This window comes from Arctopsyche grandis, chromosome 6 (genome assembly GCF_051622035.1).
Source record: "Arctopsyche grandis isolate Sample6627 chromosome 6, ASM5162203v2, whole genome shotgun sequence".
Lineage (NCBI taxonomy): Eukaryota > Metazoa > Arthropoda > Insecta > Trichoptera > Hydropsychidae > Arctopsyche > Arctopsyche grandis.
The window spans coordinates 31,171,468-31,459,825 of record NC_135360.1 but is presented as its reverse complement, the minus strand read 5'-3'; the positions used below and the strand labels follow the sequence as shown (position 1 = coordinate 31,459,825).

At 33.5% G+C, this 288,358-nt stretch overlaps 2 protein-coding genes across 2 annotated transcripts; one reads left to right on the top strand and one right to left on the bottom strand.

Annotated features, from left to right (window-relative positions):
- Positions 1-9,906: 9,906 nt before the first annotated feature.
- On the bottom strand, positions 9,907-14,542 carry LOC143913748 (uncharacterized). Its single transcript, XM_077433731.1, has 3 exons — positions 13,748-14,542; positions 9,955-13,617; positions 9,907-9,911 (listed from the first exon to the last, which is right to left on the bottom strand). The coding sequence occupies exons 2-3, from the start codon at positions 13,040-13,042 to the stop codon at positions 9,907-9,909; spliced, it is 3,093 nt and encodes a 1,030-aa protein (XP_077289857.1). The 5' UTR covers positions 13,043-13,617; positions 13,748-14,542.
- A 70,455-nt stretch (positions 14,543-84,997) lies between these two features.
- On the top strand, positions 84,998-286,232 carry LOC143912679 (zinc finger MYM-type protein 1-like). The gene is made up of 3 exons (XM_077431975.1): positions 84,998-85,209; positions 85,280-87,044; positions 286,083-286,232. The coding sequence occupies exons 2-3, from the start codon at positions 85,323-85,325 to the stop codon at positions 286,230-286,232; spliced, it is 1,872 nt and encodes a 623-aa protein (XP_077288101.1). The 5' UTR covers positions 84,998-85,209; positions 85,280-85,322.
- Positions 286,233-288,358: the final 2,126 nt, after the last annotated feature.

Genomic DNA, 288,358 nt, shown 5'->3' with positions numbered 1-288,358 from the left:
ACTTGTGATACAATGAGCAAAATTATGTGTTCAAATAGTATAAAGAAGTTTTTTTTTATCCAATTACTAATCCGAAAAAATGCTACGAAACTTGAAAATGTGATTTTTTTCTAAGTGTATTGCAACTTTCTGTCTGTATATACTTTTTGAGTCAACGATATACTGAATAAAATAAATCTTGAATACAAAATCAATTAGTCTATTATAAAAGTGTGTATTTTTCCAATAGATAGTTTTGACTTAAATGTGTTTCATATGATTTTATCTACATATATCTATGTAATTATACTATTTAATTACAGTGTATGAAATGTTTCGCTTGTTTAAATTGTATTAAAAAAAAATGATCCCACTTAATGTAAAATCGTCTTTTTGTGTTTGAATTTATTACCCATTGATTTAAAGAAGGAAATGAATATAATTTATAATAATTGACTATTCAATAATAAAATATAATAATGTTTTATTTTTTTTTTCGTTTTGTATAGGAAACGAGAAGGTGGGAAACAGACCACCCACTTCATAGTCCAATCGTATACGTTCTATTTAGCTTTTATGGCTTCTATTGAGCTTTTTGATGTGACTTTGACGTCTCGTATACCGATACTGTCTTCACGCTATAATCACTTCACATGATCATGTTCATTTTGCGAACAATTACTTCATGGAACCAATGGATACATTGCAAGTGAAGACAGGCCAGGCCTCCCGTAGTTTTAGTTGCTTTTTTTTTTGCGAGACATAATATTTACAGACAACAGTAGAGCGGTTAGAACGGACGTTGTTAATAAATCAAGTGTTTGTTTGTTTGTCTTGGGCAACTGCGAATTTGGCACGCGTTCTTTTTGAGAATCTCTTTTGTTTATTTCAAGTCGATACATTGTGGATTCTTACGCAACCTGTGGAGCCGTTCTCAATTAACCGGATTTAATCCAATTTGCGGGACGTAAACCGCTTATCCCGAACGCTAACATAAACCGGAAGTTGGGAGCTTTGTGCAGGAACTTTATTTATTTGCAAACAAGTGTCTCAAATTGGAACGAATCGCCGAGATATGATCGCAGAGATTAATCTTGGACAAATTATATAATAAGTTGAAAGTTTTTCTGTATACGTATGTATAGTAATTGAAAGAGGGGTGAGTTACATCAAATTGGGTAAAAATGAAAGTATACTTGAACAATCGCAATCGATTAAATTTCAACTATTGTTGCGTAGGGGTGAGTTCAGGATCCAAATGAAAGGCCAAAGTCGCTTCACAGCATTTATTGAATGATTCAGGAAGTCCACACGTAGCCAGCGCTCGCTTCAGAATAATCTGATATGGCTTATGTACCTCCTTATAAAGGATAAGTTGCTCACCACAGCTTTCCCGATCCATTTATGTATCTTTTGTCTAGACACGTAAAGTCTCACTCCCTCGTCCCGGTTCTGAAAATTCTAGCGGGTACTAGTCCCGTTAGGCCAATTCGGGGGTCTCCATTGTTCACCCCCCAAATGCAATTAGACAGCGGATACTTTCTCTCGTGTTCCCACGTTAGAGTACTAAAAAAAACCGATAGGCATGTGGAATTTATTTTACAAATCGGAACGTCAAATTTGAGACCAGACGTCATAAAAATTAGTTGCTCAGAACAAGCGCAAACATCACACTAACTAAAATCATAACATATTCTTGTTCCATCAATAATTTTCTTGTATTATGAGTACATATGCATTTGTATGTAAAAATAATAAAATAAACAAAAGTAATAATTTGAATCAATTATTAATAGCTATCGACCTTCCTTTTCAAATTTGTACATAGTTACAGCAAATGTGTACATACATACATACATACATAAGCATGTGGGCATAATTTAAGTATAAAATCCGTGTTTACACTATGTACATATACATATGTATACAAATATGCAAAAGAAAAAATACATTTTTTTTTTAAATGTATGTATGTTTATAAAACATAGATGCAAATTTGTTAGAATTGGATTCTAATAAGATTTTTTTTCATCCGGCCCTCCATACATTTCAAAACTCTGAATCGGCTCATTTCCCAAACTGGTTTAGGACCCCTGAAATAGAGACATCTGTGGACAATCAACAAAACTTTTTGAAACGGCAAATTTGCGAGATATACATTATGTATGTAGGTAGAATTTTTATAAGATTCAACAAATTCTAGAAGATAATGACTCAAATTTGTGAGAAACTAAGAGGTAGGATATTGATACAAATTTGATATAGACACCTTCCCCGATCTTTTAGTGTGTCTATTGTCTAGGCACGTATCCTTTGTTCGGGCACTCACTGAGTCCCATTAGCTTAATCCGGGGTCTCTTTTGTTCACCCCCGAATGCACTAAGACAGCGGATACTCTCTCTCTCTCGTGTTCCCACGTCACGCCATTAATACAATCAGATCGGTATCCAGCCCATAAATGCGACGTCAATTGATAACAAGCAGACTATTGATTTATCAGGAAAAATGTCGGAAATATTAGTCGGCCAGTCCGAGTGTAAATAACCTTGCGGTTTTCGGTTAGACAAATGTGCATGGGGGAGGACACCCCATACCCACTCGCAAACACCATATTGGGTTCCGAGCCGATACAGTAACTCGAGCTCCCCTCCATAACTGTTACAGGAATACGGGGAGTCCTTTCACAACCCCCTCCCTCCACGTCCGTCCACCCTAAACCCTCTCCCGGTGAGTGAGTGGGCGGGTGGGCGGTTGGTCGTGCCGAAGTTGGAAATAGGGAATAGGGCTGGGAGACACGGACCCTCGAAAACCGTGGCCGGCAAAATGAATCCTATTACGCAAATACGGGATTCGAGAAAACGGGGAGACTCTTTCCAATGGCGAAAATGATCAGCTTTTATGTTACCCCATCATAGGTAGGCGGGAAATTATTATGGAAAAGATTACGCCGCTCCGACGCCGATGTCGACACATCGATTCTTCCCCTTTCCCTTTTGGGTTTTTTCCAATTTTAATGGTCACCCTTTAAAAATTCATCTGTTCGATATTAATGAAGGTGAATGCGTTTTATTCGAAAGACTGTGTATTAAATGTAGAGCGATTTATTGGCCAATAAGTTGCTCGCTACGAACAATTTCATAGCGAGCGATGCTACGACGTACCCTACAAGACACAAGTCTCTCGGATTTGAAGTACTTTTTCAACAATTTGTAATCAATTGTCTAGGAAGGCGCATTGGGATTTACCTGTTAGGCTTTCCTGGTATATATTTATGGAAAATAAAATAAAATAAATGTATATAAAGTGTTAATACGTGAGCGATTCAAAATGGACGATAGTCATCTGGGTGAGAAACAAATGGGTGACAGTCATCTTTGCAACTTTTGGAGTAGTCATTTATTTATTTATGTTGTTTTTTTGTTTTTTTTTTGTTCTTTCAATATTGTATTTTATAGACGTATTGAATATGTGTATCGGAATGCATCAATTTATCCAATACTATTCTTGTCATAATAGCGTTGATAGATTTAGCTATCTATAAATACAGCAGAAACGTGTGCTTTTGCCACAAGTTGCATAATTGAATGCACACGCATCCTCTCCCCCATACCACATATTCCCATCAAGTTATGTGACAGCTGCCGATAACACAATTTCGCATTTCATAACGTTGTTTCAATTAGTTTTTATGCAAAAAAGAATTGCGATTATAAAGCTCGATTGAAAATTTTTATTATTCTTTGTAGTTTTTCAAGTTCTCATCCCACCACTTTATAGTGCTTTGTTTATGAAAGTCAAGTGTTGACTTTAATAGCGAATACATAGTTGTGTTGTAATATAATATAGTATTATATAAGTAGATCATAGACAGAGTTTATACGTTCTATGCAAAACTTTACGAGAAACGTAAAGGAATCGTAATCGCTCCGGAATCGACCCACGGCCTAAGGGTTCCTGCAGTATTGCCTAGCGAAGTAGAGACCGCGCTAAAAACTGCAAAGAACGGTAAAACCCCAGGGGAAGATAATATTCCCATTGACTTACTAAAATGTGGCGCCCCCCCCCCTTATTAATATATTAGCTAGGCTTTTCAGCAAATGCATCCAGAACCAAGCTATACCAGAAGGATGAAATAACGCAACTATCATTTTAATACCCAAAAAAGGCGACAAAAGTGATATCAAGAACTACCGACCCATTAGTTTACTTTCAGCGGTCTACAAGCTCTTCACGAAGGTTATTACAGAAAGGCTGAAGAATATCCTCGACGAGAACCAACCTATAGAGCAGGCAGGGTTTAGGGCAAATTTCAGCACAATGGACCACCTCCAAGTAGTTGGCTAACTAATCGAGTGCGCCAACGAATATCAACGGCTATTGTGCCTAGGTTTCGTCGATTATGAGAAAGCCTTCGATACAGTTAGTCATAATGCAGTACTTAACGCTCTACAAACACAGGGAGTGCCGGAACCCTATGTGGGACTGTTAGCTGCAATATATAAGAATGCCACAGCTTCGGTTAAAATTTTTTCAGGTACAGATAGATTTAGCATAGGAAAAGGAGTAAGACAAGGAGATACAATCTCGCCCAAGTTATTCAATGCGGTGTTTGAGGGAGTTTTCAGGAACTTGGATTGGGATACAGCCGGAGTAAGCATCAATGGTCGCTTCTTGAGTCACCTTCGGTTCGCAGACGATATAGTTTTAGTAGCTCGTGATTCAGCTGACCTACTTATCAGACTAACACAGCTGGACAGGGAAAGTAGAAAAGTAGGATTAAAAATTAACGTAGATAAGACTAAACTAATGTTCAATAGTTATTGCATGCCTGATAGCATCCCCTTAGATGATAAACCAGTAGAAGTAGTAAATAATTATTTATATTTAGGTCAAATAATTGACATGTCTGGTAGTAAAGATGAAGAGATAAAGAGACATATGAAATTAGGATGGAGTGCATTTGGACGGATGAATGCTGTTTTTAAATAAAAAATGCCACTCTGCCTGAAAAAAAGGATCTTTGATCAATGCATTTTGCCAGTGATGACGTATGGATGTGAAACTTGGACACTGAACGCCAAGATGCTAAATAAAATCCAATGCACTCAAAGAAGTATGGAACGCTGTATGCTTGGCATAACGAGGAAAGACAAGTATGACAAGGGTAGTGGACATAGTGAAAGCGGAACACGTGAGTGAGAAGTATGACAAGGGTAGTGGACATAGTGGATAGAGGGAAGAGATTGAAATGGCAATGGGCGGGTCACGTAGCTAAGAGGATGGACGAAAGGTGGACAAAAAAAGTGCTTGAATGGTACCCGAGAGAAGGCAAAAGAGTAAAAGGAAGACCGCAAGGAAGATGGGTGAACGAAATTAGGAAAATGTGCGGAATGAGATGGATGAGTGTTGCGCAAAACAGAGACGAGTGGAAGCGTGTTGGAGAGGCCTTCATCCAGCAGTGGATGGCGAATGGCTGTAAATGATGATGATGATGAAGTAGATGTGACGTCGTATAATGAATCACTCTCGGACACAGTTAATTGGATGCAAACTCAATAATTAGGTGACATAATAACAGATCAAATATTTTTAACGATTTATTTAATAAAATTATATTTTGTTCACATTATAAATTTAAGCACGTATTTATTTTGAAGTGCTTAAAAAGGTTTTTAAGTCTGATACATACATACATATATACACATGTAGATGACTATCGCCCAAATATTATAGTTTACGGTCATTTGTCTTTCGTTCTTGCGTCTACTTTGACTAACCCAGTTGTCACTTTGACTAACCCGAACACTCGTCCTTCAACTTATTCCAAAATGTCTCTAATCGAATACAACCATTCCATATTTATATATGTCATCATCATATTTCATCATCCACTGCTGTAGGAAGGCTTCTTCAACACCCTTTTCCATCTCAACTTCATGCCGAGCATACAGCGTTATATACTCTTTTAGCCCATATTTTACATCCATGCGTAGTCACTGGCATGTACATATATAATTTCTAATTAATTTTACTTCCACTGTCTTATTAGTATATGTATATGTATGATACAGTGGAAGTGTATTTTTAGTTGTAATATAGTACAACTGGCGTTTTAGGTAATTCATATTTGAATACAATTCAAGCGCAAATAAATAAACGTTCAGTTGGAATATAATATTTTTGACTGTTTTGATGTTTTTATGAATGCTTTCGAATTCAATAATGCGTTAATATTTCCTAGGAATTACGAATAAAGGTAATCGGTAGAATTACGAGTAAAAGCCGGATAACCAAGGTGCCGTCTTGAAAAAAACGGACCCAGAGGTTGCTGTGTATTGTTCATTGCATTGTTAAAGGTTCGCCGAACGTTTTTTTCACCGAAAGTAATGAGTAGTCACCAGACCCAGAAGGTGCCGCGTATTGTTCAAAGGTTGTAAATGCATTGTTAAAGGTTTGCCGAACCTTTTTTACAAATGATTTACAACAATGGAACATTGAATAGCACTGTGACTATCCGGTGTCTAGTAATGAGTATTGGAAAAGACTTCGATAATGGTTTGATGTAGTTTATTGAAATGTAAAATTTGCACGTGGTGGTTCAGCGGAGCGTACGGAACACAAGTTGTCCGTACGCCGTCTGCTCGAACTCTGTCGACCGTCGCGTATTTCCGCTTGGGCCGACACTAATGCCAACTCGTCAATAATGCCAATCGACAATCAGTTAATAAGACTGTTTGCCACACGTCATTACAAAAGTCGGAACATAGTCCCACATAGGAAAACTGTTGAACAATACAGTTATTCTACAGAGTTACAGCATTACTGACGAGTCGTTTACAATAAATCATAGCTCTTAAAATAATTAACTAGAGGGTGAATAATGAAACCTTTGCCTCATCCAGTGTGAGGATAAAATCAATTTATTGGTTCAGTAATATTTCAACTTATAGGTATACCTCTGGTGAATGTTGTTTCTATTTACATTAAAATTTTTGAAATCTCCTTTGAAGCTGTGAATAAGCATTACAAGATAAGTTTACTTTAAAGAAGAGAGAGTGGACTGTATATGGTTTAAAACTTAAGCATTCCTCATCTTGATGTTAACTTAGACAATACAATGTTGACACTGTTACAGTTGTCAAGACAGATCAGTTATTACCGATCAACTAAACTTAATTAGTGAGTGTAATGCTCCTAAGTTAACTTGATTTCATCAACAAGTAGCACAAACATTGCTAAATTAAAAGTAAATTGGAAAGTCATTCATTCATTCCTACAAGCAGGAAATGAAGGCGAACTATGATTATAGATGTCTCTACGTTAAACATCGAAATGTTCAGTATTATAATATTTACTTATTCTATGATTCACATAAATACTATAAACAGTAAGAGTTAACTTATGTTTTCATAACAAGAAACATAAGACCTGCGGATGACTCCCGGCAGGTTATAATTAAGTAGACATGAAATAATTTAAGATGCTCCATTAAGTGTGGCTTGGAGACTAACATTAACAAATCATGAATCTAATTTTAACTGTCAAATTTAAACAGTTTATTTTAAACTCGGATATAATCCTTCCGAGTGATGACATGAGACAAGTCTTATATTATAAAGACAAAATGATTAGATTAAATTCGGAGATATATACTGCCGAATGTTAAAATGAAAATAGCTTAAATTATACACACAACACAATTAAAGTGAATTACGGAGTACTACTATTAACATTGAATGATTTAAACTCATGATTACATCTAATAAGTAATATGAGTTGGGGGTAGTGTCTTCGGGTTAAACTAAGCTACCGAAGTTGACGGAATTGAAGCTGCTGTTTCTCCTCCCTCTTGCTGATCTTCCTTCCTGTCAAGTGGTCCTTGTGGTAGAATCGGCAATGGCGCCACTAGATGACTGGACCGACGAAACTCTCCGCTGGCAGTAAAGACGTCGACGACTCGAACTCTGCCATCTGGTCCGGGATACAATTTAGTGACTCGACCCAAGACCCATCGGGTTGGCAGCATGTGTTCCTCCTTTAACAGGACCATTTGACCCACACTCAGATTGTTGCTCGAGTCCTTCTTCCATTTGTGTCGTAACTGCAAAGAATGTAAATATTCCGCCGACCAACGTTTCCAAAATGCTGCTGTGGTCAATTGTATCTGAAGCAGATTGGCATGGACATTAGTGTTATATTTAACCTCCATTGGAAGAGCGAGTAAGGATCTGCCAATTAAGAAATGTCCAGGTGTGAGGGGTAAAAGGTCTAGTGGATCCGAAGACAAGGGACTAAGAGGACGGGAATTCATGCAAGCTTCTATTTGAGTCAATACCGTACAAAATGATTCGAAATTTAAGGTGGTGGCCTTTAACACCTTGTTTAAATGAATCTTCATGGATTTAACCGCTGCTTCCCACAGCCCTCCCATGTGAGGCGCCCTTGGCGGGTTAAACTTCCAACGAATCCCTTCGGAGGCTACATACCGTAGTAGCTTCTCCTCATGAGGACGTTCGTAAATTAATTTTACTAAATTAACGAGTTCACGACTTGCACCGACAAAATTAGTAGCATTGTCGGAATATATCGTATTGGGCCTGCCACGTCTGGCTACGAATCTTCTTAAACAATTTAAGAAATTTGAACTCGTTAAGTCTCCGACAAGTTCCAAGTGAACTGCCTTACTGGAAAAACACACAAAGACACAAACGTAACCCTTAATTATCTTAGAATTCTTATTGCAACCACTCTTCACAGGAAAAGGTCCTGCGAAGTCTATCCCCACATGACTGAAAGGAAAATTCGCAGTGGTACGTTCAAGCGGGAGTAATCCCATTAATCTATTGTGTGACAGTGGTTTATTTCTGAAACAAATGACACATGAACGCACCACTCCTTTGACAGTATTATGTCCGGCCAATGGCCAATAGGTCTGCCGCAATAACGACAGTAAGGCTTGAGTACCCAAGTGAATATATTTCAAGTGCGCATCTCGGACAATCATGTGTGTAAGTTTATGCTTATTTGACAAGATAATGGGTGACGTTGATAGAGTTGTTCCCAGAGGAAGTCTACTTCCAACACAAATTAAATTCTCGTGGAATAGAGGGGACAATTTAGCTAATTTACTGCTACTGGGAATTGGATGTCCCTTGCTCAGCAAACGATATTCCAATGGAAATGATTCCATTTGCGATAACCTTATCAAATTATTTAAAGCATCTTTTAATTCTAAAGCGGACGGTTCGTTATTTTCTTTAACGTTTAATTGTTTATTTCTTAGTGGCCGACGAACATATGATAAAACTCGAAGGAGTCTTGGAAGATGAGAATATTTATCTATCCAATTATTTTCCCTCACAAGGGTAGCGTTAGTGACTACCCTTCTCTCTGGAAGATCTATTGTGATCTCAGGAGGTCTTCGAGGCCATCGTGATTCGTCTAATTTCAACCAACTAGGGCCGTCCCACCATAACGAATTATGATTTAATTCTGATGGTTGAGTCCCTCGAGAAATTAAATCTGCTGGATTGTCTGTAGAGGAGACATGGTACCACTCAATGGGTTGAGATATTGATTGGATTTCGGCCACTCGATTGGCAACGAAGGTGGTCCATTTACATGACTCTCCTCTAATCCAATGCAATGCGACGGTTGAATCCGTCCAATAATATTTTTCATTAATATGAATTGTTAATTGGTCTATTGTTGACTTCATTAACTTTGATAATAACATAGCGGAGTACAGCTCTAAACGCGGAATAGTTACCAAACTGAGCGGAGCGACTCTCGAACGAGAACACACAAGATGACATTTGGAATTTCCCAATTGATCAGTACATTTTACATAAATACAAGCACCATAAGCTTTCTCGGATGCGTCACAAAATCCGTGTGCCTGTATATTAATGACATTATTTAGTATTATCAATCTAGGAATTTTATAAAGTTTCATGACTGTATTGGATAATTGACAATCTTTCCATTTTTTGAAGATTGTCTGAGGAATGAATTCATCCCAACCAATGGTTTGTTGCCAGACAGATTGCATTAATATCTTATAATTAATTAACAATGGAGATAATAGTCCTAATGGGTCGAAGATCTGACTAATTACTGATAAAAAGTTTCTTTTTGTTATATTTTCAGTCTCGACTTCGGTTTGAACCTTAAATACAAAAACGTCTTCCCGCGGTTTCCAAAATAAACCTAAAGTTTTGTGTGATTCGTTAGAGAAGTTAAAATCTGAACAATCGTCAGCTTTAACATCCGTGATTATATCGGAGTTGTTCGATGTCCATTTGCTTAAGGGCATACCGGCTGATAATAATATGGTTTCCAGTTGAACCTTTAATAATTTACCAGCTTCAATAGTATTAGTTCCCGTGAGCAAATCATCAACATAAAAATCACGTTCGATCACTTTACTAGCGATGGGATATTTGTTTCTATTCTCCTCTGCTAACTGATTTAGACATCTAGTAGCTAAAAATGGGGCTGAAGCAGTTCCGAATGTTACTGTATTAAGCTTGTAATGCTTGAATTTACTCTGGGGATCTGTTCGCCAAATGATTCGTTGTACATTTTTATTTTTCTCTGCTATTTGAATCTGTCGGTACATCTGCTTAATATCCGCAGTAATCACGTATTTATGGAGTCGAAAGTTGAGTAGTAAACTTAACAAATCTGATTGGACATTAGGTCCCACCATCAAAATATTATTTAGTGAGATATTAGACGTTGTCTTTGCGGACGCATCAAAAACTACACGATATTTAGTGGTAAGGCTAGACTCCTTAACCACGACGTGATGAGGTAAATAACAATGAACCTCATGTGCCTCCGGAGGTTCACACTCTGACATATGTCCTAAATTTATGTACTCTTCTAAAACTTTATTGTATTCCATTTTTAAATTATTATTGGCTAAAAAACGTCTTTCCAAAGTTTTGTGTCTTTTCTCCGCAATGTGTAATGAACTTCCTAATACTACCGGGGAATTTTTATATGGTAAAGCTACACAAAATCTACCGTTTTTATCTCGTGATGTGTGTGCTTGGAAATGTTCCTCACATCTTTTCTCCTCAAGAGATTGATGTTTTACCATAGGAACCTGGTCGATCATCCAAAAGTTTTGAATGTGACTGTCTAATTGACTTAAGCCTATGTGGCTCTTCCCTGGAGCATTATTTACTTCGGGATATGGACCAACTATTGTCCATCCGAATTCGGTATCCTTTAAGATAGGCATACCTTTTCCTAACTGGATGGTTCCTGCTTTCATAGCATGAACGCAAATCTCGGCGCCGAGCAAGAAATCGATTGGCGTCGGTTTATTCCAAAGGGGATCTGATAACTTGATTCCCGCTGGTATTGAAATTAACTGTTGATCCAGTTTCACAGTTGGAATTTCGCCAGTAATTTCTGGTAATACCAAACACAACACTTTGGTTGAGTAATTAGTGGTTGAAGACCTTATGGTCACCTTGGTGATGTGACGAATGCTACTTTCTTGATTAGCGATACCTACAATTTTTTGAGAGATTTTCTCTAATTTGAAGTTATTCTTCTTAGCGAAAGATGTGGTAACATAGTTGACTTGTGAGCCGGAATCTAATAATGTGCGACCCTTAACGACCGTTCCATTGGACGTTATAATGTCTACTTGTACCGTCGGTAAAATTATCTCCCTTTGAGAGAAATGAGTAGAATGAGCATTAATTGACTTCCTTCCCGTATTATTGGAACTAAATGTATCGTCCTGATGCAACAAAGTGTGATGGTTTTGTTTGCACCTTAAGCAATTATAGTTAGACTTGCAATTTGTTATCTTATGCGATGAATTTAAACATTTAAAACACATGTTATTAGATTTAACGAATTCATTTCTTTCCATACTGGATTTTGCTTTGAATTTATCACATTTGCCTATGAAATGATTATTTCGACAGAATGCGCATGCGTTTACCTTACTTGATGGGTTTTTGTTCGCGACATGAGTTCTCATGATTCTTTGACGACTATGAGGGAATTCCTTCACCGTAGTTACAGATGCAGTAGATTGTAATACATTACATCTATTCTGCAAGAATGTCTCTAAACTTTCATATGGTGGCATTTCTCTGCTAACCAGCGATATTTCCCAGTCTCTTACTATATTAAAAGGTAATTTCCTTAGAACTAAACATGTTACCCATGGATCTAAAATTTCTCTCGCGTAACCCAACGATTCAATGTTTTTAATACACACTGTTACCTGATTCAATAGATTTCTCAATTCGATATGTGATTCTCTTGTGATTAATTTTAAGTCACAAAGTGAATTAATCCTAGTTTTGAGATTAAGTCTTGGTAAATTATATTGCTTGTCTAAAATACTCCAAGCTATTTCGTAATTGTCTGAGCTAATATCTAAACCTGATACAGCTGCCAAAGCGGGACCGATTAAGGATTGATGCAAATATTGCAATTTCGTGACATTCGAATATTCCGTTTTGTTTCCTATTATATTCTTAAAAGCTTGTTGAAACGATTGCCATTCAGATGGATCTCCCTGAAATGTGGGAATGGTTAACGTCGGTAACTTATCTCTAGCAAATTTAATTGTTGCTTGCTCTACCTTTAGTTTACTATCTTGAAAGGATTGGCAATCTAATGCTGCTTTAAGATTTTTAACTGTTATTGTAATTGCATCGTACTCTTCGTCTATTTTGGCCGCTTTCGGTATGTCTGTAAGGTTATCTAAATATTCGTAATGGAGTTTTCGGACATAATCGTATGCTTCTTTAATGGTTTGATACTGTCCTTCATCTAATTCGGAGGATTTATCTATTTTTCCTTTTAGTCTTTGTACCGCGCCTGAATACCTTAATTCTATTGACGTCATTATAACTTCTACTTTATTTTCCTTCGCTAATATTTCTATCGATTGAGTCTGACTTCGAGTCTGATGTATTCTAGAGCTTGACCTGTCTCTAATAGGTTCTACGTCCCTAGTTGGATTTCGACCTTTATGCGACTTGGAAGTCGAAGCTTCTATTTCCTCGTTTTCAGCACTTGACATTTGTTTCAGAAAGTTGCACTATTTCGTCTCATAAATACAGTTGTTCTCTACTATAGCTGTCAATTGAACTATTCGTAGAGATAAGGTAATAATATTCAATGATTAACCGTGAATCTTAATATTCTACTTTAACTATTATCACCAGAATCTATCCAACATATTTTGGAAGAAATTACAACCCTAAATTGGTGGGTGCTTGATTTAAACCACTTTGGGGCTACAAGTCTTGTGATTTATTTTAAATCACCACTGTTTCATCACACATTATGAAACAAAGAGATCTACCGATGTATGAATATGCCGGTATGTACTTGATTTAATCCACTTTGGGGCTACAAGTGTAATTCCACATTTATCGTGGAAGGGGGGGGGGGGGAGGGTGTTTCTACACACATTAAGAAACAAAGATCTACCGATATGAATATACCGGTATGTACTTGGTTTAAGCCACTTTGGGGCTACAAGTATAATTCCACATTTATCGTGGAAGGGGGGGGGGGGAGGGTGTTTCTACACACATTAAGAAACAAAGATCTACCGCTATGAATATACCGGTATGTACTTGGTTTAAGCCACTTTGGGGCTACAAGTATAATTCCACATTTATCGTGGAAGGGGGGGGGGGGGAGGAGGGTGTTTCTACACACATTAAGAAACAAAGATCTACCGATATGAATATACCGGTATGTACTTGGTTTAAGCCACTTTGGGGCTACAAGTATAATTCCACATTTATCGTGGAAGGGGGGGGGGGGGAGGGTGTTTCTACACACATTAAGAAACAAAGATCTACCGATATGAATATACCGGTATGTACTTGGTTTAAGCCACTTTGGGGCTACAAGTATAATTCCCCACGTGCTTTGCTAATTTTACACTACATCTGATTTTACACTTTTAATACGAAATTCGATGCGACCGATGAAACCTTCCTTCGTAGCGCGATATTATTTTATACAATCGCGTTAATTAATTGTTATACTTTAAAACATATTTTAAAAACTGACCTACCCACATGATTGCCTTTTGAACAGATTGCCTGAGATTGAATACATTCACTTACTTGAATATCCTTTACGATGTTTATGTGATCGTTCCGATAATTTTGGATTACCTCTGTGTCCCATGCGTCTTTGTAGGTTATGTTTTTATTTATATATTTTCTGCGTCAATCACGCGGTCATGTACCTCTGTACATCAATCAATATATTGCTGAAATAGAAGCAAACATGTTATTAGTATTGGAAAGGTATGGATAGTAACAAAGGAACGATACCGATTTCTTAATTGACATCCATTTTTTCTCGACCACGTTTTTTCCTATTGGTTTGTCCGTTTGGTGTTGTGGCCTAGGTTACTGGTGTCCGGTTCGAAGTGACCATCATGGAAAAGACTTCGATAATGGTTTGATGTAGTTTATTGAAATGTAAAATTTGCACGTGGTGGGCCAGCGGAGCGTACGGAACACAAGCTGTCCGTACGCCGTCTACTCGGTGACTCACCACGTGCAAATTTTACTGTTGTACAAATTTTACGTATTACGATAACTCTAAGAATGTGTTCAAAACAAAAATGTGACTTTCCAACTGAATTTACTAATCGAGTGACACTTTCACGAAAACCTAACTCTCCATCAAACCTGATGACAATTTATAGTTGAAGTTGTATTGTATTTTGAGCAGTTGGAATATAATTCGCCATATGAATCAACTTATATTATATTCCAACTAGTAAAACTATAATACAACTGATAATACACTTCAACTATAACGGTGGTTGGTACCATGTTAACCCATTGAATACTTACCAACGCCGATCGGCGTTTTGCTAACAATCCCACATAACTCTAAGAATGTGTTCAAAACAAAAATGTGACTTTCCAACTGAATTTACTAATCGAGTGACACTTTCACGAAAACCTAACTCTCCATCAAACCTGATGACAATTTATAGTTGAAGTTGTATTGTATTTTGAGCAGTTGGAATATAATTCGCCATATGAATCAACTTATATTATATTCCAACTAGTAAAACTATAATACAACTGATAATACACTTCAACTATAACGGTGGTTGGTACCATGTTAATCCAATGAATACTTACCAACGCCGATCGGCGTTTTGCTAACAATCCCACGGAACTGAAAAACGTCGATGGGTGTTTTTTGAGTATGTAAAAAATAAACAAGAATACTCCCCGCTGAGCCTTTCCAGGTAACATTGATAATTAAACACATAATAAAGGCTTGTAAAAAGTGCATTGAACATAGGTCGTTTAATCCATGTCAATGTTTATAAAGACTGGTTTTACAACGGAATTTCTGAATTTATAACCATAGCAGAATTTCTCGATGGAAATCCCTAACTGATGAGTATTGTTGCGTAGGGGTGGGTGGAGGATCCAAGTAAAAGGCCAACAGTCGTTTCACAGCATTTATTGATGATTCAGGAGATACACGCAGTGTCACTGCTAAGTCCAGAATGACATGATATCGCCTACGTACCGCCTTATAAAGGGTAGATCTCTCAGGACGCCTAATCTGTTTACCTGTTGTATAGTCACGTATTCGGATATGTATTTCCCCGATATTGGGTCTCCCCGTACCGATTCTGAGAAATAACTAATATCGGTCATTGTTTAGCCTAAATGCACTTAGAGTCCAGATATAATCTTTGGAAGTAAGTGCATGCATTTAGTTAATCCGATAACAGATATCCGTTGGTCTAAGTACAATTCGCTCAATCCACGGCGTACGTAACAGTATTTTAGATTGTGACTTGGCATTTAGGATGTGAGCATTACATTTTAACAACAATAAAGAAGATGGAACTAGTTTTGGAAAAATACATTCATTAATAGACTTATTTTGTTTATTTTATATTGTTGCAAGATATATTAGAGAGTTTAAACACATCTTTACAAAACTCGAAATCCTTGGCGGTAGTTATCTAGGGTAGTGAGTGATCTAAGGTTTGTTTGGATTAGATACAACTTTTATACATGGTTTATATTGCATTTATGTTAAATAACTCTAGTTGGGATAAAATAATTCTAGTTGGAATAAAATAATTCTAGTTGGAAATGTTTTTCAACAGAAAAGTCTTCGACAGTTCCAATTGACCATTTTAAACGAAAAAAAAAAATTATGTGGCCAGAACACATTTTCCCAATAAACATATTTTAATAGAAAATACTCGATATAAAATAGTATTAACAGTGGGAAAAAATCCCAAGTGAAAATACGTACTTTTGACTTTTGATTTGAACTGGACGACTACTTAGAGAGATTTGAAAGCTGAAAGTACTACAAATAAAAGATAAAATACCCGACTATAAATTCCTATATTCATTTTGAACAGGAAATTGACAGATTTTGAGACATCGACCGAACAACACGAAGATATAGAAAAACCGCGCGATTTAAAAAACACATACATATATCTCCGAATCTCGGCCCAATCAATATTTTTTATTACCAGATTTGTGTTAACTGGGCATAGATCTATAAGAAAAGTCATATCTCGTCTCTGAACCATTTTTCGTGTCGAACATTGTAATAACGGATAACGTAAAAATATCAAATATAAAATATAACATAAGGATTGTCTTGCACCTACAGCCAGTTCCAATAAATACGAACCAACTGCAAATACAAAACATCCCTGTGAGGCCCAAATTATATTAATATATATTCCAATATATTCCAACTAGTCAAAATATAAAAATTAACTGTAACATATACCTATGTATGTATGTATATGAAAATTCTCATGGGATTTTCCCCGAATTACGCCAATTAAACGAGGCGCTTCATTAAGGTGTGAAAGATAAAAAGATGGGTTTAAATCTGCCGTGTAATTGATGCGCTTACGTAAAAATCTTACCCGAGTCCTTTGTGCTCCAGGGCTAAGGTCCCCCTTCTAATAGGGCTCTGCGAAGGGAATAGGGGACGGATTAGAAGCCAGCGATAGGAAGACCAAAGGCGGGAGGGGTGTATTTATGGTGACACAAACTGGGGAATCAATAAAGCGATCCTGTGACATCGGGGATAACTTGCCATTCAGGAGATTCACGACGGTGCTCCTTTCGACATTGCCGTTTTGAGTTTTAACCCGAGATCCCTATTAAAACAACCTGAAATATGAATATTATAGGAAGCGTTTCAACTTTGAATATATGTATGTAAATCACGTATCATTTATTTTCCAAAACTACATACCTACCTGTTGAAATTCAATAGGCAAAACATACATACATACACAGTATTAGCTTGCTGTAGAGGTCTAATTACACCTACTTATGCAAACCTACATACTGTTATGAACCTCGCTTATCAATGTAGTCAACTAACCAGTAGAGATAAGACACACCATTGATTTGTGGCACACCTAATTTAATAAGTAGCACCATTGATTTGTGGCACACCTAATTTAATAAGTAGCACCATTGATATGTGGTACACCCAGTGGTGTAGTCGGGCCAGGTCGCCGCCCTGGTACTTATTTTTGAGCCAGGTCACTGCCCTGGCACTTTGATTGATATAAAAATTGTTTTTCGAGTACAATTAAAAAATATTTTTACTAAAATTTCACATAGAATTTCAATTAAAAGTGAGCAGACTCTCGTTCGAACACTCGATGACCACAATCGAATAGTAATCTGAGCACATTAAACACTCAAAAGATGTTTAGTGAAACTTATTGGCTTTTTTATCTAAAACCATCCAAAACTTTGAAAGAAAACATTCTTTGAACTATTGACCACACGCACTTGAGGATAGAATAAGAGGTATGTAATGAGGGAACTCAGCTTAAATGAATAGTCATATCTAAATTCACATGTTAAAATTCGGTCTCCGTGACGCGCCCGAATGTGAAACGCCCGAAAACGCAAATATCGGAAGGCAAAGATCGAAAATCGAAAGATCTTAAGTCGAAAGATCAAAAAAAAAACGGTGCATGGTAAACGGTACATGCACCAACAAACGGCGCAGGGTCGCGCCGCGCTATAGTCATCACTAGAGGTAGGACCGGAAGCGCGCCGTCTATTGTTCCATTATTGTAAATGCTTTGTAAAAAAGGTTCGGCAAACCGTTAACAATGCATTTACAACATGTGAACAATGAACAGCGCGCTCTGGGTCCGCTCTTTAGTCATCACTAGTCACCGGAGCCTGAGGGGGCCGTGTATTGTTCAAAGGTTGTAAATGCATTGTTAAAGGTTTGCCGAACAATGGATAGCACTGTGACTATCCTACCTCTAGTCATCACCATCGAGACTCCGAGAGCAGCAGTCAACACATCAGCAGCAGAACAAATAGTGAAGCAAAGTTAAAGTGAAAGAGTTCAACGTATCTCATTTAAATTCTCCATTCCATAATTAAATTCTACCAATAACATAAATGTAACGTAATAATAATAATAAAGAAATCTTGGTTAGTTAACCAAGTAGTTTTAAAAAAGTAAAAATTATTTATTCTTTCATTGGAACGTGTCAATACACACAATATAGGAAGCAGACTAAGTTTGAGGAGAAGGGGTGTTATTGGCACCTTTTTAGCATCCCACTATAACTCAAGGGTGCAAAGGAGTGTGGATGCAAGGTTTCGTAACACGTTTAACCATTAATTCATTCGCTCATTCGCTCTATTGTCACAGATATTCCATTTAGGTATCGCGTTTGATCCTCAACTCACCTTTCACAGCCATATTAATAAAGTAGATGATGTGTGAGTGGAATTTTGATCTTCTCTCTTCGGTATTTGGAGTGGTATTTGGCCTGAAAACCTGGTCAAAAATATTTTTTTACATTTATTACCAGAAAATAGCTTTCTGCACTATTATATACGAGCTATTGACGATTTTAAAGTCTTAAAATTTTTGATATTTTTTCGAAATTCTGTTTTGCAGGAGGGCACTTTATAACAATTAGTAGTTTTTTTCTACTAAATCTTTGAATTTATTTATTTATTTTTACATATACCAGGAAGGCCTTAAGGGTAACCCAAATGCGCCTTCCTGGCATTTTTTTATTATACAAGTCGCTGAATTACGAGATACTGAAAAACTTGCAAATTAACGAGACATCTATGAATTGTACATCAATTTTATTATACATTAATCAATCACAAATAGTGGGGACATAGTAGGTAGGAAGGATATTTAGCCAATTTTACTGGGAACTCAGAGAAAATTGGCAAACTCTGATAGGAAACGATCGACCTGGAGTCACAAATACCCAGGTCTGACCAGCAGCACTGCAGATAAACAGATAAATTCTTTTCAATTGAGGCTAGCTCATGGGATCGAACCCGGCGCCTCTCGACGCTAAGCAGAAGCTTAACGACCGAGCTATTTATAAAAAGCCTTTGCTTCCTCTTATTATATCATGTAGATGCTTTCGGGTCATAGACAAAGTTTGCTTACAATTTAAATAAATTTATCTATAAAAAAAAAAATTAAATTTAAAATATGCGATTTGCAATCGTTTGAAGTATTCTAAAATAAATTATTATTATAAAATTTTCGCCACAGTCAGGTACGCGTGGACTATCCTTGATTTACTCACACAAAAGCAATTTTACACTTTATCATCGGCTTATTCCCTTGTTGTAACGTCTGATTTGTTGTCGTCCGACCAGTTGGAGATAATTTATCAGAGAGAGGGGAGAATTGGAGTGGAAGAAGGGGAAGGCGAAGGAGAATGAGAAGGGGGAGAAAATTTGAACGTTCCCCGCGTATAAATGACGATGCGGTCGCAGCAGTGTCGCGAGTCGAAGAGGGCGCAAAAAACCACCGAAGCCAGCCCATTTTTCTTGTTTACCTGCCAAACGTGCGCTCGCTATCTGCATACAAATGCGGAGAAAGTCGCAGACGGATCGGCGAGATAGCGTCCCGGATCTGATTCCGACCTCGTGTCGGACGGCAGTGTGTTAAAATTTTTTTGTATTATTATTATTATATAGCATATATTCCGTCGTGGAGCGTGTCTCTACGTTTCTCGAATATATGTACCTACTGATAAACGCATGGGGGCGATTCACACGAACGCCGTCGTGAAAACCGATTTATAATGTTATATTTTGGTCTGCTTATCTAATATATAATTTCGAAAGAGACTTTGCATATATGTATGTAACCTTGGTTGGTTGGTTCGTAGACAACACATTCGATTTTTTTTTTTCGATTCATAGGCGCCGATTCGATTTTTTGCGATTCAAAGGATTTGAAATCCCCGGGGGCGCAGGCTGGTATACATATAATTTCGAAAGAAACTGAGTATATTATACTTATTTCCTTCAAAATTCGTCATGGGTATGGTCGGCTACACTTCTCTTGACCACAGGAGGAGTGTTGCCCTCATCAAGTTCTTGTTTTCTATATTTAGAGGCTGTATCTCCTGTCCGTCTATCCTGGCTGAGTTGGGCCTTCATGCTCCAGAGAGTGTGATATGGACCCGCCATCGTCCCCTTTTTCACACTCCTTTGGCTAGAACTCTGGCATTTAGTTATTCTCCCATTCCTCGCGGCCTCCGTTTCTTAAATTCACTGGATGGTGCCATTGACATTTGTCACGTCTCTCTTCATTCTCTGCACCACTTCCTAAGTAATGGAGATCGCGACCATTTAGAAAGGTTGAGTTAGTGTTTTTAATTATGATTTTATTATGGTTTCATGTTTTATTTAGTTATCCTTTCCTTATTTAATTTGTATATTTGTATATATAATTTGTTTATTTAACTTGTATTTTTTCCTTTTGTACTTCTTAATCTTTTTAGCACACTCGTTGCTTTGGAGCAATCTGTTAGACGAGTGTGCTTGATTAATTGATTTTGTAAAATAAATAAATAAAATACGTTTTATGTGACAGTCAATTTAATAAAAAAAAAAACAAGTGAGTATTCAAATAAATTTATATAAAATAAAACTATTCAAATAAATTTAATAAAATGTTTACTATTAGATTAGTCATGTTTAAGTGGTTTATATTACAAATACCGAGCGAAGCCGGGTAAAACTACTAGCATAAAATAAACAAAAGAAGTCTATTAATTAATGTATTTTTCCAAAACCAGTTCCATCTTCATCATTGTTGTCAAAATGTAATGCTCACAATCTAAAAGCAAAGCCACAATCTAAAATACTCAGCAGCTAGGGATTTCCATCGAGAAATTCTGCTATGGTTATAAATTCAGAAATTCCGGCGTAAACCAGTTTTTATAAACGCTGACAAATGAATGACATGGATTACACGACCCATGTTCAATTCATTTTTTTCAATGCTACCAGGAAATGCTTAGTATTCTTGTTTACTTTGTACAAAATGCAACGCCTATCAGCGTTTGTCAGGCCTATGGACTTGTTGGCAAAACGCCGATCGGCGTTGGTCAGCATTCAATGGGTTAAACAGTGGTAAAAGTTACTTTTTTCACTGTTAGCTTAACACCGTATGTCGGTGAGATATCAAAGCGACCTGAAGTGTGGATCAAAATCAGATCTCAATATTTTGACGGGCAGGAATGTCACTGAACAAACCGAGTGAGGCTTATAAAATGCTTGCAAAAATTTGCAAACATTGGAAGTAAACATTATCCTCTTTCAGTAGCCTCAAGTGATTTGCCAACCAATTGTGGGTCATCTTATTTATTTACCCGTTTTGACCGTTCGTTGTCGTTTCAAGTTTTAATGGTGCGCAAAGTGTCCTCTCTCTCAATACACATCTACTATATAATAATAACATGCAGAGTACGTAGACTGGTACACACACACACACACACATACATACACATTGGTAGTCATTATTGTACGACTTCGCAAATAACACACCTAAAATTATCTCCGTCGGACAACTTTGCTAATGATCATGGAAGATATTAAGCAGACCGAAGTGCCAAACTCGCCGGAAAGGGAAGTTTCATCCGTATTGCACGTTTCCTTATTGTCGGGGTTTCGCATTTTGAGGCGAACGCTTGTTATGTTTGCCGTCAAAAATGACGGAAAGTAAGCACACACATTGTGTGTGTGTGCTTATATTGAAGTGCGTTTATTTGCAAATGTGCTCTAATACAGTATTGGAGGGCATTCAAAAACCTACCAGTCTCTTACCTAGTGTATGTATATGTTACAGTTGAAGTGTATCTTCCAGTTGTAATATATTTTGACTAGTTGGAATATATTCCGTCTAACCCACGTAAGTTGATTCGTATGGCGAAATACATTCTAATTGGTCAAAATATATTACAACTGAAAATACAGTTCAACTATAATTTGGTACCAGGTCAGATATTCATTTTAACTACAGCATTCGTAAAAACATCAGAGCTGTCAAAACTCAACTGTTATATTACAACTGGCGCACATTGTTGAAAGTGTATTTGCGCTTGTAGATATACTTTTCTTTAAGACAATGAAGTATTGAAGACACGTGTCGTACATTTTCGGTTAGTCAGTAAATTGGGTGTGTCACACATCAATGGGTTACTTGTTAATTTACGTGTGTCACACATCAATGGGGTTACTTGTTAAATTAGTGTGTCACAAATCAATGATAAGTCTTGTTGAATTAGGTGTGCCACAAATCAATGATTCTACTTATTAATTTACGTGTGTCACACATCAATGGGTTACTTGTTAAATTAGGTGTGCCACAAATCAATGGTGTGTCTTATTCCTACTGGTTAGTCAACTAAAAAGATAAGCGAGGTATGTAATACTGGGTTGGACAAAGTCCGGCACTCCTGCCATTGATAAGGAAGGTACATAACAATATGTATGTATTTTTATATATTTTTTATTTTTTACATAGATATATACCAGGAAGGCTTGACAGGAAAACCCCAATGCGCCTTCCTGGACAATTAATTACAAACAATGCAGCATGTTTTTTTTACATAAATCGAAATAACACAAAATTAAAAATGAATTGATTAATCCATTGATACATCTATGGATTTTTAGACTTATATGCATTTGAAAGCAGGAAGGATAGTTTTTTTGCCAAATTTAAGGAACCGATTCAACAATGATCAGATAAAATTGGCAAACTCTGATAAGAAACGATCGACTTGGATTCACAAACATCAAAGTCTAACCAGCAGTATATCAAAGATTATTCCGGTATCGAACCCAATAATCTCTTGTTGCTAAACATAAACGTAGCCACTGAGCTATACTGCTGGCTAATGTATGTACATATGTATGTATGTATGTACGATCCAAGTTAGGGTAGCGTAAGAAAATGTAAATTGATCGATCGATGCTCACCGTCCAATCAGCGATCGGGGCTCAACAACCAATGAGGTCTCGCGATTAATCTACCAATAGTTCACACTGCGTCGAGTAGGTATAAAAGAACGGCGGATTATTACGTCTAGTCATTCGATCTAGGTGTCTGAGATGTTGACAATTACAATTTCTTTGCGGCTTTCACTTCGATATGGAAACCTCTGTTTACATCGACTTATCAATAGTATACCAAATTTGGTCAAATTGGATAGAAGATACTTTTTATCTTGTGTGAATTTAAGTATACATTCGTTCGGTAATTTGATTTGCTATACCAGTGGCAGTTTATAATTTAGCTTTTGAATCACACCCTTTGTGCAATATGGCATTATAAACTGTTGAATTTGCAAATGGAATGCTTTTGTACGCGATTGATTGAATTTAACACGCGGCGATCGTTCCCACGAACGAGTAGATGGAAGAGGGGAACAATGCGTTTTCTTATGAGCCCTTCGTATTTATTGTTCAATTGAACAAATGTGTTTGAATAAAAAACGTACAAGGTGTACGCAAATCCGGGAACAATAGCGACTATACGTTTGATCTCGAAAAAGTATTTTTTTTATATACATACATACTTTATCGGATTTTTATAAGTAAAATTTAATATCATACAGCTTTTTTCCGACGATTATATCTCGTGCATTTGAAATGATGACAAACAGAAAGATACATATGTATTTGACCGGTAGGTCATCTATTTCAATTTCGATCAGCATATGTATGTATATAGGTACATACATACATACATATTATATTATATAAGAAAATTGGATTGCTTTTGTATTTTTTTTCGTGATACAATTTGAAAAGTAGAGGATTACTGGATACGAATTTGCCTATCTACATATTGTACACAGTAACGTTTGGAGATATAAACTGGTTTTAAAACTTGTATAGTGATTCGTTTGTATGAATATGTTCATAAAATACTCAATTTAAATACCCATTCTATTTCCTCAAAATATTTTTTCACCAAAATCACTTCAACTTATGCACATACATGGTAACCGCAGAATTAAATCAATAGCTTAGAAATTTTGAAATAAAAACCATGTTTTTATCCAATGTTACGCAAAATATTTTTTTTCAAACACTACAAATGTACATATATTAACTTTATGCCAAAATTTTGCATTTTTCCCCTCTCTGGCCTTAAATTTATAATGAAATAATTCATTTAGAGGGTTACATTAGCCATTACATAGACCATTTGCGAGTGAGATACAATTTTTGTATCTAACTGAGTGTGTTCGAGAGGGATGAAAGCTGTGTACCGTACTAGGGTGTGTGCGAGAAAGATGCAGGATGAAAGCTACACCCACGTAAACACAAGAACCAGCTTTCAGGACCAGAAATTCGGTCAAAATCTATGGCCAATAGGCCAAAAATTATGTATGTTGCAAATAAATTATGCTTTGTCATATAATTTCTTCATCGAGAAAAGCTTAATGTATGTATAGGTATATTCGGAAGCGTGATTCAAGCTCTTCCTATTATGCAATGTATTATATAATGCATGTATACGAATTCGAGAGGAAATGTACGAGTTTGGATTATTATGGCAATTACGGTTTGCGGCGTTCATCAACAGCGATTAAATGAAAAATGTATGAAGATGGACGCATTCACCTTTGGGGGGTGGTTTTGGACGATATGCCAAGGGTTGGGGTTGGGCTAGGGACCCGTCTGGGACCTCCCTTCACCTCTGAATTAAATATTTAGCACAGGGGTACCTAGGGGGTGAAGGAACCAGCCGTGACACCGCACATTCGAGGGGTCAATTTCGACAACCGCATTGTACTTGACCAACAAAAATAAAGTAAAAACACCGACATGACGGAACAAGTATGTATACAATTGTTGTGTCATAAAAACACTTGTATGAGTTGTAATAATATACATTTTCGGAGACAAAATGATGTACAATTGCGTCGTTAAACGGCCAGAGATATTTATATATGATGTTTACTTAGTATTACATACATAGTTGCTCTCATACTTCAATATTGGTCCATGGGAATTAAAGATTGACCACAGTTGATACAGTAAATAAGTAATATTTTTTTAAATAGCCTAAAAAAAGTTCACTACTGCTGATTTAGATCAATCCTATTTTTATTTCTGACGGAAAATTCGGGTTTTTCTTTTCAAGCCGTGGTGGAATATTTTCCGAGTGGAATTTTCATTATGTTTTTATGCGTCTTCTTCTGATACGGAATCGTCTTCCATTTGACGCCAATATAGCCTTTTTTTGCTCGCAATAATACTATAATAGTGTTATTTGTGACGTTCTTATTATCCAAATGACTTTTAGCACGAATGAAAACAGTGGAATGTGTGTGTGTATAATATTAATATTGAATTGGTGAGATAAAATCGTATTGAAGCAGATGCATGCGTTTCTTTTTATAGACGAAGATTAGATTATACAATTTTCCCATGTCAAAATAAACAAACAAAAGCTAAACACCGAATAGACAGTACTTACATAAGATTGATTCTAAGTTAACCCTTTGAAAAATTACCTACTATTTGAATAAAACGTTCAATTTTCCATTTAACCGTGTGGTGCATCGCTAATTTGAGCTCTAAACGCGACTAAACGACCCAGTAACTATCGATCTGTCTGTTTAAGGGACGTTTTAACCCTCCTTAACGTACAAACGTGTATAATGTATGTAATTTTTTCTTGAATTATGAATGTCATGTAGGGGTGATAGTCAGTTAGTAACGTTTGCGTTTTTCCGATGGTTAATTTGTGATAAAACTACTGTATGTACTTGAAATATTTTTAGCTTATAATAAGTACTTACTGGAAATATATATGTATATAATTATTTTTGTATAAAAATATGGAAATTCACGGTCCAAAGTAGATCCTTTGATAGGTGGGGTTTGTATGGGGGAAAAAAATGCAAACACACTTCCGCAAATTTGCCGTAATCGAGTTAAATATTAGAGAGTATTAAAAAGTTTTACCTCGCGATGCGGATAACGTCGTACTAAATTTTAATTAAAATCTAAAATTACGGGTAAATTTATCATGTTGATTTTATTTTAAATTTCAGTACTGAATCTACGTTCATTGACTATTCCCAAACTGATTTTATGAGTTAAGAAAGACTATTATATAATATAGTACAAAACCTACAACGAGTACATTATTTTATTATATATGTCCCTCAAATAACAATTTGAAATCTCAGAGTGTTTTTATTTTATTTATTTATTATTTAAGTATTTTAATTAAATATATATAAATAAATAGCATGTAGATACAAAGTTTTATGCGGTGGCGAATATATTTAAGTAGCTTTATTTAAATCGTCCTGGGGTCATTTATATTATATTATATTATATCTCAATTGATATACAAAGCACGCGCAGATATACACTGTGTGCACAGAGATACATACATACAAGGCGCGCACGGAAACACAAGGTAACAGAGACACATGTCCGCAGATATTATATACAATTAGTCACAGCGTAGTGCACTGGTAGAATTATTGCATACCAGTAAAGCGGTCATAGGCTCAAGTCCCGGCCAAATACGCTGCTGACGGATCTAATAAATCGGCGTCCTCCCTTTCAGTTTCTCGAAATTCGATCTATTAGCATCTCGAATTTGATGAATCTTATTAATATGCTACCTATAAAATGTATATCTCGCAAATTTGCTGTGTATCAAAATTTGTTAATTGTCCATATTGTATTTATTGTATTTTATGTACTGAAATCTTTGAAAAATTGTTATTACTTATATACAAAAATAATCTAACCACTATGTCACCTTTTGTCATGGCACATATGATTTTAGCACAATTTATAATTTATTTAATTTTAAGTTTGGACCATTGTGGCATTACAGGAGTACCTAAAGCGCCACATTGGTTGAAAAAATACAGAGAGATAAGAAAAATAGAAATATATATGTACATACATATATACACAGATACAAAAATTCATAAAAATCAATTGAATTATAATAATAACAGACAAAGTAAAAATATCAAATAATAAAATACAAAGTAGGGAATGTCTTGCATCTATAGCTAGTAACAATAAATAAGAACCAACCGCATATACAAAACATCTCTGCGAGGCCCAAATGGAAGAGAGCAGATCAAAATTCCACTCAAACATCATATTCAATATGAAAATAATTATGAGCATAGGCTACCAGACAAATAGTTTAAAATAATTTCCAATAAGCTACGCTCACTGAGGTGAAAAATATCACATTCAGGATCAGCAGCAACGATTTCATTGAGAAGTCGGATAGCTCTTGGAATAGGACCCATTCGATAAAGAACTGTGTGAGCAGGAATTACAACCATCAAATGATGATGTCTATCACGCACATAATTATTAGGGAGATGAATTCCCAACTGTTCCAGCAACAACGGGCATGACGTATTACTACATAGAAGCTGGAGAACAAAACGAATTAATGAGAAGTTTTTCCGAAGTTCAATAGAATAATACCCAAGCCTGCCCAAAAGAAAAGGAGTAGGGTAGAGATATGGGTAATACACACACTCTTTCCTATATAGGAAACGAATAAATGCTTTTTGCACTTTCTCAATCATTAGAGAGTAATTTGCTTCAGGCGGATTCCACACAATAGCATTATACTCTAGCTTGCTTCTCACAAGCGAATTGAAAAGCAACCGAGAAGACAAAGGTTTGGAGAATAACCTAGCATATGTATTTCAAGACAAATCCGAGTCGACCACAAGGAAACGTCAGCGACTGTCTTGAAATGGTTGTGAAACGTGAGTTGGGGATCAAAAGTGATGCCCAAATCGACCATACATAGATTCCACACATTTAAATAAGACGGATACCTTTCCAAGGTCCAAATAATACAAAATAAATCCTTAAAAATAATTTAAAACACACCCATACACTATTCTAACTTGAAAAAACTGCATGCCATAAATAATATTCCGTTTGTTACAGACATTACTAACAAACCAACCAGTAGATTATATGACAGAATCACTAATAACCATACTAAGACACTTGTGAAGAGTCTCGGTGATTACAACAAAATGTCTATACCCTTCAGGTATAAACACAGATTACCTAGACACAATCTGCTTTAGGTCGTCGACCTTAGGAGTCTTTAATTAATATTTTGTATTAGATGTATTATGAGCATTTACATATAAGAATTGTAAATAGGTTTTTGGGGTATTTTTTCCTATTATGCTGTACATTAACATTAGAATAATATAATTCTATGATTACTAACAAAATTAAATTAAAATGGTAAAATAGATAATGATCAGTAGATCAGTAGCTTTTAAAATAGATATAAGATGTATTGTGAACATAATTTAGTAATAATAAAAAGCATTTAAAAACAAAATCAAAAAGACGGATTGAAGAGGGGTTGAAAAATGTATATATTTGTATTTGGTAGTCTCGATTTGAGGCAACCTGAAATATTTAAAATAAAATAAAAATGTATTGCAATTGCTGCCATGAGTTAAATGGTTAAAAATCACTTAACTTTCCAGCAACAACAAGTTTTCTTCATATATATTTTGAGCAAATTGGCATCGAAAAGATGTCACCTCTTTCGGATGCTTCGGATCGGAGGGGGGGTGAGGGCTTAATTTGAATTCGTCTTTGGCTTTTCGGCGAGCAGCAGAGAGAGAAAGCCCACTCACAGATAATGGCGCGATAGACAAAATGTAAAAAGGTCTGTAGCGGTGGATGTAGCCCTATTTACATGAAATCTTCCCTAAACATGAAAGGCAGCTTGAGACGACGTCGTTTCCCAGCGTAGGGAGTGTCACCTTTACCGCTCTCAGCCATTTGATCCCTTTCCATCTGGCGCCCGAATCACCCCCCAACCCTCCCAGCCACCCACTCCAGATCAAGGAGACGGGAATAAGACGGTGGGACGGTTGGCAAGGACAGGTGGCCCTTTTCCAGCCCCGTTTCCGTATCGGATGGAAACCTTTGACGCATTAATCAAACGCGCGCCGATCAAACAGAACGCGCACAATCGAATGCGCTTTGATTATCTACTTTGTAAATATAGCCAACGGTTACACAAGTTCAATGCAACTTTTTTTTATTTATTTATTTTTGACACACTCAATTTATCTCATTTCAGTTCGCTGGATGGAGAGTGTTTCGGAATTTGTTTGGAGTGCGTTGGTAAATACATACATACATATATTCGATGCTATCAATTCTGACTGTTTATGTACATATGTAGGTACTTTTTCTATGGGATGTTTCGACGATTGCGTGTGTGAAATATATAAATTGCAATGTAATAGTCCCATAAATGTAACGTTAATTGTAATTAAACAGGAACTGTATGAGTAATATCATGTCGGGTTGCCACAAATCGACACTATGGCCATATAAAAATCTAATATATAATTTCGAAAGAGACTTTGTATGTAAGTATGTAGAGTTTGGGTTGTATAATTCGTGACGTTAAATTTAATAAAAATAAATGAATATTCAAATAAATTAAAATAATCCAACTATTAAATTAGCCATGTTTAAGCCGTTTATATTACAAATACCGAGCGAAGCCGGGTAAAATCAATAGTATAGAATAAAATTGTAATCGTACATTGTTGACAATGATGTATAGTAACATATAAGCCAATTTCTGAGGAACTGTTTCAACAATTGATGCAGATAAATGGGTAAACGAACGCATTGGATGAAGATAGAAATTCTTCAAACCATAATATGTATGTATGTATTAAATAATTAAAGTATGTATTTAAAAATAATTATGTTAAAAAAATAGTCTTTTTTTAAGAATTTATTTATATGACCAAATATAAAAGCTTGTGGTGTATATGTTTTTTATTACCTTTAAATCATGTCTGTACACCGTTCTAAGACTACTTTACGTTTAAAATTTTTTTGTACTATTATTTTTATAATTATTTTTTTGTAGATAGGTTTTTGAGCTATTTTACCTATTATGCTGTACATCAACATTAAAATAATGTAATACTGGGTCAACCTCACGGCACTGAAAGTGAAAAGGTCGAAAAAGCAAATATCGGAAAGCAAAGATCGAAAATCGAAAGATCTTAAGTCGAAAGATCAAAAAAAGGGTGCATGGTAAACGGTACCATGTATATGTAATATATATCAGTGGTATGCGGTGAAATTATCTCTCTTTTTGTCATACAGCCTTGTTTAATGTGCGCGCGCAGGATATGGAAGGAAAAGCCTGTTTCTCTTGTTCCTGTTGTATCTTGCTCGTGCAAATTATGTGAGGATGTACGACGGGGGGAGAGAGACTTTTATCGCACGCCACTGATATATATACTAACCGTTTTTCATAGGTATGCATGGTAAACGAACAATTTCGACTTTTTCACTTTTTTACGGTCACCCATATATAAGATGTATTGTGAACATAATTTAGTAATAATAAGAAGCACTTAAAAAAAATAAACAAAAATTGTATTTTTGTTTTTATGTTTAGGTGGGTGTATGATTTTTATGTGAGTGTGGAGATTTAAAAATTATTATATCGATTTTGACTATTATTTCGATTTCAATTTCGGTTCCGATTCCAATTCCGGTTCTGGTTCCGATTTAAATTCTGATTCTAGTTGCAATTCCGACCCCGGTTCCGGTTATGGTTATAGGTTCAATTCCAGTTCCGATTTCGATATCGATTTCAATTCCGATTTTGATCCCAGCTCCGGTTCTAGGTCCGGTACCGGTTACGGTTCTTTTTATTTGTTATTTTTATATTGATACTTATTGCAACGTATCAATTCCTTTCCGAAACTACCCGTTGAAATTTTAACGGGCACACTAGTACATCTCAAGAACTTTTCCAACATGGTTTCAAAACACTTTGTGCACGGTGGAAGTATGTATGCGATTATTTATTAATACTTGAAATACGGCGTAACCGATGGACCCAATTATTTTTTCCCATAATGTCGTTATTCAGGTTTACACCTGAGCGATATCTATGCTATTTAGATTTGAAATCATATTCAAATAGTGGTGACACACTATTTGAAACTCAGAATAAAATATTTTCAATCGAGGTCAATCCATGGGATCAAAACATCAAGCTATGCTGCTGGGCAAATAATGTAAAGCTTTCACCCCTCCCGCCCTTTTTACAACCTTTTCATTATTGAGAATGACCTCACACGCTTAACCTGTTTCTTACCAAGTGTATACATTGGCTTTAGCTTAATAATGAAGAAATAATTTTAACGAGGTTATTATTTTGGCTCACCTTGCAAATTTGATAAAGGCACGTACATACATATGTACATATGTATTTTTAGATATTTTTTGTGCCATAAATGTAAAACCTTCGTATGACTTATTTCTATCGAAACGTATTCAATATCGGCATTGCTCTCGTGTCGAAAGGCATTTTTAATTTTAATTAAGAACAATTTATATTAGTATTAAGTAGAACTACCGGGAGTGAGTAAGTAATTTATGATTAAAATCGCAATTAATTTTTCGCGCACCTATTATGCTTTTAATACATTTCATTTCACGTATGCAAATTATTAGTATTACGTTAACGTTACAGCGTAATAACGTGAAATTAATCTACCGAAAATATAATAATTAAACCGAAAATGTAAATTGATATATAATATCACATACAGAAAGCGTTTGATTTATGATTAATTGTAGAATATTCAAATTAATGTTTTATATATCCAGCAGTATAGCTCAGTTGGTGCGTTAATGCTAACCACCATAAGGTTACCAAGTTCAAGCACTGGTTTGACCTCGATTGAAAATAATTTATTCCGAGTATTATCTGTAGTGCTTCTGGTCAATTGTAGATATTTTTGTCTCCAAGTTTTATTTTTTATTTTTTATTTAATTTACACCAAGAAGGCCTAACAGGTAAACCCAATGCGCCTTCCTGGCCAAAGACAATTATATAAACATATACATATGTACACCATCCATATATACACAAATCGTTGATCGTTATATATATAAATCAAAGTTGATCGTTTCCTATCAAAGATTGCCAATTTATATGATTTAATTATTGTAACGGTTTCTCATTGAATTGGCAAAAACTGTTCTGTCACTTTCCAATGAAAGATTCAATTTTTCCTTTTTTTAAAACTACTTGGTTAACCAACCAAGATTTCTTTATTATTATTAAAACATTACATTTATCTTATGGTTATAATTTAATTATGGAACGGAGAATTTAAATGAGATACGTAGAACTGTTTCACTTTAGCTTTGCTTCACTATTTAACTTTGTTCTGCTGCTGATGTGTTGACTTCTACTCTCGGAGTCTTGATTGTGATGACTACCACTCTCGAAGTCTTGATGGTGATGATTGAATGTCACTTGCGGAGTGATGACTTAAATTCTAACAGTAATGAGTTTATATACTCTTCTTTAAAACAATAAATTGTTGAAGACACATGTTTTACAATTTTGGTTATTCAGTGTTTAAGGTGTGCTATAAATCAATGGTGTTACTTATTAAATTAGGTGTGCCACAAATCAATGGTGTGTCTTATCCCTGCTGGTTAGTCGACTACATTAATAAGTGAGGTACATAACAGTACATACATATGTTCAAGCTAAGTACCATAGGTGTCACTTTGGCGTAGCCCGTAATGGCGCCATTTTAAAATATAAATTTAAATAGTATCCAGAAAAACTGAAGGTATAGAAAATGTAATATATTTGACAACGTTTGTGTATTGCTGCTATGGAAATCATAGGGGGTTTAATTTGATTATTAAACAACACAAATAAATTTTTCAAAGTTGAACCATTCATTTCAATAGCTCTTTGAAGCGTAAAATTTTATGGACGAAATTCAGCACAACATCGTTGCGAAAACGGCAACGAAGAATGTATGATATTTCTTTTTAATATGTTGGAATACTTTTAGGTCTGTTTTTTTTTGTACTCTTTGTAAGATATTCAAATCATACAAGCAAACTTATCAACAAATGTCATCACAGTTTCATCACTAGTCACCGGAGCCTGAGGGGGCCGTGTATTGTTCAAAGGTTGTAAATGCATTGTTAAAGGTTTGCCGAACAATGGATAGCACTGTGACTATCCTACCTCTAGTCATCACTCACAGCAAAACCTGGTATTTCCAGGCTTTGCCTGGCGCTACTCTGGTGTATGAGTGTTGGAAGAAAATAATGTCAAAGGCTCTGAGCCCTTCTAAAATTTAAATTACGGTACCGTAAGGTACACAGTAACCTAAATTAGACTGTTCTTAATAAAAAACACACACTTGCCAGGCGTTGCCTGGGTCTTTTTGTGTGAGACCACTTTGATTCCCACTCCAAGTCCTTTCAAAATTCGTCTATGGTGAAATAGTAGGGTTTCTGGACTCGATTCGACCCAGACCCGAACGGCCGGGTAAAGACTTAAAACCCGGATCCGGATCCGGGATCGATGGTTTTTGCCAATTTGATGTAGGAACCGCTTCAACAACGAAGTAAGATAAATTGGCAAACTCTGATAGGAAACGATCGACTTTGAGTCACAAATATCCAAGTTTTACCAGCAGCATTAAGAGAGCTGGACACCAGCGCTTTGTCCATACAAACGTATTTACACTTCTCCCTTCCTCAATTATGGCACTAGAGAAATTATTTTTTAATATGCTATGGATATCAACCATATGCATGTTTCTATATTTTTATTTTTTTGATTAGTTATTTTTTGTAGGAGCTGGGAGCCACCAAACATCTATAAAATCGCCCCATTTTTATACCCACGAAAAGAGTCCAGCGTGCTAATTTAACGGTTGATTTTTAAAAAAATACGAAAATAAAAACATAGAAAATATCTTTCTCATACCGATGATGATTTTTTTTTTAAATTGGTCCAGTTTCGGAGGAGAAAACTGGAGAATACAAAACCTCGATTTTGTCTATTTAAAATAGGTATTATCTGGTCGAGGCGCAACTGTCGCATTCACTCAATATATATACATATATATTGATATATATTGTCGCATTCACTCAATATATATATCGAAGAAAGAAACGGCAACAAAAGGTTTCGGGTATCCAGCCCTCTTAATGATTATACTCAGAATAAATTCGTTTCAATCGGTCAGCTCACGGGATCGAACCCGGCAGCTCTCGGTGCTTATGCAGTATCAATGCAACACCGAGCCACGCTGCTGACTATGGTGGGATAGTATACCAAATTTGGTGGCAAGTTAATTTGAAATGGGGCTAATTATGAAAAATATAATGAATCGTCTATCGTTACCAATTTTGACATCCCAACATATTTCAGCTGAAATACGATCTGCATAATTATAATTTTAACATTCGCGAGTGATTAACACCGCTAGTGCGAGTGCTGCAACAGTAATGTCATAATATAATGATAACATAAATAAACATAAATGATATATGTATGTGGCCGGTTTCATTTCGCAAATACACTGTGTAATGTACAGGTACTTATACACGAGGGGTATGAATCAATTTTGTGTGTTACTTTAATAAAGCGCTAGCAAAACACAGTCACGCAAACGAAGCCTCGATTCGATCGAATTTTCCGGAAAAGGGAAATAATAATAATGGTAATAATAACGGTTAATAATGGTAGCGACTGATTTTCAGATTGTTTCAGTGTGCGAAATTAATTAAATTTAATGGCACTTTTAAATTTTTAATGCTACTATATTTGACCTCAGTTTATTATGTAACTTAATTCTAAATCAACGGTGCTATAATTATGGTTAGAGGCTTTGCCGCGTGAATTATATGTAATTGTATTTTTTATAGGATATAATATAAATATTATGATTCATTAATTGGCATGTATTTTTTATTTTACATAGATACATATATACTAGGAAGGATTGAGAGGAAGACCACAATTCGCCTTCCTGGACAATTAATTACAAACAGTGCAGCATTTTATTATTACATATGTAAATCACTGTATTTCCAGAAGCTGAAGAACACGAAATAAAAATTAATTAAATAATTACTCAATTAATCTATGGATTAATATATGGATTTAGATTTTGTACATAATTTTTACAAATTGTACACACAATAAATACAGAAGATTTGTGACAACAGGAAAGATGATTTTTTACTTACCTCCTTTACGTTTCACATGGCTTTCGTGTTAGTGGTCATTTTTTATATCTCTTATCTCTTACCCGATCGTTTTCATACTTTGCCATATTGCTCATTTTGGTCATCAATATACGTTAATGTATCGTCTGCCATTACGTTGGAGATAAAATATCGTATACAACGGGTTTAAAATTTCGAGCTCATCGAGTTGCCTGACGTCTACAACGCCGACGTCAACCGTGTTATACTGTCTTCTAACCTTTTCGCCTTGATATGCCCATTACAGATTTAAATTATTTAAACGCCTATAATTCACTCTATATTTTATAAAATTTGCTCTATAGGTTCTCGTTATCTCTAATATTTAAATATTGATAGTTTTAACTCTCATATGTATATATAAATTTCAAATTTGGCGTCTAGCTTCATGTAATGTAATACACGATATATATTGATTTTTGGCCAAATATGTCAGATCTGACATTTCACGGCTAAAAGTATATCTCTTCACGGAGTTTTATCTGCGAGATAAGTATTCAATAAGAAGTTATGTTGTATCTATTTGTGAATATGATTTACAATAAGCTTACATAAATTTAGTTTTTTACAATAAGCTTACATACATACATCACATACAATTATTTTTAGTTATCAGCTGATTTAATTTATCTGATGATTGAAAAGTTCATTTCTGTAAATACATAAACTCATTTATGGACAATCATACATTGATAAACTATTCTTAAAGCAAATCATTAAAGCAATCTTAGTATTAATAAACTATTCTAAACTGTAAGGTTCCCGGCATAAATGAGTATATATATGTATTTCCAGCTGCAACTCATAACCTCAAATTTCATTGTTTATTCCTCCAAAACAAACTTTCTAACCAATACAAGCTTGATATACATATGTACACAGATCAAACAGTGATAGTTTTATTTGTAGTTATCAGCTGATTTAATTTATTAACACCTACACCGAATCCATCTTCCACGATGCTCTCCAAGAGGCGGAGGGCATCAAGGTGGGCGGTGAGATGATCACCAATATAAGATATGCTGATGACACGGCACTAGTCGCTGAAAAAAGACCTGCAAAGATCTCTAAACCGTGTACATCAAGAAAGCAATCTAAAGAAGACAAAATTTATGATAGTAGATAGAATGCAAACAGACACCGGTGATCTAACGTTGGATGGAGAGGTAATAGAAAGAGTAAAAAGATTCAAATACCTGGGTACCTGGCTGAATGAAGAGATGGACCCACATGAAGATCTAAGAATCCGTATCGAGATTGCTAGAACAGCATTTATAAAAATGAAGGCGGCGCTTACAAACAAGCATTTCAATCTTCATACGCGATTGAGATTCGCGAAGACCTGCGTCTGGTCCACGTCTCACATTACTACACGGATGTGAGACGTGGACTCTGAAGACCAAGATGATCGAAGCCGCATCGAAGCTTTTAAGATGTGGTTTTTTTGATTTTTAAATGCTTTTTATTATTATGAAATTATGTTCACAATACATCTTATATCTATTTTAATAGCTACTGATCTACTGATCATTTTCTATTTTACAATTTAATTGAATTTGGTTAGTAATCATAGTATTATATTATTCTAATGTTAATCTACAGCATAATAGGAAACAGAGCTCAAAAACCTATTTACAATTCTCATAAATGCTCATAATACATCTAATACATAATATTAATTAAAGACTCACTAAATTCGACGATCTAAAGCATATTGTGTTTAGGTAATCTGTGTTTATACCTGAAGGGTATAGACATTTTGTTATAATCACCGAGACTCTTTACAAATGTGTTAGTATGGCTATTAGTGATTCTGTCATAGAATCTACTAGTTAGTTTGTTAGTATTGTCTGTAACAAACGGAATATTATATATGGCAAGCAGTTTTTTCAAGTGAGTATATATGGGTGTATTATAAATTATTTTTAGGGATTTATTTCGTATTACTTGGAGCTTGGAAAGGTTAGTATTCGAGTCTTTATTCCATACAGGTGAAGCATAGGTTAATAATGGTAATATGAGCGCGCGATATAATTTTATTTTATTTTGAGTTGATAAAGAACTATGGCGATTAAATATTGGATATATTGAGGATATACCCCGCATCGCCTTGCATTTCGCTCCCTCAATGTGAGGTGCCCATCTCATTCTTTTATCGAACGATACTCCTTAATATTTTATTACTGACTGCCATTTCAGACTTTCTACAGAGGGGATTTTCAGATCTGAACTAGGCTTATGCTTTCTAACACTAAAGAATATGGCGTCTGTTTTGGTTTGATTAATTTGCACTTAGTGCCGCAATTTTCCAACGCATGCCGGGTTCAGCTAGTATACATATATAATATCGCTATTCCGTCTGTGTTTCTGTCTGTCGCTCTGTCTGTCTGTCTGAGATAACGCTCGCCTTACTATAGTAGTCGTTTCGATTCGACATACATACATATGTACGTCACAGCTAAACCACTGCCAAAACGTATATAAGAATACAATATCAAAAGAAAAAAACTTCTATATATACTGATAGCTACTAATTTTTCCGCTTGGCAGAGAATTGACCGCCATTTATTGAAAATGTTTTTATTTAATTAATTAATTTTACTATCAGTGTTTTATATTGATTATATGTACATAAGTAGGTAGGTAGTTTTTACTATTTTAAACAATTAAATATATTTAAAAGGTATTTGAAAAAAATTCGGCCGCATGTAGATTGAACACATGACCGACGACACATTTCTATTAATTTTTTACTCTATTTTTATTTAATAACTTAATATGCCAATACCCATGCGATGATATGTCATCGGGTACAATACTAGTATTTACATATATATTATTATAGGCAGTTTATCACATTGACCGTAATATGCATACCAGAGGGTTCAATAAACCGAATAATTGATTCTTTAATAATGGAAACTAAACCCTATCAACCCTTGAATATATTAAAAGCAAAAAGCGTACCTTTAAGTTTCGGTAATGAAATTTAACAGCTTTCAAAAAATCAGTTTTAAAACTGTCGTAAAATTCCGTAATAAAATGAGCGCTTTCCACATCGTAATACGATTGTAAAATCGACAAAAAAAAAAATTAAAAAGAAAACACGTACATAATCGGCACATTACTTAATATTATCATCTGCATAATATTACCGAACGTCGAGGACATAAACACGTAACTGGTATACCCTTGGTACACCCCTAAAGTATAAACTGTGAAATGTGCTTTTTGTCTGCGAAAGCCTTAAAGCGCTGTATGGCGCTGAAGCGAAATAAAACAAAAAAATGCTTAATTAACAATTCATCCGCTTCGAATAAATACATCAAAGTTTACTTTTATGTAATGAAAAATAAAAAAAGGAGAAAACAAACACCCTGACGGGTGAAATAAATAAGCTCAGTGACGTTTGTTATGCGGCACTTATTTTTCAGCCCATTCTGTGTATTGTTTGTGATGAAAAAATGTGACTCTGACTCCGATTTACTTATCTGTTGCTAATTTTTTTCCATCAGGTTTCCTTCTGAATTTGACCTAAGAAGGAGAAAAAGACAAATATATAATCGCTGTATTTCAGATCTGCAAACAATGGGCCACTCTTAGTTAATAATTCAGTATTATTAGTATACATTATTTATTTATTTTTTAATTATGAAACGTTTATATGGATAGTATTATGACGACACAATGTTTCGTTTTCATAGAAATTTAAATAACGTGAAAATTTCAAAACACTTCAATTTAAAATCTGTCGTTTAAAAAGGGCGATTTTATTCACAGCTCGTATGTATATCTATTTGAAATTTTCAATCGGGATTTTCTATCAGTGGCGTCGATTTTCGCTCCGGTCGGTTTTAGAGCGATTCTTGGTCGGTTTTCGGGCCTGTGTGACCCGGTTATTAAAATGGCGGAAACGTCAAATTTAACGGCACGAACCGACCGCCATTGTTGTGTCGAAATGTTCGACGAAAAATTCCGCGTCCTTCGCGTGTCGTCGTTTGTGTACGAAAACATTGCACAAGTGTCAACTTTGCATTTGGACAAACAAACACAACGCATTGTGATGCATTATTTAGCGACTGATTAATGCATTTCGCAAACGAACCGTCGATGTCGGACATGTTTGTTTACGTGTATGTTGTGCAGGGCTGTGTAGTCGCTATGAATTTAACGACAATTACGTATAACTAAACTTAATTTGAAGTGAAACAACTGATGTCACGGATGTGTTAGTTTACCAGAACTATGATATTTCGATCGGTTATATTGTGTTGTGAATAAAGGTGCAAACACACAGAATGGTACGCGGCACGTGTCTTTATTTCTTACTAGCTGAACATGCAATGCCAGGATAAGGGCGCGATCACACAGCGAGGGAGCGGTATGCTATACGCGGGATATTTTTTTTAGATAGTTTTAAACACACACAAATTGTAGGGTCATACCCGGTACGATACGCCGGATCTTACGGGATCGTGCGGGATCGGAGCGGTCTCGTTGAAATTCTATAGAATTGTTTATACTAACTTGACGGTGATATATACCAATTCGTCGACGCTCGGAAGACGCTTGACAGTGATCGATAACGGTGTATCCCATATTTTTTTTGACATCTCCTCCCAAGCTTTATTGCGAATGTTTTGGTCCTTATATTTTACGGATCTGACGTCATAGACACATTCGTACTGTCGCACAACTTCTATTAATTTTTCTGACATTATGAACTGCGATGTACCGATATTATGAACTGCGATGACCGAGCTCAAAAGACGAACTGTTTGCAGTCACCACTTTCTTGAGTATAAAAAGTATAAATAAAAAATACTTTGTTCTTGATATAAAATAAAGTAAAAATGGGCTCTCTTTAAACGAACATGTTATTGTATCGACATGTACATACATTCATACGGAAATGCATTCAGTATCAATTAGTTACAGTCCATATTGAGTGCACTATAGCCCTTTACGTAAAAAACATCTTTGTTCGTTTATCTGTTGATGGTATTAGGGATTTAAGTACGTATTTAGTTTTTGTACCAAAAAACTTGAGTCCATTGTCTAGTCATTTCTGTTTATTTAGTAACAATTGGTTCCGGTAAACAATTAGTGTACTACATAAAACCCTTTATGCTGAATACATCTTTGTCCGTGATCGCAGAGTTTGTTTATGAAAGTATCGAATGAGTATTTAATTATTAAACCTACCCGGAAACATTAGTCAATTGTTGTTATAAACCGGACACTTGTTTGTCTATTTTTGTTAATTGTTTACTAATTAAGTTTAAAACTGAATTATTAAACAATAAAAGCTTGAAATCCTTAATGTAATTTGTATTTTCTATAATCTTATTATTCCGACAAGTTCTGCTATATTTTTTTGCAAATATGGGATACACCGTTATCGATCACTGTCAAGCGTCGTCCGAGGGTCGACGAATTACTATATATCACCGTCAAGTTAGTATAAACAATTCTATAGAATTTCAACGAGACCGCTCCGATCCCGCACGATCCCGTAAGATCCGGCGTATCGTACCGGGTATGACCCTACAATTTGTGTGTGTTTAAAACTATCTAAAAAAAATATCCCGCGTATAGCATACCGCTCCCTCGCTGTGTGATCGCGCCCTAAAGCATGCAATTCCCGTTCCCGTTTCAAGTGATGGTTGAAGCTCAACTAACGTCTCTTCAAAGTCGTGTCGTCAGAAACTAACTGGTAACGTGGTTACCAACAAACACATTTCCTTGACTGCACAATGGCGCTTCAATCTTTAAAATCGTAATTAATTAATATTATTATTAAGACGTTTTTTTGACAGTAAGCTTCCCGGACATGCATACAACAAATCCTGAAAGTTCCATCGTAATCGGTTGAGTAGCTTAGGAGCCAATACGAGACAGACCGACAAACAAACAGACATTCAATCTACATAATATATCTACATAGCCAGCAGTTTGGCTTAGTGATAGCGTATATATTTAGCATCACTGAGGTCATAGGTTCGTGTCCTCGCCACTGCTGGTTAGATTTGGGGGTTTTGTGACTCCAAATCGATCGTTTCTCTATCAGAGTTTGCCAATTTTATCTGATCATTGCTGAAACGGTTCCTGAAAATTGGTATTAAAAAATCTAATCCTGTTGTCACAAAAATCTGCCTGTGTATAATTTGTATTAATTATACACAGTAATCTGAAATCCATAGATGTCACTATGATTATTATTTCTGATTAATTGTTATATTCTATATATTCTGATTGTATATGTATGTATTACTGTATTTCTGATTTCTGATTGTTTATGTATTTCATTAACGTACACCCGTCGCATTGGAGCAAATCTGTAATGGCGAGTGTGTATTGATTTGTGACAATAAAAGAAATAAATAAATAAAATAATATATAATTTGGAAAGAGATATGTATGTATGTATGTATCCTTCATTCGTAGAAATTCGTGACGTCATCAAACAAATAATTCGCTTTTTTCCGATTCAAAGGATTCGAAGTTCTCGGAGGCGTAGGCGCCGAGGGCGCAGCCCTAGGGTTGAAGCCCTAGAGGCGAAGCCCTAGGAGATGCAGACGTTGGGGGCGGAGACTTAGGGCTCCACCCCCTAGGGGGCGCAGACGCCAAGAGCAGAGCCCTAGGGGGCGCAGACGCCAGGGGCGTACATTTTTTATAAGAGACTTACTATGTATGTTTGTTTGTTCGTGACAGTCAATTTAATAAAAAAAACAAATGAGTATTCAAATAAATTTATATAAAATAAAACTATTCAAATAAATTTAATAAAATGTTTACTATTAGATTAGTCATGTTAACACTGATTATATTACCAAGGAAGCCGGGTAATACAGCTATTTATATATATATATATATATATATATATATATATATATATATATATATATATATATATAAAAATAGCTGTATTACCCGGCTTTCTTGGTAATATAATCAGTGTTAACATGACTAATCTAATAGTAAACATATATATATATATATATATATATATATATATATATATATATATATATATATATATATATATATATATATATTATATATATATATATATATATATATATATATATATATATATATATATATATATATATATATATATATATATATATATATATATATATATATATATATATATATATATATATATATATATATATATATATATATATATATATAAACAAAACTATCAATTTTAATTTCTGCCCGTCAAAAATTTGTCTGATTTTGGACCACTTCCACTCTTCAGGTTGCTTTGATAACTTTGATAAGCTTTGATAACGAAATACGGGGGCTAGTTAGCATTGAAGTAAGCTAATGTTTCCAACATGAAGCTAGAAGAGTTTAATCACTGATGAACTCTCGACAGCTAGCTATCCAAATCCGGCTTTCTACCGCATCTTTGTAACTCACAAGTTAAAAGCTTGATCAGTGGTAAAAATTACTTTTTTTACTCTCACCTCATATTGCCAGCAGTACGGCTCGGTGGTTGGGCTTTTGCCTAGCACCGAGAGGCGCCGGGTTCGATCCCGTGAGTTGACCTCAATTGAAAAGAATTTATTCTGAGGATATTATCTGTAATGCTGCTGGTCAGACTTGGATATTTGTGACTCCAAGTCGATCGTTTCCTATCAGAGTTTGCCAATTTTTCTAATTCCATTGTTGAAACGGTTCCTTGATTAAAATTGGCTAAAAACCTTCCTACCTACTATGTCATTACTATTTGAGTATGATAAATGTACAATAAAATTTATGTACAAGTTAAAATTCATAGATATCTCGTCAATGTCGAGTTTTTAGTGTCTCGTATTTCAGCGACTTGTGTAATAAAAATTCTGCATTGTTTGTAATTGGCAAGGAAGGTGAATTGTGTTTTATGTGTTAGGCCTTCCTTGTATATATGTATATGATAAAATATCTTATTCGTATTATAGCGACAAAAGAAAGGACTTAAAACTTCATCCCGCTCAAAATTTTAGTCGTTTTGGACATTTAATATTGTAATTAAACAAATTCTAGAATACTTAATCGATATTACGCCATTTGCATCGATTTTAAATGCATTAATATGTGTACTAAATTGGCGGTAAAATTATTACCGGTAAATTTTCCAATTCACTCCCTATTGTATTGCAATCCCTAACTCACACCTGCATATTGTGAAGCGTTACATTATGTTATAACAATGGGTAATGATTTTATTTTAGTTTAGAGCTTCAAAGTGTTTAAATCAGTGCAAAAGTTTAACATTGAAATTTTATATTACCGTAAAAACGTTGAAAAGTAATTATCGAGCGTAGTCGTAATAGATTCGAAATTTTTCTGATCTTTATTTATTATATTAACCACAAAGGAAAAGCCTAAAAATACCGTCAAATGTTCCATTACTTACTTTTAATTGCAGTAGCCTAATATGAAAATAAATGTTTATTGTATTTTATACTTGGTAGGAAAGGCTACTCGTTTTACCAAAATAGCCCCAGAAGGCCATGAAAATGTACGTTTATATACACACAAGTGTATTTTTTGCTGTCGTAACAAACGTACAAGCTTAAAAACAATTATTAGGTAATTTTCTTTAGATTTCATAACTGACCCAACCGAATTGCAATAAAAATAACTTCTCAAGCCTCAATTGCGTCAAGGTTCACCCTTAAACTCTTTCATTTTATAATACGGTTTTATTTATATACCTCTGCTTGTGGGGTTAAAATCTTGTTAACAATTTTAGATTCGTTCTAGCGGCCCAATTTTCACAAAACTGATGAAATTTAAAAAAAATCTTATTGTTGAATATCTTCATAAAATGCAAACCTTTCAAAATATAAAAAAAAATACATAAACTCATTTTGTATAAGGAAATAATTTTTTTTAAAAAAAGTGTTTTCTTTAATAGCACTGAGCAACAAAAAAAAAATACTGGGGCGGAAAATCTATACAAAGTTTGGCCCACTAAATTTGAATATGACATTAATTTTTGATGGATTATTCTCATTTATGAAATATAAGCGTTAACAATGCGCAATTTTTACAGAATTTTGTCTTTTGTAATCTAGTGTTGTTGTGTCAAAAGCAAGTATTGGAATCCATAGTCACATGTTTTTTCTATTGATTGTGATTTTTAAATGCTTTAAAATACTTATAATTAATTATCTGGCGAATTTCAAAAATGAAAAATATATTTTTTACTCATATTTTTCCTGTAATATTATTAAATGATTTTAAATTTACCTAAAGAATAGAATAACCAATTGAATTAGTGCATTTAAATAGTAAACAAATATCGAAATAAAAAATCAATCCCTATAAACGTGGTCAGGTGACAAATTAGCGAACTAAACTCATAATATTATGTTACGGAAAAAAATGTATAAAAAAATATATATTCTTGACTTTATATGACTTATAAAAATATTATATTATCAAATGATTTTAAATATACCTAAAAAATAGAGTTATCACTCGAAGTAGTACATTTAGTTTGTAAAAAAAAATATTGAAATAAAAAACCATTTTTATTAAAGTGGTTATTTATGTGATAAATTAAAGAAATAAGCCATAATCTTACGGTAAAAAATGTGTAAAAAATATATACTTTTAACTTTTAAAATTCGCTAGATGATTAATTATAAGTATTTCAGAGAAGAAAAAAATCACAATCATTTGGAAAAACATCTGACTATTGATTTCAATACTCACTTTTGGCAGAGCAATACAAATTTCTATTTCAAAACTGCAAAAGTCAAAAATCTGTAAAAATTACGCATAAGAAAATAAGCTAACAAAATCATTGCCATATACGAATTTAATGGGTCACAATTAAGTAAAGATTGATTAGTTTCCGCTTTGGTAAGTAAAAAAGTGATTTTTGTTGTTCAGTTTAGTAAGTGTAGTTTCCCCGGCTAGAATTAAAAAATTACGTTTTTCATACGGACTCACAGAAAGCGTATGAATGAAGGAACAAAAGTGAAACTTGAAAATAAAAATAAATTATTCCTTATTTAAGATCTTTGTTTTAAGGTTTAATTATTTCGTTTGTGTTAAGCATTTTTTGGAAGAATAAGAGTTGGAGAGCTAGGGGCGGGTGAAAAATAAAATAAAATTCTCATATACATACAGTGTGCGGTGAAAATCAATATTGCGCAAAGGAATCGGTGAATATTTTAGGGAGCCTAGAGAGAAGGTATCTCGGGTAGGGGCTTTAGCCCTAAAACTTCTCAGGTCGACGAAGGAAAGGTCGTCAATAATCGATCAAACATTATGATGTGTCGGTCGTCAAAGGTCGCCAACTTTAATCGTTCCGCAGTGGCGAAATTGATCCATAAATTTCGAAACGATGATGCAGTGATGCAATTTTCAATTTTATTAAAAAATATATACACACATACATACATATATGCAATAAACGTCTGGAAAATGTCAAATAACAGCGTTTCCCAAGCTTGCTTGGTCATAGTGTACCATTTAAGTCTTCGTGTACTACATATTATATGTACGTATTTGAAGACACATATAATAATAATAATAATAATAATAATAATAGTTTTTATTCCAGACGATGAGGAGAATAGTGCAATCCCCAACGCCCATATAAATAATATATAGATAATAAAAAAATAAAAAAAGTATTGAAAAATAGTTAACAAAAAATAAATAAATAAATACATAAGTAAATATATAAATATTACTGATAATAAATAATAATAATAATAATTATAATAAATAAATAATAATAAATAATCTAATAATAATAAATAATAATAATTTTATGTCTATTCAAGGCGGTCGGTGTAGCAGTTCCATCCATCGAACATACAATGAAGAATGCAAATGAGAAGATGCAGCAGCAAGAAGACAATTAGGCGATAAAAATATACGAAGACGTAGAGAGGCCGCTCTCATCCTGAGAATGGCTTCAAAATGAGGCACATGCCCTTCTACAAACATTTGCGACGCGCTACAGCTCCTAGGTAACCCGAAAAGAGCACGGTAACAGTTGTTGTATTGTACCTTTATCTTCCTCATCGTCTCCCGCTTGTATCTGGTCCATAATTCACCAGTATAGAGGCTAGTACAAAAGGACATAAATAATTGTCTCTTAACCTCTACACTGGAGTGGAAAAATCGTCTAGCCAGCATATTTGCCCTTACACAAATGGCTCTTCTTTGTCTTTCGATGTCACGGTCATCAGATAGATCCTCCGTCAGCAAGTGTCCCAGATACTTGACTTCCCTAACAGTTTCAAGATTACGCCCATCTAAAATAATGTTGGGGACGAAATGAGGACCTCGACCGTATCGGAAAATCAATACCATGGATTTACTCGTATTATACCGCATATTATGTTCTGCAGCATAACTCGAGCAAACTTCCAGGAGGCGATTCAGAGCTAACGGAGAAGGCGCCAAGATCACCATGTCATCCGCATAGCTGATGTGGTTACTGCATATTCCTCCTATGTGGCAACCAACTCCAGTCTGTCGAAGGCGATGTGAAAGTTCATCCATGTAAAGGTTGAATAAGCCAGGAGACATTGACCCACCCTGTCTAACCCCGCACTTCAAAGAAGCGGGATCAGAGTATGAATTCCCCCAGCGTACATGGCTGAACTGATTCCGGTGCCAGGATGCTAAAAACCTCACGATTTGACTTGGAGCTCCCCTTTTTAACAGTTTGGACCAAAGTAGATCATGATCCACTCGATCGAAGGCCTTGGATAAGTCTAGAAAACAGGCGTATACGGAAGTTTTTCGCGATGTATAAAAATCCACTACCTGTTTTAAAGTGTAGATGGCCATGTCCGTCGACGAGTGCTTCTTGAATCCAAACTGCTCATCAGCTGACAAAAGGTAGCCGCTTAATCTGCAACTCAATATCTTCTCTAGAATTTTAGATAAAATGGTGGCTAGAGCAATAGGACGATAGCTGTCAATGACTGAAGCATCAAGCTTTGATGACTTGAGGACAGGAACAATAGTCGTCCTTGAAAACTCTTCAGGTACATGTTCATGCAAAATCATCACATTGAAAAGCCTTGCTAATATGATGAAGAAATTCTTACCACTATGCAGAACATGATCCGTACTAATGCTGTCCCAACCAGTTGCTTTCCCTCCAGACATTGACCTTAACGCAGTTTCAACTTCTTCGCCAGTTATGACGAAAAACGAATCTTCTGAGATAGACATAACCATATCAGCCCTGCCCATCAAATCCGAAACAGACTCTTTGAAATGCTTGCTAAACATATTGGCAATACTCCGATGGTTGTAGATTCCATTAATATGTACCGGGATAGTACTGTTTACTGCTAAAATAGCATTTGTAGCAATCCAAAATTGCTTGAATTCTTTATTTCTATGATATAGGGCTATCTTGTCCATAATACTTTGATTAGCGTTGCGTTGACATACCTTCAGTGCAATTTTAAAAACATGCCTAGCATGACGACGTCGGTCGGCAATTTCTCCTGTAGAAGGGCGGCCTGCTGCGACCCATTCTATAAATGAGTTCCTCGAATCTAGGTAGCGTGCCGCTACCTGATTGTTCCAACCAGGAACCACCTTAAACCTCTTATCATTATACTGATGCGTTGGTGAAGAAAATGATGTCGAAGCGGCATTTCTCAACACATCTACAATCGAATGATAGAGGTAATTAATGGAAGTCCTATGCTCAGTATCAGTGCATTTTCTCAAATTGCAATTTTGAAGATTATTATCACATACAATACGATCCAAAGAGTTAATTATTTCTAGTGAATATGCAATTATGTCGGAACGGTTGCGTGGCATCCAAGTTGCAATGTCGCGATGACGATAATTGTGATATGGTCTCGAACGATTCAGACCATTCGAAGCAATTATAACAAAAAGCGGACGATGATCTGACCATACTACGTCAGTGTGGACTTTAAAATCTTGAATGGATCCTAAAATTCCTTCAGATGTGATACAGTGATCCAACCACCGTAAGGAGCCGTGTGCGTCACTAACATATGTAAATGTATCAGATGGAAGACACGCATAATCTTGAATCCTCAAATGATTTTCTTCACAGAAGGATAGTAGTTCGTTCCAAAATAAAGAGCCAGGATGAGCATTAAAATCACCCATGACAATAAAATTCGAGCGACTATGATCTTCGATAGCGGCATTAACAATGCCCAAGCAAGTAGTAAAATCTTCAAAGTTTTCTGGTTTTGCCGTCGGCATATATACATTAATAATTAACAATTCAATATCACCTTGCTGAAGTTTAATGCAAAGTAATCTCGGATTATGAAGGTCAATTTGGGTGACTGTAAAAGTTTTTTTGTATAATATACCAACACCACCATAGGGACGTCCAACTAAAGGTCCATTACCGCTGTCCACTGCAGATGTACCAGTGCCTTCAAATGATGGATGGAATCTTCTCAAGTATACAGTTTCAAATTCTAAAAACCATGTTTCTTGTAACAAAATAACGTCGGCCTCATTACATAGTTTGGAAATGTAGGATTCAGTACGTCGAAAAGAGCGACAATTATAGCTGACGATTGTTATTGTTTTGTCCCCCATTAATATAGTTTTTTCGGAAACGTCGGAAAACAATTCCGGTCGGCCATAAATCTTGCACGAGCAGTTTTGTTGCATTCGTGGCTTCAGTTGCAACAATGAAAGACTTGAAACCACATTTTGTTCGAGATGGTAGTTCTTTTAAGGTGAATTTGAAATTTACTTTTTTCTTTAAATATGTACTAATTATTTCGACATTCGTCTCTAACGAGAATCTAGAGATGTAAATTTCAGATTCTGGAATTACAGCTTGCAATTCAGAATCCTTGCAAGTGCCTCTTAAGTTGGCACTTCGTCTAATGTTTTTTTTCGTTTTAACTAATTTGAAATTATCGTTGTTATCATTTTCAGCTAGTGGAGCGCCAGCACTGGTTGACACTCCCTGATTGTTTGCATCGTTCGATGTAACATTTTTCGAAGCGCCGCCACTGGTTGACGCTCTCTGCTTGTTTACATTATTCGATGTAACATTATTCGATGCGTTCGGCACAGGAGGTAGTTTCGATTGGCTATTATTTTTGTTGGTTTTATTAGTCTGCTTACGTACGGCATCCGCAAAGGTTCCGGTTTTTTTTTAATATCTCTTCCACCAAGTTAGACGCATTCAAATCGCGATTTGAAACATCGGAAGTGATCTTGTTCATATCTTCGCGCAACTCAGCTATTGCATCCTTAATGAGAGAAATATCATTCGCCCCACCCTGAGACTTCAGAACTCTCACCTCTTCCTTCAAATCTTGAATGGCACTCAGTAGTGATGTAACATCAATCGAATCGAAAGAAACAGGAGGCAAACGTCGCAGGTTGACAGCGCCAAAATTTGGTAGAACAGACACATCTGTTTCTTTAAACATTTTAATAATGTCTTGAATACATCTTAACTTTTTTAGATCACCTTGTCGTCGTGTATCTCGCACATCAGGCAGAAGTGAAATGAGCACGTTTCTCGCCACCATCATTTCATCCTCAGTAAAGAAGTCGCATATTTGGACAAGTGATACTTCATCTAGGGTGTCTATCTTATTACGTATGAACGCCAGAACTTCATTTATCACCACTCTACAGGCACAAATCGTGGCCATATCGGTAGAAAGGTAGGTAAACACGTCCGACTGTGTATACCACACAACGCGAACTCTCATATAAGTTTATATAAGTTTCTCATATCGATTGTACTTAACCCATGTGTTTATATGTTTGTTTGGAAGAATATCGGTCTCATTTCATATGTATGATGTTGGGAAGTTAAATGAAATCTAAACATACATATATAACACATACATATATAAACTTTTTAGTTGGAATTATTATGATAATATCATTACTCGACGATTGGCCTAATTGGATGTGTGCTAGAAAGCATAAGCCAAGTTCAGATCTGAAAATCCCATCTGGAGAAATTCTGAAATGGCAGTCGGTAATAATATATTTAGGAGTAACTTTCGATAAAAGAATGAGATGGGCACCTTGCATCGAGGCAGCAAAATGCAAAATTTAATCGCCATAGTTCTTTATCAATTCAAAATTAAATAAAATTATATCACGCGATCATTACCATTATTAACCTATGCTTCACCTGTATAGAATAACGCCTCGAATACTAACCTTTCCGAGCTCCAAATAATACAAAATAAATTCCTAAAAATAATTTATAATACACCCATACATAATAACTTGAAAAAACTGCATACCATAAATAATATTCCGTTAGTTATAGACATTACTAGCAAACTAACCATTAGATTATATGACAGAATCACTAATAACCATACTAACACACGTGTGGAGAGTCTCGGTGATTACAACAAATTGTCTACTCTTCAGGTATAAACACAGATTACCAAATACAATCTGGTCTAGATCATCGAATTTAGAGTCATTAATTAATATTATGTATTAGATGTATTATGAGCATTTATAAGAATTGTAAATACGTTTTTGAGCTCTGTTTCATATTATGCTGTACATTAACATTATAATTATATAATACTATGATTACTAACAAAATAAAATTAAAATTGTAAAATAGAAAATGATCAGTAGATCAGAAGATATTAAAATAGATATAAGATGTATTGTGAACATAATTAAGTAATAATAAAAAGCATTTAAAAATCAAAATTAATTGGATGTGTAGTATTTGTCGTTATTATTTTTATAATATAACGCCAAATAATATTTATAATTAGTAATGCGTTATTATTTTTATAATATATAATAGAAATCAGGATTGCTCTAATATTTTATGATAAGACTCATCTACATTTTTTTGGTAAGAAAATCTATCAAGTCATCAAAAAAGTTATAGCTTTAAATCAAAAAAATATTCATACTACATATATTTGCTGTCAGAATTTGGTAATTAAACCAGGCTTTAAATATAATACAATTGGAGAATTCAAAAAAAGTATATGAGAAAGTACATATAAAAACTTGTAACATTTATTTTGTATGAGATGAGTGTATGTAAATGATAGTGAAATAAAAAGTAACTTTTACCACTGTTTAATTGAGCTGCGAAAGGGTGGTAGAAAACCGCGTTTGGATATTTATAGCTTTGATCCTTCGATCTAAAACACGATTTTGTTAACCCTCCCTCACCAAAGTGGGGTATGCAAGTGCCCCAATTTTTACGTTTTTCATAATAACTATATGGTTTTCAAAGCTATACACCCTATATTTCTTGTATTCCTAGAATGAAGTACAAGAAATTTATTTTAATAGATTTTGTATGATTTAGAAAAGGGGTATATCGTAAAAATTATTTGATTTAAATGCGGTAGCGATAAATCAGGTTTTTGACTGTTCGCTTGCATATTCTTGTTGATCGATGAATCAATGCGAGAGAAAGAGACAGCTATATTTTCGTAAGATATTGTTTTCGTCGCTTTTGGCGCGTGGCTATTGAGTCATGCAGTCGCCTGTTGGCCTTACCTATGTGCGTTTGCATGTTGATGCTTGTCGTTATTTTTTAATACAAAAATAGTCAAAAACATATGCTATAAAACTTTTTTATGTTGATCTATAAAATGATTAATAAGATATATATTGAACCCATTTGTATTGAGCTGTTTTTTGATTAAAAAATACTGGGATCCTACTCGACCCCGGTTCGGGACACTCGTTTGATCTCGACGCTTCATCTTTCAAAGGTTAACGATTAAGGGCGAAAACACATTGAGTGGTACGTGGTACGTGTGTTTTTAGATACTTTTAAACATGTGCATTCTGCACGTGCAACTACACCCGAATTCGGATTGGGGAATACCCACTGTTTACGGTTCAAGGAATCGTGACGTCCCATACCACTTACACGACAGCAAAAAATCCACTTGTGTGTATATAAACGTACACTTTCATGTTCTTTTGTGGCTATTTTGGTGAAGCGAGTAGCCTTTCCTTCCGAGTATAAAATACAATAAACATTTATTTTAAAATTAAGCTACTGCAATTAAAAGTTAGTAATGAAACATTTGACGATATTTTTAGGCTTTTACTTTGTGATTAATTTAATAAATAAGGATCAGAAACATTTCAAATCTATTACAGCTACGCTCGATAATTACTTTTCGACGATTTTACGGAAATATGAAATGTTAATGTTAAACTTTTGTACTGATTTAAGGCTTTAAACTTTTGAACCGATTAAAAAAGTTTGAAGCTTTTAAAAAAAAATAAAAACATTACTCATTGTCATAACGTATTATAGCACTTTATAATATGCCGGTGTGAGTTAGGGATTGCAATACAATAGGGAGTGAATTGGAAAATTTACCGGTAATTATTTTTTCGCCAATTTAGTACACATACACATAATGCATTTAAAATCGAATTATTCTAAAATTTGTTTATTTACAATGTTAAATGTCCAAAACGAATTTAAATCCTTTCTTTTGTCGCTCTAATACGAATAAGATATTTTATTATATACATATATACAAGGAAGGCCTAACACGTAAACCACAATTCGCCTTGCTAGCCAATTACAAACAATGCAGAATTTTTATTACACAAGTTGCTGAATTACGAGACACTGAAAACTTGAAATTAACGAGATATCTATGAATTTTAACTTGTACAAAAATTTTATTGTACATTTATTGTACTCAAATAATGATGACATAGTAGGTAGGAAGGTTTTTAGCCAATTTTAATCGAGGAGCCGTTTAAACAATGGAATCAGAAAAATTAGCAAACTCTGATAGGAAACGATCGACTTGGAGTCACAAATATCCATGTCTGGATATTTGTGAGTGACAAATATCCAATACTGCTGGTCAGACTTGGATATTTCTGACTCCAAGTCGATCGTTTCCTATCAGAGATTGTGAATTTATCTGATTTCATTCTTGAAACGGTTCCGCCATCAAATTGGCAAAAAATATCCTACCCGCTGTCACAAATATCTAAATTTGATTTATGTACAGTATATAAAAAATTATGTACCGAAATCCATAGATGTCTCTATGGATTAATTAATTGTTAATTTCGTGTTCTTCAGCCTCGCGAAATACAGCGATTTATGTAATAATTTTTTTTCTCATTTTTTGTTTAATAAAATACATCCAATTGTTTAATTTGTTTAATGACGAATTTGATTTGTAAAATGACTGATGTGATTTGTAAAATGACAAATATGATTTGTAAAATGACGAATTTGATTTGTAAAACGACGAATTTGATTTGTAAAATGAGGAATTTGAAGTGTAAAAATTGTATATTGATTGTATATAAAAATTGTAAAATAAATAAATAAAATATTTTAATTTTTTTATGTATATTATGATATATTATGTTACATATATAGATTATATTACATATTGTATTATGATATCTACATTTTTGATTTGTTATAATAGGATACGATATTAATTTTACGATATTAATTTGCAAAATGGATGCGCAAAATTACGAGATTTAACAGCTCAGAATCATTGACAATGTTTGAGTGCGGTATTTTTTTTAGGCACGCGTATTCTGAGTGGAAAAAGGAGGACAAAATTCGGTCGTGAAAACGGCACTACGACTCTGAGAAAAATGAAAGTGATTATCCGGTGGAAAGGAAACAAAGGGAGAAAGCGAAAGAAAATGACTTCTTTAAAAAATAAAGTATTTCACGGTTCGCGTTCACCGTTTTGATGTTTCACCGTTGCCATAATACATTTATGTAATATTAAACGAATTCTCATTCGTATTATATTATATAATTATTATTGAGATTTTCATCCGCAATCTGTTCGTTCCCTGCTCTGTCTTTATGTATTTCATTTTATAACAACAAAGTATTATGTCGCTTATGGGGCTTGAATTTTTGTTGTATGCCAATTACAAAATTGAATTGTCCATACTTTGGTGTGTGTTTGTTTGCTTGTTATTCATTCGTATACGTTTGTATTGTATAATATTATACCAGAGGCGATATTCTATGAATGCATACACCACAAAACCTGATCACAATATATGTATAATATATTTTAATCTCTGAATTCGAACGTTGTTTTTCCGCGAAAAATGTGGTAAAACACTATGAAAGATTAAAATAAATATTCATAGCAGATTTTATTTTGTAGTTTCAATGTGTAGAATGTACATATAACATATTTCCAATAAATAATGTGTCAATCGCTAAGGCTAAATAATAAATAACTATAATCTAAATAAAAAACCTCACTGTGGAATATTGAAATTATCATGACGAGTTGAAAATATCTGTATGCACTTCATGCATTACTTTCATGGCGAATTCATTGAACATTTATGGTTAATTGACAAATTATTATTCGTATATATGAAAACACGTATCAGTGTAATTTGTAGAGAGATCAATGTGTTTTGATCAGAAAATTCGTTATAGTTAGAAAAAAATAAACCGTATATGTATATAAGAGCCCAACTTCGTGTGTTTCTTCAATTGTGTGTTTGTGGTAACCCTATTAGATGCATAATAAATGACATCGTCATTCATAGCCATTCGCCATTCATTGCTGGATGAAGGCCTCTCCAACACGCTTCCGTTCGTCTCTGGTTTGAGAAACTTTCATCCATCTCATCCCATACATTTTTCTGATTTCATCTACTCTCCTTGCCTTCCTTGCATCATTTTACATTCTCTCGGGTACCATTCGAGCACTTATTTCATCCATCTATTGTCCGATCATCTAGCTATGTGACACGGTCATTGGTATTTAAGTACTTTTAATTTACCTATTTACGATATATGTACATATATGTATGTATTAGGCTAGTGACGTGCGTGAAAACTGAACTGAAAGAAAGTAAATCAAATCAAATGGAAGAAAGTAAATCAAAATTTCATTCATATATCACAATCAATCATGAAAGCTATGAAGAGCGCAGACTACCAGACAAATAGGTTAGAATAATATCCGACAATTTACGCTCACTAAGGTGGAAAATCTCACATTCAGACTCAGCAGCAACGATTTCATTAAGAAGTCGAATAGGAGAATTATAGAATTCGTTTGCTTTAGGTCATCGACTTTAGTGAGTCTTTAATTCATATTATTTATTAGATGTATTATGAGCATTTATAAGGATTTTAAATAGGTTTTTGAGCTCTTTTTCCTATTATGCTGTAGATTAACATTAGAATAATATAATACTACGATTACTAACCAAATTAAATTAAATTGTAAAATAGAAAATGATCAGTAGATCAGTAGCTATTAAAATAGATATAAGAAGTATTGTGAACCGGTCTCCGTGACGAGCCAGAATGTTAAATTACAGAAAACGCAAATATCGGAAGGCAAAGATCGAAAATCGAAAGATCTTAAGTTGAAAGATAAAAAAAAATGGTGCATGGTAAACGGTACATACTCACTTAATTTGCGCGAGCAGGATACAACAGGAACAAGAGGAACAGGCTTTTCCTCCCGTATTAATGTGCGCGCGCAGAATACGGCAGGAAAAGTCTGTTCCTCTTGTTCCTGTTGTACCCTGCTCGCGCAAATTAAGTGAGTATGTACCGTTTACCATGCATCCCTTTTTTTGATCTTTCAATTTTCGATCTTTGCCTTCCGATATTTGTGTTTTCTGTAATTTAACATTCTGGCTCGTCACGTAAACCCATTGTGAACATAATTTCGTAATAATAAAAAGCATTTAAAAATAAAAATAAATATAATTCGTTTCATGAGAGTTGACGTATGTACATAACCTCAAATCTTGCGTTTGTCTTAGGGTTGACAGAGAGAATTTATTTTATTTTATTGTTACAAATCAATATACACTCGCCATTACAGATTTGCTCCAATGCGACGGGTGTACGTTAACGAAATACAGAATACATAAACAATCAGAAATACAGTAATACATACATATACAATCAGAATATATAGTATATAACAATTAATCAGAAATAATAATCATAGAGACATATATGGATTATTTTTAGTTTTTTTTTTGTTATATACAATTTTTATACATATAATAAATACGAAATTATAGAGATGTCTATAGATATATCTATAGATTTCAGATTACTGTGTATAATTATTACAAATTATACACAGGCAGATTTTGTGACAACAGGATTAGATCTAATACCAATTTTCAGGAACCGTTTCAGCAATGATCAGATAAAATTGGCAAACTCTGATAGAGAAACGATCGATTTGGAGTCACAAAACCCCCAAATCTAACCAGCAGTGGCGAGGACTCGAACCTTTGACCTCGGTGGTGCTAAATATATACACTACCACTAAGCCAAAGTGCTGGCTGACAGAAAGAAACAATTGACAGAGAAAGAAGATTTTTGAACCAAATATAATTTCATATTATCAAAATTGTTATATTATTATCTACATAACATTTCAGATGTTTATTTATGTATTTGAATATGTATTTCAAAATTGTATTCTTATAAATCACCAGATGATATTTCATCGGGCATATCACTTTTAATTAGAGAACATTCTCGTCATTTATTTACTTTTTATGTGTGTACGTATGTATGGTTTATTTGGAATGTTTCGTAAAAGTGGTAATAGATATCAAACTGTAAATATTTTCCCGATGAAAATCCGCTTCGGTTTGCGTATTGTTTTTCACGCACGTCACTGGCCAAATATAACTCGCCGATTCGACCTACCACACGGGGCAGGGAGAGGGTGGGGGTGGGTGTCGTCTCACTACTTTCGGTCACCGCTGTATAATTTTAATTCATACAATTTTGTTTACGAAATGAAACGTTTTTGAATAGAAGAAGAAGCGTGGTTGGGAGTCGTCATTCGCCGCTTGTCAAACTGTGTTGCGTTGCGGAAGCCGACCAAGTGGGTCAGTGGGTCGACGACGTCATTGGCCGCGCGAGCCGACCCGCCTCGGGCGACCGCCTGTCGCTCCACGAGCTGAAGGTCGACATTAACACTAAGCTTCCACAACGGTGAGACCATTCCTCCGAACAGGTATACATCATTGACCAATAGTATATGTACATACATAAGTGGTGTTGAATTAAAGTTTGTAGATGAATATTGTGATTTGGGGGTCTTGTTCTCGAATAATTTTCAATTTAAACGACACATAGACAATATTTATATATATAGTTATTAGCGTGCAACAAAAATGCTGGGATTCTTACTAAGAGTTAGCAAACCTTTCCAGAGTACGTTGGTGCTTAAAATTCTTTATGAATCTTTAGTACGTAGTATTCTAGAATTTTCTTCTATTATATGGAATCCTACCCATATTTATTTATTTATTTAAAGTTTGGACCGTTGTAGCATTACAGGAATTCCTAATGCGCCACAATGGTCAAAAATATAACAGAAAAGACAAGAAACAAAATAATAAATTAGACATAACAAAAACAAAACATATACATATATACACAAACAACTAAAAATAATAATTATTATTATTATATATCGTTTATCGTCTTGAATTCATTCTATGTTTACAAGGTTTTTGTATTTCGTAATATTCTTTCTCGATTATGATTTTCAAGTTATGAATTCCATAAGTCCTCACCAGATAGAGTTTCAAAATATGTCATCCGGACTGACCGAAACCAATCACGACAAGCAAATAATACACCACCATCTACTTTATCGCGACGATGCAGCCTCCAGGAAGAATCAAAAAGTTCAGCATCAAAAAATGATGAAGTCAACCATGTTTCCGTTAGTGCTACCATATCATCACAAATATGTAGTAGAAACGGCTGAATTAAACGCAGCCAGCTTTGTCCTGAGACCTCGTGCATTTTGGTAATAAATTACCAATTTTCGGTCTCCCAGTTTGGCGCGTGACTTTCTTTGAGACAAGAAATGGCAGTTTTGATTGAGCCAACGGAGGTTGAGCCAATGGAGACGAAACGGAAGAGGAAGCAGAAGAAGAAGCCAACACAGTCACAACAGAATCACGACTATCAGGACCATTTGAGCAGGCAGATGTAGGAGAAGAGGCAAACATCGACGTCACTGCGACCGTTTCCATAGAAGATTCACTAATACTTGCAGACGTAGTTTTAATATCAGGCTTCAAACATCTAGCAGCTCCCGTACAAACATCAGCAAATGAAACACTTGGGCGCAGCTCTAATGATGAAACAACGTCAGTGGCAGACATAGAAGTAGTATTAGTATTCGATTTTATATTCTTAATGCTCATTCCCCAATCTTTAAATCTACCAAAATGAACACCAGCAGGCCAAGAACCAGCAGAAAATATATAACTCATTCATTGAAGATTGAGAGAATCCAAAAACGGTTTCTCAGATATCTTTATTTGAAACAGTATGGTTATTATCCTTGTCTATATCCTAGTGCATTCCTATTAGGGGCTCAACTCATTGGAGTCTCGTCGGAATATGTTACTGGGAAGACACTTTTTTAAGCTGTTGAATGGGATAATACACAATCGTCAGGTTCTTAAGGAATTTAGGTTTAATGCACCTTGTAAATTCAGGGACTTGAGAAATCGTGATTTGTTTGTTCCTCCTGTGGCTCGCACAAATATGTTGTCAACGGCTCCTATATCTAGAGCGATATATCTGCTTAACAGGATTTCTGGTGAAATTGACCTCTTCAATATAAAATATACTAATCTGGTTGAGTGGTTGTTGAGGAATGCCAGTGGTTGATTTTGCCTATTATAAATATTAATGATTGTTATTACTTTATCTATGTTTTTTCTTTTTCTTTATGATTTTATGATTTTAATGATGTTGTGTTAATATTGTTATTATTATAAGTTATTATTACTGTTATCATGTTATTATTACTGAATGACCGGCCACAGCGACGCGTTGGAGATCTCTGTAATGTCACTGTGGCTAATATGTTAAATAAATAAATAAATACATATGTTTGCAACTTCACTGTACTTTGGATGATTGCGACTGTCTGTCTGGCTACGACATGGAGTGTGGCAATGGTTCTCTTAAAAGTGTATTTATATAGAGCAGTACAACAAATTTGCTTGAAATTATAACAAGACTAGTGTTGTACCCGATGAAATATCATCGCATGGGTGTTGCCATATTAAGTTATTAAATAAAAAAATATATTTAAAAGAAATGTGTCGGTCATGTTTTTGATCTGAGCGTAGTCGAATTTTTTCCAAACACCTTTTAAATATATTTAAGTTAATATTTATATTTAGCCAGCTGAACCCGGGATGCGTTGCAATGCCAGAATAAGGCATGCAATTCCCGTTCCCGTTTCAAGTGATTGTTGGAGCTCAAATAACGTCTTTTCAACGCCGTGTCGTCATAAGCCAACTGGTGACGTGGTTACCAACGAACACATTTTCTTGACTACACAATGGCGCAATATTATTATTAAGAGGTTTTTTTCACAGTAAGGACATGCATAAAACAAATCCTGAAAGTTCCATCGTAATCGGTTGAGTGGCTTAGGAGCCTATACGAGACAGACAGACAAACAGACATTCAATTTTAAACACACAATACATAGATTGTTTAATATGAATAATATTATATACAAAACTTAAAGGATAGTATTTAAAAAAGTTTTTTTTACCAGGGTTTTTATTTTAAAATTTTTAGCTTACTAGTTATATAACCGGAGTAGAACTTTTGAATCAGCTGATAACTAATAACTAAAAATAAAACTATCACTGTTTGATCTGTGTACATATATTAAGCCTGTATTGGTTAGAAAGTTTGTTTTGATTTGAGGTTATGGGTTAAACGTCATTCTGTCAGATTCACTGAACAGTGTTGCCACCCTGCATAAAGGCCGGTGTGGCAACACCCAAGACCGTTGGCTAAGCAAGCCTCCACAAAACTTTAAATATTTATATATTAGAGATAACGAGAACCTATAAAGCAAATTTTATAAAATATAGAGTGAAAAAAGAAAAAGTTATAGGCGTTTAAATAATTAAAATTTGCAGGGCGAAAAGTAATGAAACTACCGATGTGAATGATGAATGTGACAGATAAACGTCACCGTGTAATACGATGCAGTATTTTCAAACGTGTCTAATACGATATTTTTTCACCATCGTAATTGCGGATGATACCTTAACTTATATTGATGACCAAAATGAGCAATATGGCAAAGAATGAAAACGATCGGATAAGAGATAAGGGATATAAAAAATGACCGCTTACACGAAAACCATATGAAACGTATAAGAGGTTAGTAAAAAAATGGCAAAAACTACCTACCTACCTAGATATAAACAATATAAATAACCAATAGAAAAATTAATTAATTAAATAAATTTTCAATAGATGGCGCTAAATGCTTGGAGACTAATTTGCCTAGTGTATACATTGGTGGCAAACAGTATATATAGAAGTTTTTTCTTTCGTAATTATATTCGTATATTTCATTCGTATATTCGACTATTATAGTACGGCAAGCGTTATCGCAGATACACATATACACAGACACACAGACAGAATAGATAAATGGTAAACGGGTTACATCCCAAATGTGAATCGCTACCAGGATAACTGCCACTACGAAAATCGCTCGTGCGGGTCTCCTGTCGCATGAAAATTCGTCGCACAAGAAAACTGCCCAAATATTGCTCAGCAAATGCCTTTTTTTACGAGATTTGGGCAGTTTTGAGCAGTATTTGGGAAGTTTTCTGTACGGCAATTTCCTTTGCATCCTTTGTTGGGGCATTTACTGAGTCCCATTAGCCTAATTCGGGGTTTCTATTTTTCACCCACGAATGCACTTATGTATATACAGTCGGTACTCTATGTCTATGTAACGATAATAGCTGTAATGTTTATTATTTATGTGTAAAAAATTGGCCATAGGTGTCGCCAGTCATAACTAGAGGTAGGACCGGAAGCGTGCCGTTTATTGTTCAATTGTTGTAAATCCTTTGTAAAAAAGGTTCGACAAACCTTTAACAATGCATTTACAACATTTGAACAATATACAGCCCCCTCAGGGTCCGGGCTTTAGTCATGACATATATGGTAGAAATATATGTAAAATAACAATAATAAAAAAGATGCAGTAGTTCTATAAATCAAAAGAAAGGATTATACACCTATTGTATTTACATCATCGCCCGTAGTGTGAAACACGCTTGTATATCATACATATGTAGATACATATATTAGATTGATCATATTTAAATTATTTTGTATAATAAACAGCTAAGGTAATACAAAACAGACATTAAATTCAATGGAAAATTTAACAGCATCCCTTTCAAATGTTCAGGTGGGCAAATATACATATATTTTTATTTCATTGTGAACGACTGAAATTTTCCCGGGAAATCGAGAATCGGTGTCGTTTTCTTTATTTCCACACCGTAATAATTGACTTGTCGATCGGTTCGTAAGTGCTGTCGAAAGTGCGCTCGTATTTCTGACGATGCTCAAACTGTGCTAAAGTCGGCCAAATGAATAAAATTTGAGCAACAAAAATTGCCGTTTCGAACGAATGATGCGCAGCTATTTTTTCCGGTATTTATTTTTGTTTTCAATGTCAATATTTACACGAATTTTCGAGCGACACGCAAACACTCATGTTACAAATGCGATTACATTTTATTATTGAATTTTAATACGTACGAATGTATGAAAATATAAAACGACGCATTTTCAACGAGGAAAAGTTTCTGCATTAAATTTAAATTTGGGAAAATAATCATGCTTCATTTCGTACTAAAATTGATTTTCAACACCCATATATACTAACTTGAAAAAACTGCATGCCATATATGTATAATATTCCGTTTGCTACAGACATTACTAACAAACTGACCGGTAGATTCTATGACAGAATCACTAATAACCATACTAACACACTTGTGAAGGGTCTCAGTGATTACAAAAAAATGTCTATACCCTTCAGGTATAACACACAGATTACCTAAACACAATCTGCTTTGGATCGTCGACTTTAGAGAGTCTTTAATTAATATTATGTATTAAATGTATTATGAGCATTTATAAGAATTGTAAACAGGTTTTTGAGCTCTTTTTCCTATTATGCTGTACATTAACATTAGAGTAATAGAATACTATGATTACTAACAAAATTAAATTAAAATTGTAAAATAGACAATGATCAGTAGATCAGTAGCTATTAAAATAGATATAAGATGTATTGTTAACATAATTTAGTAATAATAAAAAGCATTTAAAAATAATTAAAAAAAATCGTATACTTACATTAATTTCATGATATTGACAAAAAAAGCTAACATCATGAATGGTCCAAGGTTATTGATTTTGTTCTTGAATTTTTTGATGACTTACTATCTGTTTTCCTCTTCAAATTCATGAATTAAACAACGAACTGTATATTTCGTGAAAAGGGCAACCGTTAATGAACTAAGAATTTTTTTAACAATATCACAAAATGAGCAATTTTACGAATTATATACATCGGTACATCGTAAAAGAATACATTTATACATTTCTACGTTCCAAAGTATGAAGGCGGTAGCGATAAGTCATGTTTTTGACTGTTCGCTTGCATATTCTTGTTGATCGATGAATCAATGTGAGAGAAAGAGACAGTTATACTTTCGTAATCTAATGTTTTCGTTGCTTTTAGCGCGTGGCTATTGAGTCATGCAGTCACCTGTTGGCCTTACCTATGTGAGTTTGCGTGTTGATGTTTGTCGTTATTTTTTAATACAAAAATAGTCAAAAACATGCTATAGGATTTAAACTTTTTATGATGATGTATAAAATGATTAATAAGATATATATTGAATCCATTTGAATTGAGAAAAGCTGTATTTTGATTAAAAAATATTGGGGTTTTACTCGATCCCGGTTCGGGACACTCGTTCGATCTCGACGCTCCGTCCTTCAAAGGTTACGATAGCACATACATGAGTACAAATATGGCACGGGACTTGGTTCATGAAACGATTCCTTCAAAAAATCCGTGTGAATCAGTCAAACTTGGAATTTTAGTGCATTATCGGTTGATTGTTCGACAAATCATTCAGAAGATTGAGTTTTGAAGACAAACAAGATCTTATTAAGCAAGGTAGGCTACTTAAGATATTTCTTTCAGGACAAAAATTAAAAATTATACTCATTACTTCAAGACATATTATTATAATTTAAAAATTAAAAATATTTTTATATACCTCTTTATCTATGTATACCTAGTCCCTCTGTTTTAAAAGTCACGGCACGCCACTGCTATGTATATATGTATGTATGTATATAAAATACATTTTTATATACATACATATGTATTATATGTTGTTTATCGTCTGAAAATATTTGAATCACATTCTTGAGGAAAAAAAAGAAAACGAAGACAGATAAGAAGATTAGAGGAATGAATATTACAAAGAAAAAAATGATAAAAAACATGCTTTGTATGTAATAAATAAACGATTTAACACAGCTTATGTATCCATATTTTGTTGAAAATCAAATAAAATACTCTCATATTTATATTTACTGAGTCTATTTAGACAACTAGTATTTTATTTCGAGTTATTAGGATGACTTTAATCTTATGTACGACGAGCTTTTTCAAATTTTGTAGGATTTGATTCAACGAAATAAATTCATACGACGCAACATATGTTTTGTCATATTTTTCACTTATATAACATTTCCATTGAAAAATGAATGAATTCATAATCTTAAGCTGTAAACAAATTTTGATACAATATACTTTTGGTGTATTTACATATATATGTACGTATGCGCTATTTATGTCCATACATGTGTATATGATTTATATTGCAACTTTATAAGTCATAAGATTTATAAGTCATATACATAACGAAAGCAAAAATTTACTCAATAACTGTTACAATGGATTATGATAAGATGACTTTTTTAATCCTGTATTATTTATAATGTGATAAATTATGATATCTTCACAATTTGGCTATATTGAGTTATTAATGCAATTAAGTAAGTTCCTGTTATTATAATGTATTAGAGCACATTGGCTATATTTTAAAATAAAGTAATATTTTATTGCCAATACAATATACAAAAGTTAGGTTTCCAGCCTGAATTATAAATGTCGTATCATTGAAAAGAACACATTGAATTTTCATTATATAAAACAGTAGCAGAAAATAAAATCTAAAGGATCTGCAAATTGAGATGGTTGCTAATTAGATTTAAATAGGACAATTATCATTTATTTATTTCAATCTTTAAAACATTGCCCTAAACAATTGGATACTGCGAAATTATCATATTTGCACTGCAAGGAGTCTTAATACACATGGATGATGTTAATATAAACTTTATTACTTGTTTATTTTAATTTGTTTTAAAACCGAAACAAACAGCATGACAAAGTACATAATATAATATTGATACCAAATGAAGTTTATAAAAAAAATTATAACAACGAAATAAAATAAAAACAAAGAAGAAAAACGCTTTGAATAGTGTGATATATGTAATAAATGTGATGCTGAGAATAATGACCAAATAATAGAAATTTAAAACAAAAAAAGGAACAACAACAATGGATCAATATGCGGGGAAATATTGTTAATTGAAGAGCAAGATATATGTATATAAAGAAATTGCAGGAATAGGTGGTAGAACAGAGATTAATGTGAAATAATAAAGGTTTACCTAGTGATTGTACATTGGAATAGGATTTTACTTAATAAATATGGACTACCAGTTTTATAATTCAAAAGTTTGATTAAAAAACATTTTTTTTCCTCTTAAATTGTAAGGAAATAAAATTACTATTGTGAAGAAATCTGGAATTGTTATGTTCTAGATTATTTACATGTTACAGTTGAAGTGTATTTTCAGTTGTATTATACTCTAACTGGCGTTTTAGGTCATTCATATTCGAATAGAATCCAAATAGTAAATTATATATTCACAAGCGCAAATACACTTTCAACAATGTGGGCCAGTTGTAATATAACAGTTGAGTTTTGACAGCTCTGATGTTTTTAATAATGCCTTAGAATTAAAAAATGCGTGCATATTTGTTAGGCATTACGAATTATGGTAGTGAGTATCTTATTACGAAAACTCCAACAATGTATTCAAAACAAAAATGTCACTTTCCCAATCAATTTATTAGACGAGTGATGTTTTCATGAAAACCTAACCTCTCAATCTTACCTGGGACTTTTATTTGTCATATATTTTGACCAGTTGGAATGTAATTCGCCATATGAATCAACTTGCGTGAATTAGCTGGAATATATTCCAACTAATCAAAATATATTACAACTGGAAGATACACTACAACTATATCGGTAGTTGGTACCAGGTTAGATTGCATATATTTCAACTAGACAAAATATATTACATCTGGAGGATACACTTCAACTATAACATATTCATATGTACACTTGATAGAAAGGATTCCAAAGAGTACTAGAAAATTCTAGATTGACTTCTAAGAAACGAACTGAAAAGGAAAGCAATATGAATAAGTTATAATACATGTTAGGGCAAGTCTATTTTACACATTTCCATGTTATTATTTATAGTACCTACGGTGTACATATATTATCTTATGTATATTTAAAAATAAGGTCGAAAACTTTACAGTTCATATTAACCCTACCTCACCGAAGTGGGGTATGCAAGTGCCCCAATTTTCGTAATAACTATGATGTTTTCAAAGCTATACACCCTATATTTCTAGAATGAACTACAAGAAATTTATTTTAATATATTTTGTATGATTTAGAAAAGGAGTATATCGTAAAAAATACATTTCTACGTTCCAAAATATGATTTAAAGGCGGTAGCGATTAGTCATATTTTTGACTGTTCGCTTGCATATTCTCGTTGATCGATGAATCAATGCGAGAGAAAGAGACAGCTATATTTTCGTAAGCTATTGTTTTCGTCGCTTTTGGCGCGTGGCTATTGAGTCATGCAGTCGCCTGTTGGCCTTACCTATGTGCGTTTGCATGTTGATGCTTGTAGTTATTTTTAAATACAAAAATAGTTAAAAACATGCTTTAGGACTAAAACTTTTTATGTTGATGTATAAAATGATTAATAAGATATATATTGAACCCATTTGTGTTGAGAAAAGCTGTATTTTGATTAAAAAATACTGGGGTCTTACTCGACACCGGTTAGGGACACTCGTTCGATCTCAACGCTCCGTCCTTTAAAGGTTAATATTTATAGTAGATTTAATATTCATAGAAGACTCTTTAAAGTAGACGATTTAAAGAAAATTGTATCAGGTAATTTGTGTTTATACCTGTAGGATATAGACATCGTTTTGTAATCACCGAGGCTTGTGTATTATGTATTTTGTAAACATGTACATATGTATATACAATAAACATGTAAAATGAAAATAACAAAATGTACGCAGAACATTCTAGAATGTAAATTCTAAATTTATATTGGATGAATCGATACGTAATAAGATATTTTATTATATTGGTACAGAGAGTCAATAATATAACTGAAATTCTACATGTGTACATAATGTATAATGCTTAGTAAATAACATGTTTGATGTTTGTATATAGCGATTAATAAACGATATCCAGTAGGATATTGTGACCTTTGGTATTTTAACGCCATTTTGAAATGGAATGTGGGTGGGCTTCTACAGTCTACATAGAAAATTTTCCGACGAGAAAATTCTACACCCCATCTCCTCTCAACCTGTCCACCCACGGAAAAACATTTGATATACATATGTACGTTGCATATCAAACGGTATTCTTTGTCTGAAATTGGCCCACGAGCATCACAGACGACAATAATGATCAAGTTAGTCATTAATTAAAGTCACCATAAGGAACCTTTTATTTTTTAGACATTGAAATATAGTAAGTGATCAACATAATTAACTATTTCATGTTCTACATATCTCCTTATAACTTAGATTTATGTATTTGAAGTAAAAAATAACTCACTCGTAAATAAAATGGAATAAATAATAAAAAAATCGTATGTCACCAACCCACTACTTTAACTATGTATTTGAGGAATATAAGAAGGTTACAAAACAAAATTCGATAATTAAACATACGTATACGTTCAAACACACTGGCTATGAGAGGATTTTCGATATAAATTCAGCACAAATGTCGGGAAACTTACACAAGACAAAAGTTCTACTTCCGATTGTCGGATTTTGTTCAAAATTTTTTTCATTAATTAAAATTACTATATATAATAAACACATTAAATATCAAGACGATAAAAATAATTTAAAAGGTCGAAATAAAATAATGAAAAATTGTTTTTAAAAAAAATATTACTTCCGGTTTACGAATTCTGACCAAAGCTTTATCAACTATAAGTTAGTACATAAATAATTCAAATATAAATTTTCAGCTTGATAAGTTCAGGGGCGTGAAAAAAATTGTGTGGTCACAAAATTTTTGACTTTTCTAAGAGGAAAAAATCTTACTTCCGGTTTATTAAATTCAGTGTTTTTTTTTTTATTACATCACATTGAAACAATGAATATAATTGAATTTTCTCGTGAAGAGCACACATGTTTAAGGGGTCGAAAAAAATAGTGGAAGAAAAATGGAACAATAGTAAACTGCCACTTCCGGTTGCTCACCAAATTTTATGTACAACTTTTAATTGAGCTTAAACTTCTAGATATGAAATTCAAGTTCCATAAGCCAAAAGGTTTCTGAGAAAAACATAAAAAACAACGATTCTCTAGAGTAAAAGTACTACTTCCGGTTCAGATAAAAATATTTAAAAAATATAAGGTTATAAAAATTATTATTTCTATTAAACGTAAAAAAAATTCAATCCGATTCAGTCAGTGGTTTGGGAGATAATTGAATTCAGAAACTTTAAAAAAGAGGACACCTATGTATAAGGGGAAGTACCATTTCCGGTCAACTTAAAAATTTGAAAAAAATTAACACACATTTTTTCTATGATCAATGATCGATTCTGAGTTCGAATCAGTCAAAATTTCGAGTTCGAATTTTCGCATGATCACAAAACTACATCTATTGTTACTACGTACATAGATAAAGTTAAAATACATCTTTAAAGAATAAGCAAGAATGCTTTTAGTCTTTGTGGGGTATTTTTATAGGCCTGCATGCGGCTCACGGGCAACAGTTCGCCCTACTCTGACATGGCATACGTCATCACCGATGTCTCTCACGGTCCGTATAAATCAAAGTGGCGGATTATCCCATCTGTTCCGGTGCAGAAACCACCCCCTCACCCTCCCCACTCCTGAATATCCCGTCAAGCTGGCATTTACAGGGAATGTTTTGAAAAGTTTGCGCCGCGCCGCGCAACCCCTCCGACTTGAGCGCGCCGGCTAGCCTTTTGCCTCGATTCAAAAACCCGCCTACCCACCCACCCACTCACCCACCCACCCGCCCGCCGCAAAAGTGGGCGCTTCGCCATACGACCGCCATTCATCCCGCTTATGCCGCCGCAAATCTGTTAATTTTCTCGCAAAGTTAATGCACATTCATAGATACGGGACTCGGCCAAGTATCTTAATGGACAGTTCACATCGGAGAATATATCAATATTATTTAAAATTGGGAGAGAACTAACATATGAGTCGCGCAGTTAGAAACTAAAAGCCCATCAGTATTTATTTTAATTTCAAATTTAATGTCTGTTGGTTTGTCTGTCTGTCTCGTATAGGCTCCTAAGGGCCGGGCCGCACCGTGCAACTTTGTCGGCCGACTAGTTGCGCGACACGGAAAAATGTATGGAAATGTGTGCGACAAACAAGTTGAAGGGTGTAGCATGTCCCATCTACCTGCATGCATTAGTCTGGTCACCCTCAACCAAGTCGCTCGCAAGTCGCACGGTGCGGCCGGGCCCTAAGCCATTCAACCGATTGCGATGGAACTTTCAGGATTTGTTGTATGCACGTCCGGGAAGATTACTGTGAAAAATAAAACGGGAAAACACCTCTTTATAATAATATTTGTAATTAAGATTTTACCCACGCGAAAGTTTGAATCGCCATTGTGTAGTCAAGGAAATGTGTCCGTTAGTAACCGTGTTACCAGTTGGTTTATGACGACACGGCGTTGAAGAGACGTTAGTAGAGCTCCAACCATCACTTGAATCAGTTTTTTTAAAAGAAGTGGTTTCATCGCCTTGTTTTTATCGTTTCCGTTTATTTTTTTCTTGAAATCTTTTTGATTGAAATATATGTACTTTTATTGAAAAATTACAAAAATATTGGAATTGAGTTAATGAAAAAAGGTTCAGATTATATTAATACATTTTCAAGTTAACAAACGACATTAAAAGGATACAGTGAGATTGGTCCTGTAAAAAATCGATTACAAACGGAAAGAATCTCATTTTAACGACCATGTCTTTCAAAATCCCCAAAACGGGGATTCTGAGATAGGCTAGAGAAATGAAAAGGGAATGGAATATTAAATTGTGAATCGGAAGATGACGTGTGATGGAAAAAATCATATAATAAAAAAATTCCTAATAGTTTCCAATCAGAGTTTGCCAATTTATCTGATTTCGTTGTTGAAACGGTTTCTCATCAAAGAAAATTGACCACCTACCCTCTCTTTGTCACTTTCATATGTATATAGTATGTAGGTACATATGTATGTACAACTTTTGGTATAAGACTCGCCTTGGGGAAACCTGTATTGGCACCATGGTAAATAAAAGAAATTAAACTATTGCAATATGACAGATCTCTGACCTTCTATAGTCAGATAAGTTCAAAATATCCGATATTACATATAAATTAAATCTTGTGCCCATTGATATTTCAACGGGTGGTTTTGGAAAGGAGTTAATACATGAACCAAAGTCGAGGCTAGTCTATTAAGAAGTTATGTCTATTTTAAATATAAATATGTATATTTAGTAATTAAATATATTAATATTTATGTTTTAAATTTTGTGTTTTACCTTTTAAATTTTTCAAATACAAATTAAAGATTAAATTTCTTTAAAATTATATTCAAATAGTGGTGACATAGTAGTGTAACGTATTCGAAAAAGGAACCACCGCGGCGGTTATGTCAAACGGTGCGCCGTTTGACATAATTAGTTTCGAGGATTATCTCCAGGCAGTCGGCTAAAAATGGAGACCCCCAAATTGACTTAGTGGTCGGTAACGGCACTCGGTCACTTCCCGCTAGAGTTCTTAGAACTGACAGCGTAAAATCGTGGAACTGCGTGCCTTGGACCGTGGGATTGTATGTCCGTGCCTAAACAAACAAACAGACAATGCAGTTCGACCTGCCCTTTATAACCAGATGCCATATCAAGGCATTCTGGACGGAGCACTGGCTGTGCGTGGATCTCCTTAATCACCCAATAAATGCTGTGAAGAAACTTTGGCCTTTTATTTGGATCCTCCACCCACCCCTACGTAACAGTATAAATACAAATAAATTAATATATCTACGGTTGGAATTTAGAAAAAAATGTCGCATTCGAAAAAAAGGTCATTTATTCATTTCTACTTTGGAACGTAGAAATGTATAAATTAATTTTTTTACGATGTACCCCTTTTCTAAATCATATAAAATCTATTAAAATATATTTATTGTGGTTAATTCTAGGAATACAAGAAATATCGAGTGTATAGCTTTGAAAACCACATAGTCATTACGAAAAATGTAAAAATTGGGGCACTTGCATACCCCACTTCGGTGAGGGAGGGTTAAGAAATGTAGGAGAACTTGTATATATCACATTCCGCGCTGTGTGATTTCGCCCTAAGATTATTTAATAACCATTCGTTGACTGTTATGCAAAATGATTTATGCACTGTCTTACAAATAATCTAAAATGTTACATAGATGAATGTTGGGAATCACCAGCAGATACAGCGATGACAGGCAACGAATTCAGTAATGAAAATGAAAACAAAAATATGACACGAACGTTGACAGGTAATTTGAGTTGGCGGAAATTGACAAAAATATCGTTATAATTCATAATTGGGTTTTGTCAGAACTGCAACATAAAATTTTCATTAAAAATACGATACGATATACATAATTAATGCCACCAAGCCGCATTTGAACATAAAATACCGGTCGACGGCGCAACCAACGCCATCTAGCGTCCGTGGAAAATCACATAGTATTAACATTCATTCGGAGTAGTTTAATTTAACAGGTTCGAGTGCGAAATGGAAATTTTCATTATATAATATAAACGTTTCGTGTTTGCTTCTCACGAGTTTTCCTTACAATTTTACGGTCAGTTAACGTCCTTTTATCAGATCTCTCTTTCTCGATTTATAAATGCATACTTCCCGTCCGATGCACCGGGATGGTATGTGGTTTTGGAAACGGTCCATCGCTTTCAGAATCTCATTTAGATTCCGCTACGGTATTATCGCTTAAAATAAATACATATGTACCTATGGAGCTTCTCACGGTGCGAAACCGTGTCCCGTGGTAAACGAGAAAATTTTCATCATCAATTCAGCTGTAATTAGGGATTGAAAAACTACCGAAATTTCTGATAGTGGTATTATCAAAAGAAAAAAAAGAACGATACCGATATTACTGGTATTATTTTTTAATTAATTAATAAAAAACGGTTCTCCCGATATCCCGAGCACCGCTTGGATGTTTTAACATGTTTATAGAAAAATCAGCTGATAAATAAAAATAAAACTATCACTGTTTGATCTGTGTACATATGTATATCAAGCTTTGTATTGGTTAGAAAGTTTGTTTTGGAGGAATAAACAATTAAATTTGAGGTTATGAGTTGCTGCCGGAAATACATATGTATACTCATTTATGCCGGGAACCTTACAGTTTATAATAGTTTATTAATACTAAGATTGCTTTAATGATTTGCTTTAAGAATAGTTTATCAATGTATGATTGTCCATAAATGAGTTTATGTATTTACAGAAATGAACTTTTCAATCATCTGATAAATTAAATCAGCTGATAACTAAAAATAATTGTATGTGATGTATGTATGTAAGCTTATTGTAAAAAACTAAATGTATGTAAGCTTATTGTAAATCATATTAACAATTACAATTGTAGATACAACATAACTTCTTATTGAATACTTATCTCGCAGATAAATATACTTTTAGTCGTGAAATGTCAGATCTGACATATTTGGCCAAAAATCAATATATATTGTGTATTACCTTACAAGAAGCTACACGCCAAATTTGAAATTTATATATACACATGAGAGTTAAAACTATAAATATTTATATATTAGAGATAACGAGAACCTATAGAGCAAATTTTATAAAATATAGAGTGAATTATAGGCGTTTAAACAATTAAAATCTGATATGGTGTCATGGCGAACAGTTTACAATACAAGTGACAACGCTTGTTAAACGCCAGGAAGGTTTACGGGCCCCGTTTTTAAAACGCGTTGTATACGATATTTTATCTCCAACGTAATGGCAGACGATACATTAACGTATATTGATGACCAAAATGAGCAATATGGCAAAGTATGAAAACGATCGGATAAGAGATAAGAGATATAAAAAATGACCACTAACACGAAAGCCATGTGAAATGCAAAGGAGGTATGTAAAAATACGGCAAACCCAAACATCTTAGATCGTCGACTTTAGAGAATCTTTAATTAATATTATGTATTAGATGTAATATAAGCATTTATAAGAATTGTAAATAGGTTTTTGATTTATTTTTCCTATTACGCTGTACATTAACATTATAATAATATAATATGCACTATGATTACTAACAAAATTAAATAGATAAATTGTAAAATAGAAAATGATCAGTAGATCAGTAGCTATTAAAATTGATATAAGATGTATTGTGAACATATGTTATTTAGTAATAATAAAAAGCATTTAAAAATCAAACATTCGATATACAGGATATTCGGGTAAAAAGCTGTTAAATATGTAGGTACGTTCCAGGTATACAGGATTATAATAATTAAAAGCTTATCAGATATCCAAATATCGCTCACAGGAGTTGCAAAATTCGCATGAAGCAAGTTACTCTCTTATGATTGAGTAAGCGCAAAAAGCATTTCTTCGTATCCTATAAAGGGAAGAGTATGGGTATTTCCCATATCTCTACCCAAATCCTTTCCTTTGGAGCATGCGTGAGTGTAATTTCCTTGAACTTCGTAGAAACGTCTCATTAATTCATTTTTTTCCCCAGATTTACGTAGTAATACGTCATTCCCGTCGTTACTGGAACAGTTAGGACTTATGTAGGTCTCTAGTAATTATGTGCGCGGTAGACATCATACTTTGATGAAGACATCATATTCCAAGAGCTATCCGACTTCTCAATGAAATCGTTGCTGCTGACCCTGAATGTGATATTTTCCACCTCGGTGAATAGGTTATTGGAGATTATTTTAACCTATTTATCTGGTAGCCTGTGCTCATCATTATTTTCATAATTGAATGTGATGTATGAGTGGAATTTTGATATTCTCTCTTCCATTTGGGCCTCGCAGGGATGTTTCCTATTTGCGTCTGGTTCTTATACATACATATATTGGTCGTGGCTAAAGATGCAGGACATTGTCTAATTGTATTTCATTATTTGATATTTTTACTTTTTCTGATATTATTATAATGCTTTTGTTTTTGATGATTATCTATCAATGTATTTTTGTCTGTGTATATATGTACATATGTATATGCATATATTTTTATTTTTCTCATCTCTGTATTTTTTCGATCATTGTGGCGCACTAGGGACTCCTGTAATGCCACAATGGTCCTTAAATAAATATATAATCTGAATGAATATTAAAGTGAATGGTTGTCCATACGCTTGAAAAGGATCGGAGATGATCGGAGTTACAAGACACTCTCTACTTGTAATTTATTATTTGATATTTTTACTTTATGTGCTATTATTATAATGCAATTTTTTATGATTATGTATAAATGTATTATTTGTCTGTGTATATATGTATGTATATATTTATTTTTCTCATCTCTCTGTATTTTTTTAAAGACTTAAACTTAAATAAAATAATTAATAAATAAATTAATAAAACGAAAAGAGTCAACCATGAGCTTGGGAATGGGGAATAAATAATGAAAAAGACGCATATGGGCTATATTTCAAAATTTAAAGTAAAAAATTGTCAGTCAAAATAAAGATAGTATGTACCTATGTCTATATTAATTTATAAAAAAAAATTGACAAATATGTACGTATAATTTATAGCTGCAACTTCTCCAGAAATGGCGAAAAATAAATACGTAAATACTGCATAAAATTATTTGACATTGAAGTTCCAAGCCCATAGTACATTTAATCCCCTACAATAAGCATTTTTAAAAGTTTTATTGAGTTTTTTGTATTCTCCGCTTTTATACCTGCTTTCAAACAATATACACATTGGTTGTTTTCATAGTTTTTAGCCACGTAGATATAATTTTCGATAAATAAATTTGAAAAAAATCGAAACTATCAGTATTTCTTTTTTTAATACCGATAGTGCCAAAGACTTGTTTTCAGTGAAATACCGGTACTATCGGTATTGCAATCCCTAGCTGTAATAATATATTGTCAATAATTACAATTACGCAGATGTATATAGCATTAGAACAATATTTATGTGTATGTATGACTTGAGCTTAAAGCTGACAATAGCGTCTTTTGATCTTTCCATCCATATTTTTGGAAGTTACGATGATTTTTTCCCTACGTTTAACAATTTTAACGTGATAAAATTTATTCAAATCTTTCTTTTGCCTATTTCTTTGTCCACAGATATTGCCCAACGTATATAAATCGCAATAAATCGAGCCGAATGTCAGTACCCCCTTGACACACTGTTCCACATACAATCTCCGTCGTCGTCCTGTCGACCGTCTCCTTCTCTTCCCAGTCTCCATTTTCCGGGAACAGGGTTTCGCCCCCCTATATCACCCCCCAGGAATCCTCCCCACCATCCTCCCGACGACTGAGAGCAGACCATCCCTGAAAGCCGCCCACTAGGCGCCGGCTTTCCACCCCTCTCTCTATCCAATTATTATTCGATCAACAGTCACTTGTTGTAGAAGATTAATTTCTCCGGCGGACTATTTATTTCCCGATAAATTGATAAAGAAACTATAGCGCGAAGCTTTGGCACTGTAAAAAATCAAAAATTAATTAACAGTTGGGATTCCTTAACCCTTTGAATGCTGACCAACGCCGATCGGCGTTTCGCCAACAAGCCCATCAGACTGAAATACGCTTATCGACATGCAATACGTAGCATTGAAAAAAATGCATTGAACATTTATACGCCCATCGACATGCAATAAGTAATGAAATGCTATCGGACATGCAATAACTATTGAATATTAGTGTGGTTTTATCTACGTTAATTTTTAATCCCACTTTCCTACTTTCCCTGTCCAGCTGTGTTAGTCTGTTGGCGTTTTGTCAACAAGTTCTTGAGCCTGAAAAACGCCGATAGGCGTTGTGTTTTGAGCATGTACAAAGTAAAAAAGAATACTACCCGCTAAGCCTTTTCAGGTAGCATTGAAAACAATGCATTGAACATTTATACGCCTATCGACATGCAATAAGTAATGAAATGCTATCGGACATGCAATAACTATTGAATATTAGTGTGGTTTTATCTACGTTAATTTTTAATCCCACTTTCCTACTTTCCCTGTCCAGCTGTGTTAGTCTGTTGGCTTTTTGCCCACAAGTCCTTGAGCCTGAAAAACACCGATAGGCGTTGTGTTTTGAGCCTGTACAAAGTAAACAAGAATACTAACCGCAAAGCCTTTCCAGGTAGCATTGAAAAAAAATGCATTGAACATGGGTTGTGTAATCCGTGTCAATGTATGTTTATAAAGACTGGTTTACACCAGAATTTCTGAATTTATAACCATAGCAGAATTTCTCGATGGAAATCCCTAACTGCTGAGTATTTTATATTGTGGCTTGGCATTTAGATTGTGAGCATTACATTTTAACAACAATGAAGAAAATATAACTAGTTTTCGAAAAATACATTCATTAATAGACTTATTTTGTTTATTTTATATTTTTGCAAGATATATTAGATAGTCTAAACACACCTTTACAAAATTCGAAATCCTCGGCGGTGGTTATCTAGGGTTTGTTTAGATTAGCTACAATGTTTATAACTGCTTTCTATTGGATTTCTAAATAATTCTAGTTGGAAATGTTCGCAAAATTTCCAGCGTGGCGGGCTTTAAATAGAAAATACGCCAGCAGTCCAAGAATTAACCTTATTTGTAGTGAATCCGTGCACACCTGAATCACATACCTGAAGCATTTCAGACCTTTCCATGGACAGCGGGCCAAGAAACCCTGATTAAGAACCTCTTACTTACCCTTCGACAGTTTGTAATCCTGTTTATAAATACATTTTGCGGTTTCACTGTTATTCCGACAAACACAATGGTAGGTATAAGGTAACATTACCTTTTGTTTGTACGTCACGTGTAATAAACAGAGTGCTGTTTTATCGGTAGACGCCTGTCAACGTTGCAATTAGTCTCACTTGCAACATGACAAATTGCCTTTTAAATTACACCCCCCCCCCCTCACCGCCGATATTTTAAGACGTTGGAATATAAAATGAGGTGTTGTTGGTGCGAATTGTAAAGATGTTAATTAAATTCATCAGCAGTTTGTGTAATAGTTCACTGCTCATTTTGACACCTTAATAGCATATAGAGTATGCGCACAGTTTGTATGTTTTGACTAATAAAGGACGAATATCAATCAAATAAAAAATTGATATTGGTCTCGTATATTTGGAAAGGAAATAACTGCAATGAATACTTGTGGTATATCAGTAACTGCTATGCCCGTTCATTGAGACTATTTTTACATACCTCCTTTACGTTTCACATGGCTTTCGTGTCAGTGGTCATTTTCATCTCTTATCCGATCGTTTCAATACTTTGCCATATTGCTCATTTTGGTCATCAATACACGTTAATGTATCGTCTGCCATTACGTTGGAGATAAAATATCGTATACAACGCGTTTTAAACACGCGGTAAGTAAATCTCCCTGACGTTTAATAAGCGTTCGTCCCGTATCTTCCAACCTGTTCGCCTTGATATGGCGATATAAGATTTTAATTGTTTAAACGCCTATAATTCACTCTATATTTTATGAAATTTGCTCTATTGGTTCTCGTTATCTCTAATATATAAATATTTATAGTTTTAACTCTCATATGTATATATAAATTTCAAATTTTGCGTGTAGCTTTTTGTAGGGTAATACACGATATATATTGATTTATGGCCAAAGATGTCAAATCGGACATTTCACGGCTAAAAGTATATCTCTTCACGGAGTTTTATCTGCGAGATAAGTATTCAATAAGAAGTTATGTTGTATCTAATTGTTAATATGATTTACAATAAGCTTACATACATTTAGTTTTGTACAATAAGCTTACATACATACAATTAGTTCAACAGCTACCCATAACCTCAAATTGCATTGTTTATTTCTCCAAAACAAACTTTCTTACCAATACAAGCTACACATGTACACAGATCAAACAGTGATAGTTTTATTTTTAGTTATCAGCTGATTTAATTTATCTGATGATTGAAAAGTTCATTTATGTAAATACATAAACTCATTTATGGACTATTTTTCCTTTTATGTTGTACATTAACATTAGAATAATATAATACTATGAATTGTAAAAAAATAAATTAAAATTGTAAATTAGAAAATGATCAGTAGATCAGTAGCTATTAAAATAGATATAACATGTATTGTGAACATAATTTAGTAATAATAAAAAGCATTTAAAAATCAAAAAATCAAATACTGTTTTCTCTAATCAGGATTTAGCTGCCAGCAGGGATGTTCATTTTATTTAAAAATAATACTTTCAAAGGAGCCGAATAATTAAAAATAGGAAAAAAATGTTTATTACGGACGGACGTATCGATGTCGTTAAATGTACATAATTTCAAGCCTAAATACAAAAAAGGTATTTTTTGATTTTTTTTAAATGCTTTTTATTATTACTAAATTATGTTCACAATACATCTTATATCTATTTTAATAGCTACTGATCTACTGGTCATTTTCTATTTTAGAATTTTAATCTAATTTTGTTAGTAATCATAGTATTATATAATTCAAATGTTTATGTGCAGCATAATAGGAAAAAGGGCTCAAAAACCTATTTACAATTCTTATAAAAGTAGGTATAAACTTTCCCGACAAAGAAAAAAAGGTAACGACGGATCTTATCTAAAATATTAAATACGAAAATATTTACATTGTTATTGAATTTATTAAATATTTTGTATTTTATATTTATTAAATATTGATTTTATTAAAATACATATTATAGTTAAAAACTATTCGTTATGTTGAAAACCCCTGTCAACTGCACCTATAGAAAAAATTGGCCAATAGAATAATACTGGAAAAATGAACTACGCCCAAAAAAAGCTCGCGTGGTCACCACTGCAGTACCATTGCTGACACTATGTGGGAAGCTTATAAAATTTCACTTGTTTTAAGTTTCAATAATCAATTATTATATTCGATTTGAAGAAAAAAATGAAGTAAAATTGGTCAATGTTATATTTGAAAGTGGTGGAAGTACAATTTCCAATTCCAAAAATACTATTTCTGTTTGACTTATTTTACAAATTGTTATCAATGGTTTTAATTCGATATGTCCGAATTTTGGAACAGTAGAACAAACGTTTTACAAGCCATCAGGATTTTTTAAATATTGTTAAACGCAAAACATTATATTCAATGTTTTACGAGATATTTCTCGAAATGACGAATAGTGGACTTACGTAACTTTCAATTATAACAGCTGATATGTACATATATTTAACAATGAGTCCTCTAATTAAACGGTCAATTTATTGTTCGTTATTTGATATATAAAGTTCTATTGTGGTATAACGAAACTATTATTTGAATACGAAAACACGTGAGTGACTTTGTAATGACATTAAATTGACATTTTAATGAATCCGATTAAGTCTTTACCGACAAAATTGATACACCGACTGATTAAATTCGTACGTGGTTATTTACTATTTTATTTAAAAGCATCTGACCGACTGTAATTAATAACTAATCAAAAATTGATAAACCCATATCTGTCAGTATATATCATCAAAAAGTAAATTCTGAAATAAATATGTACATACCTTAAAATCGATAATAACACTAAAAATAAATGTATATAAAAAAACCTAATGTAATAAAATATAAAGCCTTGAAAGAAAAAGTTTTTTTTTAAACTAACCTCTTTTTTAGTTTTGTATATAATATTCAGGGGTATACGTGACGAGACAGAATGTTAAACGACAGAAAACGCAAATATCGGAAGGCAAAGCTCGAGAATCGAAAGATCTTAAGTCAAAAGATCAAAAAAAAAATGGTGCATGGTAAACGGTACATACTCACTTAATTTGCGCGAGCAGAATACAACAGGAACAAGAGGAACATGCTTTTCCTATATTCTGCGCGCGCACATTAATACGGGAAGAAAAGCCTGTTCCTCTTGTTCCTGTTTTATCCTGCTCGCGCAAATAAAGTGAGTATGTACCGTTTACCATGCACCATTTTTTTTTGATCTTTCGACTTAAGATCTTTCGATTTTCGATATTTGCCTTCCGATATTTGCGTTTTCTGTCATTTAACATTCTGTCTCGTCACGGAGACCGAATATTAAGATATATAAATTATTATTTTGAATAAAAATGCCAATAACTTTATTTTACTACCGCCATCTATGTATAAAACTAAAGACTACATAGACGTCACCCAGATTTCTAATTTGCAAACTTAAAACGCGTCTTAAACGATATTTTATATCTATCGTAATGGCGGAGGATCCATTTACTTATATTGATGACCAAAATCAGCAATATGGCAAAGTATGAAAACGATCGGATAAGAGGCAAACTTTTTCCTGAATTGTAATCGTAAGTGAAACGTAAAGGAGGTATGTGAAAATCAATTCTTTTCAAACATATATTATTTACCCAAAGTCTATATATATATATATATATATATATATATATATATATATATATATATATATATATATATATATATATATATATATATATATATATATATATATATATATATATATATATATATATATATATATATATATATATATATATCAAATATACACAAATGTACGAATTCGTAAACACTTAAACGATAGCACATAATCGAATTCGAAATCAAAACCGACGAAAGCTTTTTTATTTTGGTTGTTTCATTTTAGTCAATATCGCGTGTCTTCGATACGAAATCGATACAATTAATATGAAAGTCAAACAAGTCGTGACGTGATACGGAACTATTTTTCGACTGGAAAAATTAATGAACTATTGTATGTACGTCATAATATCCACTGAAATGATAATACGTCGTACAAACATATAAATTATTATACCTATGAATGTATAGCTAGAGAAAAATTTTCACGCGATCCGTAACTTTTCAACTCGAACGGGAGTTTCCCAACCACATTATATAGATAATATGGTATATCGCAGAAATTTAATACATATTAAAGTGTTCAAGTAGAACGATCGTTGTGCGTGCCGTCCTTGGTCCACTTTGATTGGAAACATTCCTCCCTTAACCCCATTTTCATTGACGTTGATTTAGACTCGGAGGCTTCGAGGGTGAGAAAAAGGGACACGCCGAAGAGCGACTCGTCTTAAAACTACAAATTTCGCCAGAGCAAGAGGTTGCGAATGAAAAAAAAAGGAATAAAATAAAGAAATATTTTCACAACTCTCTTGAGGTCGCTTTTAAGATTAATTCAATTTCGGGAATTGCGAATTACGAAAATTTTCCGCTTGCGAAATATGGCCTTGGTGTTTTAACTCGTCTAGGTTTGCTCAGTTATTATTTTGGTCGTTTATCTTCGTCAATTTTTATTATTGTAATACATTTTGCATCGATTTTTTATGTCTAATGCCTGTCTGTATTTAGCGATAGAGAAAAATGGAGAAGATGAATGTGCACGAGAGTGGGAAATTCGTCTAGGAATCGAATAATGTATTCAAAAATACAACTTTTTACTTCAAAAAAGGAATATTCTATCGCTTCTACAAAAGTTTTAGGCTATGAAATTAAATTAAATACATGTATGGTTATATCTATTTTCGGGGGAGAGAGCGGGCTTTTTTATCATTTTAAAAACAAACCATTCCACTTATTTGATATGTTGAATAATTACTTAAGTTCGTATTTAATTAATAATTATATATATTGGAACGCACCTACATATGTATGTATATACATAAAGTGTATTATGAACATTTATAAGAACCGTAAATAGGTTTATCCTATTATGTTGTATACAATATTATTTAAATAAGATAATACTGTTGTACGGACGCCAGGGATGCTCAATCGAGAGCCCCCTGAAGTCGGTTTTGTGAGATAGCTCGTGGTAAGCGTGGGCGGGGCTGGTTTCCTCAAGGTGCCTTCCTTCGTCGTCAGTGCTCTGCTGATGATGGCTGCTCTGCTCTGTCCTTTTTTCTTTTGTACAGTGTGCGTGGGATGCGTGATGTGGAAAAAGGGCGGGAGATGATATAACAATGAAAACAGGTCGTAAATCTGATCACAATGATTATATTTTCACGTTGAATGTACATAGAGCAAACAGGGGGAAAGAAGGGGGGGGGGGGGAGTCAACAAAGAAACCACGCGTGATTTTGAGGTTAGCCACGCGTAGCTGAGTTGTCTGCCTTCGGTACGAAGACAGACCAAGCTTCCTCTGGTGCACACCGGACGGATACTGGAGCTGGTCTCCAAGTATCGTCAACCATCACCAGCCTCTAGCTGGTGATTTCGGTGGCGAGGGGCTAACCACGTAAACACCCACAATGTTTACGCGAAGACCGTTATCGAACTACTGTCTACTATATATATATGGATAATATTCTATTTAGAAATATGCACTTTGCAGATGAATTATGATTCCAAATTCATTTAACAGTCTATCTATGTAGAGATAAAGTCAATTTTCCTTCTGTGATGTTTTTTGCATGCTTTGGTTTAAAATTAAAACTGCCCACGCCTGAGAACCACTGTTCTATAACATGTGTCAGATATCAGCTGGTATTCTTAGATACAATACTCACATACCTGGGTCGTTTTGGAACACTCTGATATAGCATTCCAAATTTTGTGAATATATGTATACTTTGTACAGTGGGCAAACATTCATATTTACATAAGTCTGAAATGGCAGTCAGTAATAAAATATTTAGGAGTAACGTTCGATAAAATAATGAGATGGGCACCTCACATTGAGGGAGCGAAATTAAATAAAATTATATCGCGCGTTAATATTGTTGCGTAAAGTGTTGCGTAAGGGTGGGTGGAGGATCCAAGTAAAAGCCAACAGTCGTTTCACAGCATTTATTGATGATTCAGGAGCTACACACACTGTCACTGCTCCGTCCAGAATGAATTATATCGCCTACGTACCGCCTTATAAAGGGTAGATCTCTCAGGACGCCTAATCTGTTTACCTGTTGTATAGTCACGTATTCGGATATGTATTTCCAAGAGATTGGGTCTTCCCATACCGATTCTGAGAAATAACTAATAACGGTCATTGTTTAGCCTAAATGCACTTAGAGTCCAGATATAATCTTTGGAAGTAAGTGCATGCATTTAGTTAACCGATAACAGATATCCGTTGGTCTAAGTACAATTCGCTCAGTCCACGGCGTACGTAACAATATTATATCACCTGTATGGAATAACGCCTCGAATACTAACCTTTCCAAGCTCCAAATAATACAAAATAAATCCCTAAAAATAATTTATAATACACCCATATATACTAACTTGAAAAAACTGCATGTCATATATAATATTGCGTTTGTTACAGACATTACTAACAAACTTACCAGTAGATTCTATGACAGAATCACTAATAACCATACTGGCATACTTGTGAAGAGTCTCGGTGATTACAACAAAATGTCTATACCCTTCAGGTATAAACACAGATTACCTAAACACGATCTGCTTTAGATCGTCGACTTTAGAGAGTCTGTAATTTATATTATGTATTAGATGTATTATGAGCATTTATAAGAATTGTAAATAGGTTTTTGAGCTCTTTTTCCTATTATGCTGTACATTAACATTAGAATAATATAATACTATGAATACTAACAAAATTAAATTAAAATTGTAAAATAGAAAATGATCAGTAGATCAGTAGCTGTTAATATAGATATAAGATGTAGTGTGAACATAATTTAATAATAATAAAAAGCATTTAAAAATCAAAATATTTACATAGTAGATGGTTGGATCAATAGTAATTTATTTTTAACTGCCTACAAATTAATTTGAACAAAATTCAAAATCAGAAAAACAAAACGCAACCAATTTACATAAAACATTAAATTATTCAACGGAAACATTGATTTTAGAATACAATACATAGATCAGAGAGCTCGACGCGTCGCGTGATTTGAAAGCGAATACACTTGGATTTATTTCAGCGGTTGGACAATATATTTCCCGAAAAACACAGGTCAAGATTTCCACACGCATAAAAAAGAGGTGTGGCAATAAACGGAGGCTTTAAGTGGAAATCGATCGGTTGCGCATGTATTTATTGGTCCACTATCTGAAGGTAACAGTCGAACCGGGGCCTGGGGGACCCCAACGTTGTGGCCAACTTAATGATAGGGTAATCTCCTAAAGAGTGATTGTGGGACCCTATTCTAGGGACCGACACCCCGCTCGGGAAAATTGAATAGACGGAGGGGTTGATTTTGATGGACCGTTCGTCTCAATGGGTATGATGCTTCGAACGGATTTTGAATTCGTTGATGATCTGCAAACGCTTGGAATTATAGTACTGATATGTCTATATGTATTTTAACTCAATAAGTGACGTTCCGTGATTTTTAATGATGTATAATTTTGTGTACCTAACAAAAAAGCATTTTTTCTTTATGATTTATCTCATTTTGTACGGTTCATTCTGTTCTTCTCATTACATTTTCTCTCGCCCAAATAAGATTAAAAATCTTATAAGATATTTTTGTGCTTATTTTATAGAAATTTTCCTTCCTCTTCTTATGCTATAAACTGCGGAAAATGAGTGAAATACATATAATGGATGAAAATGATGATACATAAATATACGGATGTAGAAAAATATAATGATGTTTGTTATCACGCCCAAAAATCGATTACCATATTTATTTACTGATTTTAGTTTGAATTTTTTCCTGTAATTTCGATATACATATGTACCAGTGGCGTGCGGTCCATGGATGCGGTGGATGCGGCGCATCCCCTATAACTTTAAAAAGCCAAGAGTATTTTTAATAAATATTTGAATTTCGCTTCGATGTATTCTTAGTGATGTACGTGATTATGATGTAGTATATGATATATATTTCACATATCACGTGTTTTTTGTTACATGATGCATTATATAGGATCTTTTGATAATTTTTATTAAGGATTCGCATAGGCCGGCCACAGGCGAGTGACGCTGGCGAGTAGACGCTGAGTGAAGTGCGCGCGCGTCATGGATTCGGAGTTCGGACCGATCCCATTTGCGCATGCGCACTATGAGGCTGTCATATTCGCGCGGACGCGTTGACACTTGTTTAACCTCTACGGTGGATTCGGTTTCTCTGTTTGCTTATCTATTGAGTTTCACTTGGAAGCCGCTGTTGATCGATATTTCCGCACGCTACGCCCCAAGTTATTTATCAAAAAGCTAGCCGATTCATTTCTTTAGACGAAGTTAATCATTTATACTGTAAGTTGGTTATTTTTTACTTTTGAATTAAGTTTTCATTTAAATTAGTTTCGTCTAACTTTATTTTTAGTTTACTGTTCCACTACTTACGAGTTTTCATTATTGCCTTTAATATGGATATCGAAAATAACAATGAGAGTGGACTTGTCGTCGAGATCAATAATAATTGCAATTGTTTAATTGAAAATGTGCTGAAAAGAAGATTTGCTTCTCTCCCATTTAATGAAAAGGAGATTATTGTTAAGAGCCCCAAACCCACACCAATATTAAATATTCAGTCTAAAACAAAAACATTTAAAAGGTATTTTAACACAGAAACATACGAAAAAATTTCATGGATTTGTGGATGTGCTCACTTAACGAAATTATTCTGTTGGCCATGTATTTTATTTTCTCAAGAAGTGAATGTCTGGAGTAAATTTGGATTTTCTGACCTAAACAATTTAAGTAAATCGCGCAAGAGACATGAATGTTCTCAAGCTCACATATGTTCTGCTGCTCAATTTAAAAAATTTGGAAAGGGACCTCGTATAGAAAATTTTTTAAGTGCTCAATTTAAAGCAAATATTGAAATGCACAACAAAGAAGTTACTGCAAATAGATACATTTTGTCGAAATTAATAAGCGCGATCTGTTTTTTAGCAAAACAAGAACAACCTTTACGAGGACATTTTGAACACCAGGAATCGGAAAATAGAGGGAATTATATTGAGTTGCTGTATCTGTTGAGTGAATCAGACATAAAATTGAAAACTCATTTAGATAACTCTACGGTGTTTACTGGACTATCGAACCATATACAAAATGACTTGGTATCCGCAATATCAAAAGTCTTGCTAGATGAGATTAAAACTGAAATACGTGCATCAAAATTTGTTTCCATAATTGTGGACGAATCTACAGATATCAGTCGCAAAGCTCAGCTATCTACTATTTTTAGATATGTAGATGAAAACAATGAAATTCAGGAGAGATTTGTTGGATTTGTCGATGTTAGTCCCAATAGAACAGCTAATGCTCTTTTTCAGCACATACGTGAGACCTTGGAAGAATTTGGTTGTTTGGACAAATTAATTGCACAAACGTACGATGGAGCGGCTGTAATGTCCGGGGAGCATAATGGAGTGCAACGAAAAATTCGAGATATTTGTCCTAATTCTTTATTTGTCCATTGTTACGCTCACAGATTGAATTTAGTTTTGTCGCAATCTGTTAAACATATATCCGGATGCAAACGTTTTTTCAGCCGTATGTTGTCATTTTCAACTTTTTTTTGTAAGTCTTCAAGAAGAATTTCCCTTCTCGATTGTCAAATAAAAAAACGATTTCCCACTGCTGCCCCTACACGATGGAACTACAATAGCAAAATTTTAAATATGATATTAGAATATCAAACAGAATTAATGGAAATATTTAATCAAATAATTAATGATGAAGACGAATGGGATACTGATGCTGTCATAAATGCTGAAGTCCTTCATCGTTATTTAAAAGAGTTTGAATTCAATTTCAATTTGCATTTATTTTCTGCAATATTTAATTCGGCAGATTTTTTATTTGAAATTTTACAAAAAAAAACCTTTGACATATCGTATTGCGTAAGTGAAATTAAAAAATTTGTAAAATATTTAGATAACAAAAAAGACGATTTTGATTCATTGTGGAACAAAGTAATAACTAAAAATTTTAATAGAAAAAGAAAATATGCTGAATGTGAAGAAGATGTGAAAACAACGTATAAACTTCACTATTCTGAAATTTTAGAAACTCTTTCAGTAAATACAACCAATCGATTTCGAGATATCGAAAATTTAAAATTTCTCGAATTTTTTAACGTCAAAAAATTTAAAGAATATGAAAATAATTTTCCAGATTTCCTTTTTAAATCACTCCACTTAACTTATGGAAAATACTTTGATTTTATGAAATTAAAAAGCGAATTAATTTACATGTACTCAACGCAAGATTTCCATTTGAAATCTATAAATGACGTAAAGGAATTAATTGTGAAAGATGATCTAATAGACGTTTTGGAACAAGTATTTAGTTTAATACAATTAATTTGTACGATACCTTCCACGAGCGCATCGGCTGAACGATCATTTTCGACTATGAAAAGAATTAAAACGTTCACCAGAAGTAGTCAAAGTGAAGAAAGACTCTCTGGTCTTGCTTTAATTGCAATCGAAAAGAAAATAATGTCAAATTTAAAAAACAATAAAAAATTCTATGATGCGGTTATCGATGAATTTTGTAAAAAGGAACGAAGAATAAAATTAAATTTTAAAAAATAAATTGGTCGGTTTTTTTTTTCAAACAAGGGACAGCATCCCTTGTTTGAAAAGTCACCGCCCGCCACTGATATGTACATCGGTATATTTTCATTTATCTTCAATTGTAGATATTTAACTTTCGTGTTACATACATATAATATAATTAGAATGGAGATTATATGCGCTTTAGTTCATGTACATATAATATATTCATTGATTGTGAATAAAATCAATAGCAATTTAAATATTAGATAGTTGTAAGCTCGTGTTTATAGCTTTGATTAAATGAAATGAGAAAATTATGACTATGTCGATTTAAACAACCAAATGTTGAATAATTTTATTCAATTATTAGAAGAATTATATAAGTGTTTTCTTGTGAATAAATTCCATTGTTGAAATGAAAAAATTCTTACATATACATATACTTTGATTATAAGCAATGTACTACATATAAGATGAATGTTTGTTTGTCAAATATGAAAATTTACATTTTTCAATCATCTTATGATGCTGTGACTGAAAATTTGAATCAACTTTCACTCGCTTGAATAATACTAAGCAATTCATTAATTTTTCTTAAATTTATAAAAGATGAATTTAAGAATTTTATTCGCTATGCAAATCTGTAAATTGAAATTCAGAAATATGAAATTTGGCATACTATCTTATTGTGTAACCTAACTTACACCATATACATACTACAAAATGTTCGATATTTTACTTGTTAATTTTCATAGCCAGCAGCATGGCTGGTTGGGCTTTTGCCTAGCACCGAGAAGTCACCGGGTTTGATGCCGTGAGTTGATCTAGATTGAAAATAATTTATTCCGAGTGTATTATCTGTAATTATGCTGGTCAGACTTGGATATTTGTAACTCCAAGTCAATCGTTTCCTATCAGAGTTTGCCAATTTATTTTATTTGATTTGATATGTTCTTATAATAAATACACTATAAATGGATAAAGAACAAATTAGCAATCATTCATCTCATTCAAATAGACTCGTGTTGAATTTCATGAAACTGACCAGTTCATCAACATGACAAGCGCCAGACAGACTGAACCACAGATTAACGACACGTGTACCTTATGCGTGCGCACTGCTCGCACTTACACTAAGCGAAATCTACCCGAAGTCCCGACATACCTGCCCTGTATACGTTCTGTGCTTCTGAAACTTTAGTTCCGAATTTTGCCTTATTAACCGCTTAGCTGCTCAAAGCGCCTTATGGGCGCAAACAGCAGTATCTATTATACGCTCAGCGCGTCGGCTGGGCGTCTAAGCGGTTAAACTCGCCAGAAAAATCCAACTCAATTTTAATAATTACCATTTTAATAATTGCATCTGTGCACATCGAAATGTTACTCGTCATCTGATGTGCAATCTATCATTCGTCAAGTCGAGAATTGCGTTTAAAGCAGCCATCCAGTTAATCTGTGGTTCAGTCTGTCTGGCGCTTGTCGATCGTTTGCACCAAACCCCAACGAAACAGGTTCAAATGCTCATCTATCACAAACTGGATAGCCTTTACAAGAGACGAGTTATTGAAAGCAGACGTTTTAGCAGCAATAGGTTGGAAAAGCAGATGATGACGCAAAGCTCTACCGCATTCAGGCACTCAAAATTTAAGTTTCGATAAAATCGAAGGGTTGTTGAAACGGTTCCTCCATTAAATTGGCTAAAAACCATCCTAGGAACCCACTACGTCACCACTATTTGAGTATGATTTATGTACAATAAAAAATTATGTATAAGCTTAAATTCATAGATGTCTCGTTAACTTCGAGTTTTTCAATGTCTCGTAATTCAGCGACTTACATATGTAATAAAAATGCTGCATTGTTTGTAATTCATCAGTAAGGCGCACTGGGGCTTACCTGTTAGGTTTTCCTGGTATATAAAATAAAATATGCCTTTAAAACGTCGGGCAATTCACTCTTTATCAAGTGCACGCGTGTTCCAAAAATTTTGTGTCGATTCGGTCAAAACAACGTTGTAAATTTTAGTTTTATCGAATTTATGGAGCAACGATAGGAAAATTGAGTCAAACGCAAATGGATGGTTCTTGACCTGAATTTTCTTCGGGGAAAATTTTCGATAAGCACGTGTACAAAATTTACAACAGAATGCTAATAATAATAGTCTCGCAATCCCGGTCTAGTGGCGCTCCTCTTCAAGTCATCAATAATCCGTTTTGCGAAACGATGCTTTCCGCAGATTCGACTCGAACTATGAGCATGCATAAAACAAAACGAAAATACCAAGAACCCACTCACAAATCTGTTAAACTCTCCAGCGATTCGATAATATTATAAGACACAATGAAATTATCGCCGGCGTTCCGGAAAATGAGAGGGCGCGATGCTTTTCTATTCCCGGTCGGTTGGGAAATTGTACTCTTAATAATTTAAGCCGTAAAATATCCTCTTGAAATATCCGTTTTCTACGCAGGTGAAAAATGTAACATTCTACAGGGTTTATATCGGCCTCCACTCGAGCCTAAATAAAACAATATCTAGAACCGGAATGAGCTAAAAATAAGCATCTAGAGTGGGTGGACGAGACGTTGACGCCGCATAAAGGTCTTCTCACGGTCGTTTTGTCAAGTATCTTTTGGTCGAACGCTTTAATTATAAACAGGCGTTTAATATAAATCAAAATTGGTTATTTTATTTTAAAGTGAACAATTTTATGTAAAAGATTATCTGAATTTTAAAGGTAAATTGATTCAAATAATCATGTTACGAATTAACAAACAATATATATAATGAAAGCGTGACGCTACATTAGGTACATATAATACTTCATTAGTAATTCAAAAACATATAAAAACTATACGACATATCATAAGCAAAAGTAATTATGTATTTTTTATAATGAAACATTATGTTTTTGCAATAATTTGGTGCAACATTTATTTAACCATATATAAAAACAATTAACAAATAAATTTTTTGAAGGTTTTCTTAAAAATTTGCTTTGATAATGTTATTAAATCGGTCGCGGTTTTAATGTTACAATTAACATTAAATCTTGTTATATGTAATTAAAAAATTAAATGGTCTGTAATGATAGGTGTTTGGAATGGTGACCGGAAAAATGCACTCGAGATAGTTGCACTCTCGAGACATCCGAACTATCAAAGGTGCTCAAGGAGGACTAACGCAATAGAATTCCACAAAAAAGCGTCAAGGGGTATTTGTATGTTATTCGAGGGTGCTAACCTTTTTTTGTGGAATTCTATTGCGTAAGTTCTTTTTGAGCGCCTTTGAAAATTAGGAATCGAAACTGCGCTACTATTCAGTGCGATTTAGTGCATCTTTCCGGGAACCGTTTGAAATACGTCACATATAAAAAACAATACAACTACAATAGATTTTTAAGCTTTTCTTCCTATTATGCCTTAAACAGAAACATTAAAATAAAATAATATTTAATATCAGGAAAAAAATATGTGTACAATACATAAAGATAATGATCACTGGGTCAATTGGTAAAAAAATTAATTATATTTTAAACATAATATTATAGTAAAAGTATGGCGTAATAAAAGTATGACGTAGTTAAATTAAAGTAAAATGAAATTTATATATGTATTTTATATTCTATAATCTTGTCTATACCCTTCAGGTATAAACACATATTACCTAAACGCAATTTGCTTTTGGTCATCGACTTTAGAGAGTCTTTGATTAATATTATGTATTAGATGTATATGTATGTATTATGAGCATTTATAAGAATTGTAAATAGGCTTTTGAGCTCTTTTTCCTATTATGCTGTACATTAACATTAGAATAATATAATACTATGATTACTAACAAAATTAAATTAAAATTGTAAAATAGAAAATGATCAGTAGATCAGTAGCTATTAAAATATATATAACATGTGTAGTGAACATAATTTAGTAATAATAAAAAATATTGATAATGTTTTCGTATATAAATAAACCTCTACAAATATCCAAGGAAAATATGAAGTTTTGGCCTCAAATATCAATCACCAAACATTGATTAATCGAAACTAGACAAACACATCTGGCATTGACCCCTATTGAAACAAGTCACAGACTTAAATTTAGGTATGTTTCCGCTAGAATGGCGCGTGCTAAAAATCTAGTCGACATTAAGGCAACCTTGAATTTGAGCCACAACATTGTAACAGGAAGTATTGTATTCGAATAGGACCAGTGTTAATAAAATGATATAAAGTAGAGTTTACCTCGCACGTGTTAACGGGTCGGGTTTAAAATGGATTTTTTTTTGTTTTTCATTGTTTGCTTAAAGCGAGTTTCGGCAAAAACCAGTTCGGCGAATCTTTGCCACACACACACACACACACACACACACACACACACACACACACACACACACACACACACACACACACACACACACACACACACACACACACACACACACATTTGTGTACGGTATCCAAGACCAAAATAGTCAGTTTATCAAATATTGCAAACAAAAGCTCTAATAATAGGCTACGGCAAATGCGTATTTTCCTGAGAGTTTTCCTCGAATTTGAAATACATACGTTCACGGCAGGAGATCAATGTTTCGACTAGGCTTCTGACAAGCTTATTTTATTAGATATGTATGCATAAAAATCGTATCAGTTTGAGCTCAATACCTTGAATAAGAATAATAGTTATTAAATTTTTATTTTTACATACACATATATCGTAGAAAAATTCTTGAGAATACTGTACTAGGTTTTAGTCGGAAAAAAATAAGGTACGTACAGGTATTTGAATCTTTTTACTCTTTCTAACACCTCTCCATCTAACGTTAGATCACCGTTGTCTGTTTGCATTAGTCAAGTACACAAATATTTTTTCATATCATTTTTGAAAAGTTTTCAATTAATTTTTAAAAAATGTTAAGGAATCAAAAGTAATAAATCAAACTGGAATTTTTTAAAAGATTATTTTTTTATTAAAAAAAAAGTTTTTCTAATAATTTTATAAATAACTCTTATAAAAAATCGATATTATCCTGAACTTAATTATTTTTAGAATATTTAATTAAATATCATGAAAGTAATATTTAATTAAATATTTCTTTCATGATGCTATTTTTTCAAATAAATATTTTATGAATTTATTGCATTTTTTATTGTCATAAAATTAGTTTAAATCTGTAAGAAATAAATATTGCAAATATGTATACCAAATACATGTAATATGTATATTGCGTCGTACTCGATTGATTAACTTATATGAAAATAATGAAAACGAAAATTTAATAAATATTAAAATTATAAATAAATATGCTAAAATATATACGTACATACATATGTACATATATGTTTATATATATATATATATATATATATATATATATATATATATATATATATATATATATATATTATATTATATATATTATATATTATATATATTATATATATATATATATATATATATATATATATATATATATATATATATATATATATATATATATATATATTTTTTTTTTTTTTTTTTTTTTTGAAAGGGATCCTCTTACAAAATTCAACTGTACTTATTACCGATCAAATAGTCGATTTGTTCCGCAACGCGAAAGCTTCGAGTCTGCGACTTGTCTTCTCCTCCTTTATGTTTATGTATATTTTATTTCGCGGAGATTTGCAAGCCGAGGCTAAAAGCTTACAAATGTATTATTCAAAGATGATCATGTGCGAACGACTGCACCACTGGAATATATCCTTCATGTGCTTATGTATATAAAGTACGCGTGTATGCATGTACTTGTGTCAAGTGGGTTGAGAATTAGCTGGGAAACAATTGTCTGAAGAACATACATACATACATACAATATAATACATATGTATGTTCATATAAAGTGCAATGGAATATTTATGAATAAAATATTATGGTATCAACTATTGAAATCAGCCTTAAATCAGCATTAAAATATTAATGTTTTTTCAAATTGACATCTATGGCCAAGCTTACAGTACAGCCTACAATGTAGATAAACATATTTATTTATTTATTTTAATATACAAGTATACCACAGAGTCTTTACAGGTCACCCCAATATGACACTGTGGCCAGACAATACATAAAAGATCAAATACATAAGAAAAAATAAAACAACAATAATAGAAAAACAAATAAAATAAAACATTTAAAAAATTGTACATAAAAATTAAAAATTGAAAAATTGAGAATTAATAAATTGAAAAATCAAAAATGAAAATAATACACAAAAAAAAAAAAAACACATATATAAATAGTTTAAATTGAATTAAAAGTAAAAAACAGTAAAAATACGGATAGATTATCCGGTGAAATATTGAAAATATCAATGTGATTGCTGACCAAATTCAAGCAGCGTAAGACTCGAGCGATTGGTGAAAAAGCAAGAACATTAGTTCTTGCTTTAATAGTTTGGAACAATGGACGCAATCGATAATCAATGAGGCGAGATGGAACCCAAAATTTCATTTCTTCCAATATAGTTGGGTTGTAAATATCACCTCTTAATAATTTGAAGAAATGACACACAAGATGCATATCCCGCCGATGAGATAGGGAAGTATAGCCAACAGAACCTTGCACAAAAGCACTAGGAAACAGTTGAGGGTAGTATCCAAACTCCCTCATATATAGATAGCGGAGGAACTTCCTTTGAACTCTTTCAATTTTTAGAGAGTGAGTTAATTCACTGGGACTCCATATAATGGCATCAGATTCCAAAATGCTTCGGACCAATGCGTTATAAAGAAGACGCAAAACTCTTAAATTATTGAAATTGTGAGCATTACGTAAAACGAAACCCAGCATCTTTGAAGCTTTATTGCACATATTGGAAATATGGATACCAAACTTCCATCTGCTCTCAAACGTAACGCCAAGGTCTTTTTTGGATAATGTTCTACACAGTGGAGTTCCACCAAGATTATACTGATATAAGGTGGGGTTAGAAGACCGAGAAAAAGACATAATATTGCATTTACTAACGCTAAGAGGTAAATGATTATTAGTCGCCCAGCACCATAAAGAGTTCAAATTACTCTGAAGGACCTCACAGTCAGAAACACTATCAATTTTCATGAATAACTTGAGGTCATCAGCATATAGTAAAAAATTTGAATCTGAAAGTACCGAGCCAATATCATTCACATATATTAGAAACAGTAAAGGTCCCAAATTAGAGCCTTGGGGCACGCCAGAAGATGTGAGGTATACATCAGAGAAATGGCCATCAAAACAAACAAACTGACGACGATTACTTAAATAAGAAGTAAAAAAATCAGTAAGATTATCCGATAGACCAAAATTGGCCAATTTCTTAATAAGTATTGAATGATCAACCTTATCAAAAGCTTTAGCAAAATCGGTATAGATCACATCAACTTGATGCCCTGCATCTAGCGATTTAGTAATGAAGTTTGTGAAAGACAAAAGATTAGTAGTCGTAGAGCGTGCTGAACGAAAACCATGCTGTTGGTCTATGATAAACCGACTGCAATGGTTATAAAGATATAATTTATTGATTGTTAATAATATATAAAGATATATTATTAACAATCAATAAATTCGGTTTTGCGACCAATTCACGAGAAACGGAAAGGGGGGGGGGGAGTGGGGGGATGATCTGGATTTTAATAACTATCCAGATCTCTCCAGCAGCGTAATACATACATATGTATATATTAATAAAATTTTTGGAAATGTTTATTTTTCTACGTGGTACTCGAGTTATTGGATTAGTATTACAAAAATTCTATTGATAACTGGCTAACCTCGATAAAATAAACGAATTTTTGTTATTAATCCACAAGAATAGTCGAAATATGATTTTTCTAAGTTGAATTTTATTTAATTCTCATATAAAGACAATTTAATATATTATCCCTATTAATTCAATTCAGATTCGTGTAAATACGAGTAAATACTAGTACGAGATTTTAGCTCGCAATTTTACCGATTTAAAATTCAGCACACTTCCAATTAACCCTTTTAAACGAAAACAAAAAACAGTGTGGCCAGAAAACTATCCCAATAAACATGTTTCAATAGAAAATACTCAATATAAAATAGTATTTATTTATTTAAAGTTTGGACCGTTGTAGCATTACAGGAATTCCTAATGCGCCACAATGGTCAAAAATATAACAGAAAAGACATGAAACAAAATAATAAATTAGACATAACAAAAACAAAACATATATATACACAAATAACTAAAAATAATAATTATTATTATTATATATCGTTTATCGTCTTGAATTCATTCTATGTTTACAAGGTTTTTGTATTTCGTAATATTCTTTCTCGATTATGATTTTCAAGTTATGAATTCCATAAGTCCTCACCAGATAGAGTTTCAAAATATGTCATCCGGACTGACCAAAACCAATCACGACAAGCAAATAATACACCACCACCACGTCGATCTACTCTATCGCGACGATGCAGCCTCCAGGAAGAATCAAAAAGTTCAGCATCAAAAAATGATGAAGTCAACCATGTTTCCGTTAGTGCTACCATATCATCACAAATATGTAGTAGAAACGGCTGAATTAAACGCAGCCAGCTTTGTCCTGAGACCTCGTGCATTTTGGTAATAAATTACCAATTTTCGGTCTCCCAGTTTGGCGCGTGACTTTCTTTGAGACAAGAAATGGCAGTTTTGATTGAGCCAACGGAGGTTGAGCCAATGGAGACGAAACGGAAGAGGAAGCAGAAGAAGAAGCCAACACAGTCACAACAGAATCACGACTATCAGGACCATTTGAGCAGGCAGATGTAGGAGAAGAGGCAAACATCGACGTCACTGCGACCGTTTCCATAGAAGATTCACTAATACTTGCAGACGTAGTTTTAATATCAGGCTTCAAACATCTAGCAGCTCCCGTACAAACATCAGCAAATGAAACACTTGGGCGCAGCTCTAATGATGAAACAACGTCAGTGGCAGACATAGAAGTAGTATTAGTATTCGATTTTATATTCTTAATGCTCATTCCCCAATCTTTAAATCTACCAAAATGAACACCAGCAGGCCAAGAACCAGCAGAAAATAACAGGCCAGCGACAGAAGCAGGAACAGATACCTTAAATAATATCCTCGTGCATTAAGAGGGGAAACCACAATGCCATCCTTTAATCCACAGATGGCACTAACGTGAGTCAAAACCTCGTCACACGAAGTGTCCAATGAGAGCTTCCATATATGTATATTGACATTCCTTTTGACGGAAACAATAATTCCAGAAGCTGCTGTTCCCACCTCAAATTTACGTCTAAGTGGAGGTTGTTCAGCCGAAGGTCGGTCAGGTAATGCGGGTTGTCCAGGTTTTTCATGATTAATTCGCAGACCAGATTTACGTCTATTTCTTTTCTTTTTGCCCATCTTCACGGCTGCATCAGCAACGAGAGAAACAGAAGGAGAAGGCACAACACTTCTAATGAGTACAGGAGAATTCAAGCCTCGTATTAACTGCTCTAAGGATGAAAATCTTTTCTCAATACGATCAATTGCATTGACACATAGTTCACGCCACATGTTACAACATCGCCCATTGTAAAAATTATTAACATTGTATTAACAGTGGGAAAAAGTTCCAAGTGAAAATACGTACTTTTGACTTTTGATTTGAACTGGACGACTACTTAGAGATATTTGAAAGCTAAAAAGTACTACAAATGAAAGATAAAATACCCGACTATAGAAAACAGGAAATTGACAGATTTTGAGACATCGACCGAACAACACCAAGATATAGAAAAATCGCGCGATTTAAAAACATATATATCTCCGAATCTTGAGCCAATCAACATTTTTTATTACCAGATTCGTGTTCACTGGGCATAGATCTATAAGAAAAGTCATATCTCGTCTCTGAACCAAAAAAAAAGTCGTCATTTGTCGAACAGTGTAATTAATCACCGAACCGAGTTAAGAATAGGTTGGGAAACGTTTTACTAACAACTTTTTTTAAACGAGTATTTATGAGCATAATAGGAAATCTAATATGAGAACAAGTTTTGAAAATGGGTGTAAAGATGTACAAAATACAAAAGTACAAGAAGTTCAAAAATGCTGGAAGCCGTTGTACCAGAATGTACTAGAGAACGAACGAAAGCTCGCGGTGTCGTCGCGCACCGTGAAACCGGATCGCAATATTGCCCCTCTACGTGACGCCGAGCCGCGTCGAGTGACGTGACGTCACCGCCATGACGACACGACTGAGCTACGTCACGTCCAGGATGACGCGTTATACGTCATAGGCTCGTGACGTCACGCCATGAGCAAGGTTGACTGGCGCGTTGGCGGGCTCTCGCTAGCCGGCTAATTTTAATTTCGCGCTTCTATATTTGACGCACCTCTCACCCCCCCACCCGATACCACCCCCCGATGAATGTTTGCGATGGTGTAAGTCACGGTGTATGTGGGTTTTGAAAACAATCACATTGAAAATATTTGCTCGCGATACGGTCAGCGAATGGGGCCGGTTTGTTTGCTTAGCGAATGTCTACGGGGTCCGGAAAAATTCGATGATTATATATATTATATTTATATATATTTACATACTAGTGAATAGCCCGATGAAATATCATCGCATGGGTATAAAATTATTATATACCCGTATAAAACTAAAAAAAAAAATCCGGAACCGGAACCGTTATTTTCGTAGACTCTCATAGATAGTTTTCAATTCTTTATTTGTAATAATGTTCAATTCTTAAAGTTAACGTTAACAAAATGTTGATTTAAGTTAACAAAATGTAATATTTTCCGATTATACACAAACGGTCATTGACCTCGTAACGTTGAATATTATTATTAAATATAACAAATTACGCGCATATACATATTATGTGTATTTACAACACGTATTCTGGGCGAGGATATGGCTCGTGAGAACATCGCGTTTGGATCGAGGTTCGAGGGTCCGAGGTTCGATTCCCGGCGCCCGCGGTGAATGAAATCAATTTTTTTCTCGAATATCGTCAAAATATAAATAATTTAAATTTAATTAAAAATAAATATATAAAAAAAATGGTACAAAACCTCTTTTATATGGCGAGAAGGAATATTTCAATTAATGTTTAAAAAAAGAGGCGAAATGAAGAATTGGATTTGGCGTGATGTTCGTGACCATTAGCTCAATTTAGACCTATATTCAGGCTATTTGGGGTGATCGGTTCGAGTCGCGACAAAGTCGTCTAGTCGAAAAATGAATTTATCGATTTTTATCGATTCATTCATTATGTTCGGCGAGAGTTAGGACACACACACACATACACACCCACACACACACACACACACACACACACAGATTACCGTCTTTATATATATATGATATATTATATCATACATATACATATGTACTTTCTATAGCTCTTCAGATTCAGACCGCCTCCTGACAGCGAATGCTGATTTTATCATCTACTACATTGTATAATACGTAGCCATTAGGGATTGCAAATTATCGTCAAATTCAATAAACCGATAAACGGTAAATGAATCTTTCTACTTCCGGTATTTACCGGTAAATGAAAAAAAAAATTTTTTTTGTGGACTAGATAACTGTATGTGGGTTACTATTCCTAAAAATGTTAGCCAAGATTGAATCGTAAATAATTAAATTAAATCTCAGGTGAATAATGTCATTTAACCCATTGAGTGCTGACGCCTTTTCTGTTTAAAAGCCCGCCACGCTGAAAATTTCGCCAACATTTCCAAATAGAATTATTTAGAAATCCAATAGAAAGCAGGTATAAAAATTGTAGCTAATCCAAACAAACCGTAGATAACTACCGCCGAGGATTTCGAGTTTTGTAAAGGTGTGTTTATACTCTCTAATATATCTTGCAAAAATATAAAATATACAAACGAAGTCTATTAAGGAATGTATTTTTCCAAAACTAGTTCAATCTTCTTCATTGTTGTTACAATGTAATGCTCACAAGCCACAATCTATAATACTCAGTAGTTAGGGATTTCCATCGAGAAATTCTGCTATGGTTATAAATTCAGAAATTCCGGTGTTAACCAGTCTTTATAAACATTGACACAGATTACATGACCAATGTTCAATACATTTTTTTTTCAATGCTACCTGGAAAGGCTTTAGCGGGTAGTATTCTTGTTTATTTTTTACATACTCAAAATACAACGCCTATCGGCGTATTTCAGATTCACAGACCTGTTGGCAAAACGCCGATCAGCGCTGGTCAGCATTCAAAGGGTTAACAGACTAACACAGCTGGACAGGGAAAGTAGTAAAGTGGGATTAAAAAATAACGTAGATAAAACCAAACTAATGTTCAATAGTTATCGCATGCCTGATAGCATTTCATTAGATGATAAAATGGTAGAAGTAGTAAATAATTATTTATATTTACATAGGTCAAATAATAGACATGTCCGGCAGTAAAGAAGAGGAAATAAAAAGACGTATGAAATAAGGATGGAGTGCATTTGGACGGATGAATGTTGAAGGGTTAAGCAATATTGAATTTTTTTTCATTAGATTAGAATTAGTCTGAAATGATAATGAAAATCAACCAATGGGTATATTAAATTTTCCAAAGAAAATTTGTTTTCTGAGAATGTCATCATGCAATTAAGAGGGCTGTATACCCGAAACCTTAATTTTGTTGCCGTTCCTTTCTTCGATATATATATATATATATATATTGAGTGAATGTTTATATTGAGTGAATGTATATATTGAGTGAATGTATATATTGAGTGAATGTATACATATATTGAGTGAATGTATATATTGAGTGAATGTATATATTGAGTGAATGTATACATATATTGAGTGAATGTATATATTGAGTGAATGTATACATATATTGAGTGAATGTATATATTGAGTGAATGTATATATATTGAGTGAATGTATATATTGAGTGAATGTATATATTGAGTGAATGTATATATTGAGTGAATGTATATATTGAGTGAATGTATATATTGAGTGAATGTATATATTGAGTGAATGTATATATTGAGTGAATGTATATATTGAGTGAATGTATATATTGAGTGAATGTATATATTGAGTGAATGTATATATTGAGTGAATGTATATATTGAGTGAATGTATATATTGAGTGAATGTATATATTGAGTGAATGCGACAGTTGCACTTCGAACAGATAATACGTATTTTAAATCGACAAAATCGAGGATTCGTATTCTCCAGTCTTCTCCTCCGAAACTGGACCAATTTAAAAAAAATTTCATCATCGGTATGAGAAAGATATTTTCTATGTTTATATGCTCGTATTTTTTTTAAAAATCAACGGTTAAATAAGCACGCTGGACTATTTTCGTGGGTGCAAAAAATATGTGATTTTATAGATGTTTGGCGGCTCCTAGCTCCTATAAAAAATAACTAATCAAAAAAATAAAACAACAGAAACATGCCTATGGTAAATATCCATAGCATATTAAAAAATAATTTCTCTAGTGCCATAATTGAGGAAGGGAGAAGTGTAATACGTTTGTATGGACAAGGCGCTGGTATCTAGCCCTCATAAATATGAATATAGGTAAACAGGTACTAGTCACACACACACTTGTAAGATCTTCAATGGAGCAAAATCTAAATTTAGTTAACAGGTTCAAATGGCCAGAGCTTATTTCCGGTGTGCAGGTAAGAGATTTCCCGGATGTTCGTCATTCGACGCTTCGACGCCGGAAGTCGCTCTATTTTCATCCGGATATTCGACGGCGATACAGTTTTGCTATGGCAAACAAATTTCCACAAACTGAACGGGTGGCTTTTCCGATTCGAAAAAAAAACAACTGAAATTCTCACAGAGAAAATTGTAATGGAATACAATAATCTCTCGACGAACAAATTGTTGTGCGCCGAGTTTCAACTTCGAACGTGATCGGCCGTCATTATCTATGTCTGCCTCGCTCGAACGTACTATGAAAGACAGAGACGGAGATAGCACGTCTTGTTTGAGGTCTCTCTCTCTTGTACGTATTACAAGCAAATACAGTAAAAACCGATTACGAAATGAATCAAGCCGACCGGTCGGCTCACTTTGCATAACTTTCGCAAAACGTTCGCGTCGTTGTGGCAGCGGGGAATTAATTTCGAAGATCGAAAGTACACATGGTAGCCAGCAGTATGGCTTAATGGTAGCGTGTACGTTTAGAATCAAGTGATCAGTGGTTTCGATCCCCCATACTGCTGGTTAGATTTGGGGGTATTTGTGACTCTAAATCGATCGTTTCTTATCAGAGTCTGCCAATGTTATCTGATCATTGTTGAAACGCTTCAACAGCAAAATTGGCAAAAATCATCTTTCCTATTGTCACAAATCTTCTGTATTTATTGTGTGTATAATTTGTAAAAATTGTGTACAAAAATATAAATCTCAATGGATTAATTCTGTGATTAATTAATTAATTGTTATTTCGTGTTCTTCAGCTTCTGGAAATTTAGTGATGTATGTAATAATAAAATGCTGTATTGTTTGTAATTAATTGTCCAGGAAGGCGCATTGGTATCAACATGTCAAGCCTTCCTGGTATATATGTATGTATCTATGTAAAAATAAAATAAAATATGTAGGTGCGATGTAAAAATGCAAAAGAAGTCCGAATGAAATGTGTGCCGAACTGGACTGGAAGTACATACATATTCGTATTTGGAATATCTTGCATATTAAGTTCGTTGTGTCGTAATGTGGAACGTGACCATGGTAAATTGTCTGCAACCCTCTCGGTGCTAGGTCCTTAATTTATGCGTAATTTTAATACTAAATAAATGCGCATTTGATGGATTGATTGGTATATAATATGTGTATGATATTTGTAACCCTGTTAGCGGTAGATTTGTATAGTATTGAAAGCATATGCGAAAAGTTTTAATTGGTTTTTGAGGATTATCTCCAGGCTTAAGTGCAGTCGGCTAACAATGGAGACCCTCGAATTGACTTAGTGGTCGGTAACGGCACACCCGCTAGAGTTCTCAGAGTTGACAGCGCGATAGCGTGGGACTGCATATCTGGTACGTGACTATAACAATAGGAAAACAAACGCGTCGAGGAAGATGCAGTGAGCGACCTGCCCTTTATAAGCTGGTACTTAGGCCATACCATGGCATTCTGGAGATGCTTGTTTGTATGCGCCACCTTCATTTGTTTTTTTTTTATTAAATTGACTGTAACGAACAAACAAACATATATACTGTCTCTTTCGAAATTATATGTATACCGATACGAAATTATATGAATCCGGCGCCTGCGCCCCCGGAACCTTTTCCCTTAGAGGCTTCGCCCCTTACAGCTTCGCCCTCGGTGGCTGCGCCCCCATAGGCTTCGCCCCCTAGGGCTTTGCCCTCGGCGGCTGCGCCCGATACGATACGAAATTATATGAATCCGGCGCCTGCGCCCGCGGAGCCTTTCTCCCCCAGAGGCTTCGCCCCCAAACAAGCATCTCAATCTTCGTACTCTTTCTAACACCTCTCCATCCAACGTTAGATCACCGGTGTCTGTTTGCATTATATCTACTATCATACATTTGGTCTTCTTTAGATTTATGCGCAGACCTTATAGCTTGTTTTAAATGCATTCAACTATTCGTTTGTGTTGAAAATTTAGCTGTCAAAGGGTTGAGCGAGCTGCCAAGAGAGTCGGACACGTATTCGTTTGGTGATTTCGCTCGGGTTTAGCGCTTGCAATCTCCGGCCGTTATGGTTCCTCGACTATGGCGCCATGGTTAACGGTCACCGTTAAAAAGCCGTGGATTCCTACCATAACTGGCCTTTTTACTGTATTTTGACCGGGCGCATGCCGTGAATTACAACAAACACAACTGTACCACCACTGCTCGGAGAAAACTCAAAAAAAAAAGAGAGACAAGAAAAGGCCAACTCGAATCTTCCCCTAAGTACACGCCGGCTATTTGATCGCGTTTATGTCCATATTTAATTATTCTTTTGCAATGAGTGTTTCAACGTAGACGAAGAGTGTATGTAAACATGTCGAGATTTCTCGTCGTTGGAAATTTAGTAGGTTTTCCTCTCTCCCTCTTTCCCTATCGAGCTTTTTCCCTTGGAGTTGAATTTTATGTAGCGAATCACAAAGTGAGCCTTCGCCCCGCGACCCATGCAAAGGAGACGCTTAATTATGTATGAAAAGTTCTCGAGTTTTTCCTCGCGGCAATTTTCGATTTTGAAAGAAAATTTGCGTGCGGAAAAACCCAGATAGAATTTCGCCGGAATCCCTTTGGCACTGATAAGGTTCAATATTTTCACGTCAAATTAAAGGTGTTTGCTTGTTAAAGGGTTGGTTGTGGTTTTGATAGCGGGTGTGGATGAGCGCGTTTGATCTCGTTTTATAATTTACCAGTATTATACCCGTTGATATATTAACAGGTGGTTTTGGAAAGGAATTGATAGTTGACGTAAGATTTCCAGCTAAAAAATGATTTTTATCGGTCATCCATGATGTATGAATTTGAAATGATCAGTAAATTCTTTATTATTAAAATATAAAGCTCGCATGAAATATGAAATAGCATATATAGATTTGGGTTGTTAAAACCCAGACCAACCGTCTTGTTTTAGAGTTGCCCATTATCTGGCTTAATTGTAGTGACAGATCCAATAAATCAGCATTCTACCCCCCCCTTTCCATTTTATCCCGAATTCGAGTTTCAAGCATCTAAAAATTTTTGATCAATGTATACTAAGTTTGACCCACTGAATATGACAATGAATTTTTCTCGTTGTTACATATACTGTGTAAAATTGTGACTTTTTAAAATTCGCTTACTAAAAAGTATTTTAAAGTAATAAAAAATCAATATCAATAGAAAAAAACACATGACTATTGATTCCAATACTCACTTTTGTCCTAACAATACTAGATTTTGAGTTAAAGAATGCAAAAGCCAAAAATTGTGCTATTTTAAACGTTTATATCTGATAAACGAGACAAAACCAATTCAAAAATCATTCTCATATTCGAATTTAATGGGCCAAACTTAGTAATGATTGATTAGTAAAAAAAGCTATTTTTTGTTGCTTACTGTTATTAAAAATATCCAACCTTCATATTCTTTAAATGTATTCTCGATAATTCGGTGTATATCGAATATATTGATTATTGAGTATCCCAGTTTGTCCATAGATTACTCTATTGTATTGTAAATAATAATTGTATTAGAATTTTTAGTACTTGTAGAAGAAATCTGAGCATATATGTCACCTTGGGGCAACCTGTCATGCAAATATAGTAGAAATATACATATGTATAAAGATAAAAATATTATAGTGGTTAAAATAATGATCAACTATTGTATGAAAGTATGAGAGTTTTATGTATGTTTGAAGAACTATTTTATGAAAGTAGGTATGTATGTATGTTTGGAGAACTTTAGCAAAAAGATTCACTGAAATAATGTCCATCATTGTAGTTTGATGGATTATATAAAACAGACGACTCATTTATGTCCGTTATGAAAATTGTGTCGTAAAAACGCCAGGTTATAAAATTATAATACGATGTGAAAACTTTGCGTCTTAAAATTGTAGTGAAATTTTTAATTATATGCCTCTTAATACATAAAATGTTTATATGTGTGTATAATATTATGTTGTATATATTTTTTGAATTAAAAGTTAATCAAGTTTGATTTCGTGAACTATGCAGTTCGTTGCTTATTTCATGAATTGAACCAAGCAGATAGTGGCGCCTCGTGTGATTTATTTTGGAACTATACAAAATTATATTTCGCCATCGCAAAAAAATCTGTATGAAACATGATGATGTCTCTCTGTCTGTCTCGTATAGGCTCTTAAACCAATCAACTGATTACGATGGAACTTTCAGGATTTGTTGTATGCATGTCCGGGAAGATTACTGTGAAAAAAAAACTCTTAATAATAATATTCGTAATAACGATTTTACCGACGCGAAAGTTTGAAGCGCCATTGTGTAGTCAAGGCAATGTGTTCGTTGGTAACCACGTTACCAGTTGCTTTATAATGACACGGCGTTGAAGAGGCGTTAATAGAGCTCCAACCAACACTTGAAACGGGAACGGGAATTACATGCCTTATTCTGGCATTGCAACGCATGCCGGGTTCAGCTAGTATTATATAATATGGTAGCTGTATAACCCGGCTTCGCTCGGTATTTGTAATATAAAGCGCTTAAACATTTTATTAAATTTATTTGAATAGTTTTATTTATATAAATTTATTTGAATACTCATTTGTTTTCTTTTATTACATTGACTGTCACGAACAAACAAACATATATAGTAAGTCTCTTATAAAAAATTATATGTATACCAGAATCCGGTGCCTTTAGCTGCGCCCTTAGGGCTTCGCCCCCGGCGCGAATGCGGCTTCGCCCTCGGCACCTTTGCCCCCCGGGACTTCGAATGCTTTGAATAAAAATAAATCGAATTATTTGTTCGATGACGTCACGGATATACGACCCAACGAACGACGGTTACATACATACATACATACAAAGTGTCTTTCCAAATTATATTTAATTTATTTTATTTTTTATTTTATATAATATTAGATTAGATTTCTACGTTTTCTATACAAGAAAGAGTATGGGTATTACCCATATCTCTATCCTACTCCTTTCCTTTTGGGCATGCTTGGGTATAATTCCCTTGAACTTCGGAGAAACTTCTCGTTAATTCGTTTCGTTCTCCAGCTACTGCGTAGTAGTACGTCATGCCCGTTATTGCTGGAACAGTTGGGACTCTATGTACCTAATAATTATGTGCGTGGTAGATATCATAATTTAATGGTTGTACCTCCTGCTCGCACAGTCCTTTTTCGAATGGCTCCTATACCTAGAGCTATTCGACTTCTCAATGAAATCGTTGCTGCTGTCCCTGAATGCGATATTTTCCACGTCGGTGAGCGTAGATTATCGGATATTATTTTAACATATTTATCTGGTAACCTGCACTCATCATTACTTTCTTAAATGGAATTTGATGTATAATTGGAGTCTTAATCTACTCTCTTCCATTTGGGTCTCGCTGTGATTTTATTTTTTATTCATATTTTGTTTTATTTATTTTACTTTTTCTTTCTCCTTTGTACATTTTTTATGTACTATTTAAATTGTATTATTATTTTACTTTTGTTACTTTTTTATTATTATTTTATTTTACCATGTTTTCTCCTTTTTAATTTTTCTGTTTTTAACTAATTTTACTTGTATTTATATCTTTGTTAAATGTAGGCCATTGTGGCGCATTAGGTTCTTCCTGTAATGCCACAATGGTCAAAAACCATTGTTACGTACGCCGCGGATTAAGCCAATAGAATCCCAGAGACTATGTGACCGTTCAAAGGTTATCTGTTATCGGCTTAACTAAGTGCTTGCACTTAGGACCAACGAATATCTGTTATCGGATTAACTAAGTGCTTGCACTTACTTCCAGGATTATATCTGGACTATAAGTGCATTTAGGCTAAACAATGACCGTTATTAGTCCTTTCTCAGAATCGGTACGGGGGGACCCAATGTCGTGGGAATACATATCCGAATACGTGACTATACAGCAGGTAAACAGATTAGACGTCCTGAGAGATCTACCCTTTATAAGGCGGTACGTAGACGATAGTTATTTTTTATTCATCTTTATTACATTAATTACATGGGATGTTTCTTCACATTTCTAAGGTATAAAAAAATCTGAAACAATGTATGTCACGCGTGCCTCAAACGTACATTAGTATCAGCACTATTATCAATGAACCTAAAACCAACATTCATTGTTTTATTTATATTTACAATTTTTATGTATTTTTTATACTACTGTAAAATACGCTGCCGGTTAAGTACAATCAGGATTATCCGTCGCTTTAAGTGCATTCGAGGAGAACAATGGAGACCCCTGGATTAGGCCGAGTGGCATCCCCGCTAGTTTTCAGAACTGAGAGCGCGAAAGCGTGGGACTGCTTGCCTGGTACGTGCCTAAACAATAGAGAAGTAAACGGATGTGGAAGATGCAGTGAGCCACCTGCCCTTTATAAGCAGATACTAAGGTCATACCAGGTAATTCTGGACTGAGCACTGGCTGTGCGTGGACCTTCTTAATCATTCAATAAATGCTGTGAAGCGACTTTGGCCTTTCATTTGGATCCTCCACCCACCCCTACGCAACATTACCATGCGTTTCTTAGTAATAGGAATTTATTTTATTTTTTTTAATTTGTATCTTTTTTATTTTACTGTATTTATCTTTTATTGTATTTTTATTCTGTATGTGTGCTATTATATAAAATTAAATTAAATTAATTAAAAAGTATTTTACGTTTACTCTTTACTAAATATGCTCATATGTATGTATGTATATCCCAAAATTATATATTTAATAGAATTTTGTATAATGCCCAAACTGAGGCCCAACCTTAAAAGGCTTCGAAAGGGTTCAGAACTCTGGATCGAAGGGCTCCCAAACAAAAACGCGCGACGATTATTTATCTTGCTATACAATATACGTGCATACATATGTATGTATTTACCTCAAATAAAATCGATCCTTACCGGAAATGTCCGGCTTTTCAGATACTAAGCAGAGTACCAGGTAATTCTGGACTGAGCACTGCCAGTGCGTGTATCTCCTTAATCATCAATAAATGCTGTGAAACGACTAAGGCCTTTTACTTGGATCCTCCACCCACCCCTACGCAACACTATTAATAAAATAAAATAAAAATATCTGTATTTAAGATATACTGCGCGATATATGAAAAAAAAAATTATAGATTCGTACTGATTGTGAATTGAGAAATAATTTTTTAACAATTTCGTGAAATGATCAATTTCACCATTTAATATTTTTGTTATTATATTGACTTATAACAAAATTTTTAAAATGGGGCAATTAAAGCTGATATACTCGTACGTATAGAGTGCAACAAATCTGACAATGTATTAGTAATCGCTATGAGCACCTGTAATATAATGATAAAGCTCGCCGCACACTCGTGCTTGCATATAAAAAGCAATCGATTCGCGAGTGGGCTAGTGGCGTCCCTTTCACGCGCGTGTTGCGCGAGCCTGGTGCGCAGCGCGATTCACTGCAAGTGCGAGCGAGAAGGAGCGAGAGAGAGGCGGGGTGGGGGAGAGAGACGCTGGTAGCAGCGGCGGGGACTTAATTAGTGTTTAGAGGGCCTGAATAAGTGAGCGCTCACTTCGCCGAGAGCGGACCTTTATCGGAAGCTAATTGGCCGAGAAAACACCGGGGGCTGCCCAATCGGGCAATTATAAATTGTGCAACACAAAACACACGTGCATGCAATGCATTCAATGCAATGCACCCTCGGCACGTTCTCCATTGTCTTTCCGTCTTGACGTAGAGCTGTATCTGTTCGCTGGGGTACATACTCTTCCAAGGGTAATGTCACGCTTTTGAAATCGACACAAATTTGAAATTATCTCAACAATTCTAGGCACTCCCCCCCCCCCAACTCAATGAAAGTCTATGTAAGTGTGACAAGGGTAGTGGATATAGTGGAGAAATTAAAATGGCAATGGGGAGGTCACGTAGGTAGAAGAATGGACGTAAGTGTTGGACGAAAGAACTGCTGCAATGGTATTCGAGCGAATGTAAAAGAGTGAAAGGAAGGCCGTAGGGAAGATGGGTAGATGAAATTAGAGAAATATGTGGGGTTAGATGGACGAATGGAAGCGTGTTGGATGATGTGCCAGCAGCATAGCTCGGTTGTTAAGCTTCTGCTTAATACCGAGAGACGCCGGGTTCGATTCCCTTGAGCTGACCTCGATTGAAAAGAATTACATCTGTAGTGCAGCTGGTCAGACTTGGATATTTGTGACTATAGGTCGATCGTTTCCTATCAGAGTTTGCCAATTTTTCTGATTTCATTGTTGAAACGGTTCCCGATTAAAAAATTGCCTAAAATCCTTCCTACCTACTATGTCACTTCTGTTTGAGTATGATTAATGTACAATTCATAAATGTCTCGTTAATTTGCGAGTTTTTCAGTGTCTCGTAATTCAGCGATTTGTATAATAAAAAAAAGGGTGCAATGTTTGTAATTGGCCAGGAAAGCGCATTGGGGTTACCTGTAAGGCCTTCCTGGTATATATTTAAAAAAATAAATAGTAAATAGTAAGTGGACAAAAGAAGTGCTGGAATGGTACCCGAGAGAATGTAAGAGTGAAAGGAAGGCCGTAGGGAAGATGGGTAGATGAAATTAGAGAAATATGTGGGGTTAGATGGACGATTGGAAGCGTGTTGGATGATATGCCAGCAGCATAGCTCGGTCGTTAAGCTTCTGCTTAACACCGAGAGGCGCCGGGTTCGATCCCATGAGCTGACCTCGATTGAAAAGAATTTTTCTAAGTACATCTGTAGTGCAGCTGGTCAGACTTGGATATTTGTGACTATAGGTCGATCGTTTCCTATCAGAGTTTGCCAATTTTTCTGATTTCATTGTTGAAACGGTTCCCGATTAAAAAATTGGCTAAAATCCTTCCTACCAACTATATCACCACTATTTGAGTATGATTGATGTACAATAAAATTTATGTACAATTCGTAGATGTCTCGTTAATTTGCGAGTTTTTCAGTGTCTCGTAATTCAGCGATTTGTATAATAAAAAAAATGGGTGCAATGTTTGTAATTGGCCAGAAAAGCGCATTGAGGCTACCTGTAAGGCCTTCCTGGTATATATTTTAAAAAATAAATAATAAATAGTAAGTGGACAAAAGAAGTGCTAGAATGGTACCCGAGAGAATGTAAGAGTGAAAGGAAGGCCGTAGGGAAGATGGGTAGATGAAATTAGAGAAATATGAGGGGTTAGATGGACGAATGGAAGCGTGTTGGATGATATGCCAGCAGCATAGCTCGGTCGTTAAGCTTCTGCTTAACACCGAGAGGCGCCGGGTTCGATCCCATGGGCTGAGGTCGATTGAAAAGAATTTTTCTGAGTACATCTGTAGTGCAGTTGGTCAAACTTGGATATTTGTGACTATAGGTCGATCGTTTCCTATCAGAGTTTGCCAATTTTTCTGATTTCATTGTTGAAACGGTTCCCGATTAAAAAATTGGCTAAAATCCTTCCTACCTACTATGTCACCACTATTTGAGTATGATTAATGTACAATAAAATTTATGTACAATTCATAGATGTCTCGTTAATTTGCGAGTTTTTCAGTGTCTCGTAATTCAGCGATTTGTATAATAAAAAAAAGGGTGCAATGTTTGTAATTAGCCAGGAAAGCGTATTGGGGTTACCTGTAAGGCCTTCCTGGTATATATTTAAAAAAATAAATAGTAAATAGTAAGTGGACAAAAGAAGTGCTGGAATGGTACCCGAGAGAATGTAAGAGTGAAAGGAAGGCCGTAGGGAAGATGGGCAGATGAAATTAGAGAAATATGTGGGGTTAGATGGACGAATGGAAGCGTGTTGGATGATATGCCAGCGGCATAGCTCGGTTGTTAAGCTTCTGCTTAACACCGAGAGGCGCCGGGTTCGATCCCATGGGCTGACGTCGATTGAAAAGAATTTTTCTGAGTACATCTGTAGTGCAGTTGGTCAAACTTGGATATTTGTGACTATAGGTCGATCGTTTCCTATCAGAGTTTGCCAATTTTTCTGATTTCATTGTTGAAACGGTTCCCGATTAAAAAATTGCCTAAAATCCTTCCTACCTACTATGTCACCACTGTTTGAGTATGATTAATGTACAATTCATAGATGTCTCGTTAATTTGCGAGTTTTTCAGTGTCTCGTAATTTAGCGATTTGTATAATAAAAAAAAGGTGCAATGTTTGTAATTAGCCAGGAAAGCGTATTGGGGTTACCTGTAAGGCCTTCCTGGTATATATTTAAAAAAATAAATAGTAAATAGTAAGTGGACAAAAGAAGTGCTGGAATGGTACCCGAGAGAATGTAAGAGTGAAAGGAAGGCCGCAGGGAAGATGGGTAGATGAAATTAGGGAAATGTATGACGAATGGAAGCGTGTTGGATGATATGCAAAATGATTGATCCAATGTTTTTGGCACCCTTGGCAAATATCTTATTTCACACTCCTTATTTTATTTTAATAAATTAAAAATAAACACTTATTACAAAAAATATATTAATTAAAGTATAATAATTATAATACTTAAATAAATATATTTTATGTTATATAATTTTTATTTGTATTTTAATAAATACATTTAACAGTTATAATTGAACAATTAAAAAAATACAAAAACTAAAATGTAAAACGTTGTTTAATTTTATAAATACTTCATATTGCCAATGTCATTTTTATTTTTTGAAACGTTTTGGGAAAAAAAATGTATTATATATTAGAAAAAGCGCCGCATATGAAATTTTTTTCAAATAAACCGTTACAATAAATATTTTACAGTAGATTTTATTATGTACTACCCTGCTTCGCTCCTCAGTAAATAAAAAATAAATTAAAAACAAAGAAAACACGTTAAAGTGTTTTTTTATTAATATTATTTTTACGACCGACCAATCAGAAACGTCTTTGACCAATCCAGCCAATCAGAAACGAATTTGAGGACAGCCAATCAGAAACGAATTACAGACGTCATTTCGATTTTTTATATAAGACTAGCTGAACCCGGCATGCGTTGCAATGCCACTCATTCTGTTTATTGAAGTGTTCCCGTTTCCTGTTCCCATTTCCGTTCCCGTTTTTGGGCGAGTTTTTACAGAAACCATCGCAGGCAAGTTTCATCGCAATCGGTTGAATGGTATAGGAACGCATACGACACAGACAAACATTGATTTTTACTTACCTCTTATTAAGTTCACATGGTTTTCGTGTTAGTGGTCATTTTTTACTTATCTCCTTTATTCTATCTCTTATCTCTTATCCGATCGTTTTCATAATTTGCCATATTGCTCATTTTGGTCATCAATATATGTTAATGTATCGTCTGCCATTACGTTGGAGATAAAATATCGTAAACAATGCGTATCAAATATCCAGAATCTCGGGTACGGTGACGTCTATGACGGTACGCCAAGCTACCATAATCTATCTTCAACCGTTTCGCCTTGATATGGCCATATCAGATTTTAATTGTTTAAACGCCTATAATTCACTCTATATTTTATAAAATTTGCTCTATAGGTTCTCGTTATCTCTAATATTTAAATATTGATAGTTTTAACTCTCATATGTATATATAAATTTCAAATTTGGCGTCTAGCTTCATGTAATGTAATACACGATATATGTATATTGATTTATGGCCAAATATGTTAGATCTGACATTTCACAGCTAAAAGTATATCTCTTCACGGAGTTTTATCTGCGAGATAAGTATTCAATAAGAAGTTATGTTGTATCTTATTGTTAATATGATTTACAATAAGCTTACATACATACATTACATACAATTAGTTCAACAGCTACCCATAACCTCAAATTTCATTGTTTATTTCTCCAAAACAAACTTTCTAACCAATACTAGCTTCATATATGTACACAGATCAAACAGTGATAGTTTTATTTTTAGTTATCAGCTGATTTAATTTATCTGATGATTGAAAAGTTCATTTCTGTAAATACATAAACTCATTTATGAACAATCATACATTGATAAACTATTCTTAACTGTATGGATTACATTACAATTTCATTGTTAATATGATTACAACTTCAATTTTATCATTAAAGCAATCTTAGTATTAATAAACCATTCTAAACTGTTAGGTTCCCGGCATAAATGAGTATACATATTTCCGGCAGCAACTCATTACCTCAAATTTCAAATTAAACTTTTTCAATAAATTATGTAATACAGCAGCTCTCGTTCCGTAGATGCATATATACAATTTTAAGATTCAAACATCTTTGCAACTGGACTTGATGACTATGATTTATAGAAATACTACATATTGAGGTTTTAAAGTGCCTTTAAAGTCATTTAGATGCGATATTACTCAACAATGCAAATAATTGTAATTATAATTAAATTAATTTGTAAATAATTATAATTCAGTATTATAGTAATTTCTGTAACACTAAAAAGTAGAAAACAAAAAAACCTTTAGTAAAAAAAGGTTTTTTAATTACTTACCTCTTATACAGTTCACATGGTTTTTTAAAAACATACCTCCTTTTGGTTTTGTATATAATATTAAGATATATAAAAAACTCAAATAAAAAAATTTTTTTTTTTAGATCATCACATTGGAAAATACCAAGGCGGCCCATACCTCTTAGTAATATTTATTTTATTTTATTTTTATTTTATTTTTATTTATTTCATACCAGGAAGGCATTACAGGTAAACCCCAATGCGCCTTCCTGGCCAAATTACAAACAATACAGCATTTTTTATTATATAAGTCGCTAAATTACGAGACACTGACTTAAACTCGACAATTAACGAGACATCTATGAATTGTACATACATTTTTATTGTAATATTTACATTAATCATACTCAAATAGTGGTGACATAGTGGGTAGGAAGGATTTTTAGCCAATTTTTAATCGGGAATCGTTTCAACAATGAAATCAGAGAAAATTGGCAAACTCTGATAGGAAACGATCAACCAGGAGTCACAAATCCTGGTCTGACCAGGTCTGACAAATCCTGGTCTGGTCTAATATATTTAATTACATTAGTTTAAGCCGGGATTATAATTTTGATTGAAACCCCAATCATTGAAATCATTTTGATTGAAATTTTAATCCCACACATTTGTACATTTGTTGTTGAAATATTGATTAAATTGCCTTTTTATTTTAATAATTTTATTACTTGTTTATATTCATTTATTTTACTTGGTTTTTTTTTAATATAGTTTTTTTACTAAAGTTTTTTATATACATTTATTTTTTATATTTTAGTACATTATTTTTTACATACTTTTTTATTTATTTTGTTACTTGAGTTTTTTTACTAATGTTTTTTATATACATTTATTTTTTTTACTTGAGTTTTTTTTATATATCTTAATATTATATACAAAACCAAAAGGAGGTATGTTTTTAAAAAACCATGTGAACTGTATAATTATATACATATGTACATATTTAGATTTGATCTTCCGTGCAAAATTTGGTACAATATCTATGCTAAATTTAAATTTATTAAATTTCAAATATGTTAAAATAACTCTTACTGTTTAGCTTAACCTTTGCTTTCAACATATCTATACCTACATATCTTATATGAATACAATTTTTAGAAATATTAATAAATTGTATATTCAGGTTGAGACTAATAAGAATGTGGTGTATTATTTTAAAAAAGAAGAAAAAAATTATCGAAATAAAAATTTAGCACGTATGCTAATTTTGAATCTGTTTATATGTACATATGTATTACGTAGTTTGTAGTAGTTTTTGTCGTTGGTTTGGAATCGCACGTCGATATGTTAATGCAATCGTCCGGAAACCTGTATAATTTTTAAGTAAATACAACTAATGAAAACGGGAGGAAACAAACACAAGGAAAAAGAGCTGAGAAAAAAGAAAACGGAAGGCTACAAGGAGAGCTTTCAATTTGAAAACTCTCATTGGGAAAATGTTGCGCGCAGAAACGTATCGGCGTGCCGAGGAAAAACGATCAAAGAACCTCTCGCACAGTCTCTGTATTTTTCATTTTCACTTCTTCCTCTCCGTTGCTTACGGCCAGAAAGGGACGCGAAAAGGAAAATCAGCATTGCAGAATGAAACGAAAAAAAAGAGGGGAAAATTCGAAACGCGGAAAAACGCTCTCTCATATTAGTCGCGTGAAGACTTAATGAGATTTTCCTTCCCACACCGAGATTTTGCACACGATTGAAATATTCAACGGTCGATATACTAGATAGTTTCCCCACGACGGAAAATAGTCGATGTAAATACGCCGAGGGCACACAAAGGGAGGAAAAGGGCTGGAAAACACGTCAGATATCGCAGCATTGTGTAGAGTAGCGTTTTATCCCCAACTAATGGAAATGAAATGATAGGGTTAGATTTTTATGTCCCGGCCGAATCGACGGATTAGATTAACTTGTTGGAGTGACTGTTACGCTCTTGTTACACTGATAAACTTGCCGAATTACATACATACATATAAATCGCTGTTTAAACCCCCCCCTCCATTTTCATATACATATAACCGATGAAACGATCATGTAAATTATATTTCGTACCGTCGAGTTTCTGCGTTGATTATTTATTTCGATTTAATTTCAACGGATGAAAAATTGCGTGGCGGCATCCATTTTTTGTAATCCTCGTCCTCATTAAAATTTTGATAGTCGTCTTCATTAACATTTCTCTCTTTTACGGGCGCGTTTTAACTGCGATTCTGTTGAAAAAGAAAGGCGCAATGTATTCAAAATGAAATAAAAAGAAAAACAACCTAATATTTTTCGCCTCTTTCGCAAATGAATCCCTAATTAAGTCGTGTGAATTATCATTCGTGATTTATTTTGATTTAGAGAACATAATAATAATTATTATTTATTCAATTACGGTTTTATTAATTTAAATAATCCACCGTTATGTGTATTAGATACGGAATGTAATATTATAAAAAAATGTTGCCCGGAAAAGCTGGACATTTCCGGTAAGGATCGATTTTATTTTAGGTACATACATACATATGTATGTACATATATTGTATAGCAAGATAAATAATCGTCACGCGTTTTTGTTTGGGAGCCCTTCGATCCAGAGTTCTGAACCCTTTTAAGGTTGGGCCTCAGTTTGGGCATTATACCAAATTCTATTAAATATATAATTTTGGGATATACATACATACATATGAGCATATTTAGTAAAGAGTAAACGTTTAATACTTTTTAATTAATTTAATTTAATTTTATATAATAGCACACATACAGAATAAAAATACAATAAAAGATAAATACAGTAAAATAAAAAAGATACAAATTAAAAAAAAAAATCCTATTACTTAGAAACGCATGTTAATGTTGCGTAGGGGTGAGTGGAGGATCCAAATAAAAGGCCAAAGTCGCTTCACAGCATTTATTGAATGATTAAGAAGGTCCACGCACAGCCAGTGCTCTTTACAGAATGACCTGGTATGGCCTTAGTATCTACTTATAAAGGGCAGGTGGCTCACTGCATCTTCCACATCCGTTTACTTCTCTATTGTTTAGGCACGTACCAGGCAAACAGTCCCACGCTTTCGCGCTCTCAGTTCCATGCCACTCGGCCTAATCCAGGGGTCTCCATTGTTCCCCTCGAATGCACTTAAAGCGGTGGATAATCCTGATTGTACTTAGCCGGCAGTGTATTTTACAGTAGTATAAAAAAGACAAAAAATAGTAAATATAAATAAAACAATGAATGTTGGTTGTAGGTTCATTGATAATGGTGCTGATACTTATGTAAGTTTGAGGCACGCGCGACATAAATTGTTTCAAATTTTTTTATACCTTAGAAATGTAAAGAAAAATCCCATGTAATTAATTTAATAAAGATGAATAAAAAATAACTAAACTACTGTTGGGTAGGGGTGGGTTCCGAATCCAAATGAAAGGCCAAAGTCGCTTCACAGCATTTATTCAACGATTCAAGAGATCCACACGGATCCACCGCTCACTCTAGAACAATCTGCTTAGAACACGTTGCACAGCATAGCTCCCCCGATCCATTAATGTGCATATTGTCTATTATCTTAAAGGTCTACCCTGGCAAGTCTATTGTTTACGCACGCACTCGCCCAGGTCTGTGAGAACTCCAGCGTATCCTATGTTCGGGCACTTACTGAGTCCCGTTAGCCTAATCCAGGCTGTATATTGTTCACCCACGAATTCAATTAGACATTAGATCTCATGTTCCCAAGTTACACTAATTTAATGGTACTTTCCAACTAAAGCTGTTTCCAAATTTCAAAACTCGCTGTTTTCAATGTACCCAAACACATATACAAATGTATATTATATGGATAGATTTAGCGTTGTTTTTCATATACTAATTCAAATTATGTTTTTATTGACTAAAACTAACTTATTGAAATGAATAATTGCACAGACAATAGAATAAGTTTTTAATTTTGACATAACGATATCGTTCAGATGGGTCAAATCTCGTCTGGACGTAGATGTATGTATTATACGAGTTTGAATTCGTCATTTTCGGCAGCTACGACACTAAAATACTTCAATTTGGCGACGTGCAATTCTGTGCAAAAGAATATAAAGACTAGTTTTTATAACCTCATATACCCGGCTGTAACTGTAGCCATGAGCCGTTTCACGACCCAACTTTTACTATTGTACAGAAGCTGTCGCGTATGGAAAAAACTACTGTTTAGAATTTTATCCTCAGATGAAGTGTCCAGATCTTGTTATGGCAATTGACTTTCAGCTGATGTGTTTATAATATATAACTGTGATAATATACATAAGAAGATTACATATACATATGTACATAAATGGATACGTGCTCTGACAAACAAACAGAATAGTTATTCATTGCAATTTATACAATACGGTTGTTCGTCAGATAACGCGTACATTATAACCGTAACATGATACGTGTTATACTATTTATTTATTTTGCAGAAACATACCGTCCACAACATTGTTAAATCAATATTGGAATCGAAATGGTTTCTAAACAATTAATGATATTGAAGAGGGAGATGGAAAAATAAATACGCTTATACTTGTATAATACAGATTTCCAAAAATGTTATATATCATCATCGTCATTATCATATACATCCATTCACCATCCACTGCTGGATGAAGGACTCTTAAACACGCTTCCAGTCGTCTCTGTTTGCGCCACTCTCAACCATCTCACTCCACACATTCTCCTAATTTCGTCTACCCATCTTCATTGCGGTCTTCATTTTATCCATTTGCATTCTCTCAGGTACCATTCTAGCAATTATTTTGTCCACTAACAAATAACCAGTAGATTCTATGAAAGAATCACTAATAACCATACTAACACACTTGTGAAGAGTCTCGGTGATTACAAAAAAATGTCTATACCCTTCAGGTATAAACATAGATTACCTAAACATAATCTGCTTTAGGTCATCGACTTTAGAGAGTCTTTAGTTAATATTGTGTATTCGATGTATTATGAGCATTTATAAGAATTGTAAATAGGTTTTTGAGCTCTTTTTCCTATTACGCTGTACACATTAGAATAATATAATACTATTATTACTAACAAAATTAAATTAAAATTGTAAAATAGAAAATGATCAGTAGATCAGTAGCTATTAAAATAGATATAAAGAAGTTGTGAACATAATTTTTAATAATAAAAAGCATTTAAAAATCAAAAACAAAGACATATATGGATATATCATCCATCCATCTGTCACATCTTCCTCTGAAATTGGATCAATTGAAATTCGAAGTGAAAAAGTATTAAATATTTTGAAATCAACTGATATTCATAAATCAGCAGGCCCAGATTTAATTTCTCCAATTTTTATCTCAAAATGTGCTGAAAGCCTAACTTTACCACTAACCATTATCTATAAAAGATCTATTAGTGAGGGCCTTGTACCTTGTATCTGGAAATCAGCATTCATATCTCCTGTACATAAGAAAGGAAAAAAAAACGAAATTTCCAATTACAGACCTATATCAAAGCTATGTATATTTGCTAAGATATTAGAAAAATTAGTGTACGACCAACTTTTTCCAGCTATCTCGCAATCTCTTAGTATGCAACAACATGGTTTTCAGAAAGGACGCTCAGTTACAACAAATTTACTACTATTTAATGATTTCGTTACTAATGCCATGAACGATCGGTCTCAGGTTGATACTATATATACAGATTATAGTAAGGCATTTGACAGGATTGATCACGATATTCTCCTTGAAAAACTTTTACAGATCGGTATTCATGGTGATCTCTATAGATGGTTCACCTCATACATTACACGTCGATCACAGGCTGTCTCATTAAATGGATTTATATCGAAATGGATGAATTTTCCTTCTGGTGTTCCACAAGGCTCCCTCTTGGGACCTCTATTATTCAATATTTTCATCTTCGATATTGAAAAATGTTTTCAGAATTCAAATGTACTATTATTTGCTGATGATATGAAGATTTTCAAGAGAATAGACAACCGAAATGATGCTTTGGCCCTACAAGATGATTTGTTCAGGCTAGAGGCTTATTGCAGCATAAATAAGTTGGAAATTAATGTAGCAAAATGCTCCTGCATAACCTTCACCAGAAAACTATGTCCAGTTGACTTTCCTCATTCAATCAACGGACATAGACTCACAAGGGTATCGGAAATTAGGGATTTGGGAGTCTTTTTAAACTCTGATCTATCCTTTAGTAAACATATTGACAATGTTGTAGCTCGAGCGTCGAAGGCCCTCGGGTTCGTCATCCGGTCCTCCAAATGCTTTACTGCTATAAAATCATACAAAATACTATATTGTGCATACGTAAGAAGTATTGTTGAGTTTGCATCCCAAGTTTGGAACCCAGAGTACTCTGGTGCAAGAGACAGATTGGAGCGCATTCAGAAGAGATTCTTGAGGTACGTCAGTAGCCGTTTTGGATTAACCTATACTTCCTATGAAGATGCTTGTAGGTGTCAGCATCTACTTCCTCTTGTCAAAAGAAGGGAGATAGCTGACATCTCAACAATTTTGAACATCCTTAACGGCTCGATCGACTGTCCTCAATTATTGAGCAGACTATCATTGCGTGTACCAAATAGAATGACTAGATGTAATGAGCTCCTTTACATACCTAATACTTTTTCTAATTATGGAAGAAGCTCATTCATCTGGCGTGCAAGCTCCACCGTCAACACACTAATCTTAACAATTTCTATGTTTGACTTATTTAATATTAATGCTATACAAGCTAGAGTAATTATTGCAAATTTGTTTTTCGATGATTAATTTTAATGAAAATTTACGATTGTGATTATGAATTTTTATTTTGATGTATTTATTTTGTCTTTTTGTTTTTTGTTATATATTATATTTTTTTTATTATTTCATAATTTTTATCATATTATTATTCTTATTATTTTGATATTTTTATTATACTGTTATTTCTATTTTTTTTCTTTTTTTGTTTTCTTTAACTATCTTACTCTATTATCATTTTTGTTTCTTATTTTAAATGTTTGAGCTTTTCTTTTTTTTACCTATATGTAAAATTATTAATGGTTTACTTAACATAATTATATTTTTTTTACTATCAATCTATGTAACTTATTAAACTGTAAATTTTCCAAATAAATAAATATATTCGCATTTTCTGCAGCCTTTTATAAATCGGCAAATTTCAAAATGCTGATATGGTCAAAATTTGTAAGAAATCAATCAAGGTTGGTTTTGTCTGAATTGTTGTATATTTAATTGAATTTGAATTTCAATGAAAATCAAATTAATTGGTAAACTCTGATAGAACACGATTGACCTGGAGTCTTATATCCAAGGGCAGGGATTGAACCCGTGACCACTTGGTTTGAAAGCATTAGATGCTACCACCAATCTATGCTGCTGATTATTAAATAAAGAGCAGGATATTTGCAAGAATGCATATATATGGGTCGGAAAATGTTATTTAACAATTAAAATATGTATAAATGTACATATATGGGACTATGATTTATTATCACTACTGTTTGCAACAAGGAGAAAAATATGCTTCTACTATTGGTTTAGCTATGATATTCTAGCCAATGGGAATCACTTACTTTGAGCTTGACCTATTTTATTATATTATATTATATAAGTTCATAACGAAGCTTTTAGACTGAATGGAGTTTTTCAACTGAAAATACTACTGCAATGAAACATACAGCTTTAGAGCAATTCCGTTAAGCTTTTTTTTCACTCAAGTTTTAAATTTGTTACCTTCTATAAACCATCTACGGATCATTGCAATTGTAAATCTAAACGCTAGGGTATATTAATGGTAATTGTGACATCAAGACACCTTTGAAATTGCGGTAAATCTGAATATTGCAACATATGTACTTACATATGAATAAAGCAAGAATGACGCTTTGTAACAGTGATATATAGTTATCCCGTAGTGTTAAAGTTATATAATACTAATTTTTGTTTGTAGTTTTGTAAATGACTGTTATGACAAATGTAAATCTAAAGCTACATATGTGTGTAGTTCTGTGTTAAAACACTGTATAACGATCAAAGATGTACTCCGATTTATTATGTACATATGTATCATTGTTTGAATGCATCGTTTGCACGCGGTCTGAGGGCGTATCGAAATTTTCCGCTTTTCTTTTCGGCGTCGCGAAAACTCGCCCATAATCCGCAATACGGCGGGAAAAACCAAGGGACGCATTTCTCCATCTGAGCAGCGCAGTCTCCAAACTTTCTCCCGACGAAGAAAAGGAAGAGGAAGAAAACGGAGAGAGAACTTATTTTGTTCGCCGGAGCCCCCGGAATGAGTTTGGGGGCCCCACCGAGAGGGACCCCGGGGGCAGAGGGCCAGGGGGGCCCAGTCTTGTCCACATAAATACTACTCTCCCTCCCCCCCACCCATCTCCAGACCGTTGTATCCTCGGCTACGAAGAGAGACCTAATCTTGTGAAGTCGGGGGCCCTTCGGAATGGAATCCCCGTTTTATTATACACCTGTATCGATATACTAGAGCCCCGAGGAAAATAAGCCGAAAACCCGGGATTTCCTACGCTCATTTGTCCCGATGTGAGCGAGGCTAATATAATTGATAAGGTTTCCTCGTGCTCGTATTGATTGAGCTCGTCATATTTCATTCACTTCGTCTTTGCGTGTTAACAATCCCATATTCGGTATGTGGGACACTGCTCCAGAAGGACGAGCTTTGATCCAGCTGTCTGTATGTATGTTCATGATTTATTTTTCGGTTTTTTAATAAGTTCGACGTAGTATTGATGATTATGTATAAGTATCGGCTATGAACTGTATTGTGTTTTAGATTAAATCAACATTGTGAAATCTCATTTATGTAATATCGGCATTCACAAATACATTGTGCATATGGATCAAATATTTTATATTTATTTGCAAATAGGTTTTTGAGCTATTTTTTCTATTATGCTGTAAATTAACATTAGAATATATAATACTATGATAACTAACAAAATTTAATTAAAATTGTAAAATAGAAAATGATCAGTAGATCAGTAGCTATTAAAATATATATAAGATGTATTGTGAATATAATTTCGAAATAATAAAAAGCATTTAAAAATCAAAAAAATATATATATTTATTTGCAAATTATATTTTCAATAGCCCTAAATATGTATAACAATAACAATATAAATATGTATATATAAATTATATTTTCAAAAGCCCTAAATATTTATAACAATAAAGCCCTAAATATGTATAAATATGTATAGCAATATAATTTATTGTATAGCATAAGACTTACGTAAAATTACATGCTATCGCATTTTGGTCAAAAAATACAACATTGTTCGTGCGTATAGCGGTTGGTAGAATTTGACTTTTATTTTTTGTTAGTTACTTTTATTTTATTATTTACAATAATAAAATTTTAATATAAAATACGTAAGTTGTTGATATTATTAATTTATTTTTGGAATGCGTATATATTTTATATTAATGAAAATTTATATTTTTTAGACGATAAAAGTAATTATCAACGTCATGTTATGGATTGAAAAACTTACAGTAATATTATTAAAGACCTTCCATTCAATTATAATATTATATAGATAAATAATAAATAATTTAAAAAAAAATAAAGATACTATTTTACGTCCTTTTAAACTGTTGAATATAAAATACTGTCCAATCAATAAATGTGAATGAAAATTTATTATAAATATTGACAATATTTCTTCAGAATGTACCGAACATACATATATTATATTTGTGTTTTTAAAAAGTTGATTGGGATGATGTCGATTCAGATATTTTTATTTTGTTTTATTTATAGCTAGTACTGATTCCTTATATATTTTATTTTAAAATATAAACTTTAAATTATCACTTACATATGTATATGTATGTATGTATATGTATATTCGAAGAACAATTTAATATTAAAACGATGAACTTTAGACGCGTAGAACTGTTTATAAATTACAGCAATGTCGGGGTCTGTTGTTCTGACGGATCTTAAAACTAATTGCCGTATCGAAGTGCGGTTTATTCTTATTTATTGCGGTTTATTCTTATTGACTTGCATTCATGTCTTATCGTAAATATCTTGTTGTAAATATTCATATAGTTTATAGAAAGACTAATATACATGTATGTAGGTAATAAAAAAATGATTAAATACTAACTGTATGACGACGTAGGGAGGGCGCTCTCGTTCTGAGAGTGGCCTCAAAGGCACGTGCCCTTCTACAAACATCTGCGACGCGCTGCTGACGACTCCTTTGTAGCCCAAAGAAAGCACGGTAGCAGTTGATGTATTTTACCTTGTATCGGCATCAGAAATGCAAATTTTAACAAAATTTTAAGAAAATTGCATTTGCAGAATATGGAATTTGTATGAGCGTAACATTTCTTTTGAGCGACTACGAAAATGACACCTATTGAATGCTCCCACTTGTCAAAATGGAAAGGCACGCGCTTTTCATTACTAATTTTGTAACGACATTTAGTTGAATTGCGTGCAAAAATTTGTCGAGTGCATACATTATATTTTAAAATCGCTTACACACAGTTTTGGACAGTATTGGAGTCTTTAGGCGGCACAAACGATAGGAAAACGTCCGAGCACCGGCCTTTGGAATATTAAACAGTTTTCCCGGGGCGAAAATCTGCCTTTCAAAGGGTCGGAATCATATCGTTCGGTCGTTTATTAAAATTAATACGGTTTCTATCCCTATAAACCCCACCCGCCACCACCCACCCCCACAGCCTCATCCCAATGGAGCGTCTATCCGATACGGGTAGTGGGTTGATACGTACGTACCTAGCCACCTTGTAATTAATGTAATTTAACGACGAAGGTATTCCACAGGTAAACTCTACACTCAGGCATTTCGTAGAACTCTATCTCTATCCGTGGCCGTACATGTGTCTCGCTCTCCCTTTACGCAGCCATTACAAGCATTGTTTGCGTGTTTTCTTCTAGTGATTCTGTTTGTGTGTGAGCTTTTAAACTTTTGCAGCTGCTGAGCCTTTTTTCGAATGAAATTCCTTATAGAATAACAATTGCAATGTCAGAAATACACATTGATTTGTTTTTTACATTAATGCAATTTTACTTTGATACACTTTAATTTTTCGATTTGGGTATCACCTTTGATCCTCAACTCACCTTTCACAACCACTTCAAGACAGTCGTTGACGTTTCCTTTCGTCGACTTGGATTTGTCTTGAAATATGCTAGGTTATTCTCCAGCCCCTTGTCTTCTCGCTTGCTTTTCAACTCGCTTGTTAGAAGTAAGCTAGAGTATAATGCGATTGTGTGGTATCCGGATGAAGCAAATTGAGAAAGTGCAAAAAGCATTTATTCGTTTCCTATATAGGAAAGAATATGGATATTACCCATATATCTACTCTGCTCCTTTCCTTTTGGGCATGCTTGGGTATAATTCCCTTGAACTTCGGAGAAACTTCTCATTAATTCGTTTCGTTCTCCAGCTTCTACGTGGTAATACGTCATGCCCGTTGTTGGGTCTTTATATCCCTAATAATTATGTACGTGGTAGACATCATTTGATGGTTGTCAGACCTTCAGTTCGCACAGTTGTTTTTCGAATGGCTCCTATTCCAAAAGCTGTTCGACTTCTTAATGAAATCGGTGCTGCTGAGTCTAAATGTGATATTTTCTACAGAAACATCTATGGAGAGAAATTCGGTGAACCTTGAGATATATGTTACTTAATAATTCAAGATTTTGCGAGAGAAATGGGAAGGGAAAGTCAATTTTGCAGAAATCGTCTCAATGAAAATCAGAAAAATTGGCAAACTCTGATAGGCAACGACCGACCTGGTCACAAACCAAGGCCTGGCCAGCAGCAACCAGTGTGACTCGAACTCGTAACCACACTGATCATAGCAAGATATGTTAATCACTAGTCCATGCTGCTGGTTGAAATATGATGTGTTTTAAAGATATGATATGTTTGTAAATTGTAACATATTGGTTTTTACGAGGTTGTTATTAGTTTCACTTCTCCAATTGGTCTGACAAACTTCCTACATCCTTCCGAAAGGTTTGGCCGCCGATAGAGATGCCGTTTCAATCTCTTAACCCACTCTACTATGTCACCTACATTATTTATGTATGTATATGTGGTAAGTTCTACAAAAAAATGATCAGATCTACAAAAAAATGCGAGAATTACAGGATCTTAGCCTTAATATCGCACTCTAGTAAAGTATTGCTGTATATAATTAAAGATCGTTTGAGCAGTTACCTTGGATGGCAAATACCGAACGAACAAGCAGGGTTTGTAAAAGGCAAAGGGACGAGGGAACAAATACTGAATATACATCAGCTTATTGAAAAATGTCGGGAGTTTCAAACTCCAGCCTTTCTTTGTTTTATAGACTATAAAAAAGCTTTTGACTTTGTGAACTGGGACTATCTGTGGAAAGTTCTACTGGACATGGGAGTCCCCATGCATCTTGTAAATATAATATATAACTTGTATAATGATAACAATGACAAATTTTCGAGTACAACGTGGAGTAAGGCAAGGGTGTATATTATCTCCAGACCTATTTAATATATATGGAGAGTATATAATGCATAGAGCACTGGATGGTTGGAAGGGTGGAGTTTCCATTGGTGGAAAAAAACTATCCAATCTTCGGTATGCGGATGACACAACGCTCATAGCGAATAATCATGAAGAAATGGCCGAACTGATCCGTCGTGTTGAGACAGAGAGTAATGTGCTTGGCCTCCAGATAAACCGCCCCAAAACAAAAATTATGATAACTGACCGTCACCAACAGCTGCAAAACAACAACTCGGCTTTAAACGGTATAGAGGTGGTCGATAATTTTGTCTATCTGGGGTCACTCATATCTAACAACGGCGGCAGCGAATTGGAAATACGGCGCCGGATTTCATTAGCAAAATTGGCAATGTCACAATTAACGAAGATTTGGAAGAATAGAGCCATTACAAATGCTGTCAAAATCCGTCTCGTGAAGAGTCTCATTTTTTCTGTCTGCCTTTATGGTGTCGAGATGTGGACCATGAAGGCGGTGGATAGACGGAGAATCAATGCCTTCGAGATGTGGTCCTGGAGACGGCTACTGCACGTGCCTTGGACCGACAAACGCACGAATGTGTCTATTCTTGAAGCCTTAAAAATCAAGGATAGACTGTCAACAATATGCCTGAAACGTATATTGCAGTTCTTCGGCCACATTGCACGAAGAGGTGAGGAGAGCCTGGAGCGGTTGGTTGTGGTTGGTAGCGTCGAAGGCAGAAGAGCCAGAGGCAGATCCCCCACACGCTGGACTGACCAAGTATCTGCAGCGACGGGCGCTTCCACGGTAGCAAGTCTTCGACTGGCCGAATTTAGAACTGAATGGAGGCAGCTGGATGATCGGACATCATAGTCACGATCCTCAGTGATGAGGGAGCCGACAGCAATATATGTATGTGGTAAGTATCAATTGAGTATATTTAGAGCTAATCAACTAAAGTTCGCCAAGTCAAGTTATTAGAAATAATATCTGTTCATGGAATGAGACTACGTTTATCAGTCTACATTTTTTACAAGGTTTTTCTTAGTGTCACTTTGTTCATTAGTCTGACAAACTGTCTACATTCTTCCGATAGCTTTGAAACTTTGCCATTTTACGAAGCTTGGCCCCCGATAGAGATTTTAATTGGGTCCGCTAAGTTGATGGTGAAATATAATCGTAATAAACACGTTTAAGAATCCAAAATCTTTGAATAAAGGTGACAGCTCACCCACTGCCAATAACAAGTAGTCTATGTAGTTTGTTTGACTCCCCCCCCCCCACTCCTTTTATCAGATTTTAATTGTATAAGCGCCTATTATTTTATCATTTTCTCATTATATTTTATAAATTTGCATTATAGGTTCACATTATCTGTCATATATATTTTTACTTCACTAATAGGTTATATAATGAATGATAAAAATATGTTTTTATAAAATTGAAATGGCCGATGTGTTCTGCGTTATTTGGCCATGGTGTTCTCGCCGCTTGTTTGGCGTCTATCTTTGTTTTCAACTCTCTGATTTCCACTTTTTGGATTGCTTTTATTTTATTTTACATGATGAACTACTAGAAAAAGCTTTTGCACAGCTCTGAGGTTCTACGCCACACAGTTTGAAAGCCCTTGCCTTGTAAAATACGCACTTATGTATGTAAACTGGCCACGCTTTGTGAAAGCAAATACTTTTTAATCAACCCACATGTGTTCACCCGTTTGTTAATTTTCAAACTGCCTTCTTTATCGGCTTTCGTTTTGTTTATATCAAGTGTTTATGTCGGGTTGTAGATTATATTACTAAAGAGGTTTGATCTTTTTTTAAAGAGTGCTAAAAATTTAAACCGATTGAATACCTGTGAATATATTTGTTTAAAATTTATGCTTTGATATTGTGTTTTGGCACACATGTGCTAAATTTGTAAGTTAACTCTCAAAAAGAGGGTGGTGGAGGAGGGATCGACTTCAATTGATTTTTTCTACCAAACCCTTATTGAATGGAGTGCTGCAATACCGCATGAACGAGTCTGTGCCGTTTTTATGCGCATTCGATATTTATTTTTTCTATTGATTTCAATTTTTTATTACATTAAAATACGTATGAATAATTATCTGGCGAATTTTTAAAGGCAAAAATATATTTTCTTACACATTTTTACACACTTTTTCTCGCGTTTAATGGACCTGTTCTATATTTCAATCCGTTAACTACATAAGGTAGGGTTTCAATCTAAATATATTTTTTATTTTATCTGAATGTAATAATTTGAGCGGTAAATGATTTTAATTACAATATTAAATGTTCTAAGCGGGGCCACTCATTGAGAAAGATAATGGAATATTTTCAAACGTGTCTATTACGATTATTTTTCACCATCGTAATGGCGGATTTGATTTTCACATATATTGATAACCAAATCGAGTAAAATGGCAAAGTTTGAAAACGGTTGGAAGAGTTGGGAAAATAACCCAAATTTCGTCAGACGAAAAAATCGAAAGTGAAGTAAAAAGAGGCTTACACTGTCATATTCAAATTTAATGGGTCAAATTAAAGTAGAGATTGAATAGTCTCTACTAAGTAAAGATTGAATAGTTACTAACAAGTGATATGTTCCGCTTTCGAGGCCTCGATCGAAAAACTCATACCTTGTATGGCTCGAAGCTTCTTACCAGAGTTCCTTATAAATTGGCTACCTCTATTTATTTTCTACATCTACAGCGTATTATGCATATCCTTCGACTTTCTTTTCATTTTTTTTCGTAAAAAGTCATAGTTATCAAAGGTAACATCGTATTTGCAATGATATTGCCTTGGATTTGTTACAACACCCACGTTACACGAGTCTGTCTAGTCATTATTATCAAAGGTATACGTTTTATATGCGAAGGGATGAGGTTTGAATACTGGTGCGACCTACATATAAAGGCAAGGCCGAAACGACGCGCCGTTCCTCGCCTCGGGGGATGATGGAAAACTCGAGGTGGGGGAAAATCGAAGGGGATGAGGCACCGAGAAGCCTTCGGGATATCCAAGGTCCTCTCTGGAACGAGTGTCCTCGTCGAGGAGTGTGTCTTGCCAAGGACGGGATTGCCGCATTCCACACACAAAAACTATACCATTACTGTGTACTTGGAATCGTACTTGGCCCTGAATTGTTTCACGGCTACGAGCGTACTGCGTATCCAATCTTCTAAACATATTATATTATATTATGTACATAGTATACATATATACAATTAGTTTATATTAAGTTGTCGAAGTTTCGTCCTTGAATTGGTTTTCGGAATCAATTGGGTACAGCAGTGTTTTCTATTTGGATAATATCACAAGTTTATCGAAATTAATTAGCGAATCTCAATTTTGAAGGGAAACTTTTTCTGAACTTTTTCTGAATGGTATTCAAGGCCCGCTTTAGGGTGAAATCGGACATTGGTGAATGTGTAATTGTTGAATATGTACATATATATATATATATATATATATATATATATATATATATATATATATATATATATATATATATATATATATATATATATATATATATATATATATATAAATATATATATATATATATATATATAAAATAAAGTAATTAAAAGCCAGGGTCACTTTGAACAAGAGGGTCTCAATCTGTGTATTTTAATTTTTTTTTCGACCTACACCAAATTCGAGTAAGGTTGTGCTAAATTATAAATTCAATTTAAATTTTGACTTTCGTAAAACTTTTTAAAATTAAATATGTTAAAGCTTACTATTCTAAATTAAAGTAATTTGCCTTTTTAATGTACTCATTTTAAAATGATCTATCTTGTTCAATAAATATGTATATTTTTGCGTGAAATTTTAAAGGAAGCCGCTAGAAAGAGGTTTACTTTTTTCATAATTTGTCTGAAACGTACAAACATACTTCAAAATGATTTTTTGTATAATTAAAATATCCCACGTTGAAAGCTTTTTTTTTAATTTTGCCTGCAGCGTAACTTAGTATAAAAATTGCGTTTTTTTATTAAATAATATTCTGAAATATACTCAAAAATGTACATACTCTTTAAATATATTTTATTATTGCTTTATTTTATTTGATATTTTTACTTTATCTGTTATTATTAAATGCTATTTTTCATGTTTATGTATGGATGTATTTATGTTTATGTTTAATTGTTATTTATTTATTTTTTTGTGTTATATTTTTGGCCATTGTGGCGCTTTAGGAATTCCTGTTATGCCACAATGGTCTGTTTAGAATAAATAAATAAATATGTATGTATGTAATAGTCAAAATATATCCAAAAGGCGAATATTTTGTTTTCGAAATTTTAAAATAAGTTATCAGACTGACTTGTAACCAGGGCTGTGGAGTCGAGTTGGAGTTGCTGTCAGGGTCGTGGAGTCGTAAAAAATCCATCAACTCCGACTCCTTTTAATTATTTTTTTAATCAATAATATTTCGGTATGCGTCAATTAAGTCTCTAATTTCATTGAAGTATACAAATCGACTATTAAATTGAAATTTAATAATTTCTTTATAAAAATCATGAATTTAAATTACATCATATATATGTACGTATATAATATCGCTATTCTGTGTGTGTGTGTCCGTGTGCGATAGCGCTCGCCGTACTATAATAGTCGTTTAGATTCGACATACATATTATATGTACGTAGTAGTTAAAACACTACCAGCAAAATGTACGAATATAATACGAACATATGTAATAACAGATCAACAAAAAACTTTTATATATACTGTTTGCTACCAAATGTTTCCTCTAGGGAAAAGCATTTAGCGCCATCTATTGAAAATTTATTTAATTAAATTTTCTATTAGTGTTTTATATTGTTTATATGTAGGTATTTTTACCTTTTTTCATATTAAACAATTAAATATAAATTAAATATATTTAAAAGTTATTAGAAAAAAAATATGACTACGTGCGGATCGAACATAGAATCGACACATTTCTTTAAAAAAAATTATTAATAGCGTAATATGCCATAATCCATGCGATGATATTTCATCGAGCGCGACGCAACACGTTATAACACATATTTTAATGTTTTTAGCCAAAACCGGATGTTTCCTCTGTCTTATAATATATTTTTTTATTGAATTAATTTGTTTGCGTATGAAATTTATACACATACATACATGTACTATTAATTTACTTAAAAAAATTGAGTTAAATGTTTTAAAAATCGGTATAATTTAAATTACTAATAATTTTATACGTTGACAAGAAAAGTCCATGTTACTAAAATCGTTCAAGTTGGAGTCGGAGTCGGATTCAGAGTCAGAGTCGGAGTTGGAGTCGGTAAATTTTGATGCACCTCTACAGCCCTGCTTGGCTGTTTGTAACAATGAAAACAAAACCTTGATATCGGTGAGGTGGCTGACAACATGATCGTTGTCTTGTCAAATATCACACCTCAGTTCTGAAACCATGCATACATATTTAAGCTTATTTAGCGTCGTAAAAATACCTTAAGTTTCATCTAGAGTAAAACCCAAGCCGCGGATAGACCAGATTTGGCGAACATGACATTTGAAATCCCGTTTTCGTTTTTTTACATACCTCCTTTACGTTTCACTTACGATTACAATTCAGGAAAAAGTTTGTCTCTTATCCGATCGTTTTCATACTTTGCCATATTGCGCATTTTGGTCATCAATATAAGTAAATGGATGTTCCGCCATTATGATGGTGCAAAAATATCGTGTAAGACGCGTTTGATATCTGACCGGCGAGATAGTCGTTGACGTTTATCCACCGTTTGTTTAGCCTATTCTCACTTTTCGCCATGTCAGATTTCAATTGTTTAAACGCCTATATTTTTTTCTTTTTTCACTCTATATTTTATAAAATTTGCTTTATACATAGGTTCTCGTTATCTCTAATATATAAATATTTATAGTTTTAACTCTCATATGTATATATAAATTTCAAATTTGGCGTATAGCTTCGTGTAATGGCATATGACCGCTATATATCGATTTACGGCCAAATGTGTCAGATCTGACATTTCACTGCTAGATCTATTATACATCTCTTCATTGAGCGTTATCTGCGAGATAAGTATTCAATAAGAAGTTATGTTGTATCTAATTGTTAATATCATTTATTTATATTTGCTTTGTTGGAACATCGTCTTAAGAACTACGCGGCTTGTTCGTCCGTGTGCATCTAATTTCAGCCAGCAGTATGGCTCAATGGTAGCGTGTATTTTTAGCAACAAGTGATCAGTGGGCTCAATTCGCTATACTTCTGGTTTGATTTGGGGCTATTTGTGACTCCAAATCGATCGTTTCTTATCAGAGTTTGCTAATTTTATTTGAACATTGTTGAAGCGATTCCTCCAAATTGGCAAAATAATCATCTTTCCTGTTGTCATAAATCTTCTGTATTTATTGTATGTACAATTTGTAAAAATTATATTCTTCTTCTTCTTGTTCTTCTCAATGCCATGTCCGTATCCGGACATTGGCGACCACCGCATCGATTATTTGAAGATATCCGCATCGGTCCTCAGCGGTTCGGAACACATCTTCGGCGCTCATATCGGTCCACATGCGCATGTTTCGAAGCCAAGACAACTTTTTCCAGCCAATCCATTTTTTGCCTTCTATTTTCCTCATGGTTATCAAACGGAGAAATTCGTAATTTGGACCCCGTATCATGTTTCCGAGGTACTCCATCTTTCTCCACTTGATGACAGAAACAAGTTCCCTGCCTCTTCCCATCATGCCGAGGACAGCTTCATTTGATATTTTTTTGGTCCACGGGATCTTCAGCGTACGACTGTAGACTCACATCTCAAAAGCCTCGATGCAGCTGATCATCCTGGTCCTCAGAGTCCTCGTTTCACATCTATGTAGTAACACTGTTCAGACGGAGCTCTCCGCGAATTTCAACCGCGTACGAAGATTGAGATGCTTATTTGTAAGCGCCGCCTTTATTTTGTTAAATGCTGTTCTAGCCATCTTGATGCGGATTCTTAGATCTTAATCTGGGTACATATCTTCATTCAGTCAGGTACCCAGGTATTTGAATCTTTTCACTCAAATTGTAACACCTCTCCATCCAAAGTTATCATCCAATCATAAATGAAAAAAAGTAAAAATATATCCATAGATGTCTCATTGGATTAATTATTTAATTAATAACTAATTCATTGTTATTTCGTGTTCTTCAGCTTCTGGAAATACTATGTAATAATAAAATGCTGCATTGTTTGTAATTAATTGTCCAGGAAGGCGCATCGGGGTCTTCCAGTCAAGCCTTCCTGGTATACATACATATCTTTGTAAAAATAAAATAAAATAAAAATATATTTTGACGCGCCTTTACAGTTTTCTACTCTGATGTTTTCATTTTGATGATGTTCTTATAATGTTTTCAACTCTGATGTTCTCATTATGTCTTGCTTAAAATTGCACGGAAATAGTATTAAAATTAAATCTAAACCCAACTAGCGGAATGTTGTCGGAAGATGCCTCAACTCAAAACGTGCAATACCGGAAATCACGACGACTGCCCAGATATTCGAACATTCCGGCGAAAAGTTTCCGGTCGAATATTCCGCACCGGGATGGACAGAGATGGACGGACAGACGAACCTTGCAACACTACATAATATACATATATATGTAGGATTATGATATAAATATAGCCTTGCGGGTTACCTTGCCGCCGGTGTGCGCGCGCGACAGTGACGTCACCGGTTCTGAACCGGTTCGAGTCGGAGAACCGGTTCTCGACCGAGCGGCGGGCGATCGACCGGATTTCCGGAATTTTCGAAATGCCAGTCGTTCGGCGACGCGAATAATAGGTATCTCAAAATTGGGCTTTATTAAATTGTTGAGTGTGCGCTCCGCGACCGGTTTCTGGCTGTCGGATAATTCAGATCGGAAAAACCGGTGTTGGGATTTATTCCGATGTGGTTCATTTTTGTTTGTTTACTTTTGCATTTAGCATATGTGTGTTACTGGTTCATTTATATCATACATATTGTATGAAATGGAATGTATTAAGCAGATACTTTAAAACAGACGTTACATATGTATATCTACTTTCAAATGTTTATTACATACATACATATATTGTACAATAACATTAACTATTGAAGCAGATGTAGGAAACGGTTACTAATCTGTGTACATTTTTACAAGCTTTTATTAACTTCACTCTGTTAGTTTCTTGAAATCACTGCCCGTCACAAATTTGCGGTCTGATTTTGAACCACTTCTATTCTTCCGATTGCTTTGATATTTTACTGAAATACGGGGGTTATCTCTACATATATATATATATATATATATATATATATATATATATATATATATATATATATAAATGATAACGCTATTCTGTGTGTCTGCGATAACGCTCACTGTAGTATAATAGTCGTTTTTATTCGACATATGTATGTATGTATGTACGGGTTCAGTGATTATTGGTCACAAAGTGCTTACCCAAAAGTCACTAAAATCTCTGTAAAGGAACATTTGGCAGTCGAAAAGTCCATCATACTAACGAGAATTCGAGTGCCAAATATTCCGTATTCGCGATTTTCAATGCAAAAATTGTCTTTTGGGTGATCGCAATTTGACTAATAATCTATGTAGTTACCATATGTACGTCACAGTTAAAATACTTGCAACGAAATGTACGAATATAATAATGAATTAAGAAAAAACCTGTATATATATTTATTTATTATTATACAACATCAATTAATCAAGCACACTCGTCTTGATTGCTTAACAGATTGCTCCTAAGCGACGAGTGTGCTAAAAATATTAAGAAAGGGTACATGAAATACAACTAAAATAAAAAAATTAGATATACAAATATACAAATTCAATAAAGAAAAGATAATTAAATAAAACATGACAGAAAAAAAAAGAATTCTTAATAAATTCATAATTAAATAAACTAACTCAACCTTTCTAAATGGTCGCGACTTCCGTAACTTAGAAAGTGGTGCAGAGAATGAAGAGAGATGTGACAAATGTCAATGGCACCATCCAGTGAATTTAAGAAACGGAGGCCATGAGGAATGGGAGAATAACTAAAAGCCACAGTTCTAGCTAGAGGAGTGTGAAAAAGGGGACGATGGCGGGTACATATCACACTCTCCGGAGCATGAAGGCCCAACTCAGCCAGGATAGACGGACAGGAGATATAGCCTCTAAATATGGAAAACAAGAACTTGATGAGGGTAACACTCCTCCTGTGGTCAAGAGAAGTGTAGCCGACCATACCCATGACGAATTGTGAAGGAAATAAGTATGGGTAAATTCCATATTGCACCTTATAAAGCAGTCTGAGAAATCGTCTTTGGATAAGTTCAAGTTTCATAGATAGAGATTTAGTGTAAGGATTCCAGATCATAGAGGCGTATTCCAGGATACTCCTAACTAGAGCATTGTACAGCAATCTCAAAACAACGGCATTATGGTAGTGTCGAGAATTACGAAAGACAAACCCAAGCATTCGTGAGGCAGAGAACACACAGAATCGATATGATCAGAGAAATTTAGGTCACTCTGGAATGCAACCCCAAGATCAACAGTAGAATCGATCCAGTTCAATAAAGAGTTACCAACAAGATATGGAAAGGTACGATCGGGGGTGGATCTGGATCTGGAGTAACACATAACCCTGCACTTGGAGATATACCTACTGTTTGCTACCAATATTTCATCTAGGAAAATAGTCTCACGAGCATTTTGCGCCATCTATTAAAAAATAATTTAATTAATTAATTAATATCTCTATTTGTGTTTTATATTGTTTATACATATGTAGGTAGTAGGTAGTTTTTACTTATAATACACGCTGAAATTTTCAAAAAAAACCAAAACCACCCGTTGAAATTTCAACGGGCACATCACTAGTAGCATTATAATAATAGCAGATAAATTAAAAATATCAAATAATAAAATACAATGTAGGGAATGTCTTGCACCTATAGCCATCACCAATATATAAGAACTAGCCGCAAATACAAAATATCCCTGCGAGGCCTAAATGGAATAGAGAATACATCAATTTCAGTTATGAAAATAGTGATGAGCGCAGGCTACCAGACACATATGGAGGTTAAAATAATCTCCCATAACCTACGCCAACTGAGGTGGAAAATATCACAATTCTTCTTCATTCAGTTGGTAGACAAGTACATAGCTCATTGCTATAAAAGGTCTACGACCAACATTTTGATCTGAAAATGGACTGATTTTTCAACATAAGACATTTGACAAGAATCTTAGATTATATTATATAGTTTGTACGTATGCATGTGTGTTCATACGTCACTTAAACCTTGCCGTATCTATGTAAATGTATTTAGAATAATTAGGTAAATGTGCTGGTCGGTTTTGGTTGAGGCAATTACACATTCATGTATATGCATTATTTTCGTCGGTGCATCTGTAAGCCTCGGCCGGCCAACCTTTGGGCCACGTGCCAAGGGCGACCGGATTAATTTGAGCATATTCTGTTTAATTCGCGATAACGGGGTGGTCCACCATTGTCCCAAGCGCTTTTTAATTAGGCCAATTCTTCACGATGAATTCGCCGCGAAAGGGAGCTTAAACAACGCTTCCCGGTTAAGTGGCGTGTTTAATTCAACCGACCGTCCGCACTCTCTTTTCATTCTAATTAGTACCTGTATTTGTATAGGTGTTTTTCTTTCCTTCTTTTTTTGACTTAAAAGGGGACAGGCTTCATGTTATAAATAGTGTCTTCTTAGACTTAAGGGGACGGAAAATTCGAAGCTAGGTTTGGTATCCGATCAGATTCAGATTTTTCATGCACGTATCATGTATTATTAAACAAGCTTGTATACATACATACATGTTGGTCAAATTTTCCGCAAAATTAAATTTAAGGTTCTGCCGAATTATTTCACATCTAATTTTGACCTAAAATTACAGTGGATACAAGCCTATACGATTATGACAGGGCCGTCCTATTTGATAGGCTCAGAATTTGGATTAAGCCAGCAACATTCTCAATGGTTTGCGTATAATGCTTACGACTGAGTGGTTCGATCCCTGATCATTGGCATATATCTTGTAGCATTAATCCATATTAGCCTTGTTTTGTATGGAAATATATCTGTTTTATGAGCCGAAAACACTTGAAATTTCTTTTTCGTTGGTTTTAGTATGACATTTTGTATGAAGAGTTTTTCAATAGGAGCATGAAGCAAAACGCACCAGGTGAAATAAATCGTTGACACACGAGGCTCGGCGCAGCTAATCGTTTGTACTATTGGTCTACTACTTTTCATCAGTATAAAATACGTACAATTTCTTGAAAACAGCCTTTGTTTTTGATCCAGTGTTGCTGACTAGACCTTGGATATATGTATGTATATGTCTCTAGGTCAATCGTCCCCTTTCAAAGTTTGCCAATTTATCCGTATAATTGTTGAAATGGTTCCTAACAAATTAGCTACCTACCCTCATTTGTCACCATTATTTGAATTTAGTTTCAAATTTATAAAAAAATTAAATAATAATAATAAATTTATATAATATATACAAAGTTGGCCACAAGTGTCGCTTTGAAATAATCCCATAATGACACTATGGTAAAAATATATATAAAAAAATATCAAATGGAAATAAATTAAAAACTGTTCGAAAATAATGATTATACGTTTACTGGGTATCCTACATTGAAATCTATATATTTGAGAAAGGTATTTTTTGTATCAAAAAATGAAGTATCTTAAAAAAAATTGTATGCGTTCAAAAAAATAAAAGTTTAATATTTTTTTTAACGCCATGCAATATAATTAGCATTTAATGTCAAAGCTATTAATTTATAACAAAAAAGTAAGGAAAATTTATTGGTTGAGAAGGTTCTGTTCAATGATATAGTTCCATTTCTTTCAGTAGCTATTAACAATCACGTAATACATTTATTATGTGAGTTTAATGTTTTTTTAAAAAGGTAAGGTAAAGGCATCCATAGCCACAATTAAAATTTTAAACATATATAATACACGATCTAAATATCAAATATTCCCCAAATGGAACATATGCACATGATTACATTCGTTTCGCGCACAACCGTAACTATTACGCAAAATCTGCGTAGGCACAAAATTCTCGAAAAATTTTTAAATTCAAACTGAACCCACACAAAATATAATACAACCACCGGCGACGACCCCTCATAATGTATAAAATTTTAACGATAACTGGCGGCCATTAGGTGTGTACCGGAGGGGATGGGGGGCAGGCTCGGGAAAATCCACCTAGAGTCAACAACGTCGGGAAAAGCGGGCCGATACATTTTCCAAGCGTACTACCAGTAGCTACCAGATAAAAAGATTAATAGTCGCCTCAATAAAATGGGTCAGTTTTCCGGCTGCCGGGCCGAATAATTTATGTCGGTAGGTCTCAACCCCCTCGGTCCCCTCCCCTTTTCCATGGCAGGGAGGGGCCCTCGGGGCCCTTCACCTATTTTGTGTGTAATCCGGAGACGCGAACAAACAAAGAATCCGCAATGAGCCGATGCTTCATAATTCTCGGGCGAAAATCCCCGGGTAAAAGCTCGCCCGAGGACCGGATATAAATCGACCGTGTTGTCGTACGTATAGTGTAGACGCGTAGAAGCCTTCGATACTATCATAGAAAAAGAGTTTTCTTCAATTTTTCACACGACGTAAAATATAGCCCACTTTTATGCCGAGCTCCGGGCAAAAAGTTCGGCGATTGCACGCACTGCGCTAATGAATGTACATATGTATGGGTATCTTTATTCCAATCATTATTTGTTTGTTTCATAAACTTTATATGATTGGATTATTGGCTAAGTTTTGATAAGCTTTTTGGTCAATTATCTGAATTACAAGTAAAGGCCCAGTTCTCCTGCCGTTGTTTACTCTAGGTGAATTTTCCTTAATATTCAATGAATATATGTATGTACATATACAAGTATACAAATATTACTCTAAGCCACAGAAAAGTGCACTGGTATATTGCATACCAATAAAGAGTATTGCATACCAAGAAAGAATATTGCATACCAAGAGAGAGGTCGTGGGTTCAAGTCCCGGCCAAATACGCTGATGGTAATATCTTGTGGTTATTAAAACACAGATCGACCGTCTCCTGTTAGAATTTTCCGATTTTTCTTGAGTAATTGTTGTGAAGAATCAAATAAATCAATATCCTCCCTCTCAGTTTCTCGAAAATTTGAGTCATTAGCATCTAGAATTTTTTGAATCCTAAAAAAATGTTACCTACATACATAATGTATATCTCGCAAATTTTCTGATTCAAACAAATTTGTTGATTGTCCACAGATTTTTGGATTTTTTTACTATTGTAATGCGGGAACACCATAGAGAGTATCCGCTGTCTAAGTGCATTCGGGGGTGAAAACTCCCCCCCGAAAAGACCCCCGAATTGGCCTAACGGGACTCAGTAAGTACCCGCTAGAATCCTCAGAACCCGGGCGAGGGCATGAGACTCACTTAAAACTGTACGTGCCTAGACAATAGATACATAAATGGATCGGGGAAGCTGTGGTGAGCAACTTGTTCTTGATAAGGAGGTAGACACGCCATATCATATTATTCTGGAGCGAGTGCTAACTGCGCGTGGACCTCCCGAATCATTCAATCAATGTTGTGATGCGACTTTGGCCTTTCATTCAGATCCTGAACTACCCCTACGCACCAGTACTTAAAACAGTACGCAAAAATTATGTAACCATATTTGTCACCTTGGGATAATTCCTGTCATCTCACTTATGTAATAAAATATATATAATTTAAAATCAACAAAAAACTGCAAGCATATGTATACTTGCAACAATTGGACAAGACGGAATTGTCGCTACAATTATGCTAGATTAATGGGCAAACTCTTAAGGGGTAGGAGATACCTGGATTTTATAACCATTCAGATCTTGCCAGCACCAATAGACGAAATCCTTGAGAAAATCGGATGAGCTTTTACGTTGCGTCTTAGCACTTATTACAAATAGGGGTGGGGTAAGTATCGTTTTGTAGTGGATGTTTTTATTAAAGTGCGCTTTGGTTGAAACGATAGGAGGGCGGAAGTGATAGGGATGGGGAGGGCACACATTTCGAAGGTAAACGAATGCCGGGTTCCGTTTCGTACCCTCGGGTGCCAAAAGGCTCCATATCAAGGTTGTTCTTCTATCCATCCATAAAATCTTCATATAAAATTTATGTTTTCTACTTTGGCGAGGATCGGGCCAACCGCATATCCGCGGGGGAATAAGTCTAAAAACCAGACCCAGTTCACACACACACAAACACACCTAGTGCTGTACGTGTATTTCATAGGAAAAACAACCCAAAAGTATGCATGTGATGTGGTATGGTGAAGTATCAAACGAACAACTGTCCAATAATTTATGTGCGATAAAGCATTTTTATTGTGAACGGTCCTTTTTGGTGCTGATAAAGTAGTTCAAAGTTCGAACGAGCGACAAAACGATGAATAAAATCTCCATCGGAATGTTCTGTCGAGAATTCTAGAAGAAATTTTCAATCTGTTTTGTAATTATATATTTAGAATATATTATCATAAATCCAAATGAAACATTGTATTACATATACATATATTACTATATTGAAATGTCTTTTGGTTAAATGTTATGTTGTTTTCAATGTTCAAAAATAATCAAAATATAAATGTAAAACACTATCTGTTGGCCAATTCATGAAATCATTACTTACAGTCATTCGCTATCCACTGCTGGATAGCGTCTTTCCAACACTTTCCAACACCCTTGCATTCGTTTCTATTTTTGGCGAATCTCACCCATTGTCCTTTCGGTCTTTCTTACACCCTCTAACATTCTTTCGGGTACCATTCAAGCACTTCTTTCGTCAATCTATCGTCTGAACTTCAAAGTACGTGACCAGCCCATAGCCATTTCATGAACTGACGATTTTTTTGACAATTTTATACATAAATACAAATACATACATATCTAAATAACATGTCTGTATGTGAATTTATCTGAAATTCGACAAAGTAATTGTTAATCTATTTAATATAAATTAAGGATTAATTTTTGATATTATCAGTCTCAAAATGAATGCTTGTTTTTTACATACGTCTGCAAAAATTCATTTTGAATTTGGTGCAATACGTCTAAGTACCCCATATTACAAAATTAGTGGGTTTTTTGAATCGGAATCCTAGACTCTAACACAAACACGCCTGGTTATTTGGGGATTGTACATATATATTTGTTCATTATGTAAAGCTACAGTTTTCAATTCAGAATCATCAATTTTGGTATACATATGTTTTACCTGACGGTTTCCCTTAGAGCCTTAGGAAGTATGGAAAGGGTGTGTATTAGGGATCCCAAATATTCGAATAGTAATAGTAGCTTTTAATTATTTATTTGTAGTTTTAAGTAGTTTAAGATATTATTAAAATTGTAAGAGAATCATTTGATTTTTAAATGCTTTTTATTATTGCGAAATTATGTTCACAATACATCTTATATCTATTTTAATAGCTACTGATCTACTGATCATTTTCTATTTTACAATTTTAATTTAATTTGGTTAGTAATCACAGTATTATATTATTCTAATGTTAATCTAAAGCATAATAGGAAAAAGAGCTCAAAAACCTATTTACAATCCTTATAAATGTTCATAATACATCTAATACATAATATTAATTAAAGACTCTCTAAAGTCAATGACCTAAAGCAAATTGTGTTTAGGTAATCTGTGTTTATACCTGAAGGGTATAGACATTTTGTTGTAATCACCGAGACTCTTCACAAGTGTGTTAGTATGGTTATTAGTGATTCTTTCATAGAATCTACTGGTTAGTTTGTTAGTAATATCTGTAACAAACGGAATATTATTTATAGCATGCAGTTTTTTCAGGTTAGTATATATGGGTGTATTATAAATTATTTTAAGGGATTTATTTTGTATAACTTGGAGCTTGGAAAGGTTAGTATTCGAGGCGTTATTCCATACAGGTGAAGCATAGGTTAATAATGGTAATATGAGCGCGCGATATAATTTTATTTTATTTAGCGTTGATAAAGAACTATGGCGATTAAATATTGGATATATTGAGGATATACCCCGCATCGCCTTGCATTTCGCTGCCTCAATGTGAGGTGCCCATCTCATTCTTTTATCAAACGTTTCTCCTAAATATTTTATTACTGACTGCCATTTCAGACTTTCTCCAGAGGGGATTTTCAGATCTGAACTTGGCTTATGTTTTCTAACACTAAAGAATATGGCGTCTGTTTTGGTTTGATTAATTTGAATTTTCCACTTAGTGAAATGTTCAGTCATTGTTTTAATTGCAAATTCAAGATTTTTAAGAATAGTGTCTGGTTTTTTGCTACTTGTGAAGCAAGCTGTATCATCTGCATATAGGGCTATGTGACAGTTTTTTGGAATAGGTATGTCATTTATATATATGGAGAACAAGAGTGGGCCAAGCAAGCTCCCCTGCGGAACGCCAGCTGCGATTATTTTTGGAGACGATAATTCATTATTTACGCTAACCACTAGCTTTCTACGAGTTAAGTACGATTTGATGATGAGAATTAGGTAGTTTGGTATTTTGTTAATAAGGAGCTTATGAATGAGTCCATCGTGCCAAACCGTGTCGAAGGCCTTTTCTATGTCGAGACATACCATTCCGGTACTTCTCTTCATATTAAAGATCTTCGTCACGTGTTCAGTTAGTCTTGTTAGTTGTTGGGTCGTGGAATGTCCAGTGCGAAATCCAAATTGTTCATTTATTAATTTCTTATTTACGACTTTAAGTAAACGTGTGTAGATTATTTTTTCCAGAATTTTTGAAAGCGTGCAAAGTAAGCTAATGGGTCGATAATTGGCCGGGTTGTTTGAGCTTTTATCTGGCTTAAGTATGGGAATTACGTTGGCTGTTTTCCAGTATTCTGGGAAATACCCGGTGAGTAAACATGCGTTGAATATTTTAGATAGTGAGACTAAAGCTTTAAATGGAAGTTGTTTGATTATGATGTTATCTAATGAATCTCGCCCAGGTGCCTTTTTATTATTATTATTATTATTTATTATTATTAGACTTATTTATTATTATTTATTTATTTATTTTTTGTTTACTATTTTTCAATACTTTTTTTTTTTTTTATTATCTATATATTATTTATATGGGCGTTGGGGATTGCACTATTCTCCTCATCGTCTGGAATAAAAGCTATTATTATTATTATTATTTTTTAAATTACGTATTATATTTTGGATTTTACACGGATGCACCAATTTTATATTTTTAGTACTGTTAGTGGGAGTTTTTGTGATGATTTTAATGGACCGGTTGACTTTATTATGCGTTGTAAGAGAATCATAATCTGTAACATCATATAGAACTAAGTGTGCTGTAGATTGAAAATAAAAAATAAGTCCGTATAAAAAGTATTCGAATATTCGGATTTGGGATCCCTAGTGTGGAGCCCTAGACCACAGGACTCCCACACAAATACACTCAGGTATTTGGCGAATGTATTACATTTATTTTCTTTGTAAAGCCACAGTTTTCAACTTAAGCTTATTAAGTTTGGTTTATATTTTACCTCTAAGTTCCCCTTACTTGAAGCCTAAGCGAGTGTCAGAAGGGTTTGTAGTCTTGGCTAATTAGCGAGTGTATTTGTTCACAATGCAAAGCTACAGTTTTCAACTGTATCACCAAGGTTATTATATTTTGCACCCCAGGGTTTCCCTTACCTAGAGCGCTAGCAAGTACATACATATATTTATTTATTTTATTTTATTTTATTTTTTTATTTAATTTACACCAAGAAGGCCTAACAGGTAAACCCAATGCGTCTTCCTGGCCAAAGACAATTATATAAACATTTATGTACACCATTCAAATATACACAAATACTTCCACGTATACACAAATACACATTCATACATACATAAATATAAAAATACACATATATACATATACATACATACACACCTACACATATATATATTCACATATACATACATATACATATATATATATACATAAACACATACACATACAATACATACATCCATATACATACAAACATTATACATGCATATACACATAAACACATGAATCATTACAATTAGTTATTGAGTTCAATTGACTCATATTAAATAGTTCTGACATAAAAATTAATTCATTAGGAACAAAATTCAAACTCCTAGGATTAAAATCACCCAAGATCATGACTTTCCTGCCAGCCAAAACATTAAAATTATTTTGCAAATTATACATATGTACGTAGGAAGTGTGGGAAGGGTTTGGAGTCCTAGATCGAAGGACATCCACAACAAATACGCCCTTCTATTTGGGGAATCCACTACGCAAATCCACAGTTTTCAACCAAGGATCACTAAATTTCGCATATTATATCTGAGAAACCAAACAAGTATGGGAAGGTCTTGGAGTTCTGGATTGAAGGGCTCTTATACAAAAACACCGAGTGTATATGTCCGTTATACAATTCCACAGTATTTTCAATACAATAAACTATCAAATGGTATTAGACTGTAGTTGGTTTTTAAAAGGGTTTGAAGAGCTTGGGGTCAACATTCTAACCATACAAATTAAATATTGTCAAATATATAAAGATAAATCCTATAAGCAAAAAAAAAACATTTTAAACTTCTTTATAGGCAACTTTCTTATAATCGATCTTATCTACGCTTTTGATTGATGAAAAAGTACTCAAAACGAAATGTAGATTTGTCGACTATTAAACGTAATGGAATCAGATTAATTCCGGTTTGCAAAAGAGATCGCTATCGCCGAACATTCGATACGTTTATGCAAATTTTTCGAATCGTGAAAAGCACAGTCAAAACCGCACAACAAACATCAGATTTTCCATTTAAATAATAATACACAATGTGTAATTAATTCGAAACGATCAATTCCGCGACAAATTACACGAAAGCGAATGATTAATCGCATATTTGATATTCAAGGACTGACGGGTGTGGTCTAGGTGTGTCGGCAAAGTATATACGATATGATAAATAAACGAAAGGAAATTCACTTCAACGTTGTATACAAAACGAGCCGGACATTGTTATGTGCATTGTTTCCATTATGCGAATATATGTACGTACATATTTTGCCTAAGGAAAAAACTACCGCAAAATTATTGCACAACGAGCGGAAAACGACACGCTAAAAAGGAAATTAAAACAATGATGCGGGTCGGAACAATGGAACGGGTCGATGCTTCAATACGCAATTAATAATGTATTACATACTTCATACGAGTATAATACTCGTATGAAGTATGTAAAAGTTTTATATTGGATTATATCTGAATTGTGAAAGCTCTATCGTATATTATTAAACAAGCTAATATATGTAAGTGTTATTTCTATATATTTATAAATATACTTTGTCAATTTTTTCTTAAGTAATTCGAGTGATTTCGTGTTTAACACTTGCCGCACTGTAATGGATAGCGAGTGATCAGGACTTACATTTTATTTTATATCTCCATCTATACTGCATGCAGGGCCTTCATATTTTATTTGTTTATCAACAAAACCTCTATGATACGAAATATATCCTCGCAGAATAAAAACATTGATCAACGTTAACAGAAATAATTATTTTCCCGGGAAGCCCCTTGTATACACGCTTCACAGATTAGAGATAGATGGGTAGTTCAGTACGCTGCACTCAACGTTCAGTGTAACAATGACATCCGCCTTTAAATGATAACTCTGCTTTAGTTTTTTTTTTCATTTCTTGCACTCATTTTATATTATTCGACGTTTATACATGATAAAATTATATTTATAGCTAATGACAACAAAAAACTCGCAGAATTTGCATTATTTTAACTTCAAATACACGTTTTTAAGTGGACGTTTGGCGTCCAGCATAGTGGTTGGCGAGATTTTTTATTACAGCAAGGATAAAAATCTAATACTGATTAAAAATCGGGTACAACCCGATGACATCGCATGGATGTTGGCATATTAAGTTATTTAATAAAAAAAATTAAGAAATGTATCATCAGTCATATGTTTGATCCCCATGCGCTCACATTTTTTTTAAATACGTCTTAAATATATTTAATTTAATATTTAAATTTAATTGTTTATGAAAAAAAAATGGTAAAAACTACCTGCCTACATGTAAACTACATGTAAACAATACAAAACACCAATAGAAAAATTAATTAATTAAATAAATTTTCAATGGATGGCGGTAAATTCTCTGCCGAGCGGTTAGTAGCGTCAGTATATAAAGAAGTTTTTCTCTTTTGTTATTGTATTCGTATATATGTACGTTTCGGCAGTGATTTAGCTGTAACATAAATATGTATGTATACATAAATATGTATGTATATATTATAGTATATTATATATATATATATATATATATATATATATATATATATATATATATATATATATATATATATATATATATATATAAAATATCATTATTCCATCTGTGTGTCTGTCTGTTTGTCTGAGATAACGCTCGCCGTGTGTATATATATATATATATATATATATATATATATATATATATATATATATATATATATATATATATATATATATATATATATATATATATATATATATATATATGGCTAGCTGAACCCGGCATGCGTTGCAATGCCAGAATAAGGCATGCAATTCCCGTTCTCGTTCCCTTTCCCGTTTCCTTTCCCGTTCCTGTTGCGTTCCCGTTCCTGTTCCCATTCCCGTTTCCGTTTCAAGTATGGTTGGAGCTCAAATAACGTCTCTTCAACGCCGTGTCGTCATAAACCACCTGGTAACGTGGCTACCAACAAACACATTTTCTTGACTACACAATGTCGCTTCAAACTTTCGCGTCGGTAAAATCTTGATTACGAATATTTTTATTAAGAGGTTTTTCCCGTTTTTTTTCACATTAAGCTTCCCGGACATGCATACCACAAATCCTGAAAGTTTCATCGTAATCGGTTCAGTGATTTAGGAACCTATACGAGACAGACAGACAAAACAGACAAATATACATTCAAATTTATATACATGATATATTGAAAATTTCTGAGAAAACATTAAAGTTATTATATTTTACAAAAAAAAAGTAGGCCAAACGTACCAAAAAAAAAAACTTTTATTATCATATATAAATTTTCACATTAACCTGTAGAAAAGTAATCGTGCGAAAGTGTCTCCTTTTACGCATGAAATATTGCGAGCGCTTTATGGGAATCGCGGACATCGAGAATGAGATCGTCGATGGGAATCCCCTCAACGGTCCATGCAGATTGATGGACTTTATCAGAATAAAAGAGAGAAAATCCGTAATGCTGGATAATGTATCACGCATTTAACATCCAATATTTATAAATTGTATATGTTACAGAACATCTGTATTTGCCAGTGAAGTGAATATATATGTACGTACATAACTTTACTACATAATATCAGTGAAACTGTAAAATGCATGGGTTGTGTGATTGGTGCCACTTGAAAGAAATCGATTATTCATATCATATGAATTATAAAAAAATAGATTAATTCGAGTGTTTCGATCCATTAACATTCGAGGACCTCGTATTTCTTGCAATGTGACATTCGAGCGGATACTTACCGTGTCAGTAACAGTAAGTGTTTGTGCACGTAAAAGTGTACTTTGAGACTTTTCCTATGTTGTCTAGTATGTATGTGTAATGCTTTAGTATTTCCGTAGTACAATATATGTATGTATGTATGTAGAAATGCTTAGGAAAATTGGGGCAGTGTGCCACAAAGTGCGGCTTTGACATTATTACATTCGCGTGCTTCATAAAACGCATATTTTCCTGAGTGTTCATTTCGCGACGGTTCACGCTATTAATTTAATGACACTGAAGATCATCAGTGAGTCTTTTGGGCTAAATAGACAATGATATCCTCGAATTAATCTTCGGTTATTATATTTATAAAAAGCGTGTTTGAAATTATCCGTCCGAATGTTTATGTCTATATTGAGTGGGTATTGTCTTTAATTAAAAGCAATATTGTAAGTAGGTATAAAGAAAAAATTTCAAAATCAAGTTATCAAAAATAAGTTATATACATATATAACCTATAGATTCATTCATTTCAACCAGCAGCGTGGACTAGCGGTTGGCATATTATGGTTTGGAGCAGAGTGGTCACGGTTCGATTCCCACTAGTAGCTGTTGGCCAGACTCTGGTTTGTGGCTTTAGATCGATCGTTTCCTATCAGATTTTGCCAATTTTTCTGATTTTCATTGTAACGGTTCCTGTAAATTGGCATCCGCTTTCCAATCTCTGTTGCAAATCTCAAGTTATTTAGCCTCTTGAGGTTTGCCAATTTCTATATAATAAAATGCTGCAAAATTTCTCTATAGATGTCACTGTGGATGATGTTTGTATGAATTCGCATCGTATAAAATGCTTGTATTAATTGTATTATTATTTGAACATTTTCCAATAAATGAAAAGAATATAGAAATTCACATTACAATTTTATAACTTCGTTCTTTGGAGAGATACACAAATTTGAGACAAATTAATTTCAATTATGGAATGCCAGTCACATCACGAACATATGTACATAAATTTCAATATTGACAACAATGTTACGATGTTATGAGATTGTAACAAGTCCAAAATGATGCAGACTACATTATTGATTTAGTAGTAAGTATTATAAATAACAGGGATAAAGAATCTTCTTTTTTAATACGAATTTTGAATTGTTACAAATTTTCAATAAAAAATTGGAGCTATGATTATATGCATGTATTGACATTATTTGTTAATAAATAATAACAGTGCTCCAAATTATGATAGTGTAAAAAATAAACGTCGTATACTGAAAAATCTTCACCGATATACATATGTACATATATGCTCGTATGCAATAATAAAACCGCCCGAAAAAAAGCCGGCTTTCGGTTTTTTACAAATAAAAAGCCGGTTGGCCGTAAAAGTACAAGGTTTTGCGATTATAATGTTTTCTATACTTTTACAAGTATAAACTACTTTCAATAATATTTTATTGGTTTATGGCTTGGTAGAAGAAACCGCTAAGTGCTGTACCTTTTTTTGTTGTACAAAGAAATATACGCCTATTACCTAAGAGAGTTTAGATACACACATTATTTTTGATCTTTCATATAAATTTGAAATTCATAAATGTTAGTTTTGAAGAAAAAAAAATTAATTAAAGAAATCCTTAAAAAGCCGGCTTTCGGTTTTTTGAAAAATGGTCAAAAAGCTGGTTTTTCGGTTTCGGTTTAAGCTGGCATGGAAGCCCTAGTATGGACTGATACCAATACATCGTTAATACAAAATACCTATATGTACTTTTATATACATATGTATTAAAAAACACCCGAATGAATCCAGTAAAATACGTACAAGCGATATAAAGACACTAATGAATTTGATTTGCTTGTAAAAAGTTAAAAAAATATGTGTATAAAGTATAAAGTAACCGATTTAGGCTAAATCAGTTTTATTAATCTGGTTTTTAGGTCATCACCGGAACGGGAAACTGGGAGGGTGGAGATTTGCGAGGACGACGCTGTTTGAAGGGACCCAAATAATTTTTTTTTTGATAACTTTCATATAAAGAGGTAAAGGTCACTGGGAAAAAATGGGGATCCGAGCGGAAGGTAAGTACGTGTATGCGAAGAAAAGGTCGAGCGGGGGTTGAAAATCCATTCTGGAAAATTTTTCTATTAAATTAACCACGCACAGTTTGGTGGGAAATATCGCGCTTCGCACGCGCCAAAACGACGATTCGTCAAATCGTTTTATTTTAATTGTAGACTTTTCATTTCAAATGAAAAAAATATGCACATATGTAATATCATACAATGTGTATCAAAGACACTTGAGAACATCTGAAATGTACTCCGTTCACGAGTGTTCGTAATCTCGTTTTGTAAAGTGGTTCTTACCCTCTCGCCAACGTTCATTTCAACTTGATATATCGTATGAACAATGACAGTATGGTTGTTAATTTAATTTGAGAGGCTTAAAATTTAATCTTGCAATCCTGTTGCGAATTTATGCGAAAGCCTTGCAATCGAAAATTCTATTTTCGTATGTTTTAATGGAATACAAATGTAATGGTGGGATAAAACGGTTGAGAGCCGACGGACACTATCAGTTTTTTGATTTTTAAATGCTTTTTATTATTAATAAATTATGTTCACAATACATCTTATATATATTTTAATAGCTACTGATCTACTGATCATTTTCTATTTTACAATTTTAATTTAATTTTGTTAGTGATCATAGTATTATATTATTCTAATGTTAATGTACAACATAATAGGAAAAATAGCTCAAAACCTATTTACAATTCTTAAAAATGCTCATAATACATCTAATACATAATATTAATCAAAAAATCTCTAAAGTCGACGATCTAAAGCAGATTGTGCCTAGGTAATCTGTGTTTATACCTGAAGGGTATAGACATTTTGTTATAATCACCAAGACTCTTCACAAATGTTTTAGTATGGTTATTAGTGATTCTGTCATAGAATCTACTGGTTAGTTTGTTAGTAATGTCTGTAACAAAGGGAATATTATATATGGCATGCAGTTTTTTCAAGTTAGTATATATGGGTGTATTATAAATTATTTTTAGGGATTTATTTTGTATTACTTGGAGCTTGGAAAGGTTAGTATTCAAGGCAATTTATGTAATAAAAAGGCTGCAATGTTTGTAATTAATTAAATAATTGTCTAGGAAGGCGTATTGCGGTCTATTTATTAGGGCTTCCTGATATATATCTATGTAAAATAAATAGTTTGGTTAGTTTGTTATTAACATCTACGACTACAGGAATGCTATTTTGTGACTGTAGTCAGGTTAATTTTGTAGCATTTGCTAAAAGGAGCCGCCGTTTTAATTGGTTTTCGAGGATTATTTCCAGGCTTAAGTGCAGTCGGCTAACAATGGAGACCTCCGAATTGACTTAGTGGTCGGTTACGGCATTCGGTCACTTCCCGCTAGAGTTCTCAGAACTGACAGCGCGAAAGCGTGGGACTGCATGCCGAGACCGTGAGACTGTATCTGGTACGTGACTATAACAATAGGTTAACAAACGCGTCGAAGAAGATGCAGTGAGCGACTTGCTCTTTATAAGCAGGTACTTAGGCCATATGAAGGATTCTGAACAGAGCACTGGTAGTGCGTGAATCTCCTTAATCAACCAATAAATACTGTGAAGCGTCTTTGGCCTTTTATTTGGATTCTCCACTCACCACTACGCAATAATATTGCTGTCGGTTCCCTCATCACTGAGGATCGTGACTATGATGTCCGGTCAACCAGCTGCCTCCATTCAGTTCAAAATTCGGCCAGTCGAAGACTTGCTACCGTGGAAGCGCCCGTCGCTGCAGATATGTACTTGGTCAGTCCAGCGTGCGGGGGATCTGCCTCTGGCTCTTCTGCCTTCGACGCTACCACAACGCCCACAACCAACCACTCCAGGCTCTCCTCACCTCTTCGTGCAATGTGGCAAGAACTGCAATATACGTTTCAGGCATATTGTTGACAGTCTATCCTTGATTTTTAATTCTTCAAGAATAGACACATTCGTGCGTTTGTCGGTCCAAGGCACGCGCAGTAGCCGTCTCCAGGACCACATCTCGAAGGCATCGATTCTCCGTCTATCCGCCGCCTTCATGGTCCACGTCTCGCCACCATAAAGGCAGACAGAAAAAACGAGACTCTTCACGAGACGGATTTTGACAGCAGTTGTAATGGCTCTATTCTTCCAAATCTTCGTTAGTTGTGACATTGCCGATTTTGCTAATGTAATCCGGCGCCGTATTTCCAATTCGCTGCCACCGTTGTTAGATATGAGTGACCCCAGATAGACAAAATTATCGACCACCTCTATACCGTTTAAAGCCGAGTTGTTGTTTTGCAGCTGTTGGTGACGGTCAATTATCATAATTTTTGTTTTGGGGCGGTTTATCTGGAGGCCAAGCACATTACTCTCTGTCTCAACACGACGGATCAGTTCGGCCATTTCTTCATGATTATTAGCTATGAGCGTTGTGTCATCCGCAAACCGAAGATTGGATAGTTTTTTTCCCACCAATGGACACTCCACTCTTCCAACCATCCAGTGCTCTACGCATTATATACTCTCCATATATATTAAATAGGTCTGGAGATAATATACACCCTTGCCTTACTCCACGTTGTACTCGAAAATTTGTCGAGTTTAGCGAATTGATTCGAACTACTGCATTGTTATCATTATAAACGCAACAATATCATCGATTATTTATTACTTGGATTTTTTAATGGTAAGTATATGTATAGTAAGCAGCATGAAAATTTGAAGTATTTTAATGACTTTGGGAAAGCCGGAAAAATCCACATACATATTAAATATTTAATTCGTTTTCCGCTATACTATACTCGTACACCGAAGCTTTAGGCGTCGTATCAGAGTTTTTCAAAGGTGAGCCTTCCTCTTTTTACATTATTCTTCTAAATAGAACCTTTTTCGAGGCTGAAAAACCACGTCGGCGGAAGCCTGGCGCCAATGCACCCCCGTCACGACCTCATTCATTTGGGGCTCTGCTCTCGAATGTGTGTGGGGATGTGTTTGGGGCGCATCACAATTCCTATCACGTCACTTTAACAGCCCCACGCTAATGCCCTCGGAAATAAAATATTTTTGTATCTGGGAGAACGCTTCAAAATTCATCTCAGCTTGTCGATAACTTTTCGCCAGCCTTTTTCCCGCAACGATTTCCTCTCATACATATTTTTCGCCCCTCTCCCCACACCCCGTTGTTTATCTCACGACACGGGCTAATTTCACACTAGCAGGTTTACAACAGCGCGACCGGTCGTATAATAAATATCCCCAGGTTAAACTCCCACTAAGTGCAAGTTATCCCCTTTATAGTATAAGCCCGCTTTAAGGCTTAGTTCGAGGGTTGAAAATAATTGGATAACTCGGGGTCTTTACAGACCGTCACTGGATAACTTAACGCGATACGCGTAATGCGAAATTAAGATGTATCACGCCAAGTTGGCGCAAACACGTCTCTAACCCTTTGGCTGCCGAGGCTTTTTGATGGCCCCGTTCAAAACAGACAGGCAGCCTTTTTACTTTATCTATCTATGAATTTTTAGATAAATTCGACCTAAAATTTGATTGATTCTTCTTCTTCTTCTCAATGCCCTGTCCGCATCCGTCTGGTTTTTTTTTATTAGAGTAGTGATGTGGGGTCAAGTTTTTCAAAAATCAGCCAGCTGCTTGCTGACTTGTTCGAGCTCAAGAAATGTTATGAAATTAAGTGGTTTTAAATTTTAAAATTCATTAGTAATTAATCAAGTGAATTTATTAATGCTAAAATCGCATCAAAAATATTTCATGACCTGTTATAAATTTAAAAAAATAACAAGCACGATTATAATTAGTGTTTTGTAAGCTGACAGAGGCTTCAGTTAAATGAATTATATATGTATATTATGTAGTTACATATGTAACTAAGAAGTAATCTGTCCTCATAGAATACTTTGTAATACTTTAATTATTATGATTTAATTGAATATATTACACCAACAACACAACAACTTTTCAATGTATTTACATTTGAATTTAATAAATGTAATTCAGTTGTTTACTTTTATTCAATTTCAGTCAACGAATAACGATAGAGCCTCACACTAGGCAAAAGTTGTACGCGAATATTTAACGTTTCAATTCATTATCAAACAATACAATGATATTGTGTCTGAAAGAAGCTGAAGATTTTCAAGAAAATAAATTGCAATTCAAGTGTCGACTATAGTTTTATTCGATATCATTTCCTGCGAATCGGTAGCATAGAATTCGTAGCATCCGCTTATTCTGTTCAGATTTTATAAATCATCAATCGCACATTATCAGTAACTATTAGCTACGAATTGTGATACAAAGTGATTTCAGTGCGTGTTTTTTTATTTTGATTTTAACTATTTATTTGTGTTGAAAATTTTCCTGCGCGTGTGAAAAATAAATTCATTTGTTTTTGTATGAAGTGAATTTAAATTTCAAAAATAATTAATATAATTCTTCTTTGCGCTAAAAATAAATATCAGTGTTTGTTTAACAATGTTGAATATTTTTAAATATATATTGAAGGAGATGATAGGCAAAGGCGCGTTAAACTATTGCTATGGAGACTACAAACATTTGGTAAATTTTCACGTTGTTTTATATTGTTTTGCTACTTTATTTAATAAACCGTGTATATTTATTTTAAATATTATATTTAAATTTTTAGGTTGGTGCGAAGGTAAGAGATTAAATTTAACTCCAGGAGGTAATTTACCTGTAAGCATATTTTGTTTATATTTACACAAACATACGCAATTTAAATCGTCTTTCAACATCGCCGAAGCTTACTGTATATATTTCGATTTGGCAGTACACATATGTTTATATTTTAAATTGATATTTAACCAGCAGCGTGGACTAGACTAGTGGTTAGTAAATTATGCTTTCGAGTGGATTACGGTTCGATTCCCACTAGTAACTGTTGGCCAGACCTTGGTTTGCGACTCCAGGTCGATAGTTTCCTTTCAGAGTTTGCCAATTTTTATAATTTTCATTGAAAGAGTTCCTGTAAATTGACATTTCCTTCCGATTTCTCTTAAAAATCTCAAGTTATTCAGCGTATATATATCTAAAAACTATCTAAAAAAAAACCACGTGCCACATTCACCGCTGTGTGATTTCGCCCTAAGAGTACATAGAATTCAATAGAGACATCTATGAACAGTAAACAAAAAAAATTGATACACAGCGAATTCACGAATAGTACACTATGCACATACATAGGTAGCATTTTTATGAGATTCAACAAATTCGAGACGCTATAACACTGTTCGACAAATGACCACTTTTTTTTGGTTCATAGACGAGATATGACTTTTCTTATAGATCTATGCCCAGTGAACACGAATCTGATAATAAAAAATGTTGATTATCTCGTGATTCGGAGATATACATATGTGTTTTTTAAATCGCGCGATTTTTCTATATCTTGGTGTTGTTCGGTCGATGTCTCAAAATCTGTCAATTTCCTGTTCAAAATGAATGTTGAAATCTATAGTCGGGTATTTTATCTTTCATTTGTAGTACTTTTCAGCTTTCAAATCTCTCTAAGTAGTCGTCCAGTTCAAATCAAAAGTCAAAAGTGAACAGTGTAATAACTCGAATTTGTTGAAGCTTATTACATCTCGTCACAACAACTAAGCCAGAAAAGTCGATCTGTGTTTTTTTAATAACCACAAGATCTCGTCAGTAACGTATTTGTCCGGGACCTTAATCAACAACTTCTCTACTGGTGTGCAATAGATCAACCAGTGCACTATGCTGTAGCTTTGTATACATGTATATATGTATGTATCCTTACAGAAAATGATCAGAAAATTTCATACATATGACGTCATTCATGATGCATCGGCAATCTTGGACTAAGCTGTACATACTAATATTGGTTTTTAATTGGAATTTTATGACCGCAAATGATGTATCTTTCGGTTTTGGTATGACCGAGACGGTACAGACGGAATATCCATTCGTTGAATGAATGTATCGGGGTTTGTTGACCGAGCGAGTTTGCTCGTGTTTAGCGAACAAGACACGCGCACAAAGCAAACACGTTGTTCCGAAACTCTCTCGTATCCACGTGGCGAACACAAATTAACCGTTGCTAAGTAGTCAACATTACTGTCAAATGGTTTAGTATAAATACGAATTAATCTTTTCACAGTCGCCGGTAATCGTACCAGTCTTTGGCTTACATACATATATGAAGTGTATGTTTAGTTAAAAACCTTGTTTTTAGAAAACTCTTTTTTTTACTACAGTTATTTAACTTAGTACTACAACTAATTTCTGAGTTAGCATGTAAATATATGGTGGAGAAATTTTTTTTTTTTTTTTTTTTTTAAATGCTTTTTATTATTACGAAATTATGTTCACAATACATCTTATATCTATTTTAATAGTTACTGATCTACTGATCATTTTCTATTTTACAATTTAATTTAATTTGGTTAGTAATCACAGTATTATATCATTCTAATGTTAATCTAAAGCATAATAGGAAAAAGAGCTCAAAAACCTATTTACAATCCTTATAAATGTTCATAATACATCTAATACATAATATTAATTAAAGACTCTCTAAAGTCGATGACCTAAAGCAGATTGTGTTTAGGTAATCTGTGTTTATACCTGAAGGGTATAGACATTTTGTTGTAATCACCGAGACTCTTCACAAGTGTGTTAGTATGGTTATTAGTGATTCTGTCATAGAACCTACTGGTTAGTTTGTTGGTAATGTCTGTAACAAACGGAATATTGTATATGGCATGCAGTTTTTTCAGGTTAGTATATATGGGTGTATTATAAATTATTTTTAGGGATTTATTTTGTATTACTTGGAGCTTGGAAAGGTTAGTATTCGAGGCGTTATTCCATACAGGTGAAGCATAGGTTAATAATGGTAATATGAGCGCGCGATATAATTTTATTTTATTTAGCGTTGATAAAGAACTATGGCGATTAAATATTGGATATATTGAGGATATACCCCGCATCGCCTTGCATTTCGCTGCCTCAATGTGAGGTGCCCATCTCATTATTTTATCAAACGTTACTCCTAAATATTTTATTACTGACTGCCATTTCAGACTTTCTCCAGAGGGGATTTTCAGATCTGAACTTGGCTTATGCTTGGCTGGAGAAAATTGAAACTGATCACAGCAATCAGAAACTAGAAACAGATCGATTTACAAATTTGAGGTTATGTATGGGCTTTAGTATGCGGTCTACCTTCACATATCTACTTTAATATGCGATCTACCTTCGCGTTTTTACTTTAATATGCGGTCTCACTGTCTCAGTTCTCGCGTGTGACGGTGAGACTGAATAATACCGACCCTAACAAACTAACTTGAATGAATAGGGCCAACCCTAACTTGACCCTTAAATAAATAGGTGTTAAGATATGTTTTTTTTTTTTTGTGAAAATATTGATGAAATAAATCAAATCTTAGCAGCCAACATCTATGTATTTATTTAAGGGTCAGCTTAGGTTAGGTTAACAATATTATGGGGTGGAAGGAAAAAACAATAATTATAATAAACAGGTCGTTGCTACGATAGATCGCATACTAAAGTAGCACCTATTTATGTATGTATTCGTCGATGACTGTCTAACGAAATCGATGACACAATACTAAAACTAATATCTGGGCCTGGTGTGGATAATATTTTTTTATACACTTTTTATTTTCTATTTCAACAACGAAGTTTTGACAGCTCCAACCTTCGACGGCAAAAATAACGTGGGATGAAAATGGCTTATAAAATCTAGTATGATGAAAGGTTCGTAAGATATCGTAGTTCTAAATAGACGCTCTCAGTCCAAAATCAATCCGAAAAGTCGAAATCAGAGAGTTGATAGAAAAAACAAAGATAGATGATATCGAAATAAACAGTGAGAACGCCTTGGCCGAAGAGCGAACACCGCATCGGCCATTTCAATTTTATAAAAACATATTTTTATCATTCATTATGTAATCTATTAGTGAAGTAAAAATATATGAGAGATAGTGAAAGCCTATAATGCAAATTTTATATGATATAGTGTGGAAAAAGTTAAAGTTATATACGTTTAAACAATTAAATTCTGACAAAAGGAGTAGGGGGTGGAAAATCAAACAGACAAGGCTACTGGCTATTGGAAAAGGGTTAGGTTAGGTTATTTAGGTCTTCTAGTTAGTCAGTTTATCGTCTTCAAACTCTTTGAATTCTTAAACGTGTTTATTAAGATTATATTTCTATAGTTTTAAAGCGTTTGGAAGAGCGACGGAAGGTTGTCCATACTAACGAACGAAGTGAAACTACTAAAGACTTTGTGAAAAATGAACCTATGCAAATTTTCTATATTTTTTGCCATGTTTATATTCCTACATATACACAATTTACACATTCTCTTCATTCGTATAAATGAATTAATAGTGTGTGTGGATTAAAGGTGAGAGCAAAAGTCATCTCATTTTCATCGCATTTTCCACACGTTAAGGACAGTCTACTTTGAAAGCCCGTGACCCACTTGTTTTACGTCCGTGTCCTTCCACACCCTTTTATATAATATACATACATATGTACATAATATACACGCTTTTGTATATTCATTGTTTCTCAAATATAATACAATGTCACCAGTGTGCTCGGGCGATATCTGAGACGCCACTGGCTGCCGTTTTTCGTTTAATATTATATACATAAAGTCTGGTCGTCGTCTTTTACGTGCATAATATAGGTAAATAATTAGAATTTTTTAAGCTTTGATTTGTTTACCGCGTGTTTTCATTTCGCGCATTGCCGCCGAAACGCGTTCAATGCTTATGAAATTCGCTTTTCCAATATAAATTTGATCTGCTAGGCCGTCTTGCGATCAAACGAATTTTCCGACGGAAAATACCGTCAGCGTATGAAGTTTTCCCGAGTCGCGATTTCCGCATTTTCCTTTTGCGTTTCCATGGAAATTCCACATCGTCTACCCCCCCCCCCCCCACCATACCCCGTCCTCCCCCTCCGGCCCCACTTCTCTCGATTCGTTCGTGCTAAGCATCTGTTACTAGTATTATTCAATGATTTTAACAAATTAGAAACATTTTTTGTATTCACTTGCGAACACCCGAGGTTATGAAAGTTAATTGAAGAATTATTTACAAATGTTGAAAACTTTGAGATTATTATTTTCGTAGGAAAAAATAAACAAAGATTTTACGCACAGCTTCTTTCAAAGAGGATATCTTCCGAAAAATATTGTAATTTTTTTTAGTCTTTCTATTTTATTATTTATTTTACGCATTTATTATTATTCTGTTTTATATTAACTACTGACAAAACAAATATTTATATTATAAATTTGAAATGAAAACTTTATAATATTTATTCTGTTTTATGTTAGTGCTCGAGGCACAATATTGGAAAAACCGAGCTTTGTTTGGCTAGCCGATTAAGGATAGGATGATTTGTTTATAACAGATGGATGAAAAATAGCAATTGCTATTATCTAGACGTGTTTTTCCAGGCTTTGAAACGACTCATCTCTAACTATCCAGACGTAAAATATGTTTCTACACATGACTTGTATATCCTGCATCTTGCTCGTACAGCCGCCAGTAGGGCACATCCTGCATCCTGCTTACATATTAATTGCACGTACGTAAGCAGGATGTAGGATATTGAAATTTTTGCCAGCTACTACGGTAAATTCAATATCCAAATGAAGTTTCCTTAAAGTTGCGACCCATGTCATTGTGATTTTTATACCAGAATGAAGAGATGTGACTTAAAGTACATACCTACATAACAGTGGCGTGCCGTTTATTAACTAAAAATATAAATATCCACAATTAAATTACAATAAATTGAAATGGCTGTCCGTATTGATATTTTTCACTCGGATTAGCGAAGTTCAGAAACCGGAATCGACCCTAATTGAGGTAGTGGTAGTGGTAGTGGATTGTTCTGGTATTGTCCGGCGCGTCGTTTGCTTGCTCGGACTCACCGACTCAATTCTGTTCCCTTCGCGGTACTGGCGAATTGTTATTATATAGGCGAGCCATCGAAGACAAAATATTTATTAATTTAATCTTCTTCTCAAGCATGCATGGAATTTTCACCAAAAATATTCTGATTTGTGTCTCTCAAACATCACCATGTCTTCTCGCTTGCTTTTAAACTCGCTTGTTAGAAGTAAGCTAGAGTATAATGCGATTGTGTGGAATCCGCATGAAGCAAATTACTCTCTTATTATCGAAAAAGTGCAAAAAGCATTTCTTCGTTTTCTATATAAGAAAGAGTTTGGATATTACCCATATCTCTATCCTACTCCTTTCCTTTTGGGCATGCTTGGGTATAATTCCCTTGAACTTCGGAGAAACTTCTCGTTAATTCGTTTCGTTCTCCAGCTACTGCGTGGTAATACGTCATGCCCGTTGTTGCTGAAACAATTGGGACTTTATGTACCTAATAATTATGTGCGTGGTAGATATCATAATTTAATGGTTGTACCTTCTGCTCACACAGTTCTTTTTCGAATGGCTCCTATACCTAGAGCTATTCGACTTATCAATTAAATCGTTGCTGCCGTCCCTGAATGTGATATATTCCACCTTGGGGAGCGTAGATTATCGGATGTTATTTTAACATATTTATCTGGTAACTTGCGCTCATCATTACTTTCTTAATTTGAATGTGATGTATGAGTGGAATCTTAATCTACTCTCTTCCATTTGGGCCTCGCTGTGATTTTATTTTTTATTCATATTTTGTTTGATTAATTTTACTTTTCTTTCTCCTTTGTACATTTTTATGTACTATTTTAATTGTATTATTATTTTCCTTTTGTTACTTTTTTATTATTATTTTATTTTACCATGTTTTCTGCTTTCTAATTTTTCTGGTTTTTACTAATTTTACTTGTATTTATATCTTTGTTAAATGCATGCCATTGTGGTGCATTAGGTTCTTCCTGTAATGCCACAATGGTCCAAAACTATTAATAAATAAATAAATTCTGAACTATTTTTTTAGATAGAAGATTAAGTTTTGAAGAAAAAAAAGATGTTAGTGAGAAAGGCAGGCTACTTGGGATATTTTTAGTAGCACAAAAATTAATAATATAAACATTATATCATTCATTATATAATCTATTAGTTGTTTTACCCGGCTTCGCGCAGTAGTTTGTTTTTTCGTTAAATTTATTTGAATCGAAAAAAAAATCGAATCGTCGTCATATTCCCAACCAACAATACTTATGTACATACTGTACATACAAAGTCTCTTTCGAAATTATATATTAGATTAGTAAAATATGAGATAATGAGAGCCTATAATGCGAATTTAATAATATATAGTGTGAAACGGATAAAGTCATAGGCGTTTATACGAGTGGGTAGATAGCGGCTGTCATCATCTCCACAGTTTTTGAATTTTCAAACTTGTTCATGACGATTATATTTCATTATCGACTAAGCGTATACAATTGAAATCTCTATCGGGGGCCAAACCTCGCAAAATGGCAAAGTTTCAAAGCTATCGGAAGAGTTTAGGAAGTTTTTCCATACAAACAAAGGAAGTGAAACTAATATAAACCTTGTAAAAATTATACTCATCATTTCAAGACAGTAATTATTCTGTCTGATAATTCTGATAATTATTCTTCATATATGTATGTATATATTTTTGTCCATATCAACTGTTTTGAAAGTCACGGCACCCAACTTGTACACACATACATTTTATTTTGATGATCTAAGTTTATATGTAAATGGCTAACAACATCTGGTAAATAATAACTAAGACTTTTCAATAATTTGTATGTGTGGTTATTGGTGAATGTGTCATAGAATCTCTTATTAATATTATGTATTTAGATGTATTATGAGCATTTATAAGAATTCTTAATAGATTTTTGAGCTCTTTTTCCTATTATACTGTATGTACATTAACATTAGAATAATATAATACTATTATTAATAATAAAATAAAATTAAAATTGTAAAATAGAAAATGATCAGTAGATCAGTAGCTATTGAAATATATATAAGATGTATTGTGAACATAATTTAGTAATAATAAATAGCATTTAAAGAATCAAAAAATACAATCTCTTGGTTAATTTGTTGTTAAATATTGTAAATATATATATATGTATGTACTTAAAATTATGTAGAATGTATACATATTTTCTATCAAAAATTTTTCCTCAATTGAATCTGTGACACGTACATATGTACATATTCATATGAGCATACAATTTGTCAGATCTCGATTGATTGTCGATATCTAATAAACACGGCTTTTATTTGTCGTTCACACCCAAATTTGCACTTGACAATGTAAACTTGACAGCATAAGGAAATATATTCGATAATTACTGTTTATTTTCTCGCTTGAATAAATAGGGAAATTCATTTTCATAAAATGCATATACGTACACTAATATAAACACCGGTGAATCATCGATCGATGATGATTGGCGTCCGTAATGTGGATTTTACCTTATATTGTAAGATAGCATAACACGCTTTGTGTCGTATGTGTAGACATAATAATAGAGAACGCGTCATCGCCAGACGATCTTTAAGATTGTTTTAAGCTATTTTTTCAAGGGAAAAAAACGTTAATTGAAAATTTTCCGTACGCCAACTATACGATAGCACATGTACGTATGTACGTATGTACAACATATGTATGTATAATATGTACATTACTTTGAGAGCGAAAGCCTTGTCGGTTTCGTTTTGTACGTATTTATTCTGCTGGTCGATTGTACGTACAGTCGGTTAATAATTCATGCTGTTAGTGTTCAAAAATTTACAGACACATAAAAATGTCTGTGTTTTAATATTATATATTTACATAGGTATCGTATGAAACTTCTAAAGTGTCGACAACTACACAGAGAATACGATATTCGTACAATCACACAGTATGCATTATATATGTATGTGTGTATATATTTGAATCTGTATTTATTCGAAATGTATGCAAATTAATTATTATACCCGTTTGTGATGAAATAATACGTTTTATATTATATAATCAATTATGTATGTATTTATCAGTGGCTTGCGGTGAATTTTCAACCAGAGGATGCTGTCCGAAACACGATCAGTTTATTTTTTTAATTTTATTTTATCCTTCCAAACATTGTCATATTTATGTATATTTATTAAAATGTATTTGATATGTTTTCGTTTTTGAATGAATATTCAATATTGGTGTGGGTTTTGGGCTCTTAACAATAATCTATTTTTCATTATATGGCAGAGAAGCAAATGTCCTTTTTAGTACATTTTTTTATTAAACAATTGTAATAATATAGTAAATAACTTAGGACGTAACGTACGAATCAAGTGAAAGTTCATACATAAAAAGCGAATCAAGTCCATACATACGCAAAAAGAGATTTTGCTTCCAGAGCAAATGTCGCGCGACCGAGACGACTGTAAAGTCGTCTCACTCATGTGCATACGCAAGAGTGACAGCTCACTTGTGCGCATGCGCAAAAGATTTGTAGACAGTTTCAGCATCCATGGTAATAGAAGCTTGATGGGATAGAACAAGCACCGGTCGCACAGATGGCTACGGCCTTTCAACGGGGATGCTCGCTTATGTCAATTTTGGATGAGACAAAAGATCGTATATACATATCATAATCATGTAATCAAAAATAAATGAAAGAAAAATAAAACTAATAAATTCAGAAAACAAACGGTATGAAAATATTTTTGACGTAAATTTTAAGGGATGCGCAGCATCCACAGCATCCATGGATGGCACGCCAATGGTATGTATGTAATATTTTAGCACGTCATATTTTTTTATTCTGACACTTTTTACTTTATTATATATTAAAGTATTGCATTTTTTGACTGATTCCTATTTAGTATTGATTTCTGATTTAATGATTTCTAGAAAGCTAGTGTGTGGTTTTGGAGATGGTTCAATTGCCGTTAAGCAAATCCTACTCGAACTTTATATTAGTTAATTAAGTGCTTAGTTAAGTTATGCTCGTATTTCTTTTTCAAAATTTTTAGATGACAGGAAGTGGTACCTCTCCCTATATATTCATATGTATGTCCTCTTTTTATTACTTTTTCTTTGGATTTTTCCCTTTTAAACCACAAAATTGATTGAACGCTAAACTTTTCTTCGGAGAATTATTCATAGAATTATATGTTTCTATTCAAACATTTTCATAAATGCATCCTATTAAGAATACAAATCAGATTGAATAAAAAAAAATACATATATGTACATAGAAATGAGCCGTTATAATTGAAAGTGGCATTAGTCCAATTTTATTGATTTCAAGAATTATCTTGCAAAACATTAAATATAATGTTTTGCGTTTAACAATGTTTAGAAATACTAGTGGCCTGTAATATGTATATTTTGCTTTTCCTGGACTCTGGACAAATCGAATTAAAATAAGTGATAACAATTTGAGAATTAAGTCAAACAGAAATAGTGTTTCTGGAACTGAACACTGGACTTCTGCCACTTTCTAATATAACGGCTCATATAACTACATATATTATGTAGTATGTACATATATCGATTCCTATCTTCTTAATGTGTTTAAAAGGATTTTATTATTTATTTATTTATTTTTATTTATTTTATTAGGTCTTACAGGTAAACCCCAAAGTGCCTTCCTGGCCAATTACAAACAATGCAGCATTTTTATTACACAAATCGCTGAATTACGAGACACTAAAAACTCGCAAATTAACGAGACATCTATGAATTGTATATAAATTTTATTGTACATTAATCACACTCAAATTGTGGTGACATAGTAGGTAAGAAGGATTTTAGCCAATTAAACCGGGAACCGTTTCAAAAATGAAATTAGAAAAATTGGCAAACTCTGATAGGAAACGATCGACCTGGAGTCACAAATATCCAAGTCTGACCAACAGCACTACAGATATACTCGGAAAAATTCTTTTCAATCGAGGTCAGCTCATGGGATCGAACCCGGCGCCTCTCGGTGCAGGCAGAAGCTTAACGGCCGAGCTATGCTGCTGGCTAAATTTATGTTTATGTTTATCTTACAATACAGTTTCCATGTAAGATATTTTAAATTTAAATCACAAAAAAAAACTCACACAATGCTTTGAGAGTTTGATATGAATTTTAAATATCAAAGTTAAGACTTGTATTATATATGAAATACCTTAATACATATATTTTAAAAATGCGACATGAATATTCATGTGTATTACAATCGTGCGTAGGTCACATTAGTCAGAGGTGTATTTGGGTTTTTTTTAGAAAGCCATAATTTAATAATACAAAAAACACTAGGTATAAATCTTGAGAGCTTTCGCTAGCGTTTGTGTTTATAATATGTGCGAGAAAGCTCGCAATTTAACGTCAAAAGCTATTTTGCACGCATGCAAATATCATCCGAAGGCTTTAATGCAATAGCTCTCAACGGGACGGACCGGTTGGGGGTAGGGTGGGGTGGGGCGGGGTTATTGTGCATGCAAATGCATTTTTCAGTCGCACAGATCGCTCGTAAAAAAGTGTGAATTACGGATATATATCACGCGAAATTCAGGATATGTGCACCATTATTATTTTTGTGTGTTCGAGAACGTACCAGGACGAATTGCATGTATGGCAGACGGGAGGGGGCGAGGGTAGGGAAATTTCTTTGGCGATTTTCCAGATTGCGCGGGAAATCTGCAATAGCCTATGTGCAGTTCGAGGAGTCGCGTTTCCCACTCGGGTTTTTCGCGTTTTATTTTTCGTAAACACAGTGAATAACGTCTCGTGCAAATAGTGTTCAAGTTTGAGATGAGGACGTCCTGAACTATGTATCCTCTAACAGGGGGAATGCTTTTTAAACTGTTTAAATAATACATATACATACACTTATATGTATGTATGTATATATGTTTATGGGTGCAGTAATGTATCTATGTTTGTGACATTTCCATCTTTCAGTTTTCATATTGATTTAATAATGCATATACAGTTTTCATATTTATTTAATAATGTATGTATGTATGTAGGAAATATGCTTCACCTATGTATATGGAATAACGCCTCGAATACTAACTTTTCCAAGCTCCAAATAAAACAAAACAAATCCCTAAAAGTAATTTATAATACACCCATATATACTAACTTGAAATAAATGCATGCCATATATGTATAATATTCCGTTTGTTACAGACATTACTAACAAACTAACCGGTAGATTCTATGACAGAATCACTAATAGCCATACTAACACACTTGTGAAGAGTCTCGGTGATTACAAAAAAATGTCTATACCCTTCAGGTATAACACACAGATTACCTAAACACAATCTGCTTTGGATCGTCAACTTTAGAGAGTCTTTAATTAATATGATGTATTAGATGTATTATGAGTATTTATAAGAATTGTAAATAGGTTTTTGAGCTCTTTTTCCTATTATGCTGTACATTAACATTAGAATAATATAATACTATGATTACTAACAAAATTAAATTAAAATTATAAAATAGAAAATCATCAGTAGATCAGTAGCTATTAAAATAGGTATAAGATGTATTGCGAACATAATATAGTTATAATTAAAAAGCATTTAAAAAAATCAAATATGTAGAAATCTGGGTTTCAATTTTAGACTATGCAAGCCCTTTAAATCCCACAGTACTGTTGCTTTGATTTTCAATTAATTCAATTATTAAATGCTTTGCTTCTTTGTTTTTATTTATTTTTCATTGTTGTTATTAACTTTTATATGTGTATGTATAAATGAATAATTTACTGATTTTCTTTTGCTTTTAATTTCTTGTATATATTTTTCCGTTGACATTTCATCGTGTGGTTTTGAAAAATAATTGCAACTCTGATATATATGTATATGTACATATGTACGTATGTATGTATAGGTAGTTTGAAAACAAGAACTTCAATTAACTTCATTATTAACTCAACTTAGTTTAAGTCGCGGTGTATGTATGTGAAATATTGTCAAATGGAAAACATTACACAGTATTCAATATTTACGACATTGGATGATACAAAAACGAAACGATCGATTTTCCACGCGTCCAATGCGTATATTAAAAAGCTCACTACAATATTTAACGGGAAAAGTCGAGCTTCGGTCACGCCAAAAAATTTCCAACAACAGCCTTGACCGAAATTTGCGCACCTTCATATTAAACAAACATACTCATGAATGTATCGCAGAGCGTGCAAATTCGCACACACACACATAGGAATTATTTCGTTTAATATCGCGAGAGGTTAATATGAATTTAGAGTGTACGAGGAGAAAATCATTATATGGGCTATGTGGGTTAGCGGCGTACAGGGGAGGCTCTACGGGCAAACAAAGAGGGGTTGAATTAGCACAGCCAACATAAACCGGGGTGTAAACGTTGGTTTCTAGAGGCTTCTCAACCACGCCCTTCAACTTAGATACCAGATAATCTAATAGTTCACTTTAGCACACATTGTTAATACCGGCTATGGATACTGCTATACTCACTGCTTGCTCTCTGTGTGTGTGTGTTTGGTTTATACAGGGCGGGTTTTTGCTAGACCTTGCGAACCTTCGCAAGTTTCGCAATTTGTGTTTTTCAATTTTTTGAATTGTTTAATTTGTATGCACGTATTTGAATTAGTTGAGATTATTAATAATAATTATACACTGTGTTCTACAGTAAACAATATGACTTGATTTTTTTATTAGTTTCACTTTGCCATTCGGTCTGAAGAACATTTTACATACCTCCTTTTAGCTTCACTTACGATTACAATTCAGGAAAAAATTTGCCTCTTATCTGATCGTTTTCATACTTTGCCATATTGCTCATTTTGGTCATCAATATAAGTAAATGTATCATCCGCCATTACGATGGAGAAAAAAAATCGTTTTAGACGCGTTTGAAATTTGAATTTCTGAAAAGTGCCTGACGTTCATCCAGTTTTTAGTTTTAAACATAGATGGCGGTAATAAAATAAAATTATTGGTATTTTTATTCAAAATAATAATTACATTCTTCCGATTGCTTTGAAACTTTGCCATTTTGCGAGATTTGGCCCCAGATAGAGATTTCAATTCGGTGAAACATAATCGTAATAAACACGTTTTAGAATCCAAAAATTTTGGTGACAGCTAACTCTTGCCAATAGCCAGTAGCCTTGTTTGTTTGACTTCCACCCCCCCCCCCCCTCCTACTCGTTTTGTCAGATTTTAATTGTTTAAACGCCTATAACTTTATCTTATAAAGTTTGCATTATGGGTTCTCATTATCTCTCATATATATTTTTACTTCATTAATAGGTGAATATTTATTTATACATTTTTAATTTATACCAGGAAGGCATAACATGTTACCCCAATGCGCCTTCCTGGGCATAAAAATTGTACATTTAATTTACAAGCATTATAAGTATTATACAAAGTATGTAAATACATATCTAGTAACTTCCACAGAGACATCTATGGTCAAATTTTTAAATTTGCAGCATATTAAACAATTCAGCGAAATTCGAGATTGCTTAAAAATCGAGATTTGCGAGAAAATGGGTAAGGTTGTCAATTTTTTGGAACCGTTTCAATGAAAATCAGATAAATTGACAAAAGGAAACGATCGACCTGGAGTCACAAATCCAAGGTCTGGCCAGCAGAAACCAGTGGGATTTGACCCGTGACCACTGCGTTCAAATCATTATATGCTAACTACTAGTCTATTATGCTGCTAATGAATGTTAAAATATTATTTATCATCATCATATATATAAAGACAGTAATCTGTGTGTGTGTGTGTGTGTGTGTGTGGGTGTGTGTGTGTGTGTCCTAACTCTCGCCGAACATAATGAATGAATCGATAAAAATCGATAAATTCATTTTTCGACGAGACGACTTTGTCGCGACTCGAACCGATCACCCCAAATAGCCTGAATATAGGTCTAAATTGAGCTAATGGTCACGAACATCACGCCAAATCCAATTCTTCATTTCGCCTTTTTATTTTAAATATTAATTGAAATATTCCTTCTCGCTATATAAAAATACGTAATTTTAATAATTTCAATTAGCGAGGTTTTGAACCATTTTTTTATATATTTATTTTTAGTTCAATTTAAATTTAAATTTAAATTATTTATATTTTGACGATATTCGAGAACAAAATTGATTTCATTCACCGGGAATCGAACCTCGGACCCTCCGATCCAAACGGCGATGTTCTCACGAGCCATATCCTCGCCCAGAATACGTGTTGTAAATACACATCATATGTATATGCACGTAATTTGTTACGTGTAATAATAATATTCAACGTTACGAGGTCAATGACCGTTTGTGTATAATCGGAAAATATTGCATTTTGTTAACTTTAATTAACATTTTGTTAACGTTAACTTTAAGAATTGAAAATTATTACAAATAAAGAATTGAAAACTATCTATGAGAGTCTACGAAAATAACGGTTCCGGTTCCGGATTTTTTTTTTAGTTTTATACGAGTATATAATAATTTTATACCCATGCGATGATATTTCATCGGGCTATTCACTAGTTATATTATAATGCTGATATATTTATTTATTTATTTATGAGTTAAGCCATAGTGACATTACAGGTGATACACGGATTATTGCGCAAATTGCCATTGTGCGCACGACAATCGTTGCAACAAAAACCGCGAATACGGAATATCTGCCACTCGAGTTCTCGTTAGTAGTAGGATTGGTGGAGTTTTTGGGTGCCAGATATTCTATTGCGGAGTATGGCTTGATTTTGGACTGAGAGTGTCTATTCGGAACTGTCATATTTTACGAACCTTTTATCATACTAGATTATATGTAAAAGCAATTTATTTTTTTGCTTAACATTATATCGTCAACTTAATAATGTGTGCATATTACTATGTATATTGTATTAAAGTGCAAATTTTTATTATATAGAGGTGTGTTGTTGAGTATTTCAAACTATGTATTTTTAGATTAACATCCGAGTGACGCAAGGGAATTCGGCTAGTGTTATATAAATCAAACAACCTTTCCGAACTGTCGAATCGATTAGTAGCCAAGTGATTGAAATTTCAACTAAAAATAGCTATAAAAGCTAAAATTTATACATTTTATAACTTTTCGAGTTTGTTTGAAGTTCAAATACACTATATATTATTTTTAAACACATGGTCATCTAAGCTTGAAGTTCAAGTGTTCATTGTTTGGTTCAACTCGCATGTAAAATGTCATATGATCTTACCGCAATTAAATTCTGCACTTATAGTCACTGTACCGTTTCTGGTACATCTATTTAATGTGATTATTGTGAATTAGTAGATCTGATTCGCTTCACAGATCTCTATGTATTGTGGCGTGCCACTTTCGCATGTGTGCCAGCTTTGTTACGATATACATACATATATGTATGTACATATGTACTCTATATCGAATTATGTCAATACAATATCGACAAGACTTGGCACACAATACCCTCTTTTGATATAATTTCAACTATAATGTTTAGCGGAATAGATTTAAATCGAATGAATATTTGATATCTTTTTTTATTTTTTATCTTATTATTTTTATTTCGACCGTTCTCTCGGGTAAGTTTTGTATTATGACCTGACGGGAAGAGAAAGTGGCTTTTCAACGATGATGAGATGTATGCGGAGCGTCTACCTGAGAAGCTTGAGAAGAGCTGGTGTATCGTATAAATGAGCGTTTTCCAAACTGGCTTCGAGAGAAAATCCTAATCGAAAAAAAAATTATATGTCCATACGTATGTACATACGTAGACATTGTTGTAGTAGCATGTGATCAAATTGAACCTTCTTTTAGAAGGCTTTTATTTACATAGTTTCATTTTGTTCGTTAGTCTGACAAACTTGTCAGGCTGACGAACAAATTCAAATTCCTGTCTAATAAATGTATGTTCATATTTGCAGATTATTATTTATTAATTTATTTACAATTTCTCGATAGTCACATTATACAAAATTATAGAAAAAAATAAAATAGCCATAATTAAAAAAAATAAGTAAAAAAGATAAATATAAAACAAAATGATCGATCCCAAACTAAACAATCCCTCAACCATATCCCTATATTTAAGATTAAACTAATATAAATCCGATTGAGGAGCTTGATGCCCCTGGCGACAGGGGACGAAACCATCAAACTGGTACTTGCCTCAGGTGAGGAGAAAAAATAGCGGTGTCTAGTATTATTATGTGACTATTTCTTATATGTTCTCTTCTGTATACATATGTACATACTTTATTACATATATTATTATTTTATCAAATGTAAGTATTTTGTTTTAATTTCTTCCTTAATTCTTAAACCTCTTTAAATTATTTTTATTGCTCGAAATAGTGTGTGTGTGTGTGTGTGTGTGTGTGTGTGTGTGATTCCCGATCTGTGATTTTAGATATCTGGCAACTCTGCTTGATAGTATTGATGTTGCGCTTATTATGCTGATTTAAATTGATGTAATCATCATCTACAGCCACTCACCATCCGCTGCTGGATGACGGCCTCTCCAACACGCTTCCATTTGTCTCTATTTTGCGCAACTCTCATTCATCTCACCCCACACATTTTCCAAATTTCGTCTACCCATCTTCTCTGCGGTCTTTCTTTTACCCTTTTGCATTCTCTAGCACTTCTTTTGTCCACCTTTTGTCCATTCTTCTAGCTACTTGGCCCACCCATTGTCTTTTCAATATCTTCACTCTATCCACTAGGTATGTTCATTAACCTATGTCATACTTCTTACCCACGTGTTCCGCTTCCTGTCTTTCCTTGTTATGCCGAGCATACAGCGTTCCACACTCTTTTTAGTGCATTGGACTTTGTGTAGCATCTTGGCATTCAATGTCCAAGTTTCACATCCATACAAATCACTGGCAAAACGCATTGATCGAAGATTTTTTTCTTCAGGCAGAGTGGCATTTTTTATTTTAAAACAACATTCATTCATCCAAATGCACCCCATACTAATTTAATACGTCTCTTTATTTCTTCTCCTTTACTACTGGATATGTCTATTATTTGACGTAAATATAAATAATTATTTACTACTTCTACTATTTTATCATCTATGCAATAACTATCAAACATTAGTTTGGTTTTATCTACGTTAATTTTTAATCCCAATTTCCTACCTTCCCCGTTCAACTGTGTTAGTCTGTTAACCCTTTAAATGCTGATCAACGCCGATCGTTGTTTTGCCAAAAAGTCTATGAGCCTGAAAAACGCCAATAGGCGTTGTGCTTTGAGCATGTACAAAGTAAACAAGAATACTACCCGCTAAGCCTTTCCAGATAGAATTGATAAAAAAATGCATTGAACATGGGTCGTGTAATCCATGTCAACGTTTTTATAAATACAGGTTTACACCGGAATTTCTGAATTTATAACCATAGCAGAATTTCCCGATGGAAATCCATGCTGAGTATTTTAGATTGTGGTTTGGCATTTAGATTGCGAGCATTACATTTTAACAACAATGTTGAAGATGGAACTAGTTTTGGACAAATACATTCATTAATAGACTTATTTTGTTGCAAGATATATATGAGAGTCTAAACACACCTTTACAAAACTCGAAATCCTCAGCAGTAGTTATCTAGGGTATTGATCTAGGGTTTGTTTGGATTCGCTATAAATTTTATGCCTGCTTTCCATTGGATTTCAAAATAATTCCAGTTGGAATTGTTGGCGAAATTTTCACCGTAGCGGGCTTTCAACAGAAAAGACGTCAGCACTCAAAGGGTTAAGTAACGAAAATTACTCGTGTATTTTGGGTTAATATTTTTGCTTTTATTTATATGTATGTATGTATATATCACAGTCAAATTTGACAAAAGTTAAATTATTCCTACGTATGTATGTACGAGTATGTATGTAGTTGTAAAAAATATGTGATTTGAGAAAACTTTGAGAATCGTGGTTATAAATATTTCAAGAGTGAGAGGAGCAGGTGAACAGGCAGAGGCATCTCGGGTGCAATTCGCAAGCAAACAATGCCTGACCGTGGAACACATTTTGGAGGTGAAGTTGTCCGGTTCAAGATCGTTCAAATACATATATTATAGATGATCGTGATGAAAGGTGGAAATGAACCCACGCGCGTGTGTGTGTATGTTTGAATTTGAGATTAGGTAAGTCGATGATGTGGGTTGGGGAAGCTGCAATGTTCACATCTACCTGTTTGTGAAGTGTCGATGACGGTCTTTGGCATCACAATACAGCTTAATGCGATCGAACAATGTTGTATGTCATGGTAATTTGCGCATGTCATTATGCTGACGCGAGGTGGATGCACTCGACCGAGGTGGTATTGTCGGTGTTTCATGGGAAATGATCAAGTTGTGCGATGATTTTGTGTCAATATTCAGTTTAAAACATTAACAAAGTCATCTTCTTCTGCTATCTATGTACATACATAGAATACGCCCATATATACTAATTTGAAAAAACTGCATGCCATAAATAATATTCCGTTTGTTACAGACATTACTAACAAACTAACCAGTAGATTCTATTACAGAATCACTAATCACCATACATACTAACACACTTGTGAAGAGTCTCATTGATTACAACAAACTGTCTATACCATTCAGGTATAAACACAGATTAACTAATCACAATCTGCTCTAGATCGTTGACTTTAGAGAGTCTTTAATTAATATTATGTATTAGATGTATTATGAGCATTTATAAGAATTGTAAATAGGTTTTTGAGCTCTTTTTCGTATTATGCTGTACATTAAAATTAGAATAATATAATACTATATGATTACTAACAAAATTAAATTAAAATTGTAAAATAGAAAATGATCAGTAGATCAGTAACTATTAAAATATATATAAGATGTATTGTGAACATAATTTAGTAATAATAAAAAGCATTTAAATATATATATATATATATATATATATATATATATATATATATATATATATATATATATATATATATATATATATATATATATATATATATATATATATATATATATATATATATATATATATATAGCATTATAGAGAAATTGATGCTTGTACGCTATACAGATCTTAAATTTTCTATTGCGATCATCAAATTTGCTGTCCTAAATTAGGCCATAGATGTTTAGAAGGTTTCTGAGCACAATTCCATAGTTTTCAATATACATATGTACATATGTATGTATGTAGAAATACCAAATTTGGTATACATTCGGGTCACGTAGCATGTGTAAGCAACGTGCTGTTCATTATGTTGATACAATTCAAAATATTTTTTTCTGCATTAAATATAAACCGCATAGCTTAAAAATGACATACAAAAAGATTATGGTAGAGATGCTTAGACAGTGCTTGGAACTTTGGATTGAAGGACTCCCATGTAAAGAAGCCCAAGCAACGCCGGGCTATTGTGTCTGTTCGCTGTTAAATCTAAAAGTTTTCAATATATGTATAGTATCAATCGTGTTTTGGAAAGGTTTATTGCTCTTTGAAGGCTTTTTTTCAACTTGCATACGCCTTAGTAGCGCCGGGTAATTATAACCTATATTCATTATATTCAGAAGTGCTGTATTATTCATTATTTGTTTAATGAAATGGAATCTAATATAATATTAATACGCTTGATTTATTTCTAGTATGATGAAAACTTGCGGGAAACTTGTAATTATTTTAACAGTTGGAAATGTAGACGAATGCTTAAGTACTTTATATAAATTATGATTATAATGATTGAATTTATCTATATAAATAAGTGATTAGCTTTTAAATTAATCAAATTAATGCTTCAAAACTTATTTAGATTTCAAAACTTTTTTAAATCAAATATTAATATTTTTTTGATTTTCACTATCAGATATGTACCCGGCGTATTCCAAGATCTAAAATATGTATGTCTGTGTATTATTGTATATAATTTAAGTTTTTTACACGATTATGTATATTTCGGATACACATATATGGACTAATATTTGTAATATGTATTGGAGTGGTCCTAACTTTGCCGAATTTATTAATTTTTTTAAATTTTCATTTTGTAAAAGTAAAAGTGCAAGTTTGGTGAATGTTTCACAGTCCAATTTTTTACTTTTAGAATAGTTTTAGACGTATAAAAATGTTCATCATATGTAGTACATATATTGTTGAATTTATATTGCTTATGTTTTATAAGGTACTAGTGGTTTTACCCGGCTTCGCTCGGTGTTTGTAATATAAAAACAGCTTAAACATGGCAAAACAATTTAAAAGTAAACATTCATTGGTTTTTTTATTAAATTTATTTGAATCGTTTTCATATCGATATCGTCGTCATAAATACTTTGATGTGTTTTCGATGCTCCCACCCAAATCTGTAAACCTTACTCACATACTTACATACATACAAAGTCTCTATCGAAATTATATATTCGTTATGTAATAGTTACTCATCTGATACCTAATATGTACTGTTATATCTACGTTTAATTATTAACCTAATCTATTTACTAATGGGTATATTTATACAATTTTAGTGTAAATAGGTTTTTGAGCTCTTTTTCTTATTTTGCTGTACATAAATATTAGAATGATATAATGCTATGATTACTAACAAAATGAAATTAAAATTGTAAAATAGAAAATGATCAGTAGATCAGTAGCTATTAAAATATGTAGATATAAGATGTATTGTGAAGATAATTTAGCAATAATAAAAAGCATTTAAAAAAAATAAAATACAATTTTATAATGTACTCATCAATCAGTTTGGGTAAACAATTGCTTTAATTTGTTTTTATTGTAATAAAATTTTGTAACTTTTGTATGCATTTTTTTGTATACATATTTGAAGTCACCGCTCAATTGCACACTGCAATTCAAGTCAACAATTCACCCAAGATTTATGACTTTTATATGCAGATATGACGTTAGGTATAGCCTCGTATAATTTCCCCTAAACATTACCAGATCACGATTCCTCGGCGGGTATAGTGCGCGCAAACAACCTTGGCCCACTAATTTCTGCAAGTTCCCTTCTCTTTTACATACACACTACGTCAGTTTTATAAACTCGACGACGATGATGATGAACATGCTAAAAAAACGAAAAACGATGCACCGCTGACGTAAAAAATAAACCAACAATCAGTACGCAAGAGGAAGTGAAGTGGTCACGAGTTCAAAAATGAAAGTGATTCGAGCGAATTGAGAGACGGAGTTGAGAGAACGCCTATCTTCTGTAATAATGACGAACGCGAGCAACGAAAAGAGAAAATGAATTAAATTCGCCACAGTTGAACAGAGAGATACTTTCGCTTGCTGTGTATATCGGAAGTGTGCACGGTGGGGTAGGAAATCGATCTATTTTATTTAAAAATCAAATGGCCATTCGAGTCTTTTATGTTCATGAAGATCAAGATTGCTTCAATCGGTTTTAAATTTTGAAGGCTTTTGAGGACTATTATCATCTTTATCTTCTACGGCATTGAAGATCTATAACCGAAGTATCGAAGATGCTGATTTATTGATCTTAGGGCAAATCTTCAAGTATTTATTGAAATAAGCTCATCTTGATAAGCGAGCCGTAGAGTTTTTAATTCCGTTTGTAACAACATACGTATTTCTGCGAATCGGGATTTTAAATAATTGTAACAATAAAATACAAAATCTCGAAATTGATTAGATATCTAACATAACATGCGTGTTGCCTTGTCTAATACCACGCTACATTTTATGCTCTAATTGAATATACGAGTATACATATGTACAACATAGCTTTTCTTTAACCCTACCTCACCGAAGTGGGGTATGCAAGTGCCCCAATTTTCGTAATAACTATGTTGTTTTCAAAGCTATACACCCTATATTTCTAGAGTGAACTACAAGAAATTTATTTTAATATATTTTGTATGATTTAGAAAAGGAGTATATCGTAAAAAATACATTTATACATTTCTACGTTCCAAAGTATGATTTAAAGGCGGTAGCGATTAGTCATATTTTTGACTGTTCGCTTGCATATTCTTGTTGATCGATGAATCAATGCGAGAGAAAGAGACAGCTATATTTTCGTAAGCTATTGTTTTCATCGTTTTTGGCGCGTGGCTATTGAGCCATGCAGTCGCCTGTTGGCCTTACCAATGTGCGTTTGCGTGTTGATGCTTGTCGTTGTTTTTTAATTAAAAAATAGTTAAAAACATGCTATAGGACTAAAACTTTTTTATGTTGATGTATGAAATGATTAATAAGATATATATTGAACCCATTTGTATTGAGAAAAGCTGTATTTTGATGAAAAAATACTGGGGTCTTATTCGACCTCGGTTAGGGACACTCGTTCGATCTCAACGCTCCGTCCTTCAAAGGTTAAAATGAATAAACCATTCAATTGAACAATATTGAATTTTTCAAAATCATCACGACTCATCGCCCCACTATGTACAACTTCAAACTGAGATTCGGAACGCGTCGAAGTTTCCCAACTAAAGCTTAAAATTAATTTTGAAGTGTATATATTACATATACGAAGGGGCAGCGTGTGGCTAATAACTACATCCTGTGTGTCCCTTAACTGTGTAACCGTAATCAGAACATCAATAAGGGCTCATCTAGTATTCACAGGTTGCCGGCCATACATTTTTGATGACGGACCGTTAGCAATGGACTAACTATGTACATATGTGCGTATTATATTGTATGTATATGTATGTATGTGTATATGCGCGAGCCAACAATCAATATATACATAGGTAAATAAATATGTATATGTATATATACTTCTGGCCCTCAACAGTATTACTAACGCAATTCATAAGCGTAACAGTATCACTTAAGTGATAAATAACGACATAAATTTATGATTGCTGTGTATAATAATAATAATTTATTTTATTCTCACACTAGAGCTTTCCCGAAAGGTCACTGCTCGCTTACTCGTTAATTATGGGGTATTTTCTTTTTCGATAACATTCAATTAAAAAGACCCGACGTATCGTATTTGTGTATTTTTGAAAACGGTCACCGAATAATCGGGAAGTTCCCAGAATCGATTCCAATATCCGTAGCTTAGCTACGAGCACTCAATTAGGCCAATATATATAAATATAATGTCCGTATATGTTTTCCGATAGATTATTGTATTTAGATTAAATTAATATATTATGCGGTGGTATTATAATAACTAATTAATTTTGAAATGACAAATAAATTCGATCAAATTAAATTCGCACGGCAAAAGTTAATGTGAACGGAAGCTGTAATAAAATGGCATGTTCGATGTCGATAAGTCTTCAACGTCACCGCAAAATCGTGGATAAATCTATATTATCAATGGTTATCAAATTTTAATTTTATTTGTTTGGGCTTTTTTATCTGGGTGAATTTCGGTATTTTTTTGTTTTTGACAAATTTCAATGTTCGAAATAACTGCTTGATTTTCTTCCGCTCAACAAAATAAAAATCATTGGCTCACAGTTTGGAAAAACTTGCCGAAGTTATTTTCATGTTTTGATTCATATATGTAATTACTTTTTGACTTTCAAGTCTTCTATTGTATATATAGCACTAGTTATGCAATTGTTTGTGAATTGTTTCAATGAATTAATTAAAAATAAAATTTTGAATGTAAGGCAAAGTTTTGTTTGCATTTTAATAACTGACATTCAAAATTTCAAGTTATTCGAAACAAAACGTCTTATTTTACATATACACATATGTACATATGTATATATAAACATAAACAGATTTTAATACATAAACAGGACAGATTATATAGGTATATTATTTTTCGCCATTTTATTTTTATCTCTTTAGAAGGCTTTGAGGATAAAAATAGTACGCTTTGAAGAAACAGCTGTTGAATTTGTCTACATATATCATATATGTATACATATTCATATATATATATATATATATATATATATATATATATATATATATATATATATATATATACATATATATGTATACAAATTCATATGTATTAGTGGCTTGTATAATATAATTATGATATAAAAATATTTACTAATAAAATAAGCAAAATTAGCCTATACATACAATACGCTTAAACTTTTCGGGACGTTTATAAAATTAAATATAGAATGAAAGCTGTTTCAAACTTAATTGGAAATACCCAAACGGCCACAATAAATAGAATAGCACAAAGGAGTTGTTGAAAAATATATAATATTTGAAACGTTGAAATAAGTATGCGACTGGCCAAAGATATTTCTTTGAAGAACCATAGTCTAATCAAATTTTGCATGAAGCTTACATTTTTACTTTATTTTTATAATACTCATACGGCGGCTTTTAATAAAAGAACATACATACATACATATGTACATGTATTTCATTTTTTTTTACCTACTCTTCATTTCAGCTAAGCAGTTTAATTAAGACAGATGATGGCTACTCCATAGCTAAAAAGTTATCTGGAATGTGATGATCCCCCATGAACAAATTAAAAATAAAAAGTTTATAAGTCGCGAATAAAAAAAAGGTTTAATAGTAGAGATTTATTTATTCACTAGCCAGCAGCGTGAATCGGTGGTTGGGTTGATATTAAGCACCGAAGATTCCGTGAGCTGACCTTGATTGAAAAGAATTTATTCCGAGTATAATTTTAAATGCTGCTGGTCAGACTTGGATACTTGTGGCTCTTAGTCGATCGTTTCCTATAAGAGTTTTCCAATTTATCTGATTTCATTGTAGAAGCGGCTCCTCCATCAAATTGGCAAAAACCATCCTACTCAATATGTCACCACTATTTGAATATGATTTAAAAAATGTATTATCTATAACATACATAGATGTCTCGTTATATACATAGATGTCTGTCTAAAAGAAATGTGTCGGTCCTGTGTTCGATCCGCACGCGGTCATATTTTTTTAAAATACCTTTTAAATATATTTAATTTAATATTTATATTTAACTAGCTGAACCTGGCATGCGTTGCAATGCTAGAATAATTCATGCAATTCCCATTCCCATTTCCGTTCTTCTGTCTGTCTCATATAAGCTCCTACACCACTCAACCGATTACGATGGAACTTTCAGGATTTGTTGTATGCATGTCCGGGAAGCTCACTGTGAAAAAAAAACGGAAAACCCTCTTAATTATAATATTCGTATTTACGACTTAACCGACGGCAAAGTTTGAAGCGCCATTGTGTAGTCAAGGCAATGTGTTCGTTGGTAACCACGTTACCAGTTGGTTTATGACGACACGGCGTTGAAGAGACGTTAGTAGAGCTCCAACCATCACTTGAAACGGGAACGAGAACGGGAACGGGAACGGGAATTGCATGGCCTATTCTGGCATTGCAACAGGTGTCGGGTTCAGTTAGTTATGTATGTACATATGTATATACATAAAAAAAGTCAGCAGCATAGCTTCTGCTTTAGCGTCGAGAGGCGCCGGGTTCGATCCCATGAGCTGACCTCGAGACCATGAGTATGTATGTGGTGCTGATGGTCAGACCTGGGTATTTGTGACTCCAGGTCGATCGTTTCCTATCAGAGTTTGCCAATTTTCTCTGATTTCATTGTTGAAACGGTTCCCGGTAAAATTGGCTAAATATCCTTCCTACCGACTATGTCACCACTATTTGAGATTGATTAATTTACAATAAAATTTATATACAATTCATAAATGTCTCGTTAATTTGCGAGTTTTTCAGTGTCTCGTAATTCAGCGACTTGTATAATATAAAAAAAATGCTGCAGTGTTTGTAATTGGCCAGGAATGCGCACTGTGGTTACCTGTAAGGCCTTCCTGGTATATATGTAATAAAATTGTATATATGCATCTACGGAACGAGAGCTGCTGTATTACATAATTTATTGAAAAAATTTAATTTGAAATTTGAGGTAATGAGTTGCTGCCGGAAATATGGATACTTATTTATGCCGGGAACCTTACAGTTTAGAATAGTTTATTAATGCTAAGATTGCTTTAATGATAAAATTGAAGTTGTAATCATATTAACAATGAAATTGTAATGTAATCCATACAGCTAAGAATAGTTTATCAATGTATGATTGTCCGTAAATGAGTTTATGTATTTACAGAAATGAACTTTTCAATCATGAGATAAATTAAATCAGCTGATAACTAAAAATAAAACTATCACTGGTTGATCTGTGTACATATATGAAGCTTGTATTGGTTAGAAAGTTTGTTTTGGAGAAATAAACAATGAAATTTGAGGTATGGGTAGCTGTTTGTGATGTGTGTGATGTATGTATGTAAGCTTATTGTAAAAAACTAAATGTATGTAAGCTTATTGTAAATCATATTAACAATTAGATACAACATAACTTCTTATTGAATACTTATCTCGCAGATAAAACTCCGTGAAGAGATATACTTTTAGCCGTGAAATGTCAGATCTGACATATTTGGCCATAAATCAATATATATCGTGTATTAAATGACATGAAGCTAGACGCCAAATTTGAAATTTATATATACATATGAGAGTTAAGACTATAAATATTTAAATATTAGAGATAACGAGAACCTATAGAGCAAATTTTATAAAATATAGAGTGAATTATAGGTGTTTAAACAATTAAAATCTGATATCGCCATATCAAGGCGAAAAGGTTGAAGATAGATTATGGTAGCTTGCCGTACCGTCATAGACGTCACCGTACACGAGATTCTGGATATTTGATACGCATTGTATACGATATTTTATCTCCAACGAAATGGCAGACGATGCATTAACGTATATTGATGACCAAAATGAGCAATATGGCAAAGTATGAAAACGATCGGATAAGAGATATAAAAAATGACCACTAACACGAAAACCATGTGAACTTAATAAGAGGTAAGTAATAAGTAAAAATAAATAAATAAATATCATTGGCTAATCTTACAAATTCACAGATTGCCTGAAATGGTATAGCTTTTACAATAGATACATATATATCGCTACTCTATTTCTCTTTGTTCATTGCGAATGACCAACTTATTAACAGTATTTAGAATCGATAGCACATATCGACAGGTAGACATATGTATCTGTTGCACCGCACTCTTAGTTGTCGTCGGGTGTAATACGTTCTATTTAAACGGTATTACCGAGCTGATAATCCGCGTAAACATGTTCATTTTCCGCGTACGAAATTTCAATATGTAGTGTGCGGGGGTGGCGAAACAGCCACCCACCCACCCCTCCCGGCGTCCCTCTCTGGGGCGATACGCACGTCCCACTCCTGCCTCCTCTTCCTCTTCCATCCCACTCGGGCCTCTGGCGTCTCTCCCTCCCAGACTCCCCCACCCCCCGTGGCCCACCCCTTGAGCCACCCCCGGAGCCCTCCCGACCCCCCCGCCGTCGAGCGGTTGCCTTCGATATATTATATTAAAAGCATTTCTGTGTTTGTCCGGCCCGCTCGGAGTGTGAAATACTTACTGCAAAACAATTCCGTTTACTGTTAAGCCTCGTCAATAAGCGCGTTCAACATTATTATCGATGTGTAGGGAATTTTTGACGTAGAATTGTGTCTATTCTTGAAGGTATATTGTAGAAAATGAGTCGCGCTTAAGATCGACATAAATCTGAGATTATCCTGCAATACTTGTAGCGTTGAAAGGGGCGAGGACTTGATGACAATAACAACATTAAAATCACGTTTTATTCACTGAATTCGAATATGATAGTGATTTTTGTTTTGGTTTGCTCTCGTTTGTGAGCAATTTTTACTGGATTTTGGCTTTTGCAGTCTTTGAATCAAAATCTGGTATCTTTATGCTAAAAGTTAGTATTCGAAACAATAGTCGGGTATATTTTATATTGATTTAATATTTTTATTGTCTTAAAATACTTATAATTAATTATTTAGCCATTTTTAAAAGTCAAAAATATGTGTATTTTTAACATTTTATCATTTTGAATATTTTTTATGTCCCCACGTTTATAAGGATTGGTTTTTTCAGTATATGTACATATATACATATAAATACTTGTTATTATTGTCTAAGCGTACCAATTCGAGCGGCAACATACATACATAAAATACTGGCAAAATAAACTTATAATGGCACGAGAAAAAAAAATATATTTTTGACTTTTAAAATTTGCCAGATAATTTATTATAAGTATTTTCAAGCAACAAAAAAATTTAATCAATAGGAAAAACATCTACTATTGATTCCAATATTCACTTTTATCACAGTAGTACTAGATTTTGAGTTAAAAATTGCAAACGCCAAAAGACTGTAAAAGGTGCGTATTTTTTAAAACTTTTTTTTTTAATATTGAAACAATAGAAATTTATATTCGAATTTAGTGGATCAAACTTAGTAAAGATTGATTAGCCTTCGTTTGGGTATTTCTTTGTTGCTCATTGAATTTGGTTACCCAAAATGTATAGAATTTTGTACGAAGCACTACTGTATTTCGTACAGAATAATACCAATTACCAAAGTGCCAATAAAAAATAGTTATGAAATAAATGAATTCAAACAACAACTCTGATGTTTTCCACAAGAAATCCCAATTATGCTTAAAAGTGTTTATTTTATGTTTATAACAATAAACGATTTGTTAGTTCCGATTGTTCCGATTCCGATTTTTCCGAGTTCCGATTGTTCCAAAGTGTACAAGACAATGCTATTTAGTTCAAGATTTTAATATAGTAGAATGCGTTTCAATCTAAGCAATTTATTTTTATTAATTAGATTTACTTTATCTATGTAGGTTTATACAATACAAAGTTGTTGCAATCGTGAGAAAATTCGATCTCAAAATGTTGACTGGTTAGTACTTAGTATTCGTCCATGATCATGTTTCAATGGTTTTAATGGGTTTTTTTTTTTTTTGTAGAAAAATAGCCTTGATTACAGATTTTAAGCTTATAAAGTACATATGTATATACATATATATTTATTAAATATGATTTAGTAAAATGTGAGCTAATTTTATATCTATGTACGTATGTGTAATAAATAAAAATCAATAAATACATTTAAATGAAATTGTTGCGTAGGGGTGGGTAGAGGATCCAAATAAAAGGCCAAAGTCGCTTCACAGTATTTATTGAGTCTTTAAGGAGATCCACGCACTGCCAGTACTCCGTCCAGAATGCCTTCATATGGCCCTGCTTATAAAGGGTAGGTCACTCACTGCATATTCCTCGACGCGTTTGTTTTCCTATTGTTATAGTCACGTACCAGAAACGCAGTCTCACGGTCTCGGCATGCATTTCCACGCTTTTGCGCTTTCAGTTCTGAGAATTCTAGCGGGAAGTGACCGAATAACGTTACCGACCACTAAGTTAATTCGGGGGGGGGTCTCCATTGTTAGCCGACTGCACTTAAGCCTGGAGATAATCCTCGAAAACCAATTAAAACGGCGGCTCCTTTTATGTAGCATATGCTACAATATGTTTGGCCACAATAGAGCATTGGATCACTCTGTAATGCCACTGCGGTATAATAAATAAACAAATAAATAAAACACATATACCTACATAGATAAGTAAATAGAAATTAGCATGAGAAATACTTGGTATACCATTTTTTATTCAATTCATTCTAACTTTAAATTATCAAACACTCATTAATCTAAAGCGATAGCGTGCGTCTAATAATAGAGCAGAATATGGTGAATTACCAAACAATGGCAAAAAATAAATAGGCTAATAGAAACATCAAAACGCCACGAAAAATCAAAATATTAAATTTAATTAAATAATTAGCCGCTTCTAATTATTACATTTAATAACAACATCTACCTAATAATTCATTTAATTTAACGCATACACGTAGAGCTTACAAAGCTCGCAACTTTGTAACGGTTTAATGTACGTATTTATGTATGACGAGGCGTCACAAACATAATGTTACAACCTGAACTAATTCTACCGTACTGAATATATTATCACATTAATGATATATTTTATATCGCGAAAGAAAAATGATTAGCATTGCATTCAAACTGCAAAAAATCTGCCAACTAAACGTTGGCCACGTTCAATATTACAGTCGAATTAGTAAACATTTTCCAGACGCTTTCTATTTGTTTACCGGAAAAGTAGAAAAAAAAGCGGACCGACAAGGTTTAAAACGGTCAAGCTTCCGTGTAAAAATACTGACCTTCTGAACCCCTTCGGCTAGGGGGTATTTTTAAACATTCGGTTATTTAATTAAGCTTTTGTGCCCGCCGGCCGTATGGTAGTAAAAACGGGTAAGTTAATTATCGCGTATATAACATGTAAAGCAGACGTTTCAGAAGTTTCACTATGAATTGTAATGCCATTAATTGTACTAATGCCATTATTACGCGTTGAATTACAAAACCAACTATACAATATATACATATACATATATGTACGTATGTATGTACATATTTATACGAAGAGAGTTTCGAATAATTTTAGACCTATTCAAATAACACTTCACTATCGGAATATCATCAGAAGCATCTTGCGTATAATTTCTCGCATAATATTTACTGAGAGAACTTTATTCAGATTTGTTTGTTGTATTGATGTTTGTGTTATAGGTAGGTTTAAAATTCAATTAAATGTTTTAACGTCTTATTTGTATACGTAAGTATATGATCATATATTTTTAAAAACTACTCTTAATAAATATACTTTCATATCTGCTCATACTGTTCGAGTCGAGGAATAGTAAACGTTAATATTCGTTTCTTTCGCAAAAAATTGTTTTGAATATCAACCTATTAAATACTCAGGATAATTCCAAAATCATCGCAATCCCTTCTGGATCACATCACAACCTTTTGGTACAGTCAATCTGTTTCTAATCATCCGGAAAATTTGACATTGCTGATTAGTTTTTGATACATACGTACATATGTATATAAGTTTGAAATTTTTGATTATTTTTTGATACATACATACGTATATATGTACATATGTAAGTATTTAATCAAAATAATTGACTAATTTGCCTTCCAAACTTATATCACTGTCATACGATATGAGTTTGAAAAGAATGAACCTTTACTCTTTGGAGATGACAAGAATGAGAGGTGATCTAATTCAAGTACCTATGGATATATAAAGTTATAAATAGCCATTACAATTGTCAAATAAACCTCTTCACGTTTAACAAAAACACTCATATCTTGGGTCCATCGGCTATGCCTCCTTTCTATAGTATTTTTGAATAAAAATAAATAATAAAAAAACACACATAATCGTATAGGATTTTTTGAATCATCTTAGATTCGTATAAATTGATGCACACCTTGAAGATTTTTCTAATTAAGAAATTATCATACAGTTTGAGAGCGTAGATAACAAGTTTTACAAAACCTTTCTAACTTAATTTAAATTAAATTTTAATGAAAGTTGCTTTGAAACTATTAAAATTGTGTTAAAGGAGAGTGTGTTTTCTTAACACATTGAATTGTTGTAACAATGAAAATTCTTTGAGTTGAAAAAGTAATTGTGTAAAATTTGCAAATGTATATATGTATGTACATATGTAGACTATTCACTTTAATTTGTGATTCAGAGACCTTGAGTAGGTAAAATTATGTATGTATGTATGTAATAAAATAAATTATGTATGTATGTATGTAATTCCAATTTTAAAAATCGAATTTATATTTGATCAGTTATTATATACAATATAAAATTAAATGGTGAGGTATTTGAATAGTGAATTTATCAGTTAATGTAGTCAATAAGAACTGAAAAAATGCGGTTACATACATATACTGATCGAACATTATTTTTGTTATATTTCGTTTTATATAATAGCCAGCAGTGTGGCTTAATAGTTAAGTGTATGTTTAGCACCAAGTGATCAGTGGGTTCGATCTACTATAATGATGGTTAGACTTGGGGTTATTTGTGACTCCAAATCGATCGTTTCTTATCAGAGTATGCCAATTTTATCTGATCATTGTTGAAACGATTCCTCAAAATTGGAAAAAAATCATCTTTCCTGTTGTCACTAATCTTCTGTATTTATTGTAAATATGTACAATTTGTAAAATTATGTGCAAATCTAAAATTCACAGATGTATCAATGGATTAATTTTGCAATTAATTAATTAATTAATTGTTATTTCCTTTTTTTTCAGCTTCTAGAAATACAGTGATTTATGTAATAATAAAATGCTGCATTGTTTGTAATTAATTGTCCAGGAAGGCGCATTGGGTCTTTCTGTCAAGCCTTCCTGGTGTCTATCTATGTAAAAATAAATGAGTCGTGGCCTTTTAGATGGAGTCGGAGTCATTAAAAAATCGAATGACTCCAATTCCAGTTAGGTGTTGAAATCGTTTTATGTTTTTAATATATTGAGTTAAAGAATAATACGTTTTTTAACTTCGAAATCAAAATATCATTGAATTAATATTGCGCTTCAAACGCGCCATGTATGACAAATGCGCATTTTAAATTACACGCGAACACAGAAACTGTTTAAAAATCTCCTCGAGCGACTGTAATAAATTAAGCAGCCATAAACTCTTTAACTTTAGTCCTATCTTCAAACTTACATGTTTATGTATATATTATATTTTCTTATTTCACTTTTTTTTTTTTAATTTTATTCATAATTTCCCTAGCGGCCTGCGCGTGCATTTCAAAATATGGGACGCGAGATGTCGGAGACCCGGAGGGGGAGTTTGCGCCCCTCTGTTTTAAAGGGAGGCTTCTAGGATCCGAGCCGAGAAAATGGAAAGGATGATAGGGGACGGGAGAGGGAAGGATTCAGTCCTGCTTAGTCCGATCGTGTGGTCCCCCCACTTGGTATTCAAACGGAGGTTCGCGAGACCGCATTCGCGAGAGTCTTCGCTACGTTTCCGGGTCCTTTTGCGTATACATACATACATATATATGTACATATTTATACAATAGTGTATACAGGGTGCTCCTTCGTACCTGTGTGCGTGTTGTGGCCGCATTAAATATTTATAGCGCGTAATCTTTTAATCATACGTACTGGCGTTTCCGCTGGATGTTTGCTACTGAAAGTCTAAATCACGGACGAGGACATTTACAATAGCCGTATATGTATGTATTTGTACATACGTATTGGTCTGATGATTTTATGGTTTTAAATAAAATGATACTTTATAAAAGGGGACTGAAGTGTCTTCATCCTAAAACCTCAATGCTATTTAAACCGGCACTACCTAAATCTAAACCGGCACAAATCAAACCGGTACTCAAAAGACAGCTTTCGGTACTACCGATCGTACCGAAATAATAATAATTAAAATTTAATGTTAGTTGAATTGTCTTGATTATAAAATTGATAGAAGTTTGAGCCGCTAAATGTATCACTAATTTGAAATTGAAGATAAAGTAAGCCGAGAATATTGTCTCGTCGTCTGTTTTTTTGGAAATCCATTTTTTTCACTTGAATTCACATACTTATTCAATACATACTCGTACATATGTAGTATTTAAATAAAAGATAAAGCTATCCTTTCTGTAATTCTTCAAAGCAAGGAGCACGCAAAGTTTTATTTACTTATTTTTTGATATTCGCTGATCGGTAATTCTTCTGGTGTAGAAAGACTCGATACATAAAAAATTGATTTAAATAAAAATGATTAACCAACAATTTTATTGGCAATTATATAATTGCTTTAATAAATCAATACCAGGAGATTCCGGCTCTACCAGTAGTGAGATTTTTTTTTCGGTAGTGCCGGTATTGACATCCGTAGGAATCCCTACTCAATACCTACGTATGAACATATGTATGTATGTATGAGCAGTTATATTTGAAAGTTGCGGAAGTTCAATTATCAGTTCCAAAAACACTACTTCTGTTTGATTTAATTCACGAATTGGGATAACTTCTTTTAATTCGATATGTCCAGAATATCGGAAAATCAGAATAAACGTAGTACAGGCTACCAGTATTTTTAAATATTGTTGCGTAGGGGTGGGTGGAGGATCCAAGTAAAAGGCCAACAGTCGTATCACAGCATTTATTGATGATTCAGGAGATACACGCAGTGTCACTGCTAAGTCCAGAATGAATTATATCGCCTACGTACCGCCTTATAAAGGGTAGATCTCTCAGGACGCCTAATCTGTTTACCTGTTGTATAGTCACGTATTCGGATATGTATTTCCAAGACATTGGGTCTTCCCGTACCGATTCTGAGAACTAACTAATAACGGTCATTGTTTAGCCTAAATGCACTTAGAGTCCAGATATAATCTTTGGAAGTAAGTGCATGCATTTAGTTAACCGATAACAGATATCCGTTGGTCTAAGTACAATTCGCTCAATCCACGGCGTACGTAACAATATTGTATAACTCAAAACAATACATTTAATGATTTTCGAAATATTACTATAAATGAAAAAGCCGTTATTTGAAAGTGGAGTGATGCCACTTTTAAATAACGGCTCAAATATATTTATGTTTCATTTTAACATAGTGCCATGAAATAATAAGTAGGTATGAACCATTTGTATGGAGTCGTTTCAACAATTAAATCAGATAAATTGGCAAAATATGAATTCGAAGCACTAATAGGATAAAAAAATATTGACGAACCGTCGTTTGAATTAATAATGCGAAATAAATATTGTATATAAATATTTTAAACCGATAAAATGTGTTGAAATTTTAATTCAAATCCTTCCGATATAAAATTAATTGGAAGTGCGACATTTGACCGCCGAAATGAATTACCAAATAAAATTTTAATCGTAAAATGATACGAACGAATTCGATCTGGAACGTGTGTGCGGTCCGGTTCGATTGAAGTCAAAGGGAAAATTATACCGTGTTATAATAGTAGCGAGGAAAAAGTCAGGGGCGATAAACAAAGGGCCCGAGCACGTGCCCGATGCGTAAAAGTGAGTAATAAAATCGTTATGTTAATTTAGAAAGACCGGTTGCTTCGCCATTAAAACGCACGCGCTTCGAATAATTCCGACCGATTCAATTCGCTCACTCGGAAAGTTGCCCTTCGTTTAATTATCATACCTTATGGTATTATGCGCCCTTCGTAGCTACGTGTCAAAAGGGAACCAAGTCCCAACATGGCGAAAATCTCAACTCAGATTCGATATTGATCCCCGATCGTATATTGGCGCTTTTTGGAAAATGATTGTATGTATGAAAATCGGACACGAACTTATGCAAACTTCCAATGTGATCTTTGTATCATATTTAATATTAAAAAAAATTTGGACCACAAATACTTACACGTATACACAAATACACATACATACATACATAAATATAAAAATACACATATATATATATATATATATATATATATATATATATATATATATATATATATATATATATATATATACATACATACACGCCTACACATATATATATATATATATATATATATATATATATATATATATATATATATATATATATTCACATATACATACATATACATATATATATATATATATATATATATATATATATATATATATATATATATATATATATATATATACATATACACATACACATACAATACATACATCCATATGCATACAAACATTATACATACATATACACATAAACACATAAATACACATAAATAAAGATAAATTACTCATATATATATATATATATATATAAATAAAAAATAGCATACATATATATGTAAATAAAGATAAAACCAACATAAATACACATTATGCTAAATAATAAAATTACAAAATGAAAACAACATGTGTAAATATGTATGTAGCTAGAAGTCATTCAAAATATGCTGCCTGACAGAACTGTATGATGCAGTAAAAACATCAAGGCTCCCAGAAAGCAGGTTAAATAATCGAATGGCTCTTGAAAGGGGTGAGTCATCAAGCAAATTAGTTCTGGCCCAAATAGGCAGGAATAGAGTTCTGGAGCGAGATTCTCTCAGTTTCTCAGGTACCTTAAGTTTAAGATTACACAGAACTTCAGGAAGATGACATTCATCCCTTAGAATTTTTAGAAAAAGCTTACCAAGATGATTGTTTCTACGTGAAGCTAAGGAGTTAAAGCTATATTGTACATATAGACAAACAAATGAAAAAGAAAATAATAAAAACTAAAATATGACTAAATAAGACAATGCATAATTAAACATAATGTGATATAATATAATTGGATAAATATAAAGTGATATAATATAATTTGATATAGAATATATAATATAAATAGAAATGGATTAATCAATTAAAACTCTCCTGATAGCAGTCCTGTATTGATGTAAGGAGATACCGAATAGATTAACATCATTAAGCTCCCCGTTAAACACACGATAAATACGCTGCAGATAAGAATATTTTTGGGAATTAGTATTGAAAGGATTAAGTGAAAAGAGTGCAACGTGTCTAGAATACCTAATAATACAAATATAAATTTTCAGCTTGATACGTTGAGGGGTGTGGTCACAAAATTTTTGTTACTTTTTTAAGAGGAAAAAACGCCACTTCCGGTTTATTAAATTTAATGTTTTTTTTTTTTTTTTTTCTTAACATTGAAGTTTCCCGTGAAGAGCAAACATAAATAGTGGAAGAAGAATCGAACAAGAGTAAACTGCTACTTCCGGTTGACGGATTCCAGACCAAATTTTATACATAACTTGGTATTAAGCTTAAACTTCTATGTAGATATAAAATTTCAGTTCAATAAACTAAAAGGTTTCTGAGAAAAACATTAAAAACCTCGATTCTCTAGAGTAAAAGTACTACTTCCGGTTGAGATAAAAATATTACGTTGTACAATTTATAATTTCTCTTACATGTAAAAAATTTTCAGTCTGATTCCATAAGGGGGATAATTCAATTTAAAAACTTAAAAAAGAGGACACCTATGTATAATGGATGGTACCATTTACGGTCAAATTAAAATTTGAGGAAAATTAGCCTCGTATCGATAAGAATTTCAGTAACCGATCATTTCGATAGTATAAACGGTGTTCGAAAAGTCCCCAAATATAACAGACACACACACACACACATTTTCTAGATCATTAAAACGTGATCAGTGATCGAATCAGTCGAATTTTCGAATTTTCAAATGATCATATAACTTCATCTATTGTTACTGCGTACATAGATAAAGTAAAAATGAATTAAATGAAATATATGTCGAGGTTGAATTTTCTCACAATCATCTCTTGATGTTTCGAATAAATGTACGGAAGTGAAAATACGGCTGTAACTGAAAAATCACATTTTCCAATATGCGAGTGCTTCGGACTTACCTGTGTGGTTTTAGGCGAGTCTATTGATTGAAGTTGGGTAGTTTCAAAAATAAGCATTTTCAGATTTCTCCCGGCAGTAGAAGTGTCTTAAGATTTTTCATCGGTAAAAAAGCACTTCTTTGCTTCACTAAACTTTAAGGATGGAAATTGTCTGAACGGGATCAGGAAAATTTTTCATCTGCAGCGAAAGAACAAAGGCTACGGCGGAGTATCTTGACTTAAAACTTTTATTCAAGATTTTCCGAAACGGTTCAACTACGATTACCTAACGGAAAATGAGGAGCATATTTTCAACAGGGAATTGTTGGAATTAATTAATTTTTGTGGAACTAATTTTTTAAGTACTATTATAATATGCTAGTTGTTTTACCTTGGATTCGCTCAGTATTTGTAATATAAACAGCTTGAACATGGCGAATCTATTATTAAATATTTATTTTTTTGTTATTAAATTTCAATTGTTTTTAATTAAATCGTCGTCATAGAAATTTTGACTTTTTTACTAAGTTCCCAACCCAAGATCCTTATATATATATATATATATGTATATATATATATATATATATATATATATATATATATATATATATATATATATATATATATATATATATATACATACTTACATACAAAGTCTCTTTCGAAATTATATATTAGATTTAGTAGGTATTATGAAAAACGCTCTTATATGTACATATGTAGTAGGTATATAAAAATGTTTTAATGTTCAAATTTATAATATATTCGTATGTAGTTATTGAATGATAAAACAGTAGAAGAAGTATATAATTAATTATATTTAGGTCAAATAAAAGACATGTTCGATAGTAAAGAAGGAGCTATAAAGAGACGTGCATGAAATTAGTATGGAGTGCATTTGGACGAATGAATGTTGTTTTTAAATAAAAAAATGCCACTCTGCCCGAAGAAAAAGATCTTCGATCAATGCGTTTTGCCAATGATGACGTATGGATGTGAAACTTGGAAATTGAACGCCAAGATGCTACAAAAAGTCTAATGCACTCAAAGAAGTATGGAACTCTGCATGTTCGGGATAACAAGGAAAGACAGGAAGCGGAACACGTGGATGAGAAGTATGACGAGGGTAGTGGACACCGTGAATAGAGTGAATAGATTGAAATGGCAATGTGTGGGCTACGTGGCTAGAAGAATGGATGAAAGGTGGACCAAAGAAGTGCCAGAATGGTACCCGAGAGAATGTAAAAGGATAAAAGGAAGGCGAAATTAGGAAAATGTGTGGGGTGAGATGGATGAGAGTTGCGCAAAACAGAGACGATTGGAAACGTGTTGGAGAGGCCTTCATCCAGCAGTGGATGGTGAGCGGCTTTAGATGTTGATGATGATAATATAAATTCATATGTAATAGTAGTATAATATATTTTATATACATACATGCGTACCTTTAAATGTTTCAAACATATTTTCTGCATGTATATAGATAACACTCAAAAGACAGTATAATTATCATTTTATTTTATTGCACTTAAATAAAAACATTTTCATTTAAGTGAAAGGAATTTTATAGTTTTAGCGAGTAATAAGATTGTATATTTCTATGGAATATTATTCAATTGTAAGTAGAAAAAAAATGACGAAATCAAACATGAAACGTATTCACATTGAATGAATGAAAATATATGAAAAATTAAAAATTATGATTATTTAAGGCCTTTGTCAATTTCGTGTGAATGTATATTCTATACTCGTACTCGTAATAATATTATAATTTATTTTATGTGTAACTAAAATTTTTCAATTCTACGAGTATAACGACATCACTCACGAGACAGTTATGTACATACATATTATTTCAGTTTATTACAATTTTAAAATAACATTTTCATTCATTGAAAGACTTTTCCTTAGCGAAAATTAAATGAACATTTATATTGTTCTTTGAATAAAATAATGATAAAACCGATCGATCGTTAAAAGCTACATATATGTAGGTTACACATCAATACAATTTAATTACACATCGTAATAAAGCATCTCACAGTTATGAATTTCGATCAAATAATATTTCGTTTTGCTTAACAAATTTTATGTTTAAAAATTAAATTTAATTAAGATTTTATTCGAATACATTAATTAAACGATACGGAAAATCACGAGCTTTCCCATCTATATATGTACATAACCTTCGATTTTATTCAAACCGAATAGAAATGCACTCGAATCGTTTACGTATGCTTTGAACGAACCGTTTTAATAGTGGTTTATGTATGTAGTAGACATAAACCGGGATATATGAGTTTTACATACACTTGTATGTGTAGATATATATGTATATAATATAAACATGTACAAATTTTACTCGAGCATAATTTACAATGCACAAGCACATTCGCATCGCAATCGACCGCGCAACGTGCGATTGGAATGGGCTAGCAGGCCGAGGTTGTCGAACTCGCTCTCGCCGCTGCGTTGAGCGTTTATACCAGCGCTTCTGAAACGTTTCGAAGAGAAAAATCATCAAATTTCGATACTAGAGAATACTGGCAACCGTCGACATTTTGAATCATCCCGATCGGAATATTTTCACCGTTGAAAAAATATCGTCAAACATTCGAGTGACCGAATATCAAATCGATATATGCACATGGTGAACTATTGTAGAATATATGTATGTAATGTAGCAATTGTTGAATTGATTTTTAATGTCGGTAATTTCTTTTGAGGCACTCCTATGCAGCCGAGTCTTTTTTTGTCGATTAAAGTCATTCAAAGTCGATTGATTCGATCTGATTAATATTACCAGTGGCGGGGTCGGTCCCGTCAGTCGATATATTTGATTTGTTTATCGAGCGATACGTTAACCAGTCATTGACTTACTAATTGGCTCGTGAATGGCAGATGTATTCTCTTGTCAGTTTGTTTACAAGTCAATCTATTTACTGAATGGGCCCTTGTGTATCGGAAATAATCTAATATGTGTTCACAAGTATATATCTAGGAGGTATGTTTGGAAATTTCGCTACACAATAATGCAATTGTGATCTGTTTAAGTAGGGTATTTTTAAATTGATTTACAGCACACGATACAATCGATTCGATTTATTTTTGTTTCTCCGCTTCAAAGGGAACTATTTTAATCAATTTTTATACATACATATGCAAGGATATATATATTGTATATTACGGAATTCCTGGTTGCTGTTTGTCTCATGACATATAAACAAAGAAAATCCTCGAATGGTACTTTTGGATTGGATATTTCTTCGATAGGCATTTCTCGTATACGAAATTTATAGAAGTTTGATGAGTTTAGATTACCATTATATCTGAGTAATCGTTAATGGTTTTGTTATGTGTGACGTATTTTTTTTATCAAAGCTTTCGTTTTATTTGCATTTATCTTTATATTTTTGTTTTAAACGTTGGTGTGTATTTCATTGGTGGGATTGGAGAAAAGGATTGATTGGAATCCTACAACTTATTCTTTTGGTCGGTAACTAAATGTATAAATTGTCAGGAAAAATAAACAATAAATAGTTGAAATCACGAGCCTTCAGTGATGAGCGATAAGTAAACAATGAAACAAGTATAATATATATTTTAAATTCATTGAATTTTCTGTCGGATGCTGTTCTTTAATTTCTGAATAGTTTAAAGTCGATGACAAATTGTAAAATATGATGCTTTTCACTTCGATTAATCTGTCAAATTATTCGTAATTTGGTTTTTAAAGTAGTTTAATACAGCTGAAAACACGTAAATGATTTTCTAATTTTATAGAATGGACATTTTGATGAAACTGATGAAAACATTATCTAAATGCAGACCAGTGGCGTACCGTGTCTTTTAAAACAAGGGACTAGGTATGGACAAAAAAATACATATAAAAAAATATTTTAAATTTTTGAATTACTTATGAATCCGTCTTGAAGTGATGAGTATAATTTTTCAATTTTGTGCTAACAGGTATATACATCTTGCTTGACTTGAAAGCTAATCTTCTGAATGATTTTCCGATCAATCTATCGAGAATGCAACATTCGAAGGCCTTGTTATTTGTTTCCATGTGCTCTGCACTGATTTTTTCTGAGGGAAACGTTTCGTGAGCCAATTTCCTTCCCATATTTGCACTCAAGAAGTTCTGTGTAAATGTGTTAATTTGACAAAAAAAAAATAGTACAGAAAGATGTTTGATAGACGCAATTCAGAATATTATCAATGAAAATTCAATAAATGCTTGAAGAGAAGAGTAAATTAAAAAATATTTAGTCTTTAAAGGCTCGCTCATATGATTACAATTCACCAGTACCGCGAAGGGAACAGAATTGAGACGGCGAGTCCGTGCAAGCGAACGACGCTGCGGACCATACCATAAAAAAAACCACTACCGCTACCTAAGGTAGGGCCGATTCTGGTTTCTGGCTAAACCGAGTGAACAATATCAATACGGACAACCATTTGAATTTATTCTATTTGAATAATTGATATTTTTAAATTTTAGGCAAAAGATTTAACCTAATCCTTCTAGTTCAATTACGGCACACCACTGATACAGACTATTTATTCATATTGTATAGTGAAAAAAGCTGAAATTTCTCCAAAGGTTACAATCAGCCTTTTCATATCGATTGTTAAAACCTTGAAAGCATCGAAAGTGTAAATGAATCATCCATATAAACAGGAATCATCCATCGAACGGTCCAATTCCAATAGGCATTTTGGCACCTTGGCGCAGCGCTACGCGTCCAGGGGCGTCCGTCACACCTGTCACTCTGATTAGGAGTGCAATTAAATTTCAGTCCCGTCCAACTTTTGTTCCACATTTCCAAATCGGGGTTAACTGTTCGAGTTGTTCCATTTGACGAGGGTGAGAGAGAGAGAACCGGCGCGGCGCCCCGTCGGCGAGACCTCGGAACGGGAGCCTCTCCAACCCCCCAACACACCCCCTTTCAACCCCATCATCCCCCAACGCTCCTGGTGAAGGACGGGGTTGGACCAAGAGGGGTTTGGGGTGGTGGGAGGAGCGAAAAGGGAGGCTTTGTGTGGTGATCCCGGGCGGATCCCCAACATAAACACACCATGCGTCATGATCCGCCGGCTCTGTAAACGCTCAATCACACACACCTATGATTATTATTTTTGAGGGTAATTTAAATGAAATGTGCATTCGTCAACACTCTCACGACCGGCCGTGTTGATCGTTTATTGGGTGTAATTTTTATATATACATATGCAGGTCTCGCAACACTGGCGCAGGGGTGTTGAGTTAGAGACGTCATTGAAACAATCGCAATTTGTATAAAAAAATCGAATTATATTTAAGGTATATATATTTATGAAATACGACCCACATTATTGGGTTTCTTGTGGAAATAAAAATAATACATTTAATAGTAAATTTCATTGTTGTCTGGCAAAATCTAGATATGTACATATGTATATGTATATGCAGTGGCGGCTCGTCCATACGCACTGCGGTACTGCAGCACCCCCAAGGAAATTGAGAAAAAATTAATATTATTATATACATAAATGTATGTATATTATATGAAAATATCAATATTATTTAAGCGTGTATTAAGCTCGCCCGCACACCGATACATCCAATAATGATCATACATCGCGGTACTAATATCAGAAAGTGAGGCATCGTTTATGATTTTGTGCAGTACGGTTTTCGTTGGAATATGCCGAGTGGGCGAAGAAGGGGCGCGGGGAGGGAGGTCGCGCTAGAAGCTTGGTCTCGTACTGCCACTCCCGGCTGTACGAGACGTATTTTTCGTCGTATGCGCGCGCCCGACACCTCTCACTTTTCGTCATTCCTTCTGCTTTCGTCTTTCCTTCTACACCTCTTACACTTTCTACATTTCTACTTTTCCTTCTAAACCTCACTGTAACAGTTTTATTTCTTCTAATTTATTTGGCAAACTATTTTTTTTTAAAGCGATATTTGCACCTATTTTCGAAACAGAATCATGGCTCTAACTGTTAATTAAGTGTATCAAAATCAAGAGAAGTTGAAGCAATATTTTCAAGACCTTAAATCTTTTTCCGAAAATGCCGATAAAACAATAACAGATTCTACCAATTTACTGAATACATTAAATGATGACAATTTTTTATTTTGGATAGAACTTTTTCACAAATTAATACCGCATGTAGAAATTATTTACAACCAAATGCAATCTAGTAATATCGGTGCATTTTGAATTAAAGAAAACTTTTATTCAAAATGCTTTACTAGCCAGCAGCATAGCTCGGACGTTAAGCTTCTGTTTACCGTCAAGAAGGTGCCGGGTTCTATCCCTGAATGAAAATGAATTTTTCAGAGTATGCTGTTGGTCAGACCTGGATTTGTGACTCCAGGTTGATCGTTTCCTATCAGAGTTTGCCAATTTTCTCTGATTTCATTGTTGAAACGGTTCCCGGAAAAAAAAATTGGCTAAAAATCCTTCCTACCTACTATGTCACCGCTATTTGAAATTTGATGGATGTACAATAAAAATTTATGTACAATTCATAGATGTCTCGTTAATTTGCGAGTTTTTTCAGTGTCTCGCAATTCAACGACTTATAATAAAAAAATGCTGCATTTGTATTTGTAATTGGCCAGGAAGGCGCATTGGGATTTTCCTGTAAGGCCTTCCTGGTATATATGTAAAATAAAATAAATAAAAATTATACAAATACGAGATTATTACAGCGAATTGTCTTCATCTCAGTCTCAAGAAGCCAAAAATATGTGCGATGTTATTATTAAGGATATAAAAAAGAAATATACTTTTTCTAATCGATTAATAGCTGTGAAATTATTTAATAAAGAAAATTTTGAAAAGTACTGAAAGAAAATGCCAATGGAAGATCTACTACTAACCGTTGAATCATATCCAATGCTAGATAAAGAAAAGCTTCAAACTGAATTAGAAGTGTTTTACTCAAGGAAAGAAATGCATAGTATTAATGATTTATTAATATTTTTAAAACTTATTTTTGCAATCAATTTATGTAAAGTTCGTGTGGAAATAACAAAACTTATTCAAATTCTGCTTACAACTTCAACTACCTCAGAGCCAGAACGGTGTTTTTCATCAATAAATAGAATAAAGACATACATACGTCATTTAAAATTAGTGTAGATACTGAAACTTTTAATATAATTATCAATCCTGAATTTTGGCCTATGGGTACTGGCATAAGAGAATGGTTATTTCTCAAAAAAATCTCTTCGAAACCGATTGCCCAAACCCGTGACCCGTAACATTAAACTTTATTATCAAAATGTGCGGGGTTTAAATACAAAACTCAAGGAATTCTACAACAACGCCGCTTCTAGATCTATTGACGTCCTTGCTATTACTGAAACATGGCTAAACTCATCTGTACATGATGCCGAAGTACTTGACAGCAGTTTCAATATATATCGCCATGATAGATCTGCCAGAGGTGGTGGTGTTCTTCTAGCAGTTAAAAATACAAATATTATTTCGGTTGAAAGACTTAGTCATCTTGAGGACATTCATGAATGTGTATGGCTAAAACTAAGATTTGTTAACATTCCTTTTTTTATATACATATGTACTATTTATTTTCCACCAAGATCTCCACCAAATATTTATAAGCGATTTTTTGATTTAATTATATCTAATTATTCACATTTAAGTAATGGTCGCATTTTTATATCTGGAGATTTTAATCTGAATTCTTCTAACTGTTTTCCTGATGACCTTAATTTTTTTATATCTTTATTCAACTTAAAACAAATTAATACTATTCGAAACTATTTTAATAATTCCATGTTGGATTTTCTATTAACAAATTTAGATTGTCAGAATATTATTATTTCAAATTCAGTTGATTCCTTGGTTCCTGAAGACAGCTATCATCCTGCTCTTGATATTCATTTAAAATTAACTATAACTTATTCCTCACTTCGTTTAATAAATAACTGTCTTAATACCTCTGTCCTAAATGGATGGTTATTTACAAATGTTGATTTCAAATATTTAAATGATATTCTTTGTAATTGTCAATGGGAGCGAGTTTATGAGTGCAAAGATGTTAATTTGGCCCTCTCTAATTTCTATGACATTATATATTCTATTTTTAATGATTGTTTTCGGTTGAAAGGATTAGTGACGAGTAAAAGGATTTATCCGCCTTGGTTTACTAAAGAAATTATTAATCTCTTAAAAAGTAAATATCAAACACATAAACTCTGGAAGAAATCGAGCAATCCTCTTATCTTAAATAATTTCCGTATTTTACGTACGGAAATTAAGAAATTAATTAATAATGCATATAATGTTTATGTAGCTGATTGTGAAAGTTCCATAGTTAAAAACCCTAAGAAATTCTGGAACTTCATCAATTCTAAACGTGTAAATCGTGTAAAGTCGACCATTATGTACAATGATTCTGGATTGTTAGAGGGTGATCAAAACATTGCTAATGGATTTGCCGACTTTTTTAAATCAGTTTTCAATAATCCTACTGATTCCATGGAACCTACCAATGACTCGGAATTTACTTTCCCCACTTTAGCGATTAATCATCTTGACTCTTCCGATCTGAAATATGGCTTTCTAAAGTTAAAAAATATTTATTCTTCCGGTCCTGACTCCATCCCTAATTACATCCTAAAAGGATGTGAGGTTAGTCTCTTAGAACCTTTAAAATTCATTTTTAATTTAATTCTAAGGAACTCTTCATTCCCCAATTTATGGAAATGCTCTAAAGTAACTCCTATTCATAAGAAGGACGATAAATCTTGTGTAAGGAACTACAGACCAATAACTATCTTGTCAGCGCCAGCCAAAATGTTTGAGGTAATATTACACAGATACATTTTTAATCACTTTCAAAGTATGCTCATTGATCAGCAGCATGGCTTTCGTCCGGCCAGATCAGCCATTACCAACTTGTTATGTTTCTCTAATGACATAACCAGCACTTTGGATTGTAATAATCAAATGGATGTAATATATACTGATTTTGAGAAGGCGTTTGATAAAGTTGATCATAAAATTTTGGTTAGTAAATTAAGTTTTATTGGATTTACTTATAATCTTGTTGGTCTTTTTATTTCTTATTTACAGGATCGACGTCAATTCGTTAAGTTTGGGAGTTGCTTTTCTTATGAGTATGTTGCCACTTCTGGGATTCCCCAAGGATCAAATCTTGGCCCTTTATTATTCCTAATATTTATCAACGATATTCAATCTTCTATTCACCATTCTAAATTTTTATTATATGCGGATGACTTAAAAATCTATAAGAGAATAATTGATTTACCTGACGCTCTTTATTTGCAAGAGGATTTGAATTCTATTTATGAATGGGCTAATGTTAATAAACTTCCCTTCAATATCCTAAAGTGTCGGGTCATTTCTTACTCTCGTTCTCGTTCTCCTATTAAATATCCGTATAAACTTCATGATTCTCTTCTTCAGAGAGAATTATTTATATCTGATCTGGGAATAGTCTTCGAAAATAGTTGGAGTTTCAACATTCACATTGAGAATATCTGTGATAGGGCAACAAAAATCCTTGGATTCGTAATCCGTAATTCGTCCGAACTAGGGCTCACTGCCATTCGTCTCTTATATTGTACATTAGTTCGCAGTGTGCTCGAGTTTGGCTCCATTATATGGTCTCCCTATCAACTTCGTTACTCTCTAATGTTGGAACGAGTCCAAAGGAAATTCCTTAGATTTTTATATCTGAAGACATTTGGATTTTATCCATATCTGTTCCCTAGTGCCTTTGTCTTGGGATCTTTGGGTTTCAACTCCCTGGCAAAGAGAAGAGATTTATTTCTTGGGAAACATTTCGTAAAATTACTTAGAGGAGAGATTCACAATCCCACTATCCTGGAGAAACTAAAATTCTGGGCCCCGGAAAATCGTAGAGTTTTAAGAAAACATGATATATTTTTACCAATTACGGCTAAATCAAACGTGCTCATGAACTCCCCCCTCTCCAGAGCTGTTCGACTCCTTAACTTACTGGCACATTACTTGGACCTATTCGATGCCAGTTATGTTGAGTTGGTGGAACACATCCTAAATAGCACGATATAAATTTTTCAATCTTATTTCTTTGTTTTTATTTTGTGTACATATTTTTTACTTGATTTTTATTATTTTTTTATGATGTTTTTTTTTTATTTATGATTTTTATTATTTTCTTATGTTTTTTTTTATTTATGATTTTTATTATTTTTTTTTTATGATGTTTTTTTTGTAATTTTTATGATTTTTATTATTTGTATTAAAATCACATTGACGCTTTGGGGCAACCTGTCAAGTCTCTGTGGTATTGATTTTTTAAAATAAAATAAAATAAAATAAAAAATATGTAAATAAGAAACACAATGGTTCAGGAAAGATTGACAGCTTTGTCTATGCTGTCAATTGAAAAAAAATGATTATGAACAGTGAAAAATTTAACGAATAGGTGATAAACCTTTTTTCAAGGAAAATAAAAAAAGACAGAAGAATCAATTTTTTAATGAAATAAAATACATATAATGTTTAATTTTGATAATTTTGATGTTAATAGTAAAATATAATCCAAATAAACAATTTTTTCATATTTTTAATCAACCGCAGCACCCCCAGATATCTTATCCACGAGCCGCCACTGTGTATATGTATAATAGTTGGAGACGTCCAATTTAATTTTATAACATGTAGTGCTTTATTCTAATAAAAAGGTGATTATTTAAATACATACTAGGGCAATCATTAAAGTCACTGACTTAAATTTAATTTGATATAAATTAAATTAAATAATTACGGCGAGTAATCAATTCAACTGATTATTACTCTTATATAAAGCTCTATTCATTGATCTAAATATTATTAATATGCTAGAGATAATCTGCGATAATCATACCTTCAAGATTAAGGGTAGTCCTACATCAAGAATGTTTATCTATAAATTGACAATTCAAATATTTGCCGTCAAATTTATACAATAATTGTAGAGATAATTATTTTAATATGTAACGTTGTTATTATAATAATCTTTGGATTGCAGAAAAGTGTTATTTTTTTCAGGCAGTGTTTCGTATCGTTGTATAAGTGGGTATATTCAATATGCTGATAGTAAATGCTATGAATTAATTTTCTTTGTAACATTCGCCGAGAGTTATTGAGAACGGAGAGAGAAAGAAAGAGAGACACAAAGGAGGTAAATCTCACGACGATAGCAAAAATAAATAAAAAAGAAGAGAGCGAAGTTACCGAGAGAAAAAAAATCGCAGGAAAAATAGTAGAGAAAAAAAGCACGACAAAAATAGTCGAAGGATAAAATCCTCGGGTGAAAAAGTCGCGTAAAATAAATTATTGAAAGCGGAACGCAAAAATTATCGATCTCGATAAAAGTCCTGCGAAATTTTTGCAATGTACCCTTTTCGATGCTAAAAATAGTGCAGTGTCATTGACAGGATCGGATTTCGTTTCGTTTTCGGTTTTTAATCCTGTCGCATTATATTTCTGATGACTGACGTAAAAATATGTATATTTAATTTATTTTTACTTTCGAGCTATTAATTGTAAATAAGACTGGCTACATTTAAAATTCAATATATATTTGTATTTACAACCACTTCGATAAACTATGTATGTAAATATGTATGTATATACATAAACTAATTACATAAACGTCGTAAACAAATACGAATTATAACATTATTAATTTTTTGTAACAAAACGAATTTCAACAATCATCCATAGAGACATCTACATATAGAGAAAATCAGGCGAAACCTAAGAGATAATAATATCTCTAGGTTTTTCGCAATAGAAAATTGGATAAGAAAGCCAATTTTACAGGAATCGTTTCAAATCAGAAAAATTGACAAATGGAAGATGAAAAATATGAAAATAATGATAAATGCAGGCTACCAGACAAATAGATTAAATTAATCTCCCATAATCTACGCTCACTGCGGTTATATGCTTTATACTTGTATTTATTGAAAAATCAACAGGCCTCAGGTGTAGAAATTCATAAAAACAAAGAATAAATATAACAAAATAACATCTGCGCCCAATAATAATCTTTTACAAAATACATAATATGTACATATATCTAGTAAATAAAGACAAATAAATGAAAAAAATTAAAATTAAAATATAAAATATGAACTAGTATATGTACTAAAATATGTTTGTACTTTATATATGTACTAGTGTTTTAACCCGGCTTCGCTCGGTATTTGTAATATAAACCGCTCAAACATGGCCAATCTAATAGTAAACATTTTATTAAATTTATTTGAATAGTTTTATTTAATTTAAATTTATTTGAATAGTTTTATTTTATTTAAATTTATTTGAATATTCATTTGTTTTTGTTTAATTAAATTGAACGTCACGTATTCTACGAATCAAACAAACAAACAAACATGCATATATTACGTATATACAAAGTCTCTTTCGAAATTATATATTAGATGTATGTACATACATAGTAGCTTTTCCCATTAATAGACTAGCTTTCGCTACAGCCTTGTTTGTATTAAATAAGTTCGTTATAATTTGGAGGATTTAAACATAGAAGAAAAACAATAATTATATTCAATTTTCAAATAATATCTGCATGACTTTGATCGCATTTTATAAAACTTCTTGATGAATATAAAAAGCGGACATAAATATGAACGATTTACGTTTCATGCATTTTCATTGTCGCGACATAAATTAAAAATTTTATTACTATTTATTTGCCAATATACATACATACATATTCAATGAAATATCATAAATTTAATCTTCCAGTCGTAAATAATGACTTTAGACCGTCACAAACGAGGAAAAGTAGAATCTTCACCAAAAGTGTTTTATTAACGATCGTATATGTATATTGACTGTAAAGGTAGACATTAACAGGAGGATTTGCCGACAGATGTCTATCGTAAGGTCTCTGGCTATGACATTTATCGTAGTTATGTAAATACGCTACGACAGAATCTGCGAGATATGAATCTCCCGATTTTGTTTCTTAAAATCTTTTGTCGAACAAGAAATGCCGTTTTGAGATTTCAACGTATCTGCTGTATGTATGTATGTATCTGCTGAAAAAGTTCCTCGTCAATGGCAACCTTAACACGTGTAGATCAAAAGAGGTCGGATCCAGAAATGAAAGGTCAAAACACCGACTTCTATTGTCGATTGTGTCGTGTTTTGTCGGGTTGCTCATACTCACATAATACGTACGTAAGATGCGTTTAGATGGCTGCTTATTATTCAGATGACATTTGACTTTGTTATGGTCTCTTTGTGTGGACGAGTCTTCGTTTTAACTCTTCCTCTTGTGTTTTCGTTAGATATTTTTGAACATTGAATTTATTCGAATGCATTTTGTTACGCGTTGGGACCTCCTGAATTGAATATCATGAATGTACATATGAATGTATGTATGTACATTAGGCCAGAGCGAAAAATGTGAATTTTGGATGTTTGAATTTTCATTAATGGACGTAGTGGAAAACTTTCGTCGAATCAAGGGATCGTTAAATAAAAAAATAATGATTTGTTTTTTTTTTCATATATTTCGTTTTGGAGAATATTTTAAAATTTTTACCATTTAAAAAAATATAAACACTCAATATTCACCTATTGAAGTTTATTTGGGTCGATTATGATAAGTTTTGACTGATTAACGATAATTCAAAGTCGTGGTTTCGCTTGAGAGTTCCCATACAAAGCGCACCCGAGTGTTTGTGGGGAAGCGTTTTTTTCAGAAAATCAACATTTTATTCGTGTTTCCGGAATTATATTGAAAATAAAAGTCGTTATAAGCTTACTTGAGTATATTATCTTTAATTTGAACACAAAAATTTCTGAAAAATATGACGAATTTTAAGAAATGTGACGAGGCCAAAATGACCTGTTTTGAAGTAAAGGATAACATATTGCGTTAAAATAGGCCATCTTGGCCTACTTATATTTCACAGAGTTTGTAATTTTTTTGGGTATTTTTTCTATTTAAATTATAGGTATATACTCAAGGTAGTTCTCACCCAAATTTTATTTTCAAAATAATTATGGAAACATGAAAAAAATGATGATTATCTATGGGGCTTTGTATGATGACGCTTCGTATTAGAGTCCCCTTTCGAGCAAAACGGTGACTTTGAATTCTCGTTTACCTGTCAAAACTTGTCATAATCGAACTAAATGAACTTCAATATGTGAATATTAAGTGTTTTTTTTAAATAGTAAAAAAAATCGAAACTATTCTTGAAAAAGAGATTTATGAACTTTTTCGAAATTTTTTGTCGAGATAAATCGATTGGTTTAATTTAAATTTTTTTTTATTACGTTCCCTTGATGCGACGTTTTCTACAAGGTACATCGATGTAAATCCAAAATATTCATTTTTCGCTCCGGTCTTATGTACACCTAGAAAAGCACATACAAATCGCTTCCTTAAAGCGCAAAGGTGATAATTCCACAAGGTTCACTTGTTCAGAAGAGTGTTTTGAATATGAAAATAAATCAGAGAGTGAATGTGAAAATGATAATATTCTCACAATTCAATTTAGTTTAATGTATTACTTTGGCTTTTATTTTTACAAGGTTTTATATAATGCTTCGCATGTATTGCTAAGAAAATATAACGTAACGAATGTGCTATAAGTGAAGCAGCATTAATAAGTCAAATTGAGGAGCAATCACCTTTGCACTCGAAGGACGCGATATGTTAGTGATTTATGGCTCTGAGGTCAGGTAAGTTGATGGAATTCGGCTCTGTTTCGCCTTTACATGTCTATTCCGGGAAATTACGTTTTTATAACCGTTTTTACGACTGTTTTTGAGCCGGGATGGAGGATTAAGGATTTCCACTCGGAGACATGAGCGCTCGCTATATTTTATTATGTCGATGGTGGGGATAGGTCACTGAAAGAGTATATGTACATAGTTTCCCGGTTTTGAAAAGTGAATTTGATTTATTCGTCGGAATAAATATCAAACGATAGCTATGTGTTTTCGGTGTTGGGAGTTGTAAGTGTAAATTCACAGTGGAAAGGTCAAAAATAGCACTTGGCAAATGGGTGCTATGATGGGTTGAAATTGATGATATATAACCTTTTTTATGTAGTTGAAATATTAATTATAAAATTTAAAAATATTAGTTGAATGTAATTTCTAAAAAGATCACAAAACGCAACACAAACAATATAAATTTAATTTTACGTATAATTTCTCATTACGAGAAATTTTATAATCGAGATATTAAAGTCAAATATTGATTAAATTAGTTCAGTAACTATATATTTATTTATTTTATTTTTTACATACATATTTTTACATAAAGATATACAAATATACCAGGAAGGCTTATCAGGTAAACCCCAAATGCGCCTTCCTGGTCCACATAATTATTACATACATACATGTAAATCTAAACAATATCTGACATCTATGGTCAGATATTACAAACATCGTATTAATACGATAAATAACGATGAATAACTTTCATGTAACAATACGATTTTTTTAATATTCGATAAACAACCACAGAGACATCTATGGTGAGCAATATGGCGAAACCTAAGATATAATAATAACTAAAGGTTCGCAACAGAAAATTGGGAAGGAAACGCCAATTTTACAGGAATCGTTTCAATGAAAATCAGAAAAATTAGCAAATTCTGATAAGAAACGATCGACCTTGACAAACCAAGGTCTGGCCAATAGCGAGACTTAGCGGGAATCGAACTCGTAACATCAAGTACGAGATAATTCAACATTCACCACTATACCACGCTACTTGTTAAATATATGATATAAATAAATCAAGTCAGTTTGGTCAGTAAATACTTTCACCAGATACATTAAGATGTCCATTATATGAAAATATAAAATCACTCAAGTATTTTCGGGTTTAAAAATCAATTCATTATAAAGTTTTATATGTTTGATAATCTGTCATATCTGATCAAAAGCTGTTAAAGCTACTTGCCAATTAAATACATCTCTATTATGTATGTAATAATATCTACATGTGTTAATTGATTATGTTCTAAACTATTAAAACTACTATAAATAAATGTTCATACACATGTATAAAATTTTGTTTAACAAGCTAGCGAATTTTTCAACGTAACCTGAGAAGTTTGAAGTTTGTAAATTACTAATTAAATCACTGCTCAGTCATTTGCAGTAATATCGTATAGATTAAAGCTTAATATTTTCTGTTGATAATCATACATTTATATGCATAAGTAATACTCTGCGAAAATGAACCGCTCGACAGCCATCGGAATGATAGACCGCCTAAACAACGAGAGAGCCAAAAATTAATTATTGTAAACGTCTTAAAATTGATTGAATTTACGCGCTATGTATTTTGGACGATGATGATATTTTACGAGTGTAAATACCACAGAGAGAATGGGAGAGAGGAGAGCAAGAGATTTAATCAAAATTTGAAACGAGCCTCTCTACAGTATAAAGTTTTACCGCAGACTTTCATTTGTACCAACTGGGTCTGGCAAAAATACGTTGCTTTTGACGTTCGTCCATTCTTTTTCTCGGCGAAAAAATACTATATTGTGGTTGGAAAATTCGTATTATCGATAATCTCGTATTGGATGCGTACATCTTGTATTGGAAAATGAAAAGCAACGGTCAGGACGTGCTATCAATATACAGTGAATGTGTAAATAATAAATTTTGATCGTCCTATCGTCCATATAGACGAGTGTATGGTGATAAATTGAATTAAAATAAATATAATAATGATAATATTGAGCAGCCGAAGCGGAGACTTATCAATCTTTACTAAGTTTTATTTACTTAATTCTAAAATGATAATGATTTTTGTTGGGTATTTCTAGTTTATGAGAAATGAGCGTTTCAAAAAATGTGCAATTTTTACAGATTTTTGGCTTTTGGAGTCTTTAACTCAAAATCTAGTAATACGTTGCCTTTTTGTGATTTTTACATACCTCCTTTACGTTTCACTTCGATGACAATTCAGGAAAAAGTTTGCCTCTTATCCGATCGTTTTCATACTTTGCCATATTGCTCATTTAGGTCATCAATATAACTAAATAGATCCTCCGCCATTACGATGGTGCAAAAATATCGTGTAAGACGCGTTTGAAATCTGCCCAGCGAGATAGTTGTTGACGTTTATCCACCGTTTGTTTATTAGTTTTAAACATAGATGGCGGTAGTAAAATTAAATTATTGTTATTTTTATTCAAAATAATAATTTTATATACAAATTATAGAAGAGGTATGTTTTTAAAAAACTTTTTTTTTATTATTATTTATTGCTTCAAAATACTTAAAACTAATTATCTTTAAAATTATTACTTATAATTAAAAGTAAAAAAATATTTTTTACACATTTTATATTTATATTTATTTATATTTATTTATATTTATTTATATTTATTTATATTTATTTATATTTATTTATATTTATTTATATTTATTTATATTTATTTATATTTATTTATATTTATTTATATTTATTTATATTTATTTATATTTATATATTTATATTTAAATACGTTAACAAGGTTTGGTTATCAATCTTAATATTTTTGTATTTTATCTGAACGTATTAATTCGCGCGGTAAATGATTTTAAATGATCTTATTATATTAAGATAAAAAAGTAAAAATAGAATTGGGCTAAAAATCCAATCGTGGTGGTGAAGTGAAAAACTATGAAAATAAGCTCATAATATAACTCATAAGCTCATAATATTTTGCTCATATATTGTTGGCTTTACAAATTCGCTAGATAATTAATTATAAGTATTTAAAAGCAATTAAAAATAAAATTAAATACAAAAAAAACATCTGAGTATTGATTGCAATACTCACTTTTGACACAGCAATACTAGATTTTGGGTTAATTAACAAAAGCCAAAGATCTATAAAAACTGCGCATTTTTAAAACGCTTATATCCCATAAATGAGACGATACCAACAAAAACCACTGTCATGTCATATTCGAATTGATTGAGTCAAATTTAGTAATAAAAATTGATTAGTTTCCGCTCCGGTAATTTTTTTGTTGCTCATTGTAATTATACATACATACATATGTATGTAAATAAAAATTTACGTTTGTATGTGTGATGTTCAATATTTTGAACATCACACTATAGTGTTTCATCAATTATTTTTTCAATATATGCAAATATTCCAAAAACCCATTTATTTTTTAATGATATTGTAAATTATTCACGTGGCTCAAAAATTAAATACCATTAAATTTGAAATACAGTTTTAGTTCAGCCAAACAAAAAGCTCCATCAATATTCTATAATTTCATTGAAATAGTTTCATTTGTTTTAAATTTGCAGAAATGATGAATGCGAATTATTAAAGCATTATCTATAATTGGAAAAAGTTTCATAGTTTGTAACAATGTACATACATGTGTATGTATGTACATATAATGGTTAATAAGTTATGAAATAAATCTTATCGATATACATCTACGTAAGAATAATATGTACTATATATGTAGGAAGCTTTCTGCTCTATAAAAATGAACTTAAATCATTCTGCAGAAAGGATTCTATCCATTGTGATGTTTTGATAGGTTTTATAATAAAACCGCACAACGATTCAATCATGAAAGTGACGCCTGCATAATAAAAATCGTACAAAGAAAGAACCGCACAGCGATAATTTCTAGATAATCAGTGAATGGGAAACGAAAAAATTATGTTCGGTTGCATTTCTCCATATCTAATTTGATTGAATCTGGTTTTAGTATAGGATCCCGATTTTTCTGGTACCGTTAATCCTGTATTAATATTTCTACAAAAATAATAAGGAAAAAACAATGACAGTCATAGTCCATTTGTTTGCTCTGAGTTATTCGATGTCGGCTCGCCGTTTCCACGTAATGGTATGAACGGCCTGAATTGTGTCGTAGATTTTGTGCTCAACTGCAATGATATATTTCAAGCATGTACATACATACAGTTTTTACACTTGAAATTCGTCATTTTACAAATCAAATTCATCGTTTTACAAATCAAATTCATCGTTTTACAAATCAAATTCGTCATGTTGCAAATCAAATTAAACAATTGAATGTATTTTATATAAAAAAATGAGAATTCTTGTTTAATCAGACCTTTATACTTTAATTACAATACCATTATTAATTTCATACTTAATTATGAAATTATATTATTTATTATAATACTACATAATAAATAATTATTTATTATAATAATATAATTTAATATTTAATTATATTATGTATTAAAATTAAAAATGGTATTAATTAATACTATTATTTATTTATTAATTAATTAGTTAATAGATGAAACGTCTGAAATTGCCTGCAGCTGCAGCAAATAAACCTTTATAAATTATTTTAAATTGATTTTTAAATGCTTTTTATTATTACGAAATTATGTTCACAATACATCTTATATCTATTTTAATAGCTACTGATCTACTGATCATTTTCTATTTTACAATTTTAATTTAATTTGGTTAGTAATCACAGTATTATATTATTCTAATGTTAATCTAATAAATTATAAAAAATACATTCTCTATGTATAATATACGGGTCTACGTGACGAGCCAGAATGTTAAATTACTGAAAACACAAATATCGGAAGGTAAAGATCGAAAGATCTTAAGTCGAAAGATAAAAAAAGGGTGCATGGTAAACGGGACATACTCACGTACATACTCACTTAATTTGCGCGAGCAGGGTACAACAAGAACAAGAGGAACAGGCTTTTCCTCCCGTATTCTGCGCGCGCACATTAATACGGGAGGAAAACCCTGTTCCTCTTGTTCCTGTTGTATCCTGCTCGCGCAAATTAAGTGAGTATGTACCGTTTACCATGCATCCTTTTTTTTGATCTTTCGACTTTAGATCTTTCGATTTTCGATCTTTGCCTTCCGATATTTGTGTTTTTTGTAATTTAACATTCTGGTTCGTCACGGAGACTGATAATATACATATTCTCTATACATACATATTGTATTAAATATTCTATTTTTCTCTATAAAGTTCAATATGTATAATAAAATGAATATTTAAAAAAGACATCCAATTGTTTAATTTGATTTGCAACATGACGAATTTGATTTATAAAATGATGAATTTGATTTGTAAAATGACGAATTTGAAGTGTAAAAACTGTATTGAAAGTTTTCTTTTTATGAGACCTTTGTTATTCAGGATCGAACATGATCCATTGTACCACGGAAAAATATTACCGAGTTCAAAAACTCTTGTGAAAATTTGCCCTAAACAATAGTAAATTTAATAAAATAAGATATACGCTTTCTAAAAATTATAATTGGTTGGCCTAGTAACATACAGTAACTGCGCAGTGCTGTGTTAAAGTTGTACAAAAAAATGTATGAAATTTAGCACAAAGTTCTACATTTAAGCCCGGTTATTTTTTCGATCTCATCTGTATGTATGTACGATTTTTTCTTCTTTTTAATAATAAATGACATATGTATATCGCACCTGATAAATAAATAAATTTTAAATATTCCATCCGACCGTTTCGTCGACGGTTTGGGCGGGTGGGTGGTAACAAAGCCACCCCTTTCCCACCCACCCTCGAAGCCTCCCTTCGGGTCTATTCGGCGCAGTCTGCTCTTGACACAGCGTTGCGAGAGTTTACCGCTTTTGCGAGCTCTCTCTCTCTCTTATCCCGTATCTATAATTTTGTTTAATATAACGGAAAATTAATCACACTTTACATATATTACTATTTTATTTTACCTCTACGCACAGATTTATGCACACGCTCGCCGAGTGTGCTTAGACGATTCATTTTGGCCTTCGGCAATTATGTGATGTTTTATTTCTACTTAGTTGCCTTTCGTTCGACATTTCTTTGCTTCTGCGTCTCGGTGGGAAGGTGGGGGTGGGTTCGGAATGGTCGGAAAATTTCCTTTTACGAGCGAAAAACGGAAAATCTCCCGGCGCGCGAACGTTTTTCTTAATAAGTCGAAAATTATGATCTCGCGACGGCCGAGGTCAGTTATTCGATGAAAAATGGCGAACGAGAGCCACACTCAATTTTTCCCCGTTTCATAATTGTTCGAGAATATTCCTAGTTGATTGTAAGGGCAAATTGAATTAGGTGATATCGGAAATTCAAGGGAAAAATCTAATTCGTCTCGTAAATGCTCGTTGCTCGCTGCATTTCAACTAAATATGTACATGTAGAATTTAAATCAGATCATTGTAAATTTAATTCTGTTTGTAATATGAAATATTTTATTTTTGTTTAGCAAATATTATATGACTATTTTTAACACAACGTTACTTGCTAAGAATTAATGAAAATAAAGTAAAAATTGAGGAAAGACGGTCTTAATTCAGGGATGTTTTTAGTGGCTTACGCACAACGAGAGTTAGTTTAAATAATCAAATTTAATTATTTTGCATCCTATAAAAGCAGTGGTTTTGTAATGTTATTTTTTTTTAATTAAAGAACTTAAGTCCTTAAATGAAATGACATTGAAGATGTTTTTATTTTACAATTATATTGAAATGACGAAAAAGTTAAGAATTAAGGAGGAAAAAGGTCAGAATTCTAATATTACTAGCAGTACCTGGCGTTAATCGAGTTTAAATATTATATTTTATTTTACACATATATATAACAGGAAGGCCTAATAGGTAAACCCAAAGCGTCTTCCTGGCCAGAAAAATTATTTTGCATTATACATACATAGTAAATACATATCAATTTACATCCACATAAATATCTATGGATAAATTTATAAATTTGAAGCATTTTATAAAATTCAGCGAAATTCGAGATTGCTAAAAACTAAAGATTTGTGAGAAAATGGGTAAAGTTGCTAATCTGTTGGAACCGTTTCAATGAAAATTAGATACATTGGCAAGCTTTGGCAGGAAACGATCGACCTGGAGTGAAAAATCCAAGATCTAACCAGCAGAAAGCAGTGGGATTTGAACCTGTAACTACTTTGTTCAAAGCATTATATGCTAGCCAGTAGTCTATGCTGCTGGTATATAATAGCACATTGTTATGTTCAAAGAACAAAGATAAGATGTATAAATATTTAAATAATTACCATTTCAGAATAATTTTCACTGCAATATGTACATACATGAGTAAACAAAGTAAACTTTACATTTGGCTTTTTTATTTGGCGCTCTTACTAATGAAATAAATAGGTACATATTTATATGTACGTTCAATGTCTGTCTTCTAGAAGCTATTTGCAATCGATAAGATTAGTTATCGTTGAGAAAATAATTACTGGTTACTAATTCAATTGAATTTAAATATTAATAAAAGTTGATCCAGAATAGGCATCATTGCGTAGTATTTGCATTGACTTCGGGTTACGTCGTGCGAATTCGAAATCAACCACGTTTTACGACATAACGTATACCTAGATAGGTATATGTTTATTTATATACCAGAGAGATGTTGTTGACCTTTCAACGTAAAACAATCGCAAAAGGTAAGACGACCGAATAAAAATGTCTCGTGGCTTTACGATGCGTTGACTGTGCGACTTCGTAGTTTGCATTACAATATTTCGAAAACTGCACATCTTTACGAGATTTTCGAACTTCATTTTATTTTTTCAGGTTTTCAATTTTGTAATTTTGGTTCACGGAGATGTTGGGAGGCAATCGTCGTTAGATTGAACGGTTGGATGAGAAAATGTTATGGATACAGTCTTTGAAAAAAATAATTCATTAACTATATACGTATAAATAGTTTTTCGATGAGAAAACCTGAGTGTCGTTAACATATTTTTTATTGGTCTTTTCGAAATTGGCCCTATGCAATGTTTATACTATGCTAACAATTACATAACAGTGTTGACATTACTCTGTCAAAGTATTTCGGTGTGTAATTTAATGCAAATGTCACTCTTTTCGAGGTGAACCTTTATATAATGCAGTGAGTTTTGTAACAGTTCGCTTTCATGTTTATAATCTTGAAACCTTATTCTATTATTCTTTATATACATGAGTTTTAATTTGTGTTTCGTTTTGATGTAATTTTATTTCGTAAACTTGCTTTTTCTATGTCGTATCTTCGTAGTGTTTCCTAAGTATCGATTTTCTCTATGCTTTACTCTGTCAACATATACATAATACGGAGTATCGATAGTTCATTTTCTTCTGTTAATATGTATTACAGTCGAAGAACTTATTGTTTTAGTATAAAATTCTCTACTTGTTGTTACTATCAGTTGCTTAGGAGTTATTATTATGTAAATATGTACATATAAATATGTTACAGTCGAAGTGTATTTTCAATTGTAATATATTCAAACTGACGTTTTAGGTCATTCATATTCTAATACAATTCAATTAGTATATTATATGTATCTCTACAAGTGCAAATACAATTTAGACAATGTACCCCAGTTGTAATATAACAGTTGAGTTTTGACAGCTCTGATATTTTTACGAATGCTTTAGAATTCAATAATGCATTAATATTTGCTAGGTATTACGAATAAAGGTAATGAGCACTATATTGCGATAACTCTAAGAATGTGTTCAAAACAAAAATGTGACTTTCCTACTCAATTTTATAGTTGAGTGACGTTTTCCCATATATCTTGGTGTTGTTCGGTCGAAGTCTTAAAGTCTGTTAATTTCCTGTTCAAAATGAATATTTTAATCTATAGTCGGGTATTTTATCTTTCATTTGTTGTACTTTTCAGCTTTCAAATCCCTCTAAGTAGTCGTCCAGTTCAAATCAAAAGTCAAAAGTACGTATTTTCAATTGTGATTTTTTCCCACTGTTAATACTATTATATATATTGAGTATATTCTATTACAACATGTTTATTGGGTCATTTGTCGAACAGTGTTATACATATGTATTTATTCGATTAAAAAATAATTAGTTAATTTAAATATAATACAATCAAAAGTTTTCAAACACATATATTGAAGCCCGTTGCTTACTTATTACATTAAATATGTCGGATACTTTAATTATTTTTTATTACATTTATGCGTACATACATACATGGCTTTCGGCAAAAACAAACTTGAATTTAATATGAATATAATAAATTTTTGAAAGTCATATTATAATATACATTTGAGAATATGTATGTATTTAGCATTTATGTTGAAAATCCCATCCGTACGAGGTACATATTAGCAAAAATATTTGTCTTTACAGTTTAATAACGTCTTCCTTGGAGCAAATCTGATTTACTCGGTCGTCTTCAGCTGGAAAAGGCGCATCTAATTTATTTATTCCGGAGACGAGACGACGACACGGTGACATTTCGATTTTTTTGCCGTGAGTATACCTGCTGCGATGATCTCTAAACGATTTTCGTGTAATTCCGGGAAAATTTCACAAACAGACATTCCTGCATGAGCGAGGCAAGTTTCCCGGAAGGGGGTAGCGGGAAAATTCTCCCACGCCAAACGGGAGGGGGAGGGGCGGGAGACGGTCCAGGGACAAAGAGAGCTGTGCAAACCCCCACACACCCCGCCCACCGGGGATAATCTGTTAAGGGAGGCTTGTTGAGATTATCTATTTGCTTTGAATAAGTCACTGGGTGCTGTTTATTAAATGTAGCATAGCACAAACACACGATTCATTCAACGTGACTTTGTTAATACATACGTATTTTGGCTGGCGGGAATTTTCACCCTCTAACGTGACAAAGAGTTATCATTTTTCATCTCATATCATAGCCACGAATATTTTTACAATGTACCACTTAATTAAGTGCCCTGGAAAGGGTGTCTCCTTGCCTTCTACGGCAGATCGATTTTATGAACTGAGGCAGACAAAATCAATACCTTTTGTAGGTTTAACTGTAATGTTGATAGTCTCTAGGTTAAGAAAACCATGTGTGGGAAATATTGTAATTTAATGGTGAAAAAATTCGAAATGGAATAATTCTGTGATTTTTTTTTATTATTATTTCTTCAAGAATTGCTTGCGTTCGTGTCGTCTTTGATCTCAGATTTTTGTATGAAATTTTTATAAAGCCTTCGGTAAACACGTCGATCAAAGTTGAAATGTTTTGGTGCTGGCGTGCGGTTGGTTTTCCAATACTTATGCTTTGAGAACCATCTATTACGAAATAGAATAGCGCAATATATGTTTGTATTTACATACAGATATAACTTTTATTATGTATTTATAGGAGATGTGTATGGGGACAAGCTTTAGTGACTGTATGATTTGCTTAGCTTATAACTATGCAATGTATTTCATACATTTGTATAAAGACAAGTTTCATTAGACCTTGACACTCTCCAAAACCGTCTACAATTTATATAAAATCAATCAATAAATTAAAAAATATATGTTTCGTTTTTATTTAAATTAAAAAACCTATTTAATTGTTTGAAATTAAAAAAAAAATCTAATTTAAAGTAAGCGTCACTTATCATTGCAAAGTGGGCCATATATAATCACGTGATTTGATTGATTCATCGTTTTTTTTCATTTAAAATATACTATATATTTATCCGTAAATAAAAATTTACAGCCTCTTAAATTATTTTATTTTACATAGATATATACCAGAAAGGCCTAACAGGTAAACCTCAATGAGCATTCTTGACAATTAATTACAAACATTGCAGCATTTTTTTATTACATACATAAATCGCTGCATTTCAAGAGGCCGAAGAACACGAAATTAACAGTTAATTAATTATTTAATAAATCCAAAGATATATGGATTTAGACTGGTACATATATTTTTACATATTGTACATAAATCAAATTCAGATATGTGACATAGCGAGTAGGATATTTTTTTTGTCAATTTGATGGAAGAACCGTTTCAACAATGAATTCAGATAAATTGGCAAACTCTGATAGGAAAAGATCGACTTGATTAAATACACTGAGCAACAAAAAAAAAAATTACCAGAGTGGAGACTAATCCTAAGATTTGGTACAAGTGAGAAGACAAGTACATAGTCCACCTTACATAGTACAGCGGTCAGACTACTTGCCATCTCGCTTGCACCAACGCTATCTGCGTCACAAATGTGTACGCACACGGGCACCAACGATAACCTTTCTAACGCAATTACCACTCGAGTTAGTACGTTTTAATAAAAAAAAAATGTTGAGATAGAAAACCAATCCTTGTAAACGTTGTGAAATAAAAAAAACTGGCCAAATAAACGCATATTAGCACGAAAAAAAATGTGTAAAAAAATATATATTTGACTTTTAAAATTCGCTAGATAATTAATTATAAGTATTTTAAAGCAATGAAATATCACAATCAATAGGAAAAACATCTAAATATTGATTCCAATACTCATTTTGAACACATCAATACTAGATTTTGAGTTAAAGACCGCAAAAGCCAGCAGTGTGGCATAATGGTAGCGTGTATGTTTAGCACCAGGTGATCAGTGGGTTCGATCCGATATACTGCTGATTAGATTCGGGGGTATTTGTGACTCCAAATCGATCGTTTCTTATCAAAGGTTACCAATTTTATCTGATCATTGTTGAAACGGTTCCTCAAAATTGGCAAAAAAATCATCTTTCCTGTAGTCACAAATCTTCTGTATTTATTGTGTGTATAATTTGTAAAAATTATGTACAAAATCTAAATCCATATACATATGTCTCAATGGATTAATTCTGCGATTAATTAATTAATTGTTATTTCGTGTTCTTCATTGTCATTTATGTAATAATAAAATGCTGCATTGTTTGTAATTAATTGTCCAGGAAGGCACATCGAGGTCTTAATGTCAAGCCTTCCTGGTATATATCTATGTAAAAATTAAAAAATCATTATTAAATTCGAATTCAGTGGGCCAAACTTAGTAAAGATTCATTAGTTTCCGCTTTGGTAAGTCAAAAACGTGATTTTTTGTTTTGTTGTTCAGTGATATTAGCACGGGATTGAACCCGGTAGCCTCTCCGGGATTAACATAAACTCAACCTCCGAACCATACTGCTGGCTATCATGAATAATTTTTTTTTTAATATTACCATAATTGAAGTTTTTAATGTGAAAAATTAATTTCTATCAAACATCTATATTGTACATATGTAATTTCAATTCATTAACACACATCAGCATTGTTTCAAGATTTCCATTCAAGTTCCACCAACTCAATGGCTTTCATTCCCGTTCAAATTCAACTCGCTAAACAGAACTAACTCCTCCAAAGCTCTACCAATCCGCCATGTAAACACACCCCTCTGTTGCAGACTCTCAAAATCAAGAAATCAATCGGGAATTGTTCGTGGAACCGTCCAGACGCAATATAATACAATACATGTACATATAATATAATACATCCGAAGTTGGCCATTGAATCGGTTATAAAATGAAAATAAGTGCTTTGGTTCGACGCGAATTCGAAATGTAAACGATTGGAATATCGGATATGGTGTGTTTTTTTTTCGGTTCGTTTCGCAAATTGTCCAATGATAGCGGTGCTTAAAGGCGTGCTTCATGCAAATTTATTGACCTGACGGTGTTCCACATAAAAATGGAACACTAAAATAGGGTCAAAGTCAATTGATGCGGCTGCGAAGTGATAAAGCACGAACACCTTCGAAGCGATAAAATGGAAAACCCTTCCGCTTAATTTATCCGAAAGCGAATGCGTGAAATTGTATGGTATATTTACCTTTTTATACCCCCCACCTGGGCTAAGTGAAAATACTGTCTGGCGACTTTTTTATTTTTTATTTAAATCTTTTCCGATTTTTTATTTCATTTCCTGTAAACATGAATGAATCTCAACGTATAAACACACTTTTAATAATATTTAATTAATATTTTAGTTAATATTTTTACTTTATCTATGTACATACGTAGTATATCTATCTATATATAAAAATGAATGTCCGTGTGTGTGTGTCTCGAATAGGCTGCTAAACCACTGAACCGATTGCGATGAAACTTTCAAAATTTGTTGTGTGCATGTCCGGGAAGATTACTGTGAAAAAAACTGGAAAAACGGGAACGGAAACGGGAAAAACGGGAATGAGTGTCATTGCAACGCAATAATTTCAAATGTGTCCTTGGCAAATGTGTCGCTACCTGCGTTTTTCCGACAAATGGGAACGGAACGAGAACGGGAACGGGAACGGGAATGGGAACGAGAACGGGAACGGGAACAGGAATTGCATGCGTTATTATGGCATTGCAACGCATGCCGGGGTTCAGCTAGTAAATATATAAAATATATTATACTACCATTACATATGAATTTATATCATCATCATCAACATCTACAGCCGCTCACCATCCACTGCTGGATGAAGGCCTCTCCAAAACGCTTCAACACGCTTCCAATGGTCTCTATTTTGCGCAACTCCCATCCATCTCACCCCAATAATGTACTTATAAAAGTCTCACTCAGACATTTATTAGTACATTATTCTGGTATATAATTTCTTGCTTGTATATTACACATGAATATTATTTGTATATTACAGATGAATATTACTATCGTAAAGAGGTCAAGAAAGTAAGTCAAATCTTAATATGTATTTTTTTAAGTAAAATAAAACGACGTATAGTGAACAAGCTTAAATTGAGTCACTAGTTTTATATAAAATAAATATATTAAATTTTTACTACTTCAACCGTTTTTAATTGCTTTAGACAGTGACATTTAAACGTATTTTAAATGGCATACAATATGGGTTCTAAGAAGTTTAAATAAATTGTTGAGTTTTGTTCTTTATCGTGTGATAAACATTAACATTAAAATAAAAGAATCTTAATACAGAGAATATATTTATTTATTTATTTTACATACATACGTACTACATCATGCCATTACAGACATTACTAACAAACTAACCAGTAGATTCTATGACAGAATCACTAATAACCATACTAGCACACTTGTGAAGAGTCTTGGTGATTACGACAAAATGTCTATACCCTTCTGGTATAAACACAGATTACCTAAACACAATCTGATTTAGGTCATCGACTTTAGAGAGTCTTTAATTAATATTATGTATTAGATGTATTATGAGCATTTATAAGAATTGTAAATAGGTTTTTGAGCTCTTTTTCCTATTATGCTGTAGATTAACATTAGAATAATATAATACTATGATTACTAACCAAATAAAATAAAATTGTAAAATAGGAAATGATCAGTAGATCAGTAGCTATTAAAATAGATATAAGATGTATTGTGAACATAATTTATTAATAATAAAAAGAATTTAAAAAACAAAAATGCCATTACAGGAATTACCAATTTACCAATTAACAATTTTATAGTATATAGAATACTAATAGACACATCTATTGACAATCAACAAATTAGCTAGGAAATAATAAAAAAGTAGCTTTTTTATAAAATACTTATTTATTGGATCCATCTCAACAATTAAGCTCGAAAAATTTGAAAATTCTTACAAGAGACGGTCGATCTATTTTATTTAATAACCACAAAACCTTGCCAACAGCGAATTTGGCTGGAACTTGAACTCACGACCTCTCTATTGGTATGTAATAGCTCTACCAGTGCACTAGGCTGTGTACTAGCATCAAGAAATATTACGTTGTAGATAATGGTTTCTATACTTATAACTGTTACATTGATCAAAGACGTATTGTGAAATTATCTTTTGTATAATAAAAATCTTTTAATTATTAAAAATCAGATTTCAACTTTTTTTTTTAAAATTTTGATTTAAAATCACTACGGAATAAATTAATAATAATAATAATAATAAGTAAAATTTAGATGATTCGTGCTAGTAGACTGCTGGTTTACTAGCACTGATCATCTGATTACACATTCGCGCCAAAAAGGCTTCGTCCTCTGAATTAACCATATATACAAATCGACCAATGATCTCAATGATCTCTTTATGCTGAGAGAACATGCTGTGTATAAATATTCAGCGAATCTATTCCGTGCTTCTTTTGGAACTGGCTAGTTGACGGATTGAGAACAAAAAAAACTCGCTGTGTCTTTCACTCCAATTTCAGACACCCCTCTACACGTCCACGCTACTTAATTTTTACTTTATTTTTTGACATACCCATTTGACCGATCTATCAGTCCGTAAATGTTTTTTTTGTTATAATAAGTTTGATTTCGATTTTTAAATGCTTTTTATTATTACTAAATTATGTTCACAATAAATCTTATATCTATTTTAATAGCTACTGATCTACTGATTATTTTCTATTTTACAATTTTAATTTAATTTTGTTAGTAATCTTACAGTATTATATTATTCTAATGTTAATGTACAGCATAATAGGAAAAAGAGCTCAAAAACATATTTACAATCATCTTAAATAAGTTAAGCAATTTATTTTACATGCAAAAAAAAGGAATTCAATCTGGAACGTGATATATTTACATTTGAATGTACAAATTTATATACAATTTTTTGTACCCGAAAGGTTAAGGGTCTTGCTATGTATCGAAATTCAGTTATACGGACATATTTTCACAATTTCTTTTGAAATGTTGAGATCTATTGAAAGGTAATAAAAAATACAAACGCGCCGCTATTATAATATTAGTACATTTCAAGTGTAAGTAAACAGTCATATTTGTATATCGGATAAGTTCTATATACATATATTCGAATACTAACACTTATTTGATTTTATTCTTTTGCACCAGTCAATAAAGCTACCCGTTCATTTAATTTACATATTCTTTAACCTTTGAAGGACGGAGCGTCGAGATCGCACGAGTGTCCCGAACCGGGGTTGAGTAAGACCCCAGTATTTTTTAATCAAAATACAGCTTTTCTCAATACAAAAGGGTTCAATATATATCTTATTAATCATTTCATACACCAACATAAAAAGTTTTAGTCCTTTAGCATGTTTTTGACTATTTATGTATTAAAAAATAGCGACAAGCATCAATATGCAAACGCACATAGGTAAGACCAACAGGTGACTGCATGACTCAATAGCCACGCGCCAAAAGCGACGAAAACAATACCTTACGAAATATAGCTGTCTCTTTCTCTCGCATTGAATCATCGATCAACAAGAATATGCAAGCGAACAGTCGAAATCATGACTTATCGCTACCGCCTTTAAATCATACTTTGGAACGTAGAAATGTATAAATGTATTTTTTTACGATGTACCCCTTTTCTAAATCATCCAAAATCTATTAAAATAAATTTCTTGTAGTTCATTCTAAGAATACAAGAAATATAGGGTATATAGCTTTGAAAACCACATAGTTATTATGAAAAACGTAAAAATTGGGGAACTTGCATACGCCACTTCGGTGAGGGAGGGTTAAGAATGTGCTTAACTGTTTTGAGTTTTAATTTCCCCGACCTAGTTTTAATTTCCAATATGGAACGAGTTAACGGGATGATTTTTAATTTCATGCATTTTCCGAGTGAGTGAAATCAATACTCTTCCACCGACGATGAAGCCGGAAAAGCGTTCGTTTCGACCGAACGCTTTTCCTAACGACACGCTTTCACTACTATACACTTACAATATTATACATATGTATACACACACCGTGAGACCCACCTTTTCATACAGATCACTGGCAATCGATCGCTCGTAAAAGCCTCTAATGAATTAGTCCCCGTCATGTAACAAAGAATTTATTATGAAGTAATATCGTAAAAAAAAGGCGGCGGAACAAATAAACGATAAAAAATAAATTGGTAAAGCGGGGCAAAGGCGACTTTTACGGGTATGGGAGGGAGGGGGTCAGGTTTGCGATTATATTCATATATACTGAAAGTAGGGGGTTTTTGGAGTTTACATATTTTATTCTCGGTTATTGGGCGACTCTTATCGTACCGGCCCCGATACCGGTGGCTCGTTTAATTTGTAATGAAATATAAGATTTTATTATTCCATTAGGTTAATAAGTGCGGTGGTGCACGCACGCGGACCTCACGTGCTCGAATTATTACAGCTGTATGTAGTCCGTCTGTGAAATCGTGTCCCAAATATATACCTTTGTATGTTCCCGACGATCCGTAGAATAATAATTTAATTAAATGTCACGTGTTTATACCGCGCACTTCGGGAAAATTCGATGCCACGCTGTTGTTGTTCAAATATCAATACAATTTGACGCAAACAAAGGGCCTTAGCTGGGATATTTTTGGGATAGTGGGCAGAAATTTGGCCGAAAACTGTGCTATAGCATTGTATAATTATTCAAAAGCAAAAAAAAAAAATACATAGTTTAACACAGTAAGTAAGGATTTTTTGCCGCATATCTGATTAGTTCGATTTTAAGCCCCTCTTTAATCCTCTGAAGGTAAAAGATTTATTCGACAGCAGAATGAACTAAAATTGACAAATTTTGGCAGACTTTAGTGGGCCTTATCTATTTTACAAATCATTTAAATTACAAAATGAGTTTTTAGATTTTGTTTTGTGTATATTAAATAGTATTGTATATGTAATTAGATTGTATGACTTCCGTATTGATGTATAATTTTCTTATTTATTATTTTTATTTTATACAAACATTTCTACCATATTTAATTTATTCTATTTCATAGAACATGAAAATTCGTCTTTAAAGATACAATACAATCAATATACCTATACATAAGCATTTTTTATCCAGTGTGAATTCATACAAATATCCACTGTGACATCTATGGAGAAAATTTTGCAGCATTTTTTTAATCAAACCAGTGTTGTGCTCGTTGATTTCAATGGGTGGCTTAGGAAAGGAATTGATACATGAATTAAAGTAAAGTTATCTAATATATAATTTGTAAAAAGACTTTATATGTATGTATGTATGTATATGTGTATGTAACCTTCGTTCGTAGACGACAAATTCGATTTTTTTCGATTCAAAAGATTCGAAGTCACCGGGGGCGAAGGCGCCGGGGGCGTAGCCGCTGAGGGCGAAGCCCTAGGGGGAAAAGCCTCTAGGGGCAAAAGCTCCGGGGGCGCAGCCTCCGAGGGCAAAGCATCCGGGGCCGCAGTCGCCGAGGGTGAAGCCCTAGGGGGCGAAAACTCCGGTGGTGCAGGCGCCAGATTCTATAATTTCGAAATAGACAGTATATATGTATGTTTGTTTGTTCATGACCAACATAATTCACTGTATTCCGAGAAGCTGAAGAACACAAAATTAACAATTAATTACAGAATGAATCCATTGAGACATCTATGGATTTAGGTTTTGTACATAATTTTTACAAATTATACACACAATAAATACAGAAGATTTGTGATAGCAGAAAAGATGATTTTTTGCCAATTTTGAGGAACCGTTTCAACATTGATCAGATAAAATTGGCAAAGTCTGATAAAAAACGATCGATTTGGAGTCACACCCAAATACCACCAAATCTAACCAGCAGTATGGCGGATCGAACCCACTGATCACTAGGTGCTAAACATACTCGCTACCATTAATTTGGAGGCTAGAAGTTGTGTAATATTTTCAACATTGATAATTTCATTTTGTGTTTTCCACAAAGTTGATAAAATAAACCATAGCTGACAATTCGATGACAATTCGTAATCACATTTTTTTATAATTCGTTCTATTTATTTACAAAAACAGTATGCTAATTTCTGATAACATATAAATAATTTGTTTGAATATTGAAAGGGGAGGGGGGGGGGGGATATTTGAAGTTTGAGCATTTCCTTTGAATAAGTTTCAGGTGGCGTTTTCAAAGAGCTAATTTCGCCGACAACGCCTTATTGTCTATCAAAGCGAAAGTCTCTCGAAAACTTTTTCCACTAACACGTTAATTGTTGATGCGCTTGGCTATGCTTTGCATTTAAATCTCACTCTGGGAAACTTGCATCTTATGTATAAAAACTTAATGAACACAAAGATGTGCGCGTTTGCACAAAGAAAACCCCCTTCTGTCGCATTCTCTTTTTCATCTGTGAGTACATACATATGTATATATACCTATGTATGTACATATATATATATATATATAAATGGAATTGGATTGTCTAGGATATTTTCCGTTTGAAATTAGTTTGGAAGTCGCGTGTCGCATGTATAGATGTGGAGATATACAGAGAGAGAGCCTTAAATTACATTGAAATTAAAGTGCGCGGCAATTTATCGCTGTAATTTGTTTCGAAAGCTTAAAATTTGTCTATGCGAAAGCTCTCGTGTGCCAACTTGTCGATATTGCATTAAAATCGCATCCAATTTCAATTTTGAATAAAGAATGGTTATTTCTACATATGTACATACATAGTAGTAGTTTATAAAAAAATTTCCTTGTTTTATATCAGTATGTGTCCGATTCTCATATATCTATGTACACTTATTATCTGGCGTTGCTTAAACGGGTAAAATCTAGAGAAAAAACATATAATTTTCAATCCCAAGATTCAATTTTTAGCCAGCAGCGTAGTCTAGTGGTGAGTATTGAATTCTTTCGTGCTTGATGTCTCAAGTTCGATTCCCACTAAGAGTCACGTTGTTGGCCAGACCTTGGTTTGTCGAGGTCGATCGTTTCTTATCAGAGTTTGCCAATTTTTTAGATTTTCATTCAAACGGTTCCTGTAAAATTGGCTTTTCCTTTCAAATTTTCTGTAGAAACCTTTAGTTATTGTTATATTTCAAGTTTCGCCAGATTTCTCATTATAGATGTCTCTGTGGTTGTTAATCAAATGTAAACATTCGTATTGTTACATGAAAAAATTATTGATCGTATTTATACAATGTTCGTAATATCTGACCATAGATGTCAGGTATTGTTTCGATTTGTATGTATGTAATAATTATGTATTTAAATGTCCCGATAATTGAGTTTTCAATATAAAGTAATAAATTAGCCATAGTGATGACCTGGAGCTAATCTGTAATGTCACTATGGCTAAATTGTAAAAATAAATAAATAGTACCATGACATATTATACCATGGTACTATGAATTGAATTGGTAGCTTTAAATTAATTTTCATGTCACGTAGGATTATAAGCATTCATCTGTATATACATATGTACATATATACATAGCATTGCAGAGTTACCAAGAGCATATATAGCATAGACCTTGGTTATGTTTTAATTTTTACCAGGAAGGCCTAACAGGTACCCCAATGTGACTTCCTTGTACATTTGATACAAGTATTATTAGTATTATACAAATTAAATACATATCAATTAACATCCACAGAGACATCTGTGCTCAAATTTGTAAATTTGCAGCATTTGAAACAATTCAGCGAATTTCGAGGTTACTGAAACCTCGATATTTGCGAGAAAATGGGTAAGGTTGCTAATTTGTTGGAACCGTTTCAATGAAAATCAGATAAATTGGCAAACTCCGATAGGAAACAATCGACCTTAGTCACAAATCCAAGGTCTGGCCATCAGAAACAAGTGGGATGTGAACTCGTGACCACTTTGTTCAAAGCATTATATGCTAACCACTACTCTATTCTGCTGGTATATGACTTCAGGTCAATCGTTTTCTATCAGAGTTTGGCAATTTATCTGATCTTCTGGGTATATGTTATTCATATGTAAAAGAATATCTAATTTGAAACGTAACAGTTATACAGGTTGAGCGCAAGAACGTAAGAAAATATATGTTAGTAATAACTAGTCAAGTTTCCGAACAAAGAAAAAGTAAATAGATTTAGAAAATGTACATTATATCATTAACAAGATGTAACCAGTTGAAAGCTTCCTTATAAAAATATTTAGTTCCATAATAATAATATAATAGTTAATTATAATATAATTAATAATAGTTCCAATTATAAATGGAGCATTTATCGACGGGTTTTTATCAGGCATTAGCGGTTTTCACCGATCTGTTATGTTCGCGTTAAATTTACATATGGCGTGTGTAATATTACTGTTTCGATGAAGTTATTTCATTTTTTTTCCAACGTACGTCGCACAACATGAATACCGATCGAAGTCAATTAAAATTGTTATTATCGTATCGAGTTCGCTATCGCAACAAACGGGAACATCTGTCGCGGGGGAAAATCGGCCGAAAGGAAAAATCGGGAAAATTACCGAAAGCGGCAGCGGCGGGCGGGCGGTGGGAAAAGCGTCTCGGTCGCGGAAATCGATTTTCCCGGTCTGCGGCACACTTTCACGGGTGAAACGGGCGTTTCGAAGAGGGTAGGGAGTTGAATATATATGTATACATATATATGAAAAAACCGGGAGGGCTTAAAAGGTGAAGAAAAATATAATAATTAACCGACGACGACGGAAAGTGGAACGTCGAGCCAATACCCCAAAGCGGCAGACGATCGCAAGCGGTCTGTTATCCCTAATGAGCACCGTGGTTCTGTGGTGTGTGTGTGTAATTAAAATTGTTCCATGACAAAGCATTAATTGCGAAACAGAGCCTTCGTCCTGGTCTGGTCTTATTATTCTTCAAGTGCTCACTCCGCCCCCGTGCTCGATGCAAATGCTACTGGGTACGTTTTCAGTAGACTCGTACACTGATGGAGTATTCGGCAACTGGTGGTACACGTGCCCTTGGAAGTATCCAAGACACATATGAAGGATTTTTCACCCCCTTAGAACATTCTTCTTACCCATGAATAGTTATGTGCGTGGTAGACATACCCCCTGCTCGCACAGTTCTTTATCGAATGGCTCCTATTCCAAGAGCTATCCGACTGCTCAATGAAATCGTTGCTGCTGAGCCTGAATGTGATATTTTCCACCTCAGTCCGCGTAGGTTCTGGGAAATGATTTTAACCTATTTGTCTGGTAGCCTGCGCTCATCATTATTTTCATAATTGAATGTGATGTATGAGTGGAATTTTTGTCTTCTCTCTTCCAGGGATGTTTTGTATTTGCGGCTGGTTCTTATATATTGTTGTTGGCTATAGGTGCAAGACATTCCCGACTTTGTATTTTATAATATTATTTCATATTTTTACTTTATCTGCTATTATTATTAAAGAGCGGACCAACTTTGCGCCGTTCTTTGTTCATTGTTCGCCATGCTTTGTTCATTTTTATGATGAATCTTTTTTTATGCTCTCTAGCTTTGTAGTTTGCCCTGTTTCCTGGAAAATAGACCCAAAATGTCCTATTTCCTAGAAAAAGCACGCTTCCGATCCTACCTCTAATTATTATAATGCTATTGTTTTTTTTATTTATTTTATTTTATTCTAAACAGACCATTGTGGCATAACAGGAATTTCTAAATCGCCACAATGGTCAAAAAATATAACACAAAAAAAAACAAAATAACAATTAAACATAAATTAATACATAACGAAAATAATATACTCATCAATTATACATAAAAAAATACATTTGAACATAAACATAAATACATCCATACATAAACATAAAAAATAGCATTTAATAATAACAGATAAAGTAAAAATATCAAATAAAAAAAATATAGCATGAGGAATGCCTTGCACCTACAGCCAGTTTCAATAAATATGTAAGAAACAACTACAAATACAAAACATCCCTGTAAGGCCCAAATGGAAGAGAGTTCATCAAAATTTCACTCATAAATCACAATCAATCATGAAAACAATGATGAGCGCAGACTACCAGATAAATGGGTTAGAGTAATTTCCGACAATTTACGCTCACTAAGGTGGAAAATATCACATTCAGTCTCGGCAGCAACGATTTCATTAAGAAGTCGAATAGCTCTTGGAATAGGAGCCATTCGAAAAAGAACTGTGCGGGCAGGAGGTACAACCAGCAAATGATGATGTCTACCACGCACATAGTGATTATGATTATGTACATATAACTAGTGTTGTGCCTGATGAAATATCATTGCATGGGTTGTGGAATATTATGTAAATTATTAATTTAAAAATAAATTAAATAAATGTGTCAGTCCTGTGATCGATCCGGTACGCGGTTGTATTTTTTTCAAATACCTTTTAATTATATTTGATTATTTAAAGGATGAATACTTAAAATGGTATAAACTACCTACATATAAACAGTATAAAACACCAATTGAAAACTTAATTAATTAATTAAATAAATTTTCAATAGATGGTGCTGAATGCTAAGAGACGTATTGCCCTAACGGAAACAATTATAGCAAACAGTATAGAAATTTTTTGTTGATTATTTTCGTATTATATTCACACGTTTAGTTGGAGTGTTTTAACCGTGACGTACATATGACGGGCTTTTAAGATAACGCTCGCCTAGTCGTTTCGATTCGATTTCCATATGACGGGCTGAAAACCAGACTGGTACAAGTGACATATTTAAAAAAAGCTGGTTTAAGTGCTAAAATAATAGCATTTCATATAAGCATTTCAGATTTTTTAAAAATGTCACTTGTACCAGTCTGGTTTTCAGCCCGTCGTATGTAAATCGAATCGAAACGACTATAATAGGCGAGCGTTATCTCATACAGACACACAGACACACAGAATAGCGCTATTATACATATGATGTATTTTTTGTCTACATATGTATACATGTATATATTTTCTGTATTTTTTCGACCATTGTTATGCGCTAGGGACTCCTGTAATGCCACAATGGGCCAAACTTGAACTTAAAATAAATAATATAAAAACAAATTATTATTTCTAAGTTTTCTCTACAAGGTAGTGAGAATATCATTGTGGATGCCACTTTCCCATACCACACAATGTAATAGTCCTCTTGAACGACACTTGTTCGAGGTAAATACCAGTTTCTTGATCAGCTTTCCCACAGCTCGTTTGTTTGCTTACTTTATTGACAGTAATAATAGTTGTCGAGAAAATAATTGAGGCTTTATAGACAGTAATAAAATTTGCCAAGAAGAAATTTACAACGCTTAATTAAAAGTACATGTACTATCAAAAAAAGCACATGCTAAATTATTGTCAAAATATTAAATAATAACCACGGTGTTCCGTGAAAAGTTTTGAAACTTCAAAGTTTTCGGTGGAAGGAAAAGTTTGTGAATTTCCATTTCTCAATTGAATACGAATTTTAGTCAAAAATCGTTTCCTTAAGTGTTTTATATAGTGCTATAATCAGCAGCATAGATTAGTGGTAAGCATGTATTGCTTTCAAACTAAGTGGTCACTGGTTCAATCCCTGCTGCTGGACAGACCATGATTGTGTGACTCGAGGTCAATCAGAGTTTACCAATTTATCTGATTTTCATTGAGTATTTTAGAGCATCTAGAAATTTGCCGCTTTATAAAATGCTGCAAAAATACAAGTCTATCCATAGATATGTATCTGTGTGATGCTCTGTAAAAATTCCTCGATACATATTTTTTATCGATGTTTGTGATTTGGCCAGGAAGACGCATACATATACATACTTTTACTCTATATATATATATATATATATATATATATATATATATATATATATATATATATATATATATATATATCATATACATATCAATGTTTGTCTGTTTGTCTGCTTGTCCATCACTTATGCGTTCCTATACCATTGAACCGATTGCGATGATAACTTACAAGAGTTATTGTGTGCATGTCCGCGATGGCTTCTGTAAAAAATATCCCCCAAAACAGGGAACGGAAACGGGAAAAACGGGAATGAGTGGCATTGCATGGCAAATAATTTCAAATAAATTCACAACCTACGTTGCTAGGGCAAAATAATCAAATAATTGAATACTTGAAAAAGTATTCGCCGCCTTCTATTGTTCTTTTTAGTCAAGTCAAGTCAAGTTCACCGCCTGCGTTTTTCCGACAAATTGAATGGGAATGGGAATTGCATGCGTTATTGTGGCATTGCAACGCATGCCGGGTTCAGCTAGTTTATCCAGCAGCATTGCTCGGTCGTAAAGCTTCTGCCTAACACCGAGAGGCACCAGGTTGGATCCCATGAGCTGACCTCGATTGAAAAGAATTTTTCCGATTACATCTGTAGTGCTGCTAGTCAGACCTGGATATTTCGATCGTTTCCTATCAGAGTTTGCCAATTTTTCTGATTTCATTGTTGAAACGGTTCCCGATTCTTCTTCTTGTTAATGCCTTGTCCGCATCCGGACGTTGGCGACCACCTCGGCGATTATTTGAATAAATCCGCATCGGTTTTCAGCGGCTCGGAACTGCTCTTCGGCGCTCATATCGGTCCACATGCGCACGTTTCGAAGCCAAGATAACTTTTTCCTGCCAATCCATTTTTTCCCTTCTATTTTCCCCATGGTTTTCGAACTTCTATTTTCCCCAAGGTTCCCGATTAAAATTGGCTAAAAACGTTCCTACCTACTATGTCACCACTATTTGAGTTTGATTAATGTACAATAAAATGTATGTACAATTCATAGATGTCTCGTTAATTTGCGAGTTTTTCAGAGCCTCGTATTTCAGCGACTTGTATAATTAAAATTCTGCATTGTTTGTAATTGGCCAGAAAGGCGCATTGGGGTTTACCTGTAAAGCCTTCCTGGTATATGTATATGTAAAAAATAAAAACAACACTAAATTGACTAAATAGAATAGAAATTGCACTAAATAGACCGATTCAGAAAATGCATTAAAATAAACCGACCGGATTTAGAAAATGGAGACGCTAACGGGTCTTAGAGTTTGTGCTGTGCAACTTGTCCTTTAAAAGAACGTATACAAGATAGATTTGATAATCTGAAGTGAGCGACAGTTCCGTGTGGACCTCCTGATTCGTTGAGTAAATGCTGTGAAGCGACAATGGCCTTTCATTTGGACCCTGAACCTAACAGTACTATGAACTATTCCAATAACTGAAAATATACTTCGAGAAAAGCTCTTATTTGTATAATTAGTTTCCGGTAAGAGCGAATATAAGAATCGTTGCTGGAACAGTTGAGACTAATAATTACATAGTGTGTGCGTGGTAGATATCCTCATTTGATGGCTGCACCTCTTGCCCGCACAGCACTTCATCGGATGGCTTCTATTCCAAAAGTTTTTCAGTGTCTCGTATTTTAACGACTTGTGTAATTAAAATGCTGCATTGTTTGTAATTGGCCAGGAAGGCGCATTGGGGTTTACCTGTAAGGCCTTCCTGGTATAAAATGTAATAAAAATTAAAATAAAATAATTCATAACATTAAAATTGATGTACATATATACATTTAGATATAAGTTATACATTTCAAATGTTGTTAGGATTTGAATTCAGTTAGTAATCGTAAGATAAGCTGTCGTTGCAGGCTATGTAAATTATCTGTGAATTAAGGGGGATGAAAATGTGAAGACAAAGAAAAAGGTTACCAAACGCTGAGCTAAAGTATCCACTCACCCCTTCGCATTTCCCGGGGTGCTTGTAGAGATACCTTTAATTTCGGTGTAAAAGCCGCAAAGGTGTGTCCGTAATCGTTCTTCGCCGCAGAGGCTGCTTTGAAGATTAATTTATTATTCGCGGATAATTCCAGCGTAATACGTCAAAGTTTAGGGGTTGAGAGAGCGCGCGCGTGCGTATGAAAGCCTTCCACTCTGATGAGGAAAACTCGCCACGGGGCTTTTTAATATTGCACGATTGAACCACACAAAACACCCTTGCGTTATCACGCGTTTATTATTATAAACGTGTATATCGTCGCATGCTAAGCTAAGGCTGAAGATGTTTCGTCGAATAGAAACAGAAGTGTGAGAGGCTTTCGACACTCTTTCAATCCGAAAAGTGTGTATGGAATTTTCCTGGCTGATCTTTGGCTGACAAAAGGAAAATATCGCGCTTAATTGTTATTTATAGATATTATTTATTGTTACATCAAACGGGGGGTATTTTGGATATTCCATTATGTGTCTTTTATACCCATATAAAGGAAGCAAACTTGTGACACAATAAATGTGAAAATCCTATATTGTTGAAAACATTGGTGAATATTTTTCGATTGGATTAATATAAGCCATTTTAAAATACCCAAATATTTTGAAACGTGATAAAGAATAGAATTTGATTTAAAACAAGCTACTTTTAACCCTTAATCCGGATAAGGTGGATCCAACGGAACCACTCGTCTTTTAAAATTTCAATAACTCAAATTTACTAATATCCTTTATTGACTAATTGGCTTTTATTTTAAGGTTTCTACGTTCGTCAGAAAAAAATAAAACAAATATTTGCAACGCAACCGAATACAAGGGTCCATTGGACCCACTAAGGCAATTATTATGGGATTATGTATTTTCTAAGTTCTGCTGCATTTTATTACATTCAATAGAAAATTAAATGAGAAAAAATATATAAAAATATTACTATTTCAGATATTTTAGATAAAATAAACCATTGTACATGTAGGATAGTATTTTATATCCAAAGATAAATTTATATTCGGTCATCACTCATTCCATTAATCTAAGAATGAGTCGTAATGAGTTTTCAAATGTTCATTTCGGCGATATGTTACATAAGTATAGAATAAAATCCAATTATTTATTATATTTACCAAACGAGTGCATGCGGCCCGCGAGCCACAAGCTGATTATCGTTATTATAATTGATATAAATAAGTTATTTTTATTTAAAATAATTATTTTAAATGGAAATATGTGAATCAATTCACCTATTCTGTTCAAAGTGCTATTTTTAATTCAAATATATTTTATTTAATCATTATAAATTATATTATGATTTTTATTATCAATTACACTGTTCGACCCAAAAAATGGTTCAGAGACGAGATATGACATTTCTAATACATAGATCTATGCCCAGTTAACACGAATGTGGTAATAAAAGATGTTGATTGGCTCGAGATTCGGAAATACATGTGTTTTTTAAATCGCGCGATTTTTCTATATCTTGGTGTTGTTCGGTCGATCTCTCAAAATCTGTCAATTTCCCGTTCAAAATGAATATTGGAATCTATAGTCGGGTATTTTATCTTTCATTTGCAGTACTTTTCAGCTTTCAAATCTCTCTAAATAGTCGTCAAGTTCAAATCAAAAGTCAAAAGTACGATTTTCACTTGAGATTTTTTCCCACTGTTAATACTATTTAAAAACAGGCCGATATATGCAAGAGTCCATCGGGTCTACCGTATCTGTTTGTGTTAGAAAATTGTAGTGTCCGTACTAGGGTTAAAAAGAAAAGTAACGAATCTGTTAAGAGAATAAAACAGAAGATGTGTAAAACCTTCTATTTTCAGTATAAAATGCCTAAAGCGTGAATTTAATAGTTGTATTATTTTCTTCGTATCTTATTTTCCTGTATCTGTCTAAGCTTGAAGTACAAAATACTGTGAATATTATATAAGCGGAAAAATCAACGCTTTCCTTGAAATTCCGTTTTCCGATTACAGTACCTATGTAAACGAGTGCTAATTCTGGCTAAAACGTTCAAAAACAAACGTAAACAAGATTAATTTAATTTTAATATAGTTTTTCATTATAAGTTTATAAAATTAAATATGTTTTCTATAATGTTTTTGTATAAAGTTAGATATTAATTTTAAATTATACGAATACAGGAGGAAAATTATAATTTTTCATTTCTAAAGACGATCGTACAAAATGTAAACGGTAAATATTTACGATGTTTTTCTTATACAATTGGCATGCTTATGTTGATGTTTAGATGTGAGAAAAATTTCATCTAAATCGATCCACTACATAGAAGTGGCAGTTTATATCATTTTGCGAAAGCGTCGTGATAAATCGACGATGTGTTGCGCGGCGGAAAAGGGAAAGAAAAGCTCTCGTCACATCTTTGTTTTTTTCCTTTTATCAACGTGTTCTCCGCATAATAAATTGAAAACCCATCGCAATGAAAGCTCGAGTGGGGAATCCGCACGATAAATTTTTGGAAATATCCGAGATGTAGTCGTTAACTTACAGATTTGAATGAGAAAGAGAAAAACGAAAAGATAAAAAGGCCGATAAGCGATCGCTTTTGACAACGAAACGCGCGCGAGGGTTTGCCGAAAATTTAACAAAACAGCTACCGGATTTAGTGTAAACTAAAAAAAAAGGATAAAAATAAAGGCTACAACACTTTAGTTTCCCAAACGAGAAAAAAAATGACAGCACATCACGATCGAAAGCGTTGTAAACATGACATTGAAAAGTTGAACGTAGTACGCACGTATGCGTAGAGAGATAGTGGAGCGTATCGATTCGCTCATTGTCGAGTGTCGCATAAATCTGCCGTAAAGGTCCCCCGAATTAGGGATGAGGGTTGGAAAAAGGGACCGAGGAGGAAGGCTGTAAAGAAAATATTGCCGTGGGGATGTTTTACGTACTCGCAAGCGATAAAAATGTAAGCCCGTAGTATGCGGATTACCCCGTGCGCGTAAAATAGTTTACCACTCGGTATAATCGATACGGAACAGTTCACTCGTTTATTGATATATTTTACAATTTTTATACAGCCGTTAAATTTTTTGATACCATCGCAATCTCAGATGAATGCACTTATCGATTTCAGATTTAAATGCTGTTAATTGATTAATTAAAATTTAATATCCATTAAATATATTATATATGAACGCTACCCGCAACTTACTTTTAAATCAACATAAATCGGAGATTACCTTTTGTATAACAATAATATTTATATCGTTAAAAAGACCGAGAATGACTCTTTGTAATGATAATAATTTGTTTACCTATTGAAATGCAGTTAGTCCGTAGTATTGCGTCAAAGTTATGGTAAAAATGTACGAAATTTTTTGGGACGTCTCGTAAATGACCGTAATAAACGAAATTATTGTTTATTTCAAAGACATGATCAAAACAAATCATACAGACAATAATGAAAACGATGAAATAAATTAATCATTACAAAACTTTGCAACTCTGTTTTGATTTCTACACGAAACCATAAATTAAAGCTGGACGAAGTTCTAACTTGGTCTAACTAACTTTATTATTCATGATGTATGTCCACAATATGCCACAGGTCTGTTATATTACGAAATTTCTAATAGTTACTAGTAAAGTGATCAGTATATAGTTTTTACATACTGATTTCTTTTATAATGTTTCAACTATTTTAATGCTTCTAGCTGATGGGCCATTGGTTCATTTTTTGGCCCGGTGTTGCTGGCCAGACCTTGGATATATGTGTGTAAATACATACATATGTATGTTACTCAAGATTGATATTTTCCTATCAGAGTTTGATAATTTATCTGATTTCATTGTTGAAACGGTTCCATCAAAGTTATTTATTACATCTTGAATTTGTTGATAATTATATATGTAAATATGCTAGCCACTCTGTAAAATATACGTATTCCACGAAAATTTGTTCTTTTTGCAAACTTGTCCATTGATATCTCTGATACTGTATAAATATAATTATTTATTGATGTTTGAAATTGGCCAAGATGCGTATTGGGTTTACCTAATAGACCTTCGATATAGTAAAAATATAAATAAATACTACAATACATAAAAAAATATTAATACAAATTAATTCAAAAAACTCTTATCTAACATTAAAAATTTTTGAAACTTTCTAAAATTAAGTATTATATAAGAAATATCATATTAATGTTTGAATTGTTCGATTGCCTTTGCAAATCCATCAAATTAGCAAAAACCCTTACTTATCTTCGATGTGTTTTAAAATTAAAGCTATTTTATTTTCTTTTTGTAGAGGAGTAGAGGGACTGATTTTAAAATATCCTCTATACATACATTATTTAATTTTAGAATTCTTCCTGGAATACATATGAATGTACATATATTTAACATGAACTAGTGGTTAGCATATAATGCTTTCGAACAAAGTGGTCATGGGTTCGAGTCTCATTGGTTGCTGCTGGCCAGACCTTGGTTTGTGACTTTATTTCCTATAAGAGTTTGCCAATTAATCTGATTTTCATTGAAACGGTTCCTGCAAAATTTGGATCTCCGTCTCTCTGGTAGGGATTACAATACCAGTTTACCGGTAAATCGTCAAAATTTCAATAACGGGAAATTTTAAAATTACTGTTTAAAATTCCGGTAAACTATTTTATCGCAAATTAAGCACATATAAATATCTTTAATTTGCAATCTCAATACAAATGTCGTATTGAGGATTAGGTTGTCTGAAATTTGTTTATTTTCAGTATTAAATGTGGCAATTTTAAATTGATGAATTCACTGGCAACACAGACCAACTAAATCGTAATAAATGCGACTAGACGGTTGGTCTGAACTTAAAATAAATAAATGTGATTGGGTACAAATAAAAATAAAATAAATTTATTATTACGAATTTACTTTAATGCATTTATATGACATTATTCACCTGAGATGTATTTTCAATAATTTACGATTCAATATAAGTTAACGTTTTGAGCAAAAGTAACCACATACAGTTATCTAATCTATAGTATTTGTATTATGCTTATATGTCTGATCACAGTGACGCATTAGAGTATTATGTAATGTCACGGCGGCTAATATGTAAATAAATAAATGAATATAATTGTTATTTCTTGATCTGCATAGAATACTCGTCCCATTAGACTGATCTGTAAGATGATTTTATAGTAAAAATAGTATTAATTATATGTATAAAAAATATATATGTACATATAAACAATAAAAATTGTTCCAAGATGGCTTCAAACTTGACTCCCGATAATTATCAAGTTAAATTTAGAGCTTTCGTTCGTACAAAGTAAATCAATAGAAAATCTCTATCGGCTCTTGTTAGCTCACAGATTTTCCCCGACGGTTTCTGTACAAAGGTTGGGCTCTCGATACGTCAATAACGGTTTCCCGTGAAGAGCTTATGAAAGCTTCAAAACTGAAACGACTATACGTACATATGTATATTCCTTAATATAAAACAGAGCTTTGCGGTATGGAAGCGCAATAGTTTTATGCTCCTATCGCACATATACTACATATGTACATACATATATTGAAAAGTTTTGATTTGATACCGAATCAATATACAATCTATTACTCAAGTTCATTTTAAACCATTCATTGAAAACTTGTTCTTTCCCCGAAGTGTTTTGATCATTTTAGCCAATATTTGATAGATCAACAGCCCGTAGATCTTGGCATACTGTTTAGGAGTGACTTCAAATGTTCGATTTATATTCCAGATATGTGCTGTAGGGTTACTAAAATGTTTGAATTTGTTTTGCGGAATGCTCACTACTTCCAAGATCCAAGTACATTTAATGGTTTTGTTTTATTGTTCGCTTGTCCGGAGAATATTAGAATTTGGGTCTGTAATTTAGAGTCCAACTAAGAAATAAGGACAAACTAGTTATAAGTAGAGTAAGAAAAAATAAGACAGCTGGGGGTGTTTTTCACAGGGGTGTGCTCATGTATAATGCCCTCCCTGAGTGCATCAGGTCTGCCAAGACCATGGATGCATTCTTCGCACCTCACAGAGGTGCAAAGAGACACTTCTGTGAGGGTCAGTTCATTATAAATTTTAGAGTTAAGTAATAAAGATGTATTTTTAAATTAGCTTGATAGCTAAGATAATATATACTAAATAAACTAAAATTAATCTCTCTTGCTATAGAAAGAGTTCAAAAATAATTTACCCCTATTTATTTTCCACTGCCTTTTTACAAGGTGTCCTAGGCTCTGACTCACTATCTTCGGGAAGAATTATTGCCATTTCCAAATAAATAAATACTACTTTGGAGTATAAAAGACAACCCATCGATTTTATCGGAACTTAAATTTTGGGCGCCTGAATGCGGTAGAGCTTTGCTTTATGGTCGACTTTTCCAACCTATTGCTGTAAATACTTTCAATAACTCGTCTCTTGTAAATACTATCCGGTTCCATAATGTGATTGTATATGAGCATATGGACCTGTTTGACTGTCATGTAAATGGTCAGTTTCATGAGATTTAACAAGAGTCTATTTGAATGAGATGAATGATTGCTAATTTGTTACTGTTCTTGTTGTTGTTTTTTTTTTTGAACGACTGGTGTGACGCATTGAGACAATCTATCATGTCACAACAAACCAAATAAATAAATCTGTAGCAATGATTAAGCAGAGCGTAATTCTTATATCAAATAAGGGCTGATTCGGCTATGTTTGAATTCGTTGATAAAAAATGTACGACGCGAAGATGTGCTCGCCGGGATAGAGCTCCACTAACGAAGATCGACGTACTTATCTAGACGTATAGCAGTATTAGTTCTGGGTAGTGGATGTGAAAGGCTTCGTATGTTGTATCCACGTGTAGATACACGTGCAGATAGAAAGGCTAGTGGAGCAATTTTCATTTCTAGGATCGCTGAGGTTCATATATTTATTTTGCGCGCTGATGTAAAAAATGGATGCCGCGGCGAGAAAAATCATTTATTTATCCGCACGAAGGGAATACAAATTGTATTTATATATTGTGCATGTACCATACGTGTGTGTGTACAGGAATTTTTCAATTTATTTTTCATACGTTCTGTATTGTGGTGAATCGTATAAAGAATAATTCATCTGCAAGACCGTGATTTCATTCGTATTGCAGATTCATTAATCTATAAACCTACATATGTACATACATACGTAAAATCGTAATTTAATTCATTTTTAATGTACATATACATACATTTGTATTGTAGTGGTATGTAAATTATCAATTTGACCTGTTTCGATTGTACACTTCGAATTGTTTCTTTGTGTTGTGTTTAAATCGTGAATTTCATGATTTTATTGTATTTTAATTCATAAACACTCACCTTTACAGATCGCTCCACTTTAAAATTCACTTTACAATTAATTTAAACTAAAAAATGAGTTTTTAAATTTGATTTTGCTTATAGTATATTGTATTGTATGATTAGATTTTCTTAACATTTCTACCATATTTTATATATTTTATTTCATAGAACATGAAAACTCGCCTTTACATATTGCTCCAAAGCGACGATTGCTTACAGATACAAAACAATCAATCAATATATTATACGTAAACATTTTATACAATGTGAATTCATACAAACATCATCCACAGTAACATGTCTAGATTATTTTTGTCGCATTTTATTAAAGAAATTGGCGAACCTCAAGACGATGAATAACTTGAGATTTGCAAGAGGTACTGGAAAGAAGATGCCAATTTACAGGAACTGTTTCATTGAAAATCAAAAAAAAAAATGCAAACTCTGATAAGAAACGATTGACCTGAAGTCACAAACGAAGGTCTGGCCAACAGCTTACAATATTGTGGGATTACAGCAAGAACCTAATGCGCACGCCCATAACTCATAATGGCACATTTACTAATATTAAGTCCAAGCCCTAAGCTGGAACTGACCTCTAAAACAGCGTTAATATCCGCTTGAAGGATATATGTTTGCCTCTCATCCTTAACAGAAAAGAATAATATTTAACGTCGTCTGCAAATAAGAGACATGAAGCATTGCGTAAAACTCTAGGGAGTTTATTAATAACTATTGTAAATAGTAAAGGGCCTAAAGTGGACCCCTGAGTTACCCCAGATCGAGTAAAAAATGAAAGAGATTCATAAATACTATATCTAACAAATTGTTTCCTATCAGTAAGATAAGAAGCAGAGAGTTTAAATGGACGTAGTGAAAAGCCCACTTCAGCTAATCTGATCAGAAGAGCGTCATTATTGACATGATCATAATATGCTAACCACTAGTATACGCTGCTAGTTATTTATTTAAAGTTTGCACCATTGTAGCATTACAGGAATTCCTAATGCGCCACAATGGTCAAAAATATAACAGAAAAGAAATAAAATAATAACTAAAGAAATTAGTCACGACAAAAAAAAAATATATACATATATGCACAACAACATATTTAACACAATCATACTAATAATGACAAATTATAAAAAACAACAAAGAATGTCTTAAAGAAAAAAGATAAATAAAAATAAATATAATAATATAAAAAGATTACAGATCATATAAAAAAGTTTTTTAAAAACATACCTCTTCTATAATTTGTATATAAAATTATTATTTTGAATAAAAACACCATTAATTTTTTTTTACTACCGCCATCTATGTATAAAATTAATGACTACCAACTGTCATCGAGATTAAAAATGTTCCGACTTGAAAAGCTTCTTAAACGATATTTTATCTTTATCGTAATGGCAGAGGATCCATTCACTTATATTGATGACCAAAATGAGCAATATGGCAAAGTATGAAAACGATCGGATAAGAGGCAAACTTTTTCCTGAATTGTAATCGTAAGTGAAAATATGTATATATGTACATAGACAAAAATACATTTATACATAATCATAAAAAAACAATAGCAATTAATAATAGCAGATAGCACGTAAAAATATCAAATATAAAATATAACATAAAGAATATCTTGCACCTACAGCCAGTTCCAATAAATAAGAACCAACTGCAAATACAAAACATCTCTGTGAGGCTCAAATGGAAGAGAGTAATCAAAATTCCACTCATAAATCACAATCAATCATGAGAGCAATGATGAGCGCAGACTACCAGACAAATAGGTTAGAATAATATCCGACAATCTGTTATGTAAGTTATGTAAACCTTTTGCACTTTATTTGGTTTATGATTAGTTTAACTGACTTACGAGAATTCAAAGTCGCCGCTTTGTTAGAAACTTCCACACAAAGCATAACGAATGAATCTCATAGAATATGTATTGTGAAATTAATTTTACATATTCTGTAAGATGAACCGAATGAATTTAGCCGAGCATGTTGAAATTTAACCGGTTTCAATAGGATCTACTATCATTAGCGTTAATTTTCTTTCGCGTAGCGATCACCTGTCATGGTTGCCGTTCGATTTGATCCATCTTGAAAAAATGACTGGATTGAATGTTTTTACGCTCAGTTATTACTTTGCTTGGCTAATTTTTCGTCTGAATTATCGACTGGCTGGTAATCCGAGGGTTGTCGACTCCTGCTCCCAGACTGACGCCGGCGTCTGGGCGGGATGCTGTGTCGGGTCAGGCTGGCGTCCGAATTATTAAACCGTTTTCAGGACCAAATGAAATTCATCGATTCAACGGACGGCTACACACAAAGCGATCAAATCAACTCGCTCGTTGAACAATACGAACAAAAAAAAATCAAATAATGAAAAGCTTTAATGGCCATTTATGATCTCGCGATGCGCGTAATTGATATGTACATATGTGTTAAGCTGGAGCGATAAATGCGAATTTCGAATATTTGACTATGGACCTAGTGGAAAGTTTGCATCATATCAAGGGAATGTTAAATAAATAAATGAGAGTGAAAAAAAGTAACTGTCAACACTATTTAAGGCTTTAACCAGAGATCTGGAGCAACCACTTTTTACTAACCTCATATACGTTTCACATGGTTTTCGTGTAAGCGGTCATTTTTTATATCCCTTATCTCTTATCCGATCGTTTTCATACTTTGCCATATTGCTCATTTTGGTCATCAATATAAGTTAAGGTATCATCCGCAATTACGATGGTGAAAAAATATCGTATAATGGTCCGTACGCACCAAACCAACGACGATTTTGGGCCAACTTTTAAAACCAGTAGCGTACAAAATATTGAAATAAAAATTAAATAAAAAAATTGAAATTAAATATCAAAATTAAGCTAACGAGCGAGATTGAGCTAAAATTAGATCGTCGTTGATGTTTTGAATCACAACAATGTTTTGAATTACGAAGATATGCATTACAACCAGAGAAATATTATAATTACGAGCGAAAAAAGCCTTGTTATTGTTTCTTATAAGTCGTCACGATACACTACTGTGTTTCCCCCTTCGGAAATATTTAACCAACGACGATTTTAGGCCAACTTTTAAAACCAGTAGCGTACAAAATATCGAAATAAAAATTAAATAAAAAAATTGAAATTAAATATCAAAATTAAGCTAACGAGCGAGATTGAGCTAAAATTAGATCATCGTTGATGTTTTGAATCACAACAATGTTTTGAATTACGAAGATATGCATTACAACCAGAGAAATATTATAATTACGAGCGAAAAAAACCTTGTTATTGTTTCTTATAAGTCGTCACGATACACCAATGTGTTTCGCCGTCGATGAAATATTTAACAAAAAAAATGTCGGTGATTTGTCAAAGGGTTTTTTTTCTTCTTTCGTCGAAATAAAATTAATAATCACACATTATCCGATAAATTTTACCTCTGAGATGGATTTAATTATTTGATTTATTTCGACGAGAGAAACAATTGAAGACATTATCCGATAAAATTTACCTCTGAAATGATTTAATTAATTGATTTATTTCGACGAGAGAAACAATTGAAGACAAAAAAATTTCCGGGTTGTCGTGTCGGGTCGTGTTGGGTTGAAACCATCACTCGGTCACCCATACTAACACATGATATATTCTCAGTAACTGCGCATTACGGGGAAGTAAAAATAATAATTCTTTGATGTTTTTTTCGATCTTAGTGCGTATCTACGTAAGTCAAAACATCTTCGACAAACAAAAGTCGAGGATTACCTGTATGTGATTGTTGATGATCTAATTTTAGGTCAATCTCGAAAATTTATTTAAATTGGGCATGTTCTGTTTTAACTTTCAATATTTTATTTTAATTTTAATATATTGATTATAATTTTATTTTGATATTTGAATTTAATTTTAATATAATAATAATATTTTAAATTTTGACATTTAATTTCAATTTTTAAATTTAATTTTTATTTCGATATTTTGTACGCTACTGGTTTTATCCTGCTGGTAAAATCGTCGTTGGTTTGGTCCGTACGCAGCATAAGACACATTTGAAAATACTGCATCGTATTACACGGTGACGCTTATCTGTCACATTCATCATTCACATCGTTAGTTTCATTACTTTTCGCCCTGCCATCTCGCTGTCAAATTTTAATTATTTAAACGCCTATAACTTTTTCTTTTTTCACTCTATATTTTTTTACTTTATCTGTGTACGTAGTAACAATAGATGAAGTTCTGTGATCATGCGAAAATTCGAACTCGAGATTTTGACTGATTCGAACTCAGAATCGATTGCTGATCACGTTTTCATGATCTAAAAAAAATGTGTGTGTGTGTCTGTGTATTTTGGGGATTTTTTGAATACCGTTAGTCCTATCAAACTAAAACTTAGTATCGGTTACTGAAATTCTTATCAACATGACGAAAATTTTTTTCAAATTTTTAAGTTGACTGGGAATGGTACCTCCCCTTATAAGTGTCCTGTTTTTTTAAAGTTTTTGAATTCAATTATCTCCCAAGCCGCTAACTGAATCGGACTGAAATTTCTTTACATGTAATAGAAATAATAATTTTTATAACTTTATATTTTTTAAATATTTTTATCTGTACCGGAAGTAGTACTTTTACTCTAGGGAATCGATGTTTTTCTCAGAAATCTTTTGGTTTATTGAACTGAAATTTCATATCTAGAAGTTTAAGCGTAATACCAATTTATGTATAAAATTTGGTAAGCATCTGTCAACCGGAAGTGGAAGTTTACTCTTGTTCGTTTTTTTTAATTGCTCCGGTCTGACACCTCAGTACTTGCTCCAACTCCGCTCCGTGCTCCGAATAGTTTTAATAGGAATCATATTATTTATCATATTTATTTACTCCACAAAATTAGCAACCTTACCCATTTCCTTGCAAATCTTTCGCTTTCAGCAATCTTGAATTTTTCTAATTTGTATAAAATTCTTCAAATTTCCAAATTTGACCATAGACGTCTCTGTGGGTGTTAACTGATATGTGTTTACGTTGTATAATACTTGTATCAACTGTACAATTTGTTTGGATAGGAAGACGCATTGGGATTACCTGTCAGGACTTCTTGGTATTATATAAATTAAAAATAATAAGTTAACTTCAATTTTAGCTAGCCCCCCGCATGTCGATAAAATATCAAAGCGATGTAAAGAATGGAAGTGGTTCAAAACGGTTGAGGGGCATGAATTTTATAGAACTAACTGAGTAAAGCTAATGAAAGGTTTTTAAAAAATTTCAACGATTTCAACGAGTAATGTCGTCTGCCTCCAACCAATTTCCGTTCGTCTCTGTTTTAAGCAACAATCATCCCACACATTTTTCTAATTTCATCCACCCATCTCCATTGTGCCCTTCTTTTACTATTTGACATTCTCTTGGGTTACCATTCGAGCACTTTTTTCGTCCATATTTCTAGAGACGTGACACGCCCAATGCTAATTCAATCTCTTTACTATATCTACTTTAACAATTACCCATGTCTTTCTTCTCACTCACATCTACTTACTATACCCAGCATATAGCGTTCCACACTTCTTTAAAGTGCATTGGATTTTATGCAGTATTTCAGTGTCCAAGTTTCCCATCCATACGTCATCACCGACAAATCACGGCCACGATTTACTCTCTAAAACTTTTTATTTCCTATATTTCTTGTCTAAAATTTTAATGTAATATGTGGGTCTAACCTTTCTCACCTTGATAAAACCTATTTAGAGGGTTCGATTACCTTTTCACTAGTGACATCTAGATATTTTGCATCTAAGATATGTAAGACTGTGTAGACTTAATGGTGTGTGAAGTTCAATTTTAAGTTCCAAAAACATTATTTTTGTTTGACTTAATTCACAAATTGTTTTACTACTTTTAATTCGATATGTCCAGAATCCTGAAAAAGTAGAATAAACGTATTACAGGCCACCAGTACTTGAAGAAAAGTGGACTAATGCCACTTTCAAATATAGCGGCTCAAAGTGACTACTATACATATATCTACATATAAATATGTATATGTATAGTAGCCACTATATTTGTTGCAAATAATTATTTATTTCCCCTATTATATTTTTACTCAGCAAAGCTTAGTCCGTTCGATATTTTTTTTACAAGGCTCTTCTACATATATTTCATTTTAAATATATTTTTCACAGTGTTATCCGATTTCTATGATATGGTTTTAGCAAATATTTCACATTTCACAACGTAGATAAGTTTAATCATATTTATTCTAGTTTTACATAAATTCCAGGTGAAAAACAGGTTGGGTTTGTGAGGTAATTTTAAGACGCAGGGGAAAGAAGCCTTCCCATCATCCCACTCTACTTTCGTGCAATGTTTCACACACATAATACACACGTATACAATTTTTTCAATTTAAAAATAGTTTTAAATGAAAATAAAATAAAACATATTCAGTGTTCATGCAATAATAATAAATTAAATCTAAAGTTTACGTACGTGTAATTTATTATTAATATATAACATACACTTAACTGGAATTTTATACGGTTGCTAAATGAAATTTGTGCGATTTCTAGGTACTATTATAGAAAAGGTCATGGTTTTTACAATATAATTAGAGTAAATTATGCAACGTTTTAAACCCGCTTTGTACTTTTTAAGCCGTAGTTTAGTTGAATTATAGATACTGTATTGTTTGTAGACGCATGTTGTGGTTAGATTTTTAATCCGTTGAATTATTGCCAGATTTTAATGATATAAATTTTATTTTTAAATTTTAATTTAGGCTTGCTTCGTAAAGTTGCGTTACGGCTCACGTTAAAATGTAATCACATTTAAAAATCAACGGTAGTTACGTGTTATTATAATTTTGTAATTGAAACTGTTTTTCGGTGGGTTTTATGTTGTTGATTTAAAACACAATTTGATGTTTAGTTTAGAATATTTCATTTAAAAAAAAATTGAGAAGAAAATTAACCAGCAGAGTAGAATAGTGGTTAAAATATTATGCTTTCGAGCAGAGTGGTCACGGTTCGATTCCCACTAGTAGCTGTTGGATAAACCTTGGTTTTTGACTCCAGGTCGATCGTTTCCTTTTAGAGTTTGCCAATTTTTCTGATTTTCATTGAATCTGTTCCTGTAAATTGGCATTTCCTTTCCATTCTCTCCTGCAAATCTCAAGCTATTCAGCGTCTTCAATTTCCCAATTTCTATAATAAAATTCTTCAAAAATTTCTCCATATATGTCACTGTGTATGATGTTTGTATGAATTCGCATTGTATAAAACGCTTGTATTAATTGAATTGTACATATATGTATTAGTACAAACACTCATCGATTTGGAGCTATCTGTATAGGCGTGTGTGCATGTTCGATTGAAATAAAATAAGTTGTCTTTCTTATTATCAAAACAAAATTAATACAATTTGTTGTCCTTAAATTCTGACTTAAAGGATTTGGGGATTTAATATTTGGGCGTTAGCCAAAGATTGCAAACCTTAATTGTGTAAAGTTTTCCAATCCGCTTCAGTTATACAAATTGCGGAAAATATATTGGGATACATCAATGAAAATATTTAGAATTTTTGTACATAATTGATAGCATAGCTCGGACGTTAAGCTTCTGCTTAACGTCAAGAAGGTGCCGGGTTCTATCCCTGAATGAAAATGAATTTTTCAGAGTATGCTGTTGGTCAGACCTGGATTTGTGACTCCAGGTTGATCGTTTCCTATCAGAGTTTGCCAATTTTCTCTGATTTCATTGTTGAAACGGTTCCCGGAAAAAAAAATTGGCTAAAAATCCTTCCTACCTACTATGTCACCACTATTTGAAATTTGATGGATGTACAATAAGAATTTATGTACAATTCATAGATGTCTCGTTAATTTGCGAGTTTTTTCAGTGTCTCGCAATTCAACGAATTATAATAAAAAATGCTGCATTTGTATTTGTAATTGGCCAGGAAGGCGCATTGGGATTTTCCTGTAAGGCCTTCCTGGTATATATGTAAAATAAAATAAAATAAAATAAGACGCGTTAAAGGTAGTATTTATTTGAAATAAATAAAATTGTATTTATTGTGATAACTATTTTAATGTAATATCTGTTTATAAACAAAGACAATAAATGTATCATAAATACCATACATACATACACACACAAGCGTAAGAATGGAATTAGACCCTCATTCCAGAGTCTCACATTCTGATCGGGAAAAGCTTAATTGAAATTGATTTATTCGACATTGCGAAAATACGTCCTTATTAGGCACCAACATGGTCTACGCATATGTCATTTTCATTATTATTATTTCAAATTTAAATTATTTATAGGCGGTTGATTAAACTTGGCATTGCTCGCCTACATATAATACAAACGCAATATACAGCACCGATGGAATTCTGCAAAGCAATATCTGTTTGATTCGACAATACGAGCGTACTATACGTTTCACGTATCTATAGGTAGATTATGAGGGGGTGTGCTGCCTGGTCGGGGATGAGAGGGAGACCCCTAAATGTTGGGGATTGTTTGCTCTTTGGATTCATGTTTAAAGGCTGCAAATGAATTCCTAGCGATTTTGTCACAGATGAAAACATATTCGTGTACACATTTGATACATATGTATGTCATCACCCATAATTATGCTTACATTCATGAAAATGGGACAAAGAAAGACAGTATTAACCCATTTAAGGTTGCACCTTCACCACTTTCCCACTTTGTATCGGCGTTTCATATAAACACTCTGTTTTAAATAAATAGCTTAATAACTAAAAATACTTTAGTACTCAAACTGATTTCTGAGTCAACGCGGCATCTAAATATGCTGGAGAAAATTGAAACTGATCAAAGCAATCAGAAACTGTAGAATCACACAATACTAAAACTAATATCTGGGCCTGATTTGGACAGCATTTTTTTCGGTCTCCGTGACGGGCCGGGATGTGAAATTAATTTGCGCGCGCAGAATACAGGAGGAAAAGCCTGTTCCTCTTGTTCCGGTTGTATCCTGCTCGCGCAAATTAAGTGAGTATGTACGTGAGTATGTACCATTTACCATGCACCCTTTTTTACATACCTCCTTTACGTTTCACATGGCTTTCGTGTTAGTGGTCATTTTTATCTCTTATCCGATCGTTTTCATACTTTGCCATATTGCTCATTTTGGTCATCAATATACGTTAATGTATCGTCTGCCATTACGTTGGTGATAAATGGGGCACGTAGACCTTCTTGAAGTTTAACAAATGTTCGTCCCGTGTCTTCCAACCTTTTCGCCTTGATATGGTCATATCACATTTTAATTGTTTAAACGCCTATAATTCACTCTATATTTTATAAAATTTGCTCTATAGGTTCTCGTTATCTCTAATATATAAATATTTATAGTTTTAACTCTCATATGTATATATAAATTTCAAATTTGGCGTGTAGCTTCTTGTAAGGTAATACACGATATACATATATTGATTTTTGGCCAAATATGTCAAATCTGACATTTCACGGCTAAAAGTATATCTCTTCACGGAGTTTTATCTGCGAGATGAGTATTCAATAAGAAGTTATGTTGTATCTAATTGTTATTATGATTTACAATAAGCTTACATACATTTAGTTTTTTACAATAAGCTTATTATGACTACCTACGCTGCTAACGGTACTTTCACAATAGTTTGACAGTTCCATGCGGTGTGTTGTGTTTGTGATTTTCGCCTTTAAATCTAAAATTGACCGTTCCGCAAGGATTTCTAACTATTTTTATACCGCCTTGTTTTGATCTTTCGACTAAAGATCTTTCAATTTTCGATTTTTGCCTTCCGATATTTGCGTTTTCGGTAATTTCACATTCCGGCCCGTGAGGTAGACCCCATTTTTTTTGTACATACCTCGCAAGTTTTATTACAAAATGTTTGGATGAATTTTCTATTTTCTATTTCACTATTTCAACAATATAGTTTTGACAGCTCAATTTTGACAATCTTCGACATGTGAAATGACAAAAACGAAGTGGGACGACCTAAAAATGGCTTATAAAATCTAGTAGGACAAAAGATACAAAAAATATCGCAGTTCAGAAGGAACGCTCTCCGTCTAAAATCAATCCAAAAAGTTGAAATCAGATAGTTGAAAAAAAATGTACATAGAAGAGATCGAAAAGAGAGACAAAGAACGAATAACTTTATAAAAAAATTCATCATTCAATATATAACCTATTAGCGAAGTAAAATATATATGAGAAATAATGACGGCCTATAATGCAAATTTTATAAGGAAAAAATATGGTTTTAGGCGTTTAAACAATAAAAATCTGACGAGAAGGGGGCGGTAAGTCAAACAAACAAGGCTACTGGCAGTGGGTGAGCTGTTTTCTTCTCCAAAATTTTTGAATTCTTAAACGTGTTTATTACGATTATATTTCACCATCGACTTAGCGGACCCAATTGAAATCTTTATCGGTGGCCGAACCCCGCAAAATGTTTCAAAGCGATAAGGAAGTTTGCCAGAACAATTGACAAAGTGAAACTAAAAAAAAATCTCATTTTGATAGATTATTCGTACGATGACACTAAAGTGAAGGTAGAGGGATTTCAGTGTCTGGAAGGATTCCTGCCATGAGAAGTATGTTCGATTCTTGATGGTGGAAGCCCCACAGTCACGAGGCTCGGCATAAATGAATATATACAGTACTATAATAAACATATATAGGGTGCTTCTAAAATTGGCAACCCTATTTTGAGCCAATTTGACATTTGACAGCTGATGTGAGCTTAATTTAATTTGCCATTCTACCATACAAAGACCTAGGCCAGAACAATGTTGTGAATCGGCCTCCTAAATCGTGTGATTAACACCATTGGATTATGTTATGTGGGGATTTGTGAAATCGCTAGTCTAGGTCGATAAACCGGAAACGATGGACGACTTGGTAGCCTTTGCCGCGTTATTGTCGATATACGGCTCCAGCTGCTCTAAAAACTTGTCGAAAATTGTACTTCCAAACTGCACTTTATTTGAAACATATCATATTTACGTGGTAATACGTCATGCCCGTTGTTGCTGGAACAGTTGGGACTTTATGTCCCTAATAATTATGTGCGTGGTAGACATCATCATTTGATGGTTGTACCTGCTGCTCGCACAGTTCTTTTTCGAATGGCTCCTATTCCAAGAGCTATTCGACTTCTCAATGAAATCGTTGCTGAGTCCCTGAATGTGATATTTTCCACCTTGGGGAGCGTAGATTATCGGATATTATCTTAACATATTTATCTGGTAACCTGCGGTCATCATTACTTTCTTAATTTGAATGTGATGAATGAGTGGAATCTTAATCTACTCTCTTCCATTTGGGCCTCGCTGTGATTTTATTTTTTATTCATATTTTGTTTTATTTTATTTTACTTTTTCTTTCTCCTTTGTACATTTTTATATACTATTTTAATTTTGTTCAGTGTAAACAAAGAATGGGATTTGTGGATTTTATTTTTGAGTTTTACACTTTTGTTATTTTTCTCTCTGAATGATGTATTATTTTCCTTTTGTTACTTTTTTTATTATTTTATTTTACCATGTTTACTGCTTTTGATTTTTTCCTTTATTTACAGTTTACTTGTTTTTATATCATGTTTTTATATCTTTTTCAAATGTGGGCCATTGTGGCGCATTAGGTTCTTCCTGTAATGCCACAATGGTCCAAAACTATTAAATAAATAAATAAATAAATATTTAAACACTATTGGCATAATATTATCTTCCAATATCACTAATATTATGATTATTACTGTGTTTATTTTATTTTAAACTTATATATGTACCTGTAAAAAAATAGCTTTTATCTTATATATGTATGTACATACATTATTATTGAGCTAATGGGTCACAGACATCTACTAGATTATGAGCTTTTTGTATTTTGTACAAAGTGCTTATATATTTTTAATTATTAGCAATGAATTTTATTGATAGATTATGCAACAAATAAACACGAAGTTATTTGCAGAACTGTAGCAGTTCGATTCTATTTTTGTAGTAGTCAAATAAAACTCCATGATTAAAAGGCACGTGCGTTGTTTCAATCTATGCACATAATACGTGTCATTTCCATTCGAAAGTGGACTAAATCCATATGTTTCGTTATATTCACGAGCGTTCGGATGACCCGTTGACATATATTTTTCGAATATAGGTTCGTGTCGACATTCAGGTATATTATATAAGTGTATTTATTTAAGTACGCTTCGGCGGCTTAATCTTGCGTAATGAATTTTCGCCCTGGTTTCGAACGAAACACCATTTGGTATTATAATGAACGCAGAACAATTAACTCGATAACGTTTTCTCTCTATTGAAACCTTGGAGCTCGTCTGGGTTCGAATTTGTGCGAGAATTATATCAAACTTTAATCTAGAAGGCTAATTTTCGCACTCGACATTAGGACTTATTAGCGGGACGCGCTTCATAAAACTAATTGTTCTCGAACGATGAATATAATGTACGTACATATGTCTGTGTGCAAATGTGGTGGTCTTTAATAGAAAATTACCACACATAAAAATCGATTGAATGCTGTACTTTACTTTGTATAAAAGTCCTGAACTTCAAATACACACTTTATCAAGCGGGGCCATACTTGGTACGAGAAAATGTCTTTGGGATTTAAAGAATTTCAAATGATTACAGTGAATGTTTTCCAATCATTTATATAAAAAATAATGGATTATTTTTGAAAAATTACATTTGAAGCACACTCCAAATACGTATATAAAATATAAAAGGCCGTATTTTATTGCCTGGTAAATTTAAAATGCTTTGGGTTTATTTAATATATAATAAATGATCAGAAAATAAAGTAAACGGTAAAAGCTTCTACGTATGTATATAGGTATGTATGTATACATATATCGATGTTCAGTAATTTGATTAAATGGTCAGTTTGTTTTAACAGCCAGTTCGTAATTTGACAAATGAAGTTCTATTGAGCTGTTACGCGCAATGAATCGATTTTTTAAGTCGAATGTATTTACCGCTTATTTCGCTAATTTTTCACTTTACTGCGTTTATCAAGATTGGTTTTTTTTTTTATCTAAACGTACTAATTTATGTGGTAAATCATTTTAAAGTGAGCTAAAAATGCTGTTGTTGTTGACTGTATTCATAATGCGAGAGCGAGATTAAGAATGGAGAGCGCATCATTTGATCTCACTCGCTCACGCTCACGACCTGTCTAAAACATTTCATATTGTAATTTTAAATCAGTCTAAAAACATTCAGATAATGTTTAAAAAAAATTTATTTAAAATCATCTCTTGTAATTCTAGTAAAATATAGAAATGGTCCAATTGCTAAAGAAAAAAAATATATTTTCGACTTTTAAAATAAGCTCGATAATTTATTATACATATTTTGAAGCAATAAAAAATCACAATAAATGGAAATAGCATCTGACTATTGATTCCAATACTTACTTTGAGCACAGCAATACCAGATTTTGAGTTACAGACCGCAAAATCCAAAAAATGATAGAAAATGCGCATTCTTTTAACGTTCATATATTAAATGTACATATGTCTAATAAAACGAAAGCAAACCAAGAAAATCATTATCATATTCGAACTCAACGAATGAAATTTAGTAAATATTGTTTAGTCTCCGTTCTTGTATAGATATTAAATATTAATTAATTAATTAAATTTAATATTTATAAATCTAGTATTATGTATTTTAATAAATATTGATTAGTATCTGCTCGGGATTTTTTGTTGCTCAGTGTCATTAGTGTAGTCAAAATGATCCCAATGTTTTGTTAATATTTTTTTAGTGCTCCTCTGGTTACAAACTTCTGCACTATATGCAAATGAAAATAAGTTTTTAAGCTTCTACCCAACAACGAGAGGTGCCGGGTTCGATCCCATGAACTGACCTCGATTGAAAAGAATGTTTCTGAGTATATCTATAGTGCTGCTGGTCAGACTTGGATATTTGTGACTCCAGGTTCCCGATTAAATTGGCTAAAAACCTTCCTACCTACTATGTCACCACTATTTGAGTATGATTAATGTACAATCAAATTTATGTACAATTTATAGATGTCTCGTTCATTTGCGAGTTTTACAGTGTCTCGTAATTCAGCGTCTTGTGTATTAAAATGCTGCATTGTTTGTTATTGGCCAGGAAGGTGCATTGGGGTTTACCTGTAAGGCCTTCCTGGTATAAAATATAATAAAATAAATAAAAAGTGTACGTCATAATTTGGTTCTAAATATTTAACACCGAAAAAATATAAAGCGGCTCGTTAATGCTCGGAGAGTATAACCCGAGCGATTATATCGCCGTTAAAACGGCAGTATAGATACGTTAAATAATGGATTTGTGAAGGAAAAATACGTCGTCGCTTCCAGGGGGTATTTTCGGGCAGCATTTTCCGGTTTTTCCGACGAAGACGGCGACGTAAAGTAATGAGGAATGAATGCTAGTTATCAAGAAAGTTGCGCGAGCCGCTTTCTTTGAAGGCGACCGGAAACGGTGCAGAGGGTAGGAGGACTCAAGGTGGGCACCTCAGAGGGAGGATAAAGGGGGTTCGTTTTAAAATTTATAGGCGGGTTTTGTCCCTAAGTTCTGCCGGCATAAATATCAGAGAAACACACCATTAACCTTGGGCTTGAGTAACAACCTGAAATTAAATGAGATAGGCAGGGCGGAAACCGGGAACCACCCCACCTCCCCCTCCCCCCACGGGCAAATGGGATAGCATTAATACGGGGATTTGCATAATTCATATCCGAATATAATTGCAAATAGCGCGGCGTAACCGTGACAAATGCTATGCGGCCAAACCAACGCCATGCGGCCACGGGCCAATCGAATTGACGTCGTGTTATGCCAAATCTGGCTATTCTGTGCGACATACAGTCTTGTAAATAGTCGACATATATAATCAAACTATTTGTAAATGGTTTTCCAATTGAAAAATAAATTTTAAAGTCATGTTTGGTGTTTTCGTTTTATACTACATACATAGTTTCATTTTATGTACCTACTAGCTGAACCCGGCATGTGTTGCAATGCCAGAATAATGTATGCGATTCCCGTTCCCGTTCCTGTTGCTTTCCCGTTACCGTTCCCGTTTCAAGTGATGATTGGAGCTCTACTAACGTCTCTTCAACGCCATGTCGTCGTGGTTACCAATGAACACATTTCCTTGACTACACAATGGCGCTTCAAAGTTTTGCGTCGGTAAAATCTTAATTACGAATATTATTATTAAGAGGTTTTTTCATGTTTTTTTTTCACAGTAAGCTTCCCGGACATGCATACAACAAATCCTGAAAGTTCCATAGTAATCGGTGGAGTGCTTTAGGAGCCTATACGAGAGAGATAGACATACAGATAAAGAGACAAACAAACAAACAGACATTCAATTTCTTATATAATATATAAATACATATATCACAATTTGGATAAATAGAGTTCTTGATACAGTATTGTTCCTACTAACTTTTCAAAATATTATATCACACTTTCTTGACAATGCAATACAATGCATTTGTCACCACTGTCTGATTGAATATAATTTAAAATGTATCACTTACAGAAAGTAAAAGACGAAGGAACTTGCAATTGCAAGATATGAAGCACGATTAAAAATAATTATATATTTAAGCAACAGGCTTTCAAAAGGGATAAATATTAGTTTGATCTATTAAAATTACGATATGAAATGTTTTAGTTTATTAGCAAGAATATATTACATAAGACCAATAACATAAATATAGTTGAAAGTCCTTTATTAAGAAAAATCCTATTCCAGTGAATCAGATCCATCCGTAATTCTTCATTATTTCACATTAATCCCTGTTCCACATAATATTGATCCTTTTTGTTGCTCATTTTCTTGCTTCAAATTTCTATTGTTTGATCATTTTCTTTAGTATATATGTAGATAATTTTTTTTGGTCAGATAACCCTTTTAAACCATTTTTTTGGATATAGGTACATACATATGTACTAAATATACCAAACATTACAAATACACTTATATTTATACAATACTATAGATACATCAATGGACAGATTCGATATACAGCTAATTCGCGAGAAATAATACATTATTTTACAGAGCATGTACAATGTACACAGGTGTGTAGCATACGTATGTATAATCAATAAATTTAAAATGCTAAAAACTAAAATTTGCGAGAAACAGGTATAGGTTGTCTTTTTGGTGGAGCCGTTTCAATGAAATTGACAAACAACGATAAAATAAGATCAACCTGAAGTCACATATGTATGTACCTATGTATATATATAATATATATATATATATATATATCTATGGTCTGGTCAGTAACACTGAGCCAGAAACTAAAAGCATTAAAATACCAATTAAGCCATTAAATTATCAAAAAACTATTTGCTTTATACTGTCGACTCGTTATATAATTTATTTATATACATAATTGTAAATAAGTTTGAGTTTTCTTTTTCCATATGCCATTAACACTAACTTTCAAATAAGATAATAGTATAAATACTCACAAGAAAAATACATATGTATGTGCAATTGTTTGCTGTTGTGTCCAAACTCACCAGTTAAACTCCAATATGGACCGAACAAAAGAGTTGTAGAGGCAAATCATTGAATTTAAATGAGTCAATAGATGAGAATGTTTGATTACAAATGCTAATGCTTGGTTAGACTTAATGACAACATTTAAAATTTGGTTAAATGTCAATTTTGTGTCAAAATACTGAGATCGCGAATCATATTCGCGAATTTTTGGATTCACCAACACTCTACACAAGTTGAAGAGTATGTTATTGATACTTTCATAAAATCACCTGGTTTATTGCCTCGTTATTTTATGGTTATAGAAGTAGATAATATAGAAATTTAAGGACCACCAAATTCTGTATACTATCTCATGGTATCCCAACTTGCATAGATTGATATTTCGGAAGATCTTTTGTCTATCGATACACGTGCCTGTTTGATCCAAAGGGGATAATTTTCCGGTTTCCCAAAGGACAGTCGAGGCGGAAGTGGAGGTAAAGGACAAGGAGGAAGCAAGGTGAAAAGTGAAGGATGAAAAAGGGGGGGAGACATTTTTGACAGGGCCACGCAATTTTTAATATACCGCAAACGTTCGAAGAAGCACGGCAGGCTTTCGCCACAAAGCCTCTCAAAAGCAATCAGATATGTAGTCAGTGCTTCGTCAAAGCTTTGAAAAGCTTAATCCTCAAGCGAGAAAAGCTTTTTCGTGGGGTACATATTACCCCCTTTTCCCTCTCCCTCAACTCGACGACCACCCAACAAAAACTCACACGAATAAAACCAAATTCTACTCTCCGACCCCGTTCCTACATGCCTTTTTTTCATTTTATAGTCTTCGCAATATGTAATACATTATATTATAATATGATATCAGATTCTTCTTTCTACCTGTGCTATGTACATTATAGTAGCATTTTTTTGTGTCGCTTTATAATTATTTAAGTTACAAATAGCTTACGGTGAAAAGTCTCTTTTGTTAAGTTGGATTTCGACGTTGAATTACGTACGTATGAATGTATAACAGTTTAAATACGTACTAAAAGTATGTAAATTGTATAAAGAGTCAATCAGATCTCAGATTATCGCGTAAATTAATTAGGTAGACTACATACTTCAACAGAAACGACACTTCTAGTTCATATCGCGTCTATAAGTCAATAAGTCTGAACGTACCAGTGATAATTGAGAGATTTTATACATTATTTAAGTTACAAAAGAATAATTTAGTTGTAGGTAGAGTAAGAAAAAGAAAGACAGCTGGGGGTGTCTTTCACAGGGGTGTGCTAATGTATAACGCCCTCCCTGAGTGCATCAGGTCTTCAAAGACCATGGATGCATTCTTGCGAGGAGCGAAGAAACACCTCTGTGAGGGACAGTACATATAAGTTAAATATAGAATTTTAGATTTAAGTTATTAACATGTTTTTTTTTTAAATTAGCTAATAGCTAAAATAATATATAAATAAATAAATAAATAGCTTTCCGTGAAAACGATTCTCTTAATTTCGACGCTGAATTACGTACGTATGAATGTATAACAGTTGAAATATTTACTAACAGTATATAAATTGTATAATAATTTGTATATAAAATTATTATTTTGAATAAAAACAGCAATATTTTTTTTTTACTATCGCCATCTATGTTTAAAACTAACAAACAAACGTCAACCGTAAACGTCAAATAGAATGTCGGCGGGCAAATTACAAACGCGTCTTACACGATATATTTGCACCATCGTAATGGCGGAGGCTCCATTTACTTATATTGATGACCAAAATGAGCAATATGGCAAAGTATGAAAACGATCGGATAAGAGATAAAAATGACTACTAACACGAAAGCCATGTGAAACGTAAAGGAGGTATGTAAAAAGTCAATCAGATCTCAGATTATCGCGTAAATTAATTATGTAGACTGCGTACTTCAACAGAAACGACACTGCTAGTTCATATCGCGTCGATAAGTTAGAAAGTCTGAACCTACCAGTGATAATTGAGAGATTTTATACATGAAGATTGGTTTTATACACATTTTCAAGTACGAAAATACAAATTGTATGCGTCTTTGAATAATTGAACGTGTCCTTTAGTAGGGCAGTGCTTTATGGCACGCAACATAGTAGATTCCGGAACACGACATGTTAGCCCCTTTGACCTCTTTGGCCCTTTTTAAGTACATTAGGGATTCTTAACCTTATTTGTTCTAGACAAATATACATATATATAAGCCGCAAACTCTTTAGAATACAGTTATTGAAATTCAGTTGAATTCAACCGTGGTGTGGTATTTAATTACAAGACAGTATGCATGTCATGTTGGACAAATATCGATCAGGTTTTTGTTGTTTATCTTGAATAGCAACATTTAAATGTGGAATGGTATTTGACACGGCAACATGTATGTACGTCATATTTGACATTTAATCTGCATAATTCAGGTTTTCTTTTATTTTATTTGCCACAAATGTTGAAAACCCCGAATCGCATAAGCAAAATTTATAGCTCGCATTACCAGACAAGGATAGCTTCTCTCAGGGAACGCCAAAATTCTTTAAGACTTTTTAAGTTAGTTTTTGTCCTTGTTTGAGTCATCATCTTCAATACAGCTTATATCAAAATCACATTTGGTTCAAATTTTGACCATAATTCAAATCAGTGATAAAATCACATTTGTATATGTATGTATCAACTTAACTCTCTTTCCAAGTTATTGAATGATGATTTCAGGCTGAGATGAAATACATTTGTTTTTTTCAATAATCGATTAAGGATCATTTAACCCCTAAACTACAGCCCAAAAAGAATTTGTTCAAATATCGTTAACATTTAAAAATACATCTTTTTTCTTTACATAATATATAAGCGATTAATACAAACATCAGTAGATTCCATTAATATCTGATGCAAGGGATCTACATATGTATGATACAATCCATTAAATGTAACTGTTGAAAATTTTGATGTTCAAATGAAATTATTACAAACTATTTATTAATTTTGACTTTTACAATATATACCAAGAAGGCCTAACAGGTAATTCAAATTTGCTTTCTATCGATATATAATTATATTTATACAGTATCACAGAGACATTCATGGACAAAGTCGTTAATACTAATATTTTGAAAAATCCATATGTAAAAATTGGAAAACTGTGATAGGAAAAGATCGATCTGGATTTACATATGTATATGATTGACGTATGTTTGGCCAGCAATACCGAACCAAGAAATACAGCAATGACTCCTCCTCTTGCTGGTTAAAAATGAGAGCATAACTATGTAATTTATTTATTTAAATTTGGACCATTGTGGCATTACAATAATCCCCAATTTGCCACAATGGTCGAAAGTAAAACAAAAGAAAAAAATTATACATAATACATAAAAAAAAACAATAGTAGAAAAAGTTCAAACAATAATAAAAGTAGTCACAAAACATATAATAAACATAATTCAGGCACAGTAACAATGAATTCATTGAGAAGTACGACAGCTCTTGGAATAGAAGCCATCCGATGAAGAACTGTGCGGGCAAGAGGTGCAGCTATCAAATGATGATATCTACCACGCACATAATTATTAGGGACACAAAGATTCAAATGTTCTAGCAACGATTCTTATATTCGCTCTTATCGGAAACTAGTTTAACTTTTCTCAAAGTATATTTTCAGTTATTGGAATAGTTCATAGTACCGTTGGGTTCAGGGTCCAAATGAAAGGCCATTGTCACTTCACAGCATTTATTCAACTAATCAGGAGGTCCACACAGAACTATCGCTCACTTCAGATTATCAAATCTATCTTGTATACCTTCTTTTAAAGGACAAGTTGCACAGCACAAACTCTAAGACCCGTTAGCTCCATTTTCTAAATCCGATCGGTTTATTTTAATGCATTTTCTGAATCAGTCTATTTAGTGCGATTTCTATTCTATTTAGTCTATTTAGTATTATTTTTATTTTTTACATATAAATATACCAGGAAGGCCTTACAGGTAACCCCAATGCGCCTTTCTGGCCAATTACAAACAATGCAGCATTTTTACTTATTATTATACAAGTCACTGAATTACGAGGCACCGAAAAACTTGCAAATTAACGAGACATCTATAAATTATACATAAATTTTAGTGTACATTAATCATATTCAAATAGTGGTGACATAGTAGATAGGAAGGATTTTAGCCAATTTTAATCGGGAATCGTTTCAACAATGAAATCAGAAAAATTGGCAAACTCTAATAGGAAACGATCGACCTGGAGTCACAAATATCCAAGTCTGACCAGCAGCACTAAAGAAGTACTCAGAAAAATTCTTTTCAATCGAGGTCAGCTAATGGGATCGAACCCGGCGCCTCTCGGTGTTAAGCAAAAGCTTAACGACTGAGCTATGCTGCTGGCTGGTTATAAACTTAGTCAGGTGAGCGTATCCATTATCTGGTCACTTTTCAGGTCACATTAGCCTAATCCGTGGTATCTATTGTCTACGCACGAATTCCATTAGGTCTGAACGTCCTCTTTCATGCTCCCTCGTTTCAGTGTATTTTTTATTTAGCCTTCCGATTAAAATGTTTGGGGACTCTGGTGTAAAGGGTCCATGGACCATCGGTTAAGAACCCCTGGACGACATCATGAAAAGAGTGCGGTTGGCTCGTAAAATGTTTTTGTTTTTGGTAGTGTGTGGAGTCAGGTGATACTGTCGCGTGCCTTCTCTCCTATAGTGCTCCATCAATCGGATAACATCGCCAGGACATATTTACAGTAAACCCTGCCAAATTGAATTACCAAATGGCACACATACGTGGCAAAAAGGTCGTCGACGCAATTGTCCAAATCCGGCTACTTATGAATTAGACTGTGCTTCGTTAGTATCTTGTGCCTTGTGCAGTGCCTACCGATCATGTTTTTTTTGGATGAATTAAAATGTTTTTTTTTTAACCAAATGAAAATTCTCAGTGTTCGAATACTGTGTATAATCTTATTCGAACACTAAGTAAACAATTTTTAGAACAATTTTACAGAGCGTCATACAGACATCCATGGATAAATTTGACGAAAAATTTTGTAGCATTTTATAAATCAGCAATTTCTAAAATAGAACTGTTTACTTTGAGCTTTATTTTTTTGATACATTTGGAAAGTGAAGTGTCAGTTTTCTTTTTGGATAATCATATCTACATATGTTCGTATGTATGTACATATACGTAAGTGGTAGTCTAAGAATTGTATTATTTTTCAATAATAAGGCATCTAAAACAGTAATTTCTTTATTTTCAGATCGTTTTGTCTTACATGAATACATTCCGAAAAAATGTATGGAATAATTCAACCGGTCCTATCAAAACAAAATTCAGATACTTTACGGTATTACCAGTCTTGTAACGTTCATTAAATACTGATTGATAATCTTAAAAATACAATATGAATTTTTCGAGAAATAGGATAACGTTTCCAATTTATCGGAACCGTTTCAATGGAAACAATTTAATCGGTTAACTTTGACAGAACTTTGACTTTGACAGAAACGAGTGACCTGGAGCACATATCGAAGGTCAATCCAGCAGCACCGAGCAGGGGTTGAACACCTTGGCCACTCAATTGAAAGCATTACACGCTAACCACTTCTGTGACTTTTTCTTTCTCGTTTTCTCAATGCTGAGTGAGTGTCGTGTATTGAAGTCATCTTGAATTTGATGGACAATCCGCCTCAACTCTTCCTGGCTATTTACTAAGTTAAAGGCAACGTTAAGACCCGGTCCACACCGTGTAACTTTGTCGGCTGACTAGTTGCGCGATTAGAAAAAAATGTATGAAAATGTGAGCGACAAAGAATTTGACGGGTGTGGCATGCCTCATCTAATTGCATACATTGGTCTGATCGCTCTCAACCAATTCTCTCGCAAGTCGTTCGGTGTGGTCCGGCTCTAAGGGACGATAACGCCAGTTCTTTGGATTGATCATACCATCTCTTGTGAGACCGTCCTCTCACTTGCCTTGTCTCCAGCGTTCCAGTGACTAGCAGCCTCTCCGTACTCTCCAAAATATCCCTGGCCATATGGCTGAATTTCAGCATCATTCCGTATTGGATAGAAGCATGGACCCTGACAGATGTGGACATACATAAGGAAACTGGGAATTTCATGGATGGCGCGTCGAACCAATTTCGAGATTCTGGCCCTGATGGGAAAACATGTCGAAGTACTCACCAATGTGAAAAGGCTCTAATTGGAGTACACCTTGGATATGTGATGCGGAACCAGAAATAAAATCTCCTGGGAAAATCCAAGTAATCAAGGCGAAAATTATAGGCCAAGCAGTTGGGGCAGATGGAAAACATCTTAGTTAACCCTTTGAGTGCTGATGTCTTTTCTGTTGAAAGCCCGCCACGCTGAAAATTTCGCCAACATTTCCAACTAGAATTATTTAGAAATCCAATAGAAAGCAGGTATAAAAATTGTAGCTAATCCAAACAAACCCTAGATAACTACCGCCGAGGATTTAGAGTTTTGTAAAGGTGTGCTTAGACTCTCTAATATATCTTGCAACAATATAAAATAAACAAAAGAAGTCTATTAATGAATTTATTTTTCAATAACTAGCTCCATCTTCTTCATTGTTGTTAAAATGTAATGCTCACAATCTATACTAAGCCCGCTTTAAAGGTCACGGAATTTGACCCTTAAAGCCCTCAACATGAGGCCACCACCCCCCGACGAATACAGTCCAAGAGACCCTTTCGTCAGAGAACGAGACGGTTGTTCATGAATATCGCACAAGAGCAACCGCACATCACTGTTCTAATAAAAAAACCACACTGTACATAACCAAGTACAAAATTAACAACAACGCATGAACACATAAAGCGCGCATGCAGTAGGAAACAAAACCTGAGATGTGCCGTGCGAATGCACGCACACCTCAAGTAAACATACTCACAATCTATGTAAATGCTAAGCCACAATCTAAAATACTCAGTAGTTAGTGATTTCCATCGGGTAATTCTGCCATGGTTATAAATTCAGAAATTCCGGTGTATGCGAGTCTTTATAAACGTTGACAAATGAATGATATAGATTATACGAACCATGTTCAATGCTACCTTTAAGGGCTTAGCAGGTAGTATTCTTGTTTACTTTGTACATGCAAAATTTACAACGTCTATTGGGGTTTTGCAGGCCTATGGACGTGTCAGCAAAACGCCGATCGGCGTTGGTCAGCATTCAAAGGGTTAAAGAATCTTCTGTAGTGGTACGTCCTCAGCATCCGAGCACTTTTCCAACCTGCTGTAGATAGAGTACGGACGTTGACGTTCTAAGAGTACAGAGCACATGAAGAACGAGATATGACTTAAGTAGGAAAGAACCTTTTTCCTACATGTTGTGGAGAGTCTCTCTGAAGTTGCAAGCTTTTTGTGCGTCTTGCGGTATATGACTAAAGGAGCCGCAAATAAGTTTGGATTATTTGAAAGCTTCCTGTTCGCAAGCTGTCGATTTCGATAGTGTAACGATAAAGATTACATATGTATGTATTATACATGTGAACATGCCGGCTGAATTCACTTCGGGTCCGTCATTTTTTTTTTTTTTTTTGGATCCCGTGGATGGCGAAGGGTTCGAACCGAAGCCCGTATTAAAAATAATAAGATGGGGTCGAAGCGAGTTTAAGTTTCGAAAGTGGGGTAGGTAGCACTAGGTGGGCTCGACAAGATCAATACACGCAGTTTTGCGCGCGAGCGGTTTAACCCTCCGGCGAGCGGGCGTCGGCTTGTTTGCCCCGCCAGGGGTCCTCTCTCTTTGAAGTCTCTTATCAAGCATGGTTCAGCATATTTTCACGAAATTCCTTATTTTTCTCATTCCTTCCGAGTGACTTGCTTTCTATTTAAACTCGCCCGCCCTAATTGCGGCGAAGGGGCGCGCGGACCCACACTTTTGTCCGACGCGCTTTGTTCCCCGCCTTAAATACTATCTATAACTTTTCTGAAAAAAAAAAATTAAACCTGAAATGTGTCGCACATACCTCGTTAGCTTGTTGCGCTACTTGTTTACTAAAGATATTTAGCGATTAGAAGAAAAAAGTTCAAGATTTTTTATTATAAATTGGCTTAAAACCTTCCTGTCTATGTACTTTGTCACCACTATTCGAGTATGATTAATTTGGGTCTACGTGACGAGACAGAATGTTAAATTGCAGAAAACACAAATATCAGAAGGCAAAGATCGAAAATCGAAAGATCTTAAGTTGAAAGATCAAATATCTGAAAATTTTATTTTTATTTTATTTTATTTAAATAGGCACACATACAGAATAAAATATAAAAAGAAAGTTGTATAATGAGACAAAAAATAATAATAAACATAAATAAAAATATAATATTCCATTTACAGTGAGCACCACATGGTGATATAAAAAAGTAAAATTACAAAAACATCAAGATTTTAAAAAAAAGAAAAGAAACAGATAAAGAAAAAGATACAGATAAAGTAAAAAAGAAAAAGAAAGACTATAAGGGTGAAGAAGCAAATCAACCACATATTATTTTCTTCACCTTTGTCCTAAAAATACTAAAAGAGTCTCTAAAGAGGTCAGGACAATCATCTAAGCTATCGTAAATACGGCATATACGAACGATTGCACTATTGAAAGAGGTGTTGCTTTGACAAATAGGTGGATAAAAAAGATTTGTGCATCTGGTGAATCGGGCATTAACGTTAAAATTAATCTCGCTTAAAACAGACGTGTCAAGAATACCATTAGCAATCTTATATAAAATTAACAAATCAGAAACCCTTCTACGCTGAGACAAACTTGCAATATGGAAAAAAGAAAGTCTGTCATTATAAGATGGTAACAGTTTTTTAAGACCAGTCTTATAGGATAAATGGTGCAGAAAACGCTTCTGGATTGTTTCTAAGTGCTCAATGTGAGTTTGGTAATAGGGAGACCATATGATTGAGGCATACTCCATATTACTACGAACTAAACTGTAATAGAGTAGAATCAGAGTATGGGGATTCTTAAAGGGCTTCGCAACTCGGCAAATAAATCCCAATAGTTTATAAGATTTAGTAACAATATGATTAATATGTTCATTAAATGATAGTTTGGAATCTATAAGTATACCTAAGTCTCTGGCACAATTTTTTGCTGTAAGATCTACGTTATTAATATTGTAAGTAAAGTCAATTAGGTTACGATTTCTGGAAAGTGTCATTGAGAAGCATTTAGAAATATTGAGATGCATAAGGTTTACATTACACCATTCAGATATTATATCAATGTCGGATTGTAATTTTAAGCAATCCGACTCACTATTGATAGGATGGAAAACCTTAAGATCATCGGCATAAAGTAAGCATTGACACTTCAGTAGGGGGATTAGGTCATTAATAAAAATAATAAACAGAATAATAAATTGAATCGAATTGCATGTGAAAAGATTGCACACACTCTAAAACTCATTTTACTTGATCATAATCTATTCGTCGCGTACAAAATACAAAATTACTCATAGCATGTAGGAACATAATATACACATGCGAAATTTGCTCAGAAATAAACCCCATTAAATTGGTTTCGAATCGATCAATCTCACCTGGCGACTCATCACCGATTTAAATTGATTGAATACGAACCACGTCAAGAGTGATTTCCTCACGTATAGATTTTAATTTACCGAACCCACTTATCGCCGCACAAAAAGAGTATTAGTACCACGTATCGGTGTGAATTTTCCATCACTTTATCTATTCATATGCGTATATGTATACCGATTTTAATATCTGAAAATTGAATCGAATTGCATGTGAAAAAACGTTTATTACCCGAATGAAACTCAATGCACTTAAAGTATCGGTCTCCGTGACGGGCCGGAATGTGAAATGCCGGAAAACGCAAATATCGGAAGGCAAAGATCGAAAATCGAAAGATCTTAAGTCGAAAGATCAAAAAATAAGGGTGCATGGTAGACGGTACAAACTTACGTACATACTCACTTAATTTGCGCGAGCAGGATACAACAGGAACAAGAGGAACAGGCTTTTCCTCCCGTACTCTGCGCGCGCACATTAATACGAGAGGAAAAGCCTGTTCCTCTTGATCCTGTTGTATCCTGCTCGCGCAAATTAAGTGAGTATATACGTGAGAATGTACAATTTACCATGCACTATTTTTTTTATCTTTCGACTTAAGATCTTTCGATTTTCGATCTTTGCCTTCCGATATTTGCGTTTTCTGTAATTTAACATTCTGTCTCGTCACGCAGACCGGATTAATTTATAGGTACAATAAAACTTATGTACAAGTTAAAATGCATAGATGTCTCGTTAATTTCAAGTGTTTAGTGTCTCGTAATTCATCGAAACAGCGTTTATTCTACGAAGCAGTCCAGTCTACCGTGTTTCCCTCCTTTTAAATGTAGCTGAGTGTTCAGAAATGCAGTAGTCCGAACAGCCGCAGCATTCCCCATAAACGTTATTTCCCAGAAATGGTATTCCTCACACATTCGGAATAAGATACAAATTCGAAATCTTCCACTTTATATTGGTCTGAAATTCCTACGTTATAATATTAATCGGTATCTTTTTTGATCATCTCTCTCTTCAATGAATGCCGTTTTTAAATAAAAAATGCCACTTTGCCTGAAGAAAAAGATCCATGACGCATGGATGTGAAACTTGAACTCCAAAATGGTACGCAAAGTCTAATTTACTCAAAGAAATATGGAAAAATGCTTAGCATAACGGGGATAAACAGGACGCGGCATATGTATGTGGGTGAAAAGTATGGCAAGAATAGTTCGAAGAAATTGAAATGACAATGAGCAGGCCACGGGGCTAAAATAATGGACAAAAGGAGTGCTAGAATGGTACCCGAGGGGATACAAAAGGGTAAAAGGAAGACCGCAGGGAGGATGGGTAGACGAAATAAGGAAAATGTATGGGTGAGATGGTTGAGAGTTGCGCAAAACAGAGAAGAGTGGAACCGTGTTACAGTGGCTTTTAACAGTAGTGGATGGTGAATGGCTGTAGATGATGATAGTGGTGAAAAATATGAAAAATAGTTGGCTCAATTCATAAGGAGATAAACAAATTAGCCAGCAGCATAGCTCGGTCGTTAAGCTTCTGCTTAACACCGAGAGGCGCCGTGTTCGATCCCATAAGCTGACCTCGATTGATAAGAATTTTTCTGAGTATATATATATATATATCTGCTGTCCCTGAATGTGATATTTTCCACCTTGGGGAGCGTAGATTGTCGGATATTATCTTAGCATATTTATCTGGTAACCTGCGCTCATCATTACTTTCTTAATTTGAATGTGATGAATGAGTGGAATGTTAATCTACTCTCTTTCATTTGGGCCTCGCTGTGATTTTATTTTTTAATCATATTTTGTTTTATTTTATTTTACTTTTTCTTTCTCCTTTGTACATTTTTATATACTATTTTAATTTTGCTCAGTGTAAACAAAGAATGGGATTTATGGATTTTATTTTTAATTTTTACACTTTTGTTATTTTTTATGTATTATTTTCCTTTTGTTACTTTTTTTTTATTATTTTATTTTACCATGTTTTCTGCTTTTGCTTTTTTCCTTTATTTACAGTTTACTTGTTTTTATATCATGTTTTTATATCTTTTTAAAATGTAGGCCATTGTGGCGCATTAGGTTCTTCCTGTAATGCCACAATGGTCCAAAAATATTAAATAAATAAATAAATATGTAGTGCTGCCGGTCAGACCTGGATATTTGTGACTCCAGTTCGATCGTTTCCTATCAGAGTTTGCCAATTTTCTCTGATTTCATTATTGAAACAGTTCCCGATTAGAAATTGGCTACAAACCTTCCTACCTACTACGTATGTCACCACTATTTGAGTATGATGTACAATAAAATTTATGTACAATTCATAGATGTCTCGTTAATTTGCGAGTTTTCAGTGTCAAGTAATTCAGCGACTTGTTTAATAACAATGCTGTATTGTTTGTAATTGGCCAGGAAGGTGCATTGGGGTTTACCTGTAAGGCCTTCCTGGTATAAAAATGTAATAAAATAAATAAAAAAATCCAAAGAATGATGACTAAACTGAGCAAAATGGCAAAGTTTGAAGAGTATGGATATCACACCCAAATTTCATCAGACGAAATAGCGAAAGCAACCTAATATGAGGCGTGTAAAAATGAAATAAAGGACTGAAAGAAGAGAAGATACCACTTCCGGTCGAGTTAAAATTTGAGCAAAAAAATTCAGCGTAACGATTAATTAGCATTTCATTAACTAATACAGTGTCAGTATGAAAATATTAACGGAATTCAAATTGTCTCAAAACACACACATATTTATTTTTAAATCTTGAAAGCATGATCAGTGATAAATACTGACTAAATCAGTCAAAATGTCAAAACTAAATCTATTCATGAAGTTATGTATGTACATCAGCTAGTCAACTAGTCACCAATTGATTTCACTACTAGCAGCATCGATCATTAGAAGCACGCAAGGATATGACATTTTTAATTAGTCGAAAAGGCGAGTTACATATAAAGTTTTAATATCGTCGAGAATATTTATCGCGCGCATAAACGTTACAATAAGGCGTTTCTCGCGCAATAAAACCCGCTAACAGGTCAGCGTGACGCGGCCGTAAATCTCGCGATTGGGTTCGCCAGGGGCCCCAATGAATCGCTTATGGGGGCCAAACGGGGGGAGGCAACTCCCCAGATATCTCCCCCTCCCTCCCTCTATCCGACATAAAACATTAGTGTATTCAATATTACATAAAGTGCGGCCGAGTGGGCGCGACGTGTCCGAAATATGAGATGGGGGCCCCGACGTAGGTGGATGAGAGGGAGGGTTGAGGGAGGCTATTGGGAGGGCATAACCCTCCCCTATGTGGCTACGCCCCTGCGCGTCTGGACCCCAACGGTGAAATCGACGTCCTCGCATTTAGAACGTAACAAAAATGTACGCTGCATGTGGGGTGCATTTTTCAAATGAATGTCAATTGACTCACCTACATAGTTCATGACACTCATTTAAAAGTGTTATATGTATAGCCTGTATTCAAATTTTTCATAATTTGACCTGTGAGTTCAATGTACATATGTACTTTCGACTGACTAATTGAGTCGATTTGTACCAAACTGTGAGTCCATGAACTGTAATATACTATGTCACGTTCCAATGAAAGATTAAATAATTTTCCTTTTTTAAAACTACTTGGTTAACTAACCAAGATTTCTTTATCATCATTAAAGCGTTACATTTATCTTATTGGTAGAGTTTAATTGTGGAACGGAGAATTTAAATGAGATACGTAGAACTGTTTCACTTTAACTTTGCTTCACTATTTTGTAACTTTGTTCTGCTGCTGATGTGTTGACTGATACTCTTGATGGTATCGACTACCACTCTCGGAGTCTTTATGGTGATGACTGTCGCTCTCGGAATCGATGGTGATGAATAACTTAAATTCCGACAGTAATGAGTTTATATACTCTTCTTTAAAACAATGAAGTGTTGAAGACACGTGTCGTACAATTTTGGTTAGTCAGTTTTTAAGGTGTGCTATAAATCAATGGTGCTACTTATTAAATTAGGTGTGCCACAAATCAATGGTGTGTCTTATCCCTACTGGTAAGTCGACAACATTGATAAATGAGGCACATAATACTACATATGTATATACCAGGAAGGTCAACCTACAGGTAAAACCTACCGCTCCTCCCTAGCCAATTATTTATTTATTTAAGTTTGAGTTCGGAGTATTGTGGTATTACAGGAGTCCCAATACGCCACAAAGGTCGAAAAAATACAGAGAAATGAGAAAAATAAAAATATATACATACATACATATGTATGTACATATATACACAGACAAAAAATACATTTATACATAATCATAAAAAATGTCATTATACATAATAATAGCAGATAAAGTAAAATATCAAATAATAAAATACAAAATAGGGAATGTCTTGCACCGATATATTATATAAGAACCAGCTGTTTTAACCTGTATTGTTATTCATTAATTTACTAGTGTCCTCTTCTTTTATGTTATCTATAGTGTTTTTACTTGTTTTTTTTTTGTCATATGCATGCATACGTCATATGATATTATTGTTTTTATTAATTTTATCAATTGATATTGTTTTATTTAATTATTATTGTTTATATTATATAATGTATTGAAATGAGTTTTTTACCCGTATAAAATGAAACAATGTTTTAAAATATGATCCAAGTCCCCAAAATCGTTTTTTAATAGTGTATATTAAAAGAAAATTTGCATTGCTCATACAATTGTTGTGCAATACATTGGCAAATACCGATGTAGGTATCTCAACATCTTGTGAGTGCTTCTCCAGAATTCATCTGCTTCGATAGCTTTAAATCGTATATCTCATTATATCATATTTTAAATAAATAATTAAATTATGTAAATGATTGGTTGTGTGAAAATAAATTAAAGCTGAATGTGAATAAAACAAAAATAATGTGGTTAAATAATAAAAATGTATTTAATGAACTTAAAATTGATGGTAAAATGATTGAAAAAGTTGAAAATATAAAATATCTAGGAATCCACATAGACTTGGCACTGAATACTAAGATGCACGCGGAATACATATTAAAAAAAATGGCTAGAAAAGTTGGTGTACAATTATGTAGGATAAGAAATATTTTAAGTAAAAAAAGTAAAAATTTAGTTTATAATACAATTTTCATGCCACACGTGGTTTATTGTGCTTAACTTGTTTAATGGCCAAGATTTAGGGAAAATACAAAAATTACAAAATAAAGCTATGAGAGGTATTTTGAATGTGGGTAGACTAAAAAGTATGTTAGATGAATTGGAATGTATGAGTATTAGAACTAGTTTAAATCTTAGTACATTGTCTTTTGTTTATAAGTTAGATCATAAGTTATTACCTAAGTACTTTGATGATTACATATACGTTACGTTTTTATACTAGAAAAAAAATAAGGATTAACTAGTTGTAAGTAGAGTAAGAATGACATATTTGGCCAAAAATCAATATATATCGTGTATTACATTACATGAAGCTAGATGCCAAATTTGAAATTTATATATACATATGAGAGTTAAAACTATATATATTTAAATATTAGAGATAACGAGAACCTATAGAGCAAATTTTATAAAATATAGAGTGAATTATAGGCGTTTAAACAATTAAAATCTGAAATGGCCATATCAAGGCGAAAAGGTTGAAGATAGATTATGGTAGCTTGCCGCACCGTCATAGACGTCATCGTATCCGAGATTCTGGATATTTGATACGCATTGTATACGATATTTTATCTCCAACGTAATGGCAGACGATACATTAACGTATATTGATGACCAAAATGAGCAACATGGCAAAGTATGAAAACCATCGGATAAGAGATAAGAGATATAAAAAAATGACCACAGCTGGGGGTGTTTTTCACAGGGGTGTGCTCATGTATAATGCCTTCCCTGAGTGCATCAGGTCTTCTAAGACCATGGATGCATTCTTGCGGGGTGCGAGGAGACACCTCTGTGAGGGACAGCACATATAAGTTATATATCAAATTTTAGAACTAAGTTATTAAGATGTATTTTTTAAATTAGCTAATAGCTAAAATTATATATAAATAAATAAATATAATATCGCTATTCTGTGTGTCTGTGTACGCTTTTGTACGCTTTTGTGATATAAAAACACTGAATACATTCGACTTTCATTCGATAGTTATGTAGATGATCCATTATACGACAATTAGGTATGCATATTTATGTAGATAAAGTAAAATGATCAGTGTTTAAGACGTATCAAGGCATGGAAAGCGACGTTGAAAGGTATATATTATTTCTAGACGCTGAAACGTGTACATATACATATACCGCCTCGGGTTTCATGTTCAACGTGAAAATACAAAACGCTTTCACGTTTATACAGTTATTTGCGTTTAGAAGGAAAGTGGGATGAGCGTGGCGTTTGTTGTAAACATTTTAAGGCTTTATACACACACATATGTACATGTAAATACACACAGAGTAAGTACATATAATATATAAAACAGGTAAGCTTACGATGAGGTTTAGGTCTTTAGGTATTTAATGATCGTAGTATATATGTATGTACTAGAATGCATTCATTCTTAAGAATTAGCCTTATATCGAACACACACCAAATGCATGTGAAATTAATCGGTTATTCGTAATCGGGAAGCAAGTGATGATGGGTGTGCGTAAGGATATGAACGGTGAAGACGTTGTCCCTAATTAGAGTAAGGTTGGTAAGGTAACTTACCCCAGCCCTTACCCTAGGTAGGGTCAGCGTACGCCCTGGGCGACCCCGACCGAGGACTTGGGGGGTGGGAGACACCCCTAACCCTTCCCTGGCTCGACGCAAACCCTTCTGGACCGACGATGAATAATTACCGACAGTGCAGATGTCACGCGAAAAATGTGCGGCGCGGTCAAACGATCGCTTGTTTTTACAATTCTAGTGCGAAAAATACATTTTTTTCGATTGTCCATGTTCGTATAAATGGGTGTATGTGTGTATGATACATATGCGAGTGTAAATCTCTCTGGCTGAAGCTGATAACAGCTCAATTCTGAATCAAAGTGTCTCAATCAAACAATGTCTTATATGACTAATATTATATCTAATTTACAATTAGAATTTCTATATATTTATTTTTTTCTTTAATTTACACCAGGAAGGTCTAACAGGTAGCCCCAATGCGCCTTCCTGGCCAGAAATATTGTACATTTAATTCAAATATTATTAGTATTGTTACGTACGCCGCGGATTAAGCGAATATAATCCCAGAGACTATGTGACCCTTCAAGGGTTATCTGTTATCGGGTTAACCAAGTGCTTGCACTTAGACCAACGGATATCTGTTAACGGATTAACTAAGTGCTTGCACTTACTTCCAGGATTATATCTGGACTTTAAGTGCATTTAGGCTAAACAATGGCCGTTATTAGGCTTTTCTCAGAATCGGTACGGGGAGACCCAATGTCGTGGAAATACATATCCGAATACGTGACTATACAACAGGTAAACAGATTAGACGTCCTGAGAGATCGACCCTTTATAAGGCGGTACGTAGGCGATATCATGTCATTCTGGACTGAGCACTGCCAGTGCGTGTATCTCCGTAATCATCAATAAATGCTGTGAAACGACTGTTAGCCTTTTACTTGGATCCTCCACCCACCCCTACGCAACAGTATTATACAAAGTATATATGTACATAAATACATTTAAATTAATATCCACAAAGACATCTGTGGTGAAATTTGTACATTTTCAGCATTTTAATCAATTGGGCGAGATTCAGTAAATACATAACATTAGAAAAAGTGTGGTTTTATGACATTACAGGTGATTGTTAAAAAATATTAGTGAAATCGATGCCGAGAATTAGAGTAGTGATACAAAATAAAGGAAGGGTTGCAAAATATTAGATTAAGTGTATTTAATTATTTTTATATATTTATATATAATTTAAGTAAAATTTTTTGAAAAATAAGTAGATTTTAAGAAAAAAAAAACCAAAAAATTTTTTTAGACAGCAAAATCTTTTCAAAAAACCCTGATTTACAAGGAATTGAATAAAATTGTTGTCTCAAATGATATCAAGTAATCAGAAATATATTTAAGTAAAACTTATCATTCAAAATTGTCAAATAATTTTTTTTTATAGCAAATTAATTAAAAAAATACGCATTTTTAAGGTTTTTTTTATAGCAAATTAATTAAAAAAATACGCATTTTTAAGGTTTTTTTTAAGACACTTCTTTTTGACCACTACTGTATATTATTACATATTTTTTTTATTTTAATTTATTCCAGGAAGGCGTAACAGGTAGCCCCAATGCGCCGTTCTGGCCAGAAACATCGTACATTTGATACAAGTATTATGCAAAGGAAATACATATCAACTAACACCCACAGAGACATCTATGGTCAAATTTGTGAATTTGCAGCATTTTTAAACAATTCAACGAAATTCGAGATTGCTGAAAACTCGAAATTTGCGAGGAAATGGGTAAGATTGCCAATTTGTTGCAATTGTTTCAATTAAAATCAGATAAATTGACAAACTCTGATAGGAAACGATTAACCTATGTATGTACATCACACATCCAAGGTCTGGCCAGCAGAAACCAGTGGGATCTGAACCCGTGACCACTTTGTTCAAAGCATTATATGTTAAGCACTAGTCTATTCTGCTGGTTAATAATTTGATTGAAGAGACTTAACATTTGAACTGTAACTTATTTAAAAAATGAACGATATATTTAATCATGTAATTCTACATGATGGATATTATAAATGTAGCACTATTTAATTTGAAATTAATTTGTAACTGTGTTGGAATGGACTATTTCCCACAAAAAAATTTCCCTCTCGAGTGTTGCTTGTAGCTTTCTATATGAGACATCTTCTTGTGAGTTATCCTCTTGTGAGGTATAATCATAGAACCGTGTCTGAGATCAAGCAGATATTTACTGTTGTTCACGTTTAAAGTGTGTACATAGGTATATTGTAATTGAATTATGAAACTATCATTGTACGTATGTGATATTGTAATTCAATACAGCTTTCAAGTTTCATTATTCAAAGGAAAAATCTTATGAATTTAAACGTGTAGTAAATATGTCGGAGGATGGGTTCTCATATGGACCGTTTTAAATTTACACGGAGCGTTTATGAACGTGTGTTAATAATGCATTTAGTATTCGCGCAGATGTTCCAGGTATGAATATTTCGTACGAACCGTCTCAATTCGTTTTGTACAATTTTCATGCAGATGAACCGCTTGCGGAAGTTTTCCTTCTATCTGACGGGAAATTGTGCCTATTTGGCCAACGTAATTAGTTTACCCGAAATTATATTACTCGGAAGGGGATCTTGGTCGACGAATAATTTCGCTGATCGTGCACACTCAAGACAAACACACTCGGAAAAGATTTCATATTTAGTTCGGAATGAAAAACTTTTTAGTTTCACATTTTTATTTTATCTACATATGTATGTGCATATGTAGTAACAATAGATGTTTTTAATGATGAAAAAATTCGATGTATTTGAATCGATCGCTGCTCATATGCAGGGCCGGCTCAAAGGTGCAGCAGACTAGGCACGTGCCTAGGGCGCCATAGACAAGGGGCGCTGCAAGGCGCCCCCATTTTTCTTTTATTGATTATTAAATCAAAAAAATAAAAATAAATTATTTGGCTTTCTTTGAACTTATAAAACATTCTATATTTAACTTAATTTTTCTACTCAAAGTACTGTTTTGCACAATACTGCGTGCAAAATATTATTTATTTATTTATTTATTTATTCTAAACAGACCATTGTGGCATAACAGGAATTCCTAAAGCGCCACAATGGTCAAAAAATATAACACAAAAAAAATAAAATAAAATAACAATTAAACATAAACATAAATACATCCATACATAAACATAAAAAATAGCATTTAATAATAACAGATAAAGTAAAAATATCAAATAAAATATAGCATAAGGAATGCCTTGCACCTACAGCCAGTTTCAATAAATATGTAAGAAACAACTACAAATACAAAACATCCCTGTAAGGCCCAAATGGAAGAGAGTCAAAATTTCACTCATAAATCACAATCAATCATGAAAACAATGATGAGCGCAGACTACCAGATAAATGGGTTAGAGTAATTTCCGACAATTTACGCTCACTAAGGTGGAAAATATCACATTCAGTCTCGGCAGCAACGATTTCATTAAGAAGTCGAATAGCTCTTGGAATAGGAGCCATTCGGAAAAGGACTGTGCGGGCAGGAGGTACAGCCAGCAAATGATGATGTCTACCACGCACATAGTGATTAGGGACATAAAGTCCCAACTGCTCCAGCAACAACGGGCATGACGTATTACCACGTAAGAGCAGGAGAACGAAACGAATTAATGAGAAGTTTCTCCGAAGTTCAAGGGAATTATACCCAAGCATGCCCAAAAGGAAAGGAGTGGGGTAGAGATATGGGTAATACCCATATTCTTTCCTATATAGGAAACGAAGAAATGCTTTTTGCACTTATAATTATAATTATAATTATAACTTTTTATTATAATTAACGAAGAACGCAGGAAGTTGACTGTCAAATATCAAAGAGTGACGAATAAAACTTGTAAAACAGCAAACTGTCGTCGGTAAAAATGGTAATTTGGAATTGTATTTTATATAAAATATCCCTGAAACATATGTATGTATATATGTATATGTACATACATATATACCACGGATGGATTTGCTTCAAGAAATTAATTATCTAAACCAATCATATTCGAAAGAAGAAACGTTACTATAAAATTATTCAATTTATTGTTGAATATAAATTCATGTCTTCATTACCGAATTTGTCCATAGTTATCCGTATTTTATTTTATTTTATTCATTTTTATACATATTTTTATTTTAAATAAAAATTTTAATTATTTTTTTTTGTTATTGTCTTAATATATTTCATGAAATATGTATATTGTTAACAATTTTAAGGGGGGGGGGGGGGTCACCATATACCCTCAGGCCGGGCCTGGTCATATGATCATGTATAATGTATGTATTTAAAGCGTTACTATATATTTGCTGAATTTGATTTTCAGCACTATTTAAATTAAATTTTCGCCTTTGTATTCAATTTTTTTTTCAATAACTTTACGAATGACGTAAAAAAATTGAATGCTCGAATTTCGAGCCGTGTGTGATCACAGACGTTCTCATCCAGTGTGAATAGCCTTAGTGGGAGGGGGAGGGGGCTGTGAGAATTTGCCTAGTTGGTCGTCTGGTGGGGTTACCAGGTGTCTCAAGGTCGCCAGCCTCCCCAAACCCTTCGACCACCCCCCGCTTGATCGAAAACCACCCCCAGACCGTGGGGGGGGGGGTGGCGAGGGGCTAACATTGTTGAAAGAAAAGCGTCAACCTACGCGGGAAATTGACTGGTGGCGTCATCAATCTCGTCTTCCCACTGAGGAAAATGGCACACAAAACATCATAGTCAATTTATAGATGTTCCCCATAAATAATCGATATATGTATTGTATGAATCTAAAACTAGAGTATTTTATTACCAAAGTAAAACTACATATAACACGATTGTGGAAGTTCGTCGAAAAGTGAAACGCTACATTTGAATCTACCTGTTAAGTAATTTTATGAATGAATATCTATTTATATCGAAAACTTCTTTGTAACACTTTTTAAATTGGAAAAATCGTTATAAAAGTTATGGAAGCACAATATAAGATTCGATTAATATTACTTGAATATTGTAGTACATAAATCACTAATGATTTATCGCGTGTGAAATGATTAAGTTTTGTTATTAACCGATACGTAATAATTTACGTCGTTGAATATTTATTTTATTTTACACACATAGCCTAATAGGTAAGCCCCAATACAAACATCGATATGCAATTTTTAGAATAATTTTAACAAAGTATCACAGACATCTATTGATAAATTTTCTGATAAACTTACATTTATTTTGAGAGCATTTTTCGGAGCACGGAAAAACTCGGAAATTTGCAGCATTTTTATAGGAATCAGTGAAAATTGAGATGCTGAATTGTTAAGGGTTGCCTATTTGTTGGAACCGTTTCAATGATTATCATATACATATATTGGCAAACTCTGATATGAAACAATCGACCTGGTGTCACAAACCAAGGTCTGGCCAGCAGCAACCGGTGAGACTGAACCCGTGACCACTATGTCCGAAAGCATATATGCTAACCACTAGTCCATGCTGCTGGTTGATTATTGTAAAGCAAATTTTTATGTAAATTACACAACCTTTTTCACATATGTATGTATGTATATATACGTCTGTACTACAAATAGTAAAATGTGTAATTTGAGTTGTAGATGTATATTAAATATTAAACAGAAGGGGAATATGTTCTTCTTGTACAGGATAAACTTGAAATTTTGCAAAAACTAAATCTCACAGTCTCGCCTTTGCTATTTTTGTTTCATTTCAAACGTATTCCCCTGCGTTGGCGTAACTTACGCCACTGAGAAGAGCGCTCATGAAAATCTCTGGATCAAAAGAGAGCTTTGAGCCGGTTTGAATTTACTTATTTGAAAATTCTCCTCGTATTTGTTTCTTCTTACGACATTGAAAAATTTTCCATTATTGTAGAATTTAAAAGAAAAATATATATGTACATTCATACGTATATGTATGACCTTGGATATAAATAACTCCAGGTCGATCATTTGAAAATCAGATTTAGCCAAAATTGGCAACCTATCCTGTCTTTCGCGAATCCGAGTGTATGGCATCAAAATTTGCAACGCTCTTATAAAAATCAGCTGATAACTAAAAATAAAACTATCACTGTTTGATCTGTGTACATGTGTAGCTTGTATTGGTTAGAAAGTTTGTTATCAAGGAATAAACAATGAAATTTGATGTTATGAGTTGCTGCCGGCAATATGTATACTCACTTATGCCGGGAACGTTTAGAATAGCTTATTAATACTAAGATTGCTTTAATGATAAAATTGAAGTTGTAATCATATTAACAATGAAATTGCAATGTAATCCATACAGTTAAGAATAGTTTATCAATGTATGATTGTCCATAAATGAGTTTATGTATTTACAAAAATGAACTTTTCAATCATCAGATAAATTAAATCAGCTGATAACTAAAAATAAAACTATCACTGTTTGATCTGTGTACTTGTGTAGCTTGTACATGGTTAGAAAGTTTGTTTTGGAGAAATAAACAATGCAATTTGAGGTTATGGGTAGCTGTTGAACTAATTGTATGTATGTAAGCTTATTGTAAAAAACTAAATGTATGTAAGCTTATTGTAAATCATATTAACAATTAGATCCAACATCACTTCTTATTGAATACTTATCTCGCAGATTAAACTCCGTGAAGAGATATACTTTTAGCCGTGAAATGTCAGATTTGACATCTTTGGCCATTAATCAATATATATCGTGTATTACCCTACAAGAAGCTACACGCCAAATTTGAAATTTATATATACATACATATGAGAGTTAAAACTATAAATATTTTTATATTAGAGATAAAGAGAACCAATAGAGCAAATTTCATAAAATATAGAGTGGATTATAGGCGTTTAAACAATTAAAATCTTATATCGCCATATTAAGGCGAACAGGTTGGAAGACACGGGACGAACGCTTATTAAACGTCAGGGAGATTTACTTTCCGCGTGTTTAAAACGCGTTGTATACGATATTTTATCTCCAACGTAATGGCAGACGATACATTAACGTGTATTGATAACCAAAATGAGCAATATGGCAAAGTGTGAAAACGATCGGATAAGAGATAAAAATGACCACTGACACGAAAGCCATGTGAAACGTAAAGGAGGTATGTAAAAATGACCTGGTTTGTATCAAAGTTATCTTTGATGCGTTTTAAAATTAAAGTTTTTTTTATTTACATTTTGGAGGAGGGGGGGAGTACTAATTTTTGAATTTCAACAGAAAATTTATTTAATTCGATGTTAAAAGATTCACTCGAATTAAAAATAAAATAAACTTGTTTTTCTCAGCTTCCTTAAAGATGTCATCCAAAAGTACATACACATGTAAAGTCAATTCACATTTTTTTCTCATACCATACCCATACTTCCCTACTTGAAAACCAGTATGCTAAAATTTCACGACAATAAGAACAGACATTCCAACATTGCCTACTACCAAGCCAAATTAAATGGGACATACAGATTCTGTTTCCTCTATATAGAAAATCTCCATGTAATTTGACCCACAACTCCGACACCCGCCAAATAATCACCCCTACCATATGTATGTCACATTGAGAAAGATTTTTAATTCAAACGCTAACAACGTCATACAAGTTAGGTAAAGAGAGAGTCGTGAGTTCGGCGAAGCGTAAACTAGTTAGGTGACATTATCTCAACTTGAGTCAACTCGAAATGGAGCAGTTAGGAGTGTCTGGGCCTCGCATACGTACAATATAGGTTTTTTTCGTCTCGGTTCCGGCCGGGAGTTGCTGAGACTTTTGGGGGTGCAGAGGCTTTCGAGGGGTGCTGAGGCATTGGGGGTCGTTTGCGTCTGAGTCTGCCCTTGGATTGGCAGCCTGGCAACCCGGTGACCTGCGGTGAACGAACCGGTCGACTGGGTCGTTCACGTCAACCGATTCGATTCCACAGCCCTAAATAGGCGCTGGGACGACCCTGCTGTGCCATTGAGAAAAATTTGCGGTGACAAATGACACGTCTAGTGTGTATGCGCCATAACAGCGACTCCTCCTACCAGGTACCTTAAGAATAATGATGGGGGACTGCATATCCAGAGCCATGGGTATAATTAAAGTTCTCTATATTGGTCCGGCACAACACTGTACGGAAAAGACTACTTTTATTCATACTATACAGCACCGACCGTTTTCGGCACGTTCGTGCTTGTTTTGGACGATTGCAAGGTAAAATCGTATGACATATACTCTATTTTATTTTATTTATAAAGATTTTTTTACCACAGTTGGCCAAAGCGACACTGACCAAACATATAAACAAAAAAATATTCACGTAAAAAAAATACATAAATAAGACAAAAAAAAAACAAGAAAACAAAAAAAAACATGATAAACATTTTAAAAATTGTAAACAAATTAAGAAAAAAAAAAAAATTAAAAATAAGTAATACAACTTAAACGGTTTATTGAAAAAACGTTAACAGAACGCGACTGGTGCTGTATTGCTTGCGAGTTATTTAATTACTTAATCCCGGGCTCAAAATCTTGAAGTGCCAAAACAACTATCACAAATTTGAGTTTTAATTAATCCATTAAATTCCCAAAATTTAAGTGAAATAATAAAAAGCAAAGAAAATTTTCAAAAAATCGAAATGGAAATTTCTTTGATTGATTGACAGATTTAATTTTACAGAAAATTATTTAAATATGAAGATAGCATACAGTATTTACCAGTAACTGCTGCATTAGCTGAGAGATCTATTAGTACACTTAAAATTTTCAAAATTTATTTAAGATCTTTAATGGCTCAAGAGTTATTTGAATATACTTACGTCTAATTGAAAGCAAGGCAACAAAGTTTTTAATTTCAATTATTGATAAATTTGCTTGAAAGGTTGATGAATAAAATTGTAATTTTTTTTAATATTATTTGTAAAAAGAGTTGTGTGACATTTTTAGTATAGTAATGATAGTAAAGTGGGAACACGAGAGATAGTATCCACTGTCTAAGTGCATTCGTAGATAAATAATAGAGACCCCGGATTAGGCTAACGGCACTCACAGTAAGTGCCCCAACAAAGGATTCGTTGGAGTTCTCACAGACCTGCAAAAATATACTCCCCAGGGTAGACCTTTAAGTGACTAGACAATAGACACATTAATGGATCACGGAAGCTACGCTGTAGAACTTGTCCTTTATAAGAAGGTACACACAGTAGATCAGATTATTCTGGAGTGAACGGTAGATCCATGTGGACCTCTTAAATCGTTGAATAAATGTGAAGTGACTTTGGCCTTTCATTTGGATCCTGAACCCACCCCTTTGCAACAATACCAAAATGAAAATATAAAAGGTTATTCTATAGATGTATCTATGGTATACAGATAGCATTTACGAGCTAAGCATATTTATTTGTTTATAAGTTTATTTATTTTTAATATATACAAGGAAGGCCTAACAGGTAACCCCAATGCACCTTCCTGGCCAGAAACATTGTACATTTGATACAAGTATACAAAGTAAATATATATTAATTAACATCCACAGAGACATCTACGGTCAAATTTGTAAATTTGCAGCATTTTATACAATTAAGCAAAATTCGAGTTTGGAAAAAATGGATAAGGTTGCCAATTTGTTGCAACCGTTTCAATGAAAATCAGATAAATTAGCAAACTCTGATAAGAAACGACAGACAAACGACGACTGGAGTCACAAATCTACCGTCTGGCCAGTAGAAACCAGTGGGATTTTAGCCCGTGACCACATTGTTTAAAGTATTATACGCTAACTACTAGTCTATGCATATGTATGGTTGCACCAATCAACAAATTTCAGACTAGTCAAATTTTGAAAATAGGAAGGCGGGAGGGTGCCAGTCACATCAATAAAGATAGATAAATTGTCAAACTCCAACAGGATACAGTCGATCTGGATTTAATAATTAAACAACGGATACCCATCAGGGCAAAATTCTTTTCTTATAATTAACTTCGTTGAAAAAGTTTTTTTATGTATGTTATTTTTTACGTGTATTGTTATTTGGATTGCCTTAATAGGTATCCTATATGTGTTAAAAACTATCCAAATCTTGCCAACAGTGGAGTACTCATTATCATCAAGTAAATGGAAAACACTTTAATTTGTTGTTTACAGATATTGGTTCCAATTAATAATGCTATTTAATCTAATCATTTATATAAAGACGGTAATTTGTGTGTGTGTGTGTGTGTGTGTGCGATTCGAACCGATCACCCCAAATAGCCTGAATATAGGTCTAAATTGAGCTAATGGTCACGAACATCACGCCAAATCCAATTCTCCATTTCGCTTTTTTTTTTAAACATTAATTGAAATATTCCTTCTCGCCATATAAAAATACGTAATTTTAATAATTTCATTTAGCGAGGTTTTGAACCATTTTTTCTATATTTATTTTAAATTAAATTTAAATTATTTATATTTTGACGATATTCGAGAAAAAAATTGATTTTATTCACCGCGGGCACCGGGAATCGAACGTCGGACCCACCGATCCAAACGAAATGTTCTCACGAGCCCGCACCGCACGCCATATCCAGAATACGTGTTGTAAATACACATCATATGTATATGCACGTAATTTGTTATGTGTAATAATAATATTCAACGTTACGAGGTCGATGACCGTTTGTGTATAATCGGAAAATATTACATTTTGTTAACTTTAATTAACATTTTGTTAACTTTAATTAACATTTTGTTAACTTTAATTAACATTTTGTTAACTTTAATTAACATTTTGCTAACGTTAACATTAAGAATTGAAAATTATTACAAATAAAGAATTGAAAACTATCTATGAGTCTACGAAAATAACGGTTCCGGTTCCGGATTTTTTTTTTAGTTTTATACGGGTATATAATAATTTTATACCCATGCGATGATATTTCATCGGGCTATTCACTAGTATACATATAATTTCGAAAGAGACTTATATGTACATATGTATTGTTGGTTCGAAAATCCGTGACGTCATCGAACAAATGATTTGATTTTTTTGGATTCAAAGGGTTCGAAGTCTCCAGGGGTGCAGGCGCCGGATTCTGGTATACATATAATTTCGAAAGAGACAGTATATATGTATGTATGTTTGTTTGTTCGTGACAGTCAATTTAATAAAAAAAACAAATGAGTATTCAAATAAATTTAATAAAATGTTTACTATTAGATTAGTCATGTTTACGCGGTTTATATTACAAATACCGAGCGAAGCCGGGTAATAAAGCTAGTATATAATACAATCCAAAATTCAATAATTACAAATATTATGATATCATTGATATTTACATCTGGAGTGTGCTTTTTAATTAAAATTAATAAGCTTGTGCGTATAAATTATTTTATATAATGTAGATACGAATAATCGATACGTTTACGTCAATTCATGTAGTTATACATAATATGTGCTAGACATAAAGACAACTAAGCGCTAATTTTAGTTTACACTATAGAGAGTATTTCATAGGCAAACTACATATTGTATTTACTATTTTAGGATAAAATTTAGTTGAAGGCTCTCTCCCCCTCTCTCTCTTAACATCAACAATGGAGAAGGGGTAACACACACAATTACGATAATGTAAAATTCGGCAAACAGACATTGTTAAATGACTCCAATGAATTTTCTATGCATATACGAATTTTGTGTAGGGGTTCAAGAGAGAATGGGAAAACTTAAGAAAATCAATAAGAAGCTACGTGCTTCAATAATGATAGGTATAGGCATTTATAGCTGTAGATATGTGCTAGATATTTCCATCATTATTTTTTAAAATTCATCATTTCCTTATTTATATAATGACAGTTTAAATATTTGACACTGACACTTGCCTTACTGTGTTAAAAAACAAACACTAGTCACCATGCTAGACGCCAAGTGCCCAGTTAAAAATGTGTGTTTTAAGTTAAAATAATGCAAAAGTTAATTATTGTAATTAGCTATAAAGAAATCATTTCATATTTTATTAAACGTTGAATAATATCAAAGTGCTTTTTTATATTTGAAAGTTTCTTCACCATGCCAAGTTTTTAATTTTATATACATACATATGTATGTTCATAATATAAAGTGAATTCTAAAAATTTTCATCTCATTGTATTAAAGATATTTGTAATGTAATTTTGAATATAAAATATATACCCAATATCGACTAGGGCCTAGTCATTCGAATCGCTTGGCGTTACTCGTGCGGAAGAAAGTTTAAAATGTAAATAGCCATGAGACCGACTCTACATATGTACATCTATTCTACAAATATTGAATCTAGTGGCTCTACATATTCTACATATGTTGAATACTAAATATATAGAGAGTGAACAAAAAACATTTAACTTTAAATTCCCAAGCCAAGATGACAGTTGGAAAAGAAAAAAATTAAAAATGTGGTTCAGAATACCAAAAGATCGTCTACCGAATTCAGGTTGTTATAAATTATTTGAAACTATACATTTTCATTGCGGGTAAACAAATATACGATTTATAAATATTTTAAATTTAATCAACTTTGCTTCGAATCAGAACGTTATCATTTACATGCATAGTGTATTGATTTTGATTTTGATTTTTAAATGCTTTTTATTATTACGATATTATGTTCACAATACATCTTAGTATTAAGTAAAAGGTAAAAGTTAATACAACTTCTCCTTTTGTCAATTTCGCAAGTATAAAAATTAACAGCTGATCTTCTTATGTCGATTTGACTATTTGACTTTCGATAGTGTTTCAACCTTATGAAAATTTGGACTTTTTAGCCCAATTCTAATTAAAAGTGTGCAATAATGTGAATTTGCATTTATTATAATGCAAGGTGATCGTTTACGAAGTGAAGTGTGGTATTTTAGAGACCGTACACATTGAAATCATTCGAGGCTCTTTTCCATCGCCTTCCCCGCCCCGCGCCAGCCCCGCGTTGAGAGAAAAACAGATTTATTCAAAGCGGAAGTGTGCCAGAAATTGATTGATGATGAAAGAGGCTTTCGAGGTGTTGCGACGGAAGGGCAGGAAGGGAGAGAGGAGCACGCGGCACGCAAGCGAGGGAGAAAGTGAACGGTGTTTTTCTGGAAAATTTGACGTTATAATTAATCGAGATTCGGTAGCCGGGAGGATTTTTTTTATATACACTTACACATAATCGAAATTATTCCCGCCGACGAAGAAACATAATGAGGAAAATGAAGATCGGAAAAGTAGACCTCGACGTGAAAGTTTTCGCGCGCGAAATATAAGTATATAATGAAATTGGCTACATGAAAAGTGTTCTATATAAATAGCATTTATGTCATATGCACATACATATATGTATGCATGTACATGCTTTATAAAGATGAATATTTGATGATGTAAATAGTATGTCACGAAATCATTTTATCCGTCAACATTACGATGCGTAAACAATTTGCCCATAAGCATTTAGTCACTTAATAATTTTATCGTGAACTTTGTGCCGTTAGACGTTTTGTCCGTAGACGTTTTGTCCGTAGACGTTTTGTCTGTAGACGTTTTGTCTGTAGAGGTTTTGTCTGTAGACGTTTTGTCTGTAGACGTTTTGTCTGTAGACGTTTTGTCTGTAGAGGTTTTGTCTGTAGACGTTTTGTCTGTAGACGTTTTGTCTGTAGACGTTTTGTCTGTAGACGTTTTGTCTGTAGACGTTTTGTCTGTAGACGTTTTGTCTGTAGACGTTTTGTCTGTAGACGTTTTGTCTGTAGACGTTTTGTCTGTAGACGTTTTGTCTGTAGACGTTTTGTCTGTAGCCGTTTTGTCTGTAGACGTTTTGTCTGTAGACGTTTTGTCTGTAGACGTTTTGTCTGTAGACGTTTTGTCTGTAGACGTTTTGTCTGTAGACGTTTTGTCTGTAGACGTTTTGTGTGTAGACATTTTGTGCGCAGACGTTTTGTGTGTAGACACCGTATTATATTCATATTATACGATGAAATTATCCCATTAAGGCGTATTTTTAAATTGCTAATTGGCAGATTTAATATGTTTAGGAAACAAACTCGTGTATATTGGGATTAAATTAATATATTTGTATATTTGTATATAGTATCTTATTTATGTATTGGTAATGTTAATCGGGGGTAGAAAATCGATATTCCCATTTTACTAGTCTAAGTCGTTATATAAAATACGTCATCATACGATGAAAACAGTCTAAAATACAGTGATTATATAATAATTTGATATACATATGTACATACATTTCACATGTATAATTGTCACCTTGCCAAAATATTTTGATTGTTTTGTTTTTCTCATTTAAGTACAAGTCTTATTGTAAAATTTTCATAGTCTAAGAGGATGCCGAATAAGGATTGAAAAATAAAAACAATATCTAAATACTTAAAGCTGGATTATAAGCTCTCTTGAAACAACCTAATATGAAGCTTGTAAAAATCGGAAATATTCAATAATAACAACAATATAATATAATATACATTTTAACATTCATTATTATAACCTATGAGTGAAGTAAAAATATATATGAGAAATAATGAGAACCTATTTTATAATTTTATAAGATATAGTGTGAAAAAGAAAAAGTTCTGGCGTTTATATAATAATCTGACGAAAGTGAGAGGGTGGCGAAAAGGCGAATAAATACCGCAACTTACCATTATACGTCAAGATGGTCAAAATTTTAGTATTTTTTATACTTGTTTATTACGATTATTTTTCACCATCTACTGGCGGATTTGATTTGAATATACATATATATTGTTGACCAACCGGCGCAAAATGGCAAAGTTTCAAAACTATCGGATATCAAATCCAAATGTTATCAAACGAACGAGCGAAGGCAAACATAGAAGAGGCTTATAAAAATTGCGCCTATTGATTTAAAAAATTAAATTCAATAGTATATTAAATAATATAAGCCAATTTTCACACTTTGATCGATCGTTTCGAGTTTCGTGCGATCAATATTTTAATTATTACACGAAAATACTTTTTTTTTTAATTTTCCTTACCGTTTTGTCCTTCGCTTAGCAATCGTGAAAAAAATAGCACGACGGTGAGAACCTCATAATTAATTAACAACCCTCGAGAATTATTCGTGGATTCAATGTTTTGTGTAATCGGAGT

What these genes read in the sequence shown, in the direction of transcription:
- LOC143913748 (XM_077433731.1), bottom strand. Translation starts at nt 13,042, where the DNA reads ATGTCAAGTGCTGAAAACGAGGAAATAGAAGCTTCGACTTCCAAGTCG.
- LOC143912679 (XM_077431975.1), top strand. Translation starts at nt 85,323, where the DNA reads ATGGATATCGAAAATAACAATGAGAGTGGACTTGTCGTCGAGATCAAT. An exon ending in AATTTCTCGAATTTTTTAAC is followed by an intron (nt 87,045 to 286,082) that starts GTCAAAAAATTT and finishes TTATAATGCAAG; the next exon opens with GTGATCGTTTACGAAGTGAA.